This window comes from Mustela nivalis, assembly GCF_964662115.1.
Source record: "Mustela nivalis genome assembly, chromosome: 8".
NCBI classification, from domain to species: Eukaryota; Metazoa; Chordata; class Mammalia; order Carnivora; family Mustelidae; genus Mustela; species Mustela nivalis.
In genome coordinates this window covers 65,363,788-65,643,408 of record NC_139027.1, presented here as the reverse complement: position 1 = coordinate 65,643,408, position 279,621 = coordinate 65,363,788, and the positions used below count along the sequence as shown (strand labels likewise).

The following is a 279,621-nucleotide window of genomic DNA, read 5'->3' as shown; positions in this document are numbered from 1 at the left end:
AAAAGCACATTACACAGCTATAAAAGAGAATGAGGAAGATCTCTATGAACTGGTATGGATTGATTTCAGGATAAAAATTTTAAGCGCAGGGGCACCTGGGTGGTTCAGGGGGTTAAAGCCTCTGCCCTCGGCTCAGGTCATGATCCCAAGGTCCTGGGATGGAGCCCCCATGGGGCCCTCTGCTCAGCGGGGAGCCTGCTTCCTCCCCTTTCTGCCTGCCTCTCTACCTACTTGTGATCTCTGTCTGTCAAATAAATAAATAAAATCTTAAAAAAAATTTTTTTAGTGCAAAAAGCAAAATACAGAAGGGTATTTACCTTCATGTAAGAAAAACAGGAAAAGAAAATACATCTCTACTGCTTATTTGTGGAAGAAGGAGAAAGAGGAAGAGGAGGAGGAGGGACAGAAAAGGAAAAGAAAGGAGGGGGAATGGAAGTGAAGGGAAGGGAGAGGGGAGGAAGAATAAACCAGAAACCAGTGAGGTTGGTTGTCTACAGGGAGTGTATGACAGCAAAGTGGAAAAGAAAGAGGAGTAGGAACAGGGTAAAAGGACTGAGAGGGTACTAAGAATTTTGTAGGTAAACTTCCTTGGATAGTGCTGAGTTTTAGAACCATGTTACTGTTTCACATTTGCAAAAAATAAGTTATCTAATTCAACCAGGATGTAAGAGGCACCAAAATGGAATACAGATAGTAACAAATGAGCCCAACTATATTACAAAAGAATAACCTAATCGCACTGAAGGACAGACAAAAACTCATCCAGGTAACTTTGAACATCAAAATTTTGACTACATATTCTAAGGAGGTGTTTGACAAATTAAGGCCTACAGACTACATCCAGTCCACTGGCTACTTTTGCAAATTAAATTTTATTAGACTCATCTACGCTTATTCATTTATATGTTGCATATAGCTGCTTTTCCAGTACAATGGTAGGGTGAAGTAGCTGCAACAGAGATGGTAGGATACCCAAAACTGAAAATACTTTCTATATGGCCCTTTAGAGAAAAAGTTTGCACACCCCTGCACTAGGGCTAAAAAGAAAATAGAGCTACACATGAATATTGTACTATAGTTAAAAATTTTGTTCTTCATAAGGGAATGAGTTAGAAATTCTGAAACTACTTTATGTCTATTATGGGATAAAGCCAATAAGTAAATATATTGTGAATACTGACAGCAAGAGTTTATATAGTAATGACGTCAAGTGATTCTGATTTAAGCTATGATTTTATTTATTTATTTATTTAGTTAGTTAGTTAGTTAGTTAGTTATAGAGCGTGAGACAGCGACCACAAGAGGAGGAAGGGTCACAGTGAGAAGCAGACTCAATTCTGGGACTCTAGGATCCTGACCTGAGCTAAAGTCAGACACTTAACCGACTGAGCTAACCAGGTGCCCTTAATCTATTATTTTAATAGAAGTTTTAAGAGAATTTCTTTTTGTCTTACCTTTTACCACAGAAAATTTCAAACATAGAGAAATTAGTGTAATAAACCCATGATGCAGTTCAATAGTTACCATTCTCTTTTTGATCTTGTATTATCTATTTACCTCCTGCCCCCGTTTTTTCCTCTTTTGGCTTGTGTATTTTAAAGCAAATCTTACTTTTTGCCTTGCTGCCTCCAGGATGGGCCACCAGCATCTCTACTGGAGCGACTGAGGACATTTAGCAGGAGTTCTTTTTTTTTTTTTTTTTTAAGATTTTATTTATTTATTTCACAGAGAGAGATCACAAGTAGACAGAGAGGCAGAGAGAGAGAGAGAGAGAGAGAAGCAGGCTCCCTGCTGAGCAGAGAACCCGATGTGGGACTCGATCCCAGGACCCCGAGATCATGACCTGAGCCGAAGGCAGCGGCTTAATCCACTGAGCCACCCAGGCACCCCTTTAGCAGGAGTTCTTGTTCCTGCCGGGTTCTGCTCAAACCACCCTGGTCCGGAAATACTGCCTCAGTATGCGTCGCCAGCGTTTCTGTCAGTACTCAAAGGATATTGGCCTCATTAAGTTGGATTAAGTGAACTTCTTTCAATGGGTCATCCAAGATACCCACCTTAACTGCAGATATCCAAGATATCTACCTTAATGGCAACTTCTTGCACATAAAATAAGAATACTCTAAAAAAAAAAAAGAGCAAATCTTAGATGCATCCTTTCAAATACTTCTAGTATGCAGCTCTAACTTACAAGGACCCTTTTTATGGGAACTCTTCAAATCTTTAAAAATAATGTTTAAATGTATCTGAATGATTAAATAATAATTAATTTATTAATAATTAATAAATTAATAAAAATTTAAACTTTTAAAAAACTACTTTTTACAAGAAGGCAGAGAGAGAGGAGGACGCATGCTCCCTGTGGAGCAGAGAGCCGGATGCGGGCCTTGATCCAGGACCCTAGGATCATGACCTGAGCTGAAGGCAGAGGCTTTAACCCACTGAGCCACCCAGATGCCTCATTTTAATCAATAAATCAAATTTTAATCAATACAATTTTTAAAAGGAAAGAAATATGGGGAAACTTGACCCTCCAGATAATGAAAATTTTTTTTGTCTTTTTGGGTTTTTTTTAAGAAGTTGGGGAAGGGTAGAGGGAGACAGAGATACAGAATTCTAAGCAGGTTCCATACCCTGTGCAGAGCCCCAAGATCTGATCATGACCTGAGCCAAAATCAAGAGACTGATGCCTAAGCCATTCATGTATTTTAAAATGTATTATATTATAAAGCTACAGTAATTAAGACTGTATTTGGCCAGAAATGGAAGGATGGGGTTAGGGAAGAAACAATTTCATATGTTGTTAATAGGTGTAAATTGGTACAATTTTTCTGAAATGCATTTTGGCCATATGAATTAAAAGCCTTTAAAATGTATACCCTTTTATGCTAAGTGAAATAAGTTGGTCAGAGAAAAACAAAAACTGTAGGATTTCACTCATGTGTGGAATTTAAGGAAAAAAAATAACAACTGAACAAAGAAAAAGAGACAAACAGACTCTTAACTATAGAGAACAAACTAAGAGCTGCCAGAGGGGTGGTTCATGGGGGGATGGGTAGAATAGGTGAAGGGGATTAAGAGTACATTTATCATAATGAGCACTGAATAACACATAGAATTGTTGAATCACTATATTGTACACCTGAAACTAACACTGCATGTTAACTCCACTGGAATTAAATTTTTTAAATAACTGTAAGTGTACAGCTTTTTATTATATGCAAATTATTCTTACATGATTTGAGAAAGAGAAAATTAATGTAGAAAAAGTAATAATTGTTGAACCTAGGCTTCATTTATACTACTCATGTAATTTTTCTGTCGATTTGACAATTTTCAATACACAAAGCTTTGTTTTTTAAAGTGTATCTACTTGGGGGCCTGGGTGGCTCAGTCGGTTAAGTGTCTGCCTTCAGCTGACGTCATGATCTCAGGTTCCTGGGATGAAGTCCCACATCAGGCTCCTTGTTCAGCAGAGAGCCTGCTACTCCCTGCGCTTGTACTCTCTCCCTCTTTCTCTCCCTGCTGTGTCAAGTAAGTGAATAAAATCTTCAGTAAAAAAGCAATAAAATAAAGTGCATCTACTTGACCTGCAAGTTTAGCAATTATTTCAGAGAACTAAAGATCCATACGAAGATAAACATACAATGAAGAACATGGAAGTATTTTTTTAAAAAGATTTTATTTATTTATTTGACAAAGAGAGAAGTGGGGAGGGAATATAAGCAGGGCTAGTGGGAGAGGGAGAAGCAGGCTTCCTGCTGAGCAGAAAGCCTAATGTGGGGCTCAATCCCAGGACCCTAGGATCATGACCTGAGCCAAAGGCAGATGTTTAATAACTGAGCCACCCAGGTGCCCCTGGAAGGATGTTCACAGCTATGTTGTACATAATAGTGAGGAACTAAAAACAACCATAAGATTTAAAAGAAGAGGACTGTGAATCATTGGGATACAGGTATATAATCAAGTACTGTGCAACCATTTGAAATCCTCTTGTAGAATATCTATATTGCCATGCAAAATTTGCATAAAATATTACGGTTTTTATTAGAATGTTTTGTTTCCAAGGGACAGAAAATGATCTGAGCTGCCAGGCCAGTTATCCTCTGACTATCTCTCTGCTTCTAGCCCACCCCTCCTTAGTGTGCTTTGTGCTGTTGGGGCTGGGATCTTCATTTCTTCCTGGTTCCCCCTTTTCAAGTTTTAACAGTCCCAAGTGTGTTCCTCTGTTTCCTCCAACCCTAATGGTGGTATCTGCTTCCTGCAGTGGCTACCTCTGTGATGCCTTGTTTCCTTCTTATCTTTTCATTTCATCAATACTTAGTTAGCAATTTTTTATAAAAAATGATTTCTGTAAACACAGCTAGTGAGGTGTCAGCCTCTTGGTAGCTTCTTGGAGCCAAGAGGGAGAATGTAATCTAAGGATTCAATGTGTCTTCCAGAATCTGAGGGCAGAAGTACCTCAGAAGGAGCATGGGATATTAACTTGGTTAGCAACCAGGAACCCAGGAAATGCCTTCTCATTTCCTGTCTTGGCTTCTGTGTTGAATTGTCATTTCTCTGCCTAGCAACTGTCTCTGCTGCTCAATTTGCCCATCAGGTTACCACTATACTCCAGCTTTGAAGTTTTAAACTTTCCTTCCTCAAGTCAGTGGATCAGTCCGAAAAAGAATCTTATGGCCCCAAGTTCAAATTCCTGGTAGAAACATCTGATGGAGCAGGTTTGGGTCTGATTTCTATGCATGATGTGATCATCTGTGATCAGGGAATGAAGTCATACAAGTAGAGATATGGTTGTCTGGGGCCCATCTTCAAGGAGAAGGAAGTTAAACTAGGTCATTGTGAGTCGAGCCAACATCCAAAAAGAATTGAATACATTTGTTCAGTGGAAACAAAATAGAGCCAGGTATAAGACGATCCCGGTTCTGTAAAATAGAACCAAGCTAACTTTATATAAAATGTCTATTACTAATAAGTATCTTAGAAGATCTGGAAAGGTTTTGGTGAACAGGAAAAATTTTTTTGTTTGTTAACTTTTCATTATGAAACTACTTCAGCCTTACAAGAGTTGCTGTAACAGTGCAAGGAATTTCTGTATACCCTTAACTCAACTTCCCCAAATGCTAAATGTTGCATAATCACATTCTAATGATCAAAACTGAGAAAATAACACAATTAAATGCCACTAATTAATCTATAGACCATATTCAGCTTTTGTCAACTGTCCACTAATGTCTTCCTTACTTGGACCAGGAGGCAACAACTCAGGATCACACAGTACATTCGGTTTTCATGTCTCCTCAGTCTCTTCGATCTGGGATAGTTATTCAACTTTCATTTGTCTATCATGACCTTGACACTTGTTCTCTTTGCCATCAGTAAGTATTTTCTGGGGAGATACTTTGACATAATGTAAAAATCCCATTTCTCTACACTCTAGCCCACTACTCCTGGCATCCATTAATGATTCTTGGCTGAAACAATGTTTACTATGTGGCTGGCAAATGGTGATTTCTTATTTCTATCACTTCAACATTTCTTGAGATTTCTTGAGATTCTACTTTAAAGAAGAGATTTCTCTACTCCACCGATTGTTTTTATTCAATTTTTTTTATAAGATGACCTTATGGACATCATTTTTATTCCATGGGTTATAATATGTTATTATCATTTTTTAAAAGATTTTTTTATTTATTCATTTTACAGAGAGAGATCACAAGCAGACTGAGAGGCAGGCAGAGAGAGAGAGAAACAGGCTCCCTGCTGAGCAGAGAGCCCGATGTGGGACTTGATCCCAGGACCCTGGGATCATGACCTGAGCTGAAGGCAGCGGCTTAACCCACTGAGCCACCCAGGCGCCCTATCATTATTTTTTTTGCATGAATTGTCCCAGATTTAGCCATTGGGACCTTCATATTGGTTCCTATGTTCTTTCAACATGCCCTCATCATTTTTGACCACCTATTTTTTGGCATTACAAGATTTTCCAGGCTCCTCTTGTTCTCTTTCTGTTTCAGCCCTGGAACCAGCCATTTCTCTAAGGAGCTTTGGTTTCTCTTTATTTTTTGGAAAAGTGTATTTATCGAAAAAAATCTGGGCACCAAATATGTTTGTTGCTACTGAGATATCACTGCTTCTAGGCTCTCTCAGCAGACAGAGCTAGGAAATATATGTGTACACACATACATTAATGTCTGTATCTATCTATCTATAGACACATACCTCTATTTATCCAAAACTATTTTTAAACCAGTTTTATTGAGGTATAATTGGCAAAATTATATATATTTAAGTATACAACATAATTTGATATATGTATAGATTGTCAAATGATTATCATAATTAAGTAAATATACATTATTTCACATAAGTATCTTTTTTTGTCTGTGTGGTGAGAATGCTTAAGAGCTATAGACTTGGCAAATTTCAAGTATATGATACAGTAATATTAATTATAGCCACCATGTTGTATGTTAGATCCCCAGAACTTATGCAAATAAAGTAAAACTGTTCTTCTTGCCCTCTTCATTGTGTCTATTCTCAGGTTTTTTGTTTTGGTGATGTGCCAGAACTCCTCCAATGGATTGCCGGACACCCACAAAGGTATTCTCATCTGTGAATGATTGTCAAAACTGATTCTGTGGTGGGACAAAAGCAGAAACTCCTATTTCACTGTCTTGCTCCTGATACTTTTTATTACTACCACCCAACATAACAGGGGTCATTCCAGCCTTCCTTCTTTTCTTATTTGTAATTCCTTCTGATGCTTCAAATACTAATAAAAGAATTAAAACTTATTCAGGACCTACTTTCTATCAGAACTGTGCCAAGAGCTTTACATCCAGATCTCATTTAATTGCTGTGATAACCCTATGGTAGGTAATATTTTTAGCTGCATTTTATAGAGAAGAGAGTGAGATATCAAGAGGTTAAGTAATACTGCCACTTATTGGTAGAGCCAAGATTGGGAAGTCTGACTCCAGAATTCATGTGCTTGACCACTATGCATAGCCTATTAATAAAACCTGAAGAAGCTAGCACAGTATAAACCAATCTCACCCATGCATAGAGATATGACAGTTTAACCAGAGGGATTAAACAATTACATGTAAAATTTCAAGTAATAACACTAGAAGAAAATGTAAGAAAACACTTATTCAGTCTCAGGATGAGAGAGAACTCTGGGATCTTATAAATGTCCACTCCCTAGCTGCATCAGTTTCTTCAGGATATACCAACTCTTTCAGCAGTAGCCAGGCTAAAAAAGAAATGTAACTCTATGTACTTTTTGTCAAAGATCATTCTTGGCTCGTCTGCCTCCCTCCCTGTTTGAACTCTCTTTGCATTTGTCTGCTCTGTCAGACAGATCAGCTTTGAACCTGAGATTCCTCTTCTGCTTGTTCTGATTTTGGCATCCTGACCCTAGACTATTGGTCTTGGCACTACTGACCTAGTAACTCCATAGGAAACTGACCTGGTAATTACCCTCTTGGCTCCATTTATCACTGCCTCATGCCCGCTTCCAACCCAGGAACTCAGGGCTCTATGATGCCCCTCAGCCCCCCATCTGTCCAAGGCAGGAGTTCTTGCCAAAATACACATGCAAACAAACAAGAAAAGATGAACAGATTTGACTAAACAGTGGCGTGTAAGACTTCTAGTTTTCAAGACAACTTAAAATTCTATGATTCTATATACAAATAAGTCCATACACGTTTGCAATAATTGATTTTTAAGTTGCTAACATTTCTCTGTACCTAGTCTTTTTCTAATACTACCCATTTTTTAAAACAAATTTGGATTTTGAAAAATTTCAAACCTTCAGGAAACTTGACAGTACAATGAACACCCACATACCTTTTACTTATATTCAGCAATCAAGAATTGAATTTTCCAGGGGGTGGGGGGATGGAGTAACCAGTGATGGGTATTAAGGAGGGCACGTGTCGTGATGAGCACTGGGTGTTATACGCAACTAATGAATCATTGAATACTACGTTGAAAACTAATGCTGTTACTATATGCTGGCTAATTGAACATACTAATAAAAAAGAAATAAAAAATAAAAAATAAAAGAATTGAATTTTCCCATCAGGTCTAAATATTTATTGTTTCTACCTCCCCCCAAAATCATGTGCCTTTTGAATTTTGTTGCATGCCATATGTTTCAGGGGTCCATTGACCAACCACCCCATGTTTGGCGATTCATTAGAAGGACTTATAAGACTCAATATCAGGTTACACTCATGGCTAAGGTTTACCACAGCAAAAGGTACAAAGCACAAGTAACAGGAAAAAGATAATGTATTTGTCAGAAGCCAGAGAGATCAGATACAGGCTTTCAAGTCCTTCCCTGTTTAGGGCCACATAGGATGTGCTTTCTCTCTAGCAGAGGACATGTGCAAAATGTCTTCATTCAGGGGAGTCAGTTCAAGCATCAGGGTCTGAGGTTTTTATGAGGTGTGGTCACAGAGGCACATTCTGGTACATGGCCATACAGAAACTCAGGACCCTATCAATAAAATCACTGCACACCAGCAATCTTGGCATTTGTGCAAAGCAGTTCTGACAAGCTGGTAAATCACGGGCCACTGTTCCAGGTGTATATGACAAAATAACTAAAATTCAACATCAGCTTCCAAAGACCATACACCCAGGGGTTGATGATGGTCGGTTATGGGTCTAGGTGAGGAGAAGGTTGACAGACCTAGTGTATTAACTCCTCAAATCACACCTGTGCTCATGTTGTTCCTGCCATTTGAATTGCCTTTCCCAGATGCCTGGCTCAAGTCACACATTCTCTGCAGCACCTGCACAAGGCCCTTCTTGGAGGAGGCATTTTGTAAACATGTGCTCAGGGAAGGAAACTTGAATGAAACCTGCCCAGATTTATTCAATCCAGTGATCTCTTCCTCTCCACTGACTTTTCCATTTATTTTATAATTAATCATATAATGCCCAGAGATAGCTCTTCTACTCCCCTCTGATACTGTCATTAAGTTTTTCAAGTTCCTCTGTTCTCTTTGACCATTTTGTTAAATGCTGACCATGTCTTAGGCCCTTTATATATATTCTGCTGCTCCTAGAACAGAGTATTGGTTGTAACATACACTTAAGCATTTGTTGATACTGATTGATCCTGGTTCACAGGATCTTTCCACAATTTAATTTTTAATTAATATATGAATGGTAAGGAGTGAATGAGCTAGGGTTGGCTAGAATACATGCTGAAATGATTTTGCCCTGGTACTGACATAGGAAATTCAAGTCTTCCAGTCTTGTGAAAAAAGAGTTAAAAATAAAAATGGATTTTTAAAGAATATATGTTACAGAGAATAGATGCTTGAGGAGCATTAACTTTTAGAGACGACATTGTCTCTATATGGCATTGCTTAAAGATCACGGAGCTTAGAACTCCAGAAGTAAAAGCAACCTGAGAAGTTCTTGCGGATGACTTACAAAAAGGGAGGAGGAAAATGAGACATTTCATTCCATCTAATGTGTGTGTGTGGGGGGGGTGTTTAGGAGAAAAAAGTCATTGCAACATGGGAGGACTATCGGGTTGGTCTACGCTGCGAGTAGCAACAGGAGACAAGGGAGACCCACGCATCACACATTTCGACATCATCAAGTTCTAGTACTTGGACAGAGATACAGGGCACCAGGAGAGCGGTGGTCACTCATCAGGATGGTGCTCCCCAGCATTAGGGTGCACCAGAAGCATGCAGAAGCCTTGTAAAACACAGATTGCTGGCCCGGCTCCCAGAATTTTTGATTCAGTGGGTCTAGAGTAGGGCCAAATCATTTGCATTTTAAATAAGCTCTTGGGTGCTGTTACAGGACCCCGTACTATACTTTGAGTATCCAGGTGTGGAGAATTCATGCACGCAGAACAGTGAGCATTTTCAGTATCTGAAGTGCAATTCTCAGCAACCAACTAGCTCCTAAGTAGCAGAAGTTAGACGTTATCACTTGTCACTCGGTTTGTATTTTGGTCATATCCACCTACACTGTCTTTCGTATATGAATAGGAATGCTTTTTTGCTGTAGTGGTACTGCTCTTCAGAATCTACTTTCTAATAGGATTTCGTGCCAGAAAATTGTGAAGAATGACATCAAAGTGTTTCTGTTAACACTTAAAATGGCCAAATTTGGTCAAATTTTAATCAACACTGCTATTAATTAGTCATCATAATATAAAGGTCAGATGTCTCATCACAATTTGTTGCTTGAATAGTGTTCTTGCAATTTATTTTCTTTATTCTTCTTTGAAGCTTCCCAGGAATGGAGAGAAGTGGAAAAATAATGGTGTCCACATTACATGTGGTCAGTTTTTGACCTGGCACATGATACCTGACAGACACGAAGTGGAATGAGCTATTACCAGCAATCTGTTCATTCTACCCTCCAGTAGGCACAGCAAACAGGATGTGTTCCAACTAGGCCGTAGGTCTCCTTGAGAGCTAAATACTACATATGGCATTTGTTGAATCATTTTATTGTCCACAAAACAGAGAGATATTTACCAGGAGCATCATTCACCAGGAAAACCCAGGAGCTTTGAATCTACAGATGATGATTACATGTGCAAAGAGGCCGTCTTAACCAGTCCCCAATTCAATGAATTTCAATGTTTCAAGGACATGTATTTTGGTTATGATGTTTGCTGCTATAGCATATTGGCATTTTTTCCCTCTAGATCAATGTTAGTCCACTCTGCTTATAAAAACCTTCAGACTTCCATTGTAATGGTATCATGGGGGGTGCAGGGGATGAAATTCCAGAAAGTTCTCAGGCCAGCTGTTCCACATGGTCTCTGCTAGCGAAAAACAGGAGGTGGATCAAAGTTTATGTGCTACAAAATCTCAAGACATAAAAGCTTTGATTCTTCTTGTTCTTCCTAATATCCCATTTAACACATGCAAGCCAAAGAAAGCGGGGAAAGAATAGGGGAGGTGGGGGAGGTTGCAGGAGGTAGAGTTTTACCCAGTTAGGCTCCACCCCTTCTTTTGATAACAGTCCTCTCTCACCCAGGAAGCCAAGGGCAAGTGACCTAAAGTACCCCAACCTCCTGCCAGAGGGATTATTCATGGGTTATGATTCAGAGCAGGTGACACAAAATGAGATAATCCATATCTTTCCTCATCAGGTACTCAAGATCAAGCCCAGAGTTCGTTCCTCGCTCACCAGGGAATCTGACTGAGATTCCTTCTTTCTGCTCCTCACCCCCTAACTCTCTCAGGTGTGTTCTCTCTCTCTCTCTCTCTCTCATAAATAAATAAATCTTTAAAAAATTAAAATAAAGGGCACCCCTGTCTCTGGGGTTATGGAGCTAGAAGGGAAAAAGTTTATGAAGCTAAAGGGGCTGGCATGTCTTATAAAAAGTCATATCAGTAATAGAAGAGAATGAGGCCAAAACATAGAGAAATAGACCTGTGAGGAAGAAACACAATGCAGAGGGAGAGAGAGAGAAAGAGGAGAAGAGATTTCAATATCCTTTGAGTCCCTGGGTCCAGAGTGCCTGGTTGGATCCTTCCCTATTCTCACCAAGACCACAATCAGCTAATGTCTCTTCTGCTTAAATTAATTTGAGTAGGATTTCTGCCCCTTGACTAATACTAAGGCACGTTGCATTTTCTCCATTTCTGAGTCATGGTAACTATTTTTAAAATCAATCTCATTTCCACCCCAGGAGGAAAAAAATATTCTATGAGAAATAAAATTAGATTTAAACATTATTAGTTAAATGTGTCTGATATTTTGTCTGGAATTTGCCTAAAAATACACTAGTTTGATGTATAGGTGTTTGTGCTACATCCCAGAGGTAATCATTGAACATTTGTAACAGTCTGGACAGGAGTCCAAGCCCCAGGTAGAGGTGATCAGTTAGTAGGTCCAGGGACCTTAATCACTAGTCCGTCCCTCAAAGGAGGCAGGTGCAGTACTTTACGTATTGCTATCCCAACATGCACCAAGAGATAGCAGGTTTTTTTGTTTTTGTTTTTGTTTTTTTTTTGGTATGAAGTATAACTACAGGCATGACCGTCCTATCTGGCATAACTATACTATCCGGGTACACGTCCACTTTGCATAAATGGAGGGTAAGCACCTGGCAGTTCAGAGGGCCAACAGCCATTGAGCACCTGGAGCCTCTAGTGCTAACTTGTTTCCTTCCGTGTCACCCTTCTTATCACGAAATTCTTCTCCTTGAGCTGATTGGAAGGTTGGCTCATCCTGTCAGCCTACAGTGTGTTGGCCTCCAAGTGAATCTTCCAAGCAAGCTATCTTGTTGGATTGCCAAGAACAAGAAGTATGGACTTCACTGAGTTTAGAGGGACTGTGTGTGCGACCACCCTCTTCAGCCTGTTGGCTAATACATGTTGGTATCTCTGGAAAATTTAGGTCTGAGACTAGGTTATGTCATAAGAGAACATAGTAATGATGTTGCAGGACAGGAAGCATTATCCTAAGAAAGGTCCTTATCCACCTTCGGTATCTGGAATCTACTGTTATTTTTTCCAGAAGAAACTATAATTTCTGAACGTACAATCAGATCAGATCTCACTGGTGAGAGAAGTTGCTCCATTCTTCCTGATGACTTAGAGTCTCAAACCATCTCTGGGATTTTATCCAGTTTGGTTTCTTAATCTCTGCTTCTAGTTTCACGCTTCTGTGATCTCTTTTTGCTGCTCTAATCCAGTTTAGTTTCTGGGTATTAGTTTTTATGTTTGCTTGCCGTTCACCTCTGTTCACTTAGACTAACTCACACATTCAAATGCTGTGCAGATCCACCCCACTCCCCCTTCTAGCCCCAGACCTATTCCATCTAACACAGAAAGAGTTTATTTCTATTTTGAATGTGGAAAACCTCTATAACTGTACATATCACTAACAATAATCTGTCCATAATTGGAGTATCCTGCATTTTTACATAAAAGCAGAATTTATACAACTAAAAAATTCTTCAATATTTTTTAAAAGATTTATTTATTTGAGAGAGAGAGAGCATAAGTGGGATGGAGAAGGGCAGACGGGAGGGAGAGAGAGAGAATCTCAAGCAGACTCTCTGCTGAGCTCAGAGCCTGACTCAGTGTTCCATCTCACGACCCTGAGATCGTGATCTGAGCCAAAATCAAGAGTGGGATGTTTAACTGACTGAACCATCCAGGTACCCCCCCAAATGTCTTCAATCTTAAATACTATTTCACCATGTAATTTCTTGAGCTTCAGCTGTAAATATGTGTTCCTGATGCAGAGACCTTTTTGTTTGGATGCAGGCCAATTTGTTCATATAGCAGTATCTTCTGTCCATTTATAGCCACTCCTTTGAAGAGACTGAAAACAGAAAGGTTACTCCACTTCCATCAGGAAAACTACCTTTGGACTCTTCTCACCTATTAGAGAGCATTTCCAACATCTTTGTATTGGCCTGAAGAAAAATATGCATGGACCCAACAAGCAGTTAAACTAGAGCTGCCCCCACAGAGATGGGGAGGAGGGTTTGATTTTTGGTAGAGACCTGTGTCCCACAGATATACAATGTGCAGATGGGGACCTGTCTGTATGGAGTTCCAGAAGGATGTTGGATATTAGATGCCATGGCTTGGGAGCTCCGCCCACAGCCAAGTTACACATGGAGGAAGGCGAGCCACCTGCTCTCAAGGGATTGTTTCTGATTATGGAACACCTGAAGTATAACCACACTAACCTTCCCTAAATATCCTAGACTTTCTAATTCTGCCCCTTTAGTTTCCAGTATTACTCCAGGATTGTGGCAATATTTATTGTACAACTGTATTATGGAACAAATTCACACATATCATGAGTAAATGCACAATTAAACAGATCTAGATAAAATCATTTATAAGATATTCATGCCAACAATGACTTCTTCTTTTTTTCCCCCCAACAATGGCTTTTTGAGGACATCTTCTTTAAACACTATGTATTATGGAAGGTTGCAACTACATGAAGTAGATCGATACTTTGGCTACATCAGAAATTTCTATGCAACAGGTTTGGTTCTAGCTAATGGAGATATTGACTGCCCTAAGTCCTTGGAGCAGCTGGTCAGAACCCCTGGCTGCTTATCTTCAGCTGTAAGGAGTCTCTTCTTCTTGTCCCAGTATGCCATATGAATACTATATTATCATTTCTATGTGTGCCACTTTGTTGGGAAGCATTTGTTCATATGACCCTATAATGGTTTAGTGCTAGGGGCAATGATGTTCTTTAGCTCCATCTCCTACCGACCAAATAATTTTAAACAGTTGCTACCTGAATTCAAGAAATACATTATCAGATGGAAGGAGCCAGAATAAAAGCAAGATTCACCCCAGGAGTTATCTAAGTTCCTATGGTATTAGATACTCAGTAAGGTTTCTGAAGTGCATTTCTATCCAGATATAAGGGTGTCAAATGAAATTTCAGGAAACGGTTTTTTCCCTTAGTTCTATAACCATAGAAAAGTAGAGATTAAAGGCTGAACAGAAGTAAAATTTCTAAACCGAGCTGAAGTAAAATTTAGGAACTGAATCCGAACATTCTTTTCCCACCATGGAGGTCAAACCTATCAGAGAGTCTCTAATTCACCCTGGAACTCTATCTGACATTCCTTCCTTCTTCCTTTCCTATTTTGTCATTCAATCGAAGTGTCCTGATTTAGGAGGGTTAGGCTTACTGTACTCTCTGTCTCTCTATAATTAGAGAGGAAATAGTGCTAGAGAAGTAATTTTTCTATCCTGGCTGTACACTGAAAATTGTCTGGAGAATTTTTTCCCCAAAAATATATTACTTGAGTCTTTGCCCAAATCATTAGTTCCTAAATGTGGCCCCCACACCAGCATATTAGCATTACCTAGGAACTTCCTAAAAACGCAAATTATTGGACCCCACCTTAGTTGTATTGAATCAGAAATTTTGAGGTTGGTGCTAACTTATTACTCAGCAATAAATTTAACCAAGAAGAAGCAAAAATTACTGACTGAAAATTATAAAACACTGCTGAAAGAAGTTGAGGAAGACTTAAATAAATGGAAAGGTATCTCATGTGTATGGATTAAAAGACTTACTATTATGAGGATGACAATACTTCTCAAAGTGATTCAAAGCAATTCCTCCAAGACTTTTTGGACTTTTTGGAAGAAATAGCAAAGCCAATCCTCAAATTCATATTTCGTCTCAAGGAACTCCAAATAGCCAAAACAATCTTGAAAAAGAAGAACAAATCTGGGGGACTTTTCAATTTCAAAACTTACTACAATACCACAGTAACCAAAATACTGTGGTTTTTGCATAAGGAGAGACATTTAAGTCAATGAAAGAGAACTGATAGTACAGAAATAAACACAGGCAATTGATTTTTCACAAAGGCGCCAAAACCTTTTGATGAGGGAGAGAACAGTCTCTTCAACAAATGGATCTGGGAGAACTGGATGGACATCAATGTGCAAAAAAAATGAAGTACACTTATACACAAAAATATATAAAAATGTGTGGTTGAAGTACCTAAATATAAGAACTATAAAGCTACAAACAATAAAACTCTCAAAACAGGGGTGCCTGGGTAGTGCGGTCAGTTAAGCATCTGACACTTGGTTTCAGCTCAGTGGTGATCCTAGGGTTGTGAGACTGAGCCCTGTGTTGGGCTCTGTGTTCAACGTGGAGTTGGCTTGAGATTCTTTCTCCCTCTCCCTATCTCCCTCCTGCTCATGCCCTCTCTCTCTAAAATAAATTAAGAAATCTTAAAAAAAAAAAAAAAACAACCTCTCAGAAGAAAACATAAAAGAAATCTTCACACCTTTTTCTTAGTTAATTCAGGCTGCTATCACAGAATACCATAAACAGGATGGCTCATACACAGCACACACTTATTTCTCATGGCTGTGGAGGCTGGGAAGTCCATGATCAAGGTGTGGGCAGATTAAGTATTTAGTACTCATTTTAAACATGAGCAAAGAACTTGAATGAACTTTTCTCCAGAGAATTTACACAAATAGACAACAAGCATATGAAAAGATGTTCAACATCATTAGTCATTAGGGAAAGACAAATTGAAACCTCAATGAAATACCACTCCATACTAAGGTTGCCATTTAAAAAATTTTTATTTTTAAAAGATTTTATTTATTTATTTGACAGAGAGCAAGAGAAAACAAAGGCGGGGGAGCAGCAGAGGGAGAGGGAGAAGCAGGCTCCCCATTGAGCAGGGAGCTCTATGCAGGACTCAGTCCCAGGATCATAACCTGGCCAAGGGCAGACACCTAACCAACTGAACCACCTACTACTCTGTATTTTTTTTTTTTTTTTAATAGGAAAAAAGAGTTGAGGTACCTGGATGGCTTATTCAGTTAAGCAACCAACTCTTGGTTTTAGCTCAGGTCATGATCTCATGGTTGTGAAATCGAGTTCTGTGTTGGGCTCCATGCTCATCAGGGAATCTGCCTGAGTCTCCCTCTGCCCCTCCGACCCCTGTTCCCACGCACTCTCTCTCAAATAAATAAACAATCCTACAAAATCTTTTTTAAAAAAGGAAAATAAGTGTTGACAAGGATATGGAAAATTAGAACTCTTGTACATTTCTGGTAGAAATGTAAAACGGTATAGCCACTGTGGAAGACAGTTTTGCAATTCCTCAAAAAGTTATACATAAAATTACCATAAGACTCAAATTCTGCTTCTAGGTATATAACCAAACGAACTGAAAACAGGTATTCAAACAAATACTTGTGCATAAATTTTCATAGTAACACTATTTACAATGGCCAAAGGACTTAACTGTCCACTGAATGATGACTGCATGTATTATATCCATACAATGGAATATAATTCAGCCATAAAAATACATATGACAATGTGGATGAGCATCAAAAATATTACATTAAGTGAATGAAGCCATACACAAAAGGCCACATATTGTACGATTCCCTTTATTTGAAACATTCAGAATGGGTAAATCCATAGACACAGACCCCCAGTTGTCAGGGCTGGGTGGAGTAGAATATAGGGAGTGGGCACTAATAGACACAGTGTTTTTTTTTGTGGGCTGGATAATGAAAATGTCTTGGAACTAAATAGAGGTGATGGTGACACAACATTGTGAATATACTAAATATCACTGAATTGCACAATTAAAACAGTTAATAATTATACTTAATGGTGAAAAATGGAGCTTTTCCCTTAAGATCAGGAACAAGATAAGAATGTCTACTCTCACCACTTTTACTCAACAGAGTATCAGAAGTCCTAACTACAGCAATCAGACAAGAGAAAGAAATAAAGTCATCTAAATTGTTAAGGAACAAGTAAAATCTTCATTATTTGCAGATGACATGATACTATATATAGAAAACCCTAAAGACTCCACCAAAAAACTACTAGAGCTGATATATGAATTCAGTAAGGTCACAGGATACAAAATCAATATACAGAAATCCATTGCATTTTCATAAACTAATAATGAAGCAGTAGAAAGAGAAATTAAGAAAAATAATCCCATTTAAAAATGCACCTAAAATAATAAAATTTCTAAGAACAAACTTAACCAAAGGGGTGAAAGACCTGTACTTTGGAAACTATAAAACACTGACGAAAGAAACTGAAGATGACATGAACAAATGAAAGATACATTCTTATGCTCAAGGATTGGGAGAACCAATATTGTTAAAGATGTCCATATTCCCCAAAGCAATCCACAGATTTAATGTAATACGTATAAAAATAACAACAACATTTTTTGTAGATCTGGAACAAATAATTTTAAAACCTGTACGGAACCAGAGAAGACCCCAAACAGCCAAAGCAATCTTGAAAAAGAAAAATAAAACAGGAGGTATCTCCATGCCAGATTTCAAGATTTGCTACAAAGCTGTAGTAATCAAAACAGCATGGTACTGGTACAAAAAATATACACATAGATCCATGGAATAGAATAGAGGGCCTAGAAATAAACTCATGATTATATGGTCAGTTAATCTTCCACAAAGTAAGCAAAAAAATGCAATGGGAGAGTCTCCTCAACAAATGGTGCTGGGGGAAAAACCTAATCTTCCAATTAAAAAATGGGGTAGAAGACATGGATGGACATTTTTTTTTTTAAGTTTTATTTAGTTGAGAGCTAGTGAGAGTCCCAATATGACAGAAACAGGCCTGGAAAAATCTTTTCACTGGTGAAAAGATTATAGGGGTGCCTGGGTGGCTCAGTGGCAGATTACTCATCTGCCTTCAGCTCAGGTCATGATCCCGGTGTCTTGAGGCCGAGTCCCTTATTGGCTCCTGTAGGGAGCCACAGGGCTTGATCCCAGGATCCCAGGACTGGGATGGTTGGGCACTGTAATGTGTGGAATTGTTGAGCCACTATATTATACACTTGAAACTAATATAACACTGTGTATGTTGACTAGAGTGGAATTAAAATAATAAATATATTTAAAAATGGTTATTAATTTTGTTAGATGAATCGTATCTCAATTAAAAAAAAAAAAACAACCTTTCAAGCAAACAGATTATCAGGTAAGAGACGCAAAAGTGCATGGGAGGACATGCGGGACACCATAAGGTGACTGGAGTTCCACAGTTGTTTGTGAGTATATGGGCTCCTCGTCTCTGGACATGTCCAGACAGAGGGTTATGCAAGGGGAGATGGCTCATACATATTCAAGTGGAAACACAAACAGGAACATTGTGTTTTGTAAAGTTCATGTGACAATATTTGCACTCTTAAGCTGCCGAAGCTCAAGCCACATGAGATGAATAAAGGCTGTGATGTTGTAAGAATCTTCAGACATTTCTAACTAAAGTTCCATAGCAATAAAAAGGAAGAAGCAATTATGCCCTTTTTTTTTTTTTAAGATTTTATTTATTTATTTATTTGACAGAGAGAGAGAGCAAGCAAGAGAGGAAACACAAGGGTGGGGAATGGCAGAGGGAGAAGCAGGCTTCCTGCTAAGCATGGAACCTGATGTGGGGCTCGATCCCAGGACCCTAGAATCATGACTTAACAACTCAGCCACCCAGGCGCCCCTATTGTCGTTCAAGGGAATATCCAAACTAGCCCAAACTACTTCAGAAGGCAACTTTCAGAATATTGGTTATACAGTTCGTTTCCTCTAATCCTGGAGGTTTCAGCAGTAGGGATCCCTAGTTGGTCTTGTTTGGGTACTTTCGCCTTGTGTTATGCTGCTCAAAATATCAAGTCCCTGATTGCACAACATTGTGAATGTACTTAATGTTGCTGATTGTGCACCTAATAAAGGTTAAAATGGTAGGGCTCCTGAGTGGTGTGGTCGGTTGAATGCCCAACTCCTGGTTTCAGCTCAGGTGGTAATCTCAGGGTTGTGAGGTCAAGTCATGTATCCGAGGCTCTTTCTCTCCCTCTGCCCCTCCCCCTACTCCCATGCACGCTCTCTCTCTCTCTCTAAAATAAATAAACAAATCATTAAAAAATGTAAAAAATGGTTAAAATGACAAATTTTATGTTATATATACATAACAACAATAAACAAAAAATTAACAATAACAACAATAGCTGAATACTGAAAATTTCAGTAATTTTAGAGCAATGAAATATAGTTTTTATCTTTTCAGGGGTTAAATGATACATGATATATATGGACTTAAATAAATCTGATCAAGTTAAGTAAAATTGATGCAACTGCGTTTGACTTTGGGAGTAAGAGAAAGAGACAGAGTTAGAAAAAGGTGACCAGACCTTGACATTTCTTCTTTCCTCCTGTGAAGAAAATACTTTTTTTCAGGTGTTGTCAGTTTTAGCACTGGGCACTGACAGGACCTTTAAATGTATCATTTCTAGCACAAAAGAATATTTTCATCAAACTAACCTATATTAGTCTAATGGCTTATATTAGTAATAGAGGGAAAAATATTCCTTAATGTTACATCTGTAAGATTTGATTCAAAAAACCATGGAGCCTGGAGGAAATGGAGAAGTGTATAGATAAGTCAGAATAGCCATCTATTAATCATTGTTGAGAATGAGTTTGAGTTTATGGAGATTAACATATTGTTCCTTCTACTTTTGTGCATGTTTAAATTCTCTACAGTTAAGAATTTTTATTAAATTTAAAAATAAGAGTTTTGGGCACCTGAGTGGCTCAATGGGTTAAAGCCTCTGCCTTCGGCTCAGGTCATGATCCCAGGACCCCTGGGTCCTGGGATCAAGCCCTGCATCGGGCTCTCTGCTCTGCAGGGAGCGTGCTTCCTCCTCTCTCTCTCTCTGCCTACTTGTGATCTCTGTCTGTCAAATAAATTTTAAAAAAAAGTTTAAAAATAAGAGTTTCAGAATAAAAAGTGTAGTTGGTCTAGTTTATGTCTCATGCTCACCCCTTGACTACACAGGGAGGTGAAAAAGAAATTTAGGGGGAAACCTAGGAGGCTCCTTTGGTTTCTGTACCAGGTGAGCACTTGGGTTTACTGTCCGTCAGTGAGACACAAGGGGGAAGAGGTTAATTTCTCCCTCTCCCTCTGCCCTTCACCCCCTCACCTCCCCCCATTCACTCTCTCTCAAATAAATAAATAAATCTTAAAAAAAAAAAAGAGTCACCATACTTTGCTGTTTGCTTGTCACCATTTCAGTTCACATAACCTATCCTGGTATAATTAGTATTTATATCACTTTTCACTCTTAAAATTGTCACGGTTTGGAGATGCCTGGTCGGTTCACTCCATTAAGTGTCTGCCTTCGGGCCAGGTCATGATCCCAGGGTCTGGATGAAACCCTGCATTGGGCTCCCTCTTCAGTGGGGAGCCTGCTACTCCCTCTTCCTCTGTCCCTCACCCCGTGACTGCTCCTGCTCTCTGCCTCTCAAATAAATAAATAAAACGTTAAAAAAAAAAAAAAAAACACAAACCCAAAGATTACTGAGCCCCACACTGAGAGTTTCTAATTCAACATGTCTGAGGTGGGGGTCCCAAGAATTTGCACTGTTAACAAGCTCCCAGGTGATGTTGCTGTTTTCGGTCCACACTCTACCAACCTCTGCTTTAGAGCACTGTGTCCAAATCTGACATCTCAGCGTCACCTGTAGAACTGTTAAGAAATTCTGCAGGCCTGCAGATTCAGATACTCTGACAGTGGAATTTAAGAATCTGCACTTTTAATAGATTTCAGAGGTATTATTTCTTAAGTGTTCCTGACACAATTTTTTGGATAGGCATTTGGGGACCATAGTAAGATTCTGTGGGCACTGATTAACCAGAGTGTCAAAAGACAGAAGAGTCTAACATGTTTCTTCCCAATGTGACAGCAGCAGTCCTGAAAAAAGAGTGCCTTCTTCCTGGTGAAAAGATTATGGGGGCACCTGGGTGGCTCAGTGGCAGATTAAGCATCTGCCTTCATGATCCCAGGGTCCTGGGGCCCAGCCCCTTGCTCCTGCTCAGCTGGGAGCTTGCTTTTCCTTCTCCCTTTGCCTCCCCCCTCCCCACTTGATTGTGCTGCATGTTCTCTCTCTCACTCTCTCAAATCAATAAAATAAAATCTTAAAAAAAAGATTATGTAAGTGAAGATGAACATAACCTTACATAAATATTCAGGAAGGACTGATCCTTGCTAGTAATTTAAAAATTTAAAACCAGATATCAATGTCCACCTCTTAAATGAACAAAACATTAAAATAGTAGATTAGAGACATTATTATTAAAATAATGTAATAGAGTAATCTGATTAGATTAAGGGCAAAATGCTGTTGGTATGGTACACTGATAAGCTCTTTTTGAAAAGTGATTTAATAGGGCACCTGGGTGGCTCAGTTGGTTAAGCATCAGCAGTCAGCTCAGGCCTCGATCCCAAGGTCCTGGGATTGAGTCCTGCATCAGGCTCCTTGTTCCGCAGGGAGCCTGTTTCTCCCTCTGCTTCTCTCTCTTTCTCTGTCTCTTATGAATAAATAAAATCTTTGAAAACACAAGGAAAAAAAAAGTAATTTGCAATCTCCATTAAGAACCAGAAAATGTTTGATTTTGTCATTTTTGATTCAGTTATCTTTGACTCAATCTCACTTCTGGAAATCAGTCCCAAAAAGTAGTTCACAATATATTTAAATACATTAAATTATAATATATTAAAATTATATAAAATATAATGTATTAAATTAATATAAATGAAATATATAAAAGATTGCAATAGTACAATGCTGGAAGCAATCAGAATCTCTAAAAATAGGACATGGGGAGAAGGAGAGGAGAAGTGAGTTGGGGGGAAATTGGGGGGGGAGACAAACCATGAGAGACTGTGGACTTTGAGAAACAAACTGAGGTTTTGGAGGGGATGAGGGTGGGTTTTGGATGAGCCTGGTGGTGGGTATTAAGGAGGGCATGTATTGCATGGAGCACTGGGTGTGGCGCCTAAACAATGAATCTTGGAACACTGAAAAAATTAAAAAAAAAATTAAAAAATAGAAGATTGGTTAAGTAAATATACACCCTTAGTGGACTATTATAAAGCAATTTAAATGACGGGTTACTTATTCATTAATGAAAAAATAAATTAGTTGCCAACCTGTCCCCAAAGGGTTAAACTAATTTGTGCCCTTCCCAGAATTGTACCTGTCTCTTCAGTGATGATGTGCATTATCATTTTTAAAAAGCTGTTAGTGGTAGGGGTGCCTGGGTGGTGCGGTTGGTTAAGTGTTCAACTCTTGGTTTTGGCTTGGGTCATGATCTCAGTGTCTTGATCTCAGAGTCATGGGATGAAGCCCCAATTTGAGCCCTCTGCTTGGGATTCTCTCTCCCTTTCCCCTCCTCCCCCCACTCTCTCTCTCAATAAATCATCCCTTAAAAAAAAAGGTGTCAGTGGTATCGTGTTGTTTTATATATAACTTCCATACTGGGAAAATGCTTATATTATACTTTTAAAAGATTCTGTCGATTGGGGGGGTGTATATATATGCCATCATTGAATATCCACATTTTATTTCTTTTAATTTCTTTAATTGTGGGGCACCTGGGTGGCTCAGTCAGTTAAGCTGCAGCCTTTGGCTCAGGTCATGATCTTGGGGTCCTGGGAATGAGCCCCACATCGGGTTCCCTGCTTAGCGGGGAGCCTGCTTCTCCCCCTCCCTCTCCCTGCCACCCTTCCTAATTGTGCTATCACTCTGTCAAATAAATAAATATTTTAAAATTTTTTCTATAATTTTATGTGGCTTAAATTTCAAATTGGGTTAATTCAGGATACTTTCTGGCCCTTAAAGGTACTGTTTATTGAGGGTCTAATGGTATCTAATATTTTTCCTCTTACTTAATCCTATATATTTGACTCATTTAATACTGATTATCCATAAAGAATGCATTTTCATTTGTGTATATTTGTATTTGTCTAAATAAAGTATAATACTTAAAATATATCATGACCTGGAGCACCTGTGTAGCTCAGTGGGCTGAGTGTCTGCCTCAGGCACTGAGTGTGGGCTCAGGTCATGACCTCAGCGTCCTAAGATTGGGCCTGAGTTGGGCTCCCTGCTCAGCACAGAGTCTGCTTCTCCCTCTCTCTCTTCCCCTCCCCCTCCCCCTCCCCCCTTGCTCATGCTCTTAATTTCTCTTGCATATGAATAAATTAAAAAATCCTAAACAACAACAACAACCTTCCATATCATGAGCCTTTAAAATGTTCTAATACTTATTCCCAGTAATTGTATTTTAGAAAACAAATGCTAGGGTTATAATCCAAAATAATTATAATATTTCAAAAGTATCTAATAATAGAGAAAAGTTTAGAAATTTTATTTATGAGGTGGTTTAAGAACATGGGAAAATGTTATAATATTAAGTAGAAAAGCAGGAGATTAAGCTTGAATATTTACTATGATCATAACTATGCAAAATAAATTTATTATGATCATAACTATGTAAAATAAGCATTTCAAATACTGTGAAATCTTTAAAATGCTAGCCTGGTTATACTCAGAGCATGAGAGAATAATTTTCTTTCAGAGTGAGCATGCATTACTTTTATATCTAGAAAAATAAAAATACATGAAGACTACTTTATTTGAAATTCACAGAAACGCAACTCAAATTAATTTAAGCCAAAAAGGGAAAGGATTTGAACGGAGAGGGAGGAGGAGGGAAAGAGAAGTTCATGGAAGGATCTGGTTTCGGGCCCAGGTGGAAATTATATTATGAAGTCTCTCTCTTCTACCCTCCCCCCAAATCTCAGCTCAGCTTCCTCTGTGTAGTGACCTCATTTTCTCCCCTCTTCCAGACTGCCAGAGAATTAGGTTGCCCACAGCTCTAGGCTTACAGCATCTGGTTTTGGAATCTCATTGTGAAGAGACCTCTCTCCCCTAATGTCTACATATCAACTCCATGAGAGACTCACAGCCTCTGTGTGGGTCACATGCCCACCTCTATACTCATCACCATGTTTGGGGAACGCAGGATTAAGACTGGGTGGGTTTCTAACATGTACCCATATCTGTTCCAGAAGAGAGGATCTGGTACTGCAAGAGAGAAACAACACGATGGCCAGCCAAATTAAGGAAGGTACTGAGCAGCACAGTACGTTATCACAGTTCACTGTTATCATTCATACTCTTGCCTTTCTGAAAGGGAAATTCCAAAAATGCCCCATAATGAATTAATCTAACCACCCCACGTACCGTTCAACTCCCAAAAAGACAACGTAAGGTCTCATCCAGTGACTACCTTGTCTTAAAGTCTATGTCTCTGGGCCATATGCTTTCCTGCTGGTCAGGTAGAAGCCGGGCTGCTCCTGGGCCTGCAATACAAATAGCATTCCAATTGCTTCCCTTGCAGTGAAGTAAGTTCTTTAGTGGTTCAGTTTTGCTGCCCCTAGGTCTGTGCATGTGGGAAACAAATCTCCCTTCCCCCATCATATTCTTGGATGCCACTGCCTTAGCCACCAACTTCTTGTTGCTCTCATTACAGAGCCTGGGTATTGCTTTAGGCTTTGAACAGTCAAAGGCTTTGTTTCCAAGTTGGGTTTTCCTGGCAATGCAATCCTCTTTAGATCTCAGCTGGCTTTTCCCCCAATTTCCTATGTGGAGATTTCATAAACTAAGTGCAATACCAGAAATGTTACTCTGTCCTCATAGTTTGATTCTCTTTACAACAGATCTCAGCTTTGCCCACCCTATAGGCTCTGCCCCATGATGGTTACCGAGGCTGCAGCCCAGTGGATGGTAGTGTTCTGCCATGGGCACGACTTCTAACTATACTTGGCAGGGAAGAGCACCACTGTTTATGAGAAAGGGGCAAGGGACACAAGGTTCCCTAATTTTTACTGAGTCTCTGGTGTGTTTTCTATCTCTATGCCTTTGTACTGATTTTAGATTGAGACACGGGATTCAGCTTCTCAAATCTGCAAGAAGAATCACATTTGACTCTCAGTTGTCCTGGAATGCTGGCTAGAGGCAAAAGGGGCCTCCCAGTCGGCTGTCACCTTCGTGCTTTCAGACAGGTGAGCTTGGATTCAAGCTTGACCCTTTCTCTTAGCCCATCGGGGTTCTTCCTCGCTCTTCTACATTGGCATTATTCTGGTTTGTTTGCATGGCCACAGAAACCAGGCATCATGTTTGACTGGACCGGGTCATGTGCCCACCTCCGACTGAACAGGGCCTATGGGAGAAAGGGAGGAGCGCTGGGAATCCATGCTGAGGTCGACTCCCAGCTGCCATTTTACCTTTATTTTTAAAAGAGGTTAGCACTTCATACAAAAATTAGCCAATTTAAAACTGAAAATGTATGAGTAGAAAAGATTCTTAGGATCACACCCTCATGCTTAAAAATTGCAGGGTGATCTCAAACAGAATGAGAAAGAGCCAGAACCAGAGAACGAGGAAAACAACAGAAGACTTTGTCACCCCATTTTACAACATCAGAAATGCAAGAGTCAATTCTGTAAATGTTCAGTGACTTCCTTGGCTTTCCAAAACCAACAGCTTTCACATGTTTGACAGGTACAGTCTAAGTTTCAAAAGTACTTTTAAAAGGTACATCCATCAGATGGGGTGCCTGGGTGGCTCAGTTGGTTGAGAGACTGCCTTTGGCTCAGGTCATGATCCTGGACTTCCAGGGTCGAGTCCCACATCGGGCTCCCAGCTCCTTGGGGAGTCTGCTTTTCCCTCTGACCTTCTCCTCTCTCATGCTCTCTCTCACTCATTCTCTCAAATAAATAAATAAAATCTTAAAAAAAAAAAAAAAGTACGTCCATCAGAGCTCAATCCATCATTCTCATCTACATATATCTTTTGTATTTATAAAATATTCTGTTATTAAAATCTCACTTTGGGCATCTGGGTGGCTCAGTTGTTGGGCGTCTGCCTTCTGCTGGGGTTATGGTCCTGAGGTCCTGGGATCTAGTCTGCATCGGGCTCCCTGCTCCGCGGGGAACCTGCTTCCCCCTCTCCCACTCCCACTGCTTGTATTCCCTCTCTGGCTGTCTCTCTCTGTCAAATAAATAAGTAAAATCTTTAAAAAATAAAAATAAAAATAAAATTTTGCTTCTAGGTTATATTAGTGTTTAGTGACTACCTATACTGACAACCTTGAGGATTTCCTCTCCAGTCAAAAGCCATCTGTCAACTTTGAACCTCCCACCCAGAAGCTCTTTCGGTTCTAGCCTTTTTGGTTTTGCATCTTGCTTCTTCATCTTGTTTTTCCCCATAGTCGCAAATCTAATCCAGATGCCTGGACTTGCGGGTCTGCTCCTCTTATTCATGGAGATAGACTGGAAAATATAACTTCAACATTTTGCTAAAACTTTGAGTTAAAAAAAAATAATCTTTTTATTGCAGAGCAATTTTAGTTTTACAGAAAAGTCACAAAGATATCAGAGAGAGTCCCTGTATGTCTGTCCTTCATCTCCTAATGTCACCTGACGTTATCATCTTACCTAGCCAGGACGCATTTGTCAGAACTAGAAAATTAACACTGTTACATTACTATTAACTAAACTCCAGGTTGTATAAGGATTTTACCAGTTTTCTACTAATGTTCTTTTTCTAGTCCAGGATCCAATCCAGTATAGCACATTGCATTTAATCTGCTAAATTTTAAAACAAGCTATTTTTCAAGTCATTTCCAGTTAAACTATGACAATTATGAGGAAGGTGACATTTTAATATTTAAGATAAAATATTCATCAACAAAATCAACACAAGTTGTCAAGATGCCACTTGTTCTGTGATTATGAGCTCCTCTAGGGAAGAGTCTCTATTATTTGTTTGGCATATTTTAGCTATATATAGTTTTATACATTCACTTCAGGATGTAGTTTTGCAGCAATAAGAGTTGAGAAAAGTACAAGAAAATTCAAAACATTCTAACTTAGTAGAAAACACTTTCATTCTTCCTAATGGAAAGAGTAGAGTTGGGATTTTATTCCAGTGACATGCTACAAAGGTAGGGGGAATATAATTTCTGAATACATTATGGATCGAATCCACTCATCATAGTGCAAGCCACAGAAACCACAAAAGACCACAGAAATCGATTCCTGTCCAACCAACTTCTCTGGGGAGAAGAGCACTTGTCAACAAAACCCAAAGTTCTCTCTAGGAAAAGAAAGCTCTCTCTAGGAGTAATATCTGGAATAATTTGGAGGAAAGTTAAAGTGGCTTAATATTTTACACCAAGATCTTTTCAGACCTATAGAAGCTATCTTGATGTAAGAACTTAGTTCTAATTTGCATGTGACATTCATTTTAAGAGAACAATTTTGTAGGTATTATAACAAAAGAGCTATAAAGAATTCAACTTGAGGTCAATTCAAGGACTTCTCTAACCTGAGAAATATAGAACTTTGCTAAGTATATATTCCATCAATAACTACATTTAGTAGTTATTTTCAGATGTTGTGATCAATCACAGCAATCACATGTAAAATTCCTGTAGTATCTCTCTCTCCACCCCAGAAAAAAAGATTCAAGACTTATTTAAATTATTTTGTAAAACCCAAAGAAAGCAAAGATAGGTGAGAAAAGCAACGGGAAACAACAAAATATTTTGCCAAGCATTAGTCTACAAGTAAAGGAGGCAAATGAAGAGATTATGTATTTAGATTTTCATTTAGCAATTTGTTTTCTGGAGGAATAGGAAATATACTAATTTAGCTAATTGATTTATAAAAGAAAGAAAAACTGCACATTTACATAGCACCTTAGTGCTTCCTACTCATTTCTTATAATTTATTGAATAGTTAAGGGGCAACCTATAATTTAGGGTGAATTTGTAATTCACCCAGTGACCATGGGTACTGGCACACCTAACTGTCCTCTGAAAGACAATTGTCCTAATTGTCCTCTGAAGCCACTTCAAAAGTAACTGCCTCCATGAAGTCTTCTGCTTACTTCCAGCCCCTCCATCAAAAAAGAATCTGCCCTCTTTCTTCTATGCTCCCAAGACATGTGACCAACTTTACATACTTGTATGATAGCACTAATCAATTGTCACCTGTTCTAGGAATAGCATCTTATCCAATATTTTATCTTCATAAGTAAGTGGCAGTGTTATAGATTGAGTTGTTTCTTTCCCTCTTCCTCCAATTCATATGTTGAAACCCTACCCCCAGTAACTCAGAATGCGACTGTATTTGGAGATGGGGTCTTTAAAGAGGTGATTTAGTTGAAGTGAGGTCTTTGGGGTGGGGCCTAATCCAATGTGTCTTTATAAGAAACTTGTGCATGCAGAGACATAGGGCTGAGCATGCACAGAGGAAGGACCAGTTGAGGGCACAGCAAGAAGGCTGCCATCTACAAGGCAAGGAGAGAGGGCTCAGAAGAAATGCCATCTGCCAATATCTTAGACTGTGAGAAAATGAATTTCTGTTTAAACAAACCAGTCTGTGGTACATTGCTAGGCCTAGCAAACTAGTACAGATTCTCACAGGTGAATGGCAGAGTAAGTGCTTTAAAAAATGGTAGTTAGTATGTGTAATCAGCAGTTATTATATATATATTATATTGCTATATATAATATATATATATACTTCTTGTATATAGATTATTCATGCATGTGCTTGGCAAGTTTTAGGAATTTATGTGTCTCTCCATTCATGTCTCCTTTATGGTTGCCTTTAGGTTCTAGGGGTGTCTGTGCATTTGGCAGCTGAGTGAGTTATTTTTCTAAAGCTTTGCATTCAAGAAATTTGGAAAGTATTCTTAGTCACTACAAAGACTTCTATCATGGATAAAATGGATTCCCTAAGGTTAATAATTTTGTTCAGGAATTCAACTGCACAAATATTTTCTTCAAGCAAAGGGCACAGAAGTTTTTCAAGATTCCAATTAATTCAGGAGTTAAGTAGCTCTGGATTTAATTTATTTTTTCCAATGATTTTCTCATAAATTTTTAGTTTTTTCAAAATTAATTTTTCCTAAGACACATGGTAAGGAAATAAAGTAAGAGTCGATAATTTTTTATAAAAGCATAAGAATAGCAGTCCACAGAAAAAATTGGGTCATAAAATTTGAGGTCTTACCTGTATGATTTGTGGACCCAAGGGAAACATAATGCAATTCTCAACACTGTAAGAGCTTCCACTCACTTGTCTTGAGGGCCTTGAACAATCCAGTTATAGTCTACCTGTTCTGATTTCACCTTCCACCTTGTTCCCCTTTCTCCATTTTTCAGCCTCAGAAGCTTCCTTGTGGATCCTGAAACACACTGAACTAATTCCATTTGCCTGGAGGACTGCTTTTTATGCATCTCCTGTCATTCTCTGTCTCCTTCCTCCCAAATTCCCAGCATCTATCAGTATCACAGCATTATGGCTTTGTTTACCTGCTTATTGGCTCTCTCCCCTCTACCAGATTTTCAGCTCCATGAGAACGGAGGCTTTGTTAAGAAATGTTAATTGGACTAGAAATTTGTAGCATCAAACATTACAGCTTTCAATATTCCTTAATGATATAATGAATATTGCAATGAAGTAGTCAAACAATGCTGAAGAGATGTTTTCTACTATCGACTGAGTATCTTAGATTATCCCAGAAATCTGTTATTTTGTACTATGTAGTTGACCTCTTTGAGGGTGTCTGTTCTGCTGAGAATTTTTGTCTAGTATCTTGGAACTGTTCCTGGTCCTCAGAAATGGATCCTTCAAAGCTATCCAGAAGAATGCTGTCCAGGAGAAATATAATGTGTACCACATATATTGTTTAAAATCCTCCAGTAGTAATATTTTTTAAAAAGTAGAAAGATTAAAAGTAATTTTAATATATTATTTAACTACAATATCCAAAATATTATCATTTCAACATGTAATAAAAATAAATACAATTATTAATGGGATATTTTATGTTCTTTTTCTCTTTTTTTAACCAGTGTCTTCAGTCTGATGAGTATTTTCCACTGGCAGCACATCCCAAATTCAGAAGGTAAATTTAAACAAAATAAAAATGCAGTTCTACCCAAATAGTGAAGTTGTAGGTAATGGAAATCTATTTTACACTGCTTCAGCTTCAAAATTTAAACCAATAACAAATAAAATGAAAAATTCATTTACTCAGTGTCCTAGCCACATTTCAAGTGTTCCATAGCTACACAAGGCTTGTTTGTGGCTCTGCCTTAGTGCACAGGCAGAGCAAGCAACCCTGTCTCCTGGCCATCCTTGATTGGAGCAGCCTTCTGACCACAGCTCAGCCAATCAGATTCTCTCGCCCAGGAATTTGAATTTTGAACTGAGATACGCCGAGATCAGAGACGGTGGGCTCTGAGTCATGTTTAATGGCAGAATTCCAAAGGGAAGCTTTGTGAGCAGCTGTTGTCAGGGTTCCCAGAGCTTCCCTGTCTTCTGCCTTTCCAGAGGCCTGTTTAGTAGTTCAGTTCTTCTTGGATTCCATGAGAGAGCCCGATAGATTTCCAGTAAGTTTTTATTTTCCCTTGAGCCAGCGTTAGCTGTTTCTGTTACTTGTAATGACATTAACAACTACAAAAAATAAATAAAATGAGCAAAAACTCTTAAATTTCTTTAAAAGGAGACACATGGGAGGACATAGTTACACAAAAGGGTGTACATTTATGCAAAAGAGCTTTCAGTACCTTAGAAAAATCATAATTGTCCAAAGTGTTATCAACTCCGAACGCAATGGAGCAGGGTTTAGATAATTCAAAACAGTAAATTGTTACAAAAAGAGCATCTATTTGATTTTGGAATACATTTGTGTGAATTGGGGGTGGGGATGAGGACAGAGCAGAAATAAGACACAGCTTCCTAATTGTTTTACAGAGAATTTAATCAGCATGAATTCTCCAAGAATGACGTTGATCACACAGCAGGTGCTTGATAAATGCATGTTGATTAATTGACTTAGAATACACCAGCTGTCGATGAAAGAATGTGATCCACAATCAAACCATTTGACAGAAGAAAGCCAGGATGGCTTTTAAAATTAGTAACAACATGGAATTCTATATGCAAATAATCCCTTCTTTGCTTCCCCTCCTTAATGAGAACAAGATAATCATACTCTGCATTGGGAGGAAGGTGTTTAGTATTTAAGACTGTAAACCTAGGTGAACACATTCTCCAGTTATTTGTTCCCAGTTTCCATTAAGAATTTGGAAGGCCTTTCAGTGGTATATATCAAGTCTGCGTGTGGGTGTGTATGGAAGGGGTTTGGAGGCTGGGGGAAGGAAATGCAATCATAAATGATCTCTCCTAATCATGGGGAGCCTTGATTTTATCTCTTCTTAGTATCAGATAATCAATATTTAAATTTCACAGCGTAGGGAAAGAAAAGTAAAAAAAAAAAAAGAGGTTCAGAATAACAGGTTTAAATAGGTGGGGATGAATGTAATTAATCCAGCAGAGTATAACTAGACTACTAGCTAGACTAGTATAACTACCAGTTTACAGAAATTATCAGAAATAAGAATACAGACAGGGACACAATCAGCCAAATCCAGAGTATGGGAAATTCTTTAGAACAAATGACCTGACTTTTTAAACAAATAAATATTCCATAATTATGTTGTAAATGTCACAACTACTGGAGGATAGTGCCACCCCTCGTAGAACATTATTTTACAGTAAGTTCCCTACGTACAAATTCTGGGTTAGGGGTGGGGGTTGCATGCAGAAATTTATTGGAAAGATACCTCTGAGGAAGTGAGGAAGATAAGACTAGACAGTGGAAAGCTGACTTAGTGAAGCTTCAGCTGCGGCCTCAGTCATCCTATGGGGAGTTCTGGAGCAGGGATGACTCTTCAGAGTTGTCCCAAATTGAGACAAGGGGGCCGGCTTGGTATTCCTACCTCAGCTAGTCCCTTGATGGACTCCCTCTTAGGAGGGGCTATAGGAGGCAGTTCTTTGTGGCCAACAGGTGATCTTAGTGAAGGTCGTGGTTGTGGGCTAATGGCAGTTGATATTCCCAGCAGCTGGGGAAATATAATCATGTCAAGTGGGGCACTGGCTAGGAAATGTGGAATCAATAGATGACTCACCCTCCCCCCCCATGGGAGATACTACAGAATGTTTGATACTGATGGGAATAGGAAGGCAGGAAACATCAATGATGCAGGAGAGGGAAAGAACAATTGCTGGAGAGAGAACCTTGAGTATGTGGAACGCAGTGCACAGCTACAGGAGGTGGCTCAAGACGGGAGAACCAACATCATATTCACAGTTAAACTAAAGAAGGCAGAAAATGTGGGCACTGGTGCTGGTAGACCAGTGGCTGTGGTGGTCGCTGTGGAACTTCTCTTCTTGGTGAGGCAGGATGGAAAATCATCAACAGGGGGTTCAGGAGATACTGGAGGTTGAAGAGAGAGGAAAGAAATGAAACAGCCCTCTAGGATAGGCAGAGAGGAATGGGCTAGAGAAGGTACCGGGACTTTATTAAAGGACCATTTGCAGTTGAAGCCATGAATTTACAGTGAGTATCTTCTGCGGGGTTGTTTTTCTGCAGTCATATCTGGCTGCTGGGTGTGACACAGAAGGAGGAGGTGGGAGTTTGGCCATGAAGTGTAGTGAAGGGAGAGAGGAGTAAGGGATTTGAGTGAGTATGCAAATGAGCAATTACAATGATGGAGCATGGAATTTAAACTGAGGACGGAGAGAAGAGAGGTGAAAAGGTGCTAATGGCCTGTAGATTTCAGGAGCAGAATTATGGGAATCAAGGTATAGGGAGAGTGAGCTGGAAAAATAGGAGGTGGTGGTACATATAAAGCGAAAATATAGAATCAAAAAAATCAGGGATTTGGGAAAATAGGCAGTCTTACGCACTGATAGTGGGAATGTAGATCTGTATCCCTTCTCTTGATGGTGGTAGAGGTGGGGTAACATTGCAATACCTATCAAAATGTTAAATGCCTTTGACAGAGCAATTTTTCTTCCTGGAATTCATCTAACAATTATAGTTACACATTTGCATCAAGATAACAGGGTATTCTTTGCAGCATTGTTTGTAAAAGCAAAATACTGGAAACAACCTAAAAATCCATCAATAGGGGACTTAATAAATAATGATACAGTTCTAAAGGCTGGTATACTATGCAGTCATTACAAAAGAATGATTTAAAAAGTTATCATTTTAAAATCTCACTGTAGGGGAGGGATGCCTGGGTGGCTCAGTCGGCTAAGCATCCCCTTTGGCTCAGGTCATGATCCTAGGGTCCTGGGATCTCGCCCTACATGTGGCTCGTTGTTCAGCCTACTTCTCCCTCTGTCTGGCACTCCCCTTGCTTGTGCAGGCTCTCTCTCTCCCCAACAAATAAATAAAATAAAAATCTCAGTGTAGGGGCACCTGGATGGCTCAGTCCATTAAGTATCTGCCTTCTGCTCAGGTCATGATTTCAAGAGTTCTGGAATAGAGCTCTGTTTCATGCTCATATCTCAGCAAGGAGTCTGCTTCTCCCACTGTCCCTCCCTCCCCTCAACCCTCAACGTGTTCTTTCTTGCCCTCTCAAATGAATAAATAAAATCTTCATAAATAAACAAACAAAAAAACAAATAAATAAAATTCCATCCATCCATCCATCCTCAGTGCAACTGATTCAAGCAAGGGTCATCAATGGATGCTAATATCATCAAGTAAAAGGTGATTGGGGAACAGGATATTTACATTGCCTTGAAGAATCACCCCACAGACTATTTGTTTTTTTACAAAGGGGAAGGATACCTTTGAATCTGAAAAAGATGATCAATAGCATCATTGCCAATGAGATGAACTGGCATTTTCTGTCCTCTGATGTGATGCGAGGGTAAGTGCATACTTCTACTATGATATTCTTACAAAAAGTGTTTAAATCTTAAGAATCTAATCATGATGAAGGACTTAGATAAATCCAGAATGTAGAGCATTCTTCTACAAAGCAATTGCCTGGACTTGACAAAAGTGTCACATGTACTGAAAAACACCCTCTCCCCACTCCACAAAAAAAAAAAAAAAAAAAAGAAAAAAAAGGAAAGAAAAGCAAGGGACAACAAAGGAGACTATAGAGATATTTCTGTTATGTGTAATGAATGAGCCTTGATTGAATTCTGGATAGGACAAAGCTATAAAGGACATTTTGGGGGATAACTAGGGAAATTTGGATATGGGTCATGTCACAGTATGTTAATATTAAATTCTTTGGGTCTGATAATGGGATTGTGGTTTTGTAAGAAAATGTTCTGTTGTAGGAGAAAATGCAAGTGGTGAACTGTCATGCAGTCTGCAATGTGCTTCCAAATGACTCAGCAAAAACAAAAGAGAAATGAAGCAAATGTGGCTAAACGATAGATTATACTATCGTTCCCTATTATCTGTCACTCTGTCATTAACCATTTATGAATCTTTTAAGATGTGCAGATATTTATTGTATTAATTTTTTTCAGTTTTTTCTATAGGCTTGACATTTTTGAAAATAAGCTTTTTGGGGGAAAGAGAGTAACGTAGAGCTCTAAGTACTGATTATTATGTTATTATCATTGGAACCAAGATTTCCAGCCTAAGTGAAAAGAGATGGAAATATAAAATCAAACCAGCCAAGTAAAACTCACATCCTAAATTTGAACAGTCTTTTACATGATCTCTAAAGGCCCCTATGGAGAGGAAAATGAAATCTTTGTATCTAATATTTCCATCAATAATATTTATATAGTTATAATATTTACATTGTTATGATATGTTATTATTAGTAGTAATTTTCAATTTTTAGAGGCAGCCTATGAACCAAACTGGAGAAAATATAAACACCAACCTTTATAGGGGAATTTACCTTCTCACCTAATGGAGTGATTTATCAATAAATCAAGAAATAGCAGTAAAGGCCCCTTATTTAGAACTAGGGAAGCGGCCACCAAAAAGCCTTGAAAACAGAAATAATGAAAAGTGGTTCCTTTTTGGAAAACAGATTAGAAGTGGGAGAGGATGGGGCAGTAGACAATGGTTTTCATTAAAAGCCCTATTATATTATTGTTTTTCCCCCTGTGTGATTATTGCGAAAAAATGTCTTAAAATAAGAAAATTTTAATAAAGCAAGGGGATGGCCTACAATTTATAGCCCCTGTATGGGCATAATAAAAACCCGATGTTTAAATTTTCTGTTTCACAGTTTCCAGGGCAGAGTTAGTTATTGGAGGATATATATAAGGATCCAGGGCAGAGAAGCCTCCTGTAGAGGAGGGGAGAGAGGAGCTGGGAGAGAGGGAAAAGGAAAGGGAGAGGGAGAGGAAAAAGGGGGAAGGTGGGGAGAGGGAGAGAGAAGCTTTATTGAAATGTAAGGTTTGGCTGTCAGAGCAATTTTGAGTATTAATCATATTATTCTTTATCCAGTGGTGTCCCAGCAACTAGAAACTTGAGCCAAAGCTCTGGGGAAAGATGGCTATTAATTTAGACAAGAGTGAATACCCGGGAGCCTCTGAAGGTGTGAACTGTGCAAGGCTCAGACATCTGGAGATGGGAGGGATTACTGCTCTCTTCTCAGCAGGCTAGGAAGGCTGCATGGGTCCCAGCAAGGATCCTTGGGCACCACTGGACTCCTTGCAGAAACACATGCAGTGCCTGGTGAGTTTGGAGAAAGAGAGAGAGAGAGAGAGATGAGGTCCTGCATTGCTGGGAGCGTAGACAAGCTAGAAAAACACTGTTTTCCTAATGTTATTATAAGCCATGGTAGCCACAGCCATGTGTGGCCTATAAAAACATGATCAGCACAACTGATTTTATAGCAAAAAGCATTAAGGGAGACAAACAGCATTATAGTATGATTAAAGATACATTAAAAAGGGAAGCATAAATGCTATAATGGTAAGTCTCAGATATAATCCAACAATAAAACAGAGTTTTGAATTGACAGAGAGGAAGGATAAACCCTTCTAGCAGCAGCATTATGGGAGCGAACCCGGGGTAGATTATACTATCGTTCCCTATTATCTGTCATTCTGCCTATGAACGGATTATGCTTGCCCATGTATAGCCATCAAGTCTGACCTTATGACTTGTTTTGTCTATGGAATGTATGTCGAAGTGATGTATGCCCCCATCTGAGCAGAAGCTTTAAGAAACATTTAACATTTAAGAAACATTCTAGGGAACAGAGCTGTAGCCAGTTTGTGCAGGGACTGAGTAATAAACCTTTGTTGCTTTAACCACCAGGAGGTGGGTGGTTGGTTATTCCTAACCTAGTGAAAGCTAACTAATGTATCACAATCTTCAAACCTTTTACTACCAACATCTAGAAAAGCTAGCTGAATTGTAACAAATATAATTTTAAATGCATGTGTAAACTCCTCTAGGACCTGGAAATTAAGGGATACTGAAACAAACTCTAAGTGTTTGAAATAATGCTGCAGGTATAAATAGCAGTAAGAAACAAAAACGAGAGAGAAATACAACAAATTAACCTAGAGAGTCTAAAAAAGGAAATGAGTAATATCCTAAAGCAAGCAAGAAAAAGGGAAATATTAAAATTAAAAGCAGAAATGAACAAATAGGGTAATAAAAAAGCAGAATACTAAATACATGTACCCAATGACCATGCATTTAAAAATTGCTTCTATAATGTATACCCTTCCTGTTGTGGTCCTTTTCTCTTATTATTAGGCTTGATTATAAACTCTCATGAGTTTGATGTTCACTTTGAGAAAACTAGTATGTTTTTGGTAAATTAATAAATAAGAATACAATAAATTATGGTTACATATAGGAACAATTTAAATTCTGAACAAATATTTATGCTTCCTTTAAAAGAATGCATTCTCCAGCAGAAATTCTAAATCTTGACCATAGAGTTGTTGTGATCTAGGTCAGTGTTTTTCAGCTGAGGGCTGCAACCTAATGAATCATGAAATCAATTTAGTGGTTGCAATTTATATTAAAAAATGGAAGAGAATAGGGGTGCCTAGGTGGCTCAGTCAGTTAGGTATACCATTGTTGATTTTGGCTCATGTCCTGACCTTAGGGTCATGGGATGGAGCCCTGCGTTGGGCACTGCGCTGAGCATGGAGCCTGCTTAAGATTTTCTCCCTGCCTCTCTCTCTGCACGCCCCCTTGAGCTCACATGGACTCTCTTTCTCAAAAAAAAAAAAAAAAAAAAAAAAAAGGAAAAGAATAGAACTGAAAATATCAGAGTACAGTACATGTAGTAAAGATAAGCACTGTTTCATGAAACATTGGTTTTGAGTTATATAATGTGTGTGCATGGGAATTCTGTGTATATTAGGGTGACATCAAAATGTATATCTTACTATAGGTGGGCTGGAGTAAAAAATGTCTGAAAATCACTGATTTAGGTCCCTGTAATCAAAAGTTAAGGTCAAACTATTTCACAACTGGTAAAGCTTGGGTACAGCCCAGTCAAAGCTGGATTTGGTGTCAGAACAGGGCTCCAGGGAAATCTGTCTCGGCAGGGCCTTCTCCTTTTGTTCTTGGATTGAGTCTCTATGAAAGGGCAAGATGGCCAAGGCAGCAAGTGGGCTTAGGGCAGTGGCATTATGCATAGTTTTCTTTCTTTCTTTCTTTCTTTTTTTAAGATTTTATTTATTCATTTGTCAGAGAGAGAGGGAGATCAAGAGACCGAGCATAAGCACGGAGAACAGCAGGCAGAGGCAGAAGCAGGCACCCTGCTGAGCAAGGAGCCCGATGTGGGACTTGATCCAAGGAGTCTGGGATCATGACCTAGTCAAAGGCAGACGTTTAACCAACTGAGCCACCAGAGTCCCACGCATCGTTTTCTATTGCTGCAATAACAAATTGCCACAAATCTAGTGGCTTAAAACAACACAAATTTGTTATGGTTTTGTAGGTCAGCAATCAGACTCAGGTCTCACCGAACTGCAACCCAAGGTATGAAAAGAGCCTCCCAGGGGCTCTAAAGGAGATTGCTTCCTTGACTTTTTCAACCTCTAGAGGCTACTCACATTACTTGACTTGTGGCCCTCTTCCTCTGTCTTTAAAGCCATCAACATTGCATCTCCTCTAACCCTTGTTCCATAGTCTCATCTTTCTCTGATCCCAGCTAGGGAAAAGTTGGCTTGTAAAGATCCATGTGATTAGACTGAGTTCACTGGATAATCTAGAATAATCTTATTTCAAGATTCTTAATCGCATCAGCAACGTCCTTTTTGCCACATTAGGTTACACTTTCACAGGTTCTAGAGGCAGAGGGAGTGGACATCTCTGGGGACCATTATTCTACCTACCATAATGGTTATGGACATGTTTCATTGTTTGAACAAGCAGCATAGCCACACCTGTGCAAACTTGAGCCTGAATGCAAGTACCACTGGTCTGTGAAATGGACCCCTTTAGGTCTCTATGCAGCACTCTAGGAGTGTGTCTTTTTTTTTATGATTTTATTTATTTATTCGACAAACAGAGATCACAAGTAGGCAGAGAGGCAGGCAGAGAGAGGGGAGGAGGGAAGCAGGCTCCCCGCTGAGCAGAGAGCACGATGTGGGGCTCCATTTCAGGACCCTGGGACCATGACCTGAGCCAAAGGCAGAGGCTTTAACCCACTGAACCACCCAGGGGTCCCTAGGAGTGTGTCTTGAACGTTTACCCTACTGTCAAAGAGTAGAGAGGGGAAAGTTTAAGTTACGCACACCAATATAACTTGATCAACTGCTTCGACCTTTCCAGTATTTTCCTGGAAGGATTTATTATTAAATGAATTGACTACTTTAGTTCCATAAGAACTGGGAGACCATTGTGCATAACCAGAAGAAAAGTACCTTACAAAATATCCTTCCTTTTATCACACGTGAAAAATTTAAATGCATATATATATATAAATTTAATTTATTATTTTTACATTAATATTCATTGGTTATGTATTATGTATTTCATGATGACAGCAAGTTGCAGCTTAAAAAAAAGTATTTCCAGAAACCCATTCCAATTTTTATAAAAAATATTTCACAGTTCTGAAAGAAGTCCCTAGAACAGCATTTTAGATTGGTACCCCACAAGATATAGTCATTAACTTAAGGAATCTATGCTTGTATTTATACACTCTGGAAGAAGCAGACCAAGTTCATTTTAACCCAATGAGCCACCCAGGCGCCCCAGACGAAGTTCATTTTAAGGGCTGTTTTAAGTTCCCAAGAGTCTAAAAATTAAATGTACTTTACTAAAAAGAAAAATTTTCAAACAATCTTTGAACTGATCTATACATATTTACTCATAGAATATCATCCTGTTCTGGGGCACCCGGGTGGCTCAGTGGGTTAAAGCCTCTGCCTTCAGCTCGGGGTCCTGGGATCGAGCCCCCAAATGGGCTCTCTGCTCAGCAGGGAGCCTGCTTTCTCCTCTCTCTCTGCCTACTTGTGATCTCTGTCAAATAAATAAATAAAATCTTAAAAAAAAAAAAAAAGAATATCATCCTGTTCAGCATTACTCATTGAATATTTTTTATGCCAACTAACAAAATAGGAATGAACTCATTTTTGAGTCAGATAAGCCACAAAATCCCAGTGAACTCCAATGAAGCATTTTGTGAATCAGAGTGAGGGTGGAGGAAATATAAAGAAATTTTTAAAATTCCACATCAGGTATCAACTCATGGTAATGCGAGGTTTTTACAAATGCTAGTGGATATGCCTGGGTGGAATATGAAAGGAAGCTAATTTGGGGACCTAACTTTATTACGCTGTTTTACTTAGTTATCTAAAAACATGGAAGGATGCTAATTTATGTAGCTTTTGTATTTTTGGTGACTCATTTTTGTTCTATTTTAAAGGAGATTTTACATATAATTAGTAAGCTAGATTTTTTTTCTTCTTATGAAACTCATTGGCTCTTGCTACTCAGACAATAGAAAAGGTTTTTATTGTTCTTCTACCTCAATCCTCAATTTTAGAGGCAAAATGTTTTCTAACTGAAAAGATAGAGTCTTTTTCAAAATGCATGCTGGCCTCTCTGATTAATTATCTAGATGTTTGCCCCTGGACCTGTTCTGTCCTGTCCATTCTTCCCTTTCTCCACCATCCTTGGCTCCCGATCTGTCTTGTGGGGCTGCCACCTTAATAAACTTCAACAGCAAGATTTCTCAGGAAATTATTGGAAAGTGATTAGTCCTTTACACTTATCCATTCCATTCAGAAGTAATTTTCCACCAAACATAAATGATTAAAAATGATTAGCATCTACCTAAATGATGTTCTTGTGCCAGGTTTTTTTTTTTCTTCTGTTGGCACAATGCCACATTCTCCCTTCTGTAATCTATAATTGCAGGGATGGAAGGCTATAACTCCATTCCCTAAATCCTTTACCAACTGGTTTCCAGTTGGTAAATCAGTTTCCTGATTTCCAGTCAGGTGTGGCCAATGGGAATCACTGGTGGGAGAAAAGAAAAAACCGTTCTAGTCTGGTCTCAGGGGCAGAAGCGTCTCAATGGCAGATCGGCACAGGCCACGGGGTGCCCCTTTGGTGAAGGTGGAGTTTGACATGGGCCACAAAGTAAATTTCTGGCAGCAAATGCAGCTGGAGGGCTCCAGGCTGAGTGGCAGTAACAGCTTACTCATCTCTGGGTGACATTCTTTTGTCTCTCCCTTTTTCCTCTAGCCTTTCCAACACCTTTGCAACCATTTTCCACAATTAAATCCCTTTCTGTTTGAACTATGTACAGTGGTTTCTGTTTTCCTGACTGGATTAATTGGACTGATCATATATACTATCAGGTAGGTTTTAGGTACTTCCTAGTCCCAGGCATGTGGAGCTCCACCTAAAAGCAATGGATCATGGAGTTCAACTGAGTCCCGTTTCAAGGGTACAGTGAGATATACTCAGTGTGTGGTCTGGACACTCTGAACAGTGGCTACGGGCAAGTGAAAGTCCTTAGCCAATGGGCAACAGAAATAGCCCGGTTGATCTGCAGCTCAGAGATACTGCAGACTAAGTTCTCAGGCTCTGGTAGTTCCTTGAAAATGCACTGAGAATATTTCACAATTTGCAAGTCAGGGACAAAGTTGGTCAGGCAAGAGAAAGTGTAGTTACCTAACTGAAGTTGGAATGGTGGTTTAGGGGCTGTCCTACCAAGTTCTTCATTCCAGTAGGACCATCTCAGAGTCTATTTCCAGGCATTGTTTCACAGATCAGGGATTTTAGATGGGAACTCTAAAAGGAAAAGAGCTAATTAGGGTTACATTTCCTGTGGATGGTTAAAGCCAAATTCAAGGGGTTCCTGTGACTGCCACAATTTCTGGACTCCTCAAATTCTCCACTCCAGGAACAGGTGATGCATTTATCTGGGTGAGCCTTTACTTAATGTCTTATCTTCCCTTAAGCTCTGTTCATACTCATCACTATAGCCTCAGGGCATACAAACTGCTACATATATTCATTCAATTAATATGAAATCCCTACTTTATTGCCAACATATCAGCATAACAGCAACATCCTCAAAAGTTTCAGAAGTTTATGGCAACAAATTCTGAACACTTGTAGGGTAATTTTTTCCTCTAACAAAATCTTCCCTATGCATCATTGAATGCCTAAGCAGAAATGGCTATTTCTTTCTTTTTTTTTTTTTTTTAAGATTTTATTTATTTATCTGACAGAGAGAAATCACAAGTAGGCAGAGAGGCAGGCAGAGAGAGAGAGAGGAGGAAGCAGGCTCCCTGCTGAGCAGAGAGCCCAATGCGGGACTCGATCCTAGGACCCTGAGATCATGACCTGAGCCGAAGGCAGCGGCTTAACCACTGAGCCACCCAGGCGCCCCAGCTATTTCTTTTTTTAAATCTTTATTTTTAAAGGCATATTTGAAAGGGAGAGACAGAGAGAGCAAGCAGAAGTAAAGGGAGACAAGCATAATCCCTGCTGAGAGGGTAGTTTGACCTGGGGCTCCATCCCAGGGTCCTGAGATCATGACCTGAGCTGAAAGCTGAAATCAGGAATGGGATACTTAACCGACTAAGCCACCCAGGCATCTCAGAAATTGCTCTTTCTTTTCTTTCTTTCTTTCTTTCTTTCTTTCTTTTTTAAATTGCTATTTTTAAATTGATTTGTAGATATTCTGGAGTGTGATTTGGCTTTGTTATCCTAAATCTGTTAGCAAGAGCCTTCTGCGTATACATGACAGGCCAGTGCTCCCAACCCCAGCAAGTCTCAAACTTTAATAAACATGACATGTATGAAATGAGTAGGTACTACTTTTGATGAAGAAAATAGACAACAAGGGGTGCCCAACTGGCTCAGTCAGTAGAGCATGCAACTCTTGATCTCCAGATCGTGAGTCTGAGTCCCATGCTGGGTGTAGAGATTACTTAAGAATAAGATCTTAAGGGGTGCCTGGTTGGCTCAGTGGGTTAAGCCGCTGCTTTCAGCTCAGATCACGATCTGAGGATCTGAGGATCAAGCCCCACATCGGGCTCTCTGTTCAGCAGGGTGCCTGCTTCCCCCTCTCTCTCTCTCTGCCTGCCTCTCTGCCTACTTGTGATCTCTGTCAAATAAATAAATAAAATCTTAAAAAAAATCTTATAAAAAAAAGAATAAAATCTTAAGAAAAAAATAGACAACAAAAGAAACTTCCATTTTAGGGAGAGAAATATACAATACTTTAAAAGTTTGTGTAAAATGTTTGGAAATATATAAAATTGAAATAACATTCATAAGTAACAACAATACTCAGTTTGAAATATATAATTAAAATGGAATCCTGATTTACAATAGCAGCAGATGTGAATATATGTTAAATGACTTTTAAGGAAAAATGTATCACTAATACGAAAAAAACTAGATTTTCCTGAAAGGTATTAACTATAAACAAAAGTGATATTATATTTTAGAAGACTAGTATTTTAATACTGTCATTTTCCACCAATTAATTAATATACTTCAAGTTATTAAACAAAATCCCAATAAAAATATTTCTGGGAGAACTGAGCAAAATACTTCTGAAATTTACTTGAAAAAACAAACAGGCAAAACCAGCTAATATTGTTAGCCATCATAAAAAATGATCTTACCTTACATTCATTTTTAAAATGAGATAATCATGCAAAAACAGATAAAAAGAATTGGCTCATTTTTTTTCTTTTTTTAAAAAAAATTTAATTGTTTTTATTAATATATAAGGTATTATTTGCCCCAGGGGTACAGGTCTGTGAATCATCAGGCTTACACATTTCACAGCACTCACCATAGCACATACCCTCCCCACTATCCATAACTCAACCACCCTCTCCCTACTCCCGTACCCCCCATCAAGCCTCAGTTTGTTTCTTGAGATTAAGAGTCTCTTATGGTTTGTCTCCCTCTCAATTGGCTCATATTTTTTATTATTTCCTGTGTTCACACTATTATTTGTTAGCAAAACGTTTCCTAAGAAACAATGCAAACTTAAATTTGTGAGTTGGTGGGGACCCAGGGAATAAGATTATATTTTATCAAAATGCTGGACTAATCTCAATTACTGATCTGAGTGAGGTGTATCATCTCCTTTCTGCTCCTTCCTAAAGAGTTTGCCACTTCTCTCATCCCTCCTAGAGATGGCCTCCACCATCAGTCTCAGTGTCTTGATAGAAACATGGATTCTTCTTTTAAGTATCCAGGCAGCCCAATATTTCAATGTATTCAATATTTGGATTCTAGCCACTGGTAAATTCATTTAAAATTAGCTTTTGGTTTTTTATATTTAGGTAGCTACCATTATTCTCAACTAGTAAAGATTATGATTTGATTGATGAATTAATTTATTAAATGCTAAAGCTTTAGCTTCAAATGAATGGTTGTTTCAACTTCTCTAAAAATAGTACTTTGCAATCTGTTAATGAAAAGATAACTCATTGAAATAAATCCTTGATCCTATTAGGTCATTTGAAGCCATAAAACTTTTTCAGTATGTGTTCAGATTGCTCCTACAGAAATACAAGAAGCAACTCAATGCAGTAGTGCTACAATAATGCAACCACCAAATCTTAAAATTTTCATAATAATGGAGCTGGGTGTGGGGGCTGTGTGTAAAATTGGTGTATACCGGTACAGATTTTTAGCAAGTTTAAAGTGTAATTACAGTAATGGATTCAGTAAAATGGCTTCCTCTTTGTAAAGAGTTCAACAATATGGCTGTAATTTCCATACTAAAGTGCCAATTCTATTCTTAAGTTCTCATTACATTTTTTTTTGCCAACTCTTGATCATTTTTTCCCATACCCAGTTTATTAATATAATTATCCATCATTATATATGTCATATCCACGTTCATGTCAGTATTTCAACCCAATCACTTTATTTAAAGAAACTAACAAAAATTCAGAGGCGAAATTACAAAGACACCTAAGAGCAGAGCTGAAAGCATGTGAACAAAGAGGTACAGCAACAGCAAAATGCCAGTGAGAGGAAAAACAGATACTTCTCAGAATGGCAAAGGTGTCTCAGACAGAAGAAAAGTATTAAACCAAATTTTTTAAGTGCAAGCATAAATGATATTGAAGACAGCAGAGACTGAAATTGATTTTCAGTTGTCAAAATATTGGCAAGTGAAATTTATTTATGCATAATAAGGAAATGTTTCATGCTGAAAACATTCTGGGTCCATACTGATTAAATTTCATGCTTTGAAGCTGCATTGTCCAATATGGTAGCCATGAACCACATGTGGCTACTTAAACTTAAATTAATTAAAGTTAAATAAGAATAAAAATTCAGTTCCTCATCGGCCACTGCCCACATTTTAAGTCCTCAGAGTCACAGAAGACATAGGTATGCATTGCACACACAGAAATAGAACACTTCCATCATGCCAGAAAGTTCTGTTGAACAATATTGTAATTCATCATGTGAAGGGTCATAATGAAACTTCATCAATATTATTCATCTGGAAGTTTACCATAACTACTTTTTTTATTATCCAAGCCATGACTTACTTCTAGAGGCAAGTTATACAACAAGGGTCAAATTCTTTAGTGGTTCCCACTCCCAACCAAGAAAGACTTCTTGGGATATTGTTATCTACCAGAACCTGAGAAATGCAATAGCTTCTTGTGAAAACTATATGGGCAGCAACTTTTGACATAGTATAACATTTCAGGTGCTGAATCACGAGGCATAATTTTACTCTTTCCATGATTGAGCAGAACAGCTGAGAAAAACAGAGGATTTTGTCCACTTTATGTAATAGTGTAAATAGTAACATGCCCAGACAGAGGTAATCTTATAACGGGTTTGGCAGGCATTTCCTTAACATGTTGGGGTGGCGAAAATAACCTTTATTGTAGCTCTTTAAGGTTCTGAATTGTAAAAATGTCTCTACTGTAATAATACAAGCATTTCTTTATCTTCATTTTGAAATTTTAAAAATAGCATTCTTTCCAGAACTGCCTCAGGAATGTAATAATAATAAAACAGATAAAAATCATTATATATTTATTCTGGAACATAAGACACAGAAAATTATTGGATGAGATGCAAATTTTTTTATAAGCTAAACGTAGCTCTAACACTATAATCCAATAAAGATATGACACACACTCCAAAATTTACAGACAAACCTTACCTATGAATATTAGGCACAAAAACCTGACACTATAAGGAAACTTTAATAAAATAACCACATAAATTGATTAAATAAGAAAAAGCATATGATCCTCTCAGTAGATGCTCAAAGGCCACTAGATGAAATTCAATACCCATTTATATTCTTAATAAAAACACACTATTATATAAACTTAAAATAAACATCTTTTAATAAAAAGATGGAAAATAAGTATCTTTTCCAAATAACTCAATTATACATAGTTAAGCTATATTATTTATCATTGCTATTAATTTTTTATGCCATTTTTAACCAATATAATGACACATGAAATACAAGTAAGAGAAATAAACAATGGAAAGGCAAATAGAAGAATTTTATATTTTTCAGATTACATAACTGCATAGCAAGAGAACTAGAAAGAACTCATAGCTACTTTGAATAAAAACAGAAATTAAACATTTAACCTACAAATATCAATATATATCTGTAAAATCATCAAAATTCGGTTGGAATATACATAAAGTAAACCCATCCTCAAGTAAAATTCTTAATGAGTGATATTTATGATCTTTATAAGGAAAACTGCAATCCTTATTAAGGGATACAAATGGAGACCTAAATAAATGGGGAAAGCATCGTGTCTTCTCATGAGAAGATGAAATAGAAGGAGCTTGATTTTTTTTTCAAATTAACTTACAGGTTTGGTCCAATTAAGACTTTAGTCTTGGTGGCTTTAAGAATAATAATAACCTTTATAGGGGGAAAAAAAGCATAAAAGATTCTATCTGATAATAAAATACATCACATAATAAAGCACAATACTATCATATAATTAAGTACATTACTACGCTTTAAAACAATGCCTCTGACTAATCTTCCCTGCTGCGCTCGCGAGTGCCCACCTCCCCTCTACCCCCCATAGTAATAGGAAACCAAGTTCTCTAAGACTTCTTGGTCATCCTGGAGCTGGGTCTTGGCAGGTGTAGATTTCTTCCCCTCCTTTTCTTTTTCCCTGTGTTCTGCCATCTGGTGGCCTGAATCAGTAACTCGGTTTTCAAGGCTGCAGGACACCTAGGGCTGGCTTTCATTACTCCTTTATACTTTTTCTGGTTAGCCAAGGAATTTGAGGTGAGTGCCTGGGTCAAAGGACACTAAATGACATCTTCCAGTCTTACTTGAAAGTACTCCTATTTGAAATGATATGTGCCTGAGATTTGTAAAAATGTTAATAACTGTTGAAGCATGGTGCTTCTTTTGTGTATATTTGTAAATCTGTACAATAAAAGGTTAAAAATAGAAACAAAGCAAAGAATCACTGCTCTCACAAATATAAATGGCTGGCGAACATATGAAAGAATCCACAGCCTCATTAACAATAAACATAGGCAAATTAAAACAAGTAAATGAGTCACCTGGGCGGCTTAGTCAGTTATGTCTGCCTTGGGCTCAGGTCATGATCATACTGGTCCTGGCATCAGAGCCCTGCGTTTGGCTTCCTGCTCAGCAGGGAGCCTGTGTCTCCCTCTCCCTCTGCCATTTCCTCTGCTTGAGCTCACTTGCTCACTCTTTTTCTCTCTCAAATAAATTTTTTTAAAAAGTAAATATTTTTTAGTTTTCAGATTTTAAAAAAATCACCAAAACACTAATACTTTTTAGTGTTGAAAAGGTGTGGATAAATAAAAACATAATCTTTTGACAGGAGTGTCAGTTGGTATTGCCTTTTGCAGGGCAATTTGGTAATATGGAGGGAAAATTTTAATGTTCCACAAATGTTTCATATCCTTAAACCTGGAATTCCACTTCTCTTCTCTGAAACCACTCAGGCCAGAATACAGAAATACATGTCCACTAATGTTTATTGTAGCATTGTTTATAAGAGCAAAATACTGGACACGAACATAGACAATATATAGAGATATCCCTATATAATGGAATACTATGCATCCATGTAAAAGAACAATCCCTTTGTATTGATATTGAAAGATACCCTTGAAAAATGAAGTAAAAACCGTGTATAAATGGGAATGGTCTCATTTTGGCTGAAGATGACAGTAATACATGTTAACATGTGCATTTAAAAAATCTGGAGGCCAGGGGCACCTGGGTGGCTCAGTGAGTTAAAGCCTCTGCCTTCAGCTCAGGTCATGATCCCAGGGTGCTGGAATCAAGCCCCACATTGGGCTTTCTGCTCAGCAGGGAGCCTGCTTCCCTCTCTTTCTGTCTGTGCCTGCCTCTCTGCCTACTTGTGATCTCTGTCTGTCAAATAAATAAATAAAATCTTTAAAAAAAATCTGGAGGTCACTAACCCCACAATTACGGTGGTTTTCTTTAGGTGGTAGGAAAACATAGGAGACTTTCACTTTCTTAATTGTATAATTCTGTAATGTCTGAGGGTTTTTCAATGCACATGTATTACTTTTCCAACCAAAAAAGCAATCAAGATAAAATTTTTAAATGAATAAATAAAAGAGCGTTTCCCTGCCATCTTTAAGAAATGTTCCATTATTAAGCTGATTCCCTCCTGTCTCCCAAACCAGCACCGTTGCCAGTTAGGATGGTGCTATCTATTCTGAAGGTGCCAGAGGCATTTATTACCCTTTTTGTTTAAGAATCTTGATCTCAGTGTGCTGGGCTCCAAAGATGACTCTCAAAATTCACTTTACTGTTTCTCCCAGAATATTCTAAAAGGTAATAAAGCAAAGAGGATGTTCAGTGGCTTCCTTATGATGAGAAGACAAAACAACCAAGTTTATCAAATCTGAAGTAGGGGCTTCTACAGTGGTGCACAAGATGATCCACTGACACTCAGGGAAAACATGTTAGAATTTCAACCTACATATTTTTATCCCACCCTTTGTTAATTTCAATTTTTTTCAGGTTTTGTTTTTAAAATTCTCTATTATACAATTGTGTATGTTATACAATTGTGTATACATGTATATATCATACATATTTGTACATATATGTACTTCATTGGTAAATATATATTTACATATTAAGGGGAGTATTTGAAAATTTTTTACTGGTCAAAAAAATTTAGAGACCATCAACCTAGGCTGCAGCTCCTTTTAGGAGAACAAAAACCAGATATAAGGCATATATAAACATGTTCTATAAATTAGTTACCCTCCCCAAAGTCAGCAATAGAAGAAAACAAAACAGAGAAATAGGTGAGTAAATACATGGGCAACAAATATAAGAGTCAGCTTAGTGCATAATAAAAGGTAGAAGGAAAGAAAAGGGAAAAGAGATAGGAAAATTATTTACACACATACAAGTAAAACAGTGGAGAAAAACTCCCATTATGAATAAAGAAAGGGAGGTAAAATAAAAAGAAGAAATGCCGCAAAAAGACCCTGAACACTTAGCGATGAAATGAAAATAAGCCATCTGTCATGCACTTGGAATTTAGAATGTACCAGATCCAGAGCTCTTTATTCTGAGTATTGAGCACAGTGGTTGGCAAACAGTATGAACTCCATAAGTAAAGAAAGGTTTTTAAGCTATGCCATTTTATGCCAAATGCATGTATTTAGCCATTATTTGGAAAGTCATTGTGTTTTTGTTATTTCTTTGATGCTATTTTATTAAAAAAAATTTTTTTTTTAGGTAGACACCACATCCAGCCTAACACAGGGCTTGAACTCATGACCTGAGATCAAGACCGGAGCTGAGATCAAGAGTCAGATGCTTAACTGACTGAGCCACCCAGATGCCCCTTCTTTGCTGCTACTTTAAATCAAGCTTCTGTGGTTTTTTTGTTTGTTTTGTTTTATAGATTATGAGGAATAGAAAAAAAAGACATTGAAAAGAGAATGAAAATTCTGTGATACCACATCTGCACATGTAATAAAAATCTGAGGCTTCACTGGAGAATTTGAAGATATGGCAGGTAATTATTTATTTGCCAACCCATGGAAACCTCCTCTATCCCTTTGCTGTTACATAGACCAAATAGTCAAGAAAAGATATTTACAAAGAACCTACAATTTTGAACTTCTAAAAGTCTTACCATAGTCAGGATAAAAGCAATTTATAGGATTAAAGCAGTGACTTTCTCTTCTGCTCTCTTTACTTGAAAGCTGAAATCATAGCATTTAGAGTAGCAATTAGATAGTTCATTACTGATGTTTTAAATGTTCTATAAATTACATATGAAGATGGCATTTCTATTGCACAGATATTTTTAAGCCTATTCCTGATAATAACTTCAAGCCATCTAACCTAGAATGGCAAGCATGTTTCATTAATATTAAAAAAAAACCCTGCTCTGTCAATAATCACACCTTTACTCTTACTCCCAGGGTCAGAAAAAAGAAAAGATTATTTTTAGGCAAATCCGAGGCATTATATATTAAGATCATCATTCACATATTCATCAAATATTCACTGTGGATCTCTTAACACCAAGCATTGTGTTGGAGATTAATGAGATTAAAGAGCCTGCTTCCTCCAGAATTTCTCTGGTCACACTTTGATTAAATTAGCATTTTCCAAAGTATCTGGGATGCATTTGTGCACGTGTATGGATGTGTAGACTCAAGGATATAAAGGATAAGAATTACTTAGCATTTAACCATGATTATTGCAAAATGCACATTACTTTCTCTTTAAAAAAAAACCTTCATGGGTGCATATGTCTTTAAAAACTGCAAACTATGTGATTTAGCAGTTCTATTTGTAGAAATTCATCTTCATAAAATGATAAAGATTAGGTGCAAAGACTTAATTACAAGGGTGCTCACTATAGAATTATTTTCTAAATAGTGCAAGATTGTTTAATTAAACTGTGTTCTGTTTATACAATGGGAAAGTAGGTGCTATAGACTGAATCATGAATACCCCTATAATTCGTATGTTGAAATCCTAACCCCTAATGCGATGGTATTAGGAGGTGGGTCTTTGGTAGGTGATTAGGTCATGAGGATGAAACACTCCTGAATGAGATTAGTGTCTTATAAAAGGGATCCCAGGAGCGCTCCCTTGTGCCTTAGACCTGAGGGCACAGCGAGAAGACTGCTATCTATGAACTAGGAAGTGTGCTCTGGCCAAAGACACTAAATCTGCTGGATTGCCCAGCTTCCGGACCTATGAGAGATAAATTTCTGTTGTTTCTTTCTTTCTTTTCTTTTTTTTTTTTTAATTTCTGTTGTTTCCAAGCCACCTAGTCTCGTGTTCTGTCATAGCAGCCTGAGCTGTTCTGTCATAGCAGCCTGAGCTAAGACATTAAATAACATTAAAAAGAATCATGCAGAAATATTTTCATTGATAAGGAAAATTTTCTGTGATGCATTATAAAGTGAAAGTTGGAAGGTGCCTTGTTGCTTAAGTATTACGTACAGGGAAGTATAAGCCCTGACTTTGCTCTGAACCTGGGCAAGAAGATTGACCTGAAAAAGTATTGGTTCTCCCACCTGTTGTGGGTTGAGTTGTGTTCTCCCCAAATTCATATGTTGAAGTCCTAACACCCTACATAAGAATTTTACTGTATTTGGAGATAGGGCCTTTTAATGGGGGTAATTAGGTTAAAACAAGGTCATTGCTGGAGGGGCCCTAATCCAGTGTGACTCTGGAGGGAAGGAAAAACCTCTTCCTCTACCCTCTCAGGTTTAGTAGCTGGGGCCTGAGAATTAAACTGACTAAAGAATAACAGGAGAGAGTAACAGGGTAAGAAAAGCACTTAACTTTAAGTATTAATAAAATTGTATGAGCATGGGGGCTTCACAGAAAAGAAGTGAAAAAAGTCAAAGGGCAGACAGACTTGGGGGCTTACGTACCTTTAAAACAAAGGGTGATAAATTGTGGAGAAGTGACTAGACAAAGGAAAGGGGATTTGGGCTTCTTGAGTACATTAATTGTGTAAAAGTGAATAGGAAATATGTGTGGAGGGACAAAGATCGTTTAACGTAAGGTAAGGGTTATTTTAGTAAAGTCTGTTTATGCAAACTCATCTCATCATTGACTCCTTGTCTGCAGTAATAAGAATGCTCTCCTCATCTCTCCTTTTCCTGGTACTCTCCCAGGGAAAGTCTCTTCTCATGGGAAATTTATGCCCTGCTTTCATGCAGATGGTGACAGAGCAGAGAATTCTCAGTTGCCTTCATTTTAGCTCAAAATAATCAATATTCTGAAAGTGGCATATTTTGGGATATCATATTCTGACTCCCCTTCAACTGATGTCCTTATAAGAAGAGGAAATTTAGATGCAGATGGGCAAAGAGGAAAGACCATGTGGACGCAATGAGAAGGCAGCATCTAGGAGCCAAAGACAAAGGCCTTAGAAGAAACCAACCCTGTTGACACCTTGATTTCAGACTTCCAGTCTTCAGAATTGTGAGAAAATAGGAATCTCTCATTTAAGCAACCTAGTCTGTGGTACTTCGTTGCAGCAACCTAGCAGTCCTATAAGATGGGGAAAATCTTAAAACCATCTTTATTTAGCTTTCAAGGTTGCACTGAATCAAACAGATGTAAATACCTTTGTAAACTACAAAGCACTACATAAATGTGAGCAGCTATTACTCACATGGTCCCTGAAAAACCTGGAGGAATGCAGTCATCCTGTTAAGACTGGACTTTACAGGGGTGCCTGGGTGGCTCAGTCAGTTGAGCATCTGACTTTCGGTTTCAGCTCAGGTCATGATCTTGGGGTCAGAGGATTGAGTCCCATGTCGGACTCCATTCTCAGCACAGAGTCTGCTTGAGAGTCTCTCTCTCCCTCTGCCCTTCTGCTTGCTTGCGTGCACCCTTTCTCTTTCGTAAGTAAATACATCTTTAAAAAGAGGAAGACCTGACTTTATAACCCCTTTGTAAGGCCGAGGCTCAGTTCCTAGATCGAGGATAGAAAGAAGCAGATTTCAGCAGAACTGTCATGAAGAACACAAATGATTTGGCAGTGAAAGGAGAAAGGCAAAATAAAAAGAATGGTTCCTTACTCCCATGCTGCAGGTTGTTGAAACAAACAAACAAACTAGATTATATATATATATATTTAACAGTCTTAGCTAATAAGTATTGAGCATTTATTAACTACTAAGCATGGTCCCAAGTGCTTTTTTTTTTTTTCCCCCAAAGATTTTATTTATTCACTTGAGAGAGAGAGAGAGAGCCTGAGAAGTGGGAGGGTCAGAGGGAGAGGCAGACTCCGTGCCGAGTGGGGAGCCCAATGCAGGACTTGATCCTGGGACTCCAGGATCATGACCTGAGCTGAAGGCCACTGCTTAACCAACTCAGCCACCCAAGCGCCCCCCAAGTGCTTTTTATAAGTGTTCTATAATTAAACCCCTATCAACCCTATGGTAAAAGTAATGTAGATATGTGTGCATGTTTACGTGTGTGTGTGTGTGTGTACAGTGTGTATATATATGTTTATGTGTGTATGTGTTACCTATTTTGGTCTCTTGTGTTACAACATATACCTTCAATACAAAAATCTGTTTACATGTAGTAGCTAAAAAGTAATAAAACTGCCAAAATAAAAAGTCATGGTTTTTTAAGAGATGACTAATGCTTTGCACCACTGTGAAATGGGAAAAACACTACCTGATTGAACAAAGTGACCTATGGTAAAATGCATGACACACATTCACATTGTCTTCTTTCTCTTACACCAGCACAACCACATGCACTGTCCTGAGTACGTGTACTGTTCTGTTGAGCTTGTGTTATTTCATGATGAACATGTTCAATATATTTTGTTAAAACTGTATGAGTACACTGGGTCTAAGATCCTAAAGTAGTGAATACAAAGAAAAGCCTTACATTTTGAGGTGAAAGTTGAAATAATTAATGTTTTGAAATGAGAAAAATCCAAGGCCTGAGGAAATCCACACTGCCCACATTCAGGAATGAGAAAATAAACGAGAGGAGAGCTTGTGGATACACCTGGAAGAGACTGAAGAAGACTGATGCCAAGTAATTCCAAGTACAGTTGAATAGCATTTTGTGGCCTCTAGACTCATTAGAAACCATAAAAAGCAACTTTTGGGGGGGGTAAATTTTACCGTCATTAAAGGTTTTATTTATTTATTTGATACAGAGAGAGAGAGAGGTCACATGTAGGCAGAGCAGCAGGCAGAGGCGGCAGGGGGGGGGGAAGGCAGGCTCCCTGCTGAGCAGAGAGCCCGATGTGGGACCAGATCCCAGGACCCTGAGACCATAACCTGAGCTGAAGGCAGAGGCTTTATCCCACTGAGCCCCGTAGATGCCCCCAAGCAACTTCTTTATAAAAAGAGGAAACCGGTAGAACAAAGGTGGGATTTCTATTTTAAGCTGACTTAGGAAACAGAAAAACAGAATAAGAAACTACAGAAATCCACCTCTGGTGTCACAATAGGTAGCCTAAGAATGATGATGTTCTTCTTTCCTTTTACCTCTACTCAGTAATTCAAAAACCACAACACTTTACCACACCCATTTCCAGCAAGTGGTGTTTGGAGCATAGCTATCCACTAAGGAAAATAATTAACTTATAATCTCCTATTTAAAGTCTACATGGATAATACAAAACTTCCATATAATAAAAGGCACAATGAACTAAATCAAAAGACAAATGACAAGCATGTCACTGCAACATGTGTCAAAGGGTTAAAACTCTTATAATAATGTATAAAAAGCTCTTAAATATCAATAAAAAAAAGAACATCCCAATAAAAATATGGTCAAAAGATATAGAAAGCTAACCCAGGAACAAACACAAAGGTTAATCCATGTCAAATAATGCTCCATTTCAAATTTAAAAAGGAAACTAAAACTATGTTTTATTTTTAACCTAGTAGATTGGCAAAGACATTTTTCAAAAGGATTTTTTAAATAAATTCAGTAATTTTCCATTTGGGAATTTATTCAAAGGAAATAATGAGACTTGGGTTCAAAAATATATGTGAAGTATGTTCATTGCAGAACTGTTTGAGTTTTAAAAATTGAAGTAATTTAATCTAGCAGTTGAAGATTAGTTTAATAAATCAAGACATCTATACTTTCATTTAGGAATTCTGCTGGAATCTACCCCTTAGAATAGTCCATAAAATCAAGAGCTCTTAGTGACACAAAGATGTTTATTTCAGCAGTTTGTAAGGAAAAAATGGTAGAGTACACCCACATTACAAAGGGAGAAAAAGACTGCACATTAAGCATCACATTTCTGCAATCACTAAGGTATTCTAGGTGTGTGTGTGTGTGTGTGTGTATATATATATATATATATATATATGCAAAGTAAAAATAGGCTAAATGGTAGTTCATAGAATACTATGCAGTTGCAAAAAAGGAGTTCTATATTTTCACACGAAAAGTGACCTCATAGTGAAAAAAGTTCTGTGGTTACACATATAATATGATCTCATTTATATAAATATATTGCTAAAAAGAAAACCACAGGCCTAAAATGGTGTCACTTAGGTTAAGGCCCGGAACCAGTAAACCAACACTTAAAAAAAGCCAACCTGTCATTTTGGCCTAGAAATATAACCTCTAACCAGTCAACATGGGGTTTTCTCGGTCAGCATTAGGAAACTTACTGATACACCCTTTTTGTCCCCCTCAGGAGGGTGACCTTGCCTCAAACAATGGATTCTTTCAATTTCCTTTTTCCCACACCTTTAAAAAGTCTTTAAAAACCTTTCCTTTCCGGGGCGCCTGGGTGGCTCAGTGGGTTAAGCCGCTGCCTTCGGCTCAGGTCATGATCTCAGGGTCCTAGGATCGAGTCCCGCATCGGGCTTTCTGCTCAGCAGGGAGCCTGCTTCCTTCTCTCTCTCTCTCTGCCTGCCTCTCAGTGTACTTGTAATTTCTCTCTGTCAAATAAATAAATAAAATCTTTAAAAAAAAAAAAAAAAAAAAAAAACCTTTCCTTTCCTGGCCCTTTGGGGCTCTCCTCTACTTGCCAGATGGGATGCTGCCTCATTCATAAATTGAAACAGTTAATTGGATCTTGAAAACTTACTGTAACAACATATAAGGCTGTTGTTGAAAGAGATTTAGGGACACAGAAGACCTTGGCAATGACCTTTGAAGACCCACTCCACAGTGGATCCTAATTTAAAAATTTGAGTTGGTGCTGTCTGACGTAAGATTTGGGTTACATAAAATTTAAACAATTATTTAAATGAACATTGAATTCGATTTTGCTCTTGAAAATCTCCTAATTCTGGTTTTTTCTATCTACCCATGAAAGGTTAAAGACCCGCCTGGAACTATGAGATAGAAAGAGAGAGCCGATCAGCAAAGCTCGGCTTTGTATTTTCAAACAACCCCTTTATTGCAAAAGTTATTGGGCCAGTGGGTTTGAAAATGGTTGGCACTGAAATGGAGGGTATACAACCGCGAACCGAAGCTCTTGCAGCCCTCACAGAGGTAAGACCCGTCATCCCACGTACCTCACTGCGCCATTTCCTGGCTCGCACGCACTGCTTGGAAGAAGAAACGTCGAGTCCTGCTAGGGCCTCCAGCCAATGACTACACTTTTGCTCTCCGCCCTAGCAACTCCGGGCCAATGGGCGGAAGGCTATCTTTTGATTAGGTACGGTCCTTTTCCAGCCAATCGGAAACGTTCTTCAAATGAGTCTCTCTGAGATCGCAGGCTCCGGCCAAGCAGGCTTCACTTCCGGGAGGCTGTCCTGGGAGGCTGCGCGTGTTGCCATAGCGACCATTTTACGTTACTGGTTTGTAGGCTTCGTCCCGGTACCAGGGCTACTGCGGGGACCACTCTTTCTTCTCCCATTCTTTCTCGGCCCCCTACGGCCCAAGGGCCTTACGCAGGCTCTGGGGGTCTGGCCTAGGGTTCCGCGGCGTCCCGCGGAGCGGGATGGCTGCGGAAGAAGAGGATGAGGTGGAATGGGTGGTGGAGAGCATCGCTGGGTTCCTGCGAGGCCCGGACTGGTCCATCCCCATCTTGGACTTTGTGGAGCAGAAATGTGAAGGTAAAAACCAGATCCCGAACCGACCATTCTTTCTCGCCTCTCTCTCGCCAGCGATCGGCAGAAGGTGGTCACCACGAACCATCTCTCATCTCTCAGGTCTTACCCCTGTCCGCCGGGTTCAGAGCTGGTTTGTTGGAGGTATTGCTGTCACTGCGTCAGTGTCTTCCTTCATGGAACTGAAGACAGGGACTCCCCTTTCTTTGGGCCCAAGCACACATCCGAAAATCATTAGATTTCCATCCTATGTTGGGTCTCTCACCTTACCCTGCACGTTTCTTCCTTGGGCAGGTGCCCTGTTTGGGTGGGCTTCAACAATTTCCGCAGAGACTGGGGAGGAGAGAGATGAGTTTGCCTAGTGTTCCTTCCTGATCTAACAGTTAACCGCAAAGGGAGCGCACGCTGTTACTCCAGCAGCCCAGAGCTGGCGACCCAGTGGCATGTTTGCCTTTACTCTCCACTCTCGGATATACCAAAAATGGGGAGGGGGCGTATCTTGTAACAACTAAGGTATATAAAGGTGGCCTAACATTCCCTGTGAGGGCAAAGGACCTCTGGGTCCTGATCATTCACGCTTAGATTCTGCGTTCAGTTCTCCGAGACAAACTGGAGCCCAGGTATGGAAAAGGAGCTAGAAACCATGTCATATGAATGAATGCCCAACGATACCATTGGTGTTTAGCAGGCAGGACTTGTAGGGTAGCAATATCTCTCAATCATTTGAACATCTGCCTTATGTTGGAGGGTTTAGACTTGTAAGCTTCAGTAGCATAGAGCTAGAGTTAATGCGTTCAAGCCACAGACAAATTTCTATGAAGGAAGTGTGCTATAGCAGAATGTATCCCAGTTAAGTTAGCCTATCTCAGAAGGTAATGAGTTCCCCAGAGGGTAGCAGTGTTTAAATGGATTTGACAGCAACTTAATGGAGATAACCATCAAATGGTTATCCTGGATGAGCCTCCCCCGCCCCCTTGGGCTTTTGAGAGTCCTTTCAACCCTAAGGGTCCATGAATTTGGTAAAGATAAACTTTAGTTTGACCACTGAATCTTTTCATTACCATAATCAAAATTATGCCATAATAAAAATCCAGATAGTATTTAAGTATTGTTTTTATGTGTAATTTCTAAAGAAGTTTAAAATAATTTTTATTTGTGAGCTTTTTAAGAATTTAGAATTCTGAGCCAGATGAAGCATGTGGAATTCTGACCTCCTTTGGGAGAAAAAAAGAATTATGTCACTCTTTCATTCTATTTACCCCTCTGAGACTAAATGCTAAAATGAAAAAAAAAAAAAAAATTAAAGCATTGCCTTTTTTAATCCCCAAATGTCAAAAGTGGTTGCATCTCAGTAGTAATACATCTGACTGTGTAGCACAGGGAAGCAGTAATCCTCAACTTTATACACATGTAATGTAGTAATTTGATTTTAGAACTAACTAGAAACAGTTTAAATTATTGCTGTATTGTGTGTATGCCCAGTGTTACACAGAGCAGATGCCAGTAGAGGTGGAAGTAACATCCCATTGCAACTTGAAATAAGTGTTAAAGTGACTTTAGGTTGTTAGTGTGCTAGTCTTTAAAGATTAGTTTTGTACAACCTGTGATATCAGCATTTATTTCAATAAGCATTTATTGAGTGTATGTGGGCCAGAAGCTGGGGATAGAAATAGGAATGAAACAAAATCCTTGTGGCTGAGAAGTTTATGATTTAGTATGGAAGAGAGGCAGGTAAATGGAATTTAAATCTGAATTGGCAGGTGTTATAATAAAGGAGGGCATGTGGCTCTATTTTGAGTTCAGAGGAAGGGATCTAACCAGCCCAGGAGTTGAGAGTGGGTGGCAAGTCTTAGACAATGTGCCATTTGCATGTGTCATGAAGAATAGTTGGGAGAAGAGGACTGGGTAAAGACAGAAAACTCTAGGAACACCTGAGCAAATGTACAGGAGTTTGAAGCACGGTGTGTATTATGTATGGTGATATTCCAAGTACTGATGTATGTTAAGAGTGCAAAGTTTGGGTTTTGGATGACAAGAGATGAGACTTGGAATTTTTGTCTGGCCTTCTGAGGATTTTGCATTTATTATTTAGTCAAAGAACAGTCAGTCAAAGAACAGTCATTGAAGAGCTTTAAGTAGAAAATTAAAGAAGTTAGTTTGCATTTTGGGTCATTTAGGGGGAATTTTTAAAAGTTTATTGTTAACAATTCATGAATTTGGCCTGTTTCCCTAATTAATTATCATTTCTTGATGGAATATGTATCTTTCTAATCCGCATTGTTTCATACATATGATCATTGAGTAAACATTTGTTTTGGTTTTATTTATTTTAATTTCATTACTGATTTATATAGAGCAAAAATGGCCTAGTCACTTACAGTAAAATTTATATCAGCAAATTATGATAACATAATCTGGAGCCTGTTGTAAAAGGAATTAATGTTTAAAAACTATTAATAATATTACATTAAAGGTTTATAAATTGTTACCTTTTATTATTGAAAGTAGCAAATTAGTGTTTTTCTTACATATGAAACTATAAACAAACATGAAACTTGTTTATAGTTAACACTGTTATATGCTATACATATAACATATTATTACAAATATACATATATGTATATATCATGTATATATATGCACATAGAGTTTTTTTAATTCAAGAATTCAAAGCTGAAGAGCTAGGTTATAAGAATGAGAATTCTATTGTAAGATGTAATGAGTGCACTTTTATATTTGCATTAATGAAATGATTTGATTTTGTACACTATACAGTAATATTTTTCTTTTAAATTTAGTTTTTGATGATGAAGAAGAAAGCAAATTGACCTATACAGAGATTCACCAGGAATACAAAGAACTAGTGAGTATTTTTTCCATTGATTATTAAAAGTAATTAAAATAATTTTAGCTTTTCTAAATTAAAAACATGGACTTTTTCCATTTTAAAATTCTTTAATTAAAAAAATCCATTCTTGGTACACCTGGCTGGCTCTGCTATAGAGCATGTGACTCTTAACCTTGGGATTGTGAGTTCAAGCCCCATATTGGGAATAGAGCCTCCTTAAAAAAATAAAAAATAAAAAATCCAGTCTACCCTAATAGTACTACTAGTTCCATCAGGCCCTAAGGCATCTCTGAGCATTTCATCCTTTTGACTTCTTATCTCTTCTACTCTAGAATCTAAGAAATGAATTTAGGACAACTATTTTAAGGGATCTTGCATCTAATCTTTAAGTTTTATTCATAATCTGCTGATTCGTCTAGATAAGTGTTAGTTATTTGCCATGGTTGTCTTGTAATTTTTAAAAAATGCCTCTGAGTAGCGGAAGAGTCGTACCCCATTGACTGTCATGACCCTGACCAGTTATTTCAAGTAGAGGAAATAAAATTTCATTTGATTCTCTGCAGAAATTTTAACTTTCCATTGTTTGTGGGGTTTTTTGGTGAAAGACATTGTCATTGCCATATAGTATAATTTTATGTAGATTAATAATTGCAAGCAAACATTTGATTATCCTTTTTAAACTTGACACTTAACATGAAAACTGTCATTCGGATTTTTCTATGTAAATTGGAAAAGTTACACTTTCTCTTTTTAGGTTGAAAAGCTGTTAGAAAGTTACCTCAAAGAAATTGGAATTAATGAAGATCAGTTTCAAGAAGCATGCACTTCTCCTCTTGCAAAGACCCGTACATCACAGGTTCTGCTTTTGTGTCATTCTGCTAACATATAGTTTTAATAAAAATGCCCAGCGTTTCACTTAAATTTGCTATATTTGTTTGTCGAAGGATACTATTTTAGACATTGTATGAGTAAAAAGCTAATTCATCACATGTGGGTTCTTTTTATAATTACCTTAAGAAATGATAATTTGTGGGGCACCGGGTGGGTCAGTTGGTTAAGCGTTCCCATTCGTGATTTCAGCTTTTGTCATCATCTCAGGGTCATGGGATCAAGCCCTGTGTGGGGCTCCCTGCTGGGCCTGAAGCCTGCTTGGAATTCTTTCTCTTGCTCCCTCTCCCCTCTCTCTCTGTCTCTTAAAAAAAAAAAAAAAAAAAAAAAAATTGAGACATGAATGAACTAATGCAGTTAATGCAGTTAAAAAGGAACTTTTCGACTGCAGAACTAGGATAGATCACAGTTTTTATTTATATACACTGTTCTATTGTTTTATTTATGTATTACTGTTGTATTTATATAGATCTCTGACAGTTTATCAGTTGCCTCTTTTTTAATCTTAGCAGTTTTATAGTGCACAGTTCCTGGGGCTTCCTTCCCTTGGAGCTATTTTTATTTTTAAAATTGTGTAGATTTTGTAGAGATCTATTTATTTGTTTATTTTGAGGGAGAGAGAGAGGAAGAGAGAAGGAGAAAGAGAGAGAGAATACAGGGGCCAGGGGCAGAGGGAGGAGGAGAGAGAATCCCAAGTAGACTTTGTGTTGAGCATGGAGCCAGACACGGGCCTCCATCTCATAACCCATGACCTGAAGCGAAACCAAGAGTCTGACAGTTAACTGATCTACCTAGGCACCCCTGGAACTACTTTTATTGTCTCATTAGTTCTGCAGTGCTGATTTGAAATAGATATTATGTGTATTTGTAACATATTTACTGAGGGCTCATGTTAGCTGCTGTTTTAGACACTTGACGCGTATTATGTCATTTAACCTTCCTGCTGCCCCTTAAGATTTTGGCACTGTTTTATTTCCGCTTAGAAGTGAAAAACCTAACGCACAGCTATGTTAAGTGACTAGTGCAAAGTCCACTGCTAAGTAAGTAGTAGTGCAGGATACCATACCAGCCCAGGCACTCCCAACTGTAAGCCCTTGCTCAGAAGCCTTCTCAACAAGTTGCTTTAGCTTTCCATCTTCTCTAAATAAACTGTAATTCCTTAGCCTGATGATAGTGAGGATTGTCTGTGATGTGACCCTAAATTAGATTTTCAGTCTCCTCCTGCTGTAGTTCCCTGATATGTTATGTACTATTGTTATTCCAGGCCACTTGATCTTGTAAGCATCCATGCATCTGGATTTGCTAACCCTGGAATGTTTGGCCCTCACCTCCCCACCCCAGTATTTTTTCCTTACCAGATAAATCCTTCTTATCATGAGGGCCTTGCTAAAATGTTACTTCTTGTGGCAATTTTCTCAATCTCTGGTATGCTAGGGTGGACCAGCACTCATTCTATCTCACTGGACATTTTCACATTTTTGGTACTCTGCCCCAAATTATAGTTTCTTAGAAGTCTGTTTGCCTTACTAGATTATAAATCCTTTGAGATGTTTTTAGTATCTTTGTATTCCCGATGTCTCATCTCATAGATGTGAACCTAGTTAGTAGTAGGTAGTTCTTAATAAATGTTTCTTAACTTAAATTACTTTTTATCATGGCCTAGAAGAGGGTGCTTTGACTACTGTTTAATCCAGTGCTTCCTACTATACTTCTCTATTATACAAGTTTTCTTATTTTGCAATCATCTCTGATTCTAGAGATAGAACATCTTTAATATAACACGACATTTTGAAAAAATGTTTAAATATTATTGGTATGCCCCAACTAATGTAAATAAGTATCTTGTTTTATTCATTAATAATGCTATAAAGCAAAAGTTGTTTTAAAGTTCACCAATAGCTTTTATTTTTTATGTACCATAAATTTAGTTTAAGGAGTAATAATAGGATTTATTTTCCTCTCCTTTTTAGGTGGGCAGGAATAATTTGAAAATTATTAACTACTAGGAAAACAGCACAATAAACTTACAGCTAGTAAATGAAAGATCTAGGACTCAAATCTAGGTCTGTCTGTATCAAAAGGCTTGCCTCCTTGTACATGGCAAGACCATATTACCAATCAACTCCAAATAAATCAAAAGGTACTGCATTGCAGAACAAAAGAGAAAGATGTGTTACTCTTGATCTGAAAACAGTATTTTAAGATGTTGATATTTGTTTTTCAGGAATGTTTTCTACATTGGTGAATATTTGTCAACCTCTCAATTAAGTCATTATGAATGAGCCTGAATTACTTTGTGAATAAAGATGTTCATGCTAATAGCAGACATATCCACCTTTTGTTTTCATTATTCAGATAACTTTATTTTTTTTAATTAAAGATTTTATTTATTTACTCGACAGAGAGAGAGAGATCACAAGTAGTCAGAGAGGCAGACAGTGGCGGGGGGACAGGTTCCCCACTGAGCAGAGAGCGCAATGCGGGGCTCGATCCCAGGACCCTGAGATCATGACCTGAGTCTAAAGCAGAGGTTTAACTCACTGAGCCTCCCAGGCACCCCCATTATTTGAATAACATTAAATTGAATGAAGATGTTCAGAATTTTAAAATACTGTTTTCAGATCAAGAGTAACACATCTTTCTCTTTTGTTCTGCAATGCAGTACCTTTTGATTTATTTGGAGTTGATTGGTAATATGGTCTTGCCATGTACAAGGAGGCAAGCCTTTTGATACAGACAGACCTAGATTTGAGTCCTAGATCTTTCATTTACTAGCTGTAAGTTTATTGTGCTGTTTTCCTTTCTTATCCATTCTGATTCTGTTTCCACATCTGTAAAATCTGGATAGTATCTACTTTGAAAAGTTTTTGCATAATTTAAGAGATAATGATCATAAAGCCTTTAGCACAATAATTGACATTTATAAGGTGGTCTATAAATGGAAACACCTCCTAATTAATACTAGCTATTTTGGTGGTTGATTAGCAGTGTGCTAATTAGGCCAGGGTCATTGGTTCAATCCCCATGTGGACTAGTTAGCTGTATTCTCTTCTGGAGCAAACACTTAGCATCGAATACTGAATAGCAACATGATTTAAATCAGCACAAGGCTATCCCCATTACCAGAAAAACAGTTTAAAGCTATTTTATTTACTACTTTGCAGCAATAATGTAGTTTTTTTTTTTTTAATTTTATTTATTTGACAGACAAGTAGGCAGGTAGGCAGAGACAGAGATAGGAGGAAGCAGGCTCCCTGCTGGACAGAGAGCCTGATGCGGGGCTCGATCCTAGGACCCTGGGATCATGACTGGAGCTGAAGGCAGAGGCTTTAACCACTGAGCCACCCAGGTGCCCTAATAATGTAGTCTTTATACAGAAAGATCAGAATGCTGAGTCCATTATGCCACTGTAGGGTGCCTACGAATTAACTCAAGAAACGAGTTGCTTGTCTTAGTTATTGAGTAGGTAATTTTTATTTTGTTTTGGTTTGGTTTTGATTGTTTAAACCAGCTCCCATTGCATTATACTGCTGAAGCCCATTAGCAAAATTCTTTTCTCCTGTTTGGTCATCATTATGCCTAGGCCACTGCTCCTGCCATACTCTGTTTATTGAAGTCAGCAGGAGTAGCGAGTGTATCAGAAGAAGAACTCTGGTTTAAGACAACAACAACAAAAAACCTGTGAGAGCATGTTTTTCTGTTGAATCTGTGATTTCTTAAAACATGCTCATGAATTAACTGTTCAGAAAATATGATATTATAATAACTACTGAGATATTTACTATTTCAGTCACCTTAGTTGAATTTTGTAATTTTGTGGTGGTTTCCAACCGAAGTAGGCAAAAATGACTTCCTTCGTTATGACTTCCTTGTGATTTTTTGTTGAGGGTAAAGTTCATCATTGATTTCTATGCACTGTATTGCAAAAGACTGCTATACGGTAAGAGACGAACAGTATTTTTTGCTTTTCATACTTGATTTGCTTTGACTTTTAGAACATAAAAATTAACACTTTCAGAAACATTTGTGTTATGGTAGTAATTTGGCAAAATTATGATGTTTTTCCAATAACTTGGATCATTGAAAAGATTACATATGTGGTATAACGTTCATTTTCTAAAAATACACACAGGATAGGGGTGCCTGGGTGGCTCAGTGGGTTAAAGCCTCTGCCATAAGCTTGGGTCATGGTCTCAGGGTCCTGGAATTGAGCCCCGCATGGAGCTCTCTGCTCAGCAGAGAGCCTGCTTCCTCCCTCTCTCTCTGCCTGCCTCTCTGCCTACTTGTGATCTCTGTCAAATAACTAAATAAAATCTTTAAAAAAAATAAAAAATAAAAATACACACAGGATAATTAACAATATTTTGTGTGAGTACTAGTAAGATTTTAAAAATTAATAGGTTTTAAAAGTTTTTTAAAGATTTTCTTTTCTTTTTTTTTTAAGATTTTATTTCTTTATTGGAGAGAGAGAAAGGGAGCGCAAGAGCAGGGGGAAGGGGCAGAGGAATCTCAAGCAGGCTTCACGCTGAGCCGGAGCCTGACCCAGGGCTCTATGCAGATCTCCATTTCACCATCCTGAGATCATGACTTGAGCTGAAATCAAGAGTCCAACACTTAACCGACTGAGCCCCATAGGCGTCCTAATAGGATTTATTTTTTAGAGCAGTTTTAGGTTTACAGAAAATTAAGCAGATAGTACAATGTCCCTTATTACTAACATCTTTCATTAGTATGGTATATTTGTTAAAATTGAGGAGGCAGCATTGAAACATCATCATCGGGGCGCCTGGGTGGCTCAGTGGGTTAAGCCTCTGCCTTCGGCTCAGGTCATGATCTCAGGGTCCTGGGATCAAGCCCTGCATCGGGCTTTCTGCTCAGCAGGGAGCCTGCTTCCTCCTCTCTCTCTCTGCCTGCCTCTCTGCCTCCTTGAGATCTCTGTCAAATAAATAAATAAAATTAAAAAAAAAAGAAAGAAACATCATCATCATCATTATTATTTTAACTAATGTCCGAGGTTGACATTAAGTTTACTCTTTGTGTTCTGCAGTTTTGTGGATTTTGCCAAATACACAGTGTCACATATCCACCATTATGGTATCTTACAAAATACTTTCACTGTCTTTTTTTTTTTTAATAAGATTTTATTTATTTGACAGGCAGAGATTACAAGTAGTCAGAGAGGCAGGCAGAGAGAGAGAGGAGGAAGCAGGATCCCTGCTGAACAGAGAGCCAGGACACTGGGATCATGACCCGAGCCGAAGGCAGAGGCTTTAACCCACTGAGCCACCCAGGCACCCCAATACTTTTACTGTCTTAAAAGTCCCCTGTATCCTACATCTTTATCCTTTCCATCCTTGCTCCTGGCAACCACTGCGTTTTACAGGCTCTCTCGTTTGCCTTTTTCAGAATATCATATAATTGGGATCATGCAGCATATACCTTTTCAGACTGGCTTCTTTTGCTAAGCAGTATGAAATTAAGGTTCTTTCATTTTATTTGTTGTTTGATAGTTCGTTTCTTTTTATTGCCGAATAACATTCTTTTATATGGATGTACCACAGTTTATCAGTCTACCTTTTGAAGAACATTTTGGTGTGTTCCAGTCTTCGGTAATTATGAAAAGGCTGCTACAAATATTCATATTTATGTGGACAAAGTTTTCAATTCATTTGGGCAAATAAAACCTAGGAGCAAGATTGCTGGTTTATACAGTAAGATTAAGTTTAGCTTTGTAAGAAATTTCCAAAGTCTCTTCTAAAGTAGTTGTACCATTTAGAATTTTTACCAGCAGTGAATGGGAGTTCCTGTTGCTGCACATCTTCAGCAGCACTTCATATAGTCAGTTTTTTGCATTTTAGGCATTCTAATTAGGTTTATAATGGCTTACTTTTGCCCATTTTATTTTATTATTATTTTTTTAATATTTTATTTATTTATTTGTCAGAGAGAGAGGGAGAGAGAGCGAGCACAGGCAGACAGAATGGCAGACAGAGGCAGAGGGAGAAGCAGGCTCCCTGCCAAGCAAGGAGCCCAATGTGGGACTCGATCCCAGGACGCTGGGATCATGACCTGAGCCGAAGGCAGCGGCTTAACCCACTGAGCCACCCAGGCGTCCCACTTTTGCCCATTTTAAAATTGAGTTGTTTTCTAGTAGTTGAGTTTAAGAGTTCTTTGTATACAATTTTTGATGCAAGTCTCCTTTATCAGGTATGTGTTTTGCAAATATTTCACAAAATTTTCTTCTGTGGCTTGTCTTTTCTTTCTCTAACAGTGTCTTTCACCAAGTGGAAGTGTTTTATTTTATTTATTTAAATTATTTATTTATTTATTTTTTAAAAAGATTTTATTTATTCATTTGACAGACAGAGATCACAAGTAGGCAGAGAGGCAGGCATAGAGAAAGGGGGAAGCAGGCTCCCCGATGAGCAGAGAGCCTGATTTGGGGCTCCATCCCAGGACTCTAGGATCATGACCTGAGCCGAAGGCAGAGGCTTTAACCCACTGAGCCACCCAGGCACCCCTTTTTATTTTATTTTAACGAAGTATGTGATTTATCAGTTTTCTTTCATGGATTATACTTTTGCTGTTGTATCTTCAGAAGTCATTGCCAAACTCAGGGTTATCTAGATTTTCTTTATGCTATCTTCTAGAAGTTTTATGTTTTTGTTTTTTACATTTAACTCTATGTTCCACTTTGAGTTAATTTTTGTGAAAGGTGTAAAGTCAATATTTAGTTTCTTTTCTTTTTTTTGGCATGTAGATTTCTAGTTCTTGTAGCACCATTTGCTGGAAAGATTATCCTTTCTCCATTGGATTGCCTTTTTTTTTTTGTCAAAGATCAGTTGATTGTGTTTGTGTTGGTCTATTTTCAGGCTCTTTCTGTTCCATTAATTTATTTGTCTACTCTTTCACCCATATCACAGTGTCTTGATTATTGTAGTTTATAGTAAGTCTTGAAATCAGATAGTGTCAGTCCTTTGACTTTTTTCTTTTTCAATATTATGTGGCTATTCTGGGACTTTGGACTTTTCATTTAAATTTTAAATTCAGTTTGTTGCTGTCTACAAAATAATTTGCTGGATTCTGTTTGGGTTGCATAAACCACAGATCAAATTAGGAAGAACTGACATGTTAACAGTGTGGAGTCTTTTTATCTATGAACAAAGAATATCTCCATTGATTTATAATCCCTTTGATATCTTTCATCAGAGTTTTTAAGTTTTCTGCATATAGATCTTCTGTGGTTTTTGTTAGATTTATTCCTAAGTACTTTTTTTTATTGCGGAGTTAATGTAAATTGTATTGTGTTTTGTATTTCATTTTCCCATTACTCATTGCAGGTATATAGGAAAACTTGTATAGTAACCTTATATTCTGCAGACTTGCTAGAATTACTTACTAGTTCTTTATTTGATTTCTTTATTTCTTTATTTAATTTCTTTAAACTGATTCTTTGGGAGCGCCTGGGTGGCTCAGTGGGTTAAGGCCTCTGCCTTTGACTCAGGTCATGAACTCAGGGTCCTGGGATCGAGCCCCACATCAGGCTCTCTGCTCAGCAAGGAGCCTGCTTCCCCCTTTCTCTATCAGCCTGCCTCTCTGTGCCTACTTGTGATCTCTGTCTGTCAAATAAATAAAAAAAAATCTAAAAAAAAAAAAGATAAACTGATTCTTTAGGATTATCTACAGACAGTCCTATCATCTGTGAAGAAAAACTGTTTTTTATTTCTTTCTTCCTAATCTTTGTACCCTTAATTTCCTTTTCTTATTGCATTAGCTAGGACTTCAGTATAATGGGGAATGGGAGTGGTGGGAGGGAACTCGTTTCTGATCTTAAAGGGAAAGCATCTATTTTCTCACCATTAAGTATAATGTCAGTTGTCAGTTTTTTATAGATGTTCTTTATCAGGTCAAGGAAATTCCTCTCTATTCCTCATTTGCTGAAAGTATTATCATGAATGAATGTTGGATTTTGTCAAATGCTCTTCTGCATCTATTGATATGACAGTGTGATCTTTCTTTTTTAGACTTTTCATGTGATTAATGAATTACATTAATTAATTTTTGGGTGTTGAACCAACTTGCATAACTAGAATAAATCCCTCTTGGTCATGGTGTATAATTGTTGGGATTTAATCTACTAGTATTTTGTTGAGTATTTTTCTATCTGTGTTCATGAGAAATACTATTCTTTCTTGTAGCATTTTTGTCTGATTTTGGTATCAGTGTAATGTTGGCTACATAAAATAAGTTAGGGAGTATTCTCTGCTTCTATTTTTAGGAAGAGATTGTGAGGAATTGGTGATTTTTTTTTTTTTTTTTGAGGATTCTTATCTAAGGGCAAATTTTCATATGCATGTTCAAATACATGTAAATCCTACCCTGAATCATTCAGGGAGGGCTGGTGGGACAATAGCATGGACACTGAATAAGTTATGTGTAGCAGGGAAAGTGGATTTTAAAGTCATACTTTTTTTCTCCTTAATAATTTGAATCAATAGAAAGGCTTTTATATTAGTTCTGTAGGTTATGCTATTTAACTTCTACAAATAAATATGTGATTATTATTATTTTGAGAAATAATATGAATCTATAACTTTTCTTCAAAGTTTGATCTTTTTTTATTTTATGGAGAATTGTGTAATTTCTTCATTAAATATTTGGTAGAATTTACCGGGGGACCCAGCTACGCCTGGAGCTTTCTGTTTTGGAAGGTTATTAATTATTGGTTCCTTCTTTTTTAAAGATGGAGTTAGAGTATTCCTGTCTCTCTATTACCTTATTCAGATTGTCTATTTCTACTTGTGTGAGCTTGGCTGATTGTGTTTTTCAAGGAAGTGGTCCATTTTGTCTAGGTTAAGATGTTTGTGGACATAGAGTTGTCAATAACATTTCTATATTATCCTTTTAAAGTCTCTTGCATCTGTAGTAATGCACCCTTTTTCATTCCTGATATTAGTAATTTATGTTTTTTCTCTTTCGTTCATAGTTAACCTAGCTAGAGGTTTATCAGTTTTATTGATACTTTTGAAGAATCAACTTTTAGTTTTGTTGATTTTCTACTTTAAATTTAATTCATTTCTTCTCTAATTTCTACTGTTTTTTTTTTTTTCTGTGCTTACTTTGGATTTAATTTCTTCTTCTTTTTAAAAAGATTTTATTTATTTATTTGACAGACAGAGATCACATGTAGGCAGAGAAGTAGGCAGAGAGAGAGGAGGAAGCAGGCTCCATACTGAGCAGAGAGCTCTATGTGGGCCTCCATCCCAGGACCCTGCATGACCCAAGCTGAAGGCAAAGGCTTTAACCCACTGAGCCACCTAGGCGCCCCTAATTTATTCTTTTTGTAGTTCCTGAAGTGAAAGCTTAGATTATTGATGTTAGATATTTCTTCTTTTTAAATATATGCTTTTAATGCTGTAAATTTTCTCTGAACACTACTTTAGCTGTACCCTGAAAATTTCAATATGTTGTATATTCAGTTAGGAATATTTTAGGAATTTCTCTTAAGACTACAGTTGACCTTTGTACACAGGTTTGAACTGTGTGGGTCCACTTCTACACAGATTTATTTTTAAAATAAATACAGCACAGTACTATAAATGTATTTTCTCTTCCTTATGATTTTCTTTTTAAAATTTTAATTCCAGTATAGTTAACATAAAGTGTTATATTAGTTTCAGGTGTAGAACATAGTGATTCAACAATTCTATACATTACTTAGTGCTCATCATGATAAGTGTACTCTTAATCCCCTTCACCTATTTCATTCTCCCCTCACCCACCTCCCTCTGGTAACCATCAATTGATTATCTGTAGTTAAGAATCTGTTTTTTGGTTTGTCTCTTTTTTCCCTTTGTTTTTTTGTTTCTTAAATTTCACATATGAGTGAGATGATATGGTATTTGTCTTTAGCTCACTTGCTTATTTCACTTAGCATTATATTCTCTAGATCCATCCATGTTGCTGCAAATGTCAAGATTTCATTATTTTTTATGGCTGAATAATATTCCATTGTAGCTATATACCACCTCTTCCTTATCCATTCATCTATCAGTGTGTACTTGGGCTGCTTCCATAATTTGTCTATTGTAAATAATGCTGCAATGAACATAGTGATACCTAGATCTTTTTGAATTAGTGTTTTTTTTTTTCCCTTGAGTAAATACCCAGTAGTGGGATTACTGGGTCCTATAATATTTCTATTTTTAATTTTTAATTTTAATTTTCTATTTTAATTTTTAATACACTAGTTTGTATTCCCACCATCTGTGCCTGAGCGTTCCTTTGTCTCTACATCCTCGCCAACACTTGTTGTTTCTTGTGTTCTAATTTTAGCCATTCTGACAGGTATATGGTGGTAGCTCATTGTGGTTTTGATTTGCGTTTTCCTGATGATGAATGACATTGAGCATCTTTTCCCGGATCTCTTGGCAACTCCGTATGTCCTTGGAGAAATGTCTGTTCATGTCTTCTGCCCATTTTTAATTGGATGATTTGTTTTTTGGTGTTGTGTAAGTTCTTTGTATATTTTGGATACTATCTCTTTATTGAATATGTCCTTTGCAAATATCTGCTCCCATTCAGGAGTTTGCCTTTTAGTTTCCATATGATTTTTTTTCTTTCTTTCTTTTTTTTTTTTTAAGATTTTACTTATTTATTTGACAGAGAGGGAGAGAGTGAGTGAACACAAGCAGGCAGAGTGGAAGGCAGAGGGAGAGAGAGAAGCAGACTCCCCGCCGAGCAAGGAGCCTGTTGTGGAACTAGATTCCAGGACCCTGGGATAATGACCCGAGCCAAAGGCAGCCGTTTAACTGACTGAGCCACCCAGGTGTTCCTCCATATGATTTTCATAATAACATTTTCTGTTCTGTAGCTTATTGTTAAGAATGCAGCAGTAATACATATAACATAAGCAATATGTGTTAATGGGGTGTTTATGAATTGGTAAGGCTTCTGGCCATCAGTAGGCTATTAGTAGTTTAAGTCTGGGGCAGTCAAGAATTATATGCAGTTATTGGACTGCATAGGGGTCAGTGCCCCAAGCCCCACCTTATTTAAGTTTTGACTGAACTTTTTTTACTCATATATTATTTAGAGGTGTGTTGTTTAACCTCCAATTATTTTAGGTTTTTCCAGTTATCATTCTGCTCTTGATGTCTAGTTTAATTCCTTTGCAGTCTGAGAGAATACTTTGTATGATTCCTATTCTTTTAAATTTATCGAGATGTGGGGCGCCTGGGTGGCTCAGTGGGTTAAGCCACTGCCTTTGGCTCAGGTCATGATCTCAGGGTCCTGGGATCGAGCCCCACATCGGGCTCTCTGCTCAGCAAGGAGCCTGCTTCCTCCTCTCTCTCTGCCTGCTTGTCCTCTCTCTCTGTCAAATAAATAAATAAAATTTAAAAAAAATTTATCGAGATGTGCTTTATGGCCTAGAATGTAGTCTATTTGGGTGAATTTTTCATGTGTGCCCGAGAGGAATGTGTATTTTTCTGTTTTTGGAGAAATGTCAATTTGATCCAGTTTACTGAAGGTGTTGTTCAGTTCAGTTGTGTCCTTTCTGATTTTCTGCCTGCTGGATCTGCCCATTACCGATAGAGGGTATTGAAGTCTCCAACTGTAATCATGAATTCATCTTTTTCTCTTGGTAGTTATGTCTGTTAATGGAATACTGTAAGTACATGAAATCACTTGTACCTTTCAAAACTATGGTATGATGAACTTTAAGAAGAGATAATAATAGGGCAACCTAAAGCTAAGTGTGAATATATTTGAATGTCTTATACACTCATGTAAGTCAGATTCCTAAATACTCAGTGTTCATTTTTTGTTAATGTGCTTTTCTCAAACGTAGATACTATCATATTTACTTTACCTCATAGTCTTCTGTCAAAGTAGCTTGACATCTCAATTAATTAAATGGATACTTAAGACTGTTGTTGTTTTTAAAGTACTTGCCAGTTTTTGAAGTAACTCTTGTATTTAGTTCCTCTAAGTGCCTTTAGCAGAAGCTCTTATCCATTTCCTTGAACTGGAAGAATCTCACTACTGTACAGTTGTCAGGTTTAGTGCACCATTTTGATATTTAACCAGCCTCAACATGATCAGAACAATAACTTTATAGGTACTTTTCAGTTTAAAAAGTGCCTTCTCATCTTATTTAATTCCAACACCCGGCCAGAAAGTTATGATTGTATTTCTTTCATGCTAAAATGCTAATTTTTCATATTGTAATACCTCTGAAATGAGAATGTATTTTACACTAAATGACATGTTATAATTTAATTGGCGGGGCTTTTTCTTTTCTAGTTGGTGCAAGAAGTAAAGCCTTATTTTACTAATTTGGGGGTTTAGATTCAACAAAACACTGTATTACTATTGTTATTATAGTACCAATTTGCAGATGAAGAAACTTAAGCTCAGAGAACTAAAAGACATGCCCAGGGGCGCCTGGGTGGCTCAATGGGTGAAAGCCTCTCTTTTTGGCTCAGATCATGATCCCAGGTTCCTGGGGCGGGCCCCACATAGGGCTCTCTGCTCAGCAGGGATAATGCTTTCTCCTCTCTCTCTGCCTGCCTCTCTGCCTACTTGTGATCTCTGCCTGTCAAATAAATAAAATCTTAAAAAAAAAAAAAAAGTCACACAGAGTCACGCAGCTGGTACATGGGTAAGCTGGAAATGGCTTTTGATATCAAGGGCTCATTTTCTTCCAATGCGTTGATGATTCTCGAGCTTTAATGTTTTAAGAATTATCTGTGGAGATACATGGGCACCCATCCTCTAAAAATTTAGATTGATTATGTTTAGGGCACGATTTAGGAATATGCATTTCTTAGACGCCTCAAGGTACACATTATGTGTGTAACTTTAATTCTGACTTGCTGTTAGAAGCTCCAGTTGATACACTGCTATTAATAGAACTGCCCTCAAAGAGTTTATTACTGATGGGGATAAAGTCCTTAATATCACCAATAAGAAGTCTAGGAAACCCCAGAACAAAGTTATGTGGGGGCATAATCCCATCAAGTTGTCTTGGCAGACATGACTAATCTATCACAGAGACTGTCCACAACTGGTTTCAATACTGAGCCTTGGGCTGCCAATCACAGTCAAGTCTACCTGCTAGTCCCTGCTGTGGGTCTTTTGAACAGTGCATATGACTTTAGGGGGAAGAACCTCTCCATCACTTTTTTCTACAGCTGACTCCTCATAAATGTCACAGAGAGAGATGCATTTTTAAGATTTTATTTATTTATTAGAGAGACAGGGAGGGAGTGAGCAAGTACAGGCAGGGGGAGAAGCAGGCTTCCCACTGAGCAGGGAGTCCGATGTGGGACTCCATCCCAGGACCCCGGGATCATGGCCTGAGCCCAAGGCAGATGCTTAATGACTGAGCCACCCAGGTGCCCCCTGAGAGCTGCTCTTGCATTTTGCTTTGCTTTGCTATATACTGTGATTTTCTGGTGAGCGGATTGCTGAAGGAGCTGATTGCTCCTTCCTCTTTGCTTCCTCTTTGATGGAGCTTTGGTTGATGTGTCTGACTTATTGCTGCAGCCTGCCTGGTGAACAATAGCACACCCTTGGTTGCCTCTGCGTGATTTTGTGTGTTCAGCTTTTACATTAATATCATGGAAAGGTTGAAATAAGATTTTAGTCTGGTGCATTAAATTTGAGTGTTTTCTCCTGGGTTTTCACCCATTGCAAATCTTATTCTACTTATTATTGATTAGCTTGGGAAGTGGCAATAGCCCCCTGTAGTTAGGGAAATGTTAATTTAGGTACTCCATGGAAGACACCTTTACTTTTCCCCTTAATTTATCACATTTGTTGTTTCTTCCAGAAAATGATTTCACAACATAATTTCTAACTTACCTTTTACATGAAATTTGTACATATAGGACAATTGTCTTCCCACATTATTAATATCTCATTACACTTATTTTCCAGACTCTATTTATTTTTTTTGCATTGACTTTTATTCAACTTGGTACTTTTATTGATTAAGGGATAATTTTGTACTTAGGATTTATTATTCACAGTAAATTTCAGGTGATAGAAATAAAACCAAATAGATATTGTTATTTTGGCCACAAAATAAATCCAGATACTGAAGTGGTAACCTTAAAAAAACTAAGCTTAATTTCTGTGTTATTTTTCAGAGTTACTCAGCACTGGCTCATTTGGAAAATATATTACCGTTGTCAGTCTTAGCTTCTTGGAGGTCTGGGGGTTGGGAGAGTCTTACATTAAAGGCTTGTAGAATCTTAAAATTTAACTTTTGAGTCATTTGACCGTAAGTACTACTACAGCATTCTTGAATTAATAGAAATGATTTGCCATAGAAATGATCTGAGTGTGTGGAAATAGTTGTAGAACTTGAATCTTCATTTAACTTCCAGATTTCTTTTCCATAGGCCATTTTGCAACCTGTATTGGCAGCAGAAGATTTTACTATCTTTAAAGCAATGATGGTCCAGAAAAACATTGAAATGCAGCTGCAAGCCATTCGAATAATTCAAGAGAGAAACGGTAACATGTTGAATTTATATCTAAGTGCTAAATTTTTGTTTTTGTTTTGCAATTTTGACTATTCTGATTGTACTATGGTCTTAAATGTAGCTGCTTTGTATAAATGTATTTCACGTTTGCTGACTGAAGAGATTCAAGAATGTAAACTTTCCTGATCAATTTGTGTTTGCCATCTCAAAGAAAGCAGACCAGAATTTGATTTAATGATGTTTTAGGTCTCAGAGAGCTTGATTTTTCTTCCTAGTCATTTTGTTTATGAAATTCAGTATTTTGAATGGTCACAGTTTTAGTTACTGTGAAGAGAAGGTGACTAGTCTTTTTTGTCTGGCTTATGATAGTTAGGACCTTTGTAGGAGACAGTGGCTCTGCAGCGTTAGTGAGCTTTTGGAGTTGTTGGAGGGCTGTTGAAACATATACGGTTGTTTCCCTCTTCTGATTCAGTAGGTCTGGGGTGGGATTGAATGCTTTGCATTTTTAACAAGCTCCCAGGTGATGCTGCTGGTTTGGGGACCAAACTGAGAACTGTTCTAGGACAGTGGGCAGGTATGACTGCACTACTGTCAGGGAAAGGAAAACCGAACTCAAAGCCCTCATAGCTCTCTTTAGTTATTCTCTTCCCTGACTCTCTTGTCTAATTTCAGTTTGTCCTTTGATTTTCCTGCTTTTGTTCCCGTCTTGTGTATTCGAGTTACATTTGACATCTTGACTTGATACATGTGTGTTTCTAACCGTATTTCTTATTGTAGATAAGATTCAATCCAGATTCAATCCAGATTCTTACTACCTTTCACATTTCTGGCTGTAGTAACCTGACCTTAATACCTTTGTGTTCCTTTGCTCAATAGACTGCACTGATATTCTTGACCTTGCCTATTTACTCTTTAACGGTTTGGCAGCAGGACCTGTTTTAAAATTGCTTCTTGAAGACGTGAGAGCTATAGTTCAATTGTACTGTTTGCTTTTAAAGGTCTGGAACATGCAGCAAGAGGCTTCTATTGTTGTAGGGCAAGCAGGGCCCTTGTGGATTCTTCTCTCATTAGTATCATGAGAGTAGAGACTATCTCTTAGAGCCCAAGCACCACCATAACTGTCCTATAAAATTCTAGAATGCTTTTCACAGCAGGTGTGAGAGCCGATGTCTGTGGGTAGGAGATAACATCACCCTAACCCTGAACGATGGATGACACGGTGCTGTTGCTTTGGTGTAAGTCAGTCTGGGAAGCAGTCTGTCTTTCTACCATGGTTTGCTTTATAAAATCCTTTTCTCTGAATGTTCCTGAAATTATGCCCTATTCTGACCTATGGGTTAGAGGGCGCGAATAATTATTTTATGTTATAGCTAAAATTGTTTTGCGGGGATCAGTTTTGATAAGAGCTGGTGAACTTGATATTGGCATGCCATATGTTTTCAGTTTGGAATTTAACTGGAAACTCATTTAGATTTTAATATAAAGGGAAGAAGTACATATAGCTTGTATCAGCTGGATATCGCCTCAGGCTGCTGTGAGCAGAAAAAGCCTCAGTGAAAATGTCCTAAGCAGTAAGAATCGATCCCCACAGAACAAGAAGTCCAGAGGAAGGGAAGAAGGAAGACAGTCTATGTTGGTTAAGTTAGTAACTCCGTGATATTATTAAGAACGCTGACACTTTCCATCTTTACCTTCTCTTCTTCTGAGGATCTCTCCTGATTGCCCTCTAGCTCCATTGGATGAGACTCAATGATTTCTCATGAAGAAAGGGGATATATTTCTTCCTGTACATCTCTTTTTGATAACAAGACAAAACTTGCATGGAAACCCCCAGAAACTTCCCCCTCAGGTCCTATTGGTCAGGATTGGGGTCACATGCTTTTCTTAAACCCTCTGGCATGGAAAATGAAACCATTATCATGAGTCACTCTCCTGTGTTGGAGTGGGACTAAGTCTCCAAATACTTGGCTGCCTGTTAATTAAACAAATCTGGGTTCTATTAGCAAGGGAGGATGAGGCAATAATGCAGAAGAGTGCTGGTATCAAACCACAGGGTGAGAATGTTGGCTTATCTTTAAATAAAATCTAATACTTTGTTTCTGCCATAGTATTTTTAATACTTGCATTTAAGAACATTGCTTAAGTTAGATCAAGGAGTTAGTACCTTAGAGCAATGTTGAGTGTACTCAGAACTACAGACCATTTGAAAATTGTCTTGGGAGTAAGAATAATTCAAAGGCTCTCTGGATTCTTTGTTGTATTTTATCAAAGAAATTTGGGGAAATGCAAATCAGAGCATTATTTTGATTCTTTTTTTAAAGATTTTATTTATTTATTTGACAGAGAGCGATCACAAGTAGGCAGAGAGGCAGGCAGAGAGAGAGAGACAGAGAGAGAGAGAGGAGGAAGCAGGCTCCCTGCTGAGCAGAGAGCCCGATGCGGGACTCGATCCCAAGACCCTGAGATCATGACCTGAGCCGAAGGCAGCGGCTTAACCCCCTGAGCCACCCAGGTGCCCTATTTTGATGGTTTTGAAGCACTGCATACTATTGCATCATTTTTTTCTTAGTTCTTTTATATTTCCTCAGAAATACTACCAGACTAATTGTGTATCTTTTGACTGGAAAAAGTACAAAAATGCACTTGAGATTGATCAGTATTTTTTAGTCAGTTCTTTGACTGTGATGCCACACTGTATTTTTCAAGATGTTACCATTGGGGGAAAACTGAATAAAAGGTGCATGCATAACCTCTCTCTGTATTATTTCTTACAACTGCATGTGAATCTGCAAGTATCTTAAAATAAGTTTAATTAAAAAAAGTATTTAAACATCAAGGGGATTAGAATAATAAAGCTACTTTAATTTAGAGCAGATTGAAAATCCCATAGTCATCTGTGGATTAAGAAATGGAAGGTAAAAATTAAGACACATGCTGCTGATGTTGTGAGAATATACTAATAAGATATGAATAGAACACTGATTACCAGTCTACCTGCTTCTTAGGAAGATGTAGGTAATAAAGTAAATTCAACCAACACTTAAAATTACTTGCCATGAATTATAATTTGCATTGGGCTGAAGTTGGTACTGCCCTGGTTTATAGTTACTGGCCCAATATCTGGATAGAAGCTCCGAGAGCAGAGATTGTTTTCTTCATCTTTATATTCCTCCTGAGTGCTTAGCACTGTGCTTTTTCCAATGTAGTAAGCAGGACCCTTTTCAGCAGCATTTGCTGTAGCGTGAATGAAGCATATTAACATGCTGTTTAAATTAACAAAGTATTGTATATTTTGTTTTGGAAACTCTTTTCATCCTTAAGGGATACTTCTGAGAGCATGCTTTCATTATTAGGAGCTTAATGATTTCAGTGGTCTATCCTCAGACTGTAGATGATTACAGGGGGTGATAGTTTATATTAACTAATTTTAATTGCTGTATTATGGTCACTTTTAATGGGTAATACAAATAATTACTAAGAGAATTTCTAGACAAAACTGTGGTGTTTGGGTGGGGTTGATTGTTTAAAACAAGAAAAAGTAAAAAATATAATAATTAGATGATAGCTTAGAACATTTTTAAATGAACTGTTAATAAACTCATTTGTACTTTTTGATGAATTAGAATAGTGAGCAATAAATGTTTTCAGTAGAGTTCATATTCTTTTGTGTGGTCTTTGATTTTCAACAGGTGTATTACCTGACTGCTTAACAGATGGTTCGGATATGGTCAGTGACCTTGAACAGGAAGAGATGAAAATCCTGAGGGAAGTTCTTAGGTATCATTCTTTAATTATTTTTTGAATGAATCATTACTAATATTGTGACATGATCTGTGTATGTTTTCTACCCTCATAATATTATGAACTCGTGAAAGTAACTAAATTCTCTACTGAAAAACCATAAAAATGATGTATCATTGTATTTGTTTATAACTATGTATAACATTTTTTAATGCACAGAAAAAATGATTTTCAAGTGCCTCATACTATATCAGCCTAAATGGGAGGGGCTTCTTCCCGTCCCTTCATGGGAATAGGAAACCAGCCAGTAGACCCAGCCTGGTGACAAGACACTCTATGGCTTCTGGACCCTGGTGTTAGAAGTGGCTCATTCCAGGTGTCTAATAGCAGGAGGCTGGACATTCACATTCCACAGACGAAATAGCTGGCAGGGTGGCAGGTCACCTGCAAGGGAAAAGTAGGCAGTGGGAAGTGCGCATCCCAGACGATGTCTTGCTGGTCTCTTCTTTGCCCCACTTACATGATTCTCAGCCAAATGCCTGGCATGGAGTGTGCAGGCCACTAAAGGAGCATTTTTTTTTCCCCCTTGGGCCTGTCATCTCTTGACCCCTCTGGCAGTTTTGGAAGGGAGCAACAATTGCAGTACCTAATTTTAAAATCTCCTTTGAGAATGTAGAGGCTTAGGGCAGAAGGATACTTATAGCCATTGTGTCACCTGCAGAATCCGGCCTTCTCCTTTGGGATCCCTTCCTTTTTCTTCAATTCTAACCACACACATGACCGTCTTCTAGCGTCTGTAGTTCTACCCCTATCCACCTTGTTCTCAGCTTCAGAGCAGAAGGGAGGACAAGGCAGGATGGCGATTGGGAGGATGGGTCTAGTGGGGAACTATGGAAGGAGCTCCATGACTTAGTGCTTAATTCCAGGGGATCTAAGTAGTTGTGGGGATGGAGGCAGGTGTGCTGGTAAACCCAGCCTCTTCCAGCCAGATCCTATTTTCCACAGCAGGGGCAGATGGGAGCCTGAGACAATACAGAATGCTTTGAGTTTATAGGTTTGAAGAGTTAAGGAAATTGTTAATAGATTTAGAGGATTGGTAGTTTTGGCTTGAGCTGGTTGCTTTTGTTGGTTGATTGGTGGTCTGAAAATTAATCAGCATTTTACTTTTAGACTTTATTTTCTAAAGGCTTTTAAGGGGAATGTGCTCTGTAAAGTAGTAAAACTTTGTTATGAAAGAGAGTTGACTTGGCTATTTTCCTAAATCAGAGGCCCTCAGTGAGCAGTTTACAGCAACTGATAGAGCTTTGGCGTAATGATTTCAGGAGAGCTTTGTGATAACTCTGGTGCCCCTGGAAAAACTAAAATGAGGGGAGAGATGGGTCTTATCATTTTAAAGTGAGAGATCAGATTTGCCAATCAGATTTGGGTTTACGATTTCAAATCTGTAGGTCTTTGTTCAGCTAGGGGTCATTCACATTTCCAAAAGAAATGGGTGAACCTGTAGTTAGTGTTACTATATTATGCTGTGTGTGCCTATCATGTATCTCTTTCTCAGTTGATTCTAAGTTGCTTTAAGAAAAACCTGATTAGGGCGCCTGGGTGGCTCAGTGGGTTAAGCCGCTGCCTTCCGCTCAGGTCATGATCTCAGGGTCCTGGGATTGAGTCCCGTATTGGGCTCTCTGCTCAGCAGGGAACCTGCTTCCTCCTCTCTCTCTCTCTCTGCCTGCCTCTCTGCCTACTTGTGATCTCTCTCTGTCAAATAAATAAATAAAAAATCTTTAAAAAAAAAAAAAAGAAAAAGAAAAACCTGATTATTTCCATCTTGGTTTCCAAGATTCCTTGCACATGTTGTGAGCTTAGTTTAGCATGTTGCTTGTTGGTTCTTTGACCAACAAGAAAATTTACTTCTCTACCTTATTTTTGTATATTTCAGAAAATCGAAAGAGGAATATGACCAGGAAGAAGAAAGGAAGAGAAAAAAGCAGGTGCCCACAGCACATATTTAGTATAACAACAGAAGTATTTCATTGCCGTTATCCTTTGTTTTTTAAGCAAACTTGCCCAACATAGGGCCCAAACTCATGACCCCCAGACCAAGAGTCACACACTGTACTGAACAAGCAGCCAGATGCCCCTCATCGCTCTCATCTCTTTGGTTTACACGTAGGTTTTGCTGCTTATGTGGAACTACACGGTTCCTCAGAGTATCATATTCTTTTAGCAGTTCTAGGCATTTGTGTGCGACTTTATAACCATATTCACTTTATAACCCACACAGCAACCTACCTTTTAAGTACCCAATAAACACTGAGATTAGCTACCAAAAACTGTAATATCATTCATGTTATTCATATCATTCATATTATTCCTTATAAAAATTCCCCTTAATTTTATGAATACGAGACAGTTGAGAATAATATTTTCCTTTCTCCCTCTCCTTGATTCCTTTACTGTTTTGAAACAGCTACTGTAGTTATCCTTGAGGGCCCCCTGCAGACTTTAACGTGATCAGCCTCAAGTAGAATGAGTCAGTTATGATAATCCCTGGCATATTGTTCTGCCATTTAGAACTATTTCCATAAAGTGCCTAATCTTTCCTAAGGACAAATTAAACATGTATCCGGCTGAGGTGAAGGAAGCTAGTAATTATTCCTTCCTCTCTTCCTGTGTTTTCCCAAATTTCTCTGAAGGGAAAGGGAAACAATATGAACTGTCTCTTGGTCACTCGAAAGTCATTTTCCTTTTCTCCCTTCAGTCACTGTGGTACATCCTTGTATCATGCACTGTCTTTGAAAAGCCTCATTGTACTGCAAGGTGCCCCATGAAGAGCAGAAGGAATAGAGATGATTTAGCTTAAGAGGTGATTTATGTATCTTTAAGTAAATCTCCTTTTAGTAAATCGAGGTGCAATTGATAGGTGCTATATTTTTTAACGTAAGAGAATAGAACAGGGATGACTAGGTGGCTCAGTTGGTTAAGCATCGCTCAAGTCATGATCCCAGGATCCTGGGATCAAGACCCACGTTGGGCTCCTTGCTTGGTGGGGAGCCTGCTTCACCCTCTGCCTGCTGCTCCCCTGCTTGTGCTCTCTCTGTCACAAATAAGTAAATAAAATTTTAAAAAAATTTTTTATTTATTTGTGTGTGAGAGAGAGAGAATGAGAGGAGAGAGGTCAGTGGGAGAAGCAGACTTCCTGCCGAGTGGGGAGCCCAATGCCGGACTTGATCCTGGGACTCCAGGATCATGACCTGAGCTGAAGGCAGTCACTCAACTAACTGAGCCACCCAGGTGCCCCCATATAAAATCGTTTTAGAGTATAGAAGAGATATTAACTCAAAACTGCTGTCAGAAGACATTACTGTTAACTCTCTGGTTTATAAGCAAACTATATTTGACTTCTTAAATAATACTATGTTCTGGGTGTTATATGTATGGTTTTTTAAAAGACTTTTAAAAAAGACATTATTATAGAAATTTTCGAACACACAAGAGTAGAGCTGATAGTATGGTAAAGAATCGTCCTGTGTCTTTTACCCAGCATATAGGGTAGGGGTATATGACATGAGTTATCTAATAAGCTACATGTGATTAGATTTTCCTCTGTTTTTAAGAAAAACAAATTATCAGTTTACTTAGTTTTCCCCAAGATTTAAATGATTTATTTGGTTTAAATATACTATCCCATTTTAGAAATGGAAATAAACCCATTTGTGGCTTCTTCAGGCGTAGCATGGTGTAGTGGTATATAGATTATTTTAAGTGGAAAAGGACCTTATAATTCAGTGGATTTCTTTCTCTATTTGAGTATTTTTCCTCAAGGTCACATGAGTAGTAAGGGTGAAGCCTGGGTTTGAACCTAACTTCTTGTTAAGTCCAGGGTCCTGTAAATATACTACTTACTTATTCTTAGCAGTGCATGATTTGAAATGAGAATGTTTATCTACCTCAAAAAATTAAAGATAACAAAATGCTGGAAAGTTCTTAAAAACTTTGGAAAATCTCCTGTTCATTGTCTATTTAGTGGACAATATATTTTTTAAAAGTAACGTCTTTGGATCCCTTAAATAGTGAATTAGTCAAAATTAATCTAAAAAACTTTTTAAAATTTTATCATGTATTATGGATTCCTGAAGATCTCAGAGGCTAAAACAGAAGAGCCTCCCGTGCATGCTAATGAAACTGCAAAAATGAAGAATTCCCAAGGGGATGGTGAACATGTTACACACCCACCCTCAGGTAAGGTTGAACTTTCTTTAACAAGATGGATATATAAACATTATAAAGAGTGCATTACTTTTTCATACCTACCTGAATAACTCATATATACCTTTCTCATATATACCTGAATTAACCTTCAAAACCCCTGGGAGGGAGTGTTGGATGGCCATTGGTATTTAAAATTCTTTTTTAATTTAGCTATGGCGGGTGGAGGTAGGAAATACTCAGCTGACAGAGAGGGTGTAGTCTCCAGATTTCTAAGTGAAGCCTGGAACCCAGACCAAGGAGTGAAATCCCTTGAGGGAGTCACCAGCCTTTGTGCCATGGCCAAAGCCTCCAAGATATGTTCATGTCGTGTTTGTGTTCTCTTCCATGACCACAGTTATATAGTGTTTGTGAGTTAGAAGCAGAACTTGAAAGGTAAATCATTTTCCTAATGAATTAAAGCATAACTAGGAAACAAGAAGTAGCCAGTTTATCCAGATGTTTCATCAGGAAATACTGAAACTAAAATTGATGAGAATCCTTGTGGAAAATGTTAGTGGATGAATTTGTACAATATATGGCAAATCCATTTTCAATTCTTTCTGATTTTCTTTATAAGAAAACAAGTAACTCTGAAACAGAACTTGAGTCATGATTTGAGTTCATGTTGTCACGCATTTCTCTGGTTTTAAATAAATGTCCTTTTCTCATTTAAAAAAAGCCACACCCATTAGATATGATCCTTATTTTTATGTTTATTATTTTTCTTTTAGAAGAAATTCCAGGAAGCTGAGTGACATGTCCAAAACCACCGAGCTTTTATTTATTTATTTATTATTTTATTTATTTATTTGACAGAGAGATCACAGGTAGGCAGAAAGGCAGGCAGAGAGAAAGGGGGAAGCAGGCTCCCCGCTGAGCAGAGAGCCCAATGTGGGGCTTGATCCGAGGACCCTGAGATCATGACCTGAGCCAAAGGCAGAGGCTTAACCCACTGAGCCACCCAGGCGCCCCACCACTGAGATTTTAAGTGGTAAAAATGTAACTTACTTTGGTCTTCTGCCTTCTAATCTTGTGTTCTTTTATGTTTTAGTTTTGAAGAGATTTTATAATTGAGATAAGATGAGCTTGATGTTTTCCCATTGATTTTAAGGAACTGTACTGACTTGATAAAACAATGGGGCATATGAAACAGAAGCAGGTTTATGAAATTACCTTCCTGCTTTCTTCCTAGCAAATGTAACCATTTTTCTTTTTTCATGATCAGATTTTAGGTAGAATAACTTCATTTGAATTCTATTTATGAAAGCATCTCCTTTTTTTGTCTGAGCTTTAATTTGCTGGCTCAAACTTAACTTTCTGTTTTGTACAGACCTAAATACACACTTTTCAGTCTTGTGTCTGACGTAATCTGAATACATTTGCTTTGTCTAGTTCCTTATCTATTAAGTCAACCACATAAAACTCAGGTATGCAAATAGGTGGTACAGAACATATAGCAGATAATTTCTAGAGTAATGACTTCAGTTTTCAAAACTATTCTATATTTAAAAAAAGAGTATATCTGATATTCCAGGAAATCATTTCATGCACATTGGTAGAAGTCCATTTTGAAGACCTAATTTGGGAAGAATCAAAATGGAGTCTGATTTCTTTTTTAATTCCTTTTTTTTTTTCATGTGTTTCCTTGGTTCCTGCTAGAAATGGATATCATCTGTTCTCAGACTGGTTCAAAGAGTTGCCAGAGATAAGATGATCTTTCTTTAAGCTTTCTGGTTGTCTGATTGTCTCTTCCTAGAAATCAGCGAAGCTTAAGTATTTTGGTTTCAAGTAGTTTCCTCTCTAGATGTGAGTGAGAATATACAGGTTGTTCATAGCTAATAAATTCCAGGTAAGAACTATCCAGAACAGGTTCATGAATTGAACATAAATGCTTATGTGCCTGGGATTCCCCCTCCTCAGAAATAAATGGAATTGTCCCTTTTTCTGCTGTGTGCTTCTGTATCTGGGGGCTAAGCCTACCTCTATGTAAAGTCACCATCAGTAAGAATGGTATATTTTTTTTATTTTTTATTTTTTTTAAAGATTTTATTTATTTATTTGATAGAGAGAGATCACAAGTAGGCAGAGAGAGAGAGAGAGAGAGAGAGGAGGAAGCAGGCTCCCTGCTGAGCAGAGAGCCCGATGCGGGACTCGATCCCAGGACCCTGAGATGATGACCTGAACCGAAGGCAGCGGCTTAACCCACTGAGCCACCCAGGCGCCCCAAGAATGGCATATTTAACTCTTGCTGGTAGAGACCAACTTGCTTGAGTGTGTCTTTTTTTTTTTTTTTTAAATATTTTATTTATTTATTTGATAGGCAGAGATCACAAGTAGGCAGAGAGGCAGGCAGAGCAAGAAGAGAGGAGGAAGCAGGCCCCCTGCTGATCAGAGCCCGATGTGAGGCTTGATCCCAAGACCCTGGGATCATGACCTGAGCCAAAGGCAGAGAGGTTTTAACCCACTGAGCCACCCAGGCGCCCCACTTGGGTGTGTCTTTATTTCTAAGTTCTGTAGCTCCCTGTCTACGCTGGTTGGAGGTTAGTTACAGCCTCATCTCTTCTACAGAGACTTTTACTGTCCAAGAGCCTGAAGACCATTTCTTCTTCCAGCCTCCCTGGCACTGCCACCAGTGCATTCACTCCATGCTGAAGCAGTGGTTCTCTGGCAAATATTTTGCTCATGCAGTTTTATTTCCGGTTTCACTTTGCTACCAAGATTTTTAAACATTTCGAGGCATGTTTATTATGTTCACCCATCCTTGTTTTAGTTCTTGCTATCATTTTTATCTGATGCTTTTCTTGTTTCACTCTGCTTTCATAGTTCAGGTACTTAAACCGAAAATGTTTTATCTTAAATCGCCTGGTCTTATAATAAAAAATGGCTCAGAAAAGCAATTATCATGTTAATCTTGTCTTTTAGCAGTCACCAAAAAACTGGAGAATAGTCAGTGCTCTGTTATGTCTGCTTCTAAGTTCTACTTAACTTTAAAATCCTTGCATTTTCTTACAGCGTTAGTAGGTTTATTAAGGTTTTTAGTATGTATTACAAACAAAAATTAATGATATTCTTGGCACTTACTTGTCCAGTCCAAAAACTGTAGCTTTAACTTCATTGTTCTGAAAATATACAGGGTCATTTACAGTTTCTTCTATAAGCAGAAGTTTGGCACCAGTTACATGGCCAGTGAGGGATTTTAGTGTCCTGTTTTTTTAGCTTATGTGGCAATATTTTAATATATTACAATACTATATTTAATATAGTATAGTAATAGTATAGTATTGTATAGTAATAGTATATTTAATATAGTATAGTAATACTATATTTAATATAGTATAGTGTGGTTCTAATCTTTAGATAAGAATTATACTTCTTGTAGCTGTTGTGACAAATAGCTGGAGCTTTGGAATTTGTTGAAATGTCCTTATTCATGAGTAACAGTAGTTCAAGCTCCTTGAGGACAGAGACCACGTTTATTGTTCTCATTCAGTGCTTGAAATATAGACATGGATTGAATCAGTGTGTGTTGATTTAAAGTGAGGGGGTGGGGAGTGAGAAAAAAAAAACACACTAGGCATTTTGGTGAATGAATATATGATATTGCTTATAATATACTAATTGGTATCTATCTAATTACTGCCAGAAGTTAAAGTGCATTTTGCTAATCAGTCAGTACAACCTTCGGCAAGAAAGCTGGAAATGCTGCCCGAAACTTCCTCCTTCCCACAAAAAGGCCTGAAGATCCCTGGCTTAGAACATGCAAGCATTGAAGGACCAATAGCAGTAAGTAAAACACATTACTCTGTAAGAACTATGAACAGAATGACAAAGTACTAGGAACAATGTAAACAGCCATACACTGGGCTTTTGTTATTATCTTGAACTCAAATTTTGAGTTGAACCAGCCAGTGGTTATCTGTGCTACTTATTATGTGAACTTGAATTTAAATAGTTCCTTTTCTATTTGACGCAGAATTTATCAACACTTGGAACAGAAGAGCTCCGACAGCGAGAGCGCTACCTCAAGCAGAAGAGAGATAAGTTGATGTCCATGAGAAAGGATATGAGGACTAAGCAGATACAAAATTCTGAGCAGAAAGGAAAACCTGCTGGGGTGGTAGAGGTATGGCTGGCTTTAGTGTTTCAAACTTTGCAGATTTAGAGGTGGAATTGTCAAAATCAGAATGTGTGCAAGACAGCATTGATAATGTTGCTTGTAGATGCAGTCATAGTTACGCCCCCGCTAGTATAGCACCTGTTGTTTTTTCTGGCAGTGAGGTGGCTATGATATGAGGATTTTGAGATCGAAATGATAGAGGTTTCATTATACATTTTTTTCTTTACTTACCCTGCTGTGAGTGCTTGAGGGTCAGCAGTGTATTTTACCTAAGCCCTCTGAAGTATTTTATCCACAAAGCAGCAACAGTACCCTCGCCACCATCTCCAAGAGGCTTTCTTCCCTGAGAGATTTTTGCTAAGAAGAGATAGAGGGAACCCAGTGCATATGTGGCTTTTACATTTTTATTTACTGAAAATGCTCTTTGAGGCAGTGTGTTGGGAATTTTAGACAAATGAACCCATCTTATACTACAGCCAATTTTTTTGTTTTTTTGTTTTGTTTTGTTTTGTTTTTAAGGAAATGACAGAGAAACCAGAAATGACAGCAGAGGAGAAGCAAACATTACTAAAGAGGAGATTGCTTGCAGAAAAACTTAAAGAAGAAGTTATTAATAAGTAATTTTAAAAACAATTTAGCAAAACAGAAGTTCAAATTTTCTTAAAAATAAATTATTTAATCCTTAAACTGAGCCTGTTAGTTTCAAATACTTGTGTTTGTAAATGCAAATATAAGCTCATTCTTAATACTTAAACTTTTGAGGCAAAGGGTGGTGGGGAAGGCAGCTACTTGGGCTGAGGGTATAGAGAACTGATAGTGCATTTATTCATTCCAGCTTGGTTTTTGTTTGGGCTAAGCACTGTGCAGGTGTGGGGGATACAGTCATCAAATAGATCACCAGAGACCCTGCCTTCACTGGGCTAGAATTGGCCTGCAGAGCCAAGTGTACAAAGGGAAAAGTGCAGTATTATAAGCAGGGCTGGCCAAGCCTCCTTGAGAAAGCCATGCTTTAGCTGATGGGAAGGCTAGTTACAGGGAGAAATGGGAAGGAACAACTCGGGTCCTGTTGCAGGAAAGGAGGAAGCAGCTAGGAGGAGCAGGCAGTATGATGAGTATGCACAGAATGAAGGCAGAAGGCTGGCCTATGAAGTTGGAGATAGGTGGGGGACTGATTTGCAGGGCCTTGTAGGGAATGTGAGGATTTTAAATTTTATTATGGCAGGAGGAAGTCACTGAAAAGTTTTAAAGCAGAAAAGTTACATCATAATGTTCACTTAAAAAAAGTGTAGGTGTGGTTGGAGAGTGGGTGAGTTAGAATCGTTGTGGGTATACCAAGTATAAGGAAATCCAATCAAAAGACCTGTTATCCTGGGCAGGAGCAAACAGCACTTGGAAAATGGATGTGAAGGATGTTAAAAATACTCGCTCTTTATAGAAAAGCTACCATTAAAAAAAGATAATGGGAACCATTGAATACTGAGGGAAATGCAGCCATGGGTATAGGGCTTTTTTATGTGAAGGGGTCCTAGATGGTTTTCTGTGGTTGGCTGCTTACAGAGAACCAGAATAGGGGGAGATACCCTTCTTTCAGAAAACTTCCTGTATTGTCTTCCAGCAAGTACCCTCTTTTCTAGTTATGGGTTGCTCCTGAGGTTTAATTAATTGTGTCTTATCTCTTTAAATCTACAGTTACAAACTTTTAGAAAGGGATACCAAAAATTTGTTTAGCCCATCTTCAACCTGCAGAGAAAAACCAGCATTACTTTACATTTGTCACATTTCATTACTTTAGATGGACAAGAAGAAAAACTAGTGATTAAAACACAGAAATCTGTTTCATGTAACTTTTTATTAAAAATAGTTTTTATAGTGGATACATGTTTACAGATATAATTTTAAGAGAACCTCAGGCATACAAATGTGGGCTCTGGCTTGGTTCACTGAGTGAAGATAGAATATAAAAATCCTGATCTGCCTGAGGGTAGTCATTAAGACGGCAGCTAACATGTGGAAATTGAATAGTTATTCTTTCAAGGGATATTGTAAGCCCTGTTTTCATATCATTGTGGGTGAGCATATGTACCATGAAAACTGTTATCCTCTAGGTCAACAAAAGATTCACATTTCTGTGATAAGGTTCCTAAGATGATAATGATCTAAAGGTTTGACTCGTAATTCTTCAGAAACTCTTCATAAGATATAAAGATAATAATTCCTACTGGAACTTTAAAATTACTTAACCAGGAAGAGTCAAAAGAGTAAATAGGGAAATGCTTTAGGCCTGGGCTGCTTAGATGACAAGAGGAAATTAAGAGCTAAAAGTAAAAGGGGCTTCACAGAATTTGCTTGGAAAAAACCGTATTCAGATGGTAACTGTACTGATCTCAGTTTAAATTATCCTGAATCACTTGCCTTATAAAGTGGAAGGTCTTTTTCATTATGTGTACTTTTAATCAAAGAGTTGAGACTAGCCCCACACTGTGATGTTTTGGTGCTGGGACTTCATTTGCCCAAGGCACACCTTCTGTAAGTAAAATCAGTAATTCTTAAAGTGCAGTCAATCTTTGTTTGTTTAGAATTATTTCATTCGGATTGGTGTAGGACTTAGTGGTTTATAATAAATATCTATGGATAACTTATTGGCTTTTAAAAGATACTATAAAATGGACAAATCTCAAAATGGAGTTAACTTATATTTACAACAAACCAAACAAAAGCAACAATCATAGAATTACAGGGTCACATTTTAATTCCCGAATTTTACAGTTCAGCATTAATATCACCACATGTATACAAATGGTGTAAAACAAGTACAGTGGTATTTTTAATACAAAATAAACATCTGTTTTATGGAAAAACTATACTTCATATCTACACAGACAGCCCATCTTTTCCAAACAATAGCCAAAATTAAAATAAACTACAAAAATCTCCAAAACAGGGGGAACTGCTTCAGTTTAAGCTATTCCAGGAAAAATGGACCCATAACACATTACAAGGGTGATCTGAAGATTGCAGCTGGAATTCCTGTTTTTAGGTTGTTTTCCCCAATGTATGAAATTTAGTTTGGGGGATGTTTTTCTTACTTCAGCTTGATCTCAGATCACAGATGAGCAAACTAACATTAAAATATTTACAGTTAACTTGCTGTTCTAAAAATAAAACCTCTTAACTGTTCACCTCAACTTATCTTAAATTCATTTACGTACATGGAATGTGCTTTTATTCTTTAAAAAAAGCAGCTTTCATATTACACCCTTGTTTGTTTATGGAAAAACTTCATGTGCTGCATACTGACTTTGACACTGAAGTAACTTCTCGGATCAAAATGGCCTCTAGATATTAAATGCCACTTAATTCAGCACTGATTTTTGTATGTGAGTTTATAAATTATACTTTAAACCTTGCCTGCAGCTTTGGAGAGAGACAACTTTATGAGCGAAGCAGAAAGTGATGTCAAAGTATCTTGCACAAAAGATTGTATGTACTACTAGGAGACATTTGGAAACGTTCTGTTAATCCACTCCCAAGTTTCTAGAGAAGATCATTTTGAAATACTACTGTACTGATTCTTGGCATCAGTTATCTCTAAAAGTGCTGTAAAGTTATATTAACAAGACTGTCCATTTTGAATCCAGCTTGTTTGTTTTCCTCAAAATACACACTGAAAATTCCTGGTGTAGAAAACTCAACATGTACTGTAACACAAGAGTATACTTCCCTTCAAATACCTATAAGGCTGAATTTGTTAAATCTTCAAAAAATGGTCCCAACAGCATAACTTCATTTTTATGATAGTTGAATTTGGTTTTCATAAAAATTTTTTTTTTAAAAAGAGGCAACTGATTAAAAGAACAACATGGCCAGCACCATTATACAAGTAATGTTATTGGGTTTGTAACTAAAGTTTTGTAATCATTTCTAGATCGGATACCCCCCTGGAGCAACCCTGCATTTAATATAATTCTATCAACCTTGTTCCCTCCCCAAGCCATCCCCAAACCTGAAAGTTTCCTCAGGAAGAAGCTATCTCCCAGGTTCTGGTTACTAACCTTATTTTTTTTTTTTTTTTTTTTTTTTTGACAGCCTAAAAGGCAAACTTCTTAATTACTAGCAAGCAATCAAGTTCCTGGGAAGCCTGGTTTTTTACAGAACTAAACTCTCCTAGCTGATATACTGAGTATCTTTAGCTACTCCTTGTATATTTGTAAGTTCAAGTGAGAAAGCTTTCTGATTCAGATTTTCAGCTCATTGAACAGTTGCAGCATTTTAGTAAGACCACACATTGAGGGTCCCTATTAAATACTTTATGAACCAAGACGAGGTCTTTTCCTGGGAGATGTTTCTTCTTCTTCATCTTCTTCTTCATCATCTGGGTAATCCACTAAACCAACCAAACTTCCCTATTAAACAATAAAAAGAATTTTTTAACATATGTAACTTAAGGAAAAAAAAACTTATTAATATAATCACTTTTAAAGACATCACAAATTTTCAAAACTATCTAATGTATATCTCAGATATATCTGAATTTGATAAAGGAACTACTTGAAAATTATGAACACTTGGTACCACTGGTGGCACTCTAAGTTACCCTCAACTTTTCTATTTAGCTCCTCGATTTTTAACAATACCTCATAATTCAATTCAATTTAGCAAAATTTCACTATGGAAAAATATATCTCCAAACAGCAAGACTCACAAATCATGAGCTGGAAGGGTCATGGGAATGAACTGGTTCATTTCTCCATGTTTAAACTAGAGAGTGTAGTCAGTCGATGGTAGGAAGCCTCCTTTTGTCTCTATACTTCACATGTGTAGTATTTCATTACTAAGTACATACCATTGTTTTCATTATGCTTTTGATAATAATAAACAAATGAAATTGTCCCTAAAACTAACAACTAAAAAATTTAGAGCTACCTCTAACCAAAAGGAAAGTAAGGATGAAGTAATTCAGGTGTTTGGCCTTCTATGAGTCATGGAACCCTTTAAAAATCCTATTAAAGTTCTGGACACTACCCAGGAAATTAAATGTCCTCAGGTTTGCAATCATTTTGAATCCACCCCATGAAGTTTATACATAGGTCCCACAGCTTAAGAGCATTACTGTGAACAATGGATTTAGTGCAAACCCTTCAGACCGCAAGGGGATAAACAAAACTAAAATAACTCATATTTCAAAGCTAAGCAGCTTCATATATAAAAAACCCAGACATTTGGCAGGAACACTTTGCCAATATATAACTGAATCACTGTAATATCAACAAAGGCCAGTAAGCAGCTTGAAACTGTTATCAGAAACCCTGGGAATGAAAAATCAAACTTATTTATACCATATAAACTTACGTGAGAATCCTGCTTTCTCAGCTTAGTAACACACAAGTCTTAGGTTTGATAAGCAAAAGGCAGTATGGCTAAACTGGTAAAAAAGTATTGATTGTATTGTAGTCTGCCTGACGATTTAGTATCTCTATGCTTCATTTTCCTTATCTGTAAAATTACTCTAATAGTATTTAGGGGCGCGGGTGGCTCAGTGGGTTAAAGCCTCTGCCTTCGGCTCAGGTCATGATCCCAGGGTCCCGCATCCGGCTCTCTGCTCATCAGGGAGTCTGCTTCTCCCTCTCCCTCTGCCTGCCTCTCTGCCTACTTGTGATCTCTGTCAAATAAATAAAATCTTTAAAAAAAAATAGCATTTAGTCCTCAGTGAACTATTCTGAAAATAAAATGAAAATAAAACATAAAAAACACAGTGCTTGGTATGTAGTTAGTGTTCAATAATTGCTATTATCTGCTATTACTAGTATTATTCTTGTTCATTCGGTTTCTAAGCCAAACAAGTTAGACGGGAGGAGACAGAAGATGTAATTACCTTCAAAAAGGCACCAGTCTGATATTCACAAAGATGAAAAATTACCAAGGGAAGTTTTAATCATGCTTAAGATTACAGATTATATATCATAATGTACAAACATTTTAGCTTCCACTGGGTAACATTTAAAATGACTTTTTCAAAAAAAAAAAAAAAAAGACTTTTTCCTTAAGATTAGTAAATATTCTATCCGATACACTTAGCCACACAATTTAATATCAATTTTATCTCTCATTTATATATATATATATATCCCATAAACAAACTCCTATACATTAAAACAATCATTTTTATTGAAAATAAAAATATAATATGTTAAATATTAGAGGTTAAAAAGCCTGTGGCCCAGAGATGCACCCTGTAAAGAATCTGACAGATTCCAGACTTAATATACAAACATAAACATACTTGTTTTAAAATAAATATCAGATTGCAATTAGACCACTTAATCCAATTACCCTTTAAGAAAAATTTCCAATATGAAGGAAGGGATGAAAACAAATGATAATGATTAATAAATACCTATGAGGACACAATGACATTTTTTCTGAACCAAACCAATGAACTAAAAAACTGTAAGTTAGGAAACTATTAATATAATTAATCATATTAAAAAATCCGAGGAGAGAGAATTCAACAATTATCCTCTACTCAAAAAATAAAGGACAGATCTTCCATAAGTAGGATTAATAAAATTTTTAAAAATCATCAGCAAAAGTGCTGGTTTTTATCTTATTTTGATAGCTTTAGTTTCTTTCTTTCTTTCTTTTTTTTTTTTTTTTAAAGATTTTTATTTGTTTATTTGACAGAGTGAGAGAGCACAAGCAGGCAGAGCAGCAGAGGGACAGGGAGAAGCAGGCCCCCCACTGAGCAGGGAGCCCGATGCAGGGCTCGATCCTAGGACCCTGGGATCATGGCCTGAGCTGAAGGCAGTAGCTCAACCAACCGAGCCACCCAGGTACCCCTATAGCTTTGATTTCTTGATCTCACCTAACTGCACTGGCTACAACCCCAGAACAATCGTTAAATAACAGCAATCACATTGGTATCCCATCTTGTTCCCAACTTTGGAGGGAACACTTCTAATATGTCCTTAAGTATTTAGCTAGCTTTTGGTACTGGCCATATATACTGTGTTAAGGAACTATCCACATATTTCCATTTTACTAAGTAAATTTAGTAACTAATCAAAACTGTAAATACATATTCTATATAGAAATATGCATGTATATAAAATATTTTGTGTAGAAAGTTACAATTGTTTTAACTGCAAAAAGCTGGAAACAACTTTAAAATGCATCAAGAGGGTTACTTATAAATTAAAGTATATCACACTGTGGAATTCTATGGAGGAAGTTCTTTATGTTCTAATACGGAAAGCTCACCCAGGTTAGTTTGTTAAGTGAAAAAGCAAGATCCAGAGTTCTCTTCTATTAATCTGTGGCAAAAGAAGTGTTTGTTTTAGCACCCACTAATGGTTTCTGATTATGACTTTGTAAGTATTTTTCTTTTTTTTTTTGTTAAGTATTCTTGTTCAAGGAAAATGTGCATATTTTACAGCTCTGTAAGTTAAAAAAAAATCCTTATAATTTCATTAGTAGCTAATGTCTCACCAGCCTTGAAAACTACCAAGTTTTCAAAGAATGCATTTTAATAGCGTATTAGAGCTTTAAAATGCCTTAACAAGGAAAATAGACAAGTGCACACCTGATCTATTTAATTTTAAGAACCAATCAATTCAACTGTGGCAATCAACAGATAGTGAATTTCAAACTTTTATCATAATCTAGAGTGACAAGCTATTTATTTTCCAAGAGCAATCACTGTTTTCTTCTTGACCCCTCCAAAATGTGGTACAAATGTATTCAGTAATCTGCTGTTAGTGTCAAAAAGGGTAAAAATTGTGTTAGTGCTTGTACTTGATATTGCTAAGTCGTAAGTAAAAAATTATCTTGGAAGCATAATGCATTAAGAACCCTAAGAAATAACCCAGAAAACAGAACAAAAAGAGGGAAAAAAAAAGAGTAATAGGAGAGAAAAATTATGAAAATTTTAAGATCAATACAGAGGGCCCAATCTCGAAACAGTAAGTTACTGTAAAATAGTATGTTTCCAAACTGAAGGACATGATTGTTTAGCTACTTCCAAGAAAATAATAAAAACTCACACACAAAGGATCAGAAATAAGAATGTCTTTGGATTTCTTGGCAGCAATAACTTCTAAGTTTTAAAAGAAAATGATTTCCTATTTGGTTCTACATTCAGTTAAAACTGGCCATCAAGCAGGACGGAATCAACACATTTTCATAGATGCAGGGGCTCAAATTTAACCTCTCCTGGGATTCTTTTCTCAGAAAACAATTATTAAAGGATGTGCTCCATTGAAATGGGATGGTAAATCAAGAAAGAGTACAAAGACATAAGACCCAGAAACAATACAAGAGCTGTGCAGCAAGTCTACAGAGCAAAGGATCTAGGTCGGAACCAGACTGGAGATATCAAAGAGAACACAGAAACTAACCTGAAAGGTACTGAAAGAATTAACAACAGGCACCTAACTACTAAAACAAATGATAAAATGGTGCCAATTTTTACTCTAGAAAGAGAAAAGTTATCCAGAAACATGCAGTATAGAAAAAAGACCAGGAAAAAAGTCGTGTATAAAGAATATTTATGTTGTCATTATAGGTATAAAATTATCAAATGTTATTTAAGCCAAAAATTGTGACACAGGGAAAAAGCAGTAAGGACTGGTTAAGGAGTGTTTACATGTTCAATTCCCAGCTATCGTAAAAAGAATTTAATGAATTAGGTCTAAACTTGATGAAACAATATCTAATATTAACATTACATTTAAGAAATAGAAGAAACAGGTACAAGAAGAAGAGTTCTAAGCTAACTCTGGAGAAGAATAGAGGACTGACTTTTCTCAACATTTTAATATTATTTTGACTTTTGAAAGTAAGTGCATGTATTGCTTTGATTTGAGAAAGAAAACCTAGTATATACTGATAAAGTGCAAACAGTGTTCTAAGCTCTTTACGTTTATTAAATAATTTAATATGTACAAGCCTATAAAGTAGATGCTATTTTACCCTTGTTTAAAATAAAAAATAAGGTCCTGAGAGATGTAATAACTTACTCAAGGTCAAATAGCCTAGAAAGAGGCAGAGCCAAGATACGAACCTGAACAATTTAACTTCACATCAGATATTGTTAATATAGTGAAACAAATATTACACCAGATTTTTTTTTTTTTAAAGATTTTATTTGTTTATTTGACAGAGAGAGATCATAAGTAGGCAGAGAGGCAGGCAGAGAGAGGGGAGGAGGCAGGCTCCCTGCTGAGCAGAGAGCCCGATGCAGGACTTGATCCCAGGACCCTGAGATCATGACCTGAGCCAAATGCAGCGGCTTAACCCACTGAGCCACCCAGGCACCCTACACCAGATTTTTTAATCAAGAAGTGAAAATTTTAAAATTTCTAGTTAGAAAGAGCTTACCTCAATACGACAGTGAATAAAGACTACATTTTTGTGAAAGAAGAAACTCAAATTGTATTTTGTGTTCAAACTGAGAAGCATCCCTTCACATTAGGTTTTTTACTCCTATGGCACTGCCGCTTCTACCCTTATGTTAACAGTTGTCTCAGATTTATGCCTTTTTATTTTAAGCCACTTCTTTTTGGGGAAAAGGATGGTTACACAGAATAACAGTATAAGTGAAAGAAGAAAATTTTATATAAAATTTAAACTTGTTTAAAGGTGCCTGGGTGGCTCAGTCGGTTAAGCATCATCTGCCTTCAGCTTAGGTCATGATCTCAGGGTCCTGGGACTAATCCCTGTGCTGGGCTCCCTGCTCATGGGGGAGCCTCTCCCTCTTCCCCTCCCCCCACCTGCTTGTGCTCTCTCTCCCAAACAGATAAATAAAATCTTAAAAAAAAAAAATTAAACTTGTTTATATAAAAAAGTAATGAATGCTATGCAAATGACAAAAAGGCTAATATCCTTATAACTAAAGATTCACTCATATTAAGAAAAACACAACCCAATTTTAAAAAGGCAAGACCATGAAAAGACAACTTGCAGAAGAGCAAATTCAAAAGGCTAATAGTCAACATCAGCTAACAAAGGACACACAACTGGGAATGAGAGGTATACGTTCTCCACTACCTAATGGACAAGGATTAAAAATAACTATAGTAACACTGGCAAAGCTGCAGTGAGTCAAGCACACTCACAATGGTTATGGTAACATAAACTGGTAGAAACTTCCTAAGGGTATTTCAAATATGTATGAAAATATTCTTCTACTCATCGATTCAAGAAAATAACTTAAAATGCAACACCATCAACAGTCCTATCAATGAAACATCAGAATCAACTCCAGTGCTCCAAAAGATAACTGGGTAGATTTCTTACAAATATTATCATATAGCTAAATAAAATGAAATTTTGTAGTCATCAACAGTGTTTTAGTAACACAGAAAAATTTTTTTAAGAAATAAATGAAAATAGTATACAAAACTGTTTATAGAAAGACCTCAATTACGTGTCAGATAAACCCATATACCTGAAGAATGAATCAAATGGTATTAGCAGTCATGTTCTCTAATGATAGTGTGTATAACTTTTCTTCTCTTTAACTTTTTTTCTTCTTTGAAATTACTTTTTTAATCCAAATTTTCTTTAGTAAACACGAGATAATTTTAAAGATGGGAAAAGCAAAGTTCGTGTATAGAATAATTTCACATACCTTTGTGGCTGTTACTGATGTGGCCAAGTTTGTAGTTTTGGAAGAGGATCCATTAGAGCTTGCTGGTGGTGTCTGAGCCACTACAGATTTACTGTTTGTTCCATTAGCAGCACTGGCAGAATGGGAGAAAGTAAATTTGAAGCCACTTGATGATGTCCTTTTGGGAAGGTTTTCCTTGTCTTCACTTTCTTTTGCTAAAAAGAAAGTAAAATTTTTCATCTTTTCCAGTAAATATTCCTAATAAGCAAAGTAACTGAAAATAACAATAACTTAAAAACTTCAATGACCAGGGACGTCTGGGTGGCTCAGCTGGTTAAGCAGCTGCCTTCGGCTCAGGTCATGATCCCAGCGTCCTGGGATCAAGTCCCACATCGGGCTCCTTGCTCAGCCGGGAGCCTGCTTCTCCCTCTGCCTCTGCTTACCACTCTGTCCGCTTGTGCTCACTCTTGCTCCTCTCTCTCTTACAAATAAATAAATAAAATCTTTAAAAAAAAAAAAAACTTCAATGACCAGAATCAGCTATCCTACACTAGAATCCCACACTGTTGTATGTAGGATGAGTCAAGGATTCACTACTTCTGACTCTTCCTTTTACTGTCCCTCTGCAGCTTCATTGCACTGATCCTATACTTCTGTATTATAGTCCTTGACGGACTTGATAATCTGTCATAAATCAGTATTTCAAGTGCCCAACGACAATAATATGATCACATCTATCAGTCTCCTATTTCCTGAATATTCTAGGATCCTCTATCTGTTTCTCTTACGAGTTGGGTATCCAGTATCCTTTCATATCTGGTTGCTACTTTTTTGTATCTGATTCTCAAGTGGATGCAGTACTTCAAGTATGGCCTCACCTCCCCTTTTCACTGTTCTCAGGGCAATGCCTATCATGAGTACAGGTAGAAGATTTAGGCTAGAAAAACCTAGGACATTTTGATGGGCTATTTGCTCTGTGAGGCTGAAGTAAATAGAACTTTGAGTACTAACAAGTACATAATGAGTGAGGCTGGGAACAGCAGTTGCAGGAAAAATGTAAATCAATCAGTGAAACACTAAGGAGAAATGTTTTTAGAAAATCTCATTCAAAATCACAAGTGCTTTTGACTTTCAAAATGTAAACTTTTAGTTGGGGCGCCTGGGTGGCTCAGTGGGTTAAGCCGCTGCCTTCGGCTCAGGTCATGATCTCAGGGTCCTGGGATCGAGTCCCGCATCGGGCTCTCTGCTCAGCGGGGAGCCTGCTTCCTTCTCTCTCTCTCTGCCTGCCTCTCAGTGTACTTGTAATTTCTCTCTGTCAAATAAATAAATAAAATCTTAAAAAAAAAAAATGTAAACTTTTAGTAAACATTTATATGATATATACAGGACAATACTCTAGTAATTTTTCAGGCCATAGAATTAAAATGATTCTTTTGAAAGGTAAGATCTCAGTTTCATAAACAAGGTAAACATATTTGAAAGATGGGAAATGTTACTTCTCTTTACAGTTTATCCTTAATGAAATTTTGATAATGATTTTAAGATTTCAAAGGGTAAAATTACTTCTTTGAGCTTAGTTTCCTCAAAATTATAAAAGGCAGAATGCTCTGGAAAGTTTCTATGTATCTATATGGTCTTTATTATTTATTTTTTTTTTTTAAGATTTTATTTATTTATTTGAGAGAGAGAAAGAGGAGAGGAAAGAGGTCAGTGGGAGAAGCAGACTAGACTCCCTGCTGACCAGGGAAACCAATGCAGGACTCTAGGATCTCGGACTTCACCCGAGGTGAAGGCAGTCATTCAACCAACTGAGCCACCCAGACGCCCCAATATATGGTCTCTATTATTATTGGAGATCTCAGTACAGAAATAAATCCAAGATTGTTCATTGAAGGCAATGTATAAGTAGACAATGTGATTCTAAACAGCAAATGAAGAGCACTGCAAAAGGGCAAGTTTCAAGAAAAACAGTTTAAACATGAAAATAACTCCCAGATTTGGAAAAAGATGTGGAAATTTTAAAAGGTCCCAATTCACTATTAAATTCCTGTCTTTCATGCTTTATATACTATGACCAAACCTTCACAAGCAACTGATAATTTCTGTACCTAATAAATGCTACATTATTCCAAAATTCAAAATTTTAATACCTTTTTTTGTCTCCATAAATTTTTCATAAGTATCTGGAAAATCATCTTCTGGCTTAGATTTTTCTACTGGTGCCACAACTGCTTTTCCTTCCTCCTCTTCATCTTCATTAAACCACATTTCTTCATCCTCTTCCAAGGCTTTTGCATCTCTGCGAAATCTGTTACTACGCAATATAGATGGTACACTGTAAGAAACATCACAAATACTGAGTAATGATTTAAAGTTTGTGACCAGATTAAATTTGAGAATATATATGTATAACCAAAAGGAGCAAAAGTAATTTTAACTACGTATAATTTACATCATAATCACCTTGACTGTGATACAAGATGTAACCCCAGAACACTCCAAAATATTGTAAATTAAAATAAAAATTACCTTGAGTTATAATATGTTCACATAAAAGATTTGGGTAGGGAGAATATCCTACCTTCTATACAACCCTGTACTATCTAATGATGGAAAGAATGCTCCTGGGTAAAGTTCATACGTGAGATCCGAACAGAAGATTTTGGATATAATTTTATAGCCTATAAATACAATATATTTAAACAATACCTGTTCAGTTTCTGATTTTGTCTGTCTTTTTCTTGCTCATATTTAGTCTTCAATCCTTTGAATGTCTGAACATATTCTATTGATTCAAGTGCTTTATAAAAGTTTTCAACTATATGTGCAGTAAGAGACTTGATATCTTCCTGTATGAGGACAAAATTTACAATTCAAATATAATTCAATGACACTTAGGAGAAAAACTTAAAAGAACTTTTTTATAGTTCCAAAGCTGATCAAAAAAGGTTTTTCAAATTCACATTACAAAAATAAATGTCCTAGTTTCTTTACACATGAGCCAGGCCTCCAGAGAAAACTAGGAATAAAAAAGGAGCTCTTTTGGGGGGCTACAAAACATTTGAAAGTAACTAGAGTTAGTTTATGTCTTCTGTTTATTCTTTGCGTTTACATAGTACTTTACAATTTAAAAAGTACTTTAACATAAAGTTTCACTTGATCCTAACAATTGTATGAAATAGGTTTTATTACCCCCATTTTACAGAAAAGGAAAACTGAGGATCTGAGAGGTTGGATGATCTGATGAAGAGCACACAGCTAGTTAGAAGGCAGATAGTGAAATTCCACTTTTAACAAATTTTAGGTGTTAACTTAAAGACTCCTCCTTTACTGGCATCAAAATGGGATAAGCCTTACCTAAATAATAAAACACAGACTCCTATAACTAGATTACATATGCAGATTTGATAAACTATTAACTTGAATTCTACCTGTTTCTGCAGTTTTCCAGTGGTATAGTTTTTGTGAAACAAACTGACAGTAACAACTCCTAAATTCTTTTAAATTCTAAATGAACCATTCTAAATAATCATTGCAAATGCCTGCATGCAAAGTACACTCATTATTAATAATAACTGAAATTGTGATTCAGGAATTTAAGATTAACAAGAAATATACATGTCACTTCTTTAAAAGATACATTGTTTGTTTTTAAAGATTTTATTTATTTGACAGAGAGATCACAAGTAGGCAGAGAGAGGGCAGGGGGAAGCAGGCTTCCTGCTGAGCAGAGAGTCCAATGAGGGGCTCCATCCCAAGACCCTGAGATCATGACCTGAGCCAAAATAGAGGCTTAACCCACTGAGCCACCCAGGCGCCCCATAATCTGTTTTTTAAGGACTTTTAAGTTTTCAAACTATTTTCTCTGGAAATCTCAAATAATATGCAAAGAAGAGATATTAGAAACCCAGGTAAAATGGTTCTGTGTTATATACTGAACAAAAAAGATGAGTTAAGTTTTGGAGTACCTGGGTGGCTCAGTCGGTTAAGCACTTGATTCTTGGTTTTGGCTCAGGTCACGATCTTGGGGTCCTGAGACTGAGCCCCATGTGGGGCTCTACGCTCAGCAGGGAGTCTGTTTGCGATCCTCTTGCTCTGCCCTCACCCCCACTTGCACTCTCTCTCTCAAATAAATAAGTCTTTAAAAAAATAAAAGATGAGTTAAGTTTTGGGATTCAATGTACATTTATCAACCACTTAAAATTATTTTCTGAAAAACAAATTCAATCACAGAAACGGGTGGGGTTGTGAACCCTACAAGTCATTTTATCAGTTTTTTTTAACTTTTTTTTAAAGATTTTGTTTATTCAACAGAGAGAGCACAAATAGGCAGAGGGAGAGGGAGGGGCAGGCTTGCCGCTGGGCAGGGAACTTAATGGGGGACTCGATCCCAGGACCCGGAATCATGACTGAGCTGAAGGCAGACGCTTAACCAACTGAGTCACCTATGCCCCCTCACCAAAAATTTTAAGGGGATATATATATATATGCGCCAATCTCTGGTTCATTACAACAGTACATTGTGAAACAGGGTTCAGATACTTGGTAAGCTAGTTAACTATGTTCCCTCTTTTCTAAGGCTAAAGACAATACTTCTATTCTCTTCATCCTTTTGAAAACCATACTCTTGGCCAAGTGACTATTAGAAAAGTAATCCTGCCAGCCAAATAATGTTTATATGAGAACAGCATGTCATGAGCAGAAATCTGCAGGAGCCAAAGCTAGAGAATGAATTTCTAGCTTTGACTTTCTTTTTTTCAAATTCTAACCATGTGGCCATTTTCCCTGATGGAATGATTTCAGTGTGTGGGAGAGGGTAAATTTATTTTATTGGTCCTACAGTTACCTATCTTAACCTTATTGTTCATGTAGAGTTCTCTCCAGATCTTTTTATGACAGAACTGTTGCCCAAAACTGAGCTGTGACCTGTCTTCAAGCTCTGACTATGCTCCTAACCAAATGGATGCTCCTAAATAAATCACTTTATTACTCTGGTTGTCTGAAGCCCCTCATCTATAAGATAAGGCAGTTGGAGTGATCTGCCTCACTTCCTGGTCTCTGCAACTCAAATTTACATGATAATAGCCTACCTTTTATACATCATCTAGCAGTTTGCCAAAGTAATTACTTTCAACCTTTCTATTTATCACTACCCCTACAAAGATAATCCAGATCTCATGAATGGCATACTTGACTAAAATGTCTACATATGCCAAATATAATCCTGAAACATGTGGCCAATAAAAATGGAACTGAGAATAATATAGAGTAAACATGGGTTAAAACACCATGCTAAATTTCACAATTTAAAATATTAGCATTGCTAAACATGTAATTATTTTATTTTACTAAGAATCCTTCAGCATAAACTTACCACTCTTATAAATTCAAATAACTCAATAACAGCTGAATTCAACAGATTGTACCGAGTTCCATTATCCAGAAGAGCATTTATAACTGGCTCAAAAAGATTTCCCTTCGTGATGTAACGATTATAAAATTCATCTTTAAGGCCAATTATCCGCCTCATAAAACGAAGAGCACCTAATTAAAAATCATACAGGGAACAAATTGATAATCACATTAATAGCAATTATTACACAGGTATTTTTACATAAAGCAATGTATATATTCTAAAATAAAAAGTAAAAATGTGCACTAAAAATAACTGGGTTTTGAGGAAAAAATAGAGTTAGGGTAAGACCACTCAAATCTGTATTAACTCATGTAGCCAGAGCCAGCAAAAAACCCAATAACTGGTACTTGGGAGATAAAGTACCCAGGCAGGTAGCTCCATGGTATAAAGATTTTTAAAAACCCACAGAAACCAATCGAGTGCCAATGCTAACAGTACTCAGAGCAGTGCTGGGACATGCAGATGATGTAGCGATGGCAGCTCAGAGCCAGGACAGGGCTGTCTTTCTTGAAGGTGGGCACAGGAGTGGTGCAACCTGCCCAAATCTGCCTCACCTCCCCACAGCAGGAGCTCTGGAGGTAGGTACTTCTCGATTTTCTGAAAATAAAGCCAAAGTGGTTCCTGCTGCCAGCTTAACAGGAGAGCTGAAGGTCTTGTACTTTTTCTGATCAAGGCTATAGTTCCACTCCCACTATTTCAGTTCTCTTTGCCTTGGAAAAATCATCCATGAACCGACACTACCTATACATTATAACATACACATTTTAATCCGATACATTTTAGCCCTTGTTTACCAATTGCCTATGAGCTGTTTTGTATTTGGTAAACATGAACTGTGACAGGTCAGGCTGTATCAGTAAAAGAACAGTAGAGTAACAAGCAGTATAATGTGGCTTTTCGAATTTTAAATACTGAAAGGAAATGTCTCTCATTTCCAACCTGTTGTTCACAGATGGAAGTCATTAAAAGAAGCTGTGCCTGTCAAAAGAGGTTCCAAATACTATCTAAGAATAAAACTGAAATAGGCCACGTAAGGTATAAATGTATGATAACTGGAACACAAAACAAGTGTGAAGAAAAACCCAAAAAACCAAAAAAACACAAACAAGTGTGAAAGAAGTGCTAGACTTATAACATCGCCTTTTTTTTTTTTTTAAACATTGCCTTTTTGTAGCAGGACAAGAAATATTTATGACTAAAAATACTAAGTAAGTGAGCAAGCAGGCACTCTCATACACTGCTGGCGAATGGGTGAATGACACGATATAGTTACAACTGCACTACTTATGATGGAAATCTTGATCCAATGTAAACATTTAAATACTGGAGATTTGTTCAGCTGTGATATATACACATAAACAGGATACTCTGCACTCATCCAAAAGGACTATTTACAGAAAGCCAGATAGGAACACCTATCATGAGAACATCAATCCTTCCAAAACTGATAGAAAATTTTAACATAATCTGGTCAAAATGAACTGGATAAAATTATTTTTAAGTTATTATGGAAGAACAAATATCTGAGAACCAAGAAAACTATGAGAAGGAAAATCAAGCAGGGACTTAGCAGATATTAAACCTTACAAGAGGCTCAGTGGCCTAAGAATAAACTTTCCTATTTATCTCATCTAATAAAACGACAGGTTTAGAAAAAAATACCTCAGAAACAAGACATAAGATATATATAGCAACGAACTATACAACAAGAGAAATTTTAATTAAGTAAGAAAAACACAGTTTATTTAATAAGGGGACTGGCAAAACTTGCTATCCATTTGAAAGAAAACAAAGCAACACCCTCCAAACCATATATAAAAACAGACTTCAAATGTATTATATATATTTAAGTTAAAAAAAGGAATAATAAAAATGAGAAGTAAATTGAGGAGAGTATTTTATTTGAATAATCTTAGGACATAGGAGATGTTCCTAGGCAAGATAAAAACCCCAAAACTCATAAAAGGAAAAGAGACACATTTTTCATCATAGAGAATCTTAAAACTATTATATATTTAAAAAATACTATCAATAAAGGCAAATGCAAAAGATAAATGAGACTGGGACATTATCCCCCCCAAGTGTGACAAATCAATATCCCTAAAACATAAGAGCTGTAAGAAAAAAATAGGCAATTCACACAGATAAAATTCAAAAGCACTAAAATAGGAAAATACATAGTATGTCAAGGAAAATGTAAGTTAAAACACAAGTGGAATACCCCATTTTCCATCATCCTCTTCATAACATTTTAGGAATCAGTAACATAGTGCTGCAAGAGTGTCAAGTGCTTCAATCTTTTGGGAAAGTAATCTGGAGGCTGTATGTGAAATTCAAATTTAAAAGGATACATTAAAACTATATAAACATTTTGTCCTGGCATTTTCATTATTGGGAATCCATACTATGGAAATAAAGGAACCAGTACTTAAAAGATTTATATACTACACTATTTACTACAGTGTTCTTTGAAGTGGCAAAATACTCAACAATCCCATACTCTGTGCACTACAGAACAGCAGAATATATTATGGAAGAGCCACTCCATCAAGTGTTACTCAACTACATTTAAGAAAAAAATTTAGTTGAGACTGTATTTCATCACGTAGAGTAATAATGAGAGGCTGAGAAATATGTTAATATGATCCTGTTTTTATAAAAATAAAAAGACCTATAGGAGTGTGAATGTTTGCATAACTTTACGTAAAGATGTGTAAAAAGGAATAGGAAAAATTGTGCACGCAGTTAATGGTGGTGACTTTTAAGGCCTTATAAAAAGTAGCTGGGAGATTAATCTTTTCTCTATGCATTAAATGTTTCAATTTTAACACAAAGCTCTTTTTATTTGGAGGGTGAAGGAGGTTACTTTATCTCTATTTGCAGTAAAAATATGAAGAGGAAAGGAACCTTAACAGTTTGCCAAAAATCAACACTGAGGCCAAATATCAGCATTTAAGTTTGCTTATGGTTGGTCCAAGTGGTATACTGAGGGGGACTACTGATAAGTTATTTCACAAGTTCAAAAATACCCGAGTTAAGCAAAAACATTTCAAGGCCCATATCTCAAAGGTATTAAAAGTCACTATATGGGCACCCGGGTGGCTCAGTTGGTTGTGTCTGCCTTTGGCTCAGGTCATGATCTTGGGTCCTGGGACTGAGCACCACATTGGGCTCCCTGCTCAGTGGGGAGTCTGCTTCTCCCTCTTCTCCACTCCTCTGCTTGTGTTCTCTCTCACTCAAATAATAAATAAATAAACCTTAAAAAAAGGCACTATAAATGACAGTTTGATGAAGAAGATGTGAAAGACAGCAGGACTTGTTCTATTAGTGAAATGTTGTCATCATATATGGTATTTTATTGCAAGAGTTAAGCTAACTCAATCTACATGTGAGTAATATGTGGGTAGGAAAGCACCACGACCTATTCCTCTTATCCTTTAAATAAAACAAAAGATTAGTACTTCTCATAATCATCTCTTTGACAGTATATATACTGCTAAAAAATAAATCAATTCACATGGATAACTTCAGGTTTCATCTCTATTAAAAATACTGATCCTTAAAATACAAGAATATTTTTTAGAATTGTTACTTACATAAGGCCAGGAAAGTGTGCTTTGAATTCATCAAGACCAAGACTCTTCTTAGCAAGTCCTTGTTCATAATATAGTTTTTTATGTGATATGTGTGATGTTCCACACAAAATGTGAGTAGTTCTAAAATTAAGGCAAGCAGCTGTGCTGTTTGATAATTATCTACAAAGAAAGTCATCACAGGAAAATAAGTATTATAATTCAGTTATAAAGAGAATAAAGATAAATAAAGAGAATACAGTTTATGCCTCATATTTTAGAGCAAAAGTAAAACTGTATTTCTAATCCTCATTATTATCAATTAAAGAGCTACAGATTTTTAGTTTTTCATTAGCAGACTCTCCAGTACTATCCATTTTTATTGACTAAATGGATACCTTCTATGGCTTTTGTATAAAATACTTATTAGTGTTAAGAGGAAAGAAAGCCTCAATTAAAAAAAAATACATACATGCTAAGAAAACCCTCATTGATCTCATTGAGATCTTCTTAGAAATACTTCCTTAATGTGTGCTGCTTTCATTATTAATATTAACAAATCTATTAAAGGGTCCCCAGTAAAGAGTAAATACGTCAAGCTTTTTGCCTAACACGGTGCAACAGAACTTTCTAAGAAAAATTAATATGCTTTCCTTAAAAAGACTTCTTTAAGGAAAGGACATTTTTGGCTACTTATATATAAAGTGAAAAATAGTATATTGAGATTTTTTTTTAACAATGATCTTTTTAACATCAAAATGTGATATCCATGCAAGGCCTACTAAAGTAAACTACCTTTTCTTCCCTCAAGAGGCCTTGATATATACTTTAATGAAATGATTTCAAATTGGTTCCTGAACATTGAAATTGAATATATGTCAAAGGCCTTATGTCAATAACTACTGACACCTATTATAAATGTTTTAGGCAAGAAATATTAAACTGTGAGGAAATTTTTTGAGTAAGAACCACAGCCTTACAGGATAAATCTAGTCCAACTATTTTTCGAGAAGATTACACACATAAATATTTTGTGGAACTATGATGCCATCAGGAATAATCAGCATTGTTTTGATAACAGAAAAGCCATTAAAAATACAAAATACAGTTCTGGTATTTAAAAGATCCTTCCTGTGCTAAATGCAAGTAAAGAGTTTTACTTGTTTCAGGCCCATCTGTGTAACAGCAAACACCACAGTCAGTATCTGAACTAGTCCCTCACTCTGATAAAAAAATTACACTCTCTTAATTTCTCAATTCCCTAATTTTATTCAAAAAAGATTTTGTAACAATGATCTGCAGTGTTAATTAAGTATCTTGTTTTCACTTTCTCTAATTAGGACAGGAAATTAATCATTTTATCTCTTAACTAATCTAATTTCTGAAGGTCTCCTCATTTGAAACTGGGTCTCCTAGACCACTGATGAGCCTGGCAGAAGAGACAGGATTCTAGGTGCACACAGCGCATTTTCTATTCTCCTAGCCCCATCCCTAGTATGCATGTTCCAAGTAGAAGCAACAGTGCTTACACTCAGGTTCATAAATAATACCTAAGCATAATGCTGTCATGAACACTAACCCTAGTTCCTAGCTGGTCTTAGTTTACTAGGTTTCAAAAATAATGAACTAAAATTCTCAACTTTCAGATGTCTTCTCAAAAAAAAAATCAGAAAACAAGCTCTAAATTTACAGTAAAAAACAAAAACAAAATTCCAACCAGTTTTCCATCTTTTATATTAGAGAAAATGGAATGTTTTTCTTTACAATGAAAGAAATAGGTAAAATTTTTTGGATTTTTTAAAAAATAAGCCTTTCTTAGCCTTGTATAAATAAATGCATTATACTTTGAGCAAAAAAAGCTTACAATTTTGTGTTAGTTCATAAAATAAAATTCATACTTACCAGGGCAAATCGTGCTGTTTTTGTTAGATCCAACTATATTATCTAACAAAAAAAAATAAGTCAGTTACTTCAGTAATAATTACTTCTATTTTCCTAGTCCTTTACAACATACAAAGGATGTCTTTGGTCATAATCTCATTTTACCTGAGTAACTGTCAAGAATTAGTTGTGAGGGGGGGCACCTGGGTGGCTCAGTGGGTTAAGCCACTGCCTTCGACTTGGGTCATGATCTCAGGGTCCTGGGATTGAGTCCCGCATCGGGCTCTCTGCTCAGCAGGGAGCCTGCTTCCCTCTCTCTCTCTCTCTCTGCCTGCCTCTCTGCCTACTTGTGATTTCTCTCTGTCAAATAAATAAATAAAATCTTTAAAAAAAAAAAAAAAGAATTAGTTGTGAGGGGAGTGAAGGGATGGGCAAAATGGGAGAAGGGAGATACAGGATTCCAGTTATGAAATGTATGTCACAGGGATAAAAGGTACAGCACAGGGAATATAGTCAATGGTACCGTAACAGCATTACCTGGTGAGAGATGGGAGCTACACTTGTGGTGAGTGAAGCTTAATGTACAGACTTGTGAAACAACTATGCTATTTACTGAAAGAAACATAGCATCCTGTGTCAACTATACTTCAATTTAAAAAAATAGTTGTTTCAGTTACCACCTTTTATAGAATTGGGTGTGGATGAGGAAGTGTTAAGACACTAAATATTCTGATAAAAAAGTGAGGTTACAACCAGAGAAAAGACGGACACATTTTCTTTTACTTCTTAGTCATCCTCCAATAATTAGGATAGCTTTCTCTCTCTACAAAAATTTCTTAAACTCCAGAATAACACAATATTATTATAATTTATGTCTTGAAGTTTTAAAAAAATAAGTAGGATATTATAAGTTCTGAATTTTAGACATATATTTTACAGCACATATGCACAGGAAAAAATATGAATGTCTATCGTAGCACTGTATTTAACAGCAAAAACTAGAAACAACTTAAATGTACATTAGAAGCAGAGGGGCTAAATTATAACATACTCATAGAGAATACTATATAAGACTTAAAAATAAATAAGAACTCCAGGTATCAATATGGACAGATTTAAAAAACTCACTGAATAAGAGAAAAAAAAATGCAGAACAATGTGTACAACAGAAATCAATTTGTATCAAGTTTGGAAACATGAAAAATAATACATTACACTTATAGTAATATAAACAGACACTGAGTGATAAACCTCAAATTCAACATTCCTTGAGTGATAGGGGGTGAAGTGAGAATATGAAGAGGTGCATAGGAAACTTCAACAATTACTGCAATTTATTTTCTTTTCAAAAAAATTATGAAAAAAAAATAGGGCAAGTTAGTTTTGATAAAGCAGACAGGAAATATATGGTGTCTGCTATATAATTATCTAAACATTTCTGTATGCTGCAAGTGTTTTATTTTAAAATTAAAGTTAAAAATGCATTTATTTTAATTTATACAAATGAAACTGTTCTGCATGAAAACATTCTGCAACATGCTTTTTAATGTTTTAAAAAAATTTGTCAGAGAGAGCACAAGCAGGCAGAGTGGCAGGCAGAGGCAGAGGGAGAAGCGGGCTCCCCACTGAGCAAGCAGCCCCGTGCGGGACTCCATCCCAGGACCCTGGGATCATGACCCGAGCTGAAGGCAACTGCTTAACTGACTGAGCCACCCAGGCATCCCTGGAACATGCTTTTTTATCCAATTTTGTATTTTCAAGAACTTGTTAATAGTTCGAAATTCAGTTTTTAACTGCTTTTGAGTATTCCACTGTATGAATATACCACATGTTCTTTATTTTCTAAATGTTCTAAATGTTCCCTCAGAAATTGAAGTGATAGTATTATGTAAGCTGTGCCCATTTTACAACTTAATTAATTTAGCAAACATTCTCTTTAATTGACTCCCTTTTAAAATGACTCATTGGATTAACCAACACTCTAAAACCACCCCTCCCATCCCTCATTTAAACCAGTTGAGTTGCATGCTTATCAAAAGTCCTTTGTTTACACTATTTCTGGCAGTATGATTACATACTTTAAATATCACAGACTGATGAAATATCATAATAATGTACCATCTATGGCTAAGCTGAATACAGTCTACAGACTATAAGTCAGTAGAACGAGAAGTTGTAGCTGATGAATTATGGGTGTAGTTTATGGATAAAAGATGACATGGAAATAAAAAAAATACATTAAAAAAGAAAGTCTTGCCCCTACACAAAGTATCAGCAAATGAGTCAGCATTTAGAATGTTACCAGTTTATTTTTTTAAACCGTTCTCTACTTTAACCAACTTTTTTGATTAACCCATAACTTTCGATCCTTATGTTGTGAAATTAAAGAGCTTTACTATGTAGCCAAATTATTCTCCAACATGATTGTTCCCCTTGGATTTTCTAATTTCTCCTTGTCATATAAAGCACTGAGCAGACAGCCTGTTACAGTTATACTACTTATTTCACTCTTTAAAAATGGAAATCATAAGCAGATAAGTAAGAAACCCTACCCTTTTCACACTTGTCTTCTGAAGTATTGGTCAAAAGTGGTGCTGTGAGAACATGCATACAATGGTTGTAGAAGAAATTTAGAAATTCACTTTTTTCAGTTTTCTGAAACATATAGAATTAAAAAAATATTTTATCTTTTAATATCTTTAAGAATTAGTGTAGATTACATACAAAAGATACTTTAAGATATCATGAAAGAACAAAAAAACTAGTTACATTCACCTTAACTGTATTTCTGCAGAACTGAAAAATCAAATCTATTTCATATTACTAAATTAAAATGAAAATAAGATTATAAAAAATTTTTCTGAGGAAAATTACTCAGAAGAATTTTTTTCCTAGTATGCTTATGATCTGAAGTAGAATGAAGATCTACCAAGCAATGTCGAGAGGAGCAAGTTACTAACTGCTGAAAATTTGAAACTCCATTCACAGCATATTCAAATATGAAAAAAACACCAAACTGATTTATCAAGCCACTTGAATCAGGACAGAATTTAGATCTCTTTTCTAAATTTCAAAAATTTCTTATTTGGAAATTTGGGAATCAGTATCTTTTGATTTTTTTGACCACTATTTTTATACAATGGTCTCATAAACAAGTAATGATTTAAAAACAATATATTCTTCTCTAAATATGAGGGAATTTTATAAAGAAAAAAAATCCCAGAATTTTGAGACAACAATTATTAGTATTTTGGAATACTTCCGTAAGTCTTTTCTGAATGATTTCTCTTAGCAGTTGAGATCATTCAGTACATATTAATTTTTTCCACTATGATTAAAAAACACTTAACATTAAAATTTACCATCTTAGCCATTTTTACTGTTTACGGCTCAGCAGTGTTAAATGTTACGTATGTTGTATATTAATTTTTAAGAAGTTAACAGAATAAGGCTAAGAGCCATAAACAGAAATGCTAACATTTTACTAAGATTTTCCCAGATTACAAATCTTCTATTTTGCCACAAATAAACTGCTACAGGAACACCATAGCTACTTGGATACCAAGTGTACAAATGCTCAAGTATTTATGATTTTTAAAAATTGTACAAATTTTAAGATTTTATATTTATATATTTATGTATTTATATATAATTTATTATACATGAAATCCTCTAAAACTGCCTAAACCAAAATATTTTTATCTCAGAATAATTTCTTACATTAGTTGTAGCCAGCATGTTCTCTGGATCAATTAGAGTACGAAGAAGTCCCATTAACTGAACAGCACCCCCTAGCTCAGGATCAGTATCACAGATCATTTGTTCAATTACTACATTAATGAGAAGGATATCCTGAAAGAAAATGTACTTCCATTAGGACTGGTTTGAATATGCGACAAATATACCAACTGAAAGAACAAAATCAAAACCAAAGAATAAATGAACTTATTTAAACTTTTATGTTCCTAGTATTTTTTCAAGTTCTTTAAATACACTAGATTGAAAAAGGCCCACTAAAAAAAGCAGAGCACACTAAAGCTTACGGCAACATCAATATAGGAGAGTGAGAAACAAAATCATTTATCAGTGATTCTTGTTCAATGGAGATTCTAACAGATTCTCAATCTAGGTTTCAGCCTCAGATATGAATTTAGAGGCGACTGAATGAGGAGGATCACCCATCACGTGACCCTAAAACACAGACTATCTGAGCTTCAAATGAGAAAATCCTTTCTAGCAAAAAAGTGAGAAAACCCAGTACACAACTGGAGCAAGTGGATGTACACTGTTACATAATAACCTAACCACAGAGCTATGCATTAGTTGCATGCTTTTAGGTCTTAACTATGAAACTACAAAGTAGCTTGCAGAGACAAAATTTATTTACCTTTTGCCTGTATTTTTAAGCAATCTTAAGTGGCGCCTGAGTAGCTCAGTCGTTAAGTGTCTGCCCTGAGCTCAGGTCATGATCCCAGGGTCCTGGGATCGAGACGCATATCGGGCCCTCTGCTCACCAGAAGCCTGCTTTTCCCTCTCCCATTCTCCCTACTTGTATTCCTTCTCTGTGTCTCTTTCTTTCAAATAACGAAATAAAATCTTTAAAAAAAAAGCCTTAGAAATTGAAGTACAGTACAAAGAAAAACGTTTTGACATCAGCTGATTTGAGAACACATTTATTATTGGGGGAAGAAAGGTAATAACTGAAGAAGATGAAATAAGGGAACTGCATGGAATTAAGATGAACTTCTTAAATTGGGAGAACTCTGTAAAGTAATAAAAATATTCAGTATAAAGCACTTAAAAAATGATTTTATTTATATGAGAGCGAGTGTGTGTGCATTTGCAAGAGCAGGGGGAAAAGCAGACTCTGATGAGCAGGAAGCCAGATATGGGGCTCTATCCCAGGATCCAGAATCATGACCTGAGCAGAAGGCAGACGCTTAACTGACTGAGCCACCCAGTCGTCCCCAGTATAAAGCACTTTTTGTTATTATTTTGTTGTGTTAGCCCCTTAAACTGAACATACTGTGGTTTCCAAAAATATTTCCCTGTAAAGTTGTTTGTGTTCTTAAATTCTGTTAAGAACCAACAAAAGCATGTCACAGGGACTTAGCTGCTTAAAATGAGAATCCTAGCCCCTACCACTTTTCAAAATTTCAACACCAATGAATCAATTCTGTCATGGCATTAAAAACAAAATAAAATCTCTTCAAAGAGGAATTACGATTTATGAAATAAAATTCATAGAGCTAATTAATAAATCCAGACCCAAGCCTCATTTCAATTGGAGGAAATGGTAGATTCTACACTAATCTGCTGCTCTTTCTTATAGTGGCACAATTGGCAAAGCTTAACTCATGTAAAATGTTAACATATTATGACAAGGTGTCATAAAATAACCTTTCCTCAGAACAGTGCTATGGCATTTACTTACTTTACATTTATGTCAATGTGTACTACTTACATTCTACCAGTTAATTAGGTCCTCAGATAATTTGAATTATATATAATCCTCTTTCATAAGTTCATTCATTTAAAACTAGGCACAAAAAAATAATAAGTGATGAATTTAGGTTACATCTAAATAAAACCAGAGAGGCAAGAAATACTTAAGGTATAGCTCATACACTGAAACGTCATTTCAATACAGTCTTCAAACTTTTTTGGTCTTCTCTCTTACATGCAGTTTCTCATAAATCCTGCTTCCAGCTGTATCAATGCCAAACTGAGTGCCATAATTCAGTGACTTACAAAATTGACAAAAGCTAATTTACATATTTCATGGTGAAACAGACTGTTAAAGAAAAACTACAGCCTTTTTAGGAGGTAAGAAAGGAAATGCCTTTCTCAGGCCTGTAAGACTTCCCTGCCAGAGAAAGGTATATACACCACTGACTGCTATTCTTTAAAACATTTTAAGATCCCCAGGCTTCAGATAGGAAGGGCAAAATGTCAGCAGAGAAATTGAAATCTCTAGGTTTAAAGTTTATGTTTGGATACAGGGTATTTGGATGGTTCAGTTAGTTGAGCATGTGACTCTTGGTTTTTAATCAGGTCATGCTTTCAGGGTTATGAGACTGACCCCAGTTGGGCTCTGTGCTCATTGGGGAATCTGCCTGAGGTTCTCTCCCTCTCCCCTGGCCCCTCCCACAGCTCATGGTACACTCTAATACATACATCTTAAATAAAATAAAAAGATTACATTTGGAAAAGATCTTTAAAATCCATAAGAAGCAAATAGTCTGGAAGGCTACTAAATAGTTGAGGAAGCTTAACTGTCAAGAAAGTTTTAAAATAGGCAACAGTCCATGACTGTTCAATCTTTAAGACCACTACTTGGCCAGAGAACTCACACTGACAGAAAGGAGACTGTGAAGATTATATAGATCCTTGGAGGAAAGGCATCTTCTATTGCCCAACTCAGATGTAGCCACAGCTGATAATATCCTGAGGGAAGAAAGGTTTTGGAAAAAAATAGGCAAGGGGCATTTCTTTAGAGACAGCTGCTTTTGTTAATCAAGAACCTCCTGGGACAAGGAGTCCAAGCTACTGCTATTCAACAAGTATTTGATGAACCAGTGTATCACAGTTATGAATGAATGATTGCTATAAGTATGTTCGCCCTCTTCCCAGACAAAAGCAGTTTTGCTTGACGTTGGGGGCAGATAAATTATCTTTCTGTTTATAGGTTACTGAAATACTAGGAGTCTTATCTGGACTTGAAGAAGACTACCTAACATTCAAATGATGGAAACTTGATTTATGTCCCTTGAGGGAAAGGTGGATGAGGAAAGAAAAAATGTATGAAAGTTAGGTAGCCATAGAGGAGAGACAACGTGGCTGATACTATGAGGCACCCATTTAGTCTCTATTTTCATTGTTTTGCTAGCAGAGTCCAAATTTTGTTTAGGGGCAATGTACTTAGCTAAAACACAATTTCCCAGCATTCTTCATAGCTAAGGGTAACTTACTTTTGGACAAAGAAATCCAAGTAGAAATTGTTAATTGGAACCTCCAGGGAAGTGTTTTAAAATAAAACACGAAAGCTTTCCAGCCATTATTTTGCTCTCTGCCCTTCTTATTCCTGGAGGTGGAATAGCAATCTTGCAATCTCAAAGTAATAGACATTAAAACCAGAAAATGAGGATGATTGACTCAAAAGATGAAAGTCTTCTGTCATAATGGAGCTGCTTCAAGACTTACTGTGACATTAATAAAACTTTCATTAGGTAAAACCATTCTAAGTTGGGTTTTTTCTTTTCTTCTGTGATATAAACATTTAACATAGTATCTACCTTTTCAGCATATTTTAAAGCATACAATATTCTTTTATTTATTTATCAGATAGAGATCATAAGTAGGCAGAGAGGCAGGCAGAGAGAGAGGGAGAAACAGGCTTCCTCCTGAGCAGAGAGCCCCATGTGGGGCTTGATCCCAGGATGCTGGGATCATGACCTGGGCCGAAGGCAGAGGCTCCAACCCACTGAGCCACCCAGGCGCCCCAAGTATATAATATTCTTAACTATAGGTACTATGCTGTCCTATGTTACTCATCCTTTATAACTGGAATTCTATACCCTTTGTCTAGGATCTTTCCCATTTCCCCCAGCCCCATCCCCTGGCAAACACCATTGTTCTCTGATTCTATGAGTCTGTATTACTTTTATAATAAGTATCATGTATTTTTCCTTCTGTGTCCGGCTTATTTCACTTGGCAAATTGTCCTCTAGGTTTATCCAAGATGTCAAGAATGGCACGACTTCCTTTTATTGAGGCTGAATAATGCTCCACTGTACATATATAAAAAATTTTATCCATTCATCTGCAGATGGACACTGAGGTTGCTTAGATGTCTTGACTATTGTGAATAATGCTGCAGTGAACATGGGAGGACAGGTATCTCTTCAAGATCTTTTGGATTTATGGACAGAAGCAAGATTGCTGGATCATATAGTAGTCTATTTTAATTTTTAGAGGAACTTCCATCTGTTTTCCATGATGGCTGCTCCAATATATCCCCATCATCAGTGTACTAGGACTCTTCTTTAAAGGGATTTTATTTATTTATTTGACAGAGAGAGATCACAGGTAGGCAGAGAAGCAGGCGGGGGGTGAGGTGGGAAGCAGGCTCCCTGCTGAGCAGAGAGCCTGATGCAGGATTCAATTCCAGGACCCTGAGATTAAGGCAGAGGCTTAACCCGCTGAGCTACCCAGGTGTCCAAGGACTCTTCTCCATATCCTTGTCAAGACTTGTCATCTTTATTTTTGGTATTAGCCATCCCCCCCCCCTTTTTTTTTTGAGGACACGTTCCAGATTTTATTAACATTTTAAGACTAACTTTAATTTCAAAATCACATATCCATATACTTATTCCTTTTTGCTGGTTGTACTTAAATGCATGGTTTGTCAAATACTGTAAACAAATACTTACCTTGTATGTTACATGTAACTCAGGAACGGCTTTTTTTTTTTTTAAGATTTTATTTTATTTATTTGACAGAGAGAGATCACAAGTAGGCAGAGAGGCAGAGAGAGAGAGAGGAGGAAGCAGGCTCCCTGCCGAGCAGAGAGCCCGATGCAGAACTCGATCCCAGGACCCCGAGATCATGACCTGAGCCGAAGGCAGCGGCTTAATGCACTGAGCCACCCAGGCGCCCCTCAGGAACGGCTTTGCGCCCCTCAGGAACGGCTTTAACAGAAATTCATTGACCTCCCCAACAACATTTTTTTAAATTATAAATACAGGTATCTGAACAATCCTGAACGTATTTTTGATAGTACTGTAGTTAGGACCCAGGGCCACTTCAAAAATTAACACAATGTGAAAACATACATTGTATCTGCTACTTCAGATAGTTTCATCTGAAGCTCTTTCACTAAAAAAGATGGATCAAGAATGCCATTTGTTTTTCCTTCTTGAGATTTTTACTTTTCAGAAACACACATGCTTCCACAGCATGATTCTTCTCTCCATGATTTCATCTTGTAAACCTGAATTCTATTTTGAGTACTCCAGGTTTATGCATAAATGACAGTGCCACTGCCTACTACTTTTTGTCCTTCAAGTTCCTCCAACAAGCAAAAATTACGAAGAACTTTAACTCCTGTGGAGACAACCTTCTCCTACAGCCCTGATACTAGCCATCCTAACAGAGATGTGTGTACTTAGGAGAAATGTCTGTTCAATTCCTTTGCCCATTTTCAAATTGGGTTGGTTTTTTTTTGGCTACTAGGTTGCAGGAATTCCTTACATATTTTGAATATTCATATCTCATCAGCAATTCCAAACAAACTACATTTTTACTCCCAACCTATATACTATGTTATTGGTGCCAGAATTTATTATTTATGTACTTAAAAATTAAAAAAAAATTTTTTTAAAAAAGATTTTATTTATTTGTCAGAAAGAGAGAGACAGTGAGCACTGCAAGGGGAGCAGCAGGCAGAGGAAGAAGCAGGCTCCCCGCTGAGGAAGGAGCCTGATGCAGAACTTGATCCCAGGATCTGGGGCTCATGACCCAGGCAAAGGCAGACTCGTAACTGATTGAGCCACCCAGGTGTCCCAGAATTTATTTTATACTGTGTTATCTACTAAAAACTTTTGTAGTTATAGTTTTTCTTAATATTTTATCTTTTGCCTTTTATACTAAGGTTAAAAGTGATTTATACACCATGAATGGGGTTTTATGTTATATATGCCTATATGTTTATCTTCCCCAGTGAGATTTACATTTTCATATGCTTTCTTGTAGCTGTTTAGTGATCTTTCATTTTAAACTTTAAAATACTCTTTAAGGGATGCCTGGGTGGCTCAGTTGGTTAAGCAGCTGCCTTTGGCTTCGGGTCATGATCCCAGGGTCCTGGGATGGAGTCCCACATCGGGCTCCTTGCTCAGCAGGGAGCCTGCTTCTCCCTCTGCCTCTGCCTGCCTCTCTGTCTGCCTGTGCTCACTTGCTCTGTCTTCCTCTGTCTCTGACAAATAAATAAATAAAATCTTAAAAAAAAAATACTCTTTAAGAGGGGTGCCTGGGTGGCTCAGTGGGTTAAAGCCTCTGCCTTTGGCTCAGGTCATAATCCCAGGGTCCTGGGATCGAGCACCACATCGGGCTCTCTGCTTGGCAAGGGGCCTGATTCTTTCTCTCTGTCTGCCTCTCTGCCTACTTGTGATCTCTGTCAAATAAATAAATAAAATCTTAAAAAAAAAAAAAAAAAAGAATTCTCTTTAAGCACATCTTGTAAGGCAGGTCTAGTTATGCCAGGTAAAGTATTCTCAGTTGGCAGGGTTTTTTTCCAGCACTTTGAATATATCAGCTTACTATTTCCTGGCCTGAAAGGTTTTTGCTGAGAAATTTGCTGAGATTTATGGGAATTCTCTTGTATGTGATGAGGCTTTTTTTTGTCTTGCTGCTTTAAAAATTCTCTTGGTCTTTGACTTTTGACAGTTTTATTGTAATGTGTTTTAGTGAAGACATCTTTGGATAGAATCTATTTGGGGACATATAAATTTCATGTACCTGGATGACCATATCTCTCTCCTCATTTGATGCTATTAGCCATTATTTCTTTAAATAGGTTTCTGTCCCTTTCTCTTCTCCTTTGAGGGAACCATAATACATATACTGTTTTTCTTCATTGCACCCCATAATTCATGAAAGCTTTCTCTTTTTTTCACTCTTTTTTCTTTTAGTTCTCTGACTGGATAATTTCAAATGGCTTGTCTTTGAGTTCTCTGATTTTTTATTCCTGCTTGACTGAGTCTGCTATCAAAGCTGTTTATTGTTTTTTTTCCCCCCTCAGTTTAGTCAATGTATTCTTTAGCTCTACAATTTCTTTTGGTTCTTTTCTTTTTTTTTTTTTTAAGATTTTTATTTATTTGACAGAGAGAGAAAGCAAGCAAGCGTACGAGCAAGGGGAGCAGCAGGGAGAGGGAGAAGCGGGCTCCCCAGCTCAGCAGGAAGCCCAAAATGGGACTCGATCCTAGGTCTCTGGGATCATGACCTGAGCGGAAGGCAGATGCTTAACCAACTGAGCCATCCAGGCACCCCTCTTTTGGTTCTTTTTAAATACTTTTTCTCTGTTGAACTTCTCATTTTGTTCATGTACTGTTTTCCTGATTTCATTTAGTTATCTGTGTTCTCTTGCAGTTCAATGAACTTCTTTAAGACAATTATTCTGAATTCTTTGTCAGTCAGTTCATTTTCCATTATTTTAGGGTCAGTTTTGATAGCTTTATTTTCTTTGTTTTGGTGATGTCAAGTTCTCCTGATCTTTGTAATCTTGTACTGATATCTGCCCATCTAAAGAAGCAGTTAGCTCTTTTCGTCTTTACAGACTGGCCTTGGCAGGGAAAGTTTTCACCAGTCAGCCCAGTCAGAGATTTTGGCTGGGTCATTTGATTAGGTTTATTACTAGGGTACATGGACCAGATTTTGAGATGTGTGTGGTAGTTTTGAGAACCCCTGCCTCTTTTCTTTGTTCTTAGCTATTGCAAGGGGATTCCCTCACTGTTCTGGGTAGGACCTCAAAGAAATGGCCCTCATGGTAGCATTCTGAAAGGCTGGAGATGTCAGACTCTCACTTTGTTCTCCCTTTCCCCATGAGAGAGAATCTGTGGGGCCAGAAGATCTCTCAGTACTGTGCTATGCTCACTTGGGGAGAAGTGACAAGGGTAAACTGAAACTGTTCTTACCCTTTTTCAATGTATCTTTTCTCATTTCTGTGCTCCACTCAAATGCTATTACGTCTCACGTGGACTCTAAAGTCACATGGAGGTATTCCTGTCTGTTAATAACTGTTAAATCAGTTTCTGTTGTGGGGACGAGACCTGGAATTTCTAATTCTGCCATCTTGCTGATGCCACTCCTGGTTTTTCGGATTCGGATATATGAAGTCAAACCCATTCCTAAGTAATACATTAATTTCTTATTCTCCTACTTCCTTCTGCCACAGGTCAGGTCTTCTTTCTTTAGTTATCTGTAGAACTATACTTCTAAAACAGAGACCTGATCAAGACATCCTTTGTTTAGAATGGTTGTAAAATAAAAGATTCACTCCTTGGGGACACTGGAGTGGCTCAGTTATTAAGCATCTTCCTTGGGCTCAGGTCTTTATCCCAGGGGCCCGGGATGGAGTCCCGCATTGGGATCCCCACTCGGCGGAAAGCCTGTTTCTCCCTCTCCCACTCCCCCTGCTTGTGTTCCCTCTCTTTGTGTGTCTCTGTCAAATAAATAAATAAAATCTAAAAAAAAAAAAAAATTAAATAAATAAATAAAAGAGTCACTCCTTAGACTGGCTGTATAGGTAACAAATACTCTAATCCTGTGCTGTTTAATATGGTATCCACTTGCCACATGAGGCAGTTTAAAATTAAAAATAGTAATTCTTCAGTCACACTACCTATAGTTTAAGTGCTTGGCAGCCACAGGTAGCAAGTGGTTACCTTGTGGTTACAGAATAAACATTTCCATCATCACAGAAACTGAACAGCACTCTTCAAGCCTATTATTATAGTTACATGGTTAAAGAAAAGGAAAAAAAACCATGAAATCAGACTTAGATAAAAAAAAAAAAAAAGATGCAGGAGGAGACAAGGGCAAAATATGGGAATTTTTTAACAATCAAAATACTAGTTGCCACTGCAATGAAACAAAAGTCTTTAAACTTCTGAATCCTTGTATTTATTTTTTAACTACTCTTAAGTGTCACTTTAATGAAACAAATAATTTATTAAAGAAAATACAAGAGATAGGAATCCACATTCTAAATCTGTAATAAGAGTCATCTTGACTGCTGTGAAATCTGCTGTGAAAATACATGCAAAATCAGACTTCTGTTTTTGATCAAGAAAGAGTGACAGGAACTAGATTTAGTTTCTATCTGGAACAACAAAAAAAAGCTAGACAAAATACATGAAACCACAGTTGGTAATACAGTAGACAATGGCCAGTAAAAGAAAGATGGGAAAAAACGAGATAAGCCCTAGGATACATGTCAGGTTCTATTACTACTACTACTACTACTACTACTACTACTACTACTACTACTATATTACTGGATCCTGCCAAACTAAGTAAAAATCAACTCCTGAAATACTAGAATTAACCATAGATTTATACAGTTTCTGCCCCATAGAGCAGTGTGGGACAGCAAGACAGTCTTATTCCAGAGGTATACCCACCTCAGTAAGTAATTATAATTAGTCCACTACAATGCATGACTACACCCACTCAAAAATAATGGTATTTTCAGAAACAATGAACAAATAGTTCTGGAACAATTAATGAATGGTTGAGCATACGTCTATGAACTAAAAGTCTTAACAACATTTAAGTTTTCTGTAAGGCATGTTTCATTTCTTAGTTAACATAATGGAGCAAGCCCTGGTGAACAGAAGAAAGAGCTGAATCAAAGGACCCAGCCTCTCTAACTGCAGTACAGCCATCTAAGATATACACTATCTAAGTGACCATATTAACTCTCCCATACCTATTTCTCCAATGGCGGAACAAAGGAAATGGAATAGAAAAATCACTATAAGTTGGATTACTCTTTCAAAATTCAAGCTATCTAGAGTTGAACTGTCTGATTTCTAAAGCCGTTTGCTGGAGTTCTTTACAGGTAGCATTAAAATATTATACAAACAAATCCAATTTTCCTTGACCTGCTTCCCCAACAATGACATTACTCAGGCTAGAAAAAAATTCATGCTCAAGCAAGTACAGCTAAATAATAAAGAGGTACAAAAACCTACTGGAAAATTCCTTCTTAAAAATCAAATGTTGGGGGCGCCTGGGTGGCTCAGTGGTTAAGCCGCTGCCTTCGGCTCGGGTCATGATCTCAGGGTCCTGTGATCGAGTCCCGCATCGGGCTCTCTGCTCAGCAGGGAGCCTGCTTCCTCCTCTCTCTCTCTCTCTCTGCCTGCCTCTCTGCCTACTTGTGATTTCTCTCTGTCAAAAAAATAAATGAAATCTTAAAAAAAAAAAAAATCAAATGTTGACTTGATGTGCAAATAAACCATGATAGAGTAACTCTAGTTAATACGTGTCACTGCTGGACTACCAAATCTATTCTAGGAACACCCTCTTAAATAAATTTATATATATATATATATATATATATATATATATATAATTTTTTTCTTCACCTCTCTTAAATTTATAATCTTAATTAAGAGGGCCCAATGACTTTCTTTCCATTGAAGACTGCTTATTCCTACGTTCTCTCTTTTAATTCTTTTTATACTGCCATAGTAGCTTCTGCAGTTACAACCTCAGTCAGCCTTTGAATGCCACCATCACCATCTTGCAATATTCTGAGAAAGGGGTCTAAGTTAGGGCTTGGCAAACCACAAGACCATTTTGCTGATTGCCTACTTTGTACATAAAGTTGTAAGGTAGGGACGCCTGGGTGGCTCAGTTGGTTGAGCTGCTGTCTTCAGTTCAGGTCATGGTCCCAGCGTCATGGGGTCGAGTCCCCATCGGGCTCCCTGCTCTGCAGGGACCCTGCTTCTCCCTCTGCCACTCTGTCTGCCTGTGCTCTCTCTCTCTCTCTCTGACAAATAAATAAATAAAATCTTAAAAAAAAAAAAGTTGTAAGGTAAAAACATTTACTGGAGCATAGCTACACCATCTTTGGACAATTCATTCTTAAAATGGCAGGGTTGAGTAACTGCAATAGATACCAAAGAGCTCATCAAGTCTTATTTATCTTCTGGCCTTTTAAGGAAAGTTTGCTATCCTTCACCTAAATAGCAACATTCAAGTGAGTTTAACCAAGATTTTTGAGAGATTTTTCAAGGTTTTAGTTATATCTAAATCAAAGTTTTAGAGAAATAATACTCCCATTGGTTTCATCACACTCTAACCTCATACTATTCTTAAAAGCACATACTGTTACTTAAAGTACAGTTTTGTGAGTTTAATAATTTGCAATATTGCAAAAAATAATCAGCAAAAGCTGGGAAGTGCTGGGTACCTACACATGGAATTGAGAGATTATCTGGAATCTCTATTTTCTGATTGGGAAAGATAAAGAACATACTTCATTTCATTGTTCTAAGATTTCTTAAAACTTTTAACTTTTTGATACTGAGATACATTTTATAATCTATGGCATTAGACAGTTATTATAAGCTACGTGGCAAGCATGACAAAAAGCCAAATGAAAATTTTTCCACTAACAATTCCTGGTAAGATCAAGAAAATATTAGCATCATCGGGGTGCCTGGGTGGCTCAGTGGGTTAAGCCTCTGCCTTCGGGTCAGGTCATGGTCTCAGGGTCCTGGAATCAAGCCCCACATGGGGCTCTCTGCTCAGTGGGGAGCCTGCTTCCCCCTCTCTCTCTGCCTCTCTGCCTACTTGTGGTCTCTGTCTGTTGAGTGAATAAAAATCTTAAAAAAAAAAAAAGAAAATATTAGCATCCATGTATCTTAGATCCCATGACTATAGTAAGTAAGAGGAAAAGAAAGAATGACAGGAGCAGGAACATTATACTGAAGTAGAATAAAAACTGATGGATGTGATGAAAACATCTTTGTTTTTTAAATGTATAAATTATTTAAAAAATGCACGTGAAATTTGTTCTGCAGCAACCTGAATGAGGGCTAACATAATTAGAAAAACAATAATTCTTTTGATCCATTTGACATGTCAGAAGAAAGCAAAAGCAGCTCTTCAAATTCTACAGAACTTAATGGTCCAATTTCTTAAGTCTGTGAAACAGCAAAATAGTCTGAACAAAAAAAACCCTTTCAGTTCATTTTTTAATTTTAAGGGAATTCCTTGATGTGATGCACTAAAGAAAACATTAATTCTGTACCATTTCTGATACAAAGAAATAACCTAAATCAAATCACAAGGAAACATCAGACAAGTCCAAATTGTTGGATACTAGACCAGAAAAATTTCAGTATTGTCTTGGTTAAAAAGAACATTACTGGGACAACTGACCAAATCTGAGGTAGAACTGCAGTTAGATATTAATACTGTAAAAATGCTAACTTCCTGATTTTGATAATTTTAATAGACACTGAAGTAGACACAGGTAAAAAGAAACTTTGTGATCATTTCTGTACCTTATTCTTCAATGATTTAGAAAAAATAATTATTTCTGTAGGTAAATGTGTACATACAAATATAAGCAAAGAAAGAATGCTAAGGCAAATTAGAGATAAAATATTAACAACTGGGAATCTGGGTGAAGTGTATATGGGAGTTCTTTGTACTATTATTATAACTTTTCTGTAAACTTAAAATTATTTCAAAACAAAAAGTTAAAAAATGGATGCAATTTTAAGAAACGCGTTATATTCCATATAAAATATCAAAGAGCTCAGAGATTAGCTCTTGTATTTTTTAACTTTATTATGGCAAATTTCAACTTCCAGAATTATTGTAAATTCCACATATATAATTCTGTTAAGTATTTCAGTATAAAACTTTACAAAATAAGAACTCTTTAAAAAATCCCAATGCGATTATTATATCTTTAAAAATTAACATGAGTTTATTTTTAAGTGAGAAGTACAGTGAAAATACCTGCCAAAATAAGTGGTTCGGTAATAGTTGTTTAGTTATCCAGTCAGATTCTAAAATAAGTTTTACTGAGTGGTTCAAAGAACATTAGCATAAAAATATGTGAAATCTCTGGAATAACAAAAATACAGCAATTATTCCTATTATCTATCTGTCTAGCTTAGAAAAAATGACTATAGTAAAAAATGTTAGTATTCTCTGTTGCTTAATATGTATTTTAATATGTAATCCAGGTTCCTAAAACAAATCTGCTCCATAATACTGGAAAGAAAAGTTCGAATGTTGTGAATTTACTTTAAAAGGGCTCCAAAATAGCAACTGCCCACCAAAAATACACAGGTAAGTCTTTTCTTTTTAAAGGTTACCAGAAGTCAACAAAAAATTTAGCATGTAGAATCCTTAATTTTGAAGAAAAAAAATTTTTTTAATCCTCTTTTGTAGTCTAACTCCATTATTTTGAGGCAACAGAATTTATAAATTGTTAAACTGCTAGATCTCAGAAAATCTGGGGAAATGAAGACCTTGAAGACTAGGATTATAAAAAAAAGACTGAGAAAGGAACTTTACATAGTTAAAGATCAGTAATTGCTTCTCTAAGTCTCATTCATCAACTGAATATAAACAAGGAAATATTCTAATGAAAACAGAAATAAAAGCTTTCAGAGTTAAGAATTCTAAGAGTTTACTATTCTCATGATCTGAAGCAATTGTATAATGAATGTCCTTAATCATACACATCACTGAGAATGCACCAATTAAGAGTGTTAAATTCAAAGTTACCTTCCGTAAAGGATGGCACAAAGATACACATATCAACAGTGAGATTATAAACTGATTAATAAACCAGGTATTTATTTCTTTGAAGTCAGATGTAGTACCATTTGGAATGAAGAAAAAACCACCTTAAAACATACTTAACATAAAGATTTCTTCTATTTCTTTTCTACTGCCTAAAACTGCAGCATTAGCTCAAACTGATTCTAAAATAAAATTGCTTTGAAAAACAAAAACAAAAACAAAAACAAAAAAAAAAACAAAAAACAACAACAAAACCCCACTGGAAATACCTAACTAAGAATGTAGAAATCTAAGGAGAGAGTAAGAGATTAAACACAAAACATATAAAAAAATTGTAGTTTAATTAAACAGTGACTCGTAACAAGGGTCAAATTAACAACAGAAATCAAAATCTTTTTTAGGATGGAACATAATTATATTTGTTTACTATTTAACACTGAACTATATTTGATGTAAGAAAGGATACTTTAAATTACAGCTATATGCTCATTTTGTTCTTAAAAGAGTTTAAGGGGAAAGTTTAAGTATTTCTGTAGTGGGAAAACACACTGGTCTCATTAATAAACATTTATTCACATGGGAAATAAAAGACATTTGAACAAGTGAGGACAACTTGTTAGTTATATTAGAAGTGCTTGATGTAAGGGGCTTGAAATTACACATCATTAGACTTGACCTTTTTTGAAGAATTTGATTCTATTATAATCTATCTCAACTCGGGTTTGCATACAGCTTTTTAAAATAAATCAAATGCCACATATTCTGGGCTTGCTGAAGTCATAGCTGATCAGAAATCTATTTTGCTTCATTGAAGATTTAGATTGTAGTTATACTTTTTTTCTCAATAGTATGCAAACAGTATAGGTAATTCACATAGAACCAGAGCATTATTACTTACATCATCACTCTGCTGGGCTTCTTGCATTACAAATTCTCGGACCATGGATGGGCTAAACTCTACCAGATAAGAAAATATATCTGTAGCTGCTGATCTGACTTGCAAATCATCCATGCCCTGGTAAAAGGAAAATTGGGTTAAAAACTGTTAATGAAAATTATGCCACATTCCCTTTTTCCAAATCTATGCACATCAAGTATTTGGATTTAGACATTGTACTGGAATCCTTTCTTCCTTTTCTTGTATAAATATTAAAAGCTTTAAAGCAGCTCAGTTAGTTTCAGTTTTTGCCATCAGAAAGATAAATATTCAGAGAATATTTAGCAATATTTAGGAATCAGCATAGGATTATACTATTATACTTTAAAAATGCTATAAATTTTTTTTTTGTATTTACATATATGCAATATGTGAATGATGTTACCTAGTTAAGACTTCAAAATTTTCCAGAATCTGTCTTTGGTCCTGAATTTGCCAGTTACTCCTCCGAAACTGATTCTCTCTTTTATGACTCTCCTAACAGAAGACGCTTTTGAAAAGCACTCTGGGTATTTTTACTCTTTGTCCATATCTTAGTTTTCTAAGGTAGTGATCCTGAATGCTCTTCCCTCTTTGACAGATGAAGGATAAATGACTCACAAGTTACAAAATCTTCAAGTGATTCTGAAAACATTCCTTAACTCATTCTCAAAGTGTAGTCTAGGGACATGCATGAGATTAAAACTATTTTCATAAAAATAAACAATACTAGGGCATTACTGGCCCTTTTCTCTCTCAGTGTATCACAAGTATAGTGGGGTTTTCCAGAGGCTACAAGACATACGATATCACAACAAATCAAATGCAATGAAAATCTAGCTGTTTTCTCTTACACCAAATGTTAAAGGGATGGGCAAAAAAGGTGAAATGCCACTCCTCACTAAAATTTTTTTTGTTTCTGGAAAATTACATTTTCATAAAAGTTATATTATTTGTAAAATGTTTATCATCTTAAATAAGTATTTTTTAAAAATTTCAGTTTCAATTTTTCATACAACACCAGTGGATAAAAATCATATAAACAATTGTGTTGAGAACCAATGCCCTAAACCATCCTGCAGATGAGCCATGTTGGTCCAGTCTGTCCTCCATCTACTCACTGGTCAAAAAAGGAAGGGTATTTTAATAGTTTCTATGAAACATAATATTGTTACAGAACAAATAATAGTCCTGAAAAAACATGCAGGATTTTTATTCACTTGAAGCCGTATTATGCAGGTGCTTACATATTAATATTACAAATTTAAGTTAATAAAAATCCAAAAGCTGAACACACACTTGTGAAAGTGAATCATAAGCTAAAATATATAATTCATATGCATTACTATAATAAATATTTTCACATACATAATATAGAAGTACTACAAATTCACAACTTCAGAAACATGAAAAGAAACCATATAATTACCATTACAATTTCAAGAGCAGGAAGAATTCCCAACTTTGCCAAAGTTTTGAAAAATGCATCCCTATTTTGAGGTTGTAATGTCTGAGAAAATGCACAAAATTCCTTGAAAAAGTTAACCTGTAATATTAGAAAATAAAGTCAGAAGTTGACTCACATAAGAGCAAACGTGGGGCACACTTTAATGTGATGTATCACAGTATAATATGCCCTTCTCAAGGACCTTGATTTCTTAGGGTGTCCTGGCTCCTTTAAAGCTGTATTCAAAGAACATATTAAAAACTAGCATCTTGGGGCACCTGGGTGGCTCAGGGGGTTAAGCCTCTGCCTTTGGCTCATGTCATTATCTCAGGGTCCTGGGATGGAGCCCTACATCAGGCTCTCTACTCAGCACGGAGCCTGCTTCCCCCCCTCTCTCTGCCTGCCTCTCCACTTACTTGTGATCTCTCTCTCTCTCTCTGTGTCAAATAAATAAGTAAAATCTTAAAACAAGACAAAACAAAAAAAACTAGCATCTCTCTAAAAGTGAACTTTGCATTATTTCTGAGCGCTGAACAATGAACTCTCCAAAGACATTACAGTGTACATGTAATATGTAGAGTCCCAGAGGGTGAATGCAGATATAATATTCTTAACTAATGATTTAGGTGCAAAAATGTCACGTAAGGCATGTATCTTGAATTAGAACCATGTACTTTCACAGAAACATGCTATATAACAAATGGTGGCTGGGTTCTCAAAGAGCTCTCAAAAGTACAATTCCGTTTTTTTTTTTTTTTTTTAAAGATTTTTTATTTTATTTATTTGACAGAGAGACATCACAAGTAGGCAGAGAGGCAGGCAGAGAGAGAAAGAGGAGGAAGCAGGCTCCCTGCTGAGCAGAGAGCCCGATGCAGGACTTGATCCCAGGACCCTGAGATCATGACCTGAGCCGAAGGCAGCGGCTTAACCCACTGAGCCACCCAGGCGCCCCTACAATTCCGTTTTTAAGAACTGGAAAGGACATTAGACATTCCGAGTTTAAAGAACTAATTTTATAAATGCGAAAACCGAGTAGGCAATCAACTATACCAAGATGACTTGGCCGACTTTAAGTCCGCATCTTTCAATTCTTTTTTAAAGCCCAAGCACCTGATTATAATATTTTAAAAAATGACAAACTGCTAGTAAACAGCAATTTACTAGCAGTTTCTTCCTCCAAAGCATGAGTTATACCTCAGAAAATACATATATTTTGAAAAGAAAAAAAAAACATTTCCAAGAACCAAATTACTTATCATGCATTTATTCAAGAAGCACGGTTCTTAACTTTCCCCCCCTTAAAAAAAAAAAAAAAAGAAAACAAAGAGAGCTGTTCTATAATGTAACTATAGCTATAAAAATATATGAGCTTGCAATTCTGTCCTAACATAAACCCTGTATCTAATTTTGGGTTTTGTAAGACACATAAGTCCCCTCACTGCAGGGTAAAAATCACATCAAGATACTTTAAGAAACTGGTAAATATACAACACAGTAAGTAGGAGAAACTTAGAGAATAATTATAAAATATAAATATGTATCTTTCATTTCATATTTATAAAAAATTCTCTTAATGAACTCAATATTAAAAGCTGTATATGCCAAAAGTTAAGTGTTCTTTAAAGGTTCAAATTTCAAGAATAAATAACTTACCAATTCACGCCGTTTATCATCATCTGTAGCCTCATCCGTTAACTGTGCAAAAACTTCAGACAAAAACTTCTCATCTTCCTACATGAGAAGAAATAATTACCAGGAAACAGTCTAACATAAAAAGTTATAATCATTTGTATGATTTACACCAATTATAATAAAAATAGCTGAAAACCTAATCATAGTTTCATCATGAAACTTAAAATTCATGTTAGGGATGCCTAGGTGGATCAGCGGGTTAAGCCTCTGCCTTTAGCTCAGGTCATGATCCCAGGGTCCTGGGATCGAGCCCCACATCGGGCTCTCTACTCAGCAGGGACTCTGCTTCCCCGCCCTCCTCCCTCTGCCTGCCTCTCTGCCTACTTGTGATCTCTGTCAGATAAAATTAAAAACAAAAAAAAATTAACGCTACAAGTTTCAAACCCTGACTATACTATTTAGTATTAGTTATACATTAATACCTCATTTAACCAGAAACTTCAGCTATAAAGAACCCTTGGCGGGGGCGGAGTGGGAAGACCAGTTATGTTCTAGAAGTCATGCATGAAAACTCACGTATTTTAACTCTATAGTTTAAGGATCTGCAGCTACCTCTCAGGGTCTATTCGTTAACTTTTTTTTTTTCTTTTTTTAAGAATTTATTTGAGAGGGAGTGAGAGAGAGAGAGGATAGAGAGAGAGAGTGCGTACGCATGCACAAGCTGAGGAAGAGGCAGAGGGAGGGAGAAGCAGACTTCCTGCTGAGCAGGGAGTCAGAAGAGGAGCTCCATCTCAGAACCCTGGGATCATGACTTTTGGGATCATGACCTGGCCAAAGGCAGATGCTTAACTGAGCCACCCAGAAGCCCCCATTTATTTGCTTTTAATTTAAATGTAATTCAAACAAGTTTGAAGATCTCATTGTCAATCCACCATAGATTAGAAAAATGAGAAATTACAAATATGGCACAGGAAAAGCAGTAAAGGAGACTGAATTCTGGCAGTGGTTAAGACTGCAAAGCTTCTAAAATATAAGAACTCACAAAATATAATTACCTAGGGCCATTTGGCGTACAGGTTTACATTTTCTTGTGGTTCCCAAGGATAAAACTAAATGATAAAACACAGTAACTGTTTTTCACACTGATGACTCTGAGGTATTATAGGACAGATATGTGTTAGTTTCTATAAATACGGTTTACGAGGACAAACAAAAATATCGTGGGGTATGTATCATACCATCTTATTTTTAATATGAATTTGTGTGTCTAAAGTCGAAAAGGGGTAAACATTAGAGTGTTAATTGTGATTATCTTTTGGTGATGGATTATGAGTGCTTTTCTGTTTATCTGTATTTTCTTATTTTTCACAGTAAGTATGGACTATTAAATTACAAAGGAAAAAACTGACACGAATACTGAAATTCACTTTGGAGATTTCCACAAAACCTGCTAAGAAAAAAAAAAAACTTGTGCTTTTAATAATGAATTCTGGAACACTGAAAAAATACAATTAAAAAAAAAAAGAAATCTAAAACCTGTGCTTTTTTTTTTTTATTAAAGATTTTATTTATTTGACAGATAGACATCACAAGTAGGCAAAGAGGCAGGCAGAGAGAGAGAGAGAGAGAGAGAGGAGAAGCAGGATCCCCACTGAGCAGAGAGCCCGATGCGATGTGGGGCTCAATCCCAGGACCCTGGGATCGTGACCTGAGGTGAAGGCAGAAGCTTTAACCCACTGAGCCACCCAGGTGCCCCAGAAACCTGTGCTTTAATATTTCAGTTATTTTTAAAATTCACTTTTATGAAATATAACTTGCATTAATTTTAATTAAGGTAGCATGTTCTAAGAACATGCATAATAGTGATATCTTCATGGCTGATAATCAAATCATGACATGTTAAGCATATGCCTTAAATACCTGCCATTTTACTTAAGGTGGATCATCAGTGAAGCAGTATCAATTCCTTAAGTAAGTTTTTCTAAAAAAAGATAAAAGCATATATATATAAAATATGAGTAAAGACTACTAGATAGGATCATGGACGATGTGACCTATTTTCCTACTAAACACTCATCAATGTTACTCAAAACACTAAGAGCCACCCTTCTTCCCCGGTTCATTAGTCTAACTCAGAATGGTGTTTCTTTTGTTCTTTATTTTTTTGACTTCTTCTAGACCTTATACAACATGGCCTCAACCATCTTTTTCTGAGAGAATTCAATAGCATTAACTTACTTCTCAGATTACTTTTTCCAAATACTTTTCATCTCAGTATTTTAGGTTTTGGTGAATAAACTATGCATTTATTTCCACTTACACCTTTTATGAATTTCTTCTTCTTCCATCTCTCCCAGATTAAATCTTCCTTTCTTGTCTAAAAGATTTTTTTTAACCTTTTTTGAAAATACTTTCATAGGAAAATAGTTTCAATTTTTGATAAATGCAATTTCTTCCATGATTCATTATTTGGGTGCTGACAGCTAGAACTGTGTAATGTATTATGGAGGCAATTTCAAGTATAATAGGCTGCTAGGAGAATATTTTAACTCTTATTATATTAATTTTTTTCTGATTTCTAACCTCACTCTTGATAATACTCTACAGAAGCACTCTGTTCCGATGTACATTAAAAAAGTAATTAACTAGGGTGTCTGGGTGGCTCAGTCAGTGAAGCATCTGCCTTTGGGCGCAGACTCTGGTCTTCAGATTGAGCCCTGAATCAAGCTCCCTGCTCAGTGGGGAGTATGCTTCTCCCTTTCCCTCTGCTCCCCCTGCCCCGGCCCCCACCCCTGTGAGCTTTAGAGCTCTCTCTCTCAAACAAATAAAATCTTAAAAAATAGTAATTAACTGACAATTTAAAAGTCCATCATAAATACAGCTGTAATGTTTCCCCTAAATACCTGTTTCTCCAAGTAATCAAACTAGTCTCTTTAGATAACCTTAGTTTTTTTAATTTAGTTTTAAAAGTCTTTGTTTTTAATAAAACATAACTTTTAAGACAAACTGTGTGTGGCTACTTTTTTGACTTACACAGCAAAATCTTATGGGGGAATGAAGAGCCACTTTTACAAAGTCTGAATCAAACTGTTCTTTGCAGTAATATAAAAATAGGCACAGGCTCAAAATCCAAAAACCCAGGGGTGCCTGGCTTACTTACTCAGTAGAGCATGCAACTTTTTAATCTTAGAGTTACAAGTTCAAGACCCACACTGGATGCAGAGTTTATTTTAACAACAATACCACCACCACCCAAACCCAGAACCCATTTACCATTACTCATCTAATGCAGAAATTTAGATTAGATCAGGCTTTAAGAGGTTACATAGATTGCCTAGTCTAATTTTATATTTCAAGAGACTGATGTCCAAAGAGTGGACTTATCTGAGGCTCCCTAGTAACAGATGGATTTAGAATCCAGGTCTCTGGCATGATGAGATTTTTGTCATTCCCACTGTATAATAAATTATAGGTCAGAGTCCTAAGTAGTCATTATTGTGAAACAAACAGAAGTAAAACATACATAACAGAGTAGAATAGGCCAAAACTAGTAAGATAAAATGGAATATGTTAAATTCTGTATGAGTTCAAAAACCTCTAAAACAAAATGGAGAACTATACTAACTAACTGTAAGTTGTTTTCTTAAAGAAACAAAGATTTTATATATTTACTTAGTTACTGGGAAGAAAGGTTAGAAATTTCCTTTTCTAGTGCTGAAATCCATAAAATATGTCAAAAAAGAACTAAAGTGGGGCGCCTGGGTGGCTCAGTGGGTTAAGCCGCTGCCTTCGGCTCAGGTCATGATCTCAGGGTCCTGGGATCAAGTCCCGCATCGGGCTCTCTGCTCAGCAGGGAGCCTGCTTCCCCCCCCCCCTCTCTGCCTGCCTCTCCATCTACTTGTGATTTTTCTCTGTCAAATAAATTAAAAAAAAAAAAAAAAAAAAAAAGAACTAAAGTACTGATTTCATTGGTTTGTTTTTGACTCAATTCTCATTTATGAAATAGAGAAAATATATATGGTAAAATGTCAACATTTACGATACCTGTCCTCCACCATTTCTAGTGAAGGAAGAAGTTAAAACTTCCTGTCGTGAAAAGGATCTGTAGCTCTCTGTGTAAAAATAACTTCACTTTACTGGCTGTAAGAAATTTAATTTTTAAAACATTTTTAAGAATATTTCTCAATTCTGGGCACATGGGATTTTGATCTGCAGTTAGTTAGAAAGTTAAGGTTAACTAAACCCTTAGGCCCCAATCAAGCTTAAGAGAATCTCAACATGTATTAGAGCACATACCAGGAGCCAGTGATCACAGTAAGTACTTTCATATAATTTCTGTTAATTAACCTAATTCAGGCTAGGAGTTATTTTATGTACCTTCAACACTTACTTATTTTGGTCCAGATAAACAGAATTCTTACATTTTTACTTGCTTATGTAATTCATACAGAAAGTTAATACTCATTTAAAAAGCTATAGTTATCAGGATGCCTGGGTGGCTCAGGCAATTAGGCCTCTGACTCTTGGTTTTGGCTACAGTTCTAAGATGGAGCCCCACAGCTGGAGCTGAAGATTCTTTCCTCCTCCCCAGCTCATGTGTGTGTGCCCATGCTTGCTCTCTCTTTTTCAAATAAATAAAGCTACAGATATATATTCTAGCTAGAAGGGTATCTGGAAATATCTAATACCTAGACAAAAAATTTGTACATGAAAGCCTCAGAGCTGGCCTTTAGGAAATGAGCCTTTAGAGGCCAGTCCCCATAATCCTAATTCCTTTGTCTCACATACTGCTGAGAATAAAAAAATAGAATTCAGCACCACTGCTGACATATAAGATAACTAAGTGGTAAACCCTCGATAAACAATAGGTAATTCACAGTATCTATTTCATAAATTCATCTAATGTACCAGAAATAAGTAAGACTTTCTTTTCTTAAAGCTACATGTGATTTATATAATTACAGCCTTTATAAATAGATATATAACAAAATATATAAAATGACACTATAAGTATTTATTTATAGGTTAGTTTGCATAATTTATTTTTTAAAACATAAAAAAGCATTTATGATCAAGTATTATAGATTCAGAAACCCTTCTAAAGTCAAAAACATTTGAAAGCTTCTGCACTTGAGTTTTCTGTCAATGAGTTCTTTACATCAGCTTATACTGAGTCTACTTCCAAACTCTTGAACTGTAACAGAAGTTAGCAAGTCAAATGGGACCTTGAATTGTACAGTAAGTATGTTTTTTTTTTAAAAAAAGCAGGTCCTATATACTATAAATGGAACCTCATTCATAAGTCTAATTTTCCTTATACCTGTTACTGTGGAGTAAGGAAAAACTGTGAGGTGAAAGAATGATCTAGAGAAGTAAATCCTAAACAGAAAATACAGTTACAAGAGAAACGTGAATGATGGTTAGAAGCAACATAAAATGGAATCTCATAGCTAAGTAACAAGACAGAGATTCTCAACTTTTTGGTCCCAGGACCACTTTAAACTCTAAAAAATAATGGAGGACTCAAAAGAGCTTTTATTATTTGGATTATGTTTATCAATATTTATAATCACAACTGAGACATTTAAAAACATTAATTTGTTCTAGAAATAAGTGATTTTTAAGTTTATGTAAGTATTTTATATGAGCAAATTTTATAAATTAGAAAGAAGTGGCTCTGTTTTACATTTTTGTGAATTTCTATAATGTTTGGCTTAATAGAAGAAAGCTATATTCTCCTATCTTCTTTCACATCCAGCCTGTGATGTTATGGCTGAAGTATATGAAGAAAATACTGCCTCAAAGTAACAAGAAACTGGAAAAGGAAAAACTTCACAGACCTCTCTGAAAGGGTTTTAGGAGCCCCAAGAACACACTTGAGAACCCAGTACACTATGTACACAGAAGCTACACGAAAAATTTAAAGAGTGATATAGACATGACAAAAGCAGTTATGTAGGGAACTATGGGTATAGTATACTACAAGTAAAACAAAATCTTCAAAATCATCCTTACTCACTGTTAGGGTATAAAGGATTAACATGAAAAACATGGCATAAACTCCTCTATTTTGCAACTGAGGAGGCAGTAAAACCAACCTCACATAGTAAAAAAAGTATAACTGTTATTTCCTGAAAATTAATGTTTCTCAGTCCTGGCTGCACATGTGAATTGTTTGGGAAACTTCAAGCACACATACAAACTCATATATACCCCTAATAATAACTAGGTCTCACAAAATGGACTAAAAGATAGTCTTTAAATAGCTGCTTTTGCTCAGGGTGATGAAAAAGTTCTGGAAATGGATAGTGGTGATGGCTGCGTAACATTGTGAATGTATTTAACGCTACCATTATATACTTAAAAATGGTTAAAATGATGAATTTTAAAATAGATGCAAAAATGAAGTTTAAAAAAGTTCCATCATAGAACACTTAAAAATGTAAAAGGGCAACAGTAAAGGGTTACTGTCAACAAGACAGTAAACAACAAGTGTTGGAGAGGATATGGAGAAAGGGGAACCCTCTTATACTGTTGGTGGGAATGTAACTTGGTATAGCCACTTTGGAAAACAGTACGGAGATTCCTTAAGAAATTAAAAATAGAGCTTCTCTATGACCCTGCAATTGCACTACTGGGTATTTACCCCAAAGATACAGATGTAGTAAAAGAAGGGCCATCTATCTATACCCAATGTTTATAGCAAGAATGGCCACAGGCCACAGTCGCCAAACTGTGGAATGAGCCACGATGCCCTTCAACAGACTGGATAAAGAAGATGTGGTCCATATATACAATGGAGTGTTATGCCTCCATCGGAAAGGATGAATACCCAACTTTTGTATAAACATAGATGGGACTGGAAGAGATTATGCTGAGTGAAGTAAATCAAGCAGAGAGAGTCAATTATCATATGGTCTCACCTGTAGAGCATAAAGAGTAATATGGAGGACATTGGGAGATGGAGAGGAGAAGTAATTTGGGGGAAATTGAAGGGGGAGACAAAACATGAGAGACTGCAGACTCTGAGAAACAAACTGAGGGTTTTGGAAAGAAGGGGGTGAGGGGTTAGGTGAGCCTGGTGGTGGGTATTAAGGAGGACATGTATTGCATGGAGCACTGGGTGTGGCGTGAACACTGAAAAAAATAAACAAACAAATAAAATTACAAAATAAAAAAAAAAAAGTAAAAGGTTGCATTCAAAAGTGAACCTCCTTCAAAAACTCATGAGATGAAGTCCTGTTTTCTAGGCTTGACAGTATATTTAAAGTAAACAAAAGAAATCTTTCAAAAAGGAACAAATACCAGCCCAAACTATTAAGGGAAGTAAGCATCGGAAAAAACGTAAGAACACCTTTGTTTACTTACCTGCAACATGCTGACTATCTCAACTTTGTTGAAGAAAATAAAAGACGTAAGAGTAGAAAGAAAATTCTCTTCAAAAACAGATGGTGTAGGCAAAATGATGTCCTGAATGTACTGTACCCTGTAAGTCTGATGTATTTTTTGCCTTAGTTCAGAATCTGTTATTGGTATAACTTCCTTAAACTTTGCAGTTTTGGTCAAAAATTCTCTATGCCTTTTTGGCTGAGCCAAAGCAGGGTCATATTCAAGGCATCCCACGACATCCATGATACACTCATCAGAAAACATTACTTCAAACAAAGTTGCCTTATTTAGGAATAAGATTCCTCTAATAATTTCATACAAATGGTGTAAGCCTTCAGTGTTTTCTAGATTCTCACAAGCTTGGAACAGCTGCAGTAGTTTTTTAATATAGCCTTCATTTTCTAAGGCCAGAGCCAGCTTTTCCCTACGGATAGGTGAGGAGAGAACTGAGGTAACTAAGTCAGCAATCTCTTCAAGTTTACTGAGTTCACATGTGGGCAGGTCAATTAGATGACTGGTTTCAGGCATTTCTTCAAATCGTTCTTCTTCTGATTCATCAATGAGGTCCTGTGTAACTTCCACTGATGGATCCTTACCTTGAACCTAAAAACATCCAAGTACAGCTGGTTACCTTAAAATACAAAAGAAGTCAGAATTTTGGAAATCAAATCACTGACCACTGAATTTAAGTAAAAATACCCTGCAAAGAAATATTAGCAGCACAGCCACTGTTAATTAGAAGTGAATTCTAGAGAGGGAAAACATACCCAGTTTAGAGTCAATTACTTGATTCTCAATTTCATCTCTAAATTTCCCAACTTATAACTTCAGGTTAACTCTGATCCCTAACCATGTGCACATTTAAGCTAATGTTACATTGATTTATATGATGTTATGTGATAACCACATGCAGTTGTTTAGTAACTTCACTATTCCTACTAATTTTGAATTCCACAGAAGGTTAGCTCTTCTGTGGTTCCCCCAAATCACTATGTATGACTCTTAATGCACCATCATATTGGCCTGACAAAAACAATACTAAGTTTATTTTTTATTACATATACATATGTATGTGTGTGTGTATATATATTTTATATATGTCTCTGTGTACATATGTATGTGTGTATTTGTGTGTGGGGGTGTATATATTTTAGAAGGGGTGTGGGGGGAGAGAGAGAGTATCTTAGGCAGGCTCCATGCCCAGCCTGGAGCCCGATGCAGGGCTTGGTCTCACAAACCTGAGATCATGGTGAATCTGAGCTGAAATCAAGAGTCAGATGCTTAACCAACTGAGCCATTCAGGAACCCCAAATACTACTAAGCTTAAACCAAACTAAAACCCAAATCCTTGTATAATCAATAGTGAGAAGATTCCCTCAAATTACTTTTGAAATTCACTTTTGGACAAATAGTTGCTTTTGCTATGAGCCTACAACTGCTCTAAAAAACAAAGAATATTCTTGGGGTGCCTGGGTGGCTCTGTCAGTTAAGTATCTGCCTTTGGCTCAGGTCATGATCCTAGAGTTCCAGGAATGAGCCTCGCATCAGGCTCCCTGCTCAGTGGGGAGTCTGCTTCTCCCTCTGCCCCTCACACCCTGCTCTTGTGCTTTCTCTCTCTCAAATAAATAAAATCTTTAAAAAAAAATAAAAAATATCCTTTAAAAACTGGCATTCATTTAACATCTGTGATAAAATCTCCAAGTTATAATATCTAGAAAACATACTAAAAAACTTTTTTTATGATTCATGTTGACAGCTCAACAAAAGCATGCCTAACTTATAACAAGTTTTCTATAATGATTTCTATAATGACTAACAGAAAAACTTTATTCTTTATAAATTTCTTCTAATTCCTAACATAAGAGTACAATTATCCTCTTTTCACCTCAATATATCCAAATATCCAGAGATGAAAAACCTCCAGAAATTTCCAAATCCGCCAAAACAACATGAAAAAAGTCCTAAGAACTTAGAGGAAGTAGACATACTGGTGCATAAAGGATACTTTTTCTGCTAAAGTACTTTTACTTCTGAGTCCTCAACAGAGTTGCTGGACTTAGGGAGAATGACACATAAATATAAGAGAAAGGGTGGGTAACAAAGTCATAAGAGCCGTTCAGATAAAATACCATGGAAATTCAGAGGGGAAATTCCTTCCAGCTCTTGGGAGTACAGAGAGTGGTGAGGAGAGACTATAAGAAGAAATCATAAAAGCAGTAGTATTTGAGATCTTCAAAGTGGCATCTGTACTTTCAAAGATGAGTACGATTCAGATGAGGATAAAGGCATGCAAAATGCAAAGGGAACAGTAGAGGCAGACATATGGAAACGTGACATGCATATAGAAAACAGCAAAATTAGAAATGTAGATTGGGGTTCCTGGGTGGGTCAGTCGGTTAAACATCTGCCTTTAGCTCAGGTCATGATTCTGGAGTCCCAGGATTGAGTCCTAGGACCGAGGACTGCATCAGGCTCCCTGTTCAGCAGGGAATCTGCTTCTCCTTCTAGAAAAAGGGGGTGCCTGGGTGGCTCAGTGGGTTAAATAAAAATCTTAAAAAAAAAAAAAAGGGAAAAAAAGAAATGTAGATTAAAGCCAGATTATAGAAAGTCAAGCTAGAACACTTGCAGTTATTGTTCAGGGAAGTAAATGTGCAGCACTGTCCTTTAGAAAAGTCAACTGGGCATCAGGTGTTTGGAATCAATTTGAGAATATAGATAATTTAGGGTGCTATTCCAAAGTCTACATGAACAAATGAATTTGGATTACATGAACAAGTGAATTTGGACAGTGATGGTGGGACTGATAAGGGACAAAAGAGAGAAGGAACCACAATGACCCTATAGTTTTAAATCTGTCATTGGGAAGATTATGGCTCCTTTAATAAAAACTGATAGTATGGGAGAGGAGTGGTTAGTAAAAGTTGAGTTCTATTAAGTGAGGCAACTGAATACCCAGCTGGCAACTAAATCCGTAGATATACTACTCTGGAAAACGAGTAGGTCAGAAGGTAGAAATTTGGTATTAGGGTAACATGTATTAGGGTAACACTTAAAGCCAGAAGACTCTGACGGTAACCTAAGAAACAGAAGTAGAGTACAAAGTGGGGAAGAAAGAAAGAAGAAACATAGGTTATAACGAAAGAATAAGAAATCAGAAGGGGGGCGTCTGGCTGGCTCAGTCTGTGGAGTGTGCAACTCTTGATCTTGGGGTTATGAATTCAAGTCCCAGGTTGGGTGTAGAGATGACTTATGAATAAAATCTTTAACTCACAGTTCGAATGAATTTAGTCTGCATGTTTCAGAATTAAAAGCACAGCTACAAAGCATTTACAAGGTTATAGTACGTCCACTTCTATGTTATCCAGGATTACTCCTATAAGCTTCCTGGACGCTCTCCTAAATTTAATACTCCCTGATATGATCTGTCAATCCACATAAACCCAAGTGACTGGATGTCAATAATGCTGTTCATCAAGTATTTCTGGTTCTCTCCCTTTTGTGGCACGAGTTCCTTGTTTCCATGAAGTTATATGTAATTGCGGATTTGTTTTGGCCAATGAACTGTAAGGAAAAGTGTCACGTGTAACTTCTGGAAGAACTTTTTAAAAGCCAATGCTCTGACTTGCCCCCTTTCATTCTCAATTTGCAATGATCCTGGAAGTATTAAAATGAATCCTCTATCAACCTGGGTCCCTAAGTGGATGTGGTAAGCACAACCTCTTTCAGTCCAACCCTGTCACTCATTGGTCAAATAGCATTAGGGAAAAACAAACTTTTGTTGGGAGCCACTGATATTTTAGGAGTTTGTTACTGTAACTCAATCAGACCTTAACATTCTCCCTTCTGTGGCACAAATCAGTCACCCAACTGTGGCACGAGTCTGTCAACTAATTGTGCTGAGTGTGTTAAAAAAAAATTTACACTATCAGTAGGGTTCTCAACAGAAATTTCTTTTCCACACTTCTAGCTTACTTCCTTATAGCTGTTGCTCTAATTTTTCCCCCCTTTTAAGTGTCAAACACTATTTTTTTCTCCTTTAAATCTCAGGAGACAGAATTTTTCCTTTGAAAAACACCCTTCTTCATCTCACAACTTATTTTCACTTTTTCTTAATTTCTTTCCAGAAAAATGCCCCTACCTTCCCATTTTCCGAGGTTAATGCTTCCATATGTACCTTTGACTTTACGCTTTCTAAGAGCTACATATACAGAAATTATCTTAGCTCTTTTTATAAGTTCTTCCACACATAAAAGAATCTGAGTAAAGCCAAAAAATTTATAGGGACCTAACAGAGACCCCACATTTTGGGGGCATTAAGCACTAATGAGGGCCAAGGTGGGTACCAGCGACTTATACCTTGGTACTCTATGGTAGCAGCTCACAGAGACATAAGTAGAGTGACTGGTTGCATCTTTGTGTGGCCTTCTGAGGCTTTCCCACATGCCATGCTTAATCCTCTCCCTCCTTTTGTCACAGCTGCCCTTCACCCATTTGTGACACATAGGCACACAACTCCCTGTTCTAAATCTTACAGTGGTGCCTTGCCCCACCAAAGGGACAATTCAAAATATGGTATCAATGTTTAGAAAGTGAATGACTCTAATGACTAGTAACAAATCTTTATCTAAGACAAAAACAATTACTATTATTCACCACTCCCCTTAAGAAATTTATTGTCCTCTGAGCTATCATACTTTTCAGAGTTGTTTTACTTTCTCACTATAAGGAGTTAAGAAGTGACTGAGTAATATGATTTTTATTGAAATTAAAGTTGTTTTTTCAAAGGTCAGCAATGACGTCTCAGAAATGGAAAGTAAAACAGCATATGGTTCTGTGGAATACCAGGCAGTTGTGAGAAGCGATAAACTAAATGTATATTCAGCAACATGCATTTAAAACATACAGTACATGGGGCACCTGGGTGGCTCAGGTTAAGCATCTGCCTTCGGCTCAGGTCATGAACTCAGGGTCTTGGGATCGAGCCCTATGTCGGGCTCTCTGCTCAACAGGTCTGCTTCTCCCTTTCCCTCCAACCCACTCATGCTCTCTCGTTCTCAAATAAATTTAAAAATATCTTAAAAAAAAAAAAAAAGGCACAGTACTCGGTAGTTTAGTACAAAATTAAGCTTCCTGGACCAGCAAAGTGGCCAAATCTAACACCTCTTCCAAAGATAGAAAAGTGTGAGTAAAAATCAGTGACATATAAGAAGAAATAGTAACCAAGGGCAAAGGAATGAACAAATGGGTAAAGCAACAAGAGAAATCCAATATTAACACTAGACCCTCAAGAAAGGATGGGAGCAAGAGATGATATTCTCTTAGCTCAACTGTATCAGATGCTTGAAGGGTAAAAGCCATATGTTTGCTAAAATCACCTATTCCTGGGACTTAACAAGGTTGAATGGAGGCCTGTAAATAAACCTGATGAACTGAAACAATTGTTAATGACTGTTAACAATTCTAGTAATGTGCCAGACTCCTCCTTTTCAGGTTACATCTACTACCATACTGCAATATGGTATAATACTAGCACTGTTGCTCCCACTACCTTAGGCACATAAGCCTCATAATTTTACTCTAATATTAATACTGGGAAACTGAGTTAAAGCCTCCTCAACATCAATGCTGATAGAAAATGACTGGCACAAGGAAGAAATGGATTTTGTTAACTGTCAGTTGATTTCTATGCTAAATACTTCTGTACAAGTTTATCATAAGGTACAAACTGCAATAAATCAAGGAGGAAAATGAGTAATCAGTATGAAATATAAAAAGTAAATCATGGCAGGGCACCTGGGTGGCTCAGTGGATTAAAGCCTCTGCCTTCTGCTCAGGTCATAGTCCCAGGGTCCTGGGATTGAGCCCCGCATTGGGCTCTCTGCTCAGCAGGGAGCCTGCTTCCCTTCCTCTCTCTCTGCCTGCCTCTCTGCCTACTTGTGAGCTCTGTCAAATAAATAAATAAAATCTTAAAAAAAAAAAAAAAAAGAAAGTAAATCACGGCTTTATCGGACAGATAACCTGTTTCTTTAAATATATCCCTACCCTAAAATGGCTCCTCTAAATATTAGGCACATTCATACTGATATTTGCTCTGTCATATAAACACTGTACTAAATATAGATGCTTAGACAAATATAATCATTTTGCTATGAGAGTCCTGGCAAGGGGTGGCCTTTGCAGTTAAGGATTAGTCTTGCCTAAAGAAAAGATCTGGCTCTTGCCTAACTCCTGAGAGGTAACCTCTATGCACTTTTAATATCCTGTCTGACATGAGTGTTTTCTGTTCACCTGGGAGCACTGGGCTATGCTAGACATTCTGTGTGTGGGTAACTAGGTGGTTTATAGTGGAGGTCTTGGACCACACAGTATCAGCTCAACCTGTGGAAGTGCTAGAAACTAAAGTCTATCACAGGGCAGTCAGCCTGCTTATAGGACTAACAGCCAGTGAAAAACTGGACACAAAGGTTGGGGTAAGCTTCTCTGGTCAGCAATACTATGTGCAGGTTGCCACACAACATTGCTGGAAGTAAGTGCTGTCTGCGTAAGTATCCTGAGAAAGAAAACTGGAAGCTCAAGCCTGGAACTGCCCCAGACTTTGCCCTATGTGCCTTCTCCCACTGGTAATTTTAATCTGTATCATTTGTATCATTTCACTGTAATAAACTGTAATGATAAATATAACAGCTTTGTGGAGTTTTGTGAGTCTTTCTCACCAAAAAAAAAAAAAAAAAAGCGAATCCGACAGTTGCTGTAGAACTCTTAAAAAAACACGAGTGAAAAACAGTAAACAAATTTCAGCAAAACTTTCTAGGACAAATGTACCAAGTCTTCAGAATATATATATAGATCCAGGAATTAATATTAAACAGTACATGCTGATATGTGGGAGGGGAGTAGGCATAATGTAATATGCTGAAATACCATCCACCATATAAATATATGTTTCAGGAGAAATGTAATCCAACAACCTACTTCTTTTTTTTTTTAATTTTATTTTTTTCAAAGATTTTATTTATTTGACACAGAACAAGCGAGAGACAGAGAGCAAGCACAAGCAGGGAAAGGGGAAGAGGCAGAGGGAGAAGCAGACCCTCCGATGAGCAGGGATGCCGATGAGGGACGCGATCCCAAGATTATGGGATCATGACCTGAGCTGAAGGCAGCCGCGTAACTGACTGAGCTACCCAGGAGCCCCTAACATCTTAGTTCTAAGTAAGATGTTTATCTTCTATCTTACTCATTCATTCTTTAAATATGTGCTGAGCACACACACAACATGTGCCAGTTGCCACACTACTGGAGGAGGGAGATTACAAAACAAAGTATCATTTTTCAGGAACTTATAATAAAAAGTTTAATCTTTATATATCTTTTTTTAAAAAAAAGATTTATTTTATTTATTTATTTGACAGACAGAGATCACAAGTAGGCAGAGAGGCAGGAAAAGAGAGAAGAGGAAGCAGGTTCCCTGATGAGCAGAGAGCCTGATGTGGGGCTTGATCCCAGGACCCTGGGATCATGACCTGAGCTGAAGACAGAGGCTTTAACCCACTGAGCCACCCAGGCGCCCCTATACTATTAATACTCTGAACAGTAGTGTTTCCCTCTTTTCTTTTTGAAGTTTTGTATCCTTCAGCATGCTTTCACTTTTTCATGGACCAGTTTTTTCCCCTCATTTTATAGATGAATGCATGCATGATTAAGGTTTCCTGAATCCAGAACAGAGCAGCAAGTTTTGTGGACTGCATGTGTCTGAATCTGCAACAGAGATCATTTTTAAGTCTTACATCTCACTTTACAGAAAACTTGGCAAACATAAAATTCAATCTCTATCTTGTGGAGAGCACACAAGAATAAGTATTAGGACCTTCTCTTCATCACCGCCCATAAGTTTAAAGACAGGCAAAATACAAAGGCAAAGTAATAACGAAACAATCTGTGTTATATTCTTATGTATATTTTAAATTTACATATTTAGCAAAATCATATTTACCAGTGTTTTCACCTGTTCATCAATGGAAATTCTTCTATTTAATAGTGCATACTAATAATGCTCCATTAATACCTGATACATACCTAGTAAGATATGAGGTAGAAAGAAACAAACCATCTACCTCCAGTTTAGATTTGTGACCTAGAGCCAGCCATTAAATAAGCTTTATATAGAATGAGAAGGTTCATATTATACTTTCTTGCACTGTGTGGCAATGTTACTGAGAAGACTAAGGAAAAGAATTACTGTGGTCAGATGCATTAAAACTAACTCAAGAACCTTCAGTAATCAGAATCACTATAAAGAAAAGCTGATAGAAGTGAAAATGACAAGAGTCAAAAACACTAGAACAGAATATTACATTAGGCAACTGTTGAAAAAGTGATCCGATTTACAGAAAATAATAGTTAAAATGCTACGGTTAATTTAAAATTCCAGTTACCAGCTGTCACAGACTGTATCTGCCTAAGGAAACATACTTAAATGTAGTATGGTATACTGAATGGAATCCTGGAATAGAAAAAGGACACTACGTCTTAAACTGAGGAAAACTAGGATGACTGGGTGGCTCAATCAGTGGCTCAACTGGTTAAAGCAACTGGCTCTTGATTTCAGCTCAGGTCATGATCTCAGGGTCATAAACTTGAGCCCCGAGTTGGGCTCTATGCTGGACATGGAGACTGCGTAAGATTCTCTCTCTCTCTCTCTCTGCCCCTACTATGCTCAACTGTACACACTCACTCTCTATCTAAGAAAATAAATAAGTGAAATAAACTGGGGAAATCTGAATAAAAGATAGCCTTTAGCTAATAATAATGTATGAGGAATAATAATAATGAACAACAACACCATATGAATATTAACTCATCAATTATGACCAGTGTATCCTACAAATATAAGAGACTATTAACAGGAAGAACTGGAGGAGAAGGTGTCAGGGAGAAAGTACACAGAAACTCTCTCTGTATTTTCTACTCGTATTGTCTATAAATCTGAACTTCTAAAATTAAAAACTTTCCTTTTTAAGATTTATTTATTTGAGAGAGAGAGAGCAGGCAGAGTGTGTGAGGGTGCACTGGGGGCAGGGAGCAGAGGGAGATAGAGAAGCAGGCTCCTGGCTGAGCAGGGAGCATGAAGCAGGGCTTGATCCCAGGTCCCCAGGATCATAACCTGAGCTGAAAGCAGATGCTTAACTGAATGCATCACCCAGGTGCCCCTAAAATAAAAACCAATTAAAAAAAAAAAAAGAGCTAGGGGTGCCTGGGTGGCACAGCGGGTTGAGCATCTGATTCTTGGTTTTAGCTCAGGTCATGATCTCAGGGTTATGGGATTGGGCCTTATGTTGGGATCTGTGTGGGGACTGCATGAGAGTTTCTCTCCTGCCGTTCCTTCCACCTGTGTGCTTCCTGTATCCCTCTCTAAAAATAAATCCTAAAAAAAAAAGTTCCAGGTACCTGAGAGTTACCACCTATCTTATATTCTGCCGTATTATAAATTCTTTTAGAACTGAAGTCATGAGCACTTTCAATCATTAGTGTCTGGCACACAGTATTCATAAACATTAGGTAAGCAGGTGACCAAATTTTAAAGAAAAACCTCAAAGACTTAGAACTTAATTATTTACTGACCTTTTATTAATTATGAATATATTCTATCGAACTTTAAAGTGATAAACACATGCTCTCTCCACATTCTAATATATTCTTTCAGGTAAAAATGAAAAAAAGTCAAGAATGCAAACTTAAACTAATATTATTTAAAAAACCTTACCTGACATATTTTTTCCCAAATCTCATCGCAGCCAGCTTTTTCCTGAAAACTTAGAGCCAGATCATAGTTCTCAGCTTCCGACCAAACAATTAACGTATCCTGTTTAAAAATAAAGATTTTTACATCATCACACTAGAAAAGCTAAAAAAGAAATAACTACGAAGTAGAAATCAAGAGAACAGGAAAAAGCATAGTAATGACAAATGCCCTCTGATGAGTGTAATTAATGTATACTCAATCGATACAACATAACTGTATTTTGCTAGCCTTTGAAACTTAGTAATATACTGGCAATGGAACAGTTTGGGTATTAAAATGACATTGAGCTATTTTCTGAAACAAAAATTATTGTTATTTATTAAATATTAAAATATATACTTTTATTTATGTGTTTTTAATATAAATTTATTTAATATAAAATATTAAAACATAGAGCTTAGCAGGCTCTAGCTCAGGTTACCAAGATAATGTCGAGTGGAAAATTTAGCCACTCTTGGCCAAGCTGTAATGTAGACATTTGAATCCTCTACTGCCTTTCTCCTCTGAATCTGGAAAAGCCTTCAAGATATGAAAGAATTCAAAACAATGATGAAATGAATATACTCTAGCTCTAAGTATTACCAACACTTCAGCAGCTTAGTTTGTAAAGAAATTAGGGGTTTAGGTGTTTTTCTACTAATGTCCCTAATTTTACCACTAACAAAAAGTCAGTTAAGCTTTTAGGAAAAAGTTGTCAACCCCTTTATTAAAAACCAAAGTTTGGGTTTAAAACACAGACACATCTAAACACAAAAAATCATTATGGGGCGCCTGGGTGGCTCAGTGGGTTAAGCCGCTGCCTTCGGCTCGGGTCATGATCTCGGGGTCCTGGGATCGAGTCCCGCATCGGGCTCTCTGCTCGGCAGGGAGCCTGCTTCCTCCTCTCTCTCTCTCTGCCTGCCTCTCTACCTACTTGTGATCTCTCTCTGTCAAATAAAATCTTAAAAAAAAAAAAATCATTATGCAACACTCAATGAAATGGACAGTTTTTTAAGGATATGTAACAACGGAAGTTTAGTATGATTAAAACTTTGACTTTCAGAAAATACATGTTTAAAAAAAAAAGAAAATATACATGTTTACATCCTAATTACCAAGTATATAATCTATAAAAATACCTTATAACTAATGATTGTTCATCTAATCCTTCTAAATATTGTGGCCTGATATTAAAATATGTAATACTAAAAAGAGTCTCAGATAAAGTCTTCAAAATCAAAACACTTTAAAACTTTGATAGCTTTAATCTTTAAAGGAAAAATATCCTTCAGTTAATCCAGGTCTCAGATTAATACTTATCTGCTGTTTAATCAGGTAAGAAAAACAACTGGAAAACTGTGTTCTCTCTTCTGCCTGGCTGTGCTCCTTGGAAGGAAATTTTGCTAATCATATATTCTAAAATTTTATCAGGTAACTCCTTTCATTTAAAAGCTTTCCATGGGGCACCTGGGGGGCTCAGTTGGTTGGGCATCTGCCTTCGGCTTGTGTTGTCATCTTGGGGTCCTGGGATCAAGCCCCACATCAGGCGCCCAAGTCAGCAGGGAGCCTGCTTCTCCCTCTACATCTCCCCTCTGCTTGCACTCTTTCTCAAATGAATAAATAAAAATATTTTTTAAAAATTCTACATTTTCTAGCTGTGTAACAAAGAAAAATGTATTTCACATTCAAAAATAAATAAAAAATAAAATAAAACAAAAACTTTCTGTGGCTCCTGCCATATACAGAAGAGGTTTTGAAACATTTAAAAACAAAAACAAAAAAACCCAGCAGAACTCTTTTTACAAGCAAAATTTTACTAAGAATCTTCAAATAACAAGGGGTGCCTGGGTGGCTCAGTGGATTAAAGCCTCTGCCTTCAGTTCAGGTCATGATCCCAGGGTGCAGGGATGGAGCCTGCTTCCTCCTCTCTCTCTGCCTACTTGTGATCCCTGTCTGTCAGATAAATAAAAAAAATCTTAAAAAAGAAAGAAAGAAAGAAAGAAAAGAATCTTCAAGTAATAAAGAAGATATAAAGACAAAGCTCCTCTGGTTAAAGGTCTAGGAAACACACTCAGGCTCATGTACTTTACTCAACCAGAGTCAACTTCTTAGAGCTCTGCTTCAAACAGCAATCTCCAGTACTCTATTTGTATGTCTTGAATTATTTATACATTACACTCAGGAATATTAGTACAGCAATGCTCTATAAAACACACACTAAAATAGAAATAAAAACCTTTATATTAAGATAAAATAAGCAACATTTAAAAACGTTTGAACTGTTTGGGCTCCATACCATTATTAACATTTTAAGACCCAATATACACTTAGGGCACAGTATATACACACAAATGACAGTAGATACAAATCTGTAGATACAAATCCAGTAGATACAAATCTTTAATACCATCCTTCTAATAATTCTGAATTTGGGGGGGAAGAGCAACTTCTTGTGAGATCTATTATTTTTTTTTAAAGATTTTATTTATTTGAGAGAGAGCACACAATCAGGGAAGAGAGGCAGAGGGAACCCAACATGGGGCTCCATCCCAGGACCCTGAAATCATGACTCAAGCTGAAGGCATCTACACCCAACTGAGCCACACAGGCACCTACGTGAGATTTTACCATTGTTTCTGCGTTATTACTTGCTGACAGATTAACAAGGAGTATAGATGTCAGTTTTACCATTATCATGTTCATTTCTACTTACATTATTGCTTTCAGGCCTTTTTAAGGCGTATGTTCATTTTATTAGGGTTACAGGTCAGCTTAAATTGGAAAATATCTATAAATAGTTATCTACACGTGCAGGCTACCATAATTCACAGTAGTTAGGGAACCTTTTTATGGAAGTGTTACTTTTAGAATACCATGTCTTTTTTTTTTTTTTTTAAACTTCTGACCACTTGCTTATTAAGTATTAGCAGAAGTCAATTTCTTCTTTTGATTAAAATATCTAAGCAGGCTTCTTCTCAAATCTCATAGCTTTATATATAATGTCCATTCCATCTTGGAGATCACTAGTACAACAGGATGAAATCCAGAGTACTTTATCCAGGCACCCAGGGCCCTTTCCAATTTGGTTCCCATCTATCTTCTGAGCAGAAATCCCAGTAAGCTATCAAGTCTGACTTAAAGTAATTAAGTCCCCTTCTTCAAAATTTTCTTGTTTGTTTCTTCTTAATGTTAAGTCTTCTCCCTAAGCCAGTCAAAACCCCAGAAACTAAATGGGATTTATATTCAGAATCCTTTTTCAATATAAAGAGGACTGACTTTGGGTGATGGTTACATATACAAATTCCCATGCTTCCTTGGAGTGAAGCCCCAAATTCTTATTTTTAACAAGGGTCTCCGATAATTCTTTTGTTAAGTCAAATTTGAAAACATCACCTAAGTGTATCTCTGGCTGGTTACAGAGGATAGGGAACTGCCATCAGAGCAAGCACTTTCCAGCTCTATAAAACCTACTCAAAATGGGTTACAAATCCCATCCTTTCTTCTTCCCCTCCCTGGAAACCTACTATTTCAATTAAAAAAAAAAATACAACCCTAAGAAATACTTCTAATAATTGCTTATCACAAAGGTCACAGTAAAAGCTCCTAGGTAAGAGAGCACAAAGGTGGCATAAGAACCTTTTAAACAAAACAAAAAGTGTCAAAAGGCAGGGTTTCTTACATATCCCAAAGTCAAACTCAGTTTTAGATGTAATGTCTGTTTCAAAATGCTGTGCCCTTTGTATTATATTTTTTGCTCATTTGTGTGTGACACACAAATCTTTGGGACATTATTAATGCCTGTTTAAACTAAGAGAAGCTTATGAGTTTTTCTCTACCAACTGAACATTTAACCACCACTACATCCCCATGGAAATCAGATTTAAAATGAGCCTGCAGGGAGAATAGAAAAAGTCAATTTTATTTGGTTCGGTCCTTTAAAAAAATAAGAAAGGTGATTAAGTCTAACACCAGGATGGAAGTTAAGACATGAGCTGGAGAGGCTTGATAATTTAGCTTTTACTGAATCAGATTCTCACAACGTAGTTTTATTATAAGAAATGGTCACTTCTGATCTTAAATATTAAAAATACATTCTTGAGGTGAATACTGTTTAAATCAAAGGTTCTTAATTCAAGGTCTAAATCATACCTTAGAACTGTATTTAAAACTGGGTGCTTTTAACATCTTTTCTATGGAAAGGGTCTCTAGGTTTTACATTATACTCACAAAGCCACCTGTGACACATTTACAATAGTCTAACAGACCAATGGATTATCATTGTCAGTCTACCTCTCTAGTGCATTAACATGAATGAACTCTACTCGTGAAATATTTGAGATCTTACTGCTGTCAAGACCCTATCTTTGCCCCAACACTGATGAAATTCAATACAGACAGAGCTGAAGTTTTTCAAAAGGATCGCTTATTTTTTTTAAAAGGGAGAAGAGAAATAATCAGATTTGTAGATTTTGATTTGCAGATTCAAAATCAATTTAGAAGTCTGAAAATAAGTGTGATTAACCAGAAATATGATGCAACATCTAGTTCTCTACTTTAATGGGTATTTGACCTCAACTTATTGAGGTGGATTTTTAAAATATAGTATGGCATAACATACAGTCTAAAACAGACATGATGCTATTGCTAAAAACAATACTAGTATCTTCCTAAAATCCAAATATATTTGGATATAATGGGAATAACCCCAGACTAGCATTAGGACCTGAGCACCACTCAGTTTCACTATCCACTATTTCCGTGACTCAACACAGTATTTAACCTCTTTGATTTTTCTTTCCTCACTGGAAAGGAGGAGTAGGACTGATGAGATTATTATGACTACAGTTATCTTATTGAGCTTATTTGTCACATACCATGCTGAAGCATTTTCATACATTAATTCACAACTATTACATGACATAGGTAGTATCTTCATTTAAAAGGTAAGATCCAAAGAAAATTTGCTCAGGAGATTTGAAATAATGAAATAAAAAACTTAATTAACAGTATTCAGCTCTAAACCCATGTCCCTCCTACTATGCCCCATAAAAAATGTAAACAATTCTAAAAGAACACAAAGTTCTCAACAATTTGCTTCCTAACCTCCCGCCCAGAGGAACTGTATTTATCTAGGCATCTATCTGGACTCCTATGTAAGAACCCTCTTCATCTGATATCCAAGGATTTTTCCTTAGTCCCATTCCAAACCACCACCCAGAACATCCATTACTGCCTAGATTACTGCCCAGCCTTTCCAATCTATTAATTCACGTCCTCCACTCATCCATTACTGCCCAACCTTTCCAATCTATTAATTCACATCCTCCACTCATGCTTGTGATCTATAGCTAGAGTAGACTCTACTCATTATAAATCCATGCTGTTATTTCAACTCAGCATTCAAAACTTTCAACTCCACCTTTATCTTGGCAAATGTTCCTCTAGCTAAAACCTAGAATAGTCTCAATCTTACCTTTGAAGGATAAGAACAGCCATTCATGGACTGCCCCTCTCCTTAACAAAATTCTGTTCTCCCTTGGTTTCAAGACAACACTTTCCTGATTCTCTACTCTTTCCAATTGCTTATTCTTCCTCTTGACTAGATCTTCTTCCTGTAAACCAAATACCTAACCCAGCAGCATGTCCTGTCAATTCTATCTTCTATATATACACGTATCTCAAATCCATCCGCCTCTTTCCATCTTTACTGACCTCACCCTAACCCAGTTCAACATTGTATCTTGCTTCGATTATGCTGTGATCTCCCAACTACTCTCCCAGTAATTGCCTCTCTTCAATTCCACACACTGATGTTACTATTTTGGATCATGTCATTCTTCTGCTGAAAATATTCAAAAGATTTTCAACTTTAAAAATCTAAACCACAGGTGGAGAAGGGGTGAAAAAAAAATCCAAACCAAAGATAACAGAACAGTATATAGTATGCTACCATTTATGCCAACAAAAGGGAAAATGTGTATGTGACTATATACCTAGTTGTTTACACATGCATAAAACCTCTAGGAGATATGCAAGAAACTGGCAATACTGGTGGCCTCTAGCAAGGGAAACTATGGATGGAGTTCAGGGTGGAAGAGACTTCACCAAATACTTTCTAAATTTTTAAAGATGTGAATGTGTTATCTATCCAAAATAAATAAAAAGGGATTTTTGCTTTTTTGAAATATACAAGCCACTAGCCAAATGACCTGCTTTCTTGTCACCTTCTCAGTTTCTGGATAGAACCTGGCAATACACTACTAGTGATCCTTGATTCCTTCTCTGTCATATTTAATCATTCTCCAAATCTTCCAGCACTTTCTTGTTAATATACTGGAGCTCTATTTCTTCTTTACAATTCCATTTACTACACTGAACGGATTTTCATTTTCCTGCATCTGAATTATAGCAAAAAGTCTTGCTTCCTAAAGCTCTTATTCCCTCTATACCCCCAATTCATTATTCATAACATTGCCACACTTGCTTCCTAAACGCAGTATCATTTTCATCATGTTAGGCCCCTACTCAAGAATCTAGAATATGGGGTGCCTGGGTGGCTCAGTGGGTTAGGCCACTGCCTTCGGCTCGGGTCATGATCCCAGGGTCCTGGGATGGAGTCCCGCGTTGGGCTCTCTGCTCAGCAAGGAGCCTGCTTCCTCCTCTCTCTCTCTGCCTGCCTCTCTGCCTGCTTGTGATCTCTGTCAAATAAATAAATAAATTCTTAAAAAAAAAAAAAAGAATCTAGAATAGCTCCCTTTTGTGTAGTAAACCACGCTCACAAATAAGAAACCTCTGCTGCCAAGAGCCTTAATAACTTTTGTGTCAGGTGTACTATTTCCTTACCTATCACAATTCCTTCAACAGACACCATCAGGGAGAGTGAAATTTTTCTTAAAAATTCTAGTTCAAATTAATCTTTCCTTTTTAAAATTTTCTACTGTCCAAGTCTGTGGAATAAAACTGCTTTATATAAATTCTGTGTTGGTTCATACCTGCTGTAAAATCTCAGTCAAGAAACTTGAACTTTCTGTGCCCTAACTGCCTCATCTGTTAAATGCTTTCATGAGCTTTCAATAAGGACTGGGTTAAAACCCTTTATCAGATAGTTTATTATCGATACATAATTGTTTCACCTGTTACATCTTGTCTCCCAATAAAACCAAGGATTGGGACTTTTATGTACTTCTTTCCTAAACGCAATTAACCCAAATTGTATTAAAACTGTATTAAATATGAAAGGTATACAACTCTATGACTCTGCTTTTGATTTAGTCAAGATCCATAGGATGGATTCTAAATAACTTAAAATTTTGGCATGTTATCAGACACTATTTCATGTTCTACTGTATCATCATTCTCTTCTGTTTCCAATGTATTTAAACACTTAACAAGTTTATCAGCTCCTTTAAGTTTATCTTCTTCCCATTAACAACTTCACTATAGTCCACAGTACTGAAGCAAGAAAGTGTTGTGAATCAATGATGACCTATTGATATGGGGTCCTTTGACATTCCAATTCAACTCATTCTTTAACGTATTTTGAGCCCATCATTCAGAATTTGGCTCATTTTAGAACTGCAATGTTAAAAAAGAATCTTAAATAGTGCTCTTTGAATTTATTCAATGTATTTTGTAACAACATTTCCTATAAACTATGAACATTCTCATTCCCTCAAATCTTTTTAAAATTAAAAATCGGAATGATTCATATATTTCATATAAACTTTGGAAATGGTTATTTTCTGGATTAATACACTGCATAACTTAAACAATGATATTTAAAAAGTAATTCTAATGGACACAGAAAAACATCATTGTGCTTGGAAATCCCAATTTGTATAATCTGGTAAAAAGTGCAAACTGAACAAGATTTTGGTGAAAAAACTGTATCCATAACAAAGAAACTAAGTTTAAGAGAATTCCTAAATTGCTCTTTGATTCTATTAGAAAAGTGCACTCAATTTAAATAAAAATAAAGAAAACAAAACAAGTGACCTCAATTATACATTTTTCAATCTTAGGTACAAAGCTTTTCCATATTATTTTCAGTGCTACAGAGTTCTCTTACAGTTTAATGTTATTTGGTAAAGGTAATTCAGTTAGGAAAAAAATACTTAAAGATCCCAATAGTATATTATTGAAATATGATTAATTACAGAAAACATTTTTCCCAAAAGGATAAAGTTTTAAAAATAAGTACTTTTTTCTCCAATACTTAAGTTTTCGAGCAGAGTAATATTACACAGAAAATCATGTTCCAAAGTTCCTAGTGAAATATCATGTACTTTTGGACAAACGTCAGAGGGCTATTTTATACACAAACCTCCACCATATGTGATCTGATAGTTACAACAATTAAAGAATTTTATATACAATCTGAGAAGAACCCACATTATAATTAATTTGTAGGAAGTCACATTTAAGAAGACAGTTTCTGAGAATTTTATATTTGTGCAGATAGGGGGAAAAAAGATAACAAAACAGTATTTCTTTCCCCACAAAAAAGAAGGCCAACAAAAAATAAAACAGAAGTAGCTACCTGGTAAAATTCCATGCAGAGAATAACCATCTGCTTGGCTGACTTAGAAATTAAATTTACTTAAATGTCTAAGGTATAGGAAACATTTTTCAGGTGTTTAATACAGGACAAATGTTTAATTTGATTCCCCATCAAAGACATGCAGTACTTCCTAAGCAGAAGGAAAAAAATTAATTGAAAATTGAAATATTTCAAAGACATGATTAAGAATGTATTGCATACACAAAAAAATTGTTTAACAGTTAGACCTTTACTAATAACGAGATGTGCAACAGAGAAATTTCATTCTTCCAACTGTGAAGTATTTCTGGGTATCCAAATTTTCATTGACCTTGAAGTACGTATTGATGATATAAATATAATCCTAAAATAACTTATCTTTTCCTTCAAAAATCTGTCATACTCACTTTACACACCACACACACACACACAGGAAATAATCCTAATGTCTAACAATAGGTGTATATCATAAAAGAAGAATGCTATACAGTTTTAAAAAAATCCTAAATCTACATTGTTAACATCAACAAATCTTCCAATGAACTGCTGAGTGTAAAATCAGAGTACATGTAAGAGCTTGAGATCGACCGTGTAAAGTTTAAAAACACACAAAACACTACATATTATTTATGGATACATACATATGCAGATAAAGTATATAAGCATATACAGAAATAATACATCAACTTCAGAATAGTGGTTACCTATAAAGGATGGAGAATGGATAGAATGAGATGGGCACAAAGGGGGCTTTAACTCTATCCACAGTGTTCTACATTACAAAAATTAGAAACAAACATGGTATAATGTTAACATTGTTAAATTTGGTAGTGTTACACAGACACACATTTTCTATACTTAAAAATTTTGAAATCTTCCATGATAAAAATGAAAACATTCACAGAAGAAAAGGTCGAATCACCACTACCATTTCCAGATTAAGTAACTGGGCATACTAAAATACAACACAGGTTTTCTTCTCCCAGATAAGACAATAAATATTAACAGAAAATATTACATGATTGACAATGTACACTTTTTATAAAGTATCCACTGATTATATTAAAAATACACAATTAAAGAACAGGATTTAAGTGCTTCTATTTCAAAAACTCTACCTTTGCTTGAGTCAAAGGATTGAATTTCACACCACAAATAGGCTTTCCTTGCTTTAAAGAGTACCCCTTTAATTTTCTTTTATGTCATTTCCTTCAATGTGATTGAGAATAAAAGGCTTAGTATACAGGGTAAAAAAGATACCTGACTCTCTGTAAATAAGACCAATGAATACACTGTATTCTAACATAAACCAACAGTGGCTCAATTCAAAGACAATAAATTACTGCCAGTACAAAAACTTTGACTTTCTCAGTTTGAAACTTTTGACCTATAGGGAAATACATAGAATGTGTAACTGTTTACCAAACATGTTTTTCTTGTCAGGAAAGCTTTCCCATCTTTGTCAGATTAATACTTCCTTGATCACAGATGAAGTCTTTCAAATTAAAGATAAACAACTACTTGCCTGTTGTTTCTGATATGCAGTGTTTGGATTTATCTTTGATTCCAAGAGTAGTGATCCTGAAAGATAAAAAATAGTATTTGTTAAGTTTCAATTTGTAAAATTCTGAATAAAATATCTGAATATGAATTTAAAGAAAAGAACTTGTTCTCTTCCCCTAGCTAGACATGCGAAGTAATCAAATGTATTCTGATTCATGTTCTTCTCTTCAGATCTCTGCTTTATATAGAACACACCATCTTATCCCCCATATATAACCCCTTAAAGGAAAAAAAATCCACCTAAGATCAACATTCAGACCCAAAATATAAGGAGACTAGATGTCCATTAAAGTTTTATTGAAATGAAAACTTTGAGGTCTAAATGACTACTTGAAGCCAAGCTCTTTTTAACAGTCATTTTATTGCATTTTCAGTTTAACAAAACAAATTACAAAGGACCACAACAGGAATCTAAGTACTTAGCACACAAATAACAGAAGGGCATTTTTGCTTTACTCCTTAACAAAATGAAGGATACTTCATATAGAAATAAATGTCCATACCTATTCAAAACAAAAGGTAAAGAGTACAAAGTACAAGAATAAATCTAAGATTGTTATTTTTCTATTATCTGCGCATAACTGCTCAAATCGAGGCGTTCAGATTACAGTGAGAAAGGTTTTCATTACGCTCTACATTTTATAATTAAAATACTTCACATATGACTCGTACAATAAACCAACGGATTTAACTTTACAATCTGTACTGGTGTCCTAACTTGTTTAGGTTGTAAAGCACCCACTTTTTCATGGCAACCTCTACAAAGGCAGCCTGGGGGGGATCCTAGACTACAGATATGCTTGTGCGTGCATGTATCGTGGCAACAGTCTGCAATAACTGCAGGAAAAGGTGCTTTTTGGTTTTCCCCAGCACCTGTCGACTGAGGCAAGCGGGTTTTTAAAAAATGGGCTTAAAAAAAAAAAGTCCAGGGGCGCCTGGGTGGCTCAGTGGGTTAAATAAAGCCTCTGCCTTCAGCTCAGGTCATGATCCCAGGGTCCTGGGATGGAGCCCCACATCGGGCTCTCTGCTCAGCAGGGAGCCTGCTTCCCCCTCCCTCTCTCTCTCTGCCTGCCTCTCTGCCTACTTGTGATCTCTACCTGTCAAAGAAATAAAACCTTTAAAAAAAAAAAGTCCACTCAGAAAGTAAAGTTTCACTAAGCTTTTTGAAATAGACATATAATGGATAAGAAAACAAAAAAATAAAGGGAGGGGGAGGGTCAGCTCCCTAGGACGAGAAAAAAACTATTCTGTCTCTCGTTACTTCCTCCGTTCTCACTCAAAGGCGAAGACTGGAGAGGAAGGGGTCAAACCCTTCATAGGGACAGGAGGCGGGGGAACAGAATCAACGTTTGACTGAGGGTAAATCCGGACAAAGTAGTTTGTTTTTACTGTACAGAAGTGCAGGCACAAAACCAATGCGCCGTCCCAAGATGTGGTAGTAACCGTACCCGGCCCAGGGCCTAAACGCCAGGGCTGTGCCCAAACCGGAGGCACTGATTGCCCCTTATCTTATGTTCCAATAACCTTACCGTCGGATTCAGCCCGAACCAGCAGCGACATCCCCTTGAGTTCCTCCACATAAGTGGAGGAGACATGCCCGGTGCCTCGGTCGTCCCACTGACGGTCTTCGTTGAGGGTGTAGACCTTCACTCGCCGCCGCGTATCCGACATGGTGGCTGCTGTCCCCACCGCCCCGGCCACCGCCTCCTCGCTCACCTCGTCCGCGCCCCTCACTCTTGAGAGACCGTTGCGGCGGTGGCGGCAGCGGCGGCGGCGGCTCCGGAGAGGCCCGAGTTCACCATGGCTCCCAAGGTTCAGTCGCGGGAAGGGGCAACAAGAGTCACCAAGACCTCTCCGTCCGGAGGCCCGGTAACCTTTCACTTCACCTCCGCACACACCCACCCTCCACTCCCTTTGCCCCCCCAGAGCTCGCTCTCCCGCCGCCGCCGCCGCCGCCGCGGTTAACTACTACAGATCCGCCATCTTGTAACCCGATTCTCTCTGCCTTTCTCTTCCTCCTCCAGCAGGCTCGCACGGGCTGTACTAGCAGGGGCTACGGCGGCCGACGAGTCCAAAGCGCGGTGCCTCGGCTTTCCGCACGCGCTTCCCGAGCTTGCGGTGCTCGGTGTTCTCGCGAGGCGGACGGAGTACAGGCTCTAAGTGGGAGGGTCTAAGTGCGACTTCCTCTTTTCTGGGTCCCGCCTGCTGGCGCGGGATCTCGGCCGGGTGGTCGGTTCTCGCGAGTTCCTTGTAGCCTTTGGTGCCGGGAGGTTCCTTTCAGAGCCAGACGCCAAGAGCGGAGGCTTGGATCTTTTTTCGAGCGGTTGCTGGCTGCACCGGGGGTGTGACGAGCCGTGGGACCCAGCTCTGAGGCAAAAGTAAAGCATACCTGGGAGGTACGCATCATTGGACGGACTAACCCTGGGCAAAAAGGAAGGAAATGTGCCCGCACTCCTTAATGGAAGCTGACCCTGTCAGCCTAAGGGAGAAAAATAACTTAAATTTCTTTCTTTGAATATGTAGGAACTTTGACCCCTGGAAATTACGGGGACCGGAAACCCACTAAAACTCGTAGCATCTGTTGGGAGTTAAACATCTCCTCAGGAAGTGTTCTATGGACCACCCAGGCGATTATACAGTGGAACATTAGTGTGTTGACAAATTCTTATTTCCCGCCAAAGCCTATCACCCTTAGGCTTTTGGTAGCTGGGCATTGAAAAGCATGCTTTCCACTTTGCGAAAATGCAGTGCTCTTCCCTTGTTTGTAAGCTCGGAAAATAAGTCTTCAGAGAAGTTTAGGGAAGTGGAGGGGACTTACTTTCCTAACGCATCTAAGAGCATTCTTTTGATACTTTTGAGTTTCTCTTAGGAGCATTTTTTGCGTTATCTATCGGGAGGTGGTCAGCGCTGAATAAGCTAAGGAGGAATTCTCTGGGCATTCACGTTGTCAAACATCACATTAACTGTCAAATATTCCCCTGTGGATACCAGTCATGTGCTGGGCAGTCGTGTATTTCAGTCCTCGTTCGTTCTTCACAGAATACTTTCCGTTTTTAAAGAAATTCCTAGCTTGCTCTGTCGTCCGTTCTTTACAACCCATTCGTCTGAAAGGTGAAAACAGACACGACGCACACGTTGATCCTGCAGCGGATCTTGGGGGTTGTAGTCATTACTTACCGGGTTTCGTTAAAACGTGGTTAGGTTTTGACCAGATCATTTGTGTGGACACCCTTCGGCGATGCACTAAAAACGTAAGACGTCTTACATAGAAAGACGCCTGATAAAAAACAAATTCTAATTTCAAAATCTGGATACATCGCATTTTTGAAAGATCTATAAAGGACTTGAGAAAATGTGTTTGAATCAAGGATTCAAATGTAATAATAGAGCCATCAATTGCCGTGACTGATGTGCACAAATGCATTTTGAGCCCAGAGAAAATAACCTTTCTGTCTTGAGTCAGAGAAGCTTCACAGATAAAGTTTTGAAGTAGGTGTTAGAGGATCCCTAAGTGGGAGTTTGCAGTTTGGCTTGGGAAGGTGTTCAAGGCAGAGGGGACAGGGTGAACAAAGTCATTATATGTTGCTGGCCTCAAAGAACTTACAGGTTAAGTTATATGTAAATTAAAGGAATGAAAACTATACAGAGGTCACCTTAACACTATATGTGTTGAGGTTAATGTCCCACAAATAGAACTAACTCTGGACAAAATTGTGAAACAAGAGTGATTTCCTGCAGGGGCGCCTGAGTGGCTGATTGGGAAGGGGTCCAGTTGTGTAGCCCCTCTCTATAGAGACTTTGACCCTGTCCTCAGATTTTGAACCCTGGTCCTTTCTGATTTGTTGTAGAGATAATTAGTTCTCTTCTTTGATCACTGCTGTGGCCATTTAGGTTGTAACTTCCTCTGTTCTAAGGTCTGCTATACTGCTCTACCATCTGCTTGTCATGCAAATGACATTTGTTAAAATCTTTTGTCTGCTCTTGTCTCTTTTATTATGTTTGCCCTTTGGACTCTATACTTAAAAAAATTATATTTAACTGTGTGATTAATTTTGCATTTTTGGACAAAGGTATGGTTGTTTGGTTTTTTGTTCATGTTTTTATGTTTTTTTTAATGTTCTGTATTTTCCTTGGATTTTTTTGTTTGTTTGTTTGTTATATGTGAAGTAGGATGCCAAAAGTGTTTCCTCCAAATGAAGAACCACTTGTCAATATCATTTATAGATTAAATAATTTGAAATGCTATTTTAATCACATTCTTTATTAAATCTACAGACACTTACACATACATGTATGTGGATTTGAGTCTGAACTCACTACTCTGTTTTCATTGTTTTAGTTGGTCAACTGTAGTTGACAGTTTTAATTGCTATAGTTGTATATTTGTTTTGGTATTTGGTTGATGCAATGGCCGTTATTAATGCACCATTTAGATCTCCTTCAAGAGAACCTACTCTGGGGAACATACTGGACTGATAGCCAGCTGCCACCCCTTTGGATCCACCATTGCATTTGAGCTGAGGACATGAAGACCTTTGGCTGCTTCCAGCCATTAACTGAGCATAGCACAGGTACTATACTTGTGTTTTTTACTATCTAGTGCAGAACTCCTTCAATGCACAACTTTGCCTTGGGGAACTTTTTAGCAGTCTGGATGAGACTTTCTCGGAAATACACTGTAGTCAGAAGCTCTTTCCACCCAGTATTTCCTTACCTTCCCTCTTTATTTATAGAGTTCAAACTTGTACTATAGTCTACAGGCTGTCCCTTTGAATTCCTGAGTCTATTTTATCATTCACAGACATTTTCTCTAGTCAGTATCTTACATGTGTAATCCCTTCTTAGCATCTGTATTTTTGAGAGCCAGAACTGACGTAGTTGGTACAGGGAGTAGTGTAAGAAATCAGGCAGTAAGATGGGGTTTGTGGAATGGTGTACTCAGTCCTTGGCATGAGGTGGTCACTTGACTACTGATTTGACCAATAGTGACCCAGGAAAACATCCCATAAGAGGGGAATGTTGTTGTCTATACAATGATTCAAGCATTTAAAAAATATGGGGAAAACAATGCCTACAAGGATAGCAGAACTGGCCAATTAAGTTGTACTACTGCCTTGCAGAGGGATAGTGGACTTCAAAAAAAAGGACTTTATTTCCTGCAGTGAAAGAACAGACATAGGATTTGACAGAGTTACAGAGCTCTAAAGATATCTGTATGTTCAGCTATGCAGTTAGGGTCCTGGCTGGGTAATCCTAAAGCCTGAAATATGGGATGGGGGTACCTGTGAAGACGTTGGTTGTGCAGATACCCCGAACCCTCAGGGATTGCAAAAGTGGCTTATACTTCCTCTAAGAGGTAACAATTCCCTCCCCTTGCAAAAAGACCTCTTCCGTAGTTGCTCTCATTTCTTATCCTAGCTGAGAGGTTGTGGTAGCTGGGTTAAATCTCAGCATAATCTGCCTAGGGACTTCTGGGCCTAGGGAGGAAAGAGATTACACACTGAAGGAATTGAAAAAATAATCTGGCATTGTTTTACTAAGGAGCCAGAGAAGTACACTTGGGATTGGACTTTGAGGGTCCTTGAGCAAGGGCCTTAGATACTCAAGATTTCATTGATCTGGGATACCTTTGGAACAAAAGATGTAACCCAAGGGGATGGGGCAGACTTACTGCTAAGATAGCTCTTGGAAGCCTGGAAAAGTGAGAGTGCAAATGAGCTTGCATCATGGCAGCTTTTGACTCCTGGAGAAGATAGGTTATTTATTTTGGCATACCTATGTAGTTATTGCTCACCTATTAGCTCTAACTATTTTGTACCGACTGAAAGTGTTTTTAAGAAAATCACCTGCAAGGGGCATCTGGATGGCTCAGTCAGTTAAAGCCTCTGCCTTCGGCTCAGGTCATGATCAAGGCATCGGGTTCTCTGCTTGACAGGGAGGCTACCCCCCACCCCCCCACCCCCCGCCTCTCTGCCTACTTGTGATCTCTGTCAAATAAATAAATAAAATCTTTAAAAAAAAAAAGAAAAAAAGAAAATCACCTGCATATGTTTTTCTTCTTCTCCTCAACCTGTTTTTAAAAATTTATAATTTTTTTAAAAGATTTTATTTATTTGACAGAGAGATCACAAATAGGCAGAGAGGCAGGCAGAAGGGGAGGGAGGTAGCAGGCTCCCTGCTGAGCAGAGAACCCCATGCAGGCTCAATCCCAGGACCCTGAGATCATGATGTGAGCTGAAGCAGAGGCTTAACACACTGAGCCACCCAGGCGCCCCTACTCAACCTCTTTTTAATCTTATCTTGTTGGTTAGAACCTGAGAAAACTGATGAGAGTGATAGTGGTGATTCTTGTTTTGTTCCTGACTTTAATGGCAATGTTACCAGTGTTCTATACAAGCTCTTTTTTTTTTTTTTTTTAAAGATTTTATTTATTTATTTGACAGAGAGAGATCACAGTAGGAGAGAGGAAGGGAAGAGATCACAGAGAGGAAGGGAAGCAGGCCCCCTGCTGAGCAGAGAGCCCGATGTGGGACTCAATCCCAGGACCCTGAGATCATGACCTGAGCCGAAGGCAGCGGTTTAACCCACTGAGCCACCCAGGCGCCCTCTATACAAGTTCTTAATTTCTGATAGATCCCACTTACCGAGTTAAGGACATTTCTAATATTTTGAAAATTCTTGGAAATTTTATAATTGTCTCTTCTGTATCTGGTGATCAAACAGTTTTCCTCTTGTAAAATATTTATAATGAATTATATTCTTATTCTTACCATTCTTGCATTTCCATAGATCTACTTACTTGGTCCTAATAGCGTTTGTCAATATTTTATTAAGACAGTTTATTGGGAGGACATTCAAGATGGTAACATATAAGGGATCCTAAACTCAACCTCCTCCCATGAATACAGCTACAGCTATGTATCAAACAGTTCTCTATGAAAAGGACCCCAAAGGACCCCAAAAGGACCTCTACAGCAAAGGACAATAGGGCCACATTGAGATGGGTAGGGGAGGCAATACATGGTCTTTCAAAAAATCCCACCCTAAGCATAAAGACCAACATCTGGGAGGAATCTCATAACACAGGGCTTGTCCCTGAGAATTGAGGGGTTTGTGCTCCATAGCAGGTACCTCGGCCCTTTGGAACTACATCAGAGAGATGAGCACCTGGCCTTGAAAATCAACAGGGCTTAACAACTATAGGGCTTTAGGGAATGGAAAATCCACTATTAAGCGACTCACACACAGACCCACTCATCCCAGGACCCAGCACAAAAGTAAGTTTCAAAGACACCTAGACCATATGCTGAGGAAATGCATTTGCTAATGTTATAGCATCTACCAGATACAGGAACCCCTTGGGAATCTCCAGGGACAGAGATGCTGGCAAACACCATTTCTGTACACTCCCCACTCCCACCCAGCCTTCTAGCTCAGGAAGAAATGTCCTGCCCGCACCACAGCCCAGGTCTACCCTCCTCCTGCTGAATGCCCTGCCCCCATGGTCTACCCTGCCAGCCAGTGGGCATGTGCAGTCTACACAAGGGACACCGTTTGAGCACCAGGTGCTGGTGGCCAGTGGGGATTGTTTTGGACTCCCTGTGCCTAAAATATTCAGTTCTTCACAGGTTATCACCCCCAAGGGCATCACACAACCAGCTGACTAAAACATACCCTAGAGTTCATTTGAAAAAGGTGTATTTTTTTCTCCTTTAGTTTCAACCTGAGGGGCAGGCAGGATTCAGGTTTGCCATATATTCATAGGCTACATAGGTGCCCCCAGATAAGATGGGCAGGGAGATAACCATATTAGTCCTCTCCCGTGGCCATGTAACAGTTCACAGATGCTTCCCAGAAAGGAGCTTATATACGCCTAAAGCAAGAGTTTTCCAGTTGTCACCCTGGGGATTAACTCCAGATTTCCTGGTCTCAAAGTCAGCAGGGTTTATGATTCTGTAATCATAAAACTATATATTTACATAAGACTATATATTTACATACTTTGAAAGTATGTAAGTAGTGGTGCTGCCTGTGGATCTGGCTTACTCTATACCTAAAAGAACTAAAAAAAGAAGAAATGAAGGCTAAAGTTAGTAGAAGGGGGAAAATAATAAAGATCAGAGTGGAAATAGAGACTAGAAAGATAACAGTAAGGGTAGTGAAATGACGAGTTGGTTTTTTGAAAAGATAAGCAAAACTGATGAATCTTTAGGTAGGCTCGATGATTTAAAAAGACAGGGCTCGGGGCACCTGGGTGGCTCAGTGGGTTAAAGCCTCTGCCTTCGGCTCAGGTCATGCTCCCAGGGTCTTGGGATTGAGCGGCATCGGCTCTCTGCCCAGTGGGGAGCCTGCTTCCTCCTCTCTCTGCCTGCTTGTGATCTCTGTCTGTCAAATAAATAAATAAAATCTTAAAAAAAAAAAAAAAGCACAGGTCTCAAATAAATAAAATAAAAAATGAAAGAGAAGTTATAACTGATACTGTGGAAACACAAAAGATCCTAACAGACCACTACTAACAATTATATGCCAACAAACTGGACAATCTGGAAGAAATGGAAAAATTTCTAGAAACATATGATTTTCCAAGACTGACTCTTGAGGAAATAGAAAATGTGAATAAGCCAGTTGCTAGCAAGGAGACTGATTGAGTAGCCAGAAACCTCCCAACAAACAAGTCCAGGACCAGATGGCTTCACCGGTGAATTTCACCAAACATTTGAAGATGTAATACCTATCCTTCTCAGACAAGGATACCACGGAGAAGAATCCAGGCCAATAACCCTGATGAACACAGATGCAAGAATCTTCAACAAAATATTAGCAAACCAAATTCAACAGTTCATTAGAAGGATCATACACCATGATTAAGGTTGATTTATCTCAGGGATATAAGTATGGTCAACATCCAGAAATCAATCAGTATATTAACATTCGCAGGTAAGAATATGCTGTTGTATCTAAAATAGAAATGAGAGGTCAAGAGACTCCAAAGCAAAGGGTAGAGCAAGAACGCCTTTGTTCATAATGATGTACTATCATGGCGCCAGTCAGCCACAGGGAGAGTGACTTGGCTTCTGTGAAATAAATTCATGGCCCTGTGATCATCCCTACCATCTCTCACCGCTCCCCCACCAATTGTTTTAGCTTATGTTGGTACCCTTCTCTTGACATGTATTCTTTAATAAAATTTGCTAAAATTTTACCCACCAATTTGTTTTTCTTTAAAAAACTACTACCACTTGACATTTTATATACTTTACTATTAGTTTCCATCCACTAGAATGTGAACATTGGAACTTGATCTGTTTTGTTTACCAATGCATTCCTTGCACACATTATAGTGTGTGGAACATAGTAAGTATTGAATTAATGAATACTAAGCTTGGCAGAACTGAACTAAGAAAGATACTGATATTTACACTACTACATCTTTGATCTATAAATATAAAATATCCTGTAAGAGATGAAAAACTGTAATTCATGGGCAGGGGAGTGTCAATAATAAAGAATATGAAGGAAAAAGTTTTGTAAGTACCCACACTGCACTATAAAGATGGCATTTCAATTTTAGTTAAGGTGTTTTTAGCATATAATTGCACTTTCAGAAGTACTTTATGGAGAGTAGGGAAACTACCAAGATTTGAATGAAGATAAAAATAAAAGTTCAGACATAAAGTGTGGGATCTTGGTTTAAGTGGAAATGGAATCTTTTTGATGGTTTGTGGTTAGTGGGTTATATTATCACTTTTTGGAACCACTGGTCTCTAGAATTTAAGAAGTTGCTTCATTTTTCTCCCAGTAGTAGTTGGGAGGCCATTTGAAAAAGAAAAGAGAAAACTTAAGAAAAACATAAATTACAATTTTGAAATGCTACCATTAAAGCTTGTCTTTTTTTTTTTTTTTTTTTTCTTTAAGTAGATTCCATGTCCAGTGGGGAACCCAATGCAGGGCTTGAACTCACGACTCTGAAATCAAGGGTTAGACACTTATACTGAACCACCCAGGCGCCCTAAAGCTCACGTCTTAAACAGAAGGTAAGTGAGAATGAAAGATTTTTGTCACTATTAGAGAAAAACCAAATGTACAAAGTATATAGTTTATATTTAATGTCATTTTCAGTTAATCTTCAGTATTTCAGAAAATGTGCCTGCCACACTATTTTACACACTGTTTATAAAATCAGGGTTTACTGACTTAAAAATATATATATTTAAAAAATATTTGACCGACTAAATTGTTAATATTTTTCAAACTATTTATGAGTCATGAATATACAAACATTTTATCAGATTTCTAACAGGATTGCATATTCTAAATTAGGACTTCCATTAGCCATTTTTTTGTGGAATTATGTAATAAATCATTAAAATGAACATCTTATAGCTATTACTAATAATTATGTCAATAGCCTTTATACAGAACTATTTCAAACATTAGCTGAAAATCATGATTTTTCCCATCCTTTATACCAAGAACATCCATACATTTGCAACATTTACTCTATTTGATAAGTAAATGATTTTTCTATATTTTCTAAAAAATTATATTTTCTAAATTTGGAAAATATATTCCCTCATTCTAGTTAGGATCCCATTTATAATATTTATTCCACTACATTTATGGTTTTGTGACCATTTTGAAAGGTGGTATATCATTAAAAACAGATCTGTACTAAAGAAACTGGCTTTGATATGGCAAGTCCCAGTTTGTAAGACAGAGGTAGCCAAATACCGCTCTTGTGCAGAGGTGAGCCATTAGATGACTAAGAGTAGATTGTCTCTACTCTATACCAAGACGATAAAGAAGGTAGGAAGAGATCCATTATGGTAACAAATGGGATCTATTATATCAGAGGTTTTAAGGTATTTCAGAATTATAGGAATTAAAGGGCAATCTTTTTAAAGATGTATAAGTGGTTTAGTTTTAATAATATTTATTGATTTGTAATGTAAACAAAAATAAGAATATAGGTAACTCTTGAAATAAAAAAATAGACCACATAAAATGTGCATTTTAATACAAATCATTAGGATATATTTATACTATATATAAATCTACACGTTAGAAGATAGTACTGAATTTTTACTCTACAGAGTATCACTCTAGAATTCTCTTTAAAAAAAAAAATCACTGGGTGGAATTAGATGATGACTGTGAAATAGATTCTCCCATTACAATACTGCTTCTGTCATTTAGAGTTTTGACAACACTTGTAGCTGGAGACTGTAGCACTTTACGAGAAAGTCTCATTCTTCCGTCAGCTGGATCACGCCCAAAGTATTTCACCTGTATTAAAGAAGCCAATTTACCTTTACAGTTACATAGTACAATGATCAACATCCAAATTAGAAGATATTTACATTTATATGGTGCAAAAAAACCCAATGAGTAATGTTTTTACTTTCCTGAAAGCACAGCTTAGTACTAAGTAGAGATATATACTAATAAATATAATTTGGTTAAATAGCCCTTATAAGAAAAAGAAAAGAGACAGGCATTTAGTTGCTCTATTAAAATCTTCTGTTAGACTCCATTGTGCTTTCTTATTTTCTCTAGGTCAGGTCCCTATACTGGAAGAACAGTGAAAGCCATGGTGAATGATTCTAGACAAGGGCTTTCTGAGCCTAAGGGTACGATAAACTATACAGGATTATGGTTAGGTCATTCACACTATTCCCCAAAGGACTATCAAACTGGAGATTATTTGGCTTGACTTTAGACAACCCAAGTCGGGGGAAATGTGGCAGTTTTAAAGTCCCTTCTCATGCAAAAACACAACCTTATACAGATACTGGGTCTTAGTTCTTACTCTTCCCTAGACAGATTAGGAATAAACTAGAAGCCTTGGTTACTCAAGTCATGGGTAATAGGTATAGCTGGAACAAAATGTGGTATGGACAAGTAAAACAGAAACCAAACACCACCAGACTGGCAATGACTTCCTTTATACATTCATAAAAAACTATAAAAAGGTCAAACAACATGGCTTTCTTTAAACTCAAAAATTTCTAGCTATGAACCAGTTGAAGTCTCAACTTAAATATGTCATTCAAGGCCTTTAACAGAGTTACGTGTTCAGAGTTCTCCTGTCCTATCTGCACATCACTGCGTAGCTATTACTGGCCTCATGCATTTTTAAAAGTTCTAAAGTGGGGGGACTACTGTTCAAACTAAACTGCAAGCTCCCTAAGGGGAAGAATTACACTTAAATCCTTTGTTTAAAAAAAAACCTAAAGTTAAAAAAGCACAACACATAATACAAATCACAGATGTTGATTTGATTCTTTCAGCTTTTTGGAAAAAAAAAAAATTTGAAACTTGTAGTACAGTTTACAACTTTTAAGGCTGAAAAGTTGAATACAAGTACCTGAATTTCTTGGCCAACTTCTAATCCAAGGGCGGTGGGATGTTTAATCTGAAAGGGAACATGTTCATTTGTTAGTTGCTATGCATAATTTCTTAATATCCATAGCAGTACACATTTTTTAAAGTGGAAAGTTTTAGTGTTTTTCCTGATTATAAAATCTGTTGATTACAAAGGCTTAAAATACACATTAAAGTGAGAGCAAAAATCATCCAAAGCTCTCTACTTTTTAGATAACTACTGCTGATACTCTAACAAGTATCCCTTCAAATGTCTTAGTATGTACTCCATTTATAAAAATGGACCTTACTGAGCTTGCTGTTTTCTAATATGTTGATTTTTCATTCAATAATATGTTCAGGATATCCTTTTATATCAACAAATGAAACAGTAGAATGTTCAAACTGTATAATTTGTTTAACTGATCCTCTAAAGGTAGTCATTTAATTCGTTTTAAATTCCAGTATTTATTTTTTTTATTTTTTTTTTTTTTAAATATACTTTTTTTTTTTTAAAGATTTTATTTATTTATTTGACAGACAGAGATCACAAGTAGGCAGAGAGGCAGGCAGAGAGAGAGGGAAGCAGGCTCCCTGCTGAGCAGAGAGCCCGATGCGGGACTCGATCCCAGGACCCTGAGATCATAACCTGAGCTGAAGGCAGCGGCTTAACCCACTGAGCCACCCAGGCGCCCCTCCAGTATTTATTTTTTAAGACTTTATTTACTTGGGGAGGGGAGCAAGAAGGAGCATACGCAAGCGTGAGAGTGCTTGTAGGGCAGAGAGGAAGAAGCAGACTCACTGTGGTGCAGAGAGCCCAATGCAGGGCTCGGTCACAGACCTGAGATCATGACCAGAGCTAAAGGCAGATTCTAACTGACTGAGCCAACCAGGTGCCCCTTAAATTCCGGTATTGCAAATGTTAGTAATTACTGAATCTAGCTGTAAGGTATATAGATATTCAGTGCACTATTTTTTTCAACCTTTCTGTAGGTAACTACAGTGTTGTAACAATTAGGTAGTTACTCAAATTATCCTTTCAGAATAAAGTCCTAATGTTGAACTTCTAGGGCCAAAGGTACTCATACACATATATCAAACACTCTCCAAACAGTTGGTCTCAATTTACATTTCTACAACAGTATCTCAAGTGTATGAGAATGTCCATTGTTTTCTTCCATATTTTCACCCACATTGGGGATTTTCAACTATCTGAAAGTTGAAAAATGATAACTTAGTTTTATTTGCATTAAAAAAAACTGCTGTTGGGGCACCTGGGTGGCCCAGTGGGTTGGGCCTCTGCCTTCTGTTTGGGTCATGGTCTCAGGGTCCTGGGATCGAGCCCCGCATCAGGCTCTCTGCTCAGCAGGGGAGCCTGCTTCCCCCACTCTCTCTGTCTGCCTCTCTGCCTACTTGTGATCGGTCAAATAAATAAAATCTTAAAAAAAAAAAAAAACACCTGCTGTTGGGGTGCCTGGAAGACTTGGTGGGTTAAGCATCTAACTTTAGAATTCAGCTCAGGCCATGATGCCAGCATCATGAAATCAAACCCTGTGTTGGGCTCTGTTCTCAGTGTGGAATCTGCTAGAGATTCTCTCCCTTTCCATCTGTTCCAACCCCTGCTCACCCATGCTTTCTGTCTAAAATAAAAACAAGTAATATACAAATCTTTAATTTAAAAAAATTGCTGTTGGGGCGCCTGGGTGGCTCAGCGGGTTAAGCCTCTGCCTTCGGCCTAGGTCATGATCCCAGGGTCCTAGGATCGAGCCCCACATTGGGCTCTCTCCTTGGCGGGGAGCCTGCTTCTCCCTCTCTCTCTCTCTGCCTGCCTCTCTGCCTACTTGTGACCTCTCTGTCTCTCTCTGCCAAATAAACAAATAAAATCTTAAAAAAAAAAAAAAATTGCTGTTGAGGGGCGCCTGGGTGGCTCAGTGGGTTAAGCCTCTGCCTTCGGCTCAGGTCATGATCTCAGGGTCCTGGGATCGAGTCCCGCATCGGGCTCTCTGCTCAGCAGGGAGCCTGCTTCCTCCTCTCTCTCTCTCTCTCTCTGCCTCTCTGCCTACTTGTGATCTCTGTCTGTCAAATAAATAAATAAAATCTTTAAAAAAAAAAATTGCTGTTGATGTTGACCTTTCTTACTGATCCACATAAACCCTGTGCATATGAAGCCTCTCTCATTTGTTATATACATCTTTTTCCCCTGAGTTGGTACTTGCCTTTCACCTTTATTGTAATTTTGCCATGTATTTTAAAATGATATCAGGAGCCCCTGGGTGGCTCAGTTAAGCATCTGAATCTTGATTTCACCTCAGTTCATGATCTCAGGGTCGTAAGAAAGAGCCCTGTGTGGTGCTCTGCACTGAGCAGGGAAGTCTGAGATTCTCTCCCTCTGCCCCTCCCCTCACTCAAGCACTTGGGTTCTTTCTCTAAAATAAATCTTTCTAAAATAAATAAAACAGGAGATATTCTGCTTTATGAAAATCAGCTATTCCAGTACAATGTATTAAATAATCTCTGTTTCTTCAGACTAAAAATGCAACTTTTAGTATATATTATATTCCCATTTATATAACGATAATTTCTGGTCTCTATTTTCTGTTGCATAAATTATCTAATTCTAGGTCAGTAATACACTGTTTTATTCAGTATAGCTTTATATTTCAATATTTGGTAAACTAAACATTCCTATTAATCTCTGTACCTATAGTTTTCTTGAATAGTTTCATATTTTTAGTTTTATCTTACCATGCTTGGTTGGCCAAGAAAGTTGGGAAGACAGGGCCATAGCTAGGTATTATTAAAAAGTAACTGTTACATGTTAACTCTATGTGTTAACTCAAGAATGTTTCTATTCCATCATACAAGGACAAACATAAATATCTGTGTTAAATAGTGTAAAAACCTTCTGTCAGCAACACTGCTGTCATTTTCAGCTTTTATTTAGGCTAGTAAGTGGACAAAGTGCACAATTCTCAACAACCCAGGTAATTTCACTATGATGATTTTAAGGTGGTTTAAAATACATTGTTTTGTTTTTACCTTTCGTTGATCAAGTTGTGTGTTATGAAGTAGTACTGCAGTCATATTTGGATATAATTTAACCATCACTCCAGTGTCCCTGAAAAGGAAAGGAAATAAGCCTGATTAAAGCAGTATCTGAGTATCTACTCATAATCAAACTGATTACGTATTTATTGGAGAACAAAGTAAACACACACACAATTGTAAAAAGGATACCTAAAAGAGAAACTTATTTTTTTAACTGAACATACACCTTGGATTTACATTTTTTAGAAAATATTTTATTTATGGGGCACCTAGGTGGCTTAGTGGGTTAAAGCCTCTGCCTTCAGCTCAGGTCATGATCTCAGGGTCCTGGGATTGAGCCCTGCATCAGGCTCTCTACTCAGCGGGGAGCCTGCTTCCCTCCCTCTCTCTGCCTGCCTCTCTGCCTACTTGTGATCTCTGTCAAGAATAAATAAAATCTTTAAAGAAAAAAAATTTATTTGAGAGAGTGAGAGAGCATGACCAGGGTAAGGGAGAGGGAGAAGCAGACTCCCCTGAAGAGCAGTGAGCGTGACAAGGAGCTCAATCCCAGGTCATGACCTGAGCTGAAGGCAGATGGTCTGAGCCACCCAGCTCCTACACCCTGTTATTTAAATATTTGTAAATGAAAGGACAGAGAACAGATAAAGGAACATTGTGTAATGACAAGCTTTTACACTATATATTCTTCTATAATTCTCTATTTCCCCATTTTGAAATGACATTAATTATTTATTTTTTAAAAGATTTTATTTGAGAGAGAGTGAAAGAACATGAACGGGGAGGAGAGGGATAAACGACATTAAATATTTTAAAGTAGTGTAGATGAATCATCAACCTATTAAATAATGGTTTAAGGAAGGGGGCTGGATAAAATAAGGTATTTATTTCATTACAAAATCTGTCTTTTTTTCACTAGTCTACTAAAATAAGCTATCTCATTTCTCAGTTTTTCACCTATGATATTAAACAAATTATTCCATTGGCTTTTGTTATTCATTTCAAATAGCTCTGAACACTCAGGCTACATCTGATATATATATATGTATTTTTTTCCTTAAGAAGGGGATTTTTCAGGGGCGCCTGGGTGGCTCAGTCTATGAAGTGTGTGCCTTTGTCTCAAGTTATGATCCCAGGGTCCTCTGGGATTGAGCCCCGCATTGGGCTCCCTGTTCCTGGGGAGTCTGTTTCTCCCTCTCTTCCCTGCCTCTGCTTCCTCTCGCTACCTTTCTCTCTCTCAAATAAATAAATAAAATATTTTTTTAAAAAGGAGAGGGGATTTTCTCATCCCCCCAAAATCAATCTTTTTAGCTGATAAAAAATACTTTGAGGTTGAAATTGACATTTAAAGAAATGTTAATTAGGCATTAAGTAGTACTATCTTTAAAACAAACCAACATAACACTACTAGAAAAAAAAAAAAAAGGAACACTGCTAGGTCTATCTGGGCCTGTTTTACTGTTTATTGGGAAAATTTAAGTGGTGGGAAATTTGGTTCAAGGAAACAATTCACTTAGAAGAATCTATTAGTACAATTATAATCACAGAATCATGTTACTGAAAATCAACAAACTGGCATAGAAAATAAATTATACCTTAAAAATAATTTGTGGCAGGTAATTGACATAAAATCTAAATACCTAAGATTTTCAACATATATAATGCAAATATGAAGTTAACATGTGCTTATAATATAAATAATATAAATATAAATAATAATATAAATCTTACAAAAACCAGCATAGTGGGGGCACCTCGTGTCTCAGTGGGTTAAAGCCTCTGCCTTTGGCTCAAGTCTGATCCCAGGGTCCTAGCTCTCTGCTAGGTGGGGAGCCTGCTTCCCCCTACCTCTCTGCCTACTTGTGATCTGTCAGATAAATAAAATCTTAAAAAAACAAAGAAACAAACAAAAACCCCCAGCATAGTGTATTGGTTGATATTACCTGATTTCAGTTATTGTGGCGGTATACACTGCTCCAAATTCTAGTTGCTGCTCTTGCTGTAAGTGCAAAATAAGCCATAAGATGAATAAAAAGCAAAAAAATATAGAAAAAAGTAAGTATTATAAGATCTAAACTTACATCATCTTTGCAGATTTCAGTAATGAAGTCTCTTGCTTCATGCATAGCACTTGGTGTTGGTGCAAATACAGAAAATGTTTCTTCATCCACCTGACTAACAGTTACTCCTTTTAAAAAGATAATTTAACATATTAAAGTTAAATTGCTCACTTTAGTGAAGCCTAGTCTTACAAAGTAGATGTGAGAGCAGGGGACTGATGTATAAGTAGCTGGGCAGAGTTGTGTTATATTTACTCATTGCTTTAGGAATGAAGAGATTCATTCACCAACATATAACACATTGCACACCTGTTATGTATCTGACATTGTACTCTGGCCAGGGGAAACAACAGTCAGTCACTATCTCTGTGTTCTTGGAGCTCAAGAGTTTGGTAGGAGAAAGCACATTTAAGTTCTAATTTTTGAAGATTTGGTTTTGCTCTTTTAATTTTGAGTAGCTTCTATACTGTAACCTTTTCCTCACTTTTTCTTTCTCTTACTCTAGTGTCGTGAACAGATGGATGAGGGATGACATGTCAGTTTCTCAACCTAAAGCGCTGGCTAAGACAACTATGCTTCTCACCTTCCTTCAGTAACCTCAAAGCTGGTAAGTACTAGGTAACTCAAAGATTGTTTCTAGAAAAAACAAAGCATACTATTTCTACACATACTCTTCAAATAAAAGTCTAAATAAGACTAAGTGAAAAACAGCAGAATAGAAAATGACAGCAAAATCCTCTGAAGTGATAAACTAAAGATTTTTCTGAATGTTCAATTTTAAAATGTCACAAAGAAATCAATGAATTCTAGGTCACCCTTCTTGAATTTAGTTAAGAATGACTGCTGATTTATTAAGAGGCATACAGAAAACTTAAAGACATGACAGCATTATATTCTTTTCTCTTGTTCTCACATATCTCAAACATATTTTTTGAATATAATGGAGATGAAATGGCAACTTATGGGGCCTACCATTAAAACCCTCAAACTTGGGGCACCTGGGTGGCTCAGTTGGTTAAGTGTCTGACTTTTGATTTTGGCTCAGGTCATGATACAGGTTTGTGAGATCAAGCCCTCAAGTTGAGGTCCATGCTAAACATGGAGCCTGCTTCAGATTCTCTCTCCCCCTCCCACTTTTCCCCTTCCTCTCTAAAAAACATAAAAAAATAAAACTCCCAAACATCATACAACTCTTACCTGTTTCAGCCTGAAGCTTTTTTAAATGATATCCACCTGGTCCAACAAATTTTGCCCGTTTTGATAATGGAACCTGAATAGTTTCTAAAATGTAGTAAAGACAAACTGTAAATAATTCAAATACATATATGAACCTAAAACATCTTGATCAAATTTTTTTTTGCATATGCACATGTAAAACTATTTCATGGGAAATAGAAAAATAGTTACTTGACTCAAGTTTCTGTAAGTTCTAATGTCTAAAAATACCTCCCCAAATTTAAAATATTTATAGAAATATTTAAAAATATTTTTGTTTTGTGTATGGAGTTAAAGGAAATTTAAATATAATAATATACTTTCATATATTAATGTTTACCTTATGACAGAATAAATAATAACTTTAATACATTACCTACAACAGGTCCATTTTCTTTTCTAGATGCTCGAGGTTTTGAAATAGTTTTGTTCATAATCTGTAGTATCTCCTTCTTTGCCACTATAAGAGATAAAAACATAAAAACTATAATCACAGTTGACCCTTGAACAACTGAACGAACAAAATTCGTGTAAAACTTTTGATTCCCCAAAACTTAACTACTAATAGCCTAGTATTGACTGGAAGCCTTACTCGTGACATAAAACAGTTAAGTGACACATTTTTTATGTTTATCTATTATACTCGATATTCTTATAATAAAGTAAACTAGAGAAAAGAAAAGGTTAAGACAACCTTAAGACAACCATAAAGAGGGGTGCCTGGGTGACTCAGTGGGTTAAACCTCTGCCTTCAGCTCAGCTCATGATCACAGGGTCCTGGGATCAAGCCTTGCATCGGGCTGTCTGCTCAATGGGCTTCCCCCCCATCTCTCTTCCTGCCTCTCTGCCAGCTTTGCTCTCTCTGTCAAAAAAATAAATAAAATCTTAAAAAAAAAAAAAAAAAAGAAACCATAAGGAATAGAAAATATATTTACAGTACTGTATATTTATTGAAAAATATTTGCATAGCCATGGGATAGGGGGCTGGCTCTGGGATGGCATAGTTCCACAGCCTGGTGGCTTAGGCTCAGCAGTGGCAACCCCTGGGTGGCCTGCGGGCTGCAACAGTTGCATGGAAGCATAGTAATGCTGCTTCATCTGCATGGACATGTACCACTGACCCATGGCCATACACTCATACCTGTGGCCACATGTGAGTGTGCTGGTCTCCAGGAAGCTTCAGGGCCAAGGTGCAATAGTGGGGAATGAGTCCCCTCCCAACCCCACAGGCACAGAGGACTTAGTGCAGGACTTCCTAAACATGCCTAATCCCTCTGGGCATGTTTCTCCACTTCAGTCCAGTCTGCTGGCCAGCCCTGGATGCTTGATGGGACCACCTTCTCAGCACACTGGGTAATCTGCAGCCCTGCCCAGTCATGGCCCCCCCCCATCCGCAGGAGCTGCTAATTGCCTCAGCAGGACTCAGAGGATACTCAGTGTAGCAGACATGACCTCTGTGTCAGCTGCCTTCAGTTCATCTGGTGGAATGGGCAATAGAAAATAAATGCTTTCTGCTGTAAATAAATGCTTTTGTTGCCAACTTTTTAAAAAAAAAAAGCCCACAGAAACAAAACACAATCCACGTATAAGTGTACCCGTGCAGTTTGAGCACACATTGTTTAGAGGTGAACTATATATAAAAAAATGTGATAAGATATAGCAGTAGTATTAGTTTTTATGGAGTAAAATCCAAATTCTTTAACTGAGTAATCAAAGCTCTTCATATCCTAATTACCTTTACAATTCTACTTATAGCCCTCTTTCTCCATAAATCTTATCTTAGGGAGTCACTTATAAAAATGGAATTTTCTCTGGTCTCTCATAAATGTTTGAAATTTCATTTCCAAAACAGTACTTTATAAAAAGCCCATTTTTAATATGTCTAATGGGAATTATAGTTGTCATGAATAAATGAAAAATGATGGAAAGAGAATCAGGCACACTAGCTTACCTGAGGCTTGTTGAATGGCCTCCATAACAATTTTTATTGGTATTCCAGGTAATTTAATATCTGCCTGATGTGGAAAAGTAAAAAAATTATATAAATACTGATTCATGACATTATTTAAATATTATAAAAGTGAAACAAAATAGGTTTAAAATACCTGTAATGCGGTTATTCCCTTATTGGTGCCGGCTATTTTGAAATCCATGTCACCATTGTAATCTTCAATTCCCTGAAGGAATTTAAGAAATGATATAGTTTTAAACAAAAACAAAATTCATCCAGGCAGAATAGAGGAATTTTAAAAAACATCTAGCGAAGTAAACCATGTCCTCTAAGACTAAAAACAAAGAAGTATCTTCTACGGTAACTATTGCTTCTAATTTGTGGCTTTTTAAGTTAGAACTGTTTAATCAGAAGATTACTTTAAGTTCATGTTGTCCCCCCATAAATGCACAGGGATTCATTTATGATCACCCTAAAGTGAGCCGTTATGGATATTTATACTGCTTTATGTATATTTTAACTCACATCCTATAAAATCCAAGGCTAATAAGCAGAGGAGGAAAGTAAGATAAGTAATACCAAGTAATGTTATTCTTCTAAGCATCCAACGCTTATAAAATATGTGTCATCTTCACCACTGAATATTTGAAAACATGGATATACTTGCCAGAATATCTGTCAGCAAACGATAATCTTCTATTTCACCCTTCTCAGGATTGTTTTTGGTGACCAATCCTATTGCCACACCTGCGACAGCAGATGAAATTGGAACTCCTATAATTGAGAAGAAGAGCTTGTATGTAATGTGTACATCAACCTAACACACATATTTATCATTCTGTTGATATTTAATATGTGAGTGGTGTTTTAAATTTGACGTCATCAGAACCAAGTTGGAAAGGTCATGTATCTACCTCATTTCTTCTTAAGCATATGAAAAAAGCCCCTTAAAACAAATAAACAGGTAATCACTTTTCTCACAAATATCTCTATAAAAATAGCACACTTAACTCTTAATAGAATCTATTTGTCTTTTTACTTTTGGTATGTTTATCTTCTTTTTTTGGAAATGTAACCATGTTATTGGTAAATTCCTCCAGCCTAAACCCCTCATCTCACTGCTCCATGAAAGCCATCAGTAGGTTTTTTTGTGTGTGTGTATCCTCCCAGAAAATTTGTGCCCAAATATGAATCAAAGTGTAATCTTTTGTTCTCTTTACTTATGGAAGCATAGTGAATGTGCCCACTATTCTGCACCTTGCCTTTTTTCACTTAATAACATACCTTGGATAATGACACATAATGCCACACAAAGTTCTACCTTATTCTTTTGAATGGCTGCTCAGTACTCCCTGAATGGATTTATAAGCCACATAATAGAAGTAGGATTACTGCGTCAAAAGGTATATGGGTTTACATTTTTATAAATCTGTCAAACTGCCTTCCAGAGTGCAGCATTTTATATTTCTACCAGCTGTATTTGAGGGTGCCTGCTATTTTATTTTCTTAATTCCTGTCAGATCTTTTGACCTTTGTTATATAAAGGGCAAAAGTGGTAGCTTATTGTTTTTAATTTGATTTTTTTATGAGTGAAACCAAACTTTTAAAAATGTTTATAAACTGTTTATTTAATTAGTTTATTTATTTAGGCTCCACACCCAGCTATGGAGCCCAATGCAGGGCTTGAACTCACAACACTGAGATCAAGACCCATGATGAGATCAAGAGTTGGATGCTTAACCAACTGAGCTACCCAGGCACCCCTTATATTTCTTTTTCTCTGAATTGCCTGTTCATGGCTTTCAACCATTTTCCTACTTGTTTGTTAGTCTTTTTTTCTTAATGATTTATAAAAGCTCTTTCAACATGAACAGTACATCTTTGTTAAATATAAATGTAGACTATTAAAGGAAATATATTATTTTCCTAGTCAGTTGACTTTGTTTATTGTGATTTATTTTCCTGTATAGAATTTTAAAGTTGTACGTTATCATGGTTCCTGGATTTTGCTTAGAAAGGTTTTTCCTAAGATTTGATAAAATTTTCCATGTTTCTTTCTTTCTTTTCTTTCTTCCTTTCTTTTTTTTTTTACAAAACATTTAAGGTTTTATCACTTGGAATTTAACTATTAAAAAGGATTGTGCCAAGGGATATCATTTCATATTCTCTAAGCAATCTCACTTATGCTCTTGTTTTTAACCATAACCTATAATGTTGATGACCTAAAAAATCTCTCTCTCCTATCTATTTCTCTTTGCTACTAAGCTCTAGAGCTATACAGCCAATATGGCTATTGGACATTTCCAGTTAAATGTTCCCAAAGCATGTTATATGTATGTACATATATATAAAATATAAGCATACCCAATAAATCCTTTTTGTCTTGTCTTTCTTATCTTGGTTGAATGCAACTAAGATACTTGTCCAGAATCAACACTTTTTTCCTCATTTCCTAATATGAAGTCCACAAAGATCTAATAGTTTGTCCTTTAAATTTCTGTAGAAAGTTGTCCTTTCCTACTGAAACATCCATTGTTACTCCTTTAGTCTAAGTTTCCTTTATTTCTTGCTCTGACAACATTCTCCTTGTCTAGTATCCCCTGTTTTAGTCTCTCCCCCGTTTCCATTCTCTCCCACTTCATCCTCTAGGTCTATCACCTAAGCTGGGAAAAACTACCAAAAAGAAAATAAATCAGATTCAAATCACACCATTCCTCTACATAAAATTCTCCTGAGTTCCCCACTATTTGCTTTCAGTAAATTTTATACATGTTCTATGGTCAAAAACATTTGGGAATAGTGCATATCCTGTTCCTAGAGATTCAGAATTCACAATAGCATGTTAAAGCTTATTTAACTCATATTAAATAAACCTGCTTAACCCTGCTTAATGTAGTTTAGAACAGAATGACTTTTTTTTCATGGTATATAATAATCAACATCCAGCAGGAACACTAGTCATAGATTACTGAGTTGTGAAATACTAGCTTTAAGTTCAAAATTCTTAACATAACAATGACTTTTAAAAGGTGGTCCCAATTTATTACTTAATTTTTAAAAATACATTTTAGAAACATACTATACGGCTTCATAACTTCGCCCATTATGTTTCTTTCACATGAAATATGGGTCCTCCTCCTAATGAGAGATCAACTACTCAGCCTTTAGAACCAGATGAAATGTAACTGTCTTTATGAAGCCAAGTACCTTCAACCTAATTTTTCATCCATATTGTACATATTTTTGCCTTTTACCTATTTGAATTAATCTCCCTGATCTTGTGTTTTTTGTGCCTATAAGCTTTTTAGAAAACAGGTACCATTTGTATCCCTAAAGTAAGATAGTGCCTATGTGAGGAATGACAAGCATTCATGTGTTTGAGCTGAATTGCACACCCTTTGTTGGCTTTTCCCACAGGACTTAACATTCATTCTTGTCAAATTCAATTGTTTTCTATTTAGCTTCTTATTTTTTATCTTAACATTTTTTTAGAGATCAAAATTGTCATTTAACACATCAGTCATGCATTCCTTTTTAGCAGTATCCTTTTAATTAATTAGCAGGCACTAATTAGAATTAGTGTTCTAAGTCAATTCAATAATAAAAACACTGAAAGGGACAGGGCTTAGAAGGAAACATCTTCAGGCATTCCACTTGACCAAACCATCCTACTGATCAGATTTGCTTGTCTCCTCTGCTCATGCTTCAACCAGTTATGATGGTGCACCTATCATCCATCTCAATTTCTGTATCATTTACAGAAAAATCACGAGCTGCCAAGCTACTCTAGAAACAGTGTAAGCAGCAATCACCCTCCCCACTCCAAATCTGGTAATGTTTCCAAAGTGGAACATTATTTTACGACATGATTTATTTTAAATGAGTCCCTCTCGTCCCTTCTCTTCACAGCCCCCTCCTTCCTAAAAATACTTATAACCCTTTTTTTCTTAAATAATCTCTTTTAAGAGTTTTGCTAAGGGTGACTGTCAAGTTCACTAGGTTATGCTTTATAGAAAATACTTTACTTTTTTTTTTTTCAAAATTAAGAACTTTTTGTGTCCTTCGTATATTAGTTTCTGATTTTTCAAATACTGCCAACATTGGTCAGGTATCTCATCCTGAAGTTCTCATCTTTACTTAGGTTGGGTTTTTGTCAAGACCAAAAGATCTGAATTCATTTAAAGCATTTAAAATTAAAGAAATTTAAAAATAAAATTTAAAATTTAAAAATTAAAATTAAAAAATTTAAAATTAAAGCATTTAAAAGCATCTTAAAATTTCCTTTTATTTTATCTTTCAATTCACCTTTTTGAGAATATATTGTTTCCCAGTACAAAAATTTAAGACTGACTGAATGCAAGCTCCACCAGGACAGGGGCTTTGTTTTGTTCATCACTGTGTCCCAAAAGCTCAGTGCTTGGCACAGGGGTGGCATCTAGTAAAGACTGGCTGAATGAATGTATGAAGGTGAAAAAAAAAAAATATTTTACCAGCAACCTTAAATATCACCTTATGCTTTTCTGGCACTGAACACAACTAGAAAAGTACTTTTAGGTTGGTTTGTTTTTTGTTTTGTTTTTTTGCTTTGGCTTAAGTTTTCGTCTTTCTAGATAGTGTTATTATATATTCACACAATTCTTCTATCTCATCCTTGGTTATAGTATCCTTTCTACTTTGTTTTTCTGTACTATAAATGTGTGAACTTAGGGGAAGCTCCATGTAGCCTCTTGAGTATCTTTAGGTTCCCTTCCTTCTTGAACAGCAACATTGGTGAGATACAGAAATTGTTTTTCAGAGCCTTAACATGTTTCCCCTTTTAGTGTTTCAAACTGAGAGATGATACTGAACCTCTTATAGTCTTTCTTCCTAAAATTCTGTGTATCCTTCTGTGCGTGGTACTGTGCTTCTCATGGTTTGCAAATTGAATGGAAGATTACATGGTTATTTTCCTTTACGGATCCTAAATACTTCTGCTTCCTGGTCCAAACTTTATTGGTGAATGGAATCAACTATAGAGCTCTTTACCTTTTGGAAGGTAAGAAGGCTCACTGGATCACCAAGGCAAGTACATAATTTCAGTGTTCTCCCTTTTACCAGAAATAAGAATTCTAGTAATTATCTGTATAGCTGAAGCTGCACTTTGTAACTATCTTGCTCTGGCCTGGTTTGATAATCTGTAATCTGACTTCTCCAGGTCTTATCAAAATGTAATTTTAAAGAGATTTTATATTTTATACTAATTAAATAGAGATAAAGCATTAGTAGCTTTGACACATAATTCTTTTACCTGCATCCATTAATGCTAAACTTCCACCACATGCAGATGCCATTGAAGATGATCCTATTGAAACAAAAAAATACTTGTTTATAATATACTGATTTTTTTTAATGTAGAAAACTGTTACTATTGTTTATTGCCTTATAAATATTCAGTATTCTTTCCTTCTTTCTTTTTAAAAGCAATTAAGGCAAGCTCTGTTAAACCACAAACTATAGGGCTACACAGTCCAATATGATAGCCATTAGGTACATGTAGCTACTATATTTAAATTAATTGAAATAAATTCAGTTCCTCTACTGTATAGTATGAAAATAATTTCCATCATCATAAAAAGTTTTATAGGACAGCAGTGCTATAGATTCTAAGAAACCTCCCAGAACAACCACCATGCCTCTTCTGTTGCTTAATCAGAAGGCAGTTAAAGATACAGGATAGGCTCTGGCTCTCTCACTGGACCCCAAGTTATAGCCTAGTCACACCCTGTAAAGAACAAAAAGTCTCTAGCTTAAATTCAGCGGGGTTTTTTTTGTTGTTGTTTTTAAGTATCTGTGACCATCACTGTGACCTTTCTGTCTCTAATGGCCGTACTTTGCCTTGACGTGAGTACTTAATGTTAATTTAAATTTGATCTTTTAGATTTTATTTGAGAGAGAGAGAGAGAGTGCACAAGCAGAGGGAATGGCAGGCAGAGAGAGAAGCAGGCTCTCCGCTGAGCAAGGAACCTGAAGCGGACTTGATCCCAGGACCCTGGGGATCATGACCTGAGCTGAAGGTAGATGCTTAACCGACTGAGCACCCAGGCATGCTAAATTTGATCTCTCAGCCCAGCCACTCTCTCTGTGCTGCCTGCTTATATTTGTGATACTTGATAGGTATCCCCGCCCTGCTTAATGGATCAGTCTCTTTTGTCCTTTTCTCTCTGGAAGCTGGCCTTGCTCTATGGTTTGTTTGTAAAAACAAATAACCCCTACTGGATCTGCTATAAAAGATACATAAAGAGAAATACTTGTTTTATATTGCTTTCAAAACATCTCATTAGCTAAGAACAGCGATTTAAACAGTCTATGATTAACTAAGCACATTTTTCTTTTGTCATAGACTTGGGCACTGTGGTAATAAGCACAATGTAACATAAGTTATGAAAAGATTGTAACAGGGAATTCTGGTCTCTTTGACTAGAGGAAAAATTTATTTTAATATCCTACCATTTGACTCTAGGACTTCAGATGTTACTCTTATTGTGAAAGGAAAATCCTTGGGGATAACAGGATACAAAGCTTTCTCAGCAAGAGCACCTGAATTAGAATAGAAAATAATAAGCATAAATGTACTAAGTCCCCATAAGAATACCATGTAAGTTTATAGATTTGTACTCACCATGCCCAAGTTCTCTTCTATTCACCCCAGTTACTTTGCCAATTTCATTAGTGGCATAAGGAGGAAACTTAAAAAACAAAAAAACAGATACATAAACAGCTGACATGGAAAGACCTAAGATATAGTATCAATATAATAAAAGAAGTTACAAAATAGTAGAATCCCATTTTTTTTAAAAAGTTCATTTATATACACAGAAAATGTGTATCTGAAATTTACATCAAATTACTAAACGTAGCTATTTCTAATGTGTATTTGAACCAGAGTGGGAAATGGATAGTTATGGGGATTCACAATGTAAGTTTCTATTATGTTTAAATTATTAACACTGATGAAGTATTATATTTTTATAAGAAAAATATATGCAAATTTAAAAAGAAATGCTCATTAAGGGGTGCCTGGGTGGCTCGGTGGGTTGAGCCTCTGCCTTCGGCTCGGGTCATGATCCCAGGGTCCTGGGATCGAGCCCCACATCGGGCTCTCTGCTCTGCGGGGAGCCTGCTTCCTCCTCTCTCTCTGCCTGCCTCTCTGCCTGCTTGTGATCTCTGTCAGATAAATAAAGAAAAAAATCTTAAAAAAAAAAAAAAAAAAAAAAAAGAAATGCTCATTAAGGAAATAGATCTTTTCCAGTAAGGGTTTTCTTTTAGTCAGAGGTTGCAAACTATTTTATTTGACCAATATAGTGTCTCAAAGGAATATGACTTAGTTGCAATCATTTAAAATACTGGGAAATACCCCATAAAATCTTGGAATTCCAGTTTAACAAATATTTTTAAAAAGGAATACATGAATCTTCAAGCATCTGGATCTAGCAGTCAATTTTCAGGACTGCAGTCAGTTTTTAGGAGATAGACAGAGAAACTTGCTGGGTTGCACCATGAGTGTGTAATCATTCAATACCCAGACTGCAGGGACCTCTACAGGTAAATGGCTCTGGGACTTCAAGAGACAGATTAAAAAGAAAAGAACATGTTGGAGAAGAAACTATAGATTAACAGAGACTTACAGAAATACCAAATTAAAAAAAAAAATGGACAAGATTATAGAATACAGTATACAGATATATACCAGAAATGCAAGAAGTAATTACTATAAAATTTAGGAGAGTAGTTACTTTCAGGGAAAGAAGGGTGTTGAGACTAGGATGAAAAGCATAGAGGGGCTTCAGGGGTGACTGGGAACATTTCTATTCTCTGATTTCAGTGGTGGTTTTAAGATTCTCTGCCTTATAAAAACTCATTATACCATCCTTTGTTTTATATCATTTTCAGTATCTGTGTTTTATTTTACAATAAAAAGTTTTTAAAAAATGAAATGAGGTAGCAATAACCGCCCATATCCTTTTACTGCCTCTCTCTTCACTTCTGTTGCCAGTCATCATCTAGAGGTGCATTTTTCACAGCTGTCCTTTTTATTATTTATTTTTATTTTTTTAAAGACTTCATTTATTTATATGACACAGAGAGAAGAGAACAAGCACAAGCAGGAGGAGCAGCAGGCAGAGGAAGGGGGAGAAGCAGGCTCCCCACTGAGCAAGAAGCCCAATGTGGGGCTTGTTCCCAGAACCCCAGGATCATGGCCCAAGCTGAAGGCAGACACTTAACTGATTGGGCTACCCAGGTACCCCCACAGCTGCCCATTTTAAAGACTGCCATCCATGTGCTGTGCAGCTCATGGCAAAGGATATGCTTTACTCAATTATAATTCCTTTCTGGCCTCTGCAGCATCAGAGTATATTAAGAACAGGATATTTATAAGGGATGCAAATCTGTGAAAATCTCTAGGTTTCTGTATATTCTCTATTAATCATAGTATGCTCAAAAAAATTGAGATGTTGGGATTCTGGGCAGCCAACAACAGTCACTCAGAAGTGAAGTGACTTGCTGCTTTCACACTAGCCTTCCAACAACTATGCTCCAAATACTAAAAGTGCTAGATATGTCTAGTGTGCCTTAGGACTTAGTTGTATATCAATTCAATCACGAACTCTTAATAGTTTCACATAAAGCAATTTACTATTAAATACCTCAGAGTTCTTTTACTACTAATCAACTTAGTAAAAATATGAACATTTAAATGAACTAAAGGGAGGAGGTGATTTGTCATCTGAGGCATTGAAAAGCCCCACTTTTGTTTGATACCGGTGAATGGGTACAATGTTTTCTTGATTAAAATAAAATTGTCTACTATAATTTAACTTTTATGTATGACTCAGAACATGAAGTTACTGACTGAAAACTATGACTTATTTCTCTAAATTCCCTTCTGCATGCAATAAAAGAACATGCCCAAATCCACCTTAACAGATAAATAAAATCAGCATAGTAAAATGTTAATAGTAGAACCTAAGCAGTGAGCATATGGGTATTCACTCTAAATTTCTTTCAACTTTGCTATATCCTGAAAATTTTTCATAAAATATGAGGGGTAATATTCACCTTACCTCATAGTGCAGCATGAAATTTTTATCTTTTATTCCACTACAAACAAAAAGCATAATATTAAAAACATCATATAAATACAAAAAAAATAACTTCAATAAGCAACTAAAAAGATTTAAGGGGATTTAAAAAATAATTATGTATTAAAGAGAGTTTGTCTGAAATTGAAAACCAGAATCAGAAGGATGAATGTAAGAGACAGTATTTTTTTCTGGGGTTTTATGAATGAATTTTACGAAGATTTAGTAAAACAATTTTGCTTCAAATAGAAACACTTAAATATTCTATTTGTATAATAAGACAGTAGACATTTACTTTTAAGCATTAGTAACTGCTAAGAGAATCTTAAATTTTATAAATACATTAAATCTCAGAATTATGATCTTTCTGCAATCAGTATGTGAAATGAACATCAGTAACTGAAATGATATAGGGGAGAGGAGGAGATCAGACAGGCAAAGATTTTTCCAGGGTTTGAAATGAGAAATGTTATGACTATATCTAGAACAATGAGGAAAATAAGGATGAGAAGAAATACAATTCCTGGAAGCAGGAAACCAGATTTATCTACAACTGAGGAAAAGATGGACATATTCAGAGTCTTAGCACAGTGTCCCCATTAAGTGGGTGTATTACAAAAGGTACCTCTCTGTGCAAAGGCTTGAAAAATTCTGGGTTAGGGCTAAATCTGCATAACCATAAACCACAATCTGAGAAGAGAAATTTAAAAACTTACAGAAGACTAAAGGAATAACAGATTTGAGGGGCTAAAGAGGAGGATACGGATCATTAGTGCAGCACCTCCATTTTACAAGATGAAGAAACCAAAGGCCAACATGGCTGACAGATATGTGCCCTCTCATTTACACAGGTTACAGACCTAAGACTAGAATGTAAAGAGGTACCCTGGCCAAGTCCAGGGCTCTTTCTTATGCAGCCGTGTCGTTGCCTTTTAGAAAAGAAAGAAGTCAGTGTGAAAAAGGGTAGGACAACCAAGTTTGGGCTCAGATGGGAATTTAAAAAGTTTAAGAGCTCCCCCAAAAGGATTATGATTACAATAACAATCTCGCCTATACACACAGCTGTATTGTCAATTCTGTCAGCTATGTGAAAAACAATTACTGATGCCATCCTCAAGATACTGGGGGTTGGGCGCCTGAGTGGCTCAGTGGGTTAAGCTGCTGCCTTCGGCTCAGGTCATGATCTAAGAATCCTGGGATCGAGTCCCGCATCGGGCTCTCTGCTCAGCAGAGAGCCTGCTTCCTCCTCTCTCTCTCTGCCTGCCTCTCTGCCTACTTGTGATCTCTCTCTGTCAAATAAATAAATAAATAAAATCTTAAAAAAAAAAAGATACTGGGGGTTATCCTCATCAGTTGAGCAGTAGGAAGAGGGAGGCAGAGTCTTATGGTCTTCTGAGATCCTTACCAAGGGAAAGGGAAGCAAAAGTAGGCATTGAGCAAAGAAAAGAACTGTGCGTGGTATAGTAGCGCTGGTGAGGACTGTAACATAGGATTCTCATCATCTGAAATTGATGAACAAGATTTTCTGCTGACTCTTTAGGAACAGAGGAGGAGAGCCAAGTATTTCTGAACATAAATTTCAATGTGGCCTGGGATTAAATAAGGCTTTATTTTTTTTAGCTTATTAACAGCCTCCAGATTCTTTTTAGCAACTGAGACTCTTTCTTATGTTTTTGCTCTCTTCTTTATAACAAAAAAACCTACCCATATTTGTCCTGAGTTCTAGAGACAGAGACTAAACTGATTGTACCCATGTTAAAAATACCCTATAAACAGAAAAATAAAGTAGAGATAATAGGTTTAAAAAAGTAATAATAATAATATACTACTTGAGCTTCAATTATATACTGGAACATTGTAACTTACTTTAAAACATATCAAACATATGTTTTAGGACATACCAACACACTTTAAAACTTACCAAAAAACACAACTTACTTTATGGCTGTTATAATTCGATCTGACTTCATACTAGATTCTAATGAATCAAATGTAACAGTACAAAGCACCTAAAATAGTAAGAAAAAAACCTGTCAGGTTTTAATTTACTAACAATGAGGAGGAAAACTAAAAACATTTCAAGAACCCAATTAGCTATTAGAGAAATGGGATAAATAAATTCTATACAAAACTTGTCATGCTAGAGTAAACATTTATTCTTTCTATAAATATGAGAGCTATGTGGAAATCTCAATAACCCAAAGGTCTAACATCGTAGACTACTATGTAAAGAACTATACTAAGTGCTGAGGGAGGACAGGAAGAGGATGGTATGTTTGTAAAGCCTGGCTATAAAGGAAGCCTCAATAAAGGTCTAGCAAGGAGGGGAAAATAAGATGGGATCAGAGAGGGAGACAAACCATAAGAGACTCTTAAAAATAGGAAGCCAATTGAGGGTTGCTGGAAGGGGGGAATGAGCCGAAAGGGGTAACTAGGTAATGCGCATTAAGGAGGGCATGTGATGTAATGAGCACTGGGTGTTATATGCAACTGATAGATCACTGAATTCTACTTCTGAAACTAATAATATACTAAATATTAATTAACTGAATTTAAATAAAAATTTAAAAAATAAATAAGTAAAGGTCCAGCCTATAAACTGCCTACATTAAAAAAAAAAGTGCAATCTTCTTTGGAGGAACATAATGTAATCCAAACTCATCATTGCATCAATCAAAACATCCAGGATAGGGGCGCCTGGGTGGCTCAGCGGGTTAAGCCGCTGCCTTCGGCTCAGGTCATGATCTCAGGGTCCTGGGATCGAGCCCCGCATCGAGCTCTCTGCTCAGCAGGGAGCCTGCTTCCTCCTCTCTCTCTGCCTGCCTCTCTGCCTACTTGTGATCTCTCTCTGTCAAATAAATAAATAAAATCTTAAAAAAAAAAAACAAAAAAAAATCCAGGATACAACCAACAGAAAAATAGGAAATGGTACCCATTCTCAAGAGGAAAGATAATGAGTAGTTTGCCCCGAGCTAATTCAGATGTTGGATTAACAGAAAAGGATTTTTAATAGCTCTTATAATTATACTCAAAGATATAAAGAAAAACAAATGGAAATTCTAAAATTGAAAGATACATTATCTTATGTATCTTGACAGGAGTCAATGAACATGGAGAAGGATAACAGAAATTGCCAAATCTAAAGAACAAAGAAGGGGTGTGGGGTGGGGTAGGGAAAAACATACCCTCAGTGACCTGTGGGACAATTTCAAAAGGACTAATATATATACTTACAATCCCATGAGGAGAGATAAGAGAATAAGGTAGAAAAGATATTTGAAGAAATTATAGCTGAAATCCCTAAAGTCTGATGAAAGACACAAATTTACAGATTCAAGCTCAGGAAATTTAGCATGATAAATACAAAGAAAACTACCTTTTCACATTTATATTGTTAAAAACCAAAACAGAAAGAAAATCTGGAAAGCACCCAGATGAAGATAATAAATAGTATACAAGGAACAAGGATTTGAATGCATCCTGACTTTTTATTAGGAAAAAAATATAAAATAAAAAAAGGTAGAACGTTCTTTTAAGTGCTAAAAGAAAAAAGCATTAGCCTGGAATCTAAATCTTGCAAAATACATTCTTTGTACATAAAGGCAAAATAAAGATATCTTCAGAGAAATGAAATGTGAGAATTTGTTGTCAGGAGGTCCACAGGACAATAGTAAAGAAAGTCTTATCAGATTGAAGAAAACAATGCTAGATGGAAATTTGGATCTTCGGGAAGAAATATAAAGCATCAGGAATTATAAATACATAGGTTAATAAAATAATAAATATAAATAGGTTAATAAAAAAAATCTTTTCCCTCCTAACTTCTGAAAATACATGATTATTTAAACTACAAGTTATAATACTGCCTTGTAGAGTTTATAATACGTAGATGTAACTTTTAAGAAAGACAATTATAGCACAATGTGTGATGTAGTACTAAGAAGTTAAGGCTATACACTCTACTATCTATTATAACCACTAAAAAAATAATGCAGAGTTACATCTAGAAAACAGAGACACATTAAAATGGAATTTAAAAAAATGTCTAGTTAATTCAAAAAGAAGGCAAAATAGAAAAATTAAAAACAGGGGCCAAACAAAAATAATGAAATGACAGGCTAAATTTAATCACATCAGTAATTAAGTTGATCATTAATGGACTAAACACTCTTAAAAGGCTGAGATTGTCAGAAGAGCTAACAGAAGTATGCAGGCTATCTTAATGGAATTATTTTATAAAATTTATTAAGGGGCGACTGGGTGGCTCAGTGGGTTAAAGCCTCTGCCTTCAGCTCAGGTCATGATCCCAGGGTTCTAGGATCGAGCCCCACATCAGGCTCTCTCTGCTATGTGGCTCTCTCTGCTTCCTCCCCTCTCTCTGCCTGCCTCTCTGCCTACTTGTGATGTCTGCCTGTCAAATAAATAAAATCTTTAAAAAAAATTATTAAAGGCATAAAAGAAAACCTGAATTAAGAATGAGACTATTTATTGAAAAGACTGTGATTTAAATTATAAAAATATAATTTCTCTCTCAATTTATAAGTTCAGTGCAATTCCAATAAAAAGAAAGATTTTTCTTTTCTATAACTTGATTCTAAAATTCAAATGAAGGAACAAATGTACCAGAACAGCTAAGACAATTTTGAGAGGCAGGGAAGAATAAAAAGGGAAGATTTATTTCTCGCCTATTAATATATACCTGCAAAATATAGTAGCTAAAACAGTGTGACACTGGCCTAGGAAATTCACAGAATGATAGAAGAGAATATAGTCCAAAATGTATTTATAAACTTTGAATACAGATAAATTGATATTATAAGTCAACAGAAAAAATGAAGTATTAGTAAATGTGTTGTAAACATGGCTCACTCTGGAGTTTCCCATCTCATACCAATTCTAAGAGTAAATGCCAAAACAGATTAATGGTCTAAATTTGATAGCTACTACTAGAAAGTTAATAAAAAAAAAAAAAAAAAAAAACTAGGTGCCTAATTTTGTGACTTTGGGGGTAAGGAAAGATTTCTTAAATAAGACTTTAAAAACACAAATCACAAAATAAAAAAGGAAAGCATTAGCAACATCAAAACTAAAGATTTCAGGTTCACTCTAGACAAAGAGTAGGTTATCACAAGCCAAATTAAAAGGCTTATGATAAAGAGGGAGATAATATATTCAAATTCTGGTTACTGAAAAGGATTAATGTTTAAAACACATTAAAAAAAATCACTTAAAAATAGGAAGAAAAAAAGGGTAACAACCAGATAATTCACAAAAGAGCAAACCTGAACCAGGGCCATCATATTGCTCAAGTTTATGTGATAAGAGAGCCCTGAATGGTGTGCAGCCCCCAGGGTATGATTTATACAGTGATGACACTGACTTATTATGATATAAAGAGATCCTCAGCTGCACAGGGAAATACAAACAAAAGCAAGGAATACCAGTTGGTACCAATTTGACTGGCAAATTTAAAAGTAGTGATTAATAATGAGTAAAAGGAGGAGGTATAAAGCAAATACCATACAAAAAACAATGGATACACATATATGTTAAATATAAGAGCACAGGTGCTAATATAAGGGAAAAAATAGGACTGAGGCATAGGCTAAATAAAGAAAACAAATGAGGGCCCTGAAAAGACCAAAAATAAACAATATGCTAAAAACTAAGTGTGGACGCCTGGGTGGCTCAGTGGGTTAAAGCCTCTGCATTCGGCTCAGGTCATGATTCCAGAGTCCTGGGATGGAGCCCCCATAGGGGCTCTCTGCTCAGCAGGGAGCCTGCTTCCTCCTCTCTCTCTCTGCCTGCCTCTCTGCCTACTTGTGGTCTCTGTCTGTCAAAAAAAAAAAAAAAAATCTTAAAAAACAAAACTAAAGAGTGTATGAGTTACTCAATTTTGTGTATCAAGAGTAAAAGAAAAATATCATATATGATAAAGATACCAGGTAATTCTAGAAAATGCAAAGCAATTTATAGTGACAAAAGCAGATCAACAGTTGCCTAAGGAAGGGGAGGGGAGCAGGGAAGAAGGGATTATAGAGAGGCAGGAAGAACCTTTTGGGGGTGACTGGTATGTTCATTGACTTTGGTGACAGCTTCCCAGTTGTATACACGTGAAAACCTATTAAACATACACTTTAAATATGTGCATTTTCTTGGATGGCAATTATACCTCAAAAAAGCTGTTAAAAATATTTTTTTTAAAAGTCAGGTATTAACAAATTCCATATGATAAAAATCTATACTGTCTACATAATGTACTTCTGTGAGATGTAATTAAGCAACCTGGAATCAGCAAATAATTACAGCATTTTATATATATTACCTGTGTTTGTCCCCTCTGAAATAATGCTGATCCATGAAGAGTTTTAAACATATCTACCTCACAATTTATATTCCGAAGTGAAGTCAAATCTCGACCATCGCACCTATAGTAATAAAGGAAAAAAGTATGTAAAGCAGTGTTCAGAATTAGAAATATCACCCATTATTTCTTATTCCTACCAAGGAGTGCTCAACTCCAGCTGTGTAACGTATCACCTGAGGAATTTAAGAACTTTAAAAAATAATACAGATACCTGATCCCCACCCTAAATCCCACTGAATCACAATCTCATGTTGTGATCCATTCACTTCTACTGTTAAAGAAGTTCTGCAAGGCAATTCTGATGTGGATTCAGGGTTGTGAACCACTGCTCTACACACAAGTCCCACAGAGAAACAGTCAGACACATCCACACATTTTTTGACACCCATTTATGAAATATCCTAATTCTTTAATGTTCACTTAAAAAAAATCATTTCCTTGCTTTGAGCAAGTTGCCACTTTTAAGACAACTTACAGAGGCACATACTTCAATTCCATCAAAAAAGAATATATTTACCTTTTGTATTCATTTAAAATAATACTTCTAAAAACCTCCTTTGCAACAACATTGAAGGATTCTATTATTTCGAATGTATCAGCCTCTGGAAATTTTTCTACAGAAAGAAAGACAAACCAAAACAAAGGTTTTCTCTTTTTAGAAGACACGATTTCTCTTCAATTCATAGTATCAAATCAGTTCATTATGGTAGTAAACCAAGGGAATTGATGCTGAACTATTTAGTCCTCAAGCAAACAAAGCAGACAAATCAAATATTCTCAAGTAGGAAAGACACAAGTATTATACCTCAAACATATTGTTATTGAGAACTTAATTTGTTTTCTACCAGAACAACAGGGCTTTGTTATTAGTTCTCTATTGTATTATGTTACTAACAAATCCAGCCATCTTATTAAAAGGTCTGAGTGACACTTTTAAGATTAAGAGTAATCACCTTCAATGTTTTGCCTTAGGAAATTTTCTCTTAGTCTGCAAATAGAGAAATAATTTGCTTTGTATGTTACAAGTCCCTACTGTTGCCTTTTTAGTTAACATTTATTAATTTCTTTCAGGAACCATGTGCTATACATGTTTCTTTTTTAATGCCTTTAATCTTTGTAACAACTTATGAAGTATATTTTATTATTACCACCATTCTAAAGAAGAAAAAAAAGGCTTAACAAAGTACATTGCCTGAGATCATACAGGCAGTGACAGATAGAACTGTGACCTGAATACAGGTTTGTCTGCCTTTCTAGGCTTATGTTTTTAAATGTTAAGCTACTTTATCAACTGATTAATACCAAGCCTTAAGTACTGTTCTCTCAAGCATTTGGTTTATTAAATATAAATTTCACCAGGACATAAAAATGGACAGAGAGAGATATACATATTAAGAAATGTATCTTTGTTAGTCAGGAATAATTTTTAAGTATTATACTTTAAATGTCATACTTGGTACACATTCAGTTTGTGACTGATATTTACATAATAAAATGCTTTGCTTAGTAATTTCTAGAGAGCTAAATTCTCTAAAATCTTAATTTTACAATTCCACAACAGCATCAGTTAACATTTTTTGAATACTTGGTTATGTGGCAGGTACAAATGCAGATGACTTACCTATTTAAAGTAAACCAGATATTATCATAATTATTATCATAATACCATAAACCAGATATTATCAGTATTACAATTTCACAGATTAAGAACTCAAGAATTTTAAAGAGTATTTTTCACATTTTCAAATGACATGATACAAAGTTTCCCATCATAGAGTGTAAGAATCTGATCCAGAAAAGATTGAGAATATTTCACATTCAATGTTTTACTGGTGCCCACTCTATCAGGTACAGTGCTGACCACATTCGCAGAAGTTAAGATTTTATTTATTTATTTAAGAGAGAGAGAAAGAGCAAATACACATGCATATGAGCAAGGGGTGGGGCGGTAGAAGGAGAGGTAGAGAGAGAATCTCAAGCGGATGTTGTGCAGAGTCCCACGTGGGGCTTGACCTCATGATTCTGAGATCGTAACTTAAACTGAAATTAAAAGTCAGATACTTAACTGACTGAACCACACAGGTCCCCTCATAGAAACTTTTTAAAAAAATTTTATTTATTTTTCAGAGAGAGAGAGAGCAAGAGCGCGCAAGAACGCGCACAAGCAGGGAGAACAGCAGACAGAGGGAGAAGACTTCCCACTGAGCAGGGAGCCCGATGTGTGAGTCTCTCTCAGGACCCTGGATCATGACCTGAGCTGAAGGCAGATGCCTAACTGACTGAGCCACCCAGGTGTCCCTCACAGAAGTTAATTTAACAGTAACCTTGGGATGCATCATTATTTACCAAAGATGAAACTAAGGAACAAGGAAATAACTGATTCTCTGAAGTTAATAAAGCAAATTTTACCTTTTAGTTGTTCCTCTGTATCCAATCTTATCTTGTTAACAGCTTCGTCTCTGGAAATCTAAAAGAGAGGTGAGGTTCAGTATACATAGAAATATGTAACATTTCTATTTTTACACTTAACAATTAACATCGTTACATTGTCAATTGCTAATAATTACATTGTTACAATTAACACGTAATAGTACTCAGATTTCTCTACTGGTAGTATTCTTTAAAAGATTAGAGCTAGTTATTGATTTATAAGAAATATTACCTATTTAATTCATTCAAATATATTTACACACTTCCCTAAAACTTGCATTAATCAACAAAAGGAGAATGGAGAAGCAAATAACTACACTTTTACTTAGCTTTCTGTTTAGAGGTTTTTAATAAAAATTCATAAATCAGATTATGTGAATTATGACAAAAAAGAATTCCCAGAACAATTATATAAGACAAAATTCAAAAATACCTACTTTATCATGTTCATAATCAGTGAAAACTGCATACAGTCTTTCCATGGAGAGTCTATTTTAAGCAAAAAATAAATGTCAGCATAATAGTTCTTATGTTAATAGTATAACAATACTATTATGAACAAAATTGCAATACTTAATAGTAAGATAAAATATTTAATAAGCATTTCATAAAAAATTTTTAGAAATGTATTTATTGTTCTTTAGCACAGCTAATCTGTTTACTATAATACAATATACCAAATTTCTTTCTCCTCATCTGTCAGGTAAATCACTCACAGGTACTATGCTCTTCCTTCTTAATTGTTCAATTTATTTCACCTTAGAGTTTTCTTACATACAAACTTTCTCTCCCCACTCTTTTTTTTTTTTTTAAGATTTTATTTATTTATTAGACAGACAGAATCACAAGTAGTCAGAGAGGTAGGCAGAGAGAGAGGAGGAAGCAGGCTCTCCGAGGAGCAGAGAGCCCGATATGGGGCTCGATCCCAGGATCCTGGGATCATGACCTGAGCCAAAGGCAGAGGCTTTAACCCACTGAGCCACCCAGGTGTCCCTCTCCCCACTCTTTTTCAACTTCTTGCTTTTTTCTATTCTCTCCACTTTTGGCTGTTATTGCAGGCAACTGTTTTGTTGGGGACAATTTACATCTCTTTAGTCTCTGACTGATGACTGTAAGACTGATACTAAGGGAAATATTAAGTTTTTCAATTTATTTGAAATAAAATGAAATACTCTTCTGGTAATTTCATTCATACTTCCTGAGTGCCTGCCTATGAGCTGGCACTGTTTTAAGCACTGGGCATACAGAGGAGGTTATACTTGATTTCTTTTCAAGAACCTCAACAGTTTCCTTAGATATTCAAATATCTTATGATTTATTCTTTTTCCTTGTTTGACATAGATATGCAGATTATCTGAATCTTAACCAGTAAACTCCCTCCCCTTTTCATTTGAGACTCAAACTTAGGCACCTGTAGTGAGAACTGGCTTACCCTTTTTAAAGCATTAGATTGGCATTTATGGCGCTCACTTTGAAAATAGAAGGATGCCATATAAGAAGTAATGCAATCATGCTTCCATGGGAAGTTTTTAGGCTTACAATTAAATCTGGTAATGATTTTCAAATTTTCTTTTGTACAGATATTCTTACTTATGAATGTATTCCACAATCTCTGGTGAAGGGGTAAATAACTTCTGAGGTGTCCTCTTGGTAACCCCAATTTCTTTTACCAATTGCTGGATGCCCTGAATTATTTGTTGGGTATATTTTACCCCCACTTTAATAGCATGGCAAAAGTCCTGTTGTAAAATGTTCTCCGCAGAGGCTTCCATCATCACTAAAGGGAGGAAAAAAAGATTGCCATTGAATCTTTTACCAGTATAGCATTTTTAAGCACCTTGACACAACATAAACACCACAGATCAGTTTTGCTTATTAATGGTATATCAACCGTTTAAATTTCTTTCCTTCGAATCAGCATCCTTCCAAAATGTAAACAGCAGTAAATGAATAAAGAGACCTTAATACTTGAAATTAGGTTTATAGCTTTCAATTTCGTAAAGATTTCTCACAAAAAAATGAAACAAAATAAACTATGCATACTTATTTATTAAATAAGTTTTGTGATATAATTCAAATACCATAAAATTCCATCTGCATTTTTAATACATACTTAAAATGAAATTTAAAAATATCAATAAAGTAGGAATCCAGTGAATTTTTTTTTTTAAGATTTTATTTTTATTTATTTGTCAGAGAGAGAGAGGGCAAAGGCACGCAGAGTGGCAGGCAGAGGCAGAGGGAGAAGCAGGCTCCCTGCCAAGCAAGGAGCCTGATGTGGGACTCAATCCCAGGGCACTGGGATCATGACCCGAGCCAAAGGCAGCTGCTAAATTGACTGAGTCACCCAGGCATCCCAAATGTTTTCTGTTTAACAATTATTTGATGTGACCTCCTACTCAATTCTCTCATTGTCACATTGTCTAATGCTTGCACAGGTGGGGGGAAATCTTTTGTCATGATACTGTGTCAAGTAAACCAACTAGAGGACTGTTACTACTCCCATAAAAAAGCTGCTTTTATGGTTTTGCGATAGTAAAACTCCTGTGTAAAGGAGGGAAGCGCCAAGTAGCACTTCTGGCTCCCAGTGTCACTTCCAGTAATATCTACTATTCAGGTTTGGCTTTGGTTTCTGCCAGGCAGGTTTCTGCTAGATTCCTGCCTCCTCATGTGTCATTTTTGGCCCTTCTCAATTTGTACAGTTAAACATCATGCAATGCACAGATGTGATGGTAACTATCATATTTAATATTAAAACCACATAATGTTGTCATTAAGATTTATTATTATCTAATCATCACTTGTAAAGCTTTTAGGTCTACTCTAGAATGAAAAAAATCTTTTGTGCTTTGTATTTTATATTGGAATTTCAACAGTCAGTTGAAGCTGACCTGTGAAACTAAAACAAAAGATCTAACATTGTGTCATGGAGTTCCAGAAAGAGAGTATAAAGATGGCAGGCTGAAAAGTCCTGGAAAAATAATAGCTGAAAACTCTACAAATTTGGCAGAGACATAAATGCACAGATTCAAGAAGCTGAGTAAACCCCAAACAGGGTAACCCAAGGAGAGACATATCCTAATTAAACTTTGGAAAACCAAAGACAAAAAGATCTTGAAGCCAGCCAGAGAAAAGTACCTCCTCACCCATATGGAAAAAGCAATTAAAATATTAGACTTATCATTGGAAACCATGGAGCTTGGAAGGGATTGGCATATTATATTTTAGGTGTTGAAAGAAAAGAACTGTTGACCCAAAATCCTATGTCCAGTGAAAATATTTACAGAATAAAGGAATGAAGGAATATATATTTAGGAATGAATTGAGACTCTTAGATAATTAAGAAAATTTGTTACTGGCAGACCTACCCTAAAAGTATGGCTCAAGGAAATTCTCTAAACAGAAAAAATAAAAAAAGAAACCATGGACTATCAGGAAGAAAAAGTACTGCTAAGCAAAAATGTGGGTAAATACAATATGCTTTCCATCTCCTCTTGAGTTTTCTAAATTATGTTTGATGGCTGAAGCAAAAGCAAAAATTATAACTTGGCCTACTGTGGTTCTAAATGTAGAGGAATATTGAAATGACTATATTACAAATGGAGGAGGGTAAGACAAGGTCAGGTTTCAGTACTTCATTTGAGGCGTAAAGCAGCTTTTCTGGCACAATGATACCATGATTATACTTATATTTTTCTTCTTATCAGTATTCCCATGACATCCTCCCTCACTTTTCGCAGAATTAAACTGGAGATTTTTAAAAATCCATTTGATGTATGTAAATTATGCCTCAATAAGTTGATTTAAAAGAAAATATGAAAGAAATAATATGGTAAAGAAATCAATATTCCTTAACTTTGTTTTCACTAATTAGACTTCAAAACAATTCATTTTTGAAAATACTTTAGAAGGAAATTCCTTAGTTTTTTTTAATCTATAGATCTGTGCTGTCCAATTTGGCAATTACTAGCTCCATACGGTTCTTTGCATTTAGATAAAACTGTGTAAAATTAAAAATTCAGTTCCTTGGCTACTCTAGCCACATTTCAAGTACACGGTAGCCATAATCACATATAAAACATTTACTTCATTGCAGAGTTCTACTGGACAGCATCACCATGTATACTAAAAATTTACACAAAAAAGTGCTGTCTAAATGACTGCTGTTAACCATTTTCAGTAGCTGAAGATTAAAGATTTTTTTTTAAAGATTCTATTTATTTATTTAACAGACAGAGATCACAAGTAGGCAGAGAGGCAGGAAGAGAGAGATAGGGGGACAAGCAGGCTCCCTGCTGAGCAGAAAGCCTGATGTGGGGCTCAATCTCAGGGCCCTGGGACCATGACCCGAGCTGAAGGCAGAGGCCTTAACCCACTGAACCACCCAGGTACCCCTAACGAGTTTTGAGATTAGTTGAAAACTGTGAATTCTAGATACAAATTTCTTCTTAAATAGTTACTGGTATACTGTTTCCTAAATTATATCCTAGCATAAATAGAAAGATCAGTGATATTAAGTGTACCAGTTGAAAGCAAGCAGAATGTGCAGAATGGTGCTGAAGTCATCTAGCAGCCAACCGCATGAAGAAATTATTCTTGTTTTTTAGGCTTTATTCCAAAGATTTGTTGGATTACTAAATATTTTAATAATGATATGGCAGCAATTACTTTTTTGTATTTTTCTATCCCATAAGTTCCATAGTGATGGTATTGGACTTGGGCCCAATATTAAGTTTGACACATGAACATGAAGTCAAAACAACCTTCTGATGCTTTATGCAGTCTCTAGAGTCTAATTCGTCCATCTAGAGAGCAAGAGGTAAGAAGGGCAAGCTAGAAGTTGCTCATGGGGTTTTTACAGCATGCCACAGTTGCAACAAAGATCTTCAGTGCATTCCTCCACCATCCCCATAAAATTAGAGGGCTTCAGTCTAAGGCAGGTAGAGGCTATTTATTTATGGCCATTCAGAAGCAAGTTTATTTCTGTGTCTTCATGATAACAGCAGGTATTAACAGTATGCCTATTAGGTAACTAGGTATTATGCTTGGCACTTTACAAACCCTGACTCTAATCTTCACAACAACCCTGTAAAGTAGCCAAATCAATTTACTAAGTGAAAGTAATGAGCACTATAACTTTAAGCAAAAATAAATTTCTCATGCAGACCAAGTAAACTTGAGACAGTGAACCAGTACTCTGCTCAAGGCCCTTTCTGGGATGCTCAAATATGTTAAGGGTCATCTGTTATTCATGGATTCCCCAAATCTTTGGAATGTTCTCTCCACACTGTGATAGCCTACCACAGTAAGAATCTCATCTTCTGGAGCTCGAGTCCAACAATCATTTCCTTGTTTCTCCAGTAATCAAGATTGCAGTCATGTGTTATAGTTCTGTGTGATGTAAGTGAAAGTGAAAATCGCTATATGAGGTCTTTAGTAAAGCACCTTGAAAGAGAAGATGACTTACTCAGGTGGAATACACCTTTTAGTTACTCCCCTCCTTTTTTTCCCTCTAATCTATAGGTCAGGTTAAGTTGGCCAGAGCTCCAAAAGCAAGTTCATAAGCATGAAGTTGAAGGCCACACATTGAGGAGAGCAGAGCAGAAAGCTGGAAGGAATCTAGATTTCTTAAGGTATCATGGAGCCAGGGGCATCTAGATGGCTCAGTTGGTTAAGCGTACAACTGATTATTTTAGCTCAAGTCATGATCTTACGCTCGTGAGATCAAGCCCCTGGACGGCTCCCCACTCAGCATGAAGTCTGCTTGAGATTCCTTCTGCACCTCCCCACACTGGCCCATGCATGCACACATGTGTATGTAGTCTGTAATAAATACCTTTACTGGGGCGCCTTGGGTGGCTCAGTCATTAAGCATCTGCCTTTGGCTTCAGGTCATCATCCCAGGGTCCTGGGATTGAGGCCCGCATCAGGCTCCCTGCTCACAGGGAAGCCTGCTTCTCCCTCTCCCACTCCCCCTGCTTGTGTTCCCTCTTTCACTGTCTCTGTCTAATAAATAAATAAAATCTTTAAAAAAATATATTATCTTTACAAAAAAAAAGATATCATGGAGCCACTATAATTGTCTTGGTCCCCCCGTTATTTAATTTAGCAACATGAACCCTAATTAATATGTAGATAATGTACAACTCCTCTTATATATGTTTTAACTACCATAGAGTCCTTATTCTATTTCCATCACTGACTAATATTCCAAAAGAAGCTCGCAATGTGTTTCACATGTTAACTGTACATAAAAGTACTAAAAGCTTAATAGTTTACATTTTATCAAAATATTCCCATATCAAGAGATCCCATTTCAAAAAGTCCTAGACATCAAATACCACACAGTAAAATTAACTGATAAGATCTTAATTAATCTCTCCAAGGTTACACAGTTAACTGTGTGACAGCTGCTAAGTTTCAGATACAGGTCATTGTACTGTCAAAGCCAATTCTCCTTTACGAGAACCGGGCCAATTTTCATTCATGCAGTTATGACATTTTTATTACAAGGAGTGAGGGTAACCTATGGTCAGTGCATTTCTTACAAGTTTTCTACCTTGCAGAAACAGGTCACTTTTTTCTCAAAGGACATTAAACAAGCACTGAATGATGAATTAGCTAAATTAACATATTTAAACTATTAAAACAATTTATTACCAGATTTAGAAATTCAATTTTTAGACTAGCTTATTAGTTTCAAAATAATTACCAGAATTGTCTTGGTAAATAAGGATTTTTATATATTTCAAGTAAAATTATATCACATTCTAATTTTTTTTTTTCTTTAAGATTTTATTTGTCAGAGAGAGCACACAAGCAGGGGTACAGCAGGCAGAGGGAGAAGCAGGTTCCTCACTGAGGAAGGAGCCCGATGCAGGACTCAATCCCAGGAACCTGGTATCATGACCTGAGCCAAACGCAGATGCTTAACCAACTGAGCCAGCCAAGGATATATCACATTCTGTAATTTCAGGCTGTATCGCATTCTGTAATTTCAGGTATTGTTTGATATGAAGCAAGAGCACCACCAAAATAGGACAGCAATAAAACAGAACAAAAATCTTTATGGTTAAGTGACAAGATACACATACATTGAAGAATATAAATGCATTTTTAAGAAACCAGAACTTACACTTAAAATCCAGAACAAATGTACTACTTAAATTACTTACCAATTTGACTTTTAGGTGCTCCAGCAACCACTAAATTTAAAGTACTAGAAGACATTTCTTTCCGTGTTGGATTAATAACACATTCTCCATCGATCATTCCTATTCTCACTGCCCCTAAAATACATCAAAATACTGGCAGTTGTGTAATAAAAAGTCTGTTTTCAAGACACTATCCCAGTGATAGCTTTGATCCCTATCTTTAATTGTGACTACAATAAAATCCATATTTTTACTATGGTTTTTAAGGCCCATAGAACATCCTACCTCACCCTACCTAGCCTCACTAGACACTGTGCTGCTGAGATACATTAGTTTTTCCATACTTCTGTGATTATGCTCGTGTTCTTTTCCCAAGCTAGACTATACTTTTTCCAAGGCAAATGCTTACCATTTGATCCTACTAAGGTTCAATTTAATATTGAGTACTCTGAGAAGCCCTCCTTGACAACATGATTTCAAAGACTAAACATACCTTTCTCTATCATTTTTACTATAGCTTTATAATACTGTTCATAAATAATTATTTGTTTGTTTCCCCTACTTACACTGAAAGCAAGAACTATTCCTAGACTGCCTTTCTTCCTTCAGTTCTTAACTTAGTATCTGATATTTAGGATATTCAGAAGTTACTTGATGAATCATTTTTATATTTCATGATTACAATTTGTAAGAGATGTAAGTTATAAACATATTTGTTTTATCCTGAAAGACCATATACTATAACAATTTCCTATCCCCACCCCCCCACACCAAAAGTCCTCAAACAGAGAGACAATTAAGAAGTCAAAGTATCTAGGAACATAAAGTCTCTAACACCATAACATTTTGCTATCAAAAACAAAACCTAAGGCAAAAATGAAAATATCTCGAGCTGAAAGGAGTCTTAGAATATCATCTAATTAAACTCCCTATGAGATAATAAGTCAGAGCTAATTAATCTATGCTCTTGCTATAGCATGCTCACTAGTATTTCAAGAAAAAACATAATGTTTTTTATTTTCAAATCTTAACTTACCAATAGGTCCATTCCAAGGAATATCTGATAATGAGAGAGCTACAGAAGCTTAAAAAAAAAGGAAAAAAAAAAAAAAGAACTGAAGTAAAAAGATTTAATTCCTTTAAAACGACCATGATAATTTTAATCTTGATTTGTATACTTACCACCATTAATTGCTAAAATATCAGGTTCATTAACACCATCTACTGCCAACAGATTACAAAGTACCTGGTACAAGGGAAAAAATTCAGAGTACTTAAAAAAAATCTACTTGATTTAGGAGGACTATCATTTTGGCTAAATCTTGGTCTAACATAAAGGAGCCCTATGTGTTTAAAAGCATATGCTTTGTAGTCAAACCCCTTATTTCTGGCTATCATTTAACTAAATACATGCTTGACTATGGCAAATTACTTAAGCCTCAAAAGTTTCTCATTTTTAAAAGGGAAAAATAATAGCATTTTCTTAAAAGGTTTTCTGAAAATTATAGGAAATAATATTTGTAAAGCATTTACAATACTGGGCATGTTGAAAATATTCAGTAAATGTTAGCTATTTCTATTACATAAAAAATATTGTTTTCTGCTCAGCATATAGAAAACAAAATGATGAATTCCTTTATACTGCAATAATATGCCTATGTCATGTACTTAAGAAAACAACTTACTAAAAAAAGAAAAAAAAACTACTGGAGGCAGTGACATCCTTGCAAAGGCGTATCTGCAAAGCATATTTATTTTTATGAAACAAGTAGAAGTTCATTAAAGCATATGGGTCATTATTCTGAAAGAGAATAATATTCACAAAAATACCAAAATATAATAAAGTAGAAGTTTAGAGGACCCAGTAAAATAGGTAGTAAAGACTAGTTTGTATCAATTGTCCTAGCCTCTGACACTAATATGACAACAGGTCCCAGAAGGGTCTGTCCCCTCCTTCCTCAATTACTCTAAACTTTAAAAATCACCAGTTTGTTTCCTGCCTCTGGGCTTTTGTGCTTCCCATTCCATCTGCTCAGAATGTTTCCCCCACACTCGTAGGTTGGCTAACTCCTACTCATAATTCAGGTATCAACTCAAAATGACACTGAATAAGTATTAATTTTTAAAATTATTAATGTTTTAAAAAATTAGCTTAATATAAAATAGCATTACCAAAAATTCTTATTTTGTGTTCTAATGTTTAGCCTAGGAAGTATTATAGAAATTCATTAATTTTTTATTGATTTAGAAACAAATAAACCGAAAGCAGAATATACCTGTGTATCATAAAAGTAACCAGCTGGAAAGAGAGGTCTAATTGAACGATCTGCCAAAAGAAAAAAAGAAAAGACACTAAATAGTACTGACAAGAGTTGCTTTACAGTTTATTTTTTCTCCTATTAAACATCAGGCTGAAAAATAATATAGCTAGCTGTTCAGTATATTAAAAAAAAATTTCCTTGGGCTGATTTGCTGAAGGGGTCATAGATAAATGTCAATGATTCAATTAATGTATATCCTGTCCTAGTAACAAAAAACTAGCAGGGCACAACAAACAAGTCTAAAACTCGGGAGCAATTTTTCATCCTGGTTCCATAGGCATTAGTTACATATATAAGCCAAGTAAAGAGACTTAAGACCAGCAAGAGACCAAAAGAAATCTTTCCTTGGTATTTTATGTCTGAAAAATGCATATAAATTTACACAAAGTAACCATTTCTTTATAGAAGAGCTATAAACTCAAATGATCCCACAATATTAAGGATGTCAAAGATTTGAAAGATTATGGGCCTTATTTCAGTAGTTGATGAATATAATGCTTTCAAAATTTACTGCGATGAATATGAAAATGAATACTAGGGATAGACTGAACTGAACAGTAGGGGCAAGAGCCACAGAGTTTATATGCTCAATAAAGATTCATTCATTTCATTGACATATATTTATTGAATGCCTATTCTGTGTCAGGTAGTATAACAAGTACCCAGGATTCAGTAGTGAATAAACAGTTTTTTCTTTGCTGGAGCCCATATCTGAGTGAGGGGATACAAAAAGTAAATAATCTCAGGTAGTGTTAATGTAATGGAAGAAAATTTAAGAGAACTGTAAATATAGATAGAAGAAATACTAACACAGGTGTAACAGAGTTAATGCCTCTATCTTACTATCTTACCTATTACTCGACTTGTAAGAATTTCTTTATCAGAAGATCCAATCTCTCTTCTGAGATAGTTTGTGGGAATTCTACCTGCTGCAGCAGCCTTCTGTCTATAGTCAACCTGAGATAGTATGAAAAAAAAAAAAAAAAGAAGTTCATTTGACTCCTTTTTATGGCAACAAACTATTCCCCAAGAACCACTGTATATGTACTAATTATCCTGAGGTTGCTAACAACATGGTCCAGATTAAGAAATAAGGATATTTTATTTACTTTTAGCATTTCATATCTCTTTGCGAAGGGAAAACTGTGATAGAAATATTTCAGTAAACTGATTTTTAAAAAATCTTCCACTTAGCAGTAAACTACATAGCCTTATTATTGCCCACAGTGGCTTATTCTGGTCAAATAAAACATTCCCTTTTTTGTATCAACTCTGTTACATAAAATTGCATTTCTGTTTTCATAACAGAAAAGAGCCATAAACTCCTAAAGCACTCCTTTCTTCTCACCAAACATATACTTGCAAACTCATACTGAAGGGAAACCTATGAGAGCAATGAATTCACTGCTATTCAACATCAAAATCTTCATGCATTTCACTGTTCTTATCAACCTGGCCATTTCAAAGCAGCTAACAACTAATATGAGAATTGATTATGAAGCAGTCAGTCTAAATTCTTTTAATGACTCAAACTACAAAAGAAAATCCTTTGTTGTATGAAGTTTACACTGTGTATTCGTTAGACATTAGACAAAAATATTACAAATTCTACATTTATGCCATATTACTGTTCAGATAAATCAACAAATACTTACCACCAAAGGCATGAACTGGGAAGGTGAAGGTTTTGTTTTACTGACCGCTGTGACCATCACCGCAGTGTCACCTGACTTAAACATAAATAACAACACGGGCAAATTCCTTAAAAAACAGACATTAACATCTAAGTAGTGAGTGAGTGAATCCTTGCTCCAGTTAAATACAAGGGAAGAGAACTGTTATTCCATGAACACAATTAAAATGAAAATAATTCATCACTAGTCAAATCTTGATCCCTTCTACGAGATCAAGAAAAGGCTTACTAATATGCTTAGTCACAAGCAATCGTATTTTCTACTACTTAAGAAGAAATTTCGGCTACGTACAAAGAAAAATTTCTCACTTATCACAATTAAAGAAAATAGTAAAATCACTTTCTCTAGAGTAGTATTACAGAATTTATTATCAGAACAAAACAGAAGCCCAAGTTTCAAACATATCTTAAGTCACTTAGTAAATCCAGCCCCCTGACTCCCTGGTTCTCTGGAATGGTTCTGAAACCAGAAATGGCTTACAGTACCACAATTCTAATAAGTGACATGATGTTGTAAAGATAGTCAGGAGCGGTCTCCATAAGCATTTTAAGATGAAAATTTAAAAATCTGGACTTTTTACCTGTACTACCGCAGAGCCATCTGCAAATCTGGCCAGCTTTCCAGAGGATATTTCTAGTTTTCTGTTTAAAAATAAAAATTCATTACAAAAGGACTTAGGTCATCAATACAAATCGCAGTTCAGTATAAAATAATCAAAGATTCTAACAGAAAAACCAAGCCACCCAGGCCCCCACCCAGCAAAAAACAAGTTAAAAAAGGGATAGAGTTCACAATTGTTATTAAAAGTACCAGGGAATTTAAGAGCTACTTAAGGAAAAATAAAGAAGGCACAGGAGAAATCTGAATGAAAGATAAAATACTTTGGGGGTAGAGAAGTTGTTCTTAAATATTAATACCCATTTATAACCTTCATTTAGTCTCTCATCCCTTGTTGATAAAAGTAGCCTTTTGACAGACAAATAAGATCATTTCTCTACTTAAAATCCTTTGAAGTATCCCTAGTACTTTCAGGACAAAATATAAATTCCCAAATATTGCCTGCAAAGACATTCATGTTCAACAATGGTGCCAAGACAAGTCAGTGGGGTGGAGGTGGGGAAGAACAGCCTTTACAACCAGTGGTGCTGAGACAACTAGGTATCCATATGCAGACAAGTTAATAAAGTTGGATCTCCTTCCTCATACTATAAATAAAAATTAATTCAAAATGTAGTATGAACCTAAATGTAAGAGCTAGGAAAACACATAGGAGTAAAGATTCTTAGGAAAACACATAGGAGTAAATCTTCATAAACTTGGGTTAGACAATGCCTTATATATGACATCAAATGCACAAGTGACAGAAGAAAAAATAAATTGTCCTTTACCAAAATTAAAAATTTCCTTGGTTCAAGGGATATCAAGAAAGTGAAAGAAAACCCACAGAATAAAAGAAAATATTTGCAAATCACATATCTAACAAGGGACTTGTATCTAGAATATGTAAAGAATACTTATAACCAAATAAAAACACCAACCTAATTTTAAAATTGGTGAAGGATTTGAATAGAAGTCTATATACAAAGAAAATTTACTAAATATCCAATTAAGTACATGAAAATATGCTCATGTACATAGGGAAATGCAAATCAAAACCATAATGTGATATTACTTCACATCTACTATGATGTGTAGTAAAACAGATCATTAACAAGTGTTGGTGAGGCTATGGAGAAACTAGAACCCTCATACAGTATTTGTGGAAATATAAAATAGTACATCTCCCTTGCGAAATAATCTGGCAGTTCCTTAGTAGGTTAAACACGTAAGTTGCCAAATGATCCAGCAATTCTCCTCCAAAGCAAATGCCAAGAGAAATTAAAACTTTTTATGTCCATGCAAAAATTTGCATAGGAACATTCATAGCCACAGCATTATTCATATGGCTCCCAAATGGAAACAATCAAAATGTATATCCACTAATGAATGAACAAAAAAAATGTGGTCTCAGTGCATACAATGGAATATTATTAAGCCATTTAAAAAATGGAAGTATTGGGGTACCTAGATGGCTCAGTTGGTTCAGTGTCCAACTCTTGGTTTCCACTCAGGTTGTGATCTCATGAGTCATGGGATCAAGCCCTCTCAACCCCCTCCCCCAAATCAGGCACCTCACTCAACAGGCAGTCTGCTTGAAAGATACTCTCCCTCTCCCCCTCCCCGACTCTTGTGTTTTATCTCTCCCTCTCTCTAAAAATAAATAAATCTTCAAAAAAAAAATGCAGTATTGCTATGTGTTACAACATGGATATAGCTTACAAACATAGTAACTGGGGACACCTGGGTGGCTTAGCCATTTAAGCATCTGCCTTTGGCTCAGGTCAAGATCCCAGGGTCCTGAGATCAAGTCCCACATAGGGTTCTTTGGTCAGCAGGGAGGCTGCGTCTCCCTCTGCCTCTGCCTCTCACACCTGCTTGTGCTCTCTCTCAATCTCTGGCAAATAAATAAACAAAATCTTAAAAAAAAAAAAAAAAAGAATTTTCAAACCTTTAAAAAAAAAAACATAATAAATGAAAGAAGACAGTCACAGGAGACCAAACACCATTGATTCTATTTTATGAAATGCTCACAAGGGGCAAATCCATAGAGACAAAAATTCTCTAGATTAGTGGCTGCCTGGGGCTATGGAGATAGGGGAGAAATGGGAAGTTACTGCTAATGGGCCTTAGATTTCTTTTGGGGGTGATGAAAACGTCCTAAAATTGATTGTGGTGATGGCTGCAACACTGTGAATAGTACATTTTAAATGGGTAAATTGTACAGTATGGAAATTATATATTAACAAAGTGGTCTTTATAGATATTAAATAGGTGGTATTATCAGCCTTATTCCCCAGCTTCTGCAGAGTACAAAAAGAGGTTACTTAAGGCTTGAAACAGATCAGCAAAATTTGTTAAAGAAACAAAAATTCATAAGAGTTTTGTGAAGCCAAACCAACTCAGTGACTCCTGAAGATACCGAGAAAGATGTTCTGTCCTATGAAGCCTGCTTCAGAAACATTCTATCGTGGTCCAGTGCTGAATACACATACATACACACATACGCACATGCTAATGCCCTGCCCACCCTCTCCTTCATATGCAAAAGAGATAAAGAGATAACTCAATATTTCTACCCATTAAACACTTCTGTCAGAAGCCTTAGTTCATGAAAAGCATATTTATCTATTCAGATAGACTCATTTTGTTAAAATTGAAAGCAAAAAAAAAAAGCATGTATACTTGTACTCAATCATAACTTTGAAAAATTGATTTTAACCACAAGAAATATCTGAGAAATTCTAGATGGATTTCTGTTACTGTTCAACACAGATGTTGTGATGACAGCCTACAATAAAAACGGGTCTACCCTGATAGATGGAATGAGGAAGTGCAGAGATAAGGCTTGAGCTGGCATAGTATGTGGAGGGAATGAGATGCTCAGAGCCAGTCACATAGTGTAGACTCAAGCGAAGTCCCACCAACCTATAGCTAAAATCAGTATCAAGGTTTTATGTGTAAAATGTAAATTTGCGGTCTTGAAATTTTGTTTACTCTGGAGTAAGAATATGCTACCAGTACTTCTCAAGACCTAACAGGAATTGGCATTTCATCCAAAAATGTAAATTCTGAGTGATTCCCGTGAAAGAAAGGGGAGTATTCTCTAAAGTAAATTGACGTGACCCCAAAACCGTGAAGAGGAGCTATGAAAGCTCTAGTTCTATTCCATTAATGGGGATCTGGACCCAGAATTTTTGAGATTGCCCACAGTGGCATATTCTTTTGCATATCCTCAGTGATAATAAGTCTTTATTCTTTAATGGAGATATAATTTGTACAGGGGACCAAAAGAAGGCAGTAGAGAACAGAGGTTAAGAACATGGGTTCTTTCTGAATAATGGTAAGCATCACTGGAATAAAATACTTCAGTCTGCAAATGACATATATCACTTTTTATTAGGTTCCACTGGTGAACAGCAGTCACATGGCCCCACCTATGCAGGGACCAGCAGTGTACCAAAGAGAGCACACATACTCACAAAGCTTGAGGCAAGGAGTACGTGACCCACTCCTCTGCTAAGCAGCCCTTCCCAATTTTATCAGCAGGCAGAGAAGTGAAGCTGAGGAAACACTGTTAAGCTTCTACAGCTGACCTATTTACAGTGGGAACTGATTGAACCAGTGAGAAAAACAAATAGGCCTGCAGTACCCCTAGATATTCTCATACATGTACACTTCCATTTATATGCTTATTCAAACAACACTTGGATTTATATATTTATTCAAACACCACATTCTCCTGCCTTCTTTGTTCCCTTTGTTGAGTCTACTCAGTGTCTTCAGTAGGGTTCCTAGCGCACCCACCAGATAGTCCTATGGTCCTAACTTGGTGATTGCCCTGATTTGAACTGTTTTTCTCCCAGGTGTATACAATTTATATTACACAGAGAACCAGGTGGTTACTTTTCATTATATCTCATGATCTCAGCTGGTGTTAACTGACCTATGTAACTTTTCCTGTTCATGCACTTTTAGTTCTGTTTTTGGTGCAAACTTACTACTTTTATATATATTGATTTTACCTCTTATCAATTTACTCTTCAGTATTTTACATGTAAAATATCTCCAGATACAGACACGATTGATAACACACAGGCCTTTGGGTGGCTACGGAAGCAGATTTCTGAGCCTTTTAAAATGTTGAGCCATGTGAATGTTTACCTAATGTGAATGAATAACTAATACAAAAAAATACTTGAAAACATTAAATAAAAAGGATTAAGATGAGTAGTGAGATTCTATTGGTGGGAAGAAGGGTGGGAAAAACGTGGAAAAACGATGAGAAGTTTGAACAGAGTCAGCTGCCACAGGAAGTACAACTCCAGGGAGAGAGATGTTCTAAAAAAACATTTTTAGAAACATCTGTAGAAGGGCGCCAGTGGGTTAAGCCGCTGCCTTCGGCTCGGGTCATGATCTCAGGGTCCTGGGATCGAGCCCTGCATCGGGCTCTCTGCTCTGTGGAGAGCCTGCTTCCTCCTCTCTCTGCCTGCCTCCCTGCCTGCTTGTGATCTCTCTCTCTGTCAAATAAACAATAAAATCTTAAAAAAAAAAAAAAAAAGAAACATCTGTAGAATGTAACTGTAGAATCCAACTTCCAATGAAAAAATTTAGTACAACAACAACAACAACAAACAAACAAAACCCCCAAATATCTTTAGGATTCAGCCTCTGCCTGTCACTTGGCCTTTCTTTGATGCTAAATTCACATTTCACCTATTGCTTCATACACAGTGAGTTATTTGTAGTTACTCAAAAGCACTGTCACCTGCCTGTAATTGCACTTCCACTTTCTCCTTGCTAATTCCTTCTCCTCCCCCTTCAAGATTCACCTCCCATGACAAGATTTAGGGTGGGATAGAAATGCCTTTGTGCTCCTTTGGCACCCCATTCACACCTCTCTCACAGTGATTTTCCTAGCAGCTGTGTTTATCTTACTCCCTATCAGAATCTGTATGTACAGTGCCCTGTACACAGCAGATGCTCAATAAAAGCTTGTTGAACTGAAAATTAAACAGTTGCCTCAAAGGCTACTCTGAGTATTAAGTACAGCATTTGAAAAACACAATAGTGTATAGTTTCCTAAAGCGCTGTATATAATACACATGGTAACGAGTATAAAGTGAATGGCATATAGTAGTCAAATTCAATAAATGTTGCAAAAAAAAAAAAAAAAACACCTAATACAAAGAGGAAAGAATTGATTTACCCAGAAGGTATGATATGTAGGAATCTAGTTGTTGCAACATATGACACAGGTTCAAGAACTAACTACAAGAGATCCAGGTTTACTGATAAATGAAATATTTAAAGTAGATTATGGAAAATTTGGGAAGCAGGGGCTACTACCATTGCTTTGAGTCTGTTAAAAAAAAAGTCTGTTTATTGCACAGCAGGTGTTTGTTCTGAGGCATTTATTCAAAGAATGATACGTTACTGAAAAATGGAAGAGAGATTTTCTCCCTCAAAAAATCAGAATCAGAGGGGCACCTGGGTGGTTCAGTGGGTTAAACTGCTGCCTTCGGCTCGGGTCATGATCTAATGGTCCTGGGATCGAGTCCCGAGTCGGGCTCTCTGCTCAGCAGGGAGCCTGCTTCCCTCTCTCTCTCTCTGCCTGCCTCTCTGCCTGCTTGTGATCTCTCTCTGTCAAATAAATAAATAAAATCTTTAAAAAAAAAAAATCAGAATCAGAGAATGCCAGAGGTGGAAAGAGCCTTAGAGGTCATCTAGTCTGGGGATCAACAAAGTATATAGCCTGTTTCTGTACAGACTTTCAGCTATTTCTTTCTTTTCTTTTTTACATTTTTAAAGAGTTTGTAAACATACACCAATATATGACAATATGCAGCACACAAAGCCTAAAGTATTTACATCTGGCCCCTGACAGAAAAAATTGACCCTTGACCTAGGCCAGTCTCATTTTGTGACAAAAAAGTAACTTGTTCAGGATCAGTCATTCAGTAAGTTAGGAAGACCTGTAATCAGTGGCAGATTTTTGGGTTTTGTACACACAGGGTCAAAGATTTTAAAGTACCTATGAAAAATGTAGATATATAAAGTAAGCATTAGCAATTTCATTTACTCTAAAAATCTGTTTTTAAAAAGTGATTTTTTTTTTTTTTAAAGATTTTATTTCTTTGTCAGAGAAAGAGGCAGCACTGGAGCACAGGCAAGGGGAGCAGCAGGTTCCTCCTACTCCCCCACCCACCCAGCAAGGAGAATGCGAGGATCCTGGGATCATGACCTGACTGAGGGGAAGGCAGACGCTTAACCGACTGAGCCACCCAGGGGTCCCTAAAAAGAGATTTTAGACATGAATTATGGCAAACGGACTCATGGAAAAAGTATGCGCTTGGAGAGAAGCAAAATCCACATAGTCTCAAAGTAGGTGACTCTGAGAAAGCTAACCTTTTTGAGCTTCTGTTTGAACCATGAAATGAGGTAAAAGCACCTTTACTGCAGGTTTAAAAAGCGTGTATCATGTAACTAGCGTTCAATAAATTGAAGTTTTCCTTTCCTTCCTACCCAGGGTCATACTGACCATGCATTTACGGAATAAATTGGATTTGATGACGCACGCATCCACTGTCAACTCCATATCCTGAAGTGAAATGTTTCCCACTACAGAGTCCGAGTCTTCGCAAATAAAGGCGACGAAAGTCAGGTGGACTGACTCAGCTGGAGAAAGGAGCCGGAAAGGGGTAAAAGGGAGGACCGAGAAGCAAAGGACACGAGGCTGAAACAGTGCGGGAAGGAGAATGGTGCCAGGAGACATACACCAAATCCCGAAAGACATACCCTAAATCCAAAAAAGCCAGAAATCTGGCATTTAGGTTTGGGGTAAAGAGGGGTAAATGAGACCCGCGCTGCCAGATTCCTAGGCTGGGAAATCAATGTACCTCGGGCTGCCTGGACGGGACGCCTTGTTAAAGGGCACAGGACGCACGTTGTTCCTTACCTGCTGCCTAAATCCACAGCCACGGATCGGAACCTCGCGCCACCCCACAGAGCTCGCACCTGTAGCGGGGTGAGCGTCCGATCCCGCCCTGGCAGACGAGAGGGACCATCGCAAAGCGGCCGAAGTCGGAGGCACGAGCAGCAATGCCTGCAGGCCGCCATGACACCCGGCACACGATCACCCCGGGCTGTACCCTGATTGGCTCACTCTGACGGTGGGGCGGAGCCTGATGCAGTTTCGTTTCCGTGGTGCCGGGCTTGGGGAACTCCGGGGAAGCGGATACCTTCGTCGCTTTCTACGAAGACTAGAGAGGGTCAAAACTATCCGAACACAATTGTGACAACTTCTCTTTCCTGTTTAAGAAGTACCTGCCAGTGAAAGGCAATTGGAAAATTAATGCCTTTTGTGTATGTGTGTGCTATCGTAATTTAAAAGAAAGTCCCAGAATGATGCAAATGTTGAACAAGTAGAGTAAATATAGTAGTGATAGAAGTCATTAGACAAAATATTATTATTTGGCTTCCGTGAACTGAGAATTAGAGGAGAATTTGTGTAGTGGACCATGGAAAGAGATCTCTCTCTTCTCTCCTCTGCCTTGATTTTTATTTTATAAATTTCACACAAATAGTACAGCAAAGGTTTATGTTAATTTATTTCTAGTAAGTTAATTTCACTTCTTAATGACCTATATCATCATTTTAGATCTTTGACATCATTTGTTATTCATCTTCCTCTCTATTGTTAGTATTCAGCAACTCATTTCTCTGCCCCTTTTGATCAAGTGTCGTTATTTTTTAAACCAACTCTTATTAAATGCAAAATGCCAGCTACTATTTAAAAGAAATGTTTTGGAAAAATGAAGAAAAGTAGTTTTTGGAATTTGAATTGGATAAATTTTCAGGTAGTAAATCTTTTATACCCCTTTTAATCCTGTTAGAACATCTTCATATGGTTCCTTGAATGAATCAATGATAATTTTTTTTTTATTATGTGGGTCCTATTTCTCTTTTAAGATCATAACCTCCTTCATTCAAAGAAATCCAAACAACAATATCCAACATACACTCAAACATGGTTTTAAGAACTAAAAATGTTGAACTTCAAACAGACAAATGATTTAGTAGCAAAGCAGTTCCCTTGGTTTTCATGAGATATTAATACTTATTTGGAATGTCCATGTCAATAGAAGGAATTATTACTAACACTGCTAGGGATACTTAGTAATAAGTTTTTTTTTCCCTCTTCCTCTACATTTGACTTCACCGCCGTTACTACAGTGTTTTCTAGACCAATCTATTGAAATCTGTACTAATGACAAATCTATCATAATCTACTTGCCATAATACAACATGGCTTTGGATTTATAAAGCACTTAAGTACTATTTAATCACTTCAATCAGGTGGTATTGCCTAATAGTTAAGAGCATAAACTTGAAGTTAGTCTTGAGTCGTCCCAATCTTAGCTCTGCCCATTTTCTAGTTGTCTGACCCTACCTCTCTAAGCCTCAGTTTCCTCATTTGTAGAAATGGATACCAATATGAATCTCATAGGGTTTTTGTAAAGATTAAATGTGACAAATGATGTAAGATGTTTATCACAGTACCTGCCAACATTGTCAGCCTCAATAAATGGCAGATTCAGCTTTGACTAGACTTTCCTTAATTTTCCCTCTAGTTTCCTGTTTGAAATACTGAAAAACCCTCTTTGCTGTAGAGCCCCATGAATCTGTTACGCTTTCATCCCTCTGGAAATACTGAGAAGCAGTATTTACACATTAAGTCCACTTATTTCCTCACACCAACCCCAAATAATTGATATGGTAATAATTATTTAATAAATTTAAAGGTGATGTGCATGTTGAAATTTATTATTAGGTGGTCATAAGGATGATCCAGACCTATATTAAGACCTATATTATATCCACACCTATATTAAGTGTGGTGTCTCTCTTAATGTGGGACAATGATCAGTTGGAAGTCAGTGACGGGGGGTGATAAAAGGATTCACCCAAGCCAGAACCTGAGAGATAGAAGTTTAGTGACTACACTGCAACAGCAGAATGAGCAGGACAGCAAAGAAGAGACTGTCTGCAAAGAGGCAGTGGGTGGAGGCTGTTTTTAAAGGGGGAAGGTGAGGTGTGCAACTTAGGGAATTTTCTCTTTTTTGGTGACTATGCCTGGTTGTAAGTAGCCCATTGGTTATTAGGGCCAATGGATATTTTTGTGTGGTTTGGCTGGTCAGCCTGTCTGTATTCAGTGAGAGGTTGCTCCAGGCCCTTTCTACATTCTGTTGCTCACCCTGTTTGCCTAAAAGCAGACTCTACATTAAGCATTTTAAGATTAACAGAGAAACAGAAGTATAAAAAGTTTAAATTCTTGTGGTTGTGTGATAGGAAAACTGAATGACTCCATAAAAACATGGCTTTTGCTCTTTCCCTGCTTCTGTTCTTGCTAGGATGTGCACCTCCACTTTATACATGCCTCAGAATGCAAATAGTGTATGTCTGTCTCCCTTGTAAAGGACAAAGAGTTAATGATTTCTTTAGAATAGATAACATCCGAGGAAAGACCAGATGAGAATGACTGTTCAAAGCTATCATGTGCATATTTCAGACCATTAACACTGGATTTTTTTGAGGCCAAGACCCTCTGGCTCCAACGAATAACACCTGGGCCCTTATCTTTATTCTAACTGATTCCTGGATGCCTGAGAGTATATATGTACAGCAGAACACAATCCTCAATAAAAACCCTGAACAGAGATGAGACTCATGCTCCTTTCATTTCTGAGTTTCCCAGATACTCCATCTGTATCTGCTCTCTCTGTGTGTTCAGTGAACTCTGCTGTCACTTCCTGCTGGCTGCGTGAAGCCAAGAACCCCCTTAGCATGTCCTGGAGACCCTCTTTGGGTCCCTGGACTCAGCCTACCAGCATCAGTTGTATTTATAGAAGCTATGATTCATTGAGGTTCAATCTGAGATGTCACATTCTAGAAATATAGTTCTGCCAAGTATAGTTCAACAGCCAAAGTATAATTTAAAAGGAAGTTCTTTACCTATAACTTCTGAAGGACATTAAAGATGATATAATTTAAATTCACCAGCAATATTTCTCAGATCTCCTTTTTTCTTTTCTTCAAACTTCAATGAATGTGTGTCAAAATAGTTAATACGACTGCTGGCTCTGAGGAGCAATTTCATTTAAGTAATACATCACTGCATTAAATTACTATTAATTAAAATTTAATTTGGTTTGTAGTTTGGCTTATAAAATATATACAATTAGTTTTATGACTATATAAGAGGTACAAGATTAAGGAGTTTTTACTTGTTATATATCTGTACAAAAAGTATCAGTGGACACCAAGGGTGTCTACGAAAATTTTTTCTCTTGAAGGATGTAGCCAGAGGGATCTTTCTAAATTACGTACCTAATTGCGTCTCCATTCTGATTTTCTTCATTCATTTCCTAATCTTTGCTTTGTGTTGACTACAAACTGTCCCTATTTAGCTTCATCAACTTTTACTACCTGTTTTCTTTCTTCATTTCCTCTCATTTTGTAATCCAAGGAAGATGAAGTACTCATTCCCCTCTAACATACAACCCTCTCTCCTGCGTCTGTGTCTGTATGATTCTGTGTACCTGATACATATTCTTTCCAATGTGTCAGTCTGGCACAGTCTTCTGGTCTTAATACTGGAAGCCGTCAATACTAACATCTCTGACTTCCCCTCTCTGACCTGTAGGTACAATGTATGTCTATTTTTCCACTTTAGTAATGAATTTATACAGTCATTGTTTTGTCCATGGAAATGCATGTGGGAGTAGGTATTATGTAGTGGTTAAAAGTGCTGGCTCTGGCATCAGATTGTCTAGGTTCAAATCTCACCTGTCACCTGGATAAGTTGCTTACCCTTTCTATGTCTCAGTTTCCTTACTTGCAAAGTGAATATGATAAAAATATATACCTCTTAGGGTTGTTAGGGAGATTCAAGTGCAATCTTATTTTTATGGAACTTGGCATAGTCCCTGACCCATGAAATACCTGCTTTATGCCAGGCACCATGCTAGGCTGAGGGGATATGAGGGTGTCAAAACGGTCCTAGGGCATAATACTTCCTGCTTTACGGAACTTGAAGTTTAGTATGAGAGACAGATAAAAACACACCAAACAAAAACAAAAAGAACAATTAGAGTGTAAATTAATAGTAAGAAGGAAATAAATTAGGTGAGAAGATAGGGAATAGAAATAAAATAGGTGAGAAGATAAGGAATAATGGGATGGAAGAAAACATGGTAGTCAGGGAAAACCTTTCCATGGAGACATTTAAGCTGCCCTGAAAGATGATAAAGAGACATGGGGGCCAGGAGGGAGTATTGACTTGTGGGGGTAGGGTTGTCCCTGAGTTAGGAGAGAGTTTGACTTCTGTGAGACTTGGTAGAGCCAGTGTAGCTAGAGAGTGGTAAGTAGGAATGTAGCAAAGATAAGGTAGGAGAGGAAGACACTGGAAAGTTTAAACAGGGAAGTGTCATGACCTAGTCTACATTTTAAGATGATTCCTCTGGCTGTTGAGCCTAAAATGGATTGGAGGATGATAAGAGAGAAGTGTAGAAATCAGGAATAATGTGGTGGCAAGGGTAAAAAGGAGAAAGGATGGAGAGATTTGGAATATATTTTAGTGTTGGAATTAATAGGACTTGTTGATAAATTGGATACCAAAAGGTATGAAATTAAGACTATTACCAGGCTTAGATTGGTCATAAATGTAGTGTCTGAGACACTTGGGAGTAGCTGACAGACTGTTGGATTTGAGCATAGAACTCAAGGCAAAGGGCTAGTGTAAATATAAGAGTAATCAGCATATCAGTGATATCACAAGCCATGGAAATGCTTTAGATCACTCAGAAAGATAGTATAAAGAGATAAAGGGAATTTTTTTTTAAAGATTTTATTTATTTATTTGACAGAGAGAAATCACAAGTAGATGGAGAGGCAGGCAGAGAGAGAGAGAGAGGGAAGCAGGCTCTGCCGAGCAGAGAGCCCGATGCAGGACCCAATCCCAGGACCCTGAGATCATGACCTGAGCCGAAGGCAGCAGCTTAAACCACTGAGCCACCCAGGCGCCCCATAAAGGGAAGTTTTGAGCCCTGAGGAGTGAGAGGCTGCCAAAGCAATGGAGATGGAGCCAGCATTGATTCAGGAGTCAAGGTAGGTTGTATCATGCTGGGTATTTCCCATTTGCACCCACTCCATCCATACCCTTGGGTCTTCTCTGTGCCATTATGAAACTAATGTATAGGTAACAACCCCCAACTACCTGACTCTTTTTTGGCTGGGTCAGCCAATGAGAGACACTGGCCGGAGGGTAAAATGAGAGAGAAACTGAAAATATAGAATCATAATTCCTTATGCTGTGGCAGTGACTGCAGTCACCTGTCACTGCAGCAGCTCCCAGGTTGTCCTGCTTGTGTGGCTCTAGCTATCACTCCAATTACTCTATTTCTTCTTACCTCTTTAAGTCTTCGGAGTTTCCTACTATTGATCATTACTCAGTGGCTTCAGCCTTCCTCACTGTTAGTTCCAGAATCTGCCTTACCCTCTGTAAATAGTGTCTTCATTAAATTCTCTCTAGAACTCATCTGAGTGTGCCTTCTGTTCCTTACTCCCCTTTGCACTGCTCTTCTGAGAGCATGCTCTGACCTCTCTCCCAGCACAGACCACTGTTGCTTGTTAGGAGAAAGTTGTTACCCTGGAGGTGGGAGGTGAGAGGCATGCTGTTCTCTGCTGTTCCGTCTAACCCTCAGTCTTAGGAAAGTACTGTGTGCCTGGATTCTCAGTGCTCCTGTCTCTCTCCCAGCTGTTCTGGGCCAAAGGTAAAGGGTTATGTTCTGTTCCTTCTTCTACCTGCAGTGGGTTTTCACAATGCCTTAAGAGGAACAGTATTTGTCACATTCCCACAGTGCATAAAGCTTTGATTCATATGGAGGCATAGGAACCCAGTAGGGCTTTTGCCTTCCCCACAGTGGCTTCTGTGTGCCTTCTCCAGGCCTGCACCTTTCTCAGAAGGCTTGCTTTTACCCTAGTCTTTTTTGTGAGCACTCAGTGAAGTTCAAGAAGAGCCTGTGAGGTGTTGGGAATTCCTGTGTCTGCAGCTCTCAGGGATTCTCTTTACTCTTGTCAGTCCACACTCAGCCCTTAGTGATTGGTTAAAAAGTCTAGTTGAGGGGCGCCTGGGTGGCTCAGTGGGTTGGGCTGCTGCCTTCGGCTCGGGTCATGATCTCAGGGTCCTGGGATTGAGCCCCGCATCGGGCTCTCTGCTCCGCAGGGAGCCTACTTCCCTCTCTCTCTCTCTCTCTCTGCCTGCCTCTCTGCCTACTTGTGATCTCTGTCTGTCAAATAAATAAATAAAATCTTAAAAAAAAAAAAAAGTCTAGTTGAATTCTTCTTCTTCTTCCCCTTCTGACTCCACAACTACTATGGAGCCCTGTGTGGGGCTTGAACTCACCACACTGAGATCAAGACTGATATGTCTCTGTTTCTCTCTCTCTGCCTCTCTGTCTCTGTCTCTCTCTCTCTCTCATACACACACACATCCCATGTGAAAAGCTTTATTAGGTGAGTAATATTTTATTTTTGTTTGTTTATTTATTTATATTTTTATTTATTTATTTTAAAAGATTTTATTTATTTATTTGTCAGAGAGAGAGCCGAGTGAGAGCGAGCACAGGCAGACAGAGTGGCAGGCTGAGGCAGAGGGAGAATCAATCTCCCTGCCGAGCAAGGAGCCTGATGTGGGACTTGATCCCCGGATGCTGGGATCATCACCTGAGCCAAAGGCAGCCGCTTAACCAACTGAGCCACCCAGACATCCCTGTTTGTTTTTTAAAATAATTACTTATACTGGTGCCAAAGGAGAGAGCCCTAAACTTTCTTACCAGCCTGCCCAGCTGTAGGGCGTAAGGGGAAGGGGGTGATGAGGGTTGGAAGTTGTCAGCAATTAAACACCAAAAAATTGATTCAAATTCCTTATTAATAGTCCTCCAGCTCTCGGGGACATACATGAAACCTTCCGGAAAACTCTTCTTACTGTGTTTGCTCCTATTTCATGGTAGTACAGGGCTATTCTATCGCTTAATAAATGTCAGTATTTTCCGCATTCTCTAGCAGTAGTTCTTTTGGCCTCCCATTGCTTGGTGTGGTTGAGGGTGGGGCAGGCAAGGAAGGCTCTCTTGGTCTTCCTCCAGAGTGGGGAGGAAAGATATCCTGTAATTCATAACTAAACTGGAAATTCTGTCTCAGTGACTCCCTTCAATTTCATTTTCAAATTTCTAGTATTCTCTATTATGACTGGAATGGAAGATGGGAGCTGATAACTATGGACTCATTCTATTTAAGTGGTATATCTCCTTCAATGTTGACATAATTACCACTCATAATTTCCAGTTTTGGAGCCTTAACCCAAATTCTAATGCAGTAGGAAATGTCCTCATTCAACATCAAGGAAACTTTTTTTGACTGGTAACAGGAGAGAAGGAAAGGGTAGGAGCAAATGCAGGTGAGTTTTAAAGTTTGTCTTAGGAAGAATTAGGGAGATTTGTTTGACTTTACTTTGTAATGAAGTCTGAGGCAAGGCCAGCAGGTGAGAGTCAGGGTAGAGTGGAATGAGAAGGTACATGAGGTTTAGGAAGGAAGTTATTTTGAGGAATGGAAAAATGAATCTACCCAAGATTTGTGATAGGATTGTCTGACAGTGATGAATTTCTGTGTGCTCTTTGAGACTTGTGATCATGAATTTTAGAGGAAACTAGTCCATTCAGTTGGGTAGCAAATTTTACCTGTTTGGTGCAGAAATGGAGAAAGTGAGGGGTAGGATTCACTTAAGGCTGGGGTTTTCTAGGTGCTATGGACTTAACTGTGTCCCCAAAACTCTTATGTTGAAGCCCTAGCTCCCAGTGTGACTCTCTTTGGAGTATGGAAATAACTAAGGTAAATCAGGTCCCGAGGGTGGAGCCCTGATAGGATTAGTGTCCTAAATAAGAAGACATACCAGAGGGCTCCTCCACCCTAATATGTGAGGACACAGTGAGAAGGTGGTCATCTTCAAGATAAGAAGAGTGCTTTCACCAGGAAGCAACTTTGCTGGACCTTGATCTGGAACTTCCAGTCTCCAGAACTGAAAGAAAACAACTATATGTTGTTTAAGCCATTCAGTCTATGGTATTTTGTTATGGCAACCGAAGTTAACCAAGATACTAGGCATGGATGACAGAAAGGGGGCAAAATAATTGTGGGTACTCGCAGAGAAATGATTCCAAGCATGAGACTATAAAATCTAGGCTGGACAAGTAGCTCCCAATAGGAAGTCAAGAGGAGGTTGATGAATAGTGAGAAATGGTGGGTTCAGCGGATTGAAGGTTGAGTTATACCTGTGGGAACAAAAAAATGGTGGATGTTTTCAAGGTTCACTCATGTTATAGTTTATGTCAGTATGTCATTCCTCTTTATGGCCAAAGATTATTTTGTTGTATGAATAAATCATATTTTATCTGTCCATTTAGCAGTTAATGGATATTTGAGTCATTTGCATGTGAACAAATCAATAGTTTGTTGTTGTTGTTGTTGTTGTTTTTTTTGAGTGATTGTGTTTTGGGCTTCTGACATTTGCACTTAAAAGAGTTCCAATAATAAATACTTGGTCAGGGCACCTGGGTGGCTCAATCGGTTAAGCGTCTGCCTTCAGCTCATATCATGATCCCAGGGTCCTGGGATCCAGCCCCATGTTGGGCTCTCTGCTCAGTGGGGAGTCTGTTTCTCCCTCTGCCTCTCCCCCTGGCTTGTGCTCTCTCTCTCTCTAAAATAAATAAATACAATCTTTAAAAGAAAAAAAAAGAGTTCCAGATAATAAATACATAGTACCTGTAGATGTATGTAATGAAACCGTCTAGAATATGCCACCTCAAAATTTGTCACTTGGGCCTTGAATTATTTTGAGCTGAAGGAAATTGAGAATCAATAAATATAGGAAAAGCTTTCTGCCCTCTTCTTATCTGCCTTAAAGCAGAGCATAAATTTCCCTTTGGGAAAGTGGCATAGATTCACCCCATGTCCTGTGCCAGGATGAGAAGAGTGACCATTATCCCAAGATGGAGTGCTGGCATTAAGATGTGTATGCATAAACATACACTAAAATAATTCTTCCATTAGGCCTCATATATTTCCTTCGCATTTTCCCACAATTTATCACCTCTAGAAGCCCAAACCTCCCTTTGCTTTGTCTAGTGGCTTTAAAAAAAAATAATTTATTGCCCTTTGTTAAAGTGTACAATCCCTGAATCTAATTAGTTCCTTAGGCTTTTACTTCTTTTCTGTGAAGCTTCTGTGCATGTAAAAATATTAACATCAACAATAGTTGTAGGCCTTTTCTCCTGCTGATCTGTTTTTTGTCAGTTTAATTCGCAGGCCTCAGGAATGAAATCAGTGAGTAGAGGAAAAGCTTCAGAAAACACCTTTTCCTCAAGGTCATATAGTCATCAAGAAAGCTGTGACTAGGGCACCTGGGTGGCTCAGTCGCTTAAGCATCTGCTTCTGGCTCAGGTCATAATCTCAGGGTCCTGGGATCGAGCCCCGTGTTGGGCTCACTGCTCTGATGAGAGGGCTGCTTTCCCCTCTGCCACTGCCTGATGCTCTCCCTGCTTGTGCTCTTTCTCTCTGTGTCAAAATAAATAAGTGAAACCTTAAAAGAAAGGAAGAAAGAGAAGGAAAGGAAGAAAGAAAAGGAAAGCAAGCTGTGATTAGATTTCTCTCCTTTGGAATGGGCACCCAGCCTTGCTGGTATAGATAACAGACATCTCTTCTGTATCTCCCCCAGGAAAAAAAGTGACATGAACCGTTTTGAGGTTCTGGGTCATTTGGATAACTGAAAGCCCCCACCTGCAGGGAGAAACCAGGAGCAGGTTAAGGAATGTATGGAGAATACTTGCTGCTATGTGTTTGGACAAGAATTAGGAATAGTAAAAACCCCTTCAGCCAGGCACTTGGGTGGTTCAGTCATTAGGCATCTGCCTTTGGCTCAGGTCATGATCCCGGGGTCCTGGGATTGAGTCCCATGTTGGGCTCCCTGCTCTGTGGGAAGCTCACTTCTCCCTCTCCCACTTTCCCGGCTTGTGTTTCCCCTCTGGCTGTGTCTCTCTCTCTCTTAAATAAATAAAAAAAATCTTAAAACAAAAACAAAACCCTTCAGCCTATCTTTGTTTCTTGGTGTACTGAAAATTTCCTCCATCCCAATAAAAAAAATCAGAAAGAGATCTGGCCCAATGAGGGGATCACCCTTAATTTTTTCATACCTTATAATAGCTAGAGTTCAGTTTCCAGATCCTCAGTCTGTGGGTGTCCCACTGTGTGGTAAGGTACCTCCAATCACCATTATGGTTATTTGTTTCTTCTACCACCAGTAGTCATTGTCATTTTCCCTAGTAGAAGGATTTTCCTGTACTGATCACACTCCTGATAACTTCAATTCATTGTCCTAATTGGTTCAGAGAGAGTGTTACAGAATTGTGATGAATAGAATCAATTTACAGGTAGACTTTTGCATGGGTTGTGTGTCCTCAGGCTTCTAACTAAATGCAACCTGCATTAGATTATTTAAATTTTCATGTCAGTTAGTTGTTTTTAGGGTAGTGGGATCATTATTCCCTCTCACAGAACAGTTTCTTTAAAGTCAGCTTGAATGAACGTTAATTGAACACAAAAGACTGACCTTGCCAGTGCTGCATTACATGCTCAAATTAGTTCAGACTATTATGATTAATACTAACTATATTTGTCATTTATAATTAACACAAAAATTTGAGGGAGATCTTTGGACTTGTTTTTGGTTGATTATGCTCATGGGAATTTCAGACCATATTAAGTTTTCTCTTGCTTCTTAAATTTGTTCTGTGTTTTCTTAACAGAATAATTATGTCTTTGACCTGATTTTGGAATTGGCTGACTAATGTTTGCTCAGGAAGAATGTAAAATTGTCCCTTACCCAGTTTTATCCTTCTGTCTTTGACAACTAATGAAGGAGCAGGAGGCTGGCTGAGGACAAAGCAAAAGCTGGCGCCTTGCACCCCCCCCTTCACCCGCTCCCCTCCATATGTGTAGCATTCCTCAGGCACCCCTGACTGCCATAAAACGATAAATAGTTAACTTGCAGAGATCACAGTCCTGCAAGGTAGGAGTCTCCCTTGGTTTGCAAATGTCCTTGAGATTTACAACAAAGAAGTCACCTTATCAATAGCCCTAATGTCACCCTCCCCTCCATGAAAAACCGAAGGAGGCGGAGGTAGAAGAAAAAGTAAATAAAGTTAAATTTCTTCTAAACCTAAATCTCATTAACAAGGATGCTTGATACCAGGAATGTAACATTCCACCAGGAGACTCCAATTGTCTTTACTTGATAGTAACCAGGCCTTCAATATCCCGATAGTGCTTTTTTCGCATGCGTGGGCTAACCGGCCAGTTCTGCTTCTGTAAGATTGCTTTGTCTGCTTTCCCACACGGGTCCCCTGACCCAATCCAAGTATGCCTGTTCAAACTATCAATCAATCAGCTCAGCCCCACCCGAAACTTGTTTGTATCTGTCTATAAAAATCCTGCACCGACCCAGCTCCGGACCTCTCGGCATTATCTTATCGGCAACGAGCGCCGCCGCAGAGGTCCAGGCAGAGGTCCAGGTTCGAACCTGCAATAAACGACCCTTGCTGATTGGCTTTGACTCATGTCTCTGGTGGTCTTTTAAGGTGGGGGTAATACTCTATTGGCATTTCATTTGGAGGTCTCACCGAGATCTCCCCTTCAAGCCCACCAGACAACTGGTCAACGGGTCGCTGCAACCGATCGGTAAGAAAGCCGGCTTTGTCTTTTGTCTCTATGTTTTTCGTATACTTTGTTCTTATGTCCTGGCTGTGTGTCTTGTCCTTTCTGTATTCCTGAGTTACAGTCCCAGGGCGGTGACTGGCAAATACGCCCTGGCGGATGCGCTATAAGGTTGCCAGCGGGCCGACGGAGACGTCCCTCGTGCCTGGCAGGAACGGCTTCTCAGAGATCGTGGGTTCCAGTCCCACCGCGGGGGTTCGAACCTGCAATAAACGACCCTTGCTGATTGGCTTTGACTCACGTCTCTGGTGGTCTTTTAAGGTGGGGGTAATACTCTATTGGCATTTCACTAACACAAAAGTTTGATCAGGAGAGAAGCAATCTGTATGTCTGAGTTCTGGCTCATTGTGTAAGATGATGGTATTGATCCAAATTTAGAATGTCACGGAGACACTTAAGATTTTGTATTAAAATATGCTTACTACTCTTGGGTACGAAACAGGTGGCTCTGCAGACAGGCCTGAGCTATTGCCAATCAACAGACTATTGTGTGCAAAATAGCTTTCATTATCATTGTTAACTCTCATTAAAATCACAAGCCTTTAGCCTCTCACAGCTTTGTTCTCTTTGAAAGAGATGATGTTCAAGGTTTTTGAAATGTTTACATTTTCTTGAAATATTTTCATTAGATCAGTCTTCTAGAGAGGAGGAGGTTTTAATACTAGCTTTCATATTTTGTTGTCTTTTTCAGTTTTTCATAAAACTTTCAAAAATTGATAAATTAATAAAAATTCCATTTGGGCATCTGCATTTGCATTTTTCTCTTCCTTTAAAAGATCCCTGTGTCTTTTTTCTTGCTTGCAATATGCATCCTTCTCATTACCACTGAACATTTAGGGAACATATACCATTATATAAGAAAACAGTAATTTCTGTAGCAAATGCCTGCACGTTTTCCCCTTTAAATACAGACTCCCATGGACTCCTGGGCAAGGCAATACTGATGTGGGAAACAATGGCAAAACAAAAAATTAAGTTTTCTTATTGCCTACAGCCCATTGACAAGTCCTTGAAACAGGCAGAGTGACATTCTTCTAGGTGAAACTCAGCTGCTTCAATGTTAATACAATGCTAAGGGCAAAAGGCAATCTTTGCCCAATCCCTAGGATTCCGTGAGTCTATTTTAGCATATAAAAGTTTCTTTGGAAACTTCCTTTATCTCTACCCCCCAAGATACAAGTTGGCAATCATCCCCCAAGCATGTGACCCACTGATACACATCTGAAGTCTCATGACCAACGTTTTACTAGACAGTAATAACCTAACAATCACTAGTAATATTCCTAAAAATAGCTAGCCCCTCAAGGTCCCAGAAATCTTACTTCCAAAATTCCTTAGAGATTTAGCCTCTCCCTAACCTCCTCCCAACTTGAAAGTATATAATCAATCAGCCAGTGCTCATTTCAGTGCAGCTCCTTCTGCCCTCGAGCCCTGTCGTTGTGTTTTAATAAAACCACCTTTTTGCACCAAAGGTGTCTCAAGAATGCTTTCTGGGCCGTTGGCTCTGGACTCCAACCATTTCCTACATCAATACTGGGGTGAAGAGGGCATTTGAAATTTCTTTTAGGTTGCAACCTAGTTCTCATTAGGCCTCTTTTAATTTGGTTTTGGCCTTAGAAACATCACTTAGTGTAACGGCTCATAGCTTGGTTTGCTTCACTTTCTCCATCAAAATTAAAGTCTTCTCATCCTGCCAATATTTTCTCATGGAAAATTTTAGTTTGAGTTTTTATCTTTCATGAAGTTTGGTTACTTTTTAATAGTTTGAAAGGCACATTTCATTCAAACTTCAAATTCTATATGACATGGGAATGTTGAGGTTCGGAGTCAACAGCCCAAAAAGCATTCTTTTTTTTTTTTAAAGATTTAATTTATTTATTTGACAGAGAGAAAGATCACAAGTGGGCAGAGAGGCAGGCAGAGAAAGGAGGAGCAGGCTCTCTGCTGAGCAGAGAGCCCGACACGGGGCTTGATCCCAGGACCCTGAGCCGTGACCTGAGCCAAAGGCAGAGGCTTACCCCACTGAGCCACCTAGGCGCCCCCCAGAAAGCATTCTTGAGACGTTTTTGGTATAAAACAGTGCCTTTATTATAGCAAGGGGACAGGACAGATGGGCAGAAAGAGCTGCCCTGGGATTGTGAGGAACAACTGATTATATACTTTGGAACTGGGGGAGGTGAAGGCAAAGGAAATTTCAGAAAGGAATTTTATAAGCCAAGGAAAACTCATAGGATCCTGGAGCCCTAGTTATTGTCAAGCTAAAGTTGTTTTTCTCTCTAGCAAAGCATTAACATTAAGATTTGGAGCTCCTGGAGGAATGTCATATTCTGACTGTCCCAAGTATTTGTCTACTGGCTGCAGGTTATAAGGAAATTTAATTTTATCTACATTTCCTTTTGCCTTGGTTCTCTACATCATATGCACATTCAAATTGTTAGTAAATTCAGAAATGGTACTTAAGAGTATTAGGGTTCATTTTCTTTCTTTTAAAAAAAATTTTTTTTTTTAAGTTTTTTTATTTGAGAGAGACAGGGAGAGGTCATGAATGAGAGGAGGGGCAGAGGGAGAAGCAGACTCCCCGCTGAGCAGGAAGCCTGGTGCAGGGCTCCATCCCAGGACCCTGGGATCGTGAACTGAGCCAAAGGCAGAGGCTTAACCAACTGAGCCACCCAGGCATCCCAGGGTTCATTTTCAACAATAATTTTTATTGAGTCTGTTGGTTATAGGTACTATGTTGTTTTCATATTTGTTATTTTACTTCTTATAAAGAATAGGGGATCGGGACGCCTGGGTGGCTCAGTGGGTTAAGCCGCTGCCTTCGGCTCAGGTCATGGTCCCAAGGTCATGGGATCGAGTCCTGCATCGTGCTCCTTGCTCTGCAGGGAACCTGCTTCTCTCGCTGCCTTTGCCTGCTTCTCTGCCTACTTGTGTGTATTCGCTTACTCTCTCTCTGGCAAATAAAATCTTTAAAAAAAAAAAAAAAGAATAGGGGATCATGGCCACGAAGACTTGGCTTAATATAAATTCATAAGCAATATGTTATGGGGGAATTTAGATAATATGAAAGACTGTTCTCTTGAGAAATTTGGAAGGAGGCATGCAAATATAGTGAGATTACATTTTGAGATACTAACTTGTTCTTCTTTTCCAATATTTTCTCCTATCCTCCCATTCTCACACACTCAGGAAATAACCTTAGTGTTGGATTCTCACTGCCCCTAGGTAAGGTTGCTACAAGGAAGAAAACAATAAATACTTGGTTTGTGAGTTTCAAAATAGATGCAGACAATACTTTGAAAGAAATTATTTGTGAGCCTTAGGGCAGAAAGTTATGCATAGCATAAAAAGCAGAGTAGAAAGAATTCAGGATTAATTTTTCCAGTTTTTGAAAAGATGTCCTAGAGAGAGGAAAAACAAAGGGCTGGCAATAGGAACTTCATGGAAGTTTGAGTACCTGTGAGAAGAGGGGACTTCAGCCATAGGAGCTATTTTCAGTCACCTAAAGAGCCAGGCTCGCTTCCACCTTGATGATTTTGTTTTTATTTCTACATTTATTTGATTTTTTAAAAAGATTTTATTTATTTATTTGACAGAGAGAGAGAGATCCCAAGTAGGCAGAGAAGCAGGCAGAGAGAGAGGGAGAAGCAGACTCCCTGCTGAGCTGAGAGCCTGATGTGGGGCTCGATCCCAGGACCCTGAGATCATGACCTGAGCCGAAGGCAGAGGCTTAACCCACTGAGCCACCCAGGTGCCCCAATTTGATGTGTTTTTCCACCTATGTTTCTACTGGCTGATATGAGGTTTGTAAGAATGCATTGGAAAAGCACAAGAATATAGGGAGGTGAACTCCTTAGGAGGCTACTGTAGAAATCCAGTTAGGAGATGATGGAGGTCTAAACTGGGGGGTTGGGAATTCACTGGAGAAGACTGGAAAGATTCACAAGATGCTTAGGGGGTAGAATCAGTAAGACTAGGTGATACATTGGATATTGGGGAGAAAGCATGAAAAGAATTACATACGACATAGTATGCCTGTTTCTTGAGAGGTGTGATCAACTGTGACTCTCTTAGAGACGTGTGAAGAAAGTCAGATTTGGGGAAAAAGATTAATTCAGGTTTGGTCATGTTCTTTAATGTTTTTTAATGTTTTTCTTCTCCTCTAGTCTAAGCTCCATTTGGTCAGCTGGTCGTCCTAATGCTATTTTAAAAAATATAATCTATTCGACTATAACTCAATAGCATCATTCCTCAGATACTTTTCACTATGTAAAGTATGTTATCAAAACAATTGTTTCAGTAGAAAAAGGAAATTAGGGTCTAGAGAGTTTTAGATTGGCAATAACCAAGTTATTTTTGCTGCGGGGATGTCAATAATAAAGGAATTTTAAATAGAAGTGTATTTAGTTACAAGATGCTAAAAATAATAAATTATATTAAAGTTGACAAGGCAAACTTCATTTTCTTTACATTCCACTCATTCCAGAGTGCTTGGACATGTCCAAGTTGTGAAGAACATTTTCCTCTTTAATCTTTGGCCTTTACCTGGCAATTTTGTTGCTTACATCACACCTCATGAATACCAAGGTTAACATAAGAGGAAACATAGAGTTAAGTAAATAAATATTGAACATGCCCACAGAGTAGCCAGCCATTCCAGCGAAGTGGTTGTGTCACATACACATTTTCTCTACTCACTCAGTATTAGCTCCCAATCACAATCAAATGATCAAACTATTAATCACATTATATCATATTTATGTTGTGAAAATTAACACTTTTGGAGAAATGGTGGTTATCATCCTCCCCTCCCCACACCATGATGTGATATACCACCTTTGTTATATGCTCAATTCCAAGTAACTTGGATTTTTAAAAAGCTCTCCAGGATATTCTGATACTCAGTCAGCTTTGTGCATGATGACTATGAGAATGTAAAGATAGGTACTGTAAGCCAGGATTCCTCCTCTCTAGCAAGTCACAGTCCTGCAAGTGAATTGGCAGGAATATAACATTTCAGTTTAACCAAAATTTATCGAATGTGAGGCACTGGCTAGGAGTCAGAGCTACAAAGATAAATAAGTCATGGTCTTTGCCCTCAAGCCTGGTAATGGGAGAGGGAAACGCATAACCAGGTGATTAAACAAACAAACAAACATGGCAAGATGCAATAATTGCAGCCATGTGCACAAACTACTGAAGAAGTCCAGGGAAGCTTCTGGGAGAGAGGAATTTTGAACTGAACCAAAACAACTGGTATGACTTCATTAGATACAGAAGAGGGACTGAGGGTGGCAGGGGCTACTGCTGGCACAACAAATTGTATCTTGTGTGAATGCCCCCCCGAGCCCCCCACAAAGAGTAATACAACACAGAAGCCCTGCAAAAGGAGTGCTGAAGGGAAGGTCAATCCAGGCAGAAGAAGGGCAGAGAAGTGTAAAATAGCATTGTGTTCAGGGACCTGGAATCTGTTTGCTGTTACCTGACTGTAAAGTGAAGGTGGAAAGTAGTGGGATGCAGAGTGGAGGATGGAAACTGCTCTGCTGTGGATCTTGGGCTGTGCTCTGTGGGCACTGGAGAACTACAGATGGAGTTAGGCAGGGGAGTGGTGTGGAGTTTTGAATTTCCAGTAGATGCCTTGCGTGGTGGTGTGGAAGATGAATGTGAGGAAGGTAGTAAGATCAGATACAAGAACAGAGTTGAAACTAATTGCTGTAGTTTTATGATCACTGAGGTTGGATATGAACCAGGGCATTACAAGAGCACTAAGTGGGAGCAAATGAGAGAGATGTTCAGGGAGTACAGAATCCAGCCCCTGATTTACTGTAAAGGGTGAGGAGGAGGGAGGAGGAGTCAGGGTGATTGCCAGGTTCTTGAAAGGTTTAGAATGGGAGAGATGATGATGTCAATGTTGGTCATGCAAAGATTCAGTTACTTGTCAACCACCCCCATGGATTTGTCCTATAACACAGGCCAGAAATAATAAATGGCATGGAGGAAGTAAAAACAAAACTCAGAGGAGCAGAAATCATTTCTACAGAATCAGGAAAGATGGAATCATAAAGAAGGTGGTACTTGATCTAGGCCTTGAAGGAATAGTAAGATTCACTTTTGGGGATCTGATGGGAGGGACATGTCCAAGCAAAGGCATGGGCACTTTCAGGATATTGTTTCAGAACAATTGAGACCTCCTGCTTGTGACGAGAGTAAAGACTTTGCTAAACCCTGTTGAGGGGGATGTGGCTGGAGTGGTGGTTTGGAGCCAGGTCATGAAGGGGCTTTGGGTTCTGTGCATATGGGCATTGGGTTTTGCACTGGGCAAAGATGCTAACAGAGCCTTGGTTTGGGAAGAATGGACTCAGGTGTTGCATGAGATAAAATAGAGATGGAAAGACTGAAGCCAAATAGAAGAGTCAGGATGCTGTACCATGCTAGAAACAGGAATGGAGAGGAGGGGACCCAAAGTGAAAAAGATTGGGTAATTCATTGCATTTGAAAGTGTGGCTCAGTTCAAAGGTTATAAATGCTTGGATTACAAGGGATTGAGAAGATGGTGCTGACTCATAGAAATAAAGGAGTCTAATACAGAAACAGGTTTATAAAGACAATGTATGGTAAGAGTACTAGGGGAACCCTCAAAGAGAAGACTACTTCTGGCCCTGCTTTGTATTTTTCTTTGTTAAAGGCAAAAAGATTTAAAAACAGGTGGGAAGGGGACTGGGGGAGGTAGTGTGCCTTACTGGCTAAGACTGCAGTAAAGAATTCTTGGCTTTAAATTACTGCTGTGCTCTTTATTATCTGTGTGCCCCTGGATGAATGTTCCAACCACCTTAAGTCTGAGTTTCCTGATCTGGAAAATGAAAATAGCAAGACTATTCATCCAGTAAGGTTGTAAATAGCACATGGTTTGCATTCAACAAATACTAGTCACTATTATTAGAATTCTGAAAGGAAAGAAATGCAAAATATAAGTCTAATTCAGTTATTATGTTCAAAAATACAATTCATTTGGGATGTCTGGGTGGTTCAGTCAGTTAAGGGTCTGCCTTTGGCTTAGATCGTAATCCCAGGGTCCTGGGTTGGAGTCCTGGTTTGGACTCCTTGTTCAGTGGCAAGCCTACTTCTCCTACCTGGTGTTCCCCTTGCTTGTGTACTTTTTCTATGACAAGTAAATAAATAAAATCCTTAAAAATTCTTAAAAAAATACAATTCATTTGAAATTTTTATTGACTCTTCTGATGGACCAAAGGGTTGGTAAGAAAACATTGGTGTCATGTTATAACAACCCAGCTGGTGGTTACTAGCAACTATGCAAAGTCTAGAGATTACCTCTTGGACTTGATTAATATTTTAAAGATGCCTTGAACTGAATCACTTATACCTGGCTCTAAACCTATTAGGTATGTGCCATCAATTCAGAGAAATCCATGCAGTGAGTCAAAATATAAAAGATAGCTTTACAAAATGTCAAATAAATGGAAACAAGCCTGATGACGTCAATAAAAGTAGTAGGCATTTTCAAGTGAGACCAGCAGATTATTTTTAACTTGAGATAATTCTAAGAGTTTGCTAGAATCCCAGTTATGTATATTGACATGTTATTCAGGTGCTTTGGAATCTGTAATGCATCTAAAAATATTTTTTTGTCATCATTGTAGTAATTGACTCATGCAAGAATCATCAATGGAACTAAAAATAGTGGGTAAAAATTTGAGGAGTAACAGATTTGATTTAGATCAATATCATCTAAAATTTAGGTTCCTTCTGTTTTCACAACAGTTCTCTCCAAAATCTCTCTCCTCTGGTCAGTCTTTTTCTTTATCTTCGTCCTCAATACACAACGCATTCACCAATTTCAAAGGATTCAAATAGTAATGGAAATCTCAGTTATTGTTTAGCATGGGAAACACTCCTGCAGCCTTTGGACAACAGAGAATTTTACTCCCACCAGAGGGCGCTCGGTCGTTACTTAAGTCACCATTTAGGGTTTGGGGACTTTGTAAATCAAAAAGTAAAATGGAATTTTTATTTTGTACATTTGTAGATGAACCTACGGTTTGAGGATTAGTGTAACTCTAACATTTAAAACCTTGGGTATGTCTTGTTTTTACTTTTGTATTAAAGATAATTACCTGAATGACAGAGCAATCAGAATCTCTTACAAACAAAACCAAACCATAAAACAAAACAAAACAAACCAAAAAGGAAACTTCCACCACCTAAAAATCAGTTTTTGTTCTTCAGTAAACACTTCCACTCCTGGTTCATTGCAGTTTTGAGAGACATGTTTCCTCCTTCATCTCATTCATTTACTCAGGAATCCAGTTACTGAAGGAGAGGTGAGGCCAGGATGGAAGGAAATCTCAGTTTCAGGATTTTGGTGCAAGGTGCTGACAGTCCTGTGAGTCTTGCTTCCCAGAATTGTATTGCCTTCCGCTAGGCCGTGTCCAGGGTTCTCAAAGTCTCCCCACCAGCAACATCAGCATCCCCCAGCAACTTGTTAGCATGAAAATTCTTCGGCCCCAGACCAGACCTTTTGATTCAGAACGTCTGGGAGTGGGGCCCAGCAATCTGTATTTTAGTAAGTTCTGTGAGTGATTCTGATGTATGCCCCAGTTTGAGAACCAAAGCCGGACACTTTGTTTTTACAAAGCAAGCTGCTTTTAGGCCTTGAGAGTCTCAACATTATTACCCAGTTTCCATTCTGAGAATCAGGGACACTTTGCTCCAGGCTAGGTCTCAGACTTTGAGGCAAAAGGCAGTGCCAATTATCTACCTGCTTCAAGCCTCTAAAGGAACTTGTCTTTCACTAGCCCATGGAAGGAAGTTTTGGAAGTAGATCATTCACCTGTAGAGGGAACCAAGAGAATCAGTTAAGAATTTACTAAGGAGAATTTACTAAGTGAGCCACCTGGGTGGCTCACTGAGTTAAGCTTCCGGCTCTTGGTTTCACTGAAGTCATGCTCGCAGGGTGGGGAGATTGGCCCTGCACCACGCACAGTGCCCAGTCCGCCTGAGGTTCTCTCTCCCTTTCAGCCCCTCCCCCTGTTTACGTGCACTCTTGTCTCAAATAGATAAAATCTTTATTTATTTATTTTTAAAAGATTTTTATTGGGCGCCTGGGTGGCTCAGTGGGTTAAGCCGCTGCCTTCGACTCAGGTCATGATCTCAGGGTCCTGGGATCGAGTCCCGCATCGGGCTCTCTGCTCAGCAGGGAGCCTGCTTCCTCCTCTCTCTCTGCCTGCCTCTCTGCCTGCTTGTCATCTCTCTCTGTCAAATAAATAAATAAAATCTTTAAAAAAAAAAGATTTTTATTTATTTATTTGACAGAGCAAGAGAGAGCACAAACAAGGGGAGCAGCAGGCAGAGAGAGAGAGAGAGAGGGAGAAGCAGGCCCCTCACAGGGATCTTGAGGTGGGGCTCAATCCTGGCACTCCAGGATCATGACCTGAGCCAAAGGCAGACACTCAACAGACTGAGCCACCCAGGCGGCCCAAAATCTTAAAAAAAATAAATAAATAAAAAGAAGAAGAAGAATTGAGGAAGGAAGTATAGCTTGCTTGTTAGATCTGCAGATTCTGGATCTACCTTGTCTGCTGTAAGTGATAGCTCTGTGTGATATTAGGCAAATTCTTGTTTTTTTGTTTGTTTAACTTCTCTGGGACTGAGTTTCCTTATCTGCAAATTGGATAATAATAGCACCTATCTCATATGCCTGTTATGAGAATTAAATTAGACAAGATTTCTAGTGTACTTAGAACAGACCCTGGGACTGTGTGTTTAGAACTATTGTGCTTTACCATCGTGCCGGTACAATCCTGTCCTCTTTGACCACCAACAAAACAACCATAATCATACCTTTTCCCAATTCTTTTTTTAAAAAAGTATTTTATTTATTTATTTGTCAGAGAGAGAGAGAAAAGAGAAAGCGAGAGAAGGGGAGAGAGAGAAGACACAAGCAGGGGGAGAAGCAGGCACCCACTGAGTGAAGAACCTGCTGCGGGACTCTATTCCAGGACCCTGGGATCATGACCTGAGCTTAAGGCAGATGCTTAACCAACTGAGCCACCCAGGAACCCCAATTCTTATGGGAAAATCTTAAAGTAAACAATCTCCATCACATTTACACAAGTGACAGGAGTCTGAGGAACGCCTCTGTAGTCAAACAAAAGTTTTCGTTTGATTCCAGCTCTCTAACCTAATAGATGTCTGGCTTTGAGCAAATTACTTAACTTCTCTTTAAATCTCACTTCCATTTTTATTTGTAAAATGGGATTATAATATTCATCTCATAGGGTTCAGAGTGAGAGAAAGGAACACAATCAGTGAGTAAATTGTAGAAACAAAGCACTGTTATCTGTACACTACTGTTCCCAGGAAACGCCATAAGGAGTGTAGGATAGTGCTTGGCATGTAAGAGGGCTCAATACACATTTGTTCCTTTTCATTCACAGTTTTATACATTTTGAGTATTTGGGGACCTTTTAAATCACCAAAGCGCTAATTATGTTCTTGTATTGTTTACTTTCTGTTTCACACTCCAGCTCCTGGATTTCTGGCCTGGAGTGACTGGGAGAGCTCTGTTTTCCCTTCTTGCACAGGGACCACTGGGGCTAGATTTTTCTCATCAGCTCTTTCCCACTTCTTTAGGCTGACTTTCCCCTAAGATCACAAAGCTCATATTTTTTATTGTAGAAAATTTGGAATATTTCAAGAAAGCATAGATAAGAAAATGAACATTGTCGATTCCTCTCCAAAAGAAAACATCACAAATGATTTGGTGTATTTCCTGCTCGACTTCTCTCTCTTTGCTTAAATAAAATTATTAACATAAAATGTGTTTGATTTTCCTTCTTGCCTCAGGGCTTCTATGGATGTAAACCTCTTGGCCCGGTGTGTCCTTCCATGGCCTAGGATGCTCCTTCTTACCCACCCTTTGCTCTTATCCCAGCCACCCCTGATGTTTCAGATGAAGCTAGGTCTCTCGGTTAGACACTTTCAAATCATGTTGCCCTCATTCTGGACTAACTTCTGGTTCTTAGCAATGAATCTTGTGTGACTATGTGAATAGTATCTATCTCCATGACTAAATTGTAGGAACCAACTGCATTCCAAGAGGCAGGCAGCACAATGCTGGATACATTGTGTGTCCTCAACAAATAGTTTTCAAATGACTGAATGAGCAAATGAAAAGTGTTGTAAGCATTTTTCCATGCTGGACATGATCTTGGGTGTCTGATTTTAACTGACATAATTTTAACTTGTAAATGGCAGGGTGATAGGCAAGAGGTTCTCTTAGGATTTCAGAGAACTCCATGGGTTTGTAAAGCAGCCCATTATGGTGGGAGGATCCCTGGGCTGGGAATCAGGAGGATCCATGTTTTCCTTTCTGCTTTACTAGTTCCTGTGATCTTGAGTCAGCCACTGACCTTCACTGAACCACATTTTCTTTATTGGCTTTTCTTATCTCCCAAGGAATCTCATATATTAAATAAAAACTGTGTGTAAAGACCCTTCTCCTGGGTGGCTCAGTGGGTTAAGCCGCTGCCTTCGGCTCAGGTCATGATCTCAGAGTCCTGGGATCGAGTCCCGCATCGGGCTCTCTGCTCAGCGGAGAGCCTGCTTCCCTCTCTCTCTCTCTGCCTGCCTCTCCATCTACTTGTGATTTCTCTCTGTCAAAGAAATAAATAAAATCTTTAAAAAAAAAAAAAAAGACCCTTCTCAAATTATAAAGACCCATATAAATATGTCCAGACCATTCAAAAGATATTTTGCTTGATTGATAGATAGAGCCAGTTGCCAATTTGTAATGAGGCTCCAACTTTAAAACTTGAAATTGATTCTGTTGCTGAGAAAATCTATTTCAAAGCTTAATAATTAGAAATAATTGTGAGCCTTAATGTCTTAAGTATCCAAAATACATAAACTACTATTTAATTCCTTAAAGGCAGATATAGTAAAGTTTGCTTCAATTTTGTACTTCAAGATTGCACTTAGATTTGTTTTTTTTTTCAAATTTCAGTTGGCTGATGCAGTCAAGATATTTTTGACAGATTGGCCAAAGAAGGTCAATTAAATAGAATAAAAAGAAGCTTTAGTTTTTAAATATACCTTATACCTTATTCAATAGCCACAACATATGGTAAGATTTGGAATTTTTTTTTTTAAAGATTTTATTTATTTATTTGACAGAGAGAAATCACAAGTAGATGGAGAGGCAGTCAGAGAGAGAGAGAGAGGGAAGCAGGCTCCCTGCCGAGCAGAGAGCCCGATGCGGGACTCGATCCCAGGACCCCGAGATCATGACCTGAGCCGAAGGCAGCGGCTTAACCCACTGAGCCACCCAGGCGCCCCAGATTTGGAATTTCTAAAGTGGAGATAATATCTCTGTGATGGGATTAGTGTTCATATTTGAAAGCAGGATGGAAGAAAGAAAACTTCCCACCAGTGTCTTAGATGTTAGGATTTGGAATCAGTCACCCTTATGACTAAATTTTATTGGCTGATTCTTTGGTAGTTTTCCACTGCCTCTTAAGTAATTTCCTTTCCATTTTAAGTTATGTGAAGGTGCTTGAAATGTACACATTGAGGAGGTAAAATATTTTGGGGAACAGATAAAAATTGAAAGTATGATAGAAGTGAAGAACAGTTTCACACTCTGTGGAAATTGTGAGTTCATGGGCAGAATGAGACAGTTTTTGCTACAATACACTCTATTAAAAAGTGAACATTTTTCTTTTCCTTTTTCATAATACCAAATAGTAAATGCATAGCATTTTAGAAGAAGAAAATACTTTAAAGATCCAATGTTATTGTTTCATAGACAATATCTAACATTTACAAAGAAATTTACAATTGCTTCCAGATAACATAATTTCACAGGATCTTCAGAACTCTATTATTATCCTCTATTTAAAAATGAGGAAATGAAGACTCAGAGAGCTTAAATGACTTGTGTAAGGTCACAGAGGTGATAATAATAATGATGGATAATACTAATTGAGTACTTGCTCTATGCCAAGCCCTACTCACGCATGATCACATTTAATTCTTACAAGAGTCCTAATACCTTATACATAAAACATAACAAGCTGGGATTATAAATCAGTGCTAAGAAACTGGCATATTTTTTCACTGAATGCTCTTCCAGAGACACAAAATAAATATTGAATAAAATTAATGTAATTCTATGTTTTTAGCTTATGTTGTGTATGAGGCTGATCAATCAAGTAAAGGGTATTCTGATATTGCAGGTGAGACTATATGGAGAATTAAGACTACCATAGTAGTATTGTGCTAGCTGACAAGCAGAGCCAAGAATCTAGCTTTTCCTAATAGATTCCCTATCTTTCTTCTTTTTCTTCTTCTTCTTCTTCTCCTTTTTTTTTTTTTTTTTTAAGAGAGATTTTATTTATTTGACAGACAGAGGTCACAAGTACCAGAGAGGCAGGCAGAGAGAGAGGGTGCTGAGCAGAGAGCCTGATGTGGGGCTTGATCCCAGAACCCTGGGATTATGACCCGCGCCGAAGGCAGAGGATTCAACCTACTGAGCCACTCAGGTTCCCCCTAAATTCCCTTTCTTTGCCCTGGGCTTCAGAGTGTTGAGTGGGCAATTGGCAACTGGGAGCAAAGCTAAGGGTAAAGTATACCATATTCTGAATATTGGGGACCAGATATTACCTGCAGGATTTGATGAGTCAGACAAACTGTTTTCCCCCAGAAACCTCCTCCCTGCCCCCTGCCCTCATCATCAGAGACTGAACTAGTTCTCATGTCCTATCCACTTTTGGACTAGATGAGGGGAGATGGACATGTTGTTAGAGTTGTGAGTCTTTGGCCTTGTGGAAAGTCCTGCAGCTCTCCCTTTGAAGGTGCTCTGAGGACCATCTGCAGAGACTGGGATGAAAAGAAGATAATGGTATCTTATTTCTGAGTCATCAAACCAGATGATCAGACCTCAATGGCTGTATGAGTAAGGAAACAGAGAATTGAAGTCCGATAAGTCTACCTGGTGGCGTGGCAGTGATGTGTGGGTCTCCCAGGAGTCAAGAAGCCTCCATGGAAAGTAGTTGGACTAGAGCTGACTTGCCAGTAACCCACACAAGAAATTGTGGGGGTGTTGCTAGGGCTAACAACTGAGGAAGTATTAAAAGGTGGGGACCCTGTTCTGGGGAGGTCCCTCACTAGTTTAAAGAACCCTCACACACGTACCCCACGGAAGAGCCAATGTTGGGATGTCTGCCCCACAGAGGCCAAAAAGCAGCATCAACCAAGAGAAGGCCACAATGCTGCACAGAAACAGACACTTGTCCCTTTCTATCTCTGCTACTACTACAAGTTCCAACCTTCAAGCCCACCAGTCTAGAAGGAAGGGGATAGAAGTGAAGGGGAAGATCAGTCCCCTTCCCTATTTCAGGCCCTAGTCACAAATGCCTGACACAGAAAGGGAGGAGCTGCAAGTGAGATTTTAAATTGAATTGAATTTCTTTAACATAGTCATTTCAAAACTGTGGGAGCTGCCCAGAATGTTGTTAAAGGTTGGAATTGCACTCTGAATTCAGGATGTTTAGAATGAATATTATATATGCTTCAAAAATATATGTAATAACCATGACTTACCTTGACAGCTTGGCATCCTCTTCAAATATGCAGAAAGTTTTATGAAATGTTGTTGTCAGGAACCAAGTAGCATCTTTAAAATCCTTCATTATTGTCTGTGCATGGGATGAAATTGAGAAAAGGTGGGCCAGCAAAATGGCAACTCCCTCATTTCTTCTTATTTTTCCTTTTGCTCCAGTAGGTATCTTGGCATCTGACCTGCTGGAATGAAGATCCCTGACTTCAAGCCAAGTAGTTCATTTTTGCATAAGAAATCCTGACAGATGGAGTCAATCAAACAGTCAATATTTAACAAGGGTCTTCTATGATAAGTGCCGTAGAAATTAAAGGTATATAAAAATGGTTCTTACCCTCAAGGAGATTACAATCTAGATAAACATATGCTCATCAAAGATGAGAGAGTGTATGACATGTGCCAAACGAACAGAAGTGGCAGCAGAAGTACTGTCGGAATTGAGATTGCCTAGAAACCTTCTCGCAGCGGTCATCAGATCAGAAAAGGTGAGGCTTGACCAGTGTGGTGAGGAATGGGTAAGAATAAAGTGCAGAGACAAAGGGCTGCTATATGAGCAAATGGGCAGAGATCAGGGTGGTTTGGAAGTCACATTTGAAGGTATTGAGTCCCCTCAAACAAATTCTGCATTAGCCAACTTTTCTTCACAAGTATTGGACACCTCACTCAAACCAGCTTAAAAATAAAGGGCATTTATTTATTGGTTTATGTAACTAAAGAGAACTAAAGGTAAAGTGGGCTGCAGGGGTGCATTAATTAGGGCTGCAGCTACATTTCTCTGTGACCCTCATAGCTCTCTCTTTATCTTCACCTTGGCATTCTTGCTAGTTGCAAGATGATTCCTCAAGTGTTTGAGTTATCTCTTGCTGCATAACAAATTACCTCAAAACTTATGGATTAAGCAATAAAGGTTTATTCTCTCATAGTTTCTGTGTGACAGGAATCTAGGCATGGCTTAGCAGAAGGGATCTATCTCAGAATCTCTCACAGAGCAGCAGTCAAGATGTCAGCCAGGCTGTGGTCATCTGAGGCTTCGCTGGGGCTGGAGAATCCACTTCCAAGTACACACACATGGCTGTTAGTTGGAGGCCTCAGTTCCTTATCATATGGGCCTATATATGGGTTTCTCATGAAATAGCAATGGGTTTCGCCCAGAGCAAGCGATGAGAGGAGGAAAAGGGATAAGAGAGAGAAAAAGAGGAGAGAGAACCCAGTATTTTATAACATAATCTAAGAAATGACATGCCATCACTTCTTCCTTATTCTCTTGGTCATACAGACCAACTTGGGGACACTGTGAGAAGGGTATTATACAAAACTGTGAAAATCAGGAGGCTGGAATCATTGGGGACCATCTTAAAGTTTGATTACCACATGTAACTTATATAATTCCTTGTTCATATCCAGGAGAAGAGTGTTGCCTCTTTCAGCCATTGAAAAAAGTTCTTAGATTTGCTCAGATTGTGCACCATTCTTAAGCCAATCACAGTGGCCAGGAGAATAACAGCGACTGAATGACTTAGGTTTGGGTTATGCCAATGTTTATTTCAAGGAGACAGGATAACAATGACTGGCTTAGAAAAATTAGGGTCCACCTATAGCAAAAGATGTGGCTTGCTGCCACTCAAAGATCATGGTTGCTCTACAGAAGGTGTGAGTGTTTGGGAGGCACGCACAAAGTCCTCTACAGTCTCTCTCTGGCTGCTCAGCATCCATACGTATGTTCCTCCCTACCCAGACACCGTTACATGCATTTACAACCTCTTTCTAAAGAGAGACTATCCAAAGTCCAAATCAACCTCCAAGTCCAGGATCTCTGGGGGTTGTCCTTTCCTCTCCATCAGGTATGGATGCCATCCTTCACAGTTAGGATCTAAGGGGTCCACTTATAACATAATCAATATGGAATTGTGGAGGAAGAATGGAATAACTTCAATAAAACTCCCATTGGGGGCGAAAAAAGAGGCTAGAATACAGTACATAGCTTTCTGTGGTCCACAGCACAGATTATAACCCACAGGACAGGAATCCTAAACTCTTTGCCCTGCTTGGGATAGCTTGTGTAGGGAGGGTAGGAAGTGAGGTCCCAGGCACTAATTGCTACCAGATTTTTGAGGGCTTTTTAGAACTTTAGCCTATAGGCAATAGAGAAAGAGAGGGGATCATTGAGGATTTTTGAGTAAGGTACTAAAATGATCACAATTGCTTTAGTAAAATTAATTTGGAGGCATTGTGCCGTATAAATCCACAAATCTCCTCAAAATAATGCCCTGAGGGACAAGTTTCCTCACGTAAAATGAAGGTGATTCTTGAAAAAGAAATGCTAACAGATTCCACAGTAAAAGTACATGTATAACCCCGGTTTGTCTCTTCCAAATAGAAATTATAAGTTGTTTCTAGGCACCTATGTGAAACAAACAGGGTGGTTCACGTTGTGTCACTTCCCTGGCATTAATTCCAAATTAAAGTGAATGAATTTTTAAGACTCTTTTCAAAAGGTTTGTAATAGAAGGTAGACTTGGTAGGTAAAAAGTCACTGGGATTAAGTTTAACTTGAAAAAGTAAGAAAAAAATGAGTAGGGAAAGCTTCTTAGATAGCAATAATCCTATACTTAACCTGTGCATGGTGAAGGAAAAAATAAAAATTATTGTTTAAATTATTTTACTACTGTAAATTCTATGCAAGTTAGCTAGTTAGAAGTTTGTGTAGGCTGTGGAGCCTGCAGCACCACCTGTGGTTGTGAGGAGTCTCTACTCATTCAGGATAAGCAGAAATATCCTCTTCATTGTGATAAAGCTTATGAGATTTCTCCTCAGATGGTCTGGAAGGAATCCAAGAGGGGAAGTGGTGAGAAAATTGATTATTCCTATTTGAAATTTCAGATATTAGGACTGGATTTGTATTTTGACTTATTCCTGAGACAGATATTATAGAACCCCTTTCCCAATCCCAACACACATTCACACACAGACACCAAAGTTGTTATTTCTCTAGTCTACAGCCTTGAGTGAGTATGAGTGAGTGAAATGTATAAAAGAAAACATTTTTTGAGGTAGGAATAGATTCATCATTGAGTTTCCCTGCCAAATTCAGAATTAGATAGTGGAAAAATTCTATTTATTTTGAGTTTGTGAATCTGCCAGCAAACTGTTGGGAAAAATAAAGACAAGCCAGATGAGGACTTGGGTTATGGAATGAACCATAGATGACATATGACTGAACTTTTTAAGAGAAGAATATAGTTTTTTCTACTTTTATTTCCCAGTTTTAGTTTAGAGTCTTTAATAACTTTGCTCTGCAGCATGCTTTTCTATTATACTGAACTATAGAAGCAAAATGGAAAACAGCATATTGCAGTGTTGAAATTGACCTTAAGGATTGGGAAACTGAAAATATCAAGTTTCCATAGTAACACTAATTTAGTCAGATCACACATGTTGTTTCTGAGCCATTAGTTTACTCTTATAATGTTTAAAGGACATAATATTTACTCTGTAATATGGTTAAGTTAATGTTACAATGCAAAGCAATTTCATATTTTCTGTATGTACATTTTATTATGATAGGCTTGATATTTGATTTCTTGTACTATTTTAGAAAATGTGAAAATATTCTAAAGGTTTTTTAAAAAGTTTCTCAAGATAATTAAGCAGGAAATCATGAACATATCCCACTTAGAAAAATGATAAGATAAAGATGAACTGGGTTTTGAAAGTTTGCACCAGCATTTTTTCGCAGAATTTCTGAGAATTTGTTCGGTCTTCTAACTGAATAGCTTTTACATGATCTGATTTTAATTTCGCAGTTATCACATTCTCTGTGGTGTATCCTGACATCTACTAGGAATTTGTCCCAAGTCCTTTTAGAATTCCCAAATCCATGAATACTACCACAGCTCTGTGTGTTGGCTGATTTTTGTGGGCCTATTATTCCACAAAGTAGCAGTTTCCTCCACAGCTTTATGAGAGTTACTACAATGATAATGATCTAGAAAAGGGCGAAGCTTCCTTCTCAGTGGGCCCTCTCCTGGGGCACACACCAAGGTCATCTTTAGGATCTGTTCTCATATTTTGGTCTCCTATTGTGTGTGGTTCAGATTTGCTTCTCAATGAAGTGGAAAATGCTACATGTCATATGTTTAAGGCATGATTGAAGGTCTTTACAAGCAAAATTAGTCTGTGGTTTTATCTTCTACAGACTTGCATGAATATTATTACATATTTTTCCATACAGTTTACTCAAATAAAAAAAACAATAAATTCAATGAAAAATGACAGTCATGCTTTTTTTTTTTAATTTTATTTATTTGACAGACAGAGATCACAAGTAGGCAGAGAGGCAGGCAGAGAGAAAGGGGAAAGCAGGCTCCCCGCTGAGCAGAGAGCCCGATGTGGGGCTCGATCCCAGGACCCCGAGATCATGACCCGAGCTGAAGGCAGAGGCTTTAACCCACTGAGCCACCCAGGCGCCCCAGTCATGCTTTTTGATAGATACTGTGAATATAGATACAACTTATTTGGTTGACTGTCTGAGTCTAAGTGATGATGAGAATTTTAATTTAATTCAAGAAGTATTTACTGAATGCCAATTATGCTAGACATTGTGCTAGGTACTGGGGATATATTGATAAATAATATATAGTAGTAGCAATAATAAAGTAGTATAGTAGTAATAAGTTGCATAGTGGATAACAGTGCCTGGCAGTTGATAATCACTTGATACACTTTAGCTATTATTACTATTATTATCATTATTTGCATTTCATGTGTCAGTGCTTACATTATTTCATTGAATTCTTACAACAACCCTATTAAAGAGGTTGGCATTACCTTCATTTTTATAGCCCAGAAATGGGGGTTCTAGGGGCTAAGTAACTTGTCTGAGATCACCAATATGGTGACTGGTAGAAGCAGAATTCACACCCAGAGTATGCTTGACTGCCAAGCTAGTGTTCAAATATATTACTCTATGTAGCCTGTCCCTGGCTTAAAGAAGCTCTCACCTAGTTTTTCCAGGAAGCCCTGTCCAATAACTAGCTTAGATTTTTCAAAGTTTCCAGAGGAGGTCTTCTGGGGCTATATTCCAGTAACTTATTCCCCTAAAGTCAGTTAGAAAAAAAAGTCTAAAGCAAATGTCATGTATTGCACTTAAAATCTATTTCTTCCTTAGGATGGAGTAGAAAGTATATCTACCCGTGTTGCAAACTGAAGTCAATACATCCTAGTGTTTTATGAAATATACTTAGAGAACTCATTGTTCAATGGGGGAAAAAGCACAAATTATATTATGAAATATTTGTTTTTCTGGATTTCTCTTTAATGTTAAAAAGCTCAGTTAAGGAACGAAATCTTTTGTTGCCTTTTTGGATACTCTTTCTGTCCTTGATTTTGATCATGTTTCAACGTTGTTTTCCAGGGTCTTCTGACTGCCTGCTCATGGGTTAGGTTCTCACCTTGTAGTTTTTAAGTGTTCTCAGTGTTCACACAACATGATGGGCATAAGAGGTCATGAGAGGGTGGGAAGAGGGTCAATAAATAATATGAAGGCAAAGCTATGAACATTTTGGGCCAATCTACTGCAGAACTTCTCTTGTGTAGATATAGATTTTCTGTGATTAAAAAAAAAAGGCTATTATATTTGGGGAACCATGAGAGAATTTGAAATGTAAGGCACCAGGTGAAGGAGTTTAAGCAGACTGAGAAGTAGAAAAGCAATGCAGAATGAAGGTAGGGCTGTGCTTCTACTATAGTCTTATATGCCCTTCAGGGTCAATGACATTGTAGAAAACCAACCGTTTCTCCCAAGAGAAGAAATTGTTCAGCATTTCCTCTTTTATTTTGTTCAGTGACTCTTAAAGGTAATGTTTTTAAACTCTAGATTTAAGGGATTGGGCTCACGTTTTCCCTAAAAAGACTTACGAGCAATATATAGTCAGAATTGAAGTTCTCTCTGAAAGACGGATGAATACCTAAAAAATAGGCAACTTTCTTGAAGGAAAAGTAGTCTTTATTTTAAAGAAAGAAAATTCCAGTGCATACCAAGTATGACACAAGGCTGATACCCACCCAGTGGCCAGATATATTTTCCTGAGGGATTTTGTTGTGTTTATTCCTCTAGCATTTTTTCATTCCTGACTTTTGGGGTGGCCCTTCTGTGAAGAGTTTCCTCATCCCAGCTGTTATGATGTTTAATATAGAGTTGCCAACTTCTGATCTGGCGGTTCCAAGACACAGGGTGAGGAAAACAAAGCTTTCCAGTATTTTGAATCCTATCCCCCACCCGCACTGGAATTAGTGCTTTCATCTCTGGTCAATCCTGAATTGTTTTCAACCCTAACTTCATCTCTGCTCTCCCCCGGAATAGCAGAACAATTACTAATGGTAAAGATCCATGTCCATGTCCAGGGTTCAAATTACTTATGCCTCACCAAACCTCAATTTATTTCTCTTTTCTTTTTTTATTCCTTCTCTCTCTTCCACCCAAGTAAATTAGGTGGTTTTTTCTTTGGAGGGAAATATTTACTTTAAAGAGCTGTGTGTGTGTGTGTGTGTGTGTGTTTTCAAGATAAAAATTAGATTCTGGTTTTTAAATGAAGTGGAGTGTAGTTTTTTCTTGGGAAAAACAGGATAATCATCTGGTTTTGATCCTAATGTTAGTCCATGGGAAAACTTGACATTTCCAAAAAGGGGAGTCAAGGCATTTTGTTTTAGAAATATACAAGGATGGCTACTCTCTGCTTCCTCCTGCCCTTCAGCCTGAATTGTTTAGTGTTCAGGTAGAATGGTCCTGACTGGTCCTGTGTTTTATGCCTGGCTGCTGTAAGATTAGGCAGATAAAGAATTTGGGGCAAGCAGGAAAAGGCAGAAATGAAGAAAGCAAGGCACAGATATATGAAGGAACAGCCCATTGTACCAAGTGTAGAAAGGTATTAATCTTACAGTACTGTGACCTGTTGTTTTCTTCTGGCATGTCCAACAGGCTATTATATTGTGAATACTTCTGGCAATGGAAAGTATTTGGGAGATCAAATGGTGAAGTAGGAAAATGTGGTTCTTTGGTTCTCCTACTATTCCCAAGTGTCTGGTACAACATGGCTGTTCCCACATGGCTTTGTTTAAGGACTCCACCCTCAGAGCCCTCACAAATTTGCCTTTAAGCAGTACCCCATGCTCTGGATCTTTTCCTCATTGTTACCATCCACAGGAAGGATGGACTATCCATTGACCTGAAATGATTGGGTCTGCTTCCCTTATACACACCTGTTCCCTGCCCCATGTAGCTAGATACCTGGTTGAAAAATATTAGCATCAATATAACATTTTACACTTTTACAACAGGACTCTTTTAGAATTAATTCTTTATCCCCAAAGAAACTCTGCTAATATAACAAATTAGTGGAAATTTCAGATGATGTCAGGATAATAGAACAGGTGTCTTGGAGCAGGCAGGCCTTCTAGGGTTTTATAGGCCCTAATGCATATGGTCAAAGTTGCCTTGGAATCCTTACTTGTTTCCTATGGAGAAACGTTCCTCTTCCATAAAAATGTCTTAATGGAAGCTTGAAAGAAAAATACAGATTTATAATGAAGGAAGAATGGGTCCTTATTTTAAAGATGTTTTAACCATTTTTTTTGTAAATTTTTTGAAATTTAAGTTCAATTAGCCAGCCTCTAGAACATCATTGATTTCAAATGTAATGTTTAACAGACCAGCAGTTGTATACCAAAAAATACAAAGATAAAATGTTATCCCCAATATTTCATAGCAGTCTACGTGAGGAAAACCCAAATTCCTGTGCTGTTTTCAACTATATTATTCATGGATTTTTGTATGCTTGACAACTCTTGTTCATGTTTCTTCTCTTTTTCCTCTTTCTGCCTCATCTGTGTTACTTATACTTTGTTTCCATATGTGAAAAAATATTCCTTCCAAACAGCTGACATTCCTATAAAAGTTTGTTGTTGTTGTTTTTAAAGAAAGAAGGTAGGTAGGAATCTATTTTTAGCAGGATGGAGAATATTTAGGAAATCCAATTCACATTTATATTATTATTGGTATTGACATTATACTTGACTCTTCCCTCAAATATAAAATATGGTAGAATCTTTAATGAATGCTTGTGTTGAGCGAATTTGAATATCTCATTTACTGATGAAGATTTGGAATTTTTGTTTATGAAGATATATATTGTACATCATCTACCTGAATTTGTATAATAATTAACTTTTGCAGAACTTAAGAAAATAATTCCTTTCTGATTAAACTTTAAAATGCGCTTCTTAAATTTTATACTAATATAAAACACAAATATTTTGTTTAGTATTGAAAAGCTACATTGGTCAAAATATTAAACTATTTTTGGTTTGTTTACTCATTTTCAGTTGTCAAAATAAACATAATTGAAAGCAGCTGCATTGAGATTATTTTTGACAACTGTTCACTTTCAGATCTAACATAGATAACTTTAAGAAAATGAGCCTTATCTAATTATGATTTTTCCTAGGGTATATATTCAGATTGCTGTTCTGCAAATTAGAAGATAATTAAAAACAGAAACTGATCATTTAAAAACTAGTACCACAGTTTTATAGAAAGACATTTTCCATGGCTTACTCATTTTAGTATAAATTGATTAGCTTCATTTGGCTATTTTACACATATCAACATTTTACTACTCTCTGGGATAATTAAAATGTAGTAGAAGATTAATGAAGTGTTTCTCTAATCTACCCTCTTATTCTTGTCTTCAAGCTGTACTTAAATTTCTTTTAATTTCAAGAGCAACTTAATAATATGATTTAATATTACTAAAAGATTTAGAAATTTTTAATATTTTAATAAATTTTGTGATTAAGTAAGTACATTTATTTTAATAGTTCCTCAGATTAATTTATCTCACTCTAAATGAGCTCTTGATTAAGTTTAGAAATTAGGAAACTATGGGAAATATTTCTTAAATACCAGCTTTTATAAAATCCTATGCTATTAGATAACTTTTTATTTGAAATTTATTCCTATAGTGCTTATAATTTATTTTAGGAATTTAAAAAGGAAATGTCGTGTGCCTTTTTTTCTCTCCTAGACCAGAGAGTTTGGCAAAGACCAAAATAAGGATAATCAAAGACACCTACCATGCATCTGACAGTATGGGAACTGCTTATTTTACTGTTCATGCTAGGATTCCATTCCTATGCACGCATTCCATAACTCACAAAGAAGGAACTGGGCTCCAGAACACTTTGATTTTACATGGCAATATGGTAAGGCTTAGAGAATACTTGACTATGGGTTGACCGTCCTTTGTTCCAAACTTTGGTTTTCATTTAGCCATTTCTCTAGGCCTCATTTTTCCCCTCTAAACATACTGATGAGGTGGATTGGATAATTTTTCTGTTTTCACCCTCTTTGGTATTTTGGAATATTTGGAATGCAATCTACAACTGACTCCCTCTCATGTTTCCTACGCTGTCCTTCTCAAGCATATTGCATTTTCTTCTACGTTTACACTTTATCACAGACATACTCCTGACTGCAGATGACTGTAATTCTGAGAGCAACACAAAAAGTACATCATGGAACCACAGTAAAAACAAAACTGAAGCAACAACATGTTGTCTAACATGAGCCCCTGAGTAATGAAGCCTTTCTGAGTCCTTACTGAGAAGTCTTGGATGAAAAAATGTTCATCCCTGACTTGTGCCATCTACAGGTAGGTTCTGATCCTTGCCCATGCAGTAACCATGTGAAGAGTCTGTCCTTACCCACCATAAACAGATTTATTGTTACCTTGGTAACTTTGCATTTTCCCCCCTTAAATAGCTGCTGTATTCTTTTTTGGGAAATCAATTCTATTAATGACTGGACTCCATTATAAAGCATTAAAAGTAAAATTACTTTCTTTTTTTTTTTTTTTTAAAAGATCTACTCTTTTAGCAGCTTTCAATTATGCAATATAGTGTTATTAACTGTAGTCATCATGCTGTGAATTACATCTTTTATTATTTATTTTATAAGTGGAGGTTTGTTCCTTTTGACTTCCTTCATTTCTTTCTCCCCACTGCTGTTCCCTCTTTCTTATCTCTTCCTTACCTCTGGTAACAAGCAGTCTGTTTTCTAAATCTATGAGCTGGATTGCTTTTTTTTTTTTTTAAAGATCCTACATTTAAGCAGGATCATGCTGTATTTGTCTATGACTTAATAAGTAACTTACTCCACTTAGAGTAATGTCCTCAAGGTCCATCCATGTTGTCACAAATGGCAAGATTTTGTTCTTTTTTATGGCTGAATATATTTCAGTCTCTCTTGCTGTATATCCATCTAGATCTATCTGTATGTCTATATTGAATTTTCCTTATTCCTTCATCTGTTGATGGATACTTATGTTGTTCCCATATCTTGGCTTTTGTAAATAATGCTGCAATGAACATAGGGTGTATATATCCTTTTGAGTTAGTGTTTTTGTTTTCTTTGGATAAATACCTAGAGGTGGAATTCCAAGACTATATAGCAGTTCCATTTTTAATTTTTTAAAATTTATTAATTTGAGAAAGAGAGAGAGATTGTGCGCACAAGCAGGGCAAGAAGCAGAGGGAGAAGCAGACCCTCGCTGAGCTGGGAGCCCAGCTTGGGGCTCAATCCCAGGACCTGGAGACCAGGACTTGAGCTGAAGGGATCTCCATACTATTTTCCACATTGGCTGCACCCAATTTACATTCCCACCAACAATGCATAAGAGTTTACTTTTCTTTTATTAATGTTTTGGTCTCTGATGAGTTTTCCTTTCATGTTATACACTTTAGTATTACAGATTCTTCTGCCCCAAACTGTGTGTTCTTCATCCTTTGGAAGACTAACTTCTGCACTTGTGCTCTTCTGTGTCTCAGAACATTGTTCCCTCATTTATCTGCTCTGAACACCATCTTGCATCTTTAATATTTCCTCATTGTTGTCTTTCTGTCTAAAACCATAGTTCTCTTCATTATATAAAAAATGTCCCTTTCTTTTGACTTTACTACTCTCATGTTGTTTCCCCTTCATTACCCTATTCACTTTCTGTACATTAGGGTGATCCAGAAATTCCATAACTTTGTAGCCTGACTTCTGTCCTCAACAATCCACTGAAGCCACTCTGGTTAAGGTGACTAAAAATTGTTCCATTTGTCATTGAGCACAATCCCCTTCTCTCAGTTCTCTAACCCACTGTTGACCAAATTCTGAAACTCTTTCCTCTTCTTTTTAAAGATTATTTATTTATTTGAGAGAGAGAGAGAGAGAGAGAGAGAGAGTGTGTGCACATGTGCTGGGGTAGGGGCAGAGGAGGAGTGAGAGGGAAAGGGAGAGAGAATCTCTAGCAGACTTGTACTGAGCAAGGAGTCTGAGGTGGGGTGGGGGGCGATCTTGATCTTGGGACCTTGGGTTCATGACCTGAGCCAAACCCAAGAGTCAGAGGCTTAACTGACTTAACGAACCAGATCCCCTGTCTTTTTGCTTCTTTACATTATATTCTCCTGGTTTCCCCACCTTTCTGCCAAAAATTATTTGTCTCATCTTTCTTATTCTGTAACTTTAGGTGTTCCTCAAGGATTTGATCTTAGCATTTTTTTCTCCTTTTTCTTTCTTTCTTTTTTTTTCAATTTTAGGCTTAGCTGGTTTCTTGGGATCCACTGATAGCTGTATGTGGTTGACCTCCAAATCTGTATCTATAGCCCCTCCCCCTACTAGATGACTCTCCCTCTCTTTTTTCCTTCCTTATTATATTAGTCAGTTTGGGCTGTCATAACAAAATACATAGACTTAGTAGCTTAAGCAACAAAGATTTATTACTCGTGGTTCTGGAGGTGGGAAGCCCAGGGTAAAAATGTCCGCCACTTTGGTTTTCTTGTAAAGAATCTCATTTTGACTTGCAGACAGTTACATTCTCGCTGTGTCCTAATACAGTGGAGAGAGAAAACTCTTGTTTCTCTTCCACTTCTTATAAGGACATTAACTCTGTTGTGGGACCCCATCCTCATGCCTCATCTAAGCCTAATTATCTCCCAAAGACCCCATTCCCAAACATCATTTAATTGGGGATTAGTGCATAACAAATAAATTTTTGGGAAGTACAAACATTCACCCCATAATACATACTTATAAAATATCTAAAAGATCTAATTCCAATGGTTAGCTAAATATCATCAGTGGGATATTTTCTTGAACCTCAGTATCATAATGAACAAAATGGAACCTGTCACCTATATGCTCAAATCTGCTCTACCTTACATGACTCTTTTTATGTACTATAGTGATACACACTTCTGTAGAATATCTTGGGCTCATCACAACAGTCCTTAATCCCCATCACCTATTTCACCCATTCCCCCACACTCTTCCCCTCTAGTAACCATCAGTTTGTTCTGTATAGTTAAGTCTGTTTCTTGGTTTCTCTACCTCTCTTCACCCCTTTATTCATTTGTTTTATTTCTTTTTTTTAAGTTTTTATTTATTTATTTGACAGACAAAGATCACAAGTAGGCAGAGAGGCAGGCAGAGAGAGAGAGAGGAGGAAGCAGGCTCCCCGTTGAGCAGAGAGCCAGACGTGGGGCTCCATCCCAGGAACCTGGGATCATGACCTGAGCTGAAGGCAGAGGCTTTAACCCACTGAGCCACCCAGGCACCCCTGTTTTATTTCCTTTTTTAAAAAGACTTTATTTTTTAAGTAATCTCTGCAGCCAGTTTTGAGCTTGAACTCACAACCCTGAGATCAAGGGTTGAATGCTTTACCAACTGAGCCAACCACAGGCCCCCATTAGTTTTGTTTTTTAAATTCCACATATAAATGAAATCATATGATATTTGTCTTTCTCTGACTGACTTATTTCACTTAGCATTATATTCTCTAGCTCCATTCCTGTCATTGCAAATGGGAAGATTTCATTCTTTTTCATGGCTGGATAATATTCCAAATATATGTACATGTATATCACATCTTTATCCATTCATCTATTGATGGACACTTGGGATGCTTCCATAATTTGACTATTGCAAATACTGCTACAATAAACATAGGGGTGTATATATCTTTTTTTTTTAAGATTTTATTTATTTTTTTGACACAGAGAGAGAGAGAGATCACAAGTAGGCAGAGAGATAAGCAGAGAAGGAGGGAGATGCAGGCTCCCTGCTGAGCAGAGAGCCTGATGTGGGGCTCGATCCCAGGACCCTCAGACCATGACCTGAGCTGAAGGCAGAGGCTTAACCCACTGAGCCACCCAGGTGCCTCTGTATATATGTTTTTGAATTAGTGTTGTGTCCTTTATATAAACATCCAGCAATATGATTCCTGGATTGTAGGGTACTTCTAATTTTTTAAGGAACATCCATACTGTCATTCACAGTGGCCGCACCAGTTTGCATTCCCACCAAGCAAAAAGTTTCCCTTTTCTCTATATCTTCACCAACACTTGTTTCTTGTGTTTTTTTGTTGTAGACGTTCTGACAGGTGTGAGGCGATATTTCATTGTGGTTTTGATTTGGATAACCCTGATGTTGAGTGATGTTGAATATCTTTTTTTGTGTCTATTGACTGCCTGAATGTTTTCTTGAAGATATGTTTATTCATTGACACCAAACATTTAAAAATACAATATTGGTCATTGGCATTTCCTCTTTTGTGAAGTGCTTGTTTAAGTCTTCAACCATTTTTACTCCTGTATACTTTTACTTTTCTTTATTATTTGTAGCAGTTTCTTATATTCTGGATACTAGTTCTTTATTAGTTATGCATGGGAAATATCTTTTCCTACACTTGGAGTTGAATTTCCACTCTTTCTATACTGTTGATTATAAGTAGTTCTTAATTTTTAAAAAAGATTTTATTTACTTATTTGACAGAGATCACAAGTAGGCAGAGAGGCAGGCAGGGAGAGAGGAGGAAGCAGGCTCCCCGCTGAGCAGAGAGCCCAGTGTGGAGTTCGATTCCAGGACCCTGGGATCATGTCCTGAGCGGAAGGCAGAGGCTTTAACCCACTGAGCCACCCAGGCGCCCAGTAGTTCTTAATTTTATCAGCTACTTTTTTCTATTATGAGTACTTTTTGTACTTGTTTAGAAAAATTCTTCTCTAGTCCAAGGTCAAGATGAATCATCCCATATTTTTTAAAATTCAAGATTTGAGTTTCGTGTATGATATAAAAGAGGAGTCCAATTTCGTTTTTCTCATTATCCCAGTATCTTCTTTTAGAAAGTCCGTTCCATCCTCCCTGCTCTTCCATGCCCTCTCTGTTACAAGTTAAATGTCACACAAACCTATTTCTATGATGTTTCTCAGTTCTCCTGCTCTACTGTTCTTCTAATTCTATGGCAACATCATACTGTCCTGATTACTATAGCTTTGTAATATGTCTTGTCTATTAGAACAAATTTTCCTCTTGGTTCTTTCACTTCAAATTGCTGTTATGAGCTGAATTGTGTCCTCCTTACAAATATATGTTGATGTCTCTAAAACCTCAGAATGTGACTTTATTTGGAAATAGGGTGATTGCAGTGGTAATTAGTTAAGACGAGGTCATATTGGAGTAGGGTGACCCCTCATTCACCCTACGTATATGATGATGGCTGTATAAAGATAGACACAGTGAGAATTCTGTGACCATGAAGGCAGAGATTGGAGTTATGCAGCTGTAAATCAAGGAAAGCCGACGATAGGAAACCACCGGTAGATAGAAAAGGCAAAGAAGGATTCTCTGTATGGGTTTCAAAGGATGCATCAACCTGGTAACACCTTGATTTTGGAATTCTAGCCACCTGAACTCTGAGACAATAAATTTGTTGCTCTAAGCCATCCAGTTTGTGGTACGTTGTTGCATACAGCATCCCTATAATTAAGTACCCTGATTGCTTTTGGACTTTTGCACATCAATATAAATTTTAGAAGTTGTTTGCCAAGTTCCATAAAAACCTGTGATTTTCATAAGATTGCATGAATCTACAAATAAATTTGGGGAGAAGTTACATATTTTAACTACTGAGTGTTCCTTGAATATGGTATTCTTCTCCATTGCTTAGGTTGCCTTCAATGTCTCTGAACAAAGTTTTATGATTTTCTTTATAAAGGTGTTGGAAATCTTTTACTTTTAATTGGTAATGTTTAATACTATTGTAAATGATATCTTTTGTAAACTTCAACTTTCTAACGATTTGTTGTTGGCAAAGAGAAGAAATAGAGGTTTTGGCCATTATTATTCAGTGATCTTGCTAAACATTTTTTTTTTTTTTAAAGATTTTATTTATCAGAGAGAGAGAGAGCAAGCACAGGCAGACAGAGTGCAAGGCAGAGTCAGAGGGAGAAGCAGGCTCCCTGTGGAGCAAGGAGCCTGATGTGGGACTCGATCCCAGGACGCTGGGATCATGACCTGAGCCCAAGGCAGCTGCTTAACCAACTGAGCCACCCAGGCATCCCTTGCTAAACATTTTGATCCTAATTTTAATACTTTATTTTTATTATTAAAAAAGATTTTATTTATTAATTTTTCAGAGAGAGAGAACATGAGCAGGGGGAGGTTCAGAGGGAGAGAAAGAACCATGATCCCTGATGAACAAGGAGACCAACACAAGACTCAATCCCAGGATCCTGGAATCATGACCTGAGCTGAAGGCATATACTTAGCTGCTGAGCCATCCAGGCATCCCAAGTTTATTTGGATTTGGTATAAATATCATTATCATCTGTAAATAATAACAGGCTTTCCCCTTCTTCTCCTTTAGTTTCTTATTTTTAATTTTTTAAAATTTCTGCATGAATGGGCCCTCCCTTACAATGTTGATTAGAAACAATGATAGCCAGTCTTCCTTGTTCTGTTCCTGATTTCCAATGGAAAAATATCAGCATTTAAATTAAGTATATTTGCTGTATGTTCTTTAAATATCCTTTATCCGGGGCGCCTGGATGGCTCAGTGGGTTAAAGCCTCTGCCTTTGGCTCAGGTCATGATCCCAGCATCCTGGGATCGAGCCCCGCATTGGGTTCTCTGCTCAGCAGGGAGCCTGTTTTCTCCTCTCTCTCTGCCTACTTATGATCTCTGTCTATCAAATAAATAAATAAAATCTTAAAAAAAATAAATATCCTTTATCAGATTAAAGAAATTTCCTCCTGTTCCTTGTTTGCTAAGAGTTTTATTTGGTTCAGTCATAAATGGGTGTTAAATCTTATTAAGTGCTTTCATCTGCATCTATTGAGATGATCATGTGATTTTTCTCTAATTTATTAACAGGGTGAATTACATTACTTAATTTTTGAATATTAAACCAACATCAAGTTTCTTGGATAACTACACCTTATTCATTATCTATTATTAATTTTATGTGATGCTAGATTATCTTTGCTAATATTCTATTAGAATTTTTGCATCGCTATGCTCATAAGTGAGTTTGATCTGTAATATTTTCTTCTTTTCTTTTTTTTCTCAGTCAAAAAATTTTTAATTAATATGCCTTGGATTTTTGAGAAATTGAACAGAAAATATAGAGTTACCATACTCCTCCCCACCCACCCACAATTTTCCCTATTACTATCTTGCATTAGTGCGATAGACACTTATTACTGTTATTGAACTGATACTACACAGCATTTTTGGGTAATAATCTTTTCTTATATTGTCACTGTCAAGTTTTGGTATCAAAATTATGCTAGCCACATTAAATAAATTGGGCAATATTTCTTATTTTTCTGTTCTCAGGAGGAGTTTATATACAACACATAAAATTACTCTTTTTAAGTTTATGAGAAATTAAGAGTAAATTCTAGGCCTGGGGAGTCTCTTTTCTTTTTTTAAATTACTGATTTAGTTTCTTTAACAGTTAGAGGACTTTAGAGTGATCTATTGTTTCTTAAAACTTTTTACAGGGCGCCTGGGTGGGCTCAGTGGTTAAAGCCTCTGCCTTCGGCTCAGGTCATGGTCCCAGGGTCCTTGGATCGAGCCTGCATTGGGCTCCCTGCTCAGCAGGAAGCCTGCTTTTCTCTCCTTCTGCCTGCCATTCTGCTTACTTGTGATCTCTATCTCTCTGTCAATGAAATAAATACAATCTTAAAAAAAAAAAAAACCTTTTTACTAATAGTTATTTATTTTAGAAAGAGAGAGAGTTTGTGCATGCACATGCTTTTTCAGGTGTGGGCAAGGGGAGGGGGAGAAGGACAGAGAGAGAAAGAATCCCAAGCAGACGCTTTGCTGAATGTGGAACCCAGTGTGGTGCTGGATCACACCCCCTCACTGATCATGACCTGAGTTGAAATCAAGAGTTGGATGTTTAATGGACTGAGCCACTCAGGAGCCCCTAGTTTATTCTTTTTTATTTTAAATTTATTCTGCCATTTATTTCAGTTTTGGTTTTTTTTTGTGTGTGTTTTAAATTAACATATAATGTGTTATTTGCTTCAAGGGTACAGGTCTGTGAATCATCTGTCTTACACAAGTCACAGCACTCACCATAGCACATACCCTCCCCAGTATCCATAATCCAGCCACCCTATACCTTCCGTCCAATTCCCCAGCAACCCTCAGGTTGTTTCCTGAGATTAAGAGTCTCTTATGGTTTATCTCCCTCCCCAGTCCCATCTTGTTTCATTTTTCCCTCCATTCTCTCCATGAATCTCACCCTGCCTCTCAAATTCCTCATATCAGAGAGATCATATAATAATTGTCTTTCTCTGATTGACTTATTTTGCTTAGCATAATATCCTCTAGTTCCATCCACATCATTGCCAATGGCAGGATTTTGTGGTTTTTTTTTTTGATATCTGCATTATATATATATATTATCATTATATATATACACATACTATATATATATATATATATATATATATATATATATATATATATATCTATCTCACATTTTCTTTATCCATTCATCTGTTGATGGACATCTAGATTCTTTTTTAAAATTATTTTTATTAATGTGTGATGTATTATTTGCTCCAGGGGTACAGGTCTGTGAATCATTAGACTTACACATTTCACAGCACTCACCATAGCACATACCCTTCCCAATGTCCAAACCCAACAACCCTCTCCCTACCGCACCCCCATGCCCCACCAACCCTCAGTTTGTTTTGTGAGATTAAGGATCTCTTATGGTTTGTCTCCCTCCCGATCCCATCTTGTTTCATTTTTTCCTTCCCTGCCCCCCAAAACCCCTGCCCTGCCTTTCAAATTCCTCATATCATATGATAATTGTCTTTCTCTGATTAACTTATTTCGCTCAGCATAATACCCTCTAGTTCCATCCATGGCGTTGCAAATGGCAAGATTTCATTTCTTTTAATGGCTGAAGAGTATTCCATGGTATATATACCACTTCTTCTTTATCCATTCATCTGTTGATGGGCATCTAGGTTCTTTCCATAGTTTGGCTATTGTGGACATTGCTGCTATAAACATTTGGGTGCACATGCCCCTTCAGATCACTACATTTGTATCTTTAGGGTAAATACCCAGTAGTGCAATTGCTAGGTCATAGGGTAGCTCTATTTTAAACTTTTTGAGGAACCTCCATGCTGTTTTCCAGAGTGGCTGCACCAACTTACATTTCCACCAACAGTGTAAGAGGGTTCCCTTTCTTTGCATCCTCACCAGCATCTGTCATTTCCTGACTTGTTAATTTTAACCATTCTGACTGGTGTGAGGTGGTATCTCATTGTGGTTTTGATTTGTATTTCCCTGATGCTGAGTGATGTTGAGCACTTTTTCATGTGTCTGTTAGCCATCTGGATGTCTTCTTTGCAGAAATGTCTGTTCATGTCTTCTGCCCATTTCTTGATTGGATTATTTGCTCTTTGGGAGTTGAGTTTGATAAGTTCTTTATAGATTTTGGATACTAGCCCTTTATCTGATATGTCATTTGCCAATATATTCTCCCATTCTGTCAGTTGTCTTTTGGTTTTGTTGACTGTCCTTTGCTTTTGATCTTGATGAAGTCCCAATAGTTCATATTTGGCCTTGCTTCCCTTGCTTTTGGGGGAATGTTTCTAGGAAGAAGTTTCTGTGGCTGAGGTTGAAGAGGCTGCGCCTTTGTTCTCTTCAAGGATTTTGATGGATTCCTGTCTCACACTGAGGTCGTTCACTCATTTTGAGTCTATTCTTGTGTGTGGTGTAAGGAAATGATCCAGTTTAATTATTCTGCATGTGGCTGTCCAATTTTCCTAACACCATTTGTTGAAGAGGCTGTATTTTTTCTCTTGGACATTCTTTCTTGCTTTGTTGAAGATTAGTTGACCATAGAGTTGAGGATCTATTTCTGGGCTCTCTATTCTGTTCCATTGATCTGACCATACTGTCTTAATGATGACAGCTTTATAATACAGCTTGAAGTCTGGAATTGTGATGCTGCCCACATTGGTTTTCTTTTTCAACATTCCTCTGGCTATTCAGGGTCTTTTCTGGTCCTATATAAATTTTAGGATTATTTGTTACATTTCTTTGATAAAAATGGTTGGTATTTTGATAGGGATTATATTAAATGTGTAGATTGCTTTAGGTAGCATAGACATTTTCACCATATTTGTTCTTCTATTCCATTAGCTTGGAACGTTTTTTCTATTTCTCTGTGTCTTCCTCAATTTCTTTCATTGAGTACTTTACAGTTTTTTGAATCCAGATTCTTTGCCTCTTTGGTTAGGTTTATTCCTAGGTATCTTATGGGCTTGGATGTGATTATAAATGGGATTGGCTCCTCAATTTCTCTTGCTTCTGTCTTGCTATTGGTGTATAGAAATGCAACTGATTTCTGTGCATTGATTTTATTTCCCGACCCTTTGCTAATTCCTGAATGAGTTCTAGCAGATTTGGAGTGAAGTCTTTTGGGTTTTCCACATAAAGTATCATTAATCTGCAAAGAGTGAGAGTTTTATTCTTCTTTGCTGATTTGGATGCCTTTTATTTCTTTTTGTTGTCTGACTCCTGAGGCTAGAACTTCTAGTACTATGTTGAATAGCAGTGGTGATAGTGGAGAGCCCTGCCGGGTTCCTGACCTTAGGGGAAAAGCTCTCAGTCTTTCCCCATTGAGAATGATATTTGCTGTGGGTTATTCATAGATGGCTTTTATGATATTGAGGTATGTGCCCATTATCCCTAATGGTCAAGAAATGGTCAAATATCCTTACAAGAAAAATGCTGTACTTTGTCAAATGCTTTTCCATTATCTTTTGAGAGTATCATATGGTTCTTGTTCTTTCTTTTATTAATGTATTGTATCACACTGATGGATTTGCAGATGTTGAACCAACCTTGAAGTCCAGGAATAAATCCCACTTAGTTGTGATGAATAATCCTTTTAATGTACTGTTGGATACTATTGGCTATTCATCAAGAATATTGGTCTGTAATTCTTTTTGATGGGGTCTATGTCTGGTTTTGGGATCAAGGTCATGCTTGCCTCATAAAATGAGTTTAGAATTTTCCTTCCATTTCTATTTTTTGGAACAGGTTCAGAAAAATAGGTATTAATTCTTTTTAAAATATTTGGTAGGATTCCCCTGGGGATCCATCTGGCCCTGGGCTCTTGGGTTTGTTGGGAGATTTTTGATGACTGCTTCAATTTCCTTACTGCTTATGGGTGTGTTCAGGTTTTCTATTTCTTCCTGGTTCAGTTTTGGTAGTTTATATATCTTTAGGAATGCATTCATGTCTTCCAGATTGTCAGATTTGCTGGTGTATATTTGCTCATAATATGTCCTTATGATTGTATTTCTTTGATGTTGGTTGTGATCTCTCCTCTTTCATCATGATTTTATTAATTTGGGTCCTCTTTTCAATTTGATAATTCTGGCCAGGGGATTATCAATCTTATTAATTCTTTCAAAGACCCAGCTCCTAGTTTTCTTGATTTGTTCTACTGTTCTTTTGATTTCTATTTCTTGATCTCTGCTCTGATCTTTATTATATTCTCTTCTCCTGCTGGCTATAGACTTTCTTTGCTGTTTTCCTCCTTTAGGTGTAGGGTTAGGTTGTGTACTTGTGACCTTTCTTGTTTCCTTTTATTATTATTAATTATTCCTATTAACATATAATGTATTATTTGCCCCAGGGTTACAAGTCTGTGAATTGTCAGGCTTACATACTTCACAGCTCTCACCATTTCATATACTCTTCCCAAAGACCCTTCTTGTTTCTTAAGAAAGACTTGTATTACTATATACTTTTCTCTCAGGACTGCCTTTGCTGTGTCCCATAGATTTTGAACAGTTTTATTTTCATTTTCATTTGTTTTCCATGAATTTTTTCAATTCTTCTTTAATTTCCTGATTGACCCATTCATTCTTTAGTAGGATGCTCTTTAGCCTCCATGTAGTTGAGATCTTTCCAATTTTCCTCTTGTGGCTGAGATCTAGTTTAAAAGCATTGTGGTCTGAAAATATGCAGGGAATGATATAATCTTTTGGTACTGATTGAGACCTGATTTGTGACCCAGGATGTGATCTATTCTGGAGAATGTTCCATGTGCACTAGAGAAGAATATGTATTTTGTTGCTTTGCAATGGGATGTTCTGAGTATATCTGTGATGTCCATCTGGTCCAGTGTGTCATTTAAAATCTTTATTTCCTTGTTGACCTTTTGCTTAGGTGATCTGTCCATTTCAGTGAGGGGGGGTGTTAAACTCCCCTACTATTATTGTATTATTATCAATGTGTTTCTTTGATTTTGTTACTAATTGGTTTATATAATTGGCTACTCCCATGTTAGGGACATAGATATTTAAAATTGATAGATCTTCTTGTTAGACCAAACCTTTAAGTATGATATAGTGTCCTTCCTCATCTCTTTTTATAGTCTTTGGCTTAAAATCTAATTTATCTGTTATAAGGATCACCATCCCAACTTTCTTTTGATGTCTGTTAGCATGTTAAATTGTTTTCCACCCCCTCACTTTAAATCTGGAGGTGTCTTTGGGTCTAAAGTGAGTTTCCTGCAGACAGCATATCAATGGGTCTTGTTTTTTTTTTTTTTTTTTTTTTAAACCATTCTGATACCCTGTATCTTTTGATTGGGGCATTTAGCCCATTTATATTCAGGGTAACTATTGAAAGACATGAATTTAGTGCCACTGTATTGCCTGTAAGGTGACTGTTACTGTATATTGTCTCTGTTCCTTTCTGGTTTGTTACTTTTAGGCTCTTTCTTTGCTTAAAGGACCACTTTCAATATTTCCTGTAGGGCTGGTTTGGTGTTTGCAAATTCTTTCAGTTTTTGTTTGTCCTGGAAGCTTTTTATCTCTCCTTCTATTTTCAATGACTGGATATCCAGCCTAGCTGGATATAGTATTGTTGGCTGCATATTATTTTCATTTAGTGCTCTGAATATATCATGCCAGTCATTTCTGAACTGCTAGGTCTCTGGTCTGCCAGGTCTGCTGCCAATCCAATAGTTCTATCATTGTATGTTACAGACCTCTTATCCTGAGCTGCTTTCAGGATTTTCTCTTTGTCACTGAGACTTGTAAGTTTTACTATTAGGTGATGGAGTGTTGACCTATTTTTATTGATTTAGAAGGGGATTCCATGTGCCTCCTGGATTTTGATGCTTATTTCCTTCGCCAAATTAGGGAAATTCTCTGCTATAAATTGCCCCAATACACATTCTGCCTCTCTCTCTCTTTCTTCTTCTGGGATCCTAATTATTCTAATATTGTTTCATTTTATGGTATCACTTTTCTCTCAGATTCTCCCCTTGTGGCCCAGTAGTTGTTTTTTTTTTTTTCAGCTTTTTTTTTTTTTTCAGCCTTTTTTTATTCCCCATCATTTGGATTTCTATATCACTAATTCTCTCTTCTGCTCATTTATCCTAGCAGTAAGAGCCTCGATTTTTGATTATACCTGATTAATAGCTTTTTTGATTTCAACATGTTTATATTTTAGTCCTTTTATTTCTCCAGAAAGGGATTTTATTTATCCAGAAAAAGATTCTCTAATATTTTCCATGCTTTTTTTGAGCCCAGCGAGCACCTTGATAATCATTATTCTGAACTCTAGTTCTCACATCTTACTAATGTCCATATTCATTAGGTCCCTAGCTATTGGTACTGCCTCTTGTTCTTTTTTTCTTTTTTTTTTTTTTTGAGGTGAGTTTTTCAACCTTATCATTTTATCCAGATAGGAATAGATGAATGAGAGAACAGAATACTAAAAGGGTAGCAATGACCCCAGAAAAATCTAACCAAATTGGAAGAGACCCAAAACCGGGGGGAAGAAAGGGGGAAAAAATACACACACACACACACACACACACACACACGCACGCACACACACACTGCTGAACAGAACAGAGCCACACACTTGGTTTTGGGTGCATTTTGGTCTGTTAGAAGAAACTGCCTCCCAACATTTTAAAGAAAGAAAAACCATACACACACACACACACAAATATGTATAAACACAATAAAGGCATGGAATATGACTGTAATGATGAAAATTAAAAAAAAGATTCTTAAGGAATCGATAAAAAGTTGGTTGAAAAATAATTAAAAAAAAAAAGAGGAAAAATGTGAACAAAGCCATGCACTTTGAGAATGAGAAAAAGAAAAGAAAAAAAAAAACCAAACAAACAAGAATAAGAAAAAATAGAATAAGAACAAAATAAAATTTAAAAAATCTAACTTTGGGGCACCTGGGTGGCTCAGTGGAGGGGTTAAAAAAATCTAACTTTGAAAGACTAAAGGATCATGGGAAAAAGGCCATGAAGTCTATATATTGCTTTCCCCTAGCTTTGGCGTTCCACAGTTCTCATTGATTGGTGAACGTGGTCTTGGCTGGATGTTCTTGTTGATCTTCTGGGGGAGGGGCCTGTTGCAGTGATTCTCTAATGTCTTTGTCTGAGGTGGAATTGCATCACCTTTGCCAGGTGCCAGGCTAAGTAAGCTGCTCTTTCCTTGTACAGCTTTGGAGGATGGGGATGAAAATTGTGGCTTCCCAATCTTGTCCCTGGAAGAGCTGAGATCTTGGGCCCCACTCTTCAGTGCACCTTAGGGAAAAGCAGTCAATTACTCCCGTCTCCCTGGTCTCTGGCTGCACTTTATGCTCACCTGGCCTATGACCAAGCATTTCTATCTCTGGTGCATGGCCCCATTTGGAGTCTCTAAACCCAGGAGATTTCTGCCATACCCTCCCATGCCACTCCTCCTGGAGGAGGAAGGAGGGAGTCTCCCTGGATCTGCCACTTGCAGGGGCCCTGCCTGAAGAGCAGTGGTCCAACTGTGCCTTAGATCATGGTTGAAAGTAATCCCAAGCTGAGAGCCCCCTAACCAGCTCCATCACTGCAGCTGGCTTCCCCCACTCTGATACCTGGGAGCTCTGCCACACTCAGACACCCCTGGTGTTTTTGTGAACCCACGGGTCTTGAGACTGCACTGTCCCTTGAGGCCTCTACCCCCTGCTTAGCTTCTGGAGCATAACCCTCAGTGGAGCAGACTTCTAAAAGTTCTGATTTTGTGCTCTGCTGCTCTACCACTTGCTGGGGAATGGTCCCCCCCCTCCCAGGTCTATCTTCCCATTTATTGCCTCGGATGCACTTCTCTGCATGTCATAGCTTCCAGAAAGTGGTGGCTTTTCTGTTCCTAGAATTTGTGTTCTTCTCTTCAATCTCCTGTTGAGTTTGTAGGTGTTTAGAATGGTTTGATAACTATCTAGCTGAACTCCTGGGACCTGCCTCCTACTGGCCTAAGTCTCCTACTCCTCCACCATCTTGCTCCTTATTTGTTCTTTTTTTCTGATTAATTTCACCAAAGTTTTATCAATTTTATTAGTCTTTTCAAAGGAGAAACTTTTAGCTTTGTTGGTTCTTTTTCATTAGCTCTTCTCTATCCTTATTATTTCTTTCCTTCTACTCTCTTCAATTTTATTTTACTTCGTTTTGTCTAATCTCTTGAGATAAATACCTAGCTTATTAATTTTCAGTCATTATTTTCTACTATATTCAGTTTATATAATTCCTTCTTAGTACCGTCATAGCTGCATCTTAAAGTTCTAATATTCAGGTTTTTAAATTATGACTCAGTTCAAGTTATTTTCTAATTCTTTCATTATTTATTTTTGACCATTTGACCCATTTTATAATTTTTCAAACAAACAAATGGAGATTTTTGAAGTTATCTTCCCACATTTTATAAGGGTCAGAAAACATTATCTGTATGATTTCAGTCCTTTGAAATTTGTTGAGACTTGCCTTGTGATCAGCATATTGTCAATTTTTTGTAAATGTTTCCATGCATTTGATAAGAATGTGTATTCTACTGTAGTTAGAGTCAGTGTTTTACGTATGTCTATTAGACCACTTTGTTAATTGTTCAAGTATTTTGTCTTTTTTTGTTGTTTGTTTTATCATTTACTGAAATCATTCAACATTATTATGGGTTTATTTTTCCTTGAAGTTCGGCTTTTGGTTTACATATTTTGGGGATGTTATCAGGTGCATATAATTCTAAAATTATATCTTCCTGGTGAATTGAAATTTTTATCAATATGAAATCTCTTTATTTATAATTTTTAAAAAGATTTTATTTATTCATTTGAGAGAGAGAGCACAAGCAGAGGAGGAGCAGAGGGAGAGAGAGAAGCAGACTTCTTGATGAGCAAGGAGCCTGACATGGGGTTCAAGCCTGGGACTCTGGGATCATGACCTGAGCCAAAGGCAGATAATTAACTGACTGAGCCACGCAGACACCCAAGTCTATTTATTTCTAGTACCTTTTCCCTTGAAGTTGATTTTAATGTTATATTTATATGTATACATCAATTATATATATACATCAATATATATACATTATACATACATCAATTTCAAAGTAAAGTTGGTTATTATTTGCATTTTTCCTATTCTTTTACTTTCAAATTTTCAATGTCCTTTTATTTTTGTATGTATTATTTTTTTAAAGTTTTATTTATTTACTTGAGAGAGAGGGAGAGCGAGAGAGCAAGAAGTGGAGAGGGTTTGAGGGAGAGGAGGAGGGAGAGAGAGAGATTCTCCAGCAGACTCCAGGCTGTTCATGGAGCCTGATGTGGAGCTTGATCTCATGACCCTGAGATTATGACCTGAACCAAATCAAGAGCTGGATACCTAACTGAGGCACTCAGACACCCTTTCAGTGTCCTTTTATTTTATTTTTTGAATACTTAATGACACTTTATTAAAAAATCCCTTGGTAAGAAACCTAAGAAAAAAACAAGGACATTAGGATCATATATGACTGTCTTGGGTTCACTAAAAACAGTCACTTTTATAACAAGTTACATAAATCCTAATTAATTCAATTACCATAATTCTTTGACAAATAAACTTTAGAAAATTAATAACATGAAAATTCAGCAGTGCTGTAATGGTCAAAATTAATCTACAGGTAGTAAAAGTTTAAGAAATAGTTTTCACACTATGAAAATACATGAATTATTACTTTTGAATCTTATCCAAACTTTAAGTGTTTGTGTAATGGTTGGTAATTTTAATAGATGGCTTATTATAAAACTGAACAGGATGCCTGGTATAGACCTTGAGACACAAGTGACAGCTCTGTATGATGGTGTGTATAAATATTCCTTATCTGTTTTTATGTATTTTGCTGACTGGGAAGGATTCTGAAGCCAACATAGGTAATTATCATCTCAACACATCTTAAAGTATTATTATCCAACTTTCAAAGTATCTTCAGAAAATTATAATCTTTGGCATATATGTTTATATATCTACACTCATATATACACAGGTATAATATATGTATATACATAAAAGGATACACATACATAATGTTATATGGCAGACAGCCTTTGTGCTATTCAATGTCCTTTTATTTTTTATATATTTATTTTTTATTTTTTTATTTTTTTAAAGATTTTATTTATTTATTTGACAGAGAGAGATGACAAGCAGGCAGAGAGAGAGGAGGAAGCAGGTTCCCTGCTGAGCAGAGAGCCCGATGCGGGGCTCGATCCCAGGACCCTGAGATCATGACTTGAGCCGAAGGCAGCGGCTTAACCCACTGAGCCACCCAGGCGCCCCTCAATGTCCTTTTAAAATCCGGATTGAAAATCTTTGTTTCTTAAACTGGAACATTCAGTCTGTTTGCATTAAATGTAGCTACTGATGCATTTTATTTAATTCTATCATTTTATTTATTTATTTTTAAAATTTGATACACCTCACCTATCTCCTTATTTCTCCCCAGATGGTAAAGTATATTTTTAAAAATCATTTTTACCTCTATTATCTTGGTCCTTATATACTTCAGTTTTATTCACATAGTTACTGACCTGTACATTACAATTATTTACTTACTTACTGTACATTACAATTATAAACTTATGAAGTTTAAAGTTAATACAACTTTGCCCTCCTTTCAGGTAGTACAAGTAATTTAGTATTGCACTGTCCCTGTTCCCAGCTTTACTTTTTTCCTTCCATTTTGAATTTCTGGGTTATTTCAACATTATTACTCTATAGAAATGGAGAAAGCAATTTAAGAAGACATAATAAATTTAATATTGATACAATCTAACAACAGTTTTAACTAGAAATTCTAAATTTACTGATTGTGTCTTCCTCTGACTATCAGAGCTGCTAAGGAAACTTTTAGTCAGCATATGTAAATTCTCATGTTTAGACTTCTAAAGATTTTTAAATAAGTTGTGCGTTCTAAAGGTTTTTTACTTTAGCGTTTTTATTGCATTGGAACAATTCCTGGCCAAATACTACCACTTATCCCATGTACCACTTGGTGGGAATGTTTGATCTGGAGACTTCTGTATATTTTCTATTTTGGGAAAATTTATGCCATGTCCTCAACACTCTTTTGGTGACTCTCCCAATGGACATATGTTGGAGACTCCCAACTGAGTCTCTAGTTTTGAACTGCTTTTTTCAAAATGATGTTTTTACTTCTTTATCTCACTTTCATAGATTCTGTATAAATTTCCTAGTATACTTCTATTTTATTAATTCCCTCACCACTATCTTTCTCATCTATTGAGTTGCTAAAAATTTGAACTCTAATTTTTATTTCCAGGACTTCTAACTGTTTTTTTTTGTTTTTTTTTTTTTTAAAGATTTTATTTATTTATTTGACAGACAGAGATCACAAGTAGGCAGAGAGGCAGGCAGAGAGAGAGGAGGAAGCAGGCTCCCTGCCGAGCAGAGAGCCTGATGTGGGACTTGATCCCAGGACCTGAGATCATGACCTGAGCTGAAGGCAGAGGCTTTAACCCACTGAGCCACCCAGGCGCCCCCCCCCCCCTTTTTTTTTTTTAAATGCCTGTTTTGGGGCACTTGGATGGCTCCGTCAGTTAAGTGGCTGCCTTTAGCTCAGGTCATGGTCCCAGCGTCCTGGGATTGAGTCCTGCTTTGGGCTCCCTCTTCAGTGGGGATCCTGCTTCTCCCTCTGCTTGCCTCTCCCCCTGCTTGTACTCTTTCTCTCTGTCAAATAAAATAAATAAAATTTTTTAAAAATGCCTGTTCTCCTTTCATTTTTGCTTGTTTTATTTCATAATTTATTGATTTTTTTCCATAAAAATGTCATTACTTTATCTCTTTGAGTATCCTGAAATTTCATTTTGTTGCTTCTTAGTTTTCCCTATGTGTTATAAACCTTGGATTTGTAGATTCATCTTGGGGGCACATATTTTTTCCCTTTGTTTTTCTTTGCTCACTCCTCTACTTTGTTGCAGTTGTCTTTACATATACCCCGTTGTTCCCTGTTCAGAATCAGGTGGGAGGGACAACTCACTGGTGATTTGGGGTTAGGACAGATCCACTTGCTTAGCCAGTTGCAGCTCAGCCCATATCCTGACTGCAAGGATATTTACTTTGTCTCAAGAAGATGGGCACATAGCTTTATATAAGCTATAGCCCCAGCAGGCAGGTCTCTGGTACAGCTCTTTCCAACCTCTTTTCCATTCCAGTCTGTTACTTCAAGCAGTGGGACTGGCTCTGGTCTTCTGCTTCAGATAGGGCACTTTGAGTCTCCATCATCATTGAAAATATGAGCCCCTGGCTGCCTTTGCCTGCCCCATCTGCTAGTTTACTACGTTGGGTTTCTGTTAGGAGTTTCTTCTTTAAGTTCCATAAGAGCAAGGACTTTGTTTTGTTGTATATCTATTACATAGTAGGTGCTCAATTAAAGCTCATTAAATGAATGAATGAATGAGTGAATGAACAAATGTTTGGTTACTGAACCACAGAGATGTTTGTTTTTATAAGTTTGGCTACATATTTAAAAAAATTTCTACCTTCTATATTTTAATCTTTCATTGCTTATTTGTGGTGGAGAGTGAGTGGCTCAAAGCATGAATTTTCAACACTTGATCTGAAGTTGTGGCTAAGTATATATGTTAGTACAGTTAGTCATTTGCCTATTAGGGATGAATAGTGTGTGCTATGGTTATTAGTACTTCTATCTCACACATCCAAATGTTTTAAAGTTTTAAGAATTTGAGCTTCAGAAATTCAAACTAATTTCCTAAGCACATCTTGATTTAATTTTCCTCCATGCTCTAATGGTGGATAACATTAAAAATTTCACATTATATTTAGCTTGATGGAAACCTGCCAAAAATAGTCATTGAACACAGCTTGTCTAATTAGCCCTTTTCCGCATGACTGTAATTGTGAAAGTGGTGGAAATTTCTGCAGAAAATAATATGCCCAAAGAATTAATTAGAAACATGCCACCACGGAGGATTTGGCTTATGTATTAGTTTTCTCTTGCTGCTGTAACAAATTGCAACGAATGTAGCAGCTTGAAACAATATCCATTTGTTATCTCATAGGTCTATAGAACAGAAGCCTGGCATGGCATGGCTGGATTTACCACTTAGGGTCCCCAAAAGCCAAAATCAGGGTGTTTATAGGGCTGCGTTCCTTTCTGGAGCCATTGGGAAGACTTCCACATCTAACCTGCATTAATTATGCCTTTTTATGTTCTGTATTTCTGCTGCTTTGACATCTGAGATCTTGCTGACCCTGGAGAGACTGACCCTCTCAGGGCTAGCTAACTTCTGGAGATGGTAAACGTACTCAGCAGGTGTGCATTTCATAAGCAAATTAACCAATCCGGAGCTCTTACCCATGCCACCTTCTCCATTGGGCTGTCACACTCAGGGCCAGTATTCCCCTGCTCTCATAATCACAGGGCCAGCTACTGGACAATTGGGAAAGCCCCTATGCCTCAGAACCTAATGATATTATTCAAACTAGTCAATTCTAAATCTGCCTACCCCGCTTTGCTGGTTCCTTCCATGGAAATCACAACAGAGACAATGCCCACATTTTCCCTTCTGCTCTAGACTTTGACTGACCCTAGCACCTCCCTGTGTGGCCTTGTATGGTATGCCTGTCTATGAGCAATTCATTGGCAACTGTGAATATCAAACTATCTTTTTAATGGCAATGGTCTCTAGATTGCTTGGCTCCACCATTCCTGAATAACAATAAAACCCATGTTTTATTTATTTATTTGTTTGGGGGGGGTGTGAGGGGAGAGCACAAGCAGGGAAGCATCAGGCGGTGGGAGAAGCAGGCGCTCCGCTGAGCAGGGAGCCTAGTGTGGGACTCGATCCCAGGATCCCAGAATCATGATTTGAGCTGAAAACAAATGCTTAACTGACTGAGCCGTCCAGGCATCCCTCAAACCTGTTTTAAAACACATGCTTATTCAGGTTGTGGGCAGAGTCCAGTTCTTTTTCATGCCTTCCACATGGCTCCTCCACCTTCAGGCCTGCACATCAAATCCTTCTCATGCTTTGACTGACTCTTCCACTGTACCTCTCTGACTTCCTCTTACCCTTTTAAGGGCTCATGTGATTACTTTGGGTCTACATTAATAATCCAGAATAACTTCCTTACTTTAATGTTAGCTGATTAGTGATTTTAATATCTGCAACATCCTTTCACCATGCAATGGAACATAGCCATAGGAGTAATACAAGGGGGCAAATATCATGGAGGTCAAAATTCTACCAGTGTAAGTTAAATTAAAAAAAAAAAAAAAAGTGGGACGCCTGGGTGGCTCCGTTGGTTGGACAGCTGCCTTCAGCTCAGGTCATGATCCCGGAGTCCTGGGATCGAGTCCTGCATCGGGCTCCCAGCTCCACAGGGAGTCTGCTTCTCTCTCTGCCCTTCTCCTCACTCATGCTCTCTCTCACTGTCTCTCTCTCAAATAAATAAATAAAAATCTAAAAAAAAAGTGCTGATTTCAAAATTTACATTGGGAAGACATTATCAGAAGTTGTAATATGTTCTTATATGTTCACGTTGCAGACTGTGGTCTTGGAGTTTATTCGTTTACAATTTCTATGACTGAAATAGCTTTAAATAATAGTATGTTAAGAGAATTACACTGTAAAGAGTTACTCAGGTATGAGTCTAATTTTGCTCCTAACATGCATAAGGCCAAGATCCTAATCTCGTGTGACACTCAGACTGCGCTCCATTTGAAATTCCTTATATTTCTGTAAGGGGGATGTCAGGTGTTTCTGTATCCCTTCATGCACATTCACTCTCACAAGACACCTTAATACTTACCATATTTTTCCATCATTGAGTCTTTAATGGATTTTGTCTATTTTCTTATATATTCATTGGGGGAAAAGTTCTGAGGCACAATGACATGTTGAAAGTTTAAAAGTCTCACTTGATACTTCCTAGTACAAACAGTTAAAAATGCTTTATTCTCTGCAATTAATACAGGACCAAATAATGCAAATGTAAAACATCTCAGAGGCAAACATCTTCCAAAATCACTTTACCCCAGTACCCACGGGCTCCTTGAGATAGTCACAAGTATGTTCCTCTCACCTTGTGATTGCTCATCCTTACTCCCTCTAACCTTGTTGTTATATGCGCCCTGCTTTTTTCTTTTACTTCATTCTTTTTTTCTTATGTCTACTTCTTGCTTTCTCCTTTCTTGTCCTATTTTTTTTTTTTTTTACTTTTTCTAATGTGCATGTTTTGTTCCTTCTCTATGGATTTCACTATATGATTTTATCACTCACTTTATCCTAGTTTTCCAGTTTCCTTGGATTGCTCTCTTACTTGTTTCTTTTCATTGTGTTTTTCCAGCAAGCATTGTTGTCTTACATCTTCTGTTCCTTAAATACAGTATTTCCTTTCAAAGCACAATTATGCAATCAATTGTTTGGCAAATAGCACCCATTGAAGTCTATTGCTAGGTGAGGAATGAGAAATAAAATTAATGGAAAATAATTAGCAGTGTGATCCTGGATTTAGACATAGGATCTTCCTCACCCATAATGATTAATCCCATTTTCTGAAGTTTAAGCTTTAGTTTTCTAACTTGAGAATATTACAGGTTAGAATAACATGATGAGGACAGGTAACCACTTGAAGGTTAAGCGTTTTTTCAATTTCTTGCCAAAACAGGAGGGCATGGCAGCCTTACGGGTTGGCTCAGGTTCAGAGACATGCTTCTCATGTTTGTCATGCCTTTATAAAAGAAGTTCAGAGTTGCTTCAGCTCTAACATCTCATTTGCCAAGAGTTCTGAATTTATCCCCGTAGGGTACACTGTGGTTAGTACACTATGTGCTTAATGAGTCTCTGGGGATAAAGCTTGACTCAACTCCCTCAAATATGAACTGTCATTATTTTCCCCATGAAAGTAGATTAACCATAGCTTTGCCATTTGCTTAGTATGTTGCTATGCTGCAGCTTTAGCTCCTGAAAGATTGGTGGAGTTTTCATTTGGCTGTGGTCATTTTAACAGAATCAGACTTGGCCTTTGCAAAATCATTTTGCTTTTAAGAAGTCAGACCTGATCTTTGAAAATCTTTAGGACCTTTTGTGAGGCTTAAAAAAAAATATTTTGTTAGAGTCAAGTCCAGTTGTATTTTTCCTTCCTTTTAAAAAAACTGCCACTATCATGGAAAATCTAGGCAGATGAATAATTCCCCCTGTTTCAAAGTTAAAACAAAGCCATACATAATGGTCATGCAAATGATAGCATTTTGCCTGTGTTAGAATCATTCTACCATTTTCTCCTACTACAAATACAAAAACAAGTTAAAAAATACAATGTTTCCTAAGTAACCAAGTGATTCTGGTCACTTTTCTTTGTTACTTGGTTATTCAGAGTGTCATCTCTTGTCAGCTGTAGAAGTGAGATTCTTTCCTTGTGTACCTCTGATAATCAGGTGGGACATTTTCTGTGATACAGTGAGGCTCCTGCAATTGTAGTGCTTGTGAGATGCTTTTTTTGTGAGACTAATGGAATACCATACTATCTACAGTAAACAAGTGATCAAATCAGTAACCTAAGGCAGGATTAATACTAGATGTTCCCCTTTCATAGTCTAAAATTCACAGTACATTGGGGCACTGAGAATTTTATACACACACACACACACACACACACACACACACACACACACACATAATGTATATATGTAAGCATATATACATCTCTTTTGCAGTGTCAAAAGAAATAAAATGTAAAATGTAGCAGGAAGGATTTAAGCTTAAAATAATTTCTTAAATGCTGAAATTGCTAAAGGATTTTAACATTGACTGAGAGTTTACCATGTATCTACACTACACACATCCTCTTATTTAATTCTGCTAACTACCACATGAGGGAGGTATTATACTCCTCATTTTATAGATAAAATGGAGACTCAGAGAATTAAAAGTATTTAAGGTGACTGAGATTGGGAAAGCCAGGTTTCAATACCAGGTCTATCTTTATCTAAGTTTATGGTTTTTTCAGCACAAAAAGAGCTAGGACAGTTCTTGAGGTTTTTTGTTTTTGTTTTTGTTTTTTTTTCCCACTGAAAGTTTTTATATCCTTATTCCCAGGATCATCTAATTGAGATCTGAAGGTGAAAATAATGGACAGAGAACTGTCTTCAGTGTCAGGAGATCTGGGTTCTAGGGCTATCCCTCGTCTCCACATCAGAAAGTAGACATACAGCTGTTGGCTTTGCTTGGACTTCATCAGTTGCAAAGCACTCTTGACAAGCAGGGTGCTATTCATGAATAAGAAAATGTCATCCCTGGTTTTCTTGTGGTTCCTACTACCACTCCCTTAATCTACTTTTGGTCAGAGTTGTTACTATTAGAATACACAACTGCTTGAATGACAACGACATGGATTAGTTAGACTAACTCATGTCTGCTGCCTTGCTTAGAGTATCACGGAACTAGTAGAACAAGAAAAAGAATATAAATGGATCCTATCTTGTGGAAAAAAATTAAAAAACATAATAATTTTTGGATTCAATATAAGATCATATGTCTTACTGACTTCTGAATTCAATCCAGGATCACAGGTAGCCAGATCCTAATGAAGTGATCTGGCTCAGTCTACTTTTGGGTAGTCTAGGTTACATTCCTACTTTCTGGGTAAAGGAACAGAGGCTGAGAGGTTATGCATCTTGTCCTAGTTCACAGAAGCATTGTACAGAGAGAAAGAAGAGGTGTTTGTTTTGTTTTTCACTAAACCACTGTCTGGGGGATCCAGACAGGAAGAAGAGTAGAACTCATTCTGAGTAAAGTGAGCTATTTCTTTTCTATGGGAGCCCTTAGTTTTGCATTCCACAGCCAGGGAATGATCTCTCGCCTCACTTTCTAAATCAACCATTGTGTTCAATCTAAAATGATAACTAATACTCTCAGAAGGAAAAGGATCTTATGCAATAGTTCCCTCTAACAGATGCTAAAACATTCACATGTTGCATCTGCTAGCTCCAGACCTCCACATCTTGATCACCCAACATTTGCGCAAATCCTCTGGTTTCAGAACCAGGTTGTTCATCACCTTTTGACAAACTTTCCTTCAGTAGCCTTTATTTTCACTCCAGGTGTTTAGAGCCTGCTATCTTATTTGTCATTTGATAAACTAAAATGTGAAAAAAATGACCTGTTTCTGATTATACCTGGTGTACGTGTTTCTATACCCCTCTGCAGCACTTTCTGTAGCTCTGGGCTGGAATGACCCTCATTATTGGACATGCTCTGTGGCTACTTGTTAGGGAAGCTGTAGAAAGGACCCATGCATCAGATGAAGTCTTTGATGAATTTTTGCCTCTCTGAATCCTATGAAGCTATGATTTTGTAATAGCAACATTGGTTAGTTGAGAGAAATAGATAACTACTTGCTGGTAATAATGATCAATGTAGTTAGCCATTTTATTGATTTAATTTTTGTTAAAAAATTTTAAAACTTTTAATTCCAGTATAGTTAACCTACAGTGCTAGACTAATTCAGATGTACAACACAGTGATTCAACACTTCTATATATTACTCAGTGCTCATCAAGGTATAGTCTTAATTCCCTTCACCTATTTTACCTATCTTCCCATCTACCTCCTCTCTGGTAACCATTGGTTTATTCTCTACAGTGAAGAGTCTATTTTTTGGTTTGCCTCCTTTTTTCTTTGTTCATTTGTTTTGTTTCATAACTTCCATGTGTGAGTGAAATTGTACTGTATTTGTCTTTCTCTGACTTATTTCGCTTAGCATAATTTTCTGTAGACCCATCGTGTTGTTGCAAATGATAAACACCTCATCCTTTTTATGGCTGCATAATATTCTTGTGTGTGTGTGTGTGTGTGTGTGTGTGTGTGTGTGTGTATGTTTATACACAGCACATTTTTATCCATTTATCTGTAGATGGACACTGGGTTGCTTCCGTTTCTTGGCTATTGAAAATAATGCTGCAATGAACTTCAGGGAGCAGACAGCTTTCTGAGATGATGTTTTAATTTTCTTGGGTAAATACCCAGTAGTGGAATTATTGGATCATATGGTGTTTCTGTTTTTAATTTTTTTTTTAAGATTTTATTTATTTATTTGACAGAGATCAAAAGTAGGCAGAGAGGCAGGCAAGTGAGAGAGAAGCAGGCTCTGCACTGAGCAGAGAGCCCGATGCGGGGCTCGATCCCAGGGTCCTGGGATCATGACCTGGGCTGAAGGCAGAGGCTTTAACCCGCTGAGCCACCCAGGCGCCCCTGTTTTTAATTTTTTTTAAGATTTTATTTATTTATTCATAAGACTTTGTTGAGAGTGTTTATGAATGGGTGTTAAATTTTGTCAAATGGTTTTGACAAAACCCAAATGGTTTTTCTGCATCTGATGAAGTGGTCGTGTGATTTTTATTCTTTGTTTTGTTTATGTAGTATATCACATTTATTGATTTGTAAATATTGAAACATCGTTGCATCCCCAGAATAAATCCCATTTGTTTGGGTGAATGATCCTTTTGATGTATTGCTGAATGTGCTTTGTTAATATTTTGTTGAGGATTTTTGCATGTATGTTCATCAGAGTTATTGGCCGATAGTTTGTTTTCTTCCTTCCCCTCTCCCTCCTTCCTCCCTCTTTCTCTCTTTCTTTCTTTCTTTTTCCTTCCTTCCTTCCTTGTTATTATGTCTTTGTCTGGTTTTGGTATTACAGTAATGCTGGCTTCATAGAATGTATTTGGAAGCTTTCCTTTCTCTTCCATTTTTTGGAATAGTTTGAGGAGAATAGGTATTAACTCTTCTTTAAATGATTGATAGAATAGATGAATATATTGATAGAATAAATAGATAGAATAGATTTGATAGAATAGATGGCCGTGAGGCCATCTGGTCCTGAACTTTTTATTTTTGGTAGTTTTTTGATTACCAAGCCAATTTTGTATTAGTAGTTGGTCTGTTCAGATTTTCTGTTTCTTCCTGATTCGGTTTTGGAAGATTGTATGTTTGTAGGAATTTATCCATTTTTTCTAGGTTGTCTAATTTGTTGGCATATAATTTTTATAATATTCTCTTATAATCCTTGTATTTCTATTGTGTCAGTTGTTCTTTCTCTTTTGTTTCTGATTTTAATTTATTTGGGTCCTTTCTATTTTTTCATGATGAGTCTGGCTAAGGATTTATTAATTTTGGTTTTTTTCCAAAGAACTAGCTCTTGGTTTTATTGAGGTTTTTTGTTTTTGTTTTTGTTTTTTGCCTCTATGTCATTTATTTCTGCTCTGATATTTCCTTCCTTCTACTCACCTTGGGCTTTGTTTGTTTTTCTTTTTCCAGTTCCTTTAAGTGTAAGTTTAGAGTGAGCTTTTTCTTTTTTTTTTGACATGGGCCTGTATCACTGTATATCCATCTTAGAACTGGTTTTGCTACATTCCAAAAAATTTGGACTGTTGTGTTTTCATTTTCATTTATCTCCATATATTTGTTTTTTCTTTTTTTTTTTTTTTGTTGACCCATTGGTTGTTCTGTATAGTGTTGTTTAACCTCCATGTGTTTTTGTTTGTTTGCTTGCTTCTTGTGATTGATTTTTAGTTTCACATTGTCATTAGAAAAGATGCATTGTATGATTTGTCTTCTTTAATTTATTGAGACATCTTTAGTGGCCTAACATGTGATCTATTTTGTGGAATATTCCACGTGTATTCAAAAAGAATGTGTATTCTGTTGTTTTTGAATGGAATGTTCTGTATATATCTTTTATGTTTATCTGGTCTTATGTGTCATTCAAAAACACTATTTCCTTATTGATTTTCTGTCTGGATGTTTATACACTGATGTAAGTGAGGCATTAAAGTCCCCTACTACTATTGAATTACCATCTGTATGTTAATATTTGCTTTATATATTTAGATGCTCCGATGTTGTATGCATAGAGATTTACAATTGTTATATTCTTCCATTGGATTGATCCCATTATCGTTATGTAATGCCCTTCTTTGTCTCTTAATACAGCCCTTGTTTTAAAGTCTATTTTATTTGATATAAGTATTGCTATTCCAGCCTTTTCTCCACTTCCATTTGCATGATAAATATTCTTCCATCCCTTTACTTTCAGTCTGTACGCATCTTTAGGACAAAGATGCGTCTCTCATAGGCAACGTTTAGATTGGCCATGCTTTTTATTATCCCTTCCATCACCCTATGTCTTTTGATTGGAGCATTTAAGCATTTAGGCTTTAAATGCCTTATGGAGTTTTGAAGGGTCATTGGGAACTTTGTATCTTCAAGTCCTATTGGATATTGCCACAGAGGCCTGAGGGATGATAACAATAGGATAAATTTGTCAGCTTCACTGCTTGACTCCAACCATTCCATCCTTATTTTCTCATTATCTTTATGATCTAGTAAGTATTCTATAATGTGGTTATATAAACTTTTCCTGCAAAGGGCCAGATTTAAAAAATTAAGACTTTTTGAATTTTCTTACATCTCAGTTACATTGTCTTCTCTTTCTTCTCTTTCTCTTCTTTGTCCTCTTCAATTCTCTAAAATTGTGAAAATTATTCTTAGCTTGCATGCAGTACAAAAACAGGCTGAGACCACACTCAGCTCAGGGTTCATTGATGGCAAACTCCTGGACTATCCCTTAGCTTTTATTTGTTTGTTTTTAAATATCTCCTTTTAACAGTTAGGTTGTTTCCATTTTCACTACGTCAACCAATGCTATAGTTAAAAATCCCACCACTTGTGTTTTTGTTCATGTGTGCCAACAGAATCTTAGAAGTAGAATTAATAATTTAAGTGTATTTGTATTTAGCTCTAAGACAGGCACTGCCAAATTACCCTCTGTAATTGTTGTATCAGTTACACTTCCAGTAATAGTGTATGAAATTGTTTTCCCTATACCTTTGTAAA

At 37.2% G+C, this 279,621-nt stretch overlaps 3 protein-coding genes and 1 long non-coding RNA gene across 10 annotated transcripts; 2 read left to right on the top strand and 2 right to left on the bottom strand.

Annotated features, from left to right (window-relative positions):
• Positions 1-56,343: 56,343 nt before the first annotated feature.
• On the top strand, positions 56,344-87,795 carry CFAP36 (cilia and flagella associated protein 36). The gene is made up of 10 exons (XM_082743621.1): positions 56,344-56,780; positions 59,573-59,637; positions 60,377-60,478; positions 74,922-75,036; positions 78,695-78,782; positions 80,680-80,731; positions 82,880-82,982; positions 86,635-86,774; positions 86,965-87,114; positions 87,628-87,795. Exons 1-10 carry the CDS (start codon positions 56,666-56,668, stop codon positions 87,727-87,729), a joined length of 1,032 nt encoding a protein of 343 aa, XP_082599747.1. The 5' UTR covers positions 56,344-56,665; the 3' UTR covers positions 87,730-87,795.
• Positions 87,796-89,834: 2,039 nt separating this feature from the next.
• PPP4R3B (protein phosphatase 4 regulatory subunit 3B) lies at positions 89,835-159,320 on the bottom strand. Of its 2 annotated transcripts, none has more exons than XM_082743577.1 (16): positions 158,711-159,320; positions 157,144-157,199; positions 147,062-147,160; positions 137,278-137,901; positions 129,931-130,008; positions 128,260-128,376; positions 126,813-126,929; positions 112,304-112,435; positions 111,136-111,238; positions 108,605-108,646; positions 106,727-106,885; positions 103,089-103,258; positions 100,424-100,563; positions 99,865-100,049; positions 97,736-97,929; positions 89,835-91,511 (listed from the first exon to the last, which is right to left on the bottom strand). In XM_082743577.1, exons 1-16 carry the CDS (start codon positions 158,850-158,852, stop codon positions 91,416-91,418), a joined length of 2,454 nt encoding a protein of 817 aa, XP_082599703.1. In that variant the 5' UTR covers positions 158,853-159,320; the 3' UTR covers positions 89,835-91,415. The 2 variants fall into 2 exon arrangements, with proteins under 2 accessions (XP_082599703.1, XP_082599704.1); XM_082743578.1 differs by having other exon boundaries at positions 99,865-100,028.
• Positions 159,321-159,370: 50 nt separating this feature from the next.
• On the top strand, positions 159,371-216,309 carry LOC309870964. 5 transcript variants are annotated; one of them, XR_014314893.1, is made up of 7 exons: positions 159,371-159,577; positions 167,100-167,215; positions 168,738-168,811; positions 175,155-175,256; positions 178,530-178,779; positions 213,624-213,881; positions 214,027-216,309. It is a non-coding gene; the product is annotated as an uncharacterized lncRNA (long non-coding RNA). The 5 variants fall into 5 exon arrangements; XR_014314894.1 differs by lacking the exon at positions 213,624-213,881 and having other exon boundaries at positions 214,027-216,103; XR_014314895.1 differs by lacking the exons at positions 213,624-213,881; positions 214,027-216,309 and adding an exon at positions 182,748-182,871.
• On the bottom strand, positions 167,264-214,633 carry PNPT1 (polyribonucleotide nucleotidyltransferase 1). Of its 2 annotated transcripts, none has more exons than XM_082743579.1 (28): positions 214,456-214,633; positions 207,481-207,541; positions 206,862-206,936; positions 206,058-206,163; positions 205,162-205,211; positions 204,068-204,131; positions 203,922-203,969; positions 202,907-203,020; positions 197,322-197,508; positions 196,169-196,220; positions 195,711-195,768; positions 193,819-193,915; positions 193,260-193,362; positions 188,873-188,943; positions 186,917-186,953; positions 184,474-184,540; positions 184,302-184,391; positions 183,103-183,156; positions 178,483-178,589; positions 177,970-178,041; positions 177,816-177,879; positions 176,241-176,324; positions 175,847-175,930; positions 174,671-174,777; positions 174,533-174,588; positions 172,584-172,662; positions 169,549-169,596; positions 167,264-168,467 (listed from the first exon to the last, which is right to left on the bottom strand). In XM_082743579.1, exons 1-28 carry the CDS (start codon positions 214,614-214,616, stop codon positions 168,309-168,311), a joined length of 2,355 nt encoding a protein of 784 aa, XP_082599705.1. In that variant the 5' UTR covers positions 214,617-214,633; the 3' UTR covers positions 167,264-168,308. The 2 variants fall into 2 exon arrangements, with proteins under 2 accessions (XP_082599705.1, XP_082599706.1); XM_082743580.1 differs by having other exon boundaries at positions 206,862-206,932; positions 214,456-214,587.
• Positions 216,310-279,621: the final 63,312 nt, after the last annotated feature.

Excerpts from the sequence above, each read along its gene's own strand:
- CFAP36 (XM_082743621.1), top strand. The coding sequence starts at position 56,666 with ATGGCTGCGGAAGAAGAGGATGAGGTGGAATGGGTGGTGGAGAGCATC. Across the intron at positions 78,783-80,679 it reads ATCCTGAGGGAAGTTCTTAG|AAAATCGAAAGAGGAATATG; the intron begins GTATCATTCTTT and ends TGTATATTTCAG. Across the intron at positions 86,775-86,964 it reads GCATTGAAGGACCAATAGCA|AATTTATCAACACTTGGAAC; the intron begins GTAAGTAAAACA and ends TATTTGACGCAG.
- PPP4R3B (XM_082743577.1), bottom strand. The coding sequence starts at position 158,852 with ATGTCGGATACGCGGCGGCGAGTGAAGGTCTACACCCTCAACGAAGAC. Across the intron at positions 126,930-128,259 it reads CTGCTCTTGAAATTGTAATG|GGCATGGATGATTTGCAAGT; the intron begins GTAATTATATGG and ends TCCTTTTACCAG. Across the intron at positions 91,512-97,735 it reads CATCAGTAACAGCCACAAAG|GGAAGTTTGGTTGGTTTAGT; the intron begins GTATGTGAAATT and ends ATTGTTTAATAG.
- PNPT1 (XM_082743579.1), bottom strand. The coding sequence starts at position 214,616 with ATGGCGGCCTGCAGGCATTGCTGCTCGTGCCTCCGACTTCGGCCGCTT. Across the intron at positions 203,970-204,067 it reads TATTTTAGCAATTAATGGTG|CTTCTGTAGCTCTCTCATTA; the intron begins GTAAGTATACAA and ends TTTTTTTTTAAG. Across the intron at positions 184,541-186,916 it reads ATTTCATGCTGCACTATGAG|TTTCCTCCTTATGCCACTAA; the intron begins GTAAGGTGAATA and ends TTGTTTTTTAAG.